The 253,804-nt window shown below is 37.3% G+C and overlaps 6 protein-coding genes, 2 long non-coding RNA genes and 1 other non-coding gene across 22 annotated transcripts; all 9 read right to left on the reverse strand.

Annotated features, from left to right (window-relative positions):
* Positions 1-3,743: 3,743 nt before the first annotated feature.
* LOC139974360 (fibrinogen-like protein A) lies at positions 3,744-80,702 on the reverse strand. 2 transcript variants are annotated; one of them, XM_071981446.1, is made up of 7 exons: positions 80,066-80,700; positions 72,589-72,657; positions 69,565-69,641; positions 68,105-68,233; positions 65,887-66,151; positions 61,885-63,478; positions 3,744-5,345 (listed from the first exon to the last, which is right to left on the reverse strand). In XM_071981446.1, the coding sequence occupies exons 1-6, from the start codon at positions 80,154-80,156 to the stop codon at positions 63,210-63,212; spliced, it is 900 nt and encodes a 299-aa protein (XP_071837547.1). In that variant the 5' UTR covers positions 80,157-80,700; the 3' UTR covers positions 3,744-5,345; positions 61,885-63,209. The 2 variants fall into 2 exon arrangements, with proteins under 2 accessions (XP_071837547.1, XP_071837548.1); XM_071981447.1 differs by lacking the exon at positions 72,589-72,657 and having other exon boundaries at positions 80,066-80,702.
* LOC139974357 (fibrinogen-like protein A) lies at positions 3,744-151,932 on the reverse strand. 7 transcript variants are annotated; one of them, XM_071981436.1, is made up of 10 exons: positions 150,973-151,427; positions 143,443-143,511; positions 117,011-117,097; positions 116,031-116,117; positions 22,997-23,083; positions 20,682-20,768; positions 17,830-17,906; positions 16,355-16,483; positions 13,259-13,523; positions 3,744-8,589 (listed from the first exon to the last, which is right to left on the reverse strand). In XM_071981436.1, exons 1-10 carry the CDS (start codon positions 151,061-151,063, stop codon positions 8,321-8,323), a joined length of 1,248 nt encoding a protein of 415 aa, XP_071837537.1. In that variant the 5' UTR covers positions 151,064-151,427; the 3' UTR covers positions 3,744-8,320. The 7 variants fall into 7 exon arrangements, 5 of the variants coding, with proteins under 5 accessions (XP_071837537.1, XP_071837539.1, XP_071837538.1 ...); XR_011795457.1 differs by lacking the exons at positions 3,744-8,589; positions 13,259-13,523; positions 16,355-16,483; ... (1 more) ...; positions 20,682-20,768; positions 22,997-23,083 and adding exons at positions 102,112-102,774; positions 102,821-104,846; positions 107,830-108,094; positions 113,573-113,701; positions 114,457-114,518 and having other exon boundaries at positions 150,973-151,186; XR_011795456.1 differs by lacking the exons at positions 3,744-8,589; positions 13,259-13,523; positions 16,355-16,483; ... (1 more) ...; positions 20,682-20,768; positions 22,997-23,083 and adding exons at positions 102,112-102,621; positions 102,673-104,846; positions 107,830-108,094; positions 113,573-113,701; positions 114,457-114,518 and having other exon boundaries at positions 150,973-151,186.
* On the reverse strand, positions 49,591-54,350 carry LOC139974039 (uncharacterized). Its single transcript, XR_011795371.1, has 4 exons — positions 53,965-54,350; positions 52,987-53,163; positions 52,161-52,318; positions 49,591-50,845 (listed from the first exon to the last, which is right to left on the reverse strand). It is a non-coding gene; the product is annotated as an uncharacterized lncRNA (long non-coding RNA).
* Positions 58,920-58,992, reverse strand: Trnac-aca (transfer RNA cysteine (anticodon ACA)). The gene has a single exon. It is a non-coding gene; the product is annotated as a tRNA-Cys (tRNA).
* On the reverse strand, positions 94,104-95,881 carry LOC139974041 (uncharacterized). Its single transcript, XR_011795372.1, has 2 exons — positions 95,823-95,881; positions 94,104-94,311 (listed from the first exon to the last, which is right to left on the reverse strand). It is a non-coding gene; the product is annotated as an uncharacterized lncRNA (long non-coding RNA).
* A 7,322-nt stretch (positions 151,933-159,254) lies between the features above and the next one.
* LOC139974368 (2-iminobutanoate/2-iminopropanoate deaminase-like) lies at positions 159,255-184,786 on the reverse strand. 4 transcript variants are annotated; one of them, XM_071981455.1, is made up of 7 exons: positions 184,644-184,786; positions 170,801-170,876; positions 169,809-169,917; positions 168,892-168,946; positions 168,697-168,765; positions 161,262-161,317; positions 159,255-159,977 (listed from the first exon to the last, which is right to left on the reverse strand). In XM_071981455.1, the coding sequence occupies exons 2-7, from the start codon at positions 170,821-170,823 to the stop codon at positions 159,909-159,911; spliced, it is 381 nt and encodes a 126-aa protein (XP_071837556.1). In that variant the 5' UTR covers positions 170,824-170,876; positions 184,644-184,786; the 3' UTR covers positions 159,255-159,908. The 4 variants fall into 4 exon arrangements, with proteins under 4 accessions (XP_071837556.1, XP_071837555.1, XP_071837552.1 ...); XM_071981454.1 differs by lacking the exon at positions 184,644-184,786 and adding an exon at positions 172,141-172,289; XM_071981451.1 differs by lacking the exon at positions 184,644-184,786 and adding an exon at positions 172,099-172,253.
* LOC139974366 (uncharacterized) lies at positions 161,342-165,910 on the reverse strand. Its single transcript, XM_071981449.1, has 2 exons — positions 162,510-165,910; positions 161,342-161,987 (listed from the first exon to the last, which is right to left on the reverse strand). Exon 1 carries the CDS (start codon positions 165,903-165,905, stop codon positions 163,053-163,055), a length of 2,853 nt encoding a protein of 950 aa, XP_071837550.1. The 5' UTR covers positions 165,906-165,910; the 3' UTR covers positions 161,342-161,987; positions 162,510-163,052.
* LOC139974367 (uncharacterized) lies at positions 165,902-168,619 on the reverse strand. The gene is made up of 2 exons (XM_071981450.1): positions 168,388-168,619; positions 165,902-167,865 (listed from the first exon to the last, which is right to left on the reverse strand). The coding sequence occupies exon 2, from the start codon at positions 167,723-167,725 to the stop codon at positions 165,911-165,913; it is 1,815 nt and encodes a 604-aa protein (XP_071837551.1). The 5' UTR covers positions 167,726-167,865; positions 168,388-168,619; the 3' UTR covers positions 165,902-165,910.
* A 4,088-nt stretch (positions 184,787-188,874) lies between the features above and the next one.
* Positions 188,875-248,032, reverse strand: LOC139974066 (ADP-ribosylation factor GTPase-activating protein 1-like). 4 transcript variants are annotated; one of them, XM_071980982.1, is made up of 12 exons: positions 247,726-248,029; positions 246,033-246,142; positions 244,444-244,615; positions 242,291-242,535; positions 241,111-241,179; positions 239,909-240,020; positions 239,392-239,448; positions 224,218-224,250; positions 201,568-201,684; positions 199,011-199,168; positions 195,986-196,147; positions 188,875-194,019 (listed from the first exon to the last, which is right to left on the reverse strand). In XM_071980982.1, the coding sequence occupies exons 1-12, from the start codon at positions 247,783-247,785 to the stop codon at positions 193,818-193,820; spliced, it is 1,497 nt and encodes a 498-aa protein (XP_071837083.1). In that variant the 5' UTR covers positions 247,786-248,029; the 3' UTR covers positions 188,875-193,817. The 4 variants fall into 4 exon arrangements, with proteins under 4 accessions (XP_071837083.1, XP_071837081.1, XP_071837084.1 ...); XM_071980980.1 differs by having other exon boundaries at positions 195,986-196,207; XM_071980983.1 differs by lacking the exon at positions 195,986-196,147 and having other exon boundaries at positions 247,726-248,032.
* Positions 248,033-253,804: the final 5,772 nt, after the last annotated feature.

The following is a 253,804-nucleotide window of genomic DNA, read 5'->3' on the forward strand; positions in this document are numbered from 1 at the left end:
TAAAACTTATTAAGAATATGATATCCCATCACTCAACCGTTGACAATATAACCGTTATATCATTAAAGATATAGATCACGGTAAAGACAAAATCACACCTGCGTATATCACACTGAAGTGAAATGAAAAACTATTTTGAGCTGTATATGGTTAAGTTGATTTTGTTAGATTCTGACTACGTCTCAGTTTAGTTGCATAATTTAATAAGTCACCTTACAAACACAATTTTCTCAAAGGGGAGGGGGAAGCCTTAGACCCCAGTACGGCATTCCCGGCACGGTGGGACAAAGGAAGAACCCGCCACGGGTGCCAGATATTCTAGGTACGCCACTGGATTTACCATATTGTTATAGATATAGTTTCTTTTCTTGTTCCTGTATACTCTTGTTGGCTATAACTTGGAGTATTCCTATTCATTGGAGTCAAAAGGTTACCGACCTACAACAGGCTCATATTTTCCGTTGACACAATGGATGTAAACGTAATCATGCAAGGTATGTAACGGCCATGGCACCATTTCTTTTCTATTTACCCGTTGTAATACATCTGGTATCAATGGAGGCGTTAACGTTGGTCAAGACGATAATGAAATGAGGACCAGAAAGGGGGAGGGGGTGACTGACCAGTCGGCCAATCGGAGATGGGCACAGAGCAATGGGGGTGTGGTGGGAGGGGGGGTTGGGGAGGTTATTAGCCGCCAAATCAAATCCGATATTCAGCAAGTCTAGCACAATATTTGTTCCATAGTTCTATCTATGCGTGTTGTTATCACTTAGAGAGTAAACGAAAGAAATAAAACGTCTACAAGCTTTTAATGCATAAAAGAATATATATTTTTTAGCTTCACTCACATCCAAGCAGGTTTGGTTATTATTTAAGGATGAATTTAGTCATAATAAATCATATTGACTGTCCAAGAAATAGGAATGAGCTGAGTGTCGGTAATGTTTCTGTATATAGTCTGGTTTGCGAGATATTAATCTTTAAAGTATGCTCAAGTCCTGGAATGCTCCTTTAAGGATAATTCGATGATGACGTCAGTTCCTCGGTGTAGGCCTAAATGTTAATCCATTGTTTAACAAGAGCACAACAGGCACTATGGTTCCTTGCTTAAGTGGAATATGTGTTGTAACACCTATTAACCAACAACTGTATTCCATGTTTGGTTACAATCCGATTTAAAGTTGTGGAGTTATTGGAATTTTAATATTTTGGCCTCTCTCCAAACAAGAGTTCAAAAGGAACAATGGTTCCTTGCTTAGTGGAATATTAAAGCGTTGTAATACATGTACCAGCTATTAACCAACAGCTGTATTCCATGTTTGGTTACAATCCGATTTAAGGTTGTGGAGCTATTGGAATTTTAATATTTTGGCCTCTCTCCAAACAAGTGTTCAAAAGGCACAATGGTTCCTTGCTTAGTGGAATATTAAAGCGTTGTATGTCCTCACCCAATATCATAATATTTATGCCCACGTGTACCATATATTAACCAAACACTATATTCCATAATTGGATATAATCTGATTTAAGTTTTTGGCGTTAATTGGAATTTGAAAATTTTGTCCCCTCCCAAATACTTTGGAAAAATAAAATTTGCGTCTAAATGGCCCCACAAAAATTTGGCCCAAATAATGTGGCTAAAAGATATAATTGCCCCCTCCCCCCAATATTGAATCCCAAAAACTGTGGACCCCAAAATATTGGGACCCACAAATTCGTGCCGGAATGCATTGAGGTGTAAATAAAACATTTGGGCCCACTCAGCCCAAATATGGGCTCAGGAGTTTTTGGGGCCCAGATGGCCTGCATGTACCAGCTATTAACCAACAAAGGTCTCAAGTTATTACAATGTAACTTTTTACGTACATACACACACGCTAACCCGACTGCATAGGTTCCTTTGCTTCCAGCAAGAAACCAAACTGGCAATAACTCAACCAAAATATTGTTCATGTAAACTTGTTATAAACAGCAGAGCACCATTGGTCGACATTCAACACTATTTGTCACTGATAAACTGTTAATGTTAATGTAAACAAATATTTCAGGCTATAGGTCTTGTTTTCCTATTGAGTTTTGTGTTGCATCTGAGAAACTGAACCAATGATAGTGTGTTAAACTAAGTAGTCCAGCCGCTTTAATTGATAGGCCTCGGATGTACTGAGGGTTGTTTCTCAAATATTAAAAGTTGTAACGAAGGACATCCTGTGGTGATAACAGAGTTGTTTAGCGGTCTATATACCAAAATTAATGTGGTGCTCTCAGCCAACCTTCATGTTCTTTTCTGGTGTTCACGCTCATTGAATATTATAGTCTATTCATAATGATCTCGTTAATGACTGTAAAAATGATAGTTGGAAATTTAGAATGCGATCTGGTATACCAGTGGGCCTTATACATTTACGTTAAAGTTGTATTCAGAACTTGGGATTAATCTTGACACTTTGTCCTGGGAGAGGATGCGGTGGGGGGGGGGGTTGTAGGGTATGGGCAGTGGCGTAACTAGGTCAGTACAGCTGGTGTGGACTCATTTTGCAAGGGCCATATGGTTCCTATGACAGATAACAGCCTGAATATAAGTGTTTGAAATCAGAATATTTATTATTTTCCTTAAACAATGTTCAGTGTTTTAAGTTCTCTCATGATAACCATCAAATTGGGAATTCAAACCAAAACCTGTCCTCAGGAGAGAAAGCTTGAAAGTGTCATGTCTAGATGTCAAGAGCTGACAAGTTTAGAAAGTTCTCAGCCAAAACCCAAACCATGAGTCGGCTTACTAGGTGAATGCAGACTCTTCTCTGTTGGCCCATTTCTATTGCTGCACCAAGGATAGACTGCTCCCTGCAGCCCCACTGGTAGGACTGGGCCAGTGAGTAGGGGGGAGGAGAAGCGGGGGGGGGGTTGATTGCATGTCACCTGTTTATATCTGGTTATGCTTCTGGTCGAGTTGGCATAGTACAGAGTTATAATGAGACACCTCATCCTAAGTACAAGTAATTATCAGTGATTTTCCTGGCACCAGTTTAATCATAGACTCAAGTCACTGTGTTAGTTCTATGGGAAATTGTTTTACAATCTTCTTGGATTCGCTAACTACCTAACTGTTTGTGGCTTGAGTGTGGCTGTTTACAACACTGGCGTATCATGACCGCAGTTTTACTCAAGGGTGTAGGTCATTGGTCAGTCTGCCTCTGATGATGACTTGGAAATGGATGGAACGAGTGACCAAAGAACATAGAGAGAATTAGTGTTGATAATTATTACGCTATGTTTATTCGATGAATCTTGCACTAAGTAACAAATAGATAAATACTTACATATATTTATATATATATATATATATATATATATATATATATATATATATATATATATATATATATATATATATATATATATATATATATATATATATATATATATATATATATATATATATCCAGTAAGGATTATAATATCGTAAATGAAAAAAATGCTGCACAGTGAAAAATTAACCAATTGCTTTAAAGTCTGGACTGTAGATACAGCAAACTGATGGACAATATAGTGAAGATATACATGCTGCAGATGAGACCATTAAACCAACAATGAAACAATACGGTGAATTCTCATTCTAAACAAACAAATATATTATCACTAGTCTTATATCCTTTACATAACCCAACCGATGTAATCAGTTTACCAACCTCACATAATCTCTACCCAACTGATGTAAACATAAACTGTTTACCTATCTTATGTAATTATCTTTACCAAACTGATGTAATCATAAACTGTTTACCTCCATTCCGTTAGCATCCTTACCAAACTGATGTAATCATAAACTGTTTACCAATCTCATGCAATCATCCTTACCAAACTGATGTAATCAGAAACTGTTTACCTCCTTTCTGTATAATCATCTTTACCAAACTGATGTAATCATAAACTGTTTACCTCCATTCCGTTAGCATCCTTACCAAACTGATGTAATCATAAACTGTTTACCAATCTCATGCAATCATCCTTACCAAACTGATGTAATCAGAAACTGTTTACCTCCTTTCTGTATAATCATCGTTACCAAACTGATGTAATCATGAACTGTTTACCAATCTTATGTAATCATCTTTACCAAAGTGATGTAATCATAAACTGTTTACCTCCATTCCGTAGTCATCCTTACTCAACTGATGTAATCATAAAATGTTTACCAAACTTACGTTATCATCCTTACCAAACGGATGTAATCACAAACTGTTTACCTCCATTCCGTAAGCATCCTTACCTGACTGAAGTGATCATAAACTGTTTACCTCCTTTCTGTATAATCATCGTTACCAAACTGATGTAATCATAAACTGTTTACCAATCTTATGTCATCATCCTTACCAAACTGATGTAATCATAAACTGTTTACCTCCTTTCTGTATAATCATCGTTACCAAACTGATGTAATCATAAACTGTTTACCTCCTTTCTGTATAATCATCGTTACCAAACTGATGTAATCATAAACTGTTTACCTCCTTTCTGTATAATCATCGTTACCAAACTGATGTAATCATGAACTGTTTACCAATCTTATGTAATTATCTTTACCAAACTGATGTTATCATAAACTGTTTACCACTTTTCTATATAATCATCGATACCAAACTGATGTAATCATAAACTGATTACCAATCTTATGATATCATCCTTACCAAACTGATGTAATCATAAACTGTTTACCTCTTTTCTGTATAATCATCCTCACCAAACTGATGTAAACATAAACTGTTTACCAATCTTTCGTAATCATCTTTACCAAACTGATGTAATCATAAACTGTTTAACTCCATTCTGTAATCATCCTTACCCAACTGATGTAATCATAAACTGTTTACCATTCCTATGTAATCATCTTTATCAATCTGATGTAATCATAAACTGTTTACCAATCTTTCGTAATCATCCTTACCAAACTGATGTAATCATAAACTGTTTACCAATCTTATGTTATCATCCTTACTAAACTGATATAATCATAAACTGTTTACCAATCTTATGTAATCATCCTTATTAAACTGATATAACCATTAACTGATTACCAATCTTAGGTAATCATCGTTACCAAACTGATGTAATCATAAACTGTTTACATCTCTTCCGTTAGCATCGTTACCAAACTGATGTAATCATAAAGTGTTTACCAATCTTATGTAATCATCCTTACCAATCAGAAGTAATCATACACAGTTAACCAATCTTACATAATCACCATTATCATAGACATGTAATCATACACTGTTTACCTCCCTTCGTAATCATCCTTACCAAACTGATGTAATCATACACAGTTTACCAATCTTATGAAGTGCCTAAAGAAGCCCTAATAATCAGGGCCGTCTTAAGGCATGGGCCCACTGGGCCCTGGCCCAGGGCCCCGCGATGTCAGGGGCCCCGCAATCGTAGTGATCCCATGTCTTAATCTGGGAGGAAAACTTATTGAATAGGCCGTTATGCCTGATTGAAATCGATACTTGACAACTTGTGACGAGAGTTGGTGAAACACTTGAGAGTTTGACATTAAATATTCGAATCTGAGTTGGACACCCTGGAATATACAATGCCCGAAGGCTTACAACACCTCAAAACACCTCAAAAAGATTGGCTTTCAGCCAATCATACAACAGTTTACGATCAAGAAATGCCGCACGTTCCGTTAGTTCCCCCAGTTAAAAGATTCAAAACAAGGGTGTTACAAATGGTGAGTCTAGTATTGTTAGGGAAGGGATGGAGGGCAACTGGAAGATTACTCTTCTATAATGTATTTCTGCTTTCAGATATATCACATATGTTATTCAGCTAAAGTTTTATGCTTTATGCGCGACATAGGGAGGGGCATTGGCGTAGGAGGCCGGGGGGGGGCTGCAGCCCCCAAGCAATTTTTTTTGGGTGAAAATTCGGGCAATATGCTGAGAATTTTTCATGCACCTACTGGAAAAAGAATAATTTGCAGTGTGTATTTCCTATTTATTGGTAAAAATTCGGCAATATGCTGAGAATTTTCGGGCATCTGCTGAAAGAAGATTAATTTGCAATATGTTTTTCATTTTTTTGGGTGAAAATTCGGGCAATATGCTGAGATTTTTTCGAGCACCTACTGAAAGAATAATAATTTGCAATGCGTTTTTCAAATTTTTGGGTGAAAATTCGGGCAATATGCTGAGAATTTTTCGGACACCTACCAGTGGCGGAGCCTCCATACAGTCAGGGGGATGCCCCCCCCCCCCTGACGGACTCAAATGGACTGCTGGCGCCCGTTTCAGCTTTTTACCACTTTTTACTTATTCGCCATTATTGACTTTTTTATTGCGCTCTCAAATACCTATTGACATTTGTCACATTTTGTTGGTGCAATTTTCTGACAAATGGCGATGACACATATTTATTCTTTGTTTATCTGCAAATTAGCAAGGCATGGAAAGGGTCAATTCCAGCGATCTAGGGAGTATCTTTACTCCTGTAGTGGCGCTCCGCTTAGATAGTGTCGAAAGCGCCCCTATAGACCATTCTCTCCCCCTGACCAATACCCATAGCTCCACCACTGGCACCTACTGAAAGAAGAAGAATTTGCAATGTGTTTCCAATGGTTAAACTTATATTATTATTATCATTATTGTTGTAACGACTTCCCAAGAATTCTAACCAATATGGAAGGGTAATAACACGGAAAATGATTTTATGTTATTGGCATGTGATGATATGCACATTGACACGTGGAAGGCGCGCGGAGCGCGTGAAAAATTATATTATTGTTATATTTTTCGGGCAAGTCGTTACAGCCCCCCCCCCTAAAATCAAATGAGACTTCTACGCCTATGGGGAGGGGTGGTAAATGCAGGCATGTGTATTCTTGAGCGATTGTCAAGGGTGTCAATTTTTCACGCAACTTTTTTCGAACTCACTTGATTGAGGGGCCCCGCTCCATTGCCGGGCACAGGGCCCGGTGATCTCTTAAGATGGCCCTGCTAATAATCATTGCCTGCTTACCGTGTTTACACAAATTAACTTTGAACTAATCATAACATCACCTAAACGGATGGTTACCATAAATTAATTTTCATTGAGCTAATCTTAACTTGACCTAAACGAATGGTTACCATAAATTCATTATCATTCCTACCCATCCAGTTTGACTATTTCACAATTAATAGGTTACTTCTCAATGTGGTTCTCCAGCCATCCCCATGAGCCAACAGAGGGTGCTGTCACAAGATCTTACCTAGTTTCCTGAACTTGACAAGCTGCAGTCTCAGGCTGTATATCACATCGGTACTGTGAGCTGATCACTAATAGTATATATATACAACTTCCTTTTAGTTATTGAAGTAGACAGGTTTTTGAAACATTTATTCAAAGTTAGAAGTCAAACTAATTGTTTAAACACCTTAACTTGTTGCATTTTAGAATCCTTTTTTTTATACCTTGAACTAGTCAATTACCAAGCATGTGTGTATTCAAGCTTATCTGGCGAGTGCGAAAGTGATACCTTGATTCAGGAATAATATCACAGTCCCCTTTGTCAAAATGCAAGAGAGCCCCTTCTTCTGCTGGAAAGTCTCTACCAATCAATTCTAAATAAACATTGAACATTAATATGTACATAGTAATTCAAATGGAATACAAAGAGTCAAGATAATATATAAATTCTGTGTAAAACACTGTTATGCAATATACTGTTTGGGTAGACTATGCATAAAGGCTAAGAAAATATTACAGTGCATTTGATTCAGCAATACAACCTTTTAAGATGTATTTTTTTTGTGAAAAATGCATGTTGAGAATTCCAATAGGCTATCCCATCCATCCCATAACGTGATATGGGTAACTACTCTTATTGAGAACAAGTATCTGAACATATACCTGTGCAAACAATATTAGTATATATATTATTTCATGATTGATAACAATACATAAGAATGTGTGTGTGTCTGCACTTGTTTTGTATTCTGACTAAGGGCTTGAACAAAGGAATTGCGAGTCCTCAGACGGTAAGAATTACCAGGTCCTCAGACAAATTCTTATTGTTAATAGATATTGTTAAGGATAGGTAGGGTGCGTGGACTTGAAGAGTGTAAAAAACAACGGGGTCCTCAGTCTGAATGTAAAACACACCTGGGTGTGTCTGTGTCTGTTTAGAGTAGTTTTGAGGAGCTGGGGGAGGGGGGTGGGTGGAATTTGGGTTATCTGTAACATTTCTGTTTGCTGATATGGATGATATATTTGCTGAACGCCAGTGTGTTTGTTAGTTTTGATCCTCTTATCAAGTACTTCGTGAAAAGAACCGTATCTAAACGGGTCTTATCTTCATTTCTGTGTATTTGATGTTATATCCACCTCCAGGTAGTTCATACCAGTGTATACTTGATATATCATCATCTGCTGCCATGTAGTCACCATTGAGGTTAGAATTTGCACAGCTCCAGTACCACCAGGCACCATGGTTACTATCAGCACAGTTAGTACTGTCTGCTATATCATTGTCCCTGTTAAAGGTACTGAAGGCAGAGTTAAGATGATAACTCAAAGCATGACCACCGGGGGCACCTCCATCTGTGTCTGTGAATTAAACAAGTAAAAATATTCCCTTAAACTACAATCAATCACAATTAAGGGACCTATCACAACATAGACACATTAAAAAATTAGTAAATATGATTGGATATATGTTGCATCTGTAGAATGATATCTCTACATATCACTACACAACAGAACAGTTGTGCTTAATCTCTGTGACAGTCTGCATCACATATCACTGTGGTATTTGTTATGTTATATCTCAGCATGTCACTGTAAGGAAGTTGTGCTTGTCTTTCTGTGATGCCTTAGGATGACACCGTAAGAACATTATGCTTGGTCTACTGTCTTATCATATCACTGTCTGTCATTACGCTCTGTTTCTGTGGTGTACTAGCATATCACTGTCAGTCATTATGCTTGGTTTGTGTGATGTCTTAGCATATCACTGTCTGTCGTTATGCTTGGTTTATGTGATGTCTTAGCATATCTCTGTAAGTCATTATGCTTTGTTTCTGTGGTGTACTAGCATATCACTGTCAGTCATTATGCTTGGTTTGTGTGATGTCTTAGCATATCACTGTCTGCCGTTATACTTGGTTTGTGTGATGTCTTAGCATATCTCTGTCCGTCGTTATGCTTTGTTTCTGTGATGTCTTAGCATATCACTGTCAGTCTTTATGCTTGGTTTCTGTGATGTCTTAGCATATCACTGTCTGTCGTTATGCTTGGTTTATGCGATGTCTTAGCATATCTCTGTCTGTCGTTATGCTTTGTTTCTGTGATGTCTTATCATATCACTGTCTGTCGTTATCCTTAGTTTATGTGATGTCTTAGCATATCTCTGTAAGTCATTATGCTTGGTTTCTGTGATGCCTTAGCATATCTCTGTCAGTCAGTATGCTTTGTTTCTGTGGTGTACAAGCATATCACTGTCAGTCATTATGCTTGGTTTGTGTGATGTCTTAGCATATCACTGTCTGCCGTTATACTTGGTTTGTGTGATGTCTTAGCATATCTCTGTCCGTCGTTGTGCTTTGTTTCTGTGATGTCTTAGTATATCACTGCCAGTCTTTATGCTTGGTTTCTGTGATGTCTTAGCCTATCACTGTCTGTCGTTATGCTTGGTTTATGTGATGTCCTAGCACATCACTGTCTGTCGTTATGCTTTGTTTATGTGATGTCTTAGCATATCTCTGTTAGTCATTATGCTTGGTTTCTGTGATGTCTTAGCATATCTCTGTCAGTCAGTATGCTTTGTTTCTGTGATGTCTTAGCATATCACTGCCAGTCAAATAATGGTGTGTTCATGTGATATCTTAGTATATCACAGTCATTCATTATGCTTGGTTTATGTGATGTCTTAGCATATCACTGTCATTCATTATGCTTGGTTTATGTGATGTCTTAGCATATCTCTGTAAGTTATTATGCTTGGTTTTTGTGATTTCTTAGCATATCACTGCCAGTCAAATAATGCTGTGTTCATGCGATGTCTTAGCATATCACTGTCATTCATTTTGCTTTGTTAATGTGATGTCTTAGCATATCACTGTCAGTCACAATGCTTGGTTTATGTGATGTCTTAGCATATCTCTGTAAGTCATTATGCTTGGTTTATGTGATGTCTTAGCATATCACTGTCATTCATTATGCTTGGTTTATGTGATGTCTTAGTATATCACTGTCATTCATAATGCTTGGTTTATGTGATGTCTTAGCATATCTCTGTAAGTCATTATGCTTTGTTTTTGTGATTTCTTAGCATATCACTGCCAGTCAAATAATGCTGTGTTCATGTGAAGTCTTAGCATATCTCTGTAGGTCATTATGCTTGGTTTATGTGATGTCTTAGCATATCTCTGTAAGTCATTATGCTTGGTTTATGTGATGTCTTAGCATATCACTGTCATTTATTATGCTTGGTTTATGTGATGTCTTAGCATATCACTGTCATTCATTATGCTTTGTTAATGTGATGTCTTAGCATATCACTGTAAGTCATTATGCTTTGTTTTTGTGATTTCTTAGCATATCACTGCCAGTCAAATAATGCTGTGTTCATGTGATGTCTTAGTATATCACTGTCATTCATTATGCTTGGTGTATGTGATGTCTTAGCATATCTCTGTAAGTTATTATGCTTGGTTTTTGTGATTTCTTAGCATATCACTGCCAGTCAAATAATGCTGTGTTCATGTGATGTCTTAGTATATCACTGTCATTCATTATGCTTTGTTTATGTGATGTCTTAGCATATCACTGTCATTCATTATGCTTTGTTTATGTGATGTCTTAGTATATCACTGTCATTCATTATGCTTGGTTTATGTGATGTCTTAGTATATCACTGTCATTCATTATGCTTGGTTTATGTGATGTCTTAGCATATCTCTGTAAGTCATTATGCTTTGTTTCTGTGATGTCTTAGCATATCATTGCCAGTCAATTAATGCTGTGTTCATGTGATGTCTTAGTATATCACTGTCATTCATTATGCTTGGTGTATGTGATGTCTTAGCATATCACTGTCATTCATTATGCTTGGTTCATGTGATGTCTTAGCATATCACTGTCATTTATTATGCTTGGTTTATGTGATGTGTTAGAATATCTCTGTAAGTCATTATGCTTTGTTTCTGTGATGTCTTAGCATATCTCTGTAAGTCATTATGCTTTGTTTCTGTGATGTCTTAGCATATCTCTGTAAGTCATTACGCTTGGTTTCTGTGATGTCTTAGCATATCTCTGTCAGTCATTATGCTTGGTTTATGTGATGTCTTAGCATATAATGTTTAGTCCTTGTATGTGATCTATGTGATATCCCAGCTCATTACAACAATAATCTTTAATAGTTTTGTTTTAACTATAGCTTTATATTTAACCATATTAATTAACCCAGGAACCATAGTGTTAGTTAATGCAATAACTGTTAATCCTGCTTCTTAGGACTAGTATAGACCAGACAAGATCTATTACCTTACTAATCACATTTTAATTAGAATAATGATAGCAAATGATTTCTCACTGAATTATCTGGATGTTTATGCCTTGTTAATGTGGCAATGTAACAGGAAGGAATATTCTCAGGCAAATATAGTGGGGACTAGTCGACACTCACCCACTCTGGAATGAAGATGGCAGCAGAAAGGAGTTGGGTTAATCCAATATATGTTCAAGATTTGCTCCTACAAACTATGGCAGCAATTAATAGGATCTTTTCATGGATGATTGAAGCATTACCTGAAAGTGTTGTGTATCTGGGGTCAATAACACATCCTCACAGCAATTTGTCTCATGAGGGTATTTTTTTCTTTAAATTTGGTAAATGCAAACCTGCTAACTGCTGACTGAATGATGTCATCTGGGCAATTGAGCTGAGAATGTCTTTATTTGTCTTTCATAATATTTCAATCATTCATCAAAACAGGATGAAATTAAAAAAAAGTATTGCATTTAATGAAATTCTAACTACAGAAAAGATTGAAAGCTAAGTAAAGATTGCAAATGTGTCAGGTGTCAAGGGTAAACCAACAAAAAAATTATATAATAGCCTAAGGAAAGCTTTCAAAGACCATCCACCCATATGACATCACAGACCACTCACTGTGATCAACTTCAGATAGTAAGGGATGGTTTAGCTGTCCAAATAGGTTACATACAACCATATCTTGAGGTAGGTGCAATATGGCTTGGTTCCAATGCCACACCTAGATAAATATGCATTCGGTCATCCCCTTTAATCCCGACGATACTGACCGTCTATTCATGAAGGGATTATATAGAGTTTGAATTCCCCTGAAAAGCGTCGGTAATCCTGAAGGTTTATGAACTAACAGACTGGAGAAGAAATAAAGCCCTGATAAAAGGCAAGCTTTGAACACTCACTCAAAATATGTTGAAGGTTTTAATGGAAAGATGCAGTAAGCCCAACCAAAATAACGAAAAGAACGACCAACCCAGCTCCCACCCTTTTTTATTTCAAACAGCTATTGATGCCACTTTTAAAACGAGTTTCCACCAGAAGTGTCATATTTTTAAACATGGTCACAAAGGGAATAAGTACAATAGAATAATGAATTAAAAGGCTTGTATAGATTTGTAGGACTTCACGGCATGGTTCAGGGTCGGAAATGGATTTCGTTTTACCTATAATAAGGCTTAAATTATTACCATGCGGAATAAAGAAACATGACATAGACGCTTACTACAGAACTGGACAGTTCACCATGTAGCAACACAAATTGTATTGAAAACCAAATAAAAATGTAATCCATACATTCCATAGCGGTGATAGCAGGATATTTTCATCCATGTGATAACGTATATAACCATTTGCAACCATCCCCATCCATAAAGTAACATACCCTGCCTCTCCACCCTCCCATTGCTACAATAACTGAAAAGAGTTGCTTTAAAAAATGTATATCGCCTTAAAACTGTTAATGTATTTGTGACCTCTGTAAAATTCTTACCACAGCTATATATTAAAGTTGCATGCCAATGAACTTCCCTGGTAATCTAAGTCCAGGGGTGACTACTTGGGTTGCTTAAGACAATGAAGGTCATGCAGCTGGCTGCCCTAAAGAATGAATAAACACGATAAAATATACTTACCGAGTATATTATGAAACAAACAGAACATGACATTTAATAGTACAGTGAAGTTGTATACAACAAACACAGAGAGAAACCTATCATTTGGACATACCTGCATTTCCACTGTAATTTCCCAGTTTAGACAGTTTGTAATTGTCACTTTCATCGTTGATCCTGAACAAGTCAAACTTTGCGTAGTATGGAGCTCCATCTCTGTTCACCATATCGATCCGCAGTTGATAGTCACCTTGATTGGTGAGGTAATACAACTTATCATTTCCCAACCAAAACTCATGGTCCAGCTCACCAAAGCCTACTTTATAGCTCTGCCAGTTACGATAGAAGTCAACGGAACCATCAACACGACGTTGGAACACCTGTATAATGTAAAAACAAAAAGAATAATTTTAATAATAAATAAGAATAAATTTATTTCAATAACATTTTCACTGAGAAGTGGACTGTATTCCTTCTATTACATAAGCAAAGGATGACCTCTAAATGAAGCAGTAATTGACAATGTTCCAAACTGAAGTCCTACACTCTCACCCGTAATTTACCCTTCTGTCAGTGGTATGGGATTCCCACATAGTATCTACAGATTGTTATTATCTGAAACAGTAGTCGACAACCTTTGAGACCCACATGCCAGGATCATCCATGAGGATTGAGCCAGCCCCCATCAGACCCCAATCCCCTATTCCCCTTCAGAATGGATGCTCAGAAATCTAGTTTGGTCTATGGACTTGTTGTTTAGTAAAAGAAACAAAACTGCAGATAAATCTTCTAACGTCTACAAAAAACCAGCAAACCCACCAAAACTGATTTTTTTTGTGACCCACAAGTCTTAATTTCATGATTTTCATCATCTACTTTCCAGTCAATACTTGGTAGGTTTGGTAAAGGTGAGACCCTACCTTAAAATCAGAAAGCATTGAAGTTTCCATCAGGTAGTTGGCTATATATTTAGGGAATCTAATACATGAAACCTTTCTTAGGATATCATGCTAACAAGGCCTCAGATTCCACACATTGTTGTATATTTCACTGACTTGTAAAGACCACTTTATAATAGACTAACTAACCTAGAATGTGTGTGACGTTGTACCTGAACTGACCTAAATTGAAAAGTGAATTTCATCTACTGCAATAGTTGATTGTTCACACACCAGGACAGAAAACTGTTTAACTGATGTCTGTGTGTAATGTAGATAATTAGACCACTATTGGATATTGTTGCTTAAATATATTAACTCTGTCCCATTACAAATAATGGAATCTTATTGTCAAACTTCCACACTATTCATTTGGAAGAGAAACCTTCTGAAAGATTTTGGGCTCAGCTCTGGTTTGAATTGAAATGTCCATTACATCATTTCCCCTTTGATGATTACTACAATAAATCTAAAATGACCTCATTATCTGAGAGAAAGAGCTTACTATTGTGACAGGCAGATTAATTTTGTTACAAAACTCTAAATCTATATCAAGTGAGCAACACATCAACTCTGATATTCCCCAATTTATAGATACTATAATCGAAAAAATGTAATAACCTCAAGTGGGCTGGAACTGTAGGTTCAAAATTAAAGAAGAAAATTAAGATTCAAAGGAAGATGCAAAGACCAATGGGAAGAATATCAATGAACTGCTACCATCTGCATGGTTTCATTAGAGTAACCATAGCTTTATTGAGTTGGAGCTTGTTTCTAATTCCAGAGGATGCTAGAAGTTTTATTTGTTTCTGACAAATTCACTGCCATTGCAAATGTATATTTAGGAACAGAACCGCTCACCCTTGCGTCACAAACTAATTCCGTACCAATCGACCAAAGTGATTCTGCTGACCAGTGTGTATGCGTAATATTACAGGATTTTATAACTCAATGAGAATGTGTGTATTACTATTGTACAGGGCACACCTCTGGTGCTTAGAATCTGACAATATGCACAGAATAACTACATTTTGAGGCAAACTTAGTCATATTTATGAAACATAGGATATCATACTAATTAAAGGTATCCTCCTCCTTCCGTCATATTATACATATACAATACATCGTCTATACTATAGGATGTAATACTAGACTTACCGTACATCCTCCTCCGTCAGTCATATTATACATATACAATATATCGTCTATACTATAGGATGTCATACTAGACTTACCGTCCATCCTCCTCCGTCAGTCATATTATACATATACCATATATCGTCTATACTATAGGATGTCATACTAGACTTACCGTCCATCCTCTTCCGCCAGTCATATTATACAAATACAATATATCGCCTATACTATAGGATGTCATACTAGACTTACCGTCCATTCTCCTCCGTCAGTCATATTATATATATATATATATATATATAATATATCGTCTATACTATAGGATGTCATACTAGACTTACCGTCCATCCTCCTCCTCAGTCATATTATATATATATATAATATATCGTCTATACTATAGGATGTCATACTAGACTCACCGTCCATCCTCCTCCTCAGTCATATTATTCATATATATATACAATATATCGTCTATACTATAGGATGTCATACTAGACTTACCGTCCATCCTCCTCCGTCAGTCATATTATACATATACCATATATCGTCTATACTATAGGATGTCATACTAGACTTACCGTCCATCCTCTTCCGCCAGTCATATTATACAAATACAATATATCGTCTATACTATAGGATGTCATACTAGACTTACCGTCCATTCTCCTCCGTCAGTCATATTATATATATATATATATAATATATCGTCTATACTATAGGATGTCATACTAGACTTACCGTCCATCCTCCTCCTCAGTCATATTATATATATATACAATATATCGCCTATACTATAGGATGTCATACTAGACTTACCGTCCATTCTCCTCCGTCAGTCATATTATATATATATATATATATATAATATATCGTCTATACTATAGGATGTCATACTAGACTTACCATCCATCCTCCTCCTCAGTCATATTATATATATATAATATATCGTCTATACTATAGGATGTCATACTAGACTCACCGTCCATCCTCCTCCTCAGTCATATTATTCATATATAATATATCGTCTATGCTATAGGATGTCATAGGATGTCATACTAGACTTCCGTCCATCCTCCGCCGTCAGTCATATTATACATATATATCGTCTATACTATAGGATGTCATACTAGACTTACCGTCCATCCTCCTCCGTCAGTCATATTACAGAAGACTTCAAAGGGTGGTCCATTCCAGTTTGTTGGTTTGATGGTGTATGTGCTAGTTTCATTACAACCAGCATTGAACCAATCCAGGCAGTTGGTCATCTGACAATTATGACCAAAATCAAACAGAAAGTACAGAGATTACTTAATGATCACATACAAAGGTACCTGTCATACAGCAAATTTCATCAATTTGTTGTTATTAATAGTATAATCAGCCCTGCCACTAATAGAAACTCACTGCGGTGATGGAACCCATTGAGTCCAATCAAAACAGTGTTAATAAAAAAAATTCACAACAGCAATTTATTTAGTGTTCATATTTGTGCAGCAGTCTTCCAGGCTCTGATTTCGTCTCTAATACAATTAATGTGGTTCCTAATATCCATCTTCATACTTGTATTATGTATACTAATTTGACTATTTAAATAAAAGGAATTTGCTTTGTGATATGTACGAGCTAAATTATTACCTGCAATCAGGGAGACGATTATGACAACAGAGAATAATTTATTCGATATCACATCGCAAAATGTTATTCAAAATGGGCAATTTGCTACACAAGTGTAGCCATGTATAGCAGTGTTTCCACACAGGAACCATAATAAATTAATGAAAGTTCAGAGCATTCAGTACTGAGCTATGTACAAAAAATGTGACCAATAATTTATACAATGATAATATGTTGACCAAGGACGAGACCCAGACGACGACACTTGTCATTTCATTGTGCGCTTTAAATTAAATGTGCATTTAACCAGATCCACGGAGTATGAGATTGTTCCATGGTTTACAAGTTTGACAATTATTTATACTTTTATTAGAGTTTTAAAATAGCTAACAAAAACCTACAAGCTGAATGAGGAAGGACAATTATGTCACATGGGACAGTCGAAGTACCTCATCCTATAATGTACACTCCATGAACAGACATTTTGTTTGGGTTAATTCAGGCAATAAGAACACGTTGATGACTGGATACTTTGAGTCAAATTCATCGCAAAACTCTGACGATTCTAAGCTATATTACAAACCAAATGTTCTAATTCGTCCTACTGATAGTGTTGATGATGCCAAGATTCATGTAATGTACTTTAAATGCCAATCACAACATCAAGCTTTCTCTTCTACAAAGACTGACATCATATCTGAATAGTTTCATGGGTACCATTACTATTTGGATGACAACGGGGGGGGGGGGGGGTGGCGGGGAATACCCAATTTCAGGTTATTACTGCAGTACTATTCCAAGCATATTTCTTTGCTATTTCTGTGATATCTCTAGTCAACACTGGAAGTGAAAGTTAACAGTCAACATACAGTATTGTACAGCAAAGCTATATAATAATTGCTAAGATCTTCATCAAAATTTGAATCTAAAATCTTTCTCCCCAAAACATAATATTTTGTAATTCGAAATTGTATGTAATTAAGTATGTAATTCTCACCTCAATAGAAGGATCATCACGAGGACAATCACCACCAGAAGTGGTTTGCTTTGGGGTGGTCTCCACTGATTCGCTGGCTATCATAAGGTTAAAACAACAAAAGAAAATCAAATTAAATGAAATAAGGAATTGATTAACTGGAAGATTTTGAAAGAGGAAGGATAATTATGCCTGTCGGTCACCCCATGAAAATATACCATTCCAGAACTTGTGTTAAATATTTCAGAATATGTTTTCATTTTCCTGAGTCTTACATCAAGTACAATAATTTTGTGATAAAATCAGTGCTTTACTATCTAGGTGTTATACAATTTGAAGTACTTCAGACAGATCTTTTTAAAGACCAAATCTGATCATAATAATGATAATAATGATTATAATGATAATAATGATGATGATAATAATAATAATAATAATAATAATAATAATAATAATAATAATAATAATAATAATAATAATAATAATAATAATAATAATAATAATAATAATAATAATAATAATAATGATAATGATAATGATAATAATAATAATAATTATATTATAAAAGCTACATAAGTAGAACACACAACGCGAATTAGGTACCCCTCGCCACTAAAACAAAAGGGCAATCTAGTACCATACTGTACTTTTAAAATCGTCTTTTGCGTTAAGCTAGCAGGGAACAGTGATTACTGCTAAACGATTTTACTATTGTATCATGGGCCTAATAAGAACAGTATAAACACAACACAATAAAAATTAGGCCTATGTGTTCAATATGTATACGTATGAAAGGTACAACATAATATGATCACAAACGAGCTATATGTGCTTAAAGTGATGCAAAAGAGAAGCTTCTTTATTTAATGTTACCGAGGCCCCTTTACCCTTTATACCCACATATACTGCACGCCTAGTTTGCAATGGTAGGTTCATTGGCAATGACGTGACACTACCATAATCAACTTGTTCCAAAAGTTGCCTTTCCTTATGCGCAAACCATGTCTGAAATCACAAAATTGACCAACTGCAGAATATATACATACAGTGCCACACAAAATGGCTACCATCACACTGCATACTTCTAATAGATCTTGATATTTAATCAATTCAGCAATTTAGGCTCCTAGCACAATTTACTGTAGCAAATTATGGTCACCACAAGTCCACTGAATGTTGTACTCAAAGTGGTGCATTAAAGTATTCTGTTTATTTGAACTATCACCATTCTTATAAAAGAAACTGATTAGGATAAACTTTTATAAGCTGAGACAATTACAACACAAGGAAATAGTTAACCTTGGGAAAATCAAAGTATAAGGGCCATGTGGGTGTTAGTGTTGAGTCATTAGTATTTAACTCATCCAGTGATGGTTGCTCATTGTTGTATTCTGAATCCAAGACATATCCATAAAATTGCTGTGGAATCTTGAGTTTGTTTTGCCGATAATATATAACATAGCGGACAACTTCAGATGGTTAATTAATTATGAAAATTAGTAGTTAGAGATGAAGAACATAATGTAATTGTATATAAAACAAGAATATATTTTAATTTTATGATCTTATTTGTGACATTATAACAAAATATATTGTTTCATAATTGAGTCTAACCCTGCAAATAGAATGAATTCAACAAAACAATATATTTCTATCTTATTAGATGTTTGTGATGTTTGTGATATTTTAAATAATGTTATGGGAACTTAATAAAATAAATATCACATTTTGTTGTTGTTGTTGGCTGTTTCTTATATCACTGGTTAAAAATTAGAAGTTAATAATGGGCACACCATACAGTATATTTGACATTGCTTTTCCATAAAGACGACATAAAATTGATTAAATAACCCTCGAACCGCCTCAAATAAAAAATCCTTTCACAATCTTACGGGTATTAATGTCAATGACTATACAGTCCCTATCAAAATCCTGCATGCAACATCAAATGTAAACGCATAAAGCACTACATGTTGTTAGCTTACGTGGTAGCTAAAAATAATTATAATAATAATAATAATAATAATAATAATAATAATAATTATATTATAAAAGCTACATAAGTAGAACACAGAACGCGAATTAGGTACCCCTCGCCACCAAAACAAAAGGGCAATCTAGTACCATACTGTACTTTTAAAATCGTCTTTTGCGTTAAGCTAGCAGGGAACAGTGATTACTGCTAAACGATTTTACTATTATATCATGGGCCTAATAATAACAGTATAGTACCCACACACCTATTGATGGGCCCTACTATATCAGTTATGGTAACCTTACCCATTTTAAGGTCATGTCTGTTTCAGTCCCAATAACTGAACATGTATACATGACTTAACGTTTCCCTGGCTGGCAGTGAGCATTTTGTGTCAGTTCACAACTCAAGCTGCACAGTTTTAATAATTGTTGTAACTTATCAAGGTTTTCATGTGACATATATAAAGTAGCACAGTTTGTTAACATAAAACAGTCGTTGTCTGTGCTCATTAGTCATTCAGTGTGCAGGAGTGTGTTGTAGACTATGGGTCATCACAGCTATGGAAAATTAGGTCATGACAGTCGACGTCAGGCAGGGGGAGGTCAGTCAGGGCAATGTGGGGCCATCATTTGAGTTTTACAGCAATAAACAGGCTTCCTCCAGTTTCCAATGCTCTGATTTTGCTCTCTCTACTGTACATCCTAAAGGTGTAATGTCGGAAATTCGTTGTTTGCCAATGTTATTATCACATTTCAGATCCAAAAAGTGTAACAAAAATCAATAAAAGACAATGTGGCAATGGTCTAAAAGAAAGAAAGAAAGAAAGAGGCTCAGGTGAACTTGTAAGCATGAATCTTTCTTTCTTCCCTTACATACCTAACATCTACATACGTACCTTCCCTGACAGTCGAGCCAATTGTTTCACTGCTAGTAGTTTGTATTGTGGTGGTCTCCACAGGTTCGCTTGAGTACAGACTGGTAGCTATCAGTAGGTCAAAAAACAGACAATAATATTGTCTCAAGAAGAGATGATTTTTACTATGAATTAGCAAACACAATAAAAATTAGGCCTATGTGTTCAATATGTATACGTATGAAAGGTACAACATAATATGATCACAAACGAGCTATATGTGCTTAAAGTGATGCAAAAGAGAAGCTTCTTTATTTAATGTTACCGAGGCCCCTTTACCCTTTATACCCACATATACTGCACGCCTAGTTTGCAATGGTAGGTTCATTGGCAATGACGTGACACTACCATAATCAACTTGTTCCAAAAGTTGCCTTTCCTTATGCGCAAACCATGTCTGAAATCACAAAATTGACCAACTGCAGAATATATACATACAGTGCCACACAAAATGGCTACCATCACACTGCATACTTCTAATAGATCTTGATATTTAATCAATTCAGCAATTTAGGCTCCTAGCACAATTTACTGTAGCAAATTATGGTCACCACAAGTCCACTGAATGTTGTACTCAAAGTGGTGCATTAAAGTATTCTGTTTATTTGAACTATCACCATTCTTATAAAAGAAACTGATTAGGATAAACTTTTATAAGCTGAGACAATTACAACACAAGGAAATAGTTAACCTTGGGAAAATCAAAGTATAAGGGCCATGTGGGTGTTAGTGTTGAGTCATTAGTATTTAACTCATCCAGTGATGGTTGCTCATTGTTGTATTCTGAATCCAAGACATATCCATAAAATTGCTGTGGAATCTTGAGTTTGTTTTGCCGATAATATATAACATAGCCGACAACTTCAGATGGTTAATTAATTATGAAAATTAGTAGTTAGAGATGAAGAACATAATGTAATTGTATATAAAACAAGAATATATTTTAATTTTATGATCTTATTTGTGACATTATAACAAAATATATTGTTTCATAATTGAGTCTAACCCTGCAAATAGAATGAATTCAACAAAACAATATATTTCTATCTTATTAGATGTTTGTGATGTTTGTGATATTTTAAATAATGTTATGGGAACTTAATAAAATAAATATCACATTTTGTTGTTGTTGTTGGCTGTTTCTTATATCACTGGTTAAAAATTAGAAGTTAATAATGGGCACACCATACAGTATATTTGACATTGCTTTTCCATAAAGACGACATAAAATTGATTAAATAACCCTCGAACCGCCTCAAATAAAAAATCCTTTCACAATCTTACGGGTATTAATGTCAATGACTATACAGTCCCTATCAAAATCCTGCATGCAACATCAAATGTAAACGCATAAAGCACTACATGTTGTTAGCTTACGTGGTAGCTAAAAATAATTATAATAATAATAATAATAATAATAATAATAATAATAATAATAATAATAATAATAATAATAATAATAATAATAATTATATTATAAAAGCTACATAAGTAGAACACAGAACGCGAATTAGGTACCCCTCGCCACCAAAACAAAAGGGCAATCTAGTACCATACTGTACTTTTAAAATCGTCTTTTGCGTTAAGCTAGCAGGGAACAGTGATTACTGCTAAACGATTTTACTATTATATCATGGGCCTAATAATAACAGTATAGTACCCACACACCTATTGATGGGCCCTACTATATCAGTTATGGTAACCTTACCCATTTTAAGGTCATGTCTGTTTCAGTCCCAATAACTGAACATGTATACATGACTTAACGTTTCCCTGGCTGGCAGTGAGCATTTTGTGTCAGTTCACAACTCAAGCTGCACAGTTTTAATAATTGTTGTAACTTATCAAGGTTGTCATGTGACATATATAAAGTAGCACAGTTTGTTAACATAAAACAGTCGTTGTCTGTGCTCATTAGTCATTCAGTGTGCAGGAGTGTGTTGTAGACTATGGGTCATCACAGCTATGGAAAATTAGGTCATGACAGTCGACGTCAGGCAGGGGGAGGTCAGTCAGGGCAATGTGGGGCCATCATTTGAGTTTTACAGCAATAAACAGGCTTCCTCCAGTTTCCAATGCTCTGATTTTGCTCTCTCTACTGTACATCCTAAAGGTGTAATGTCGGAAATTCGTTGTTTGCCAATGTTATTATCACATTTCAGATCCAAAAAGTGTAACAAAAATCAATAAAAGACAATGTGGCAATGGTCTAAAAGAAAGAAAGAAAGAGGCTCAGGTGAACTTGTAAGCATGAATCCTTCTTTCTTCCCTTACATACCTAACATCTACATACGTACCTTCCCTGACAGTCGAGCCAATTGTTTCACTGCTAGTAGTTTGTATTGTGGTGGTCTCCACAGGTTCGCTTGAGTACAGACTGGTAGCTATCAGTAGGTCAAAAAACAGACAATAATATTGTCTCAAGAAGAGATGATTTTTACTATGAATTAGCAAACACAATAAAAATTAGGCCTATGTGTTCAATATGTATACGTATGAAAGGTACAACATAATATGATCACAAACGAGCTATATGTGCTTAAAGTGATGCAAAAGAGAAGCTTCTTTATTTAATGTTACCGCGGCCCCTTTACCCTTTATACCCACATATACTGCACGCCTAGTTTGCAATGGTAGGTTCATTGGCAATGACGTGACACTACCATAATCAACTTGTTCCAAAAGTTGCCTTTCCTTATGCGCAAACCATGTCTGAAATCACAAAATTGACCAACTGCAGAATATATACATACAGTGCCACACAAAATGGCTACCATCACACTGCATACTTCTAATAGATCTTGATATTTAATCAATTCAGCAATTTAGGCTCCTAGCACAATTTACTGTAGCAAATTATGGTCACCACAAGTCCACTGAATGTTGTACTCAAAGTGGTGCATTAAAGTATTTCTGTTTATTTGAATTATCACCATTCTTATAAAAGAAACTGATTAGGATAAACTTTTATAAGCTGAGACAATTACAACACAAGGAAATAGTTAACCTTGGGAATATCAAAGTATAAGGGCCATGTGGGTGTTAGTGTTGAGTCATTAGTATTTAACTCATCCAGTGATGGTTGCTCATTGTTGTATTCTGAATCCAAGACATATCCATAAAATTGCTGTGGAATCTTGAGTTTGTTTTGCCGATAATATATAACATAGCCGACAACTTCAGATGGTTAATTAATTATGAAATTTAGTAGTTAGAGATGAAGAACATAATGTGATTGTATATAAAACAAGAATATATTTTAATTTTATGATCTTATTTGTGACATTATAACAAAATATATTGTTTCATAATTGAGTCTAACCCTGCAAATAGAATGAATTCAACAAAACAATATATTTCTATCTTATTAGATGTTTGTGATATTTTAAATAATGTTATGGGAACTTAATAAAATCAATATCACATTTTGTTGTTGTTGTTGTTGGCTGTTTCTTATATCACTGGTTCAAAATTAGAAGTTAATAATGGGCACACCATACAGTATATTTGACATTGCTTTTCCATAAAGACGACATAAAATTGATTAAATAACCCTCGAACCGCCTCAAATAAAAAATCCTTTCACAATCTTACGGGTATTAATGTCAGTGACTATAAAGTCCCTTTCAAAATCCTGCATGCAACATCAAATGTAAACGCATAAAGCACTACATGTTGTTAGCTTACGTGGTAGCTAGCTGGCATTGCATGTAACATTGGTACAGATAATGTGAACAAAATATGATACTAATATCAATTAACTTGACCGCAGAAACTGGCTGAAGGTCCCGAGAAATATAAAAAGATCAGTGTAATGGGCAAGGAGAGGGGGGGGGGGGGGATAGCAACGGGAACGACCAATTACCATCAGATGTTATGTCGTCTGAGGATGGTCTAAGAAATTAAACCCCTCTCCTTTATAGTGTTATAGTTCGCGAATTTCGAAATTTTTCAAACGCTTCAATTGTAACATACTTATATGTGTATGTAAATTTAAATTAACACATTTGTGTATTATTCTATCTTTCAGTGGGTGGGTGGTGGGACGGGGGGGGGGGATTTTATTAGAGGAGGGATATAATTTTATGTGTTACGCCACTGATGAGGTCACCATGCCCTCACCTCAGTCGAGGATTATGACATTTTTGTTCGAGAAAGAATTGAATCGAAATAAAGAAAACTTCAAATAAAAATGATTTTTTTCTAATTAATTGTTAAATGACGTTTTCAGTCCAAGAAATAACCAGGTAGTGGACCACCTTATTGCTGCAATAGACAGGTAAGCATTCAGGGGGTAGGAAGCTTCCAAAAAGTCCACTGGGAACAACATCAGAGGGGCACTTTCTCATTCCATAACCACCATTCGTTATGCTATAAACCGATACACATGCCGGCCAACGGCCATATAACTTAACTACATATGATGTGTTAGAATGCTATCAATATTGTTATGGTGCACATGACTCTATCAACCTACATCTATACTTCTCTCCATCCATAATGTAGAACTTTCCAAAAAAATCCTTCTGTTTTCATTCGTTGAATAAAAGTCTTTAGCAACCACGGTGAAATCCAAGTCATCGGTCTTAGATTTGTGTACATTCAATAACATCAGACTGTTGTATCTCTTTTGTGACATTGTGCTTCTCAGATAATTCTTTAGAAGACGCTGTGTGGAGAACGATCTTTCAGCTGAAGCGGTACTTAAATGAGCCAACAAATATATATGAATAAGTTTTGCAAGTTCTGAAAGTAAGGGCTGGAAATTTGGGTGTTTCTGCTACATAGCAGAAATGATTGTGCTCATTGATGTAATTCTTTTCACATCAGGAAATTGCTGAAGAGTAGTACCCCTTAACAACGTAAGCTGTACATCAAACTGCGGAAAATCAATGTCACTGGTGTTTGTTTTCACAAGCTGATCTGATATCCTAAAAGCTATGCCATTTGCTGCATTTAGAATTTTAATTTCCTCCATATGGGTTAGTATTGTATTTGACCCTGCAGTAATTCCAGTGAATCTCCTTTGTAGTACAGCAAGGCATGCATCAATAGCCTCAAAACTCTAGACACAAAAGTAGGATTTGGCATCATAAAGTATAGAATAATATCCTAGTAGAATGAGCTGCAACATTGATTGATTTTCATTTATTGAGATTGTTTATTGTTAACCGTGCTACATAAAGATGTGGGATGCCATTTTAGAATAGCATGTACAGACTAAAACTAAATAATTAATTTAATCTATTAAAATTAACAAAGGCTTAAGATATTCAAAAAAGCAGTGGCGTAGCTAGGAATTTTTGAGTGGGGGCAATGGGGGGCTGTTCTTTCTTGTGGGGGATCCGGAGGTTACTATCTAAGCGGAGCGCCACCTTGGTTGGCGCGGAGCGCCACCTTGGTTGGCGCGGAGCGTAGAGAGAAAATTTGAGATTTCAGCACCCCCAGATCACAGGAGATGGCACCTGTGAGGCAAAATAGCAACCAAAAAGATGTGCAACTTTGGTGACAGAAATGCAAAAAAAAGTCTTTTTCTCTTTCATGCTGACTGGCCCTGCCAACTCAGCCAGACTTTTAACTTGAGGGAAGTTGGCATCATTTGTCGTTTCAAGGTGTCAAGGTCTTTCTCCCAACTCAAACCCCTGAGGGCTACCGGTAGGTTTGCAGGATATGCCCACATGTGGACTTAAATAGCATTAGAGGAAGGGGATGGAAGACTAACACTCATCGATGTTTCGGTAATGGTCCACATTGGTGGCTCGGTGCTAATTAGGCCATTTATTGGGTTTCTTGAGGCAGCTGTCATCAGAATCTGGGTTTTTGTGCCATCGATGACCGATAACATGTAATAGTATGTAAATTTCTTCTTCATATATCTAGCAACACTCTAAAAACAAATGAGTGGATTTCATTCCATTTGAGTGATAACTCGGCGCACTTCAAATTAAAAGACTAGAGTGAAATTTAACTCTATTGGAGTTAACCCTCACAACTAATATGAGTGAATATAACTCTATTAGGAGTTAATATTTACTCCAATGGAGTGGAAATTCACTCTTATACCGGAATGTGCTCAGTGATCACTCCCATGGAGTGAAATTCACCCATGTTTTTATCAGTACAGTACAGTGCATATCATCATAGACGTACGTAAGTTCGTATATCAGAAGCACTCGATACCCACGGTACGATACGGTCCTGGAGAAACAATTTCCACTCATCATTTTTTAAGGCGATACAGTAGTGAGTAGTGAACAGGCACAGCCGCATGTTTGCAGGAATTTCAGAATTCCCAATACTTTCATCTCTACCCACTGGTAGTGGAAAATCATGTTTCCACACTTTCGTGGGCATTAAAGAGTTGTTTTGTGGAATATTCAATGACATATCAGGGGCGGATGCAAGATTTGTGAGAGGGGAGGGGGGGGTATGACTCGTCCAACCGCGCCTGAACGTAAGACTATCTAAGCGGAGCTCCATCATCGGTTGGCGCGGAGCTTACAAGAAAATTTTGGCTTTACAAACCCCCAGATGGCTGGAAACGGCACTTCCCGAGTATTCTAAGCTGCATGTACCTAGCCTGAAAATATGGATCTCATGTCTGCAATTTTTCAATTGATGAGAAAAAAAAATCTATGAAATATGGTATTACACTCTATCAGATGAGTTGAGATGATACAAAAATCTTAATGCCTTTAGCCCCCAATCCCCTCCCGTTCCGTCACCACAGGGCCGGATCCAATATTCTGGAAGGGTTAGGGGTTTGCTCAAGAAAAATTCGTTAGCGCATCCTAGCAGCCTACCGCTCTGTAACCTCACCGCCCAAAAAAAATCGAACACCACCTCAATTTTGAAACTTTTCGGTCTGAAAATTGTTACTGAGATTGTTAGGAATTTTTTTGGCACGGAAAGACACACCTGGCTGACTTGTGAGGATAACCGCTTTACTGACGTCCTACTTGTTTAAAATTGGCGTTTAATTTGATTATTTTCTCTCTCTTTTTTTTCTCTTTTTTGGGGGGTGGGCCAAGATCGACCTCACCCCCCCCCCTGGATCCGCGCCTGCATATATTCATTTGACTCGAGGCAATTAATGAATACCTGATACCTCGGCTCAGTACAAACGGAGCCAATCTTTTGATAGATTGTTGCGCTAGGTGGAAAAGCACTGAACATATTTTCAGCAGATATCGATATCGCGCAGCACAACAAGCTAGGTTCGTGGTGTATGGTCGCAATCTTCGCATCGACCATTGCCATGTCATGCTGTTTGACCATTTTCATGATTACTACAGATATTGTATTATTCTTATTCTGCCAGATGCAGACGAGAAAATTGTGTAACACTATTTCTCAAATTATTGAACAAAAAATATTAGTGAATCGCACTTATTTTTTTATATTTTTTTTTTGAGTCCACGCGTTCTACTCTAATAACAATAAGAAGTATAATATGACGCCAACCTGAAGTTGGCAAGGTGCCAGGAATAAGCAAAGACAATCGTATTATAACTTTGAAATTAAAGTGCAAACACAATAACACTATACAAATCATATGTATGTAAATAGATCACAGAAATAATATTTAAATGTCAAGAACATAGGGAATGAATCAAAATACATGTCCCACCAAATACATGCCATGTTTTTTCTTATATGAAATTAATTCCTCTCTATATCAGTTGTTCACTTGCTCTTGTAATGTAGAAGGCAGTTCAACAAAATACCTGCTTGCTTTAATAATTGAGTTCTCTCATTTTTTTGTATATTTACCAACGTATACCCATGTACGCTGTATGTTCCATACTGTAGGATATTACACTGGCGACCGGGATTTTCCCCCAAAAAATGACTCTTTTTCTTAACTTGTTCGAACATTTGTTTTAACACCTTTCAGTGGGAAACTTGAAGATTTGTTTCTTATCCAATGAGCAAGTTATGAAAAGAGATTGACATAGTTCTGCTCCTATGAAAGGTAGTCTGGCGGTCAATCTCAATAAAAAAAAAAAACTTATTGAACATCAAATGTTGAATTCCGAAATGTTTAATTGCAAATACTGGAGAAAAAAAAGCAAGTTAAAGCTTCCATCCATCATTTGTTGACTTCTCCTATTGGTTTCTCCTATTTACTGATCTTTTTGCAATATAAAAGTAAATTACAACAAGCGAAAGCTTTTCTGCTAGACGACATTGGCAACTACGATTGGCACACGCCATATACCAGTGTTGAGTGTGGATAGCTAGGCCTAATATTAGGCTATGCAGCCCTTATATGCGTAAATCAGTTAGGTGACCTTGTAGTATTGAACTGACCTTGGTTGCCAACGTTACTAGTTGTGAGAAGTACACACTCAAATGACGAGATGCATTTAAAAAAAAATTGCTATATTCAACTTGTTTGTCCTCTTTGTGTTGTTCGTAAGGATATGGAGAAAATCTTTTCAAACACATTGAGAACAGTTCGTGTTCAAAAAATGATCGTTAAAACTTCAAAGGTACATGGCGCAATCCACAAAACCAAACAACATTTACAGCCGCACACGCAACTGGCTCAGAACACAGGCCTAGCATTGAGAAAACATTTGAGCAGGGCTCTGTTAGTTGAACAACAAAGATGCAAAAGGAACATTAGACCAATCACAGTCTATTATTCACAAGAAACACCTGGCGTCAGGCAGGCTTGAGCCAAGGAATACTAAAGGAGTTAAAATGTTGCATATATGGCTGGAAATTACAGATGTTGCTGTTGGACAATTTTTCTTTGTACGCTAATAGATTTTCTTTTCTTTGCAAGTTTCCTTTCACTATTAATTATCAATTATCGCTAGACAAGGCGACTCTCAGTTGGTTGTTCGTTTACGTTGATGAACATGTGTTTCCAATTTAACGTAAACAATTAATAATCTCTGCCGTCCTATAATCCCCGCTTTTGCCAGCAATATTTTTCAACTTGTACTCGAAAGTGTAGACGGCAAATTCTCTTCACTCCTTGAAGAGAAATTTATTTTACCGCCAAGACACCACCCGTGAACATGGCTAGAGCCTCGTGCAGTTGGTACCCTCGAACACTTTGCCAGCCACTACTGAATTTATTGGACCAATCATATTGTAAAGAATATATTTTTACCATCTCCAATTGGTCATAGTGGGGTTTACGCTCATCTTAAACCCCTAAACGCTGTTAACATCTTAATAGCGTGAATATGGGGGTAGAGCAATTGATTTTCTCGGGAGGGGGTATTAACATTAACATCTACGTTTAGGAAGATTCTCCATCTGGGGAAAATTTGTTATCTATTAATTCCAACGAAATCTGTTTTATCATTATTAGCAGGTTAAACAGTAAGCAACCGACTGAGCAAACCCTTCCTTAGTTACCAGAAATTCTTAGACGATTGTAAGTAAATAGTTACTGTCATTATCAGAGTAGTTTTCTTGCTGACGAGACAATCGGGTGATTGGGTTGACCCGTGAGTTTTTTCTGAACACGAACTTGAAATTCGTGAAGTCTAGTAAACGCAAGACAAAGGTTAATTGTACGTGATGTTAAAACTTAAAGAAAGAATTTCACTAACACAGTTCTTTTCGACATTTTTACTTTCAAGTTAAGTTAAGTTCTACTACTAGACTTTTACAGCAGTGTTGGTATAGCTTCAAAAATACGCCTCTTAGCGATCGCGACATCTCCGTCAGAAATTTGAATGTTTTCAATGAAATTCGGGAAGGAAAAAAAAACGGTTTTTAAGCCAGATTCGGTTTTTTGCAAGAAAAAAAAAACGGTTTGGGGTTTTCACGAAACCGTGCAAGCTTAGTTGGGGGACTCTTAGATGAGCAATATCGAGTGAAACGTGGTTAATGTTTTTACCCAAGCCTATAGGCCTATAGCTACCTTAAGTCGGATTGAACAACATAAATGTGTTGTTTTTTTTTGTTAGAGCTGGCGGGGGGGGGGGGGGGCTGGCAACGCTGGCTTATAGTCCTACGGTACAATTGTGCTGGAAGTATAGCATATAACATTTCACTATAGCTCTTATACGAAGATAACTGGTATGACTTTGGGATCGTTGAAGGGAACTCCGTCATGTGGGAGATCTGGAGGTCCATCCCCAGAAGAAGAAAAGATAAATGTGACGTTATGCATTTCTGAGGTAATCACTTGTAGGCTATAAATTAGGTATACCATTATGTCGACATGGTTGTTCCCAGAACACTATTACTGTTGTTCACTCATGGGCACTTAACGTATATCATTGTTAAAAAGGTACATTTTGGTAAAATTAAGCCTACCTTGAGACCTCCCTCCAAGAAGCAGAATGACATCAATCAGAAGATGAGTAAGAAAAGGTGATCGACACTGCTTTAATCCTCCTTTATCCATTTTGAACAAATCCAGAGGCGGAAAGGGAAAAACGATCTAAGTTTATCAAATGTCTTTTCCTGTGGTAAGTAGGTACGTATCATGTATGTCTTGCCGTTCTGTGATACTAATGAAGAATTACTGACCGTAGCCAGTATTTATTACCATCTTCATAAAGCGTCCAATAAAGTTACCCATATAATGTCTTTTAATTGGTCATGATGGTGGATGACGTATGTAATGTTTCATGCATATTCAAGTTCAACATCGTGATTACAACATGGAGCTGATTGTACACAATTCCGTATTCACATCATATCAATTAGTTGATTAGTTGAAGTTTGGAAGCTGATGAGCGGTCGATTGTTTTACAGACGATACCCCAGACAATTTGAATAGGCAATGAAAATTGCTTAGTCTCAATTGACTGTTTATGCCTTCAATGTGCAGATAGATTGAACACAGCTAGTTAGATTTGAAGCATTAATTCTCTTCTTTGTAAAACAAGTCTTGTGAAAATGATTGGTTGTTGCTGCCCCTCGAGGTTTCTACTCCACCCACACCCCACCCCTTCCTCCCTTCCCTCGATTGAACTTTCTTCCTACGCCTCGGATACCACGATTCTCTTGAAAAGTGACCAAACACTATAAATGACATTTTCAGCAAAACACATGTGTATCCGCATATATAGTCCGTAAAGGGAGACTTCTGGTAACCAATGAGCATGGCAGTAATGGCATTTATATATCACAACAATATTAGTGTATCAGGAAAACTTGAATTTGCACGTGATTTCTGTCAGACCCCGATCAGCCCTTTATTGTTCTACAGCTAACAGTAGGGGCGCAACAACTGTTTTGTACTGGGGAGAGGGGGGGGTAAGATGAAAAACTTCACATTAAGAGGATTCCAAAATTCTTCCGACTGATTTAGGTAGGGGCATAGAAAGGGTACAGTACTGTACTCTTGTTTAGCCAGTAGGTATGATTACCTCCGACATTTGAAAATCCGCCCTTTAGTGGTACGGACATCAGGATTTTTGCTGCTTCGGGCATTCTTGTGGTACTCGCGGGAAAGTTGATCTTACGTAGCTATTGCCTATGCTCCATTCCTTTTCTATCCGACAGACGAAACTCGATTTTGGTATTTAGGATGCCAAAATTTGAAATGCTCGAACGATTTAGTACGAAATTGCACCCTTAAAACGAAAAACTGGTCGTCTATAAAGCATTTTTCACGAAAACTTGTAATCCGGTTAACAATTCAAAACAGATATTCTTCACGGCAAACTTCCTCCCCATCTTTATTTTGGCTTGAATCTCGTCCGTTTCAACTTGGACTGTACCATTATCTTTTGATGTGGAGAATATACATTGTTATTAATTGAAATATGACAAAGCCATTGAAGAGATTAATATGATTCTAAGCTCCCCTTTCTCAATTATTAATAATGATTTATAAGGGATTGACATTAATTTATGTAATGATTTAAACGCATTACAGTTAATAAAAGGATTAACTAAAAACCACTCTCCCCCATCGTTTATCAACATCGAACATGCCAAAAGTAAACGTTACATCATATTGTACAGAACTTTCGTGCGTCAGCGGGGAAAATGTATAGAGCTAACTTGCGTTAGCAGAAATAGTGGAACCCATACCTATCCATGAATCATATCATACCGTGCAACGATATACCCCTATCGTGATTTGCGAAGTGTGGCTCAAAGGCGAAAACTTCTATCATTTAATATATAGCATAAGTGGATGCTTGATGTTGCATTTTTTCCTAAATTATCATAATAGGCTAGTTGTACAGAAACTTTGCTTGAACTAAGTCACTAGTAATATTATAGCATCAGCCATAGATTTAATAATATGATGCTACAATAAGAGGGTTTGCTTGCTTAAATGATCCTATTATTATGTACAGCAACAATCATTTTATCCATACATCGCCCATCATGCGTTTTTTCTTTAGGCCATCAGATATTCAATCTCACCATGACTGTACTGTAATAATGTCAAATAAATACAGTATGTAGAAATCAGCAATTGATTTTACCCAAAACTTATTCTATGTTAGTAAGTGGGTTCACTGGATTTTTAAATACCAGCTTGGGGAGGGGTATTGTTGCTTCTAGAAGGAGTGTTTTTTTTTCAAATTATTTACTATTGTCTCCTAGGAAGCTTGTAGAAGTCGATTACAAAAGCACATCTGGTCTTTGTTTGAGTAGGAGAAGGGAGACAATGGAAAAAAATTAAAAGGGCCTGTGACTGTGTGGGAAAAAAGTCCCACATGAAAACATGGGGGTGGGGATGGGGAGGTGGGGGAGAGTGGAACATTGTCAGGCTCTGACTAGTAGTATGTGATGAACCTTAACAGTGTCATTAGTTCCCTCTTACATGCAGTCAGGGTGGGGTGGAGAGGGACACTGGTACAGGCAAAATAATGAAAAGCACAAAGAAAAGGATAACAAACAAGATTTCATCATTGCTATGTTCTTTTTATTGTGTCCTGTCACAGTGAACAGCAGAAGAAGGCAAGGTATAAAGGTTTTCAGCATAAACATCAAGCTTCCTTTGGGTAGGATTTGTTCATGGAAGGGGCACAACTTTTATTATGGGGGGGTGGGGGTCTGATTGACTCTAGCGTTTCTTTGAAAAATCACAGATGGCATCATTGACATCTTTTGTAGCAATTTATAAAACTTTCCATTTGATAGGTCACTGGAGCTCAAATTGTTGCTCTGTATGAGAGCCTCTAGATGTAAACACATTCACTGCACCTATGTACAGTAAATACCAAAAGTTCTGAATTGTTTTGAAATATATTTTACACGATGTTTAACAATGACAACTACTTAAAAACTGCATATTATAGGCTCACAGAGTAAACAATATTCACTAGCAGCATTTCTTGTTCAGAAATATACTTTCACCTTTTGTTATGATTTCATGTATTGATTCTGACAAGAATATTCAAACGACAAAAAAAATCCAGTCCAGTTAATAATATCATGTTGTTCACATGGATTTGAAATCACATTCTACTGACATCAGATGACCATTGCCTTGTTAACACAATTGCAGAGAATGAGTAATTTCTGTGAGGAAAAACCTGTACAGCTTATTAAGAAAAAAAGAGAAAGACAAGTCACACACTTACCTGAAGAGTAAATTTCCACAGCAAGGAACCAAGTTCATTACAATCTTCTCCATGTTGGAGAAAGACTGTTGATTAAGTGCATGAAAATGTGTACCTTCTTTTGCTTTAAATCGATCCCAAATGTTGCTGCCGCTTGCATTAGACCAATTAGCAAAGAGTATTGAGACGTGACAATTAATACTCACATCGGCAGCTGATGACCAAAATTATTGTCTTCTTGTGCTCAGCATATAGATATGGTTTGCAAGGTTTTCACATTCTGACTACACATGACCTTTGACCACCAAAAACAATAAGTCTCATGATTCTTGAACTCAACATGTCACAACAACATTTTTAATATGAAATTGGTCCAAGCTTCCTTTCTTGAGATATCAAGTTTAAAAGCAACCCATCACAAACACATCACTCATCCACCTGCATGACTACAAATTATCATTGGAACCAAAAACTGATATTTCTATCAGTGACAGTGATATGCTAAGACATCACAGAAACAAAGCATAATGACTTACAGAGATATGCTAAGACATCACATAAACCAAGCATAATGAATGACAGTGATATGCTAAGACATCACATAAACCAAGCATAATGAATGACAGTGATATACTAAGACATCACTTGAACACAGCATTATTTGACTGGCAGTGATATGCTAAGACATCACAGAAACAAAGCATACTGACTGACAGAGATATGCTAAGACATCACAGAAACAAACCATTATGACTGACAGCGATATGCTAAGACATCACATAAACCAAGCATAATAACAGACAGAGATATGCTAAGACATCACATAAACCAAGCATTATGACTGACAGGGATATGCCAAGACATCACATAAAACCAAGCATAACGACAGACAGTGATATGCATAGACATCACATAAACCAAGCATAACGACAGACAGTGATATGCTAGTACAACACTGAAACAAAGCGTAATGACAGACATTGATATGATAAGACAATAGACCAAGCATAATGTTCTTACAGTGACATCCTAAGTCATCACACAAAGACAAGCACAACTTCCAAACAGTGACATTCTGATATATAACACAACTCAAATACAACAGTGATATGTGATGCAGACAATCACAGAAATTAAGCACAAATGTTCTGTTGTGTAGTGATATGTAGAGATATCACTCTACAGATGCAACATATATCCAATCATATTTACTAATTGTTTAATGTGTCTATATTGTGATAGGTCTCTTAATTGTGATTGATGTAGTTTAAGGGAATATCTTTATTTGTTTAATTCACAGACATACTAGATGGAGTTATCCCTGGTGGTATTGCTTTGAGTATTCATCTTTACTCTGCCTTCAGTACCTTTGACAGGGACAATGATAAAGCAGAGAGTACTAACTGTGCTGATAGTAACCATGGTGCCTGGTGGTACAGGAGCTGTGCAAATTCTAACCTCAATGGTGACTACATGGCAGCAGATGATGCTCTATCAAGCATACGCTGGTATGATCTACCTGGAGGTGACTATAACATAAAATACACAGAAATGAAGATAAGAGATATATATATATATATATATATATATATATATATATATATATATATATATATATATATATATATATATATATTATTTATATATATATATATATAGAGAGAGAGAGAGAGAGAGGTGGGTGGAGAGAGAGAGAGGTGGAGAGAGAGATTTATGGGCCCACTGAGCCCATATATATATGGGCTGCGTGGGCCCAAATGTTTTATTTACACCTCAATGCATTCCGGCACGAATTTGTGGGGCCCAATATTTTGGGGTCCACAGTTTTTGGGATTCAATATTGGGGGGGGGGGGGCAATTATATCTTTTAGCCACATTATTTGGGCCAAATATTTTTGGGGCCATTTAGACGCAAATTTTATTGGGCCAAAGTATTTGGGAGGGGACAAAATTTTCAAATTCCAATAACGCCAAAAACTGAAATCAGATTGTATCCAAATATGGAATACAGTGTTTGGTTAATATATGGTACATCTGGGCATAAATACTATGATATTGAGTGATGACATACAACGCTTAAATATTCCACTATAACCATTGTGCCCTTTGAGCTCTTGTTTGGAGAGAGGCCAAAATATTAAAATTCCAATAACTCCACAACCTTAAATCGGATTGTAACCAAACATGGAATACAGTTATTGGTTAATAGCTGGTACATGTATTACAACACTTTAATATTCCACTTAAGCAAGGAACCATAGTGCCCGTTGTGCTCTTGTTAAACAATGGATTAACATTTAGGCCTACACTGAGGAACTGAAGTCATCATCGACTTATCCTTAAAGGAGCATTCCAGGACTTGAGCATACTTTAAAGATTAATATCTCGCAAACCAGACTATAAACAGAAACATTACCGACACTCAACTCATTCCTATTTCTTGGACAGTCAATATGACGTATTAAGACTAAATTCATCCTTAAATATAAGCAAACCTGCTTGAATGGGAGTGAAGCTAAAAAATATATATTTGTAGACGTTTTATTTCTTTCGTTTACTCTCTAAGTGATAACAACACGCGTAGGTAGAACTATGAAATAAATATTGTACTACACTTGCTGAATATCGGATATGATTTGGCGGCTAATAACCTCCCCCACCCCACCCCCATTGCTCTGTGCCCATCTCCGATTGGCCGACCGGTCAGTCACCCCTCCCCTCCCCCACTCTGGTCCTCATTTCATTATCGTCTTGACCAACGTTAACGCCTCCATTGATACCAGATGTATTACAACGGGTAAATAGAAAAGAAATGATGCCATGGCCGTTATATACCTTGCATGATTACGTTTACATCCATTTTGTGAACGGAAAAAATGAGCCTGTTGTAGGTCGGTAACCTTTTGACTCCAATGAATAGGAATACTCCAAGTTATAGCCAACAAGAGTATAAAGGAACAAGAAAAGAAACTATATCTATAACAATATGGTAAATCCAGTGGCGTACCTAGAATAGCTGGCACCCGTGGCGGGTTCTTCCTTTGTCCCCCCGTGCCGGGAATGCCGTACTGGGGGTCTAAGGCTTCCCCCTCCCCTTTGAGAAAATTGTGTTTGTTAGGTGACTTAAAAGCAAAATGGTGCTATCTTTGGCAAAGCCTTGAACTGATTACACAATGGTTTACAAAAACAGTAATGAACTTGGGGGGCATAGGGGCTGTAGCATGGCACCCGTTTAGTGCGCCACTTGGGGAAATTGTTATGTCATTAAGAAAATAGCGCTAAGATTTATGAAAAGGAGCACTTTTGCACGATTTTTTTAAACATATTATTTGAACAGTTATTATGCAACGGCTGAGCTCCGACAGCATTAAAAACTCCACAAGAAAATAGTTGTGAAAGCTCCTTTCTCATACTCTACTGGTTTATTTCACAAAGGGTTTTTCGTTGGTAACCATGAAAGTCATCCAATAACTGGAATAAATATCTACAAAACATTGGATTTTTGTACCAACTCGTGAACCAAAATGGACGCAACGTCCATATACGAATTAGTGATTAATCTTTGGATATTACTTCCTTTATACTATATCATATAGTTGTAAATCCATGAACATATACAACATTGGTCTTTCATGTCTCATAAAGTTATATTACAGTTTTTGTATAGGCTCATCTCATTGTTCAAAATCAGAAAAAAAGCTCTCGTTATCATAAAGAGAATATTAATTCTCAGCGATGCGGTAATTGCTTCTGATAATAGCACAGATATCACGTTTTGAACATGGTAGACGATATTAAAAAGAAAACCCCGTAATAAAAACCCCGTAAGTAAATGTCATATTAATCAAACGCGGTTCAACGGGGTTTAATGCTCCACTATATAGGCCTTTCATTAACAAAATTATCATAATAATATTAAAATACACTCAAAAAACAGAACGGGCTTTTCATACACAAAAAAAGCGAAATCAATTTCATTGACAGATTAACATAGAAATGACCTTCACACACACACACATGGCAATGCGATCGATTGTATGGTGTTGTGATCGATTGTATCGTGTTGTGATCGATAGTATGGTGTTGTGATCGATTGTACTGTGATGTGATCGACTATACTGTGATGTGATCGATTGTACTATGATGTGATCGACTGTACTGTGATGTAATCGATTGTATGGTGTTGTGATCGACTGTACTGTGATGTGATCGATTGTAATGTGATGTGATCGATTGTACTGTGATGTGATCGACTATACTGTGATGTGATCGATTGTATGGTGTTGTGTTCGACTGTACTGTGATTTGATCGATTGTATGGTGTTTTGATCGATTGTAATGTGATGTGATCGACTGTACTGTGATGTGGTCGATTGTACGGTGATGTGATCGACTAGGCTGTGATGTGATCGATTGCACGGTTATGTGATCGATTGTACGGTTATGTGATCGATTGTATGGTGTTGTGGTCGACTGTTCGGTGATGTGATCGATTGTATGGTGTTGTGATCGATTGTACTGTGATGTGATCGACTGTAATGTGATCGACTGTACTGTGATGTGATCGATTGTACGGTTATGTGATCGATTGTTTGATTTGGTTTGATTTATTTATTTGTTTTTCACGTGTACATTTACAGTGTGAAGGAAGTCCTCCAAAAAGCGTACAACAGCTTAACAAAGTAGAAGACTCCCTGTATAAAGGAAAGAAGAAAAGTATTTACATAACAATACAAAATAGAATAATTCGACAATAATTGTACGGTTATGTGATCGATTGTATGGTGTTGTGGTCGACTGTTCGGTGATGTGATCGGTTGTAAGATGATGTGTTGCTTGTACTGTGATGTGATCGATTGTATGGTGTTGTGGTCGATTGTACTGTGATGTGATCGACTGTACTGTGATGTGATCGGTTGAACGATGTTGCGTTGCTTGTACTGTGATTGATTCAGCGGTGACGTGACAACCATACCGATTACTTAGTGAGATATTATGGTGTAACAAATTATGTGCAACTAAACTGAGACTTAGTCAGAATCTAACAAAATCAAGTTAACCATATACAGCTCAAAATACAGCTTTTCATTTCACCTCAGTGTGATATATGCAGGTGTGATTTTGTCTTTACCCTGATCTATATCTTTAATGATATAACGGTTATATTGTCAACGGTTGAGTGATGGGATATCATATTCTTAATAAGTTTTAGCAATCACTCATGCATCATTTTGAATCTCTATAAAACATCGTTTTATTGATTGCTAAGAAGATTCATAAGTAAACACACTGCCTCTTTTCAACCTTCTCTTATCATCCTATTCTTTCATTTATCTTTGCTCTGTTGCATGCATGTATACGATTGATATATCTCTTTTATTGTATCACACAAGTGATCTCTGCGATCAAATGGTTTTAGGGTGCGATTTTTTATTCAGTGTAAACTTTTATGACATTTTCTATGAATCGTGAAATTAAACCGAGTAGAGTAGTAAATTATATGTCAGCTGTTGCTAAATCTTACTTTTTATTTTTATTAAAATATATATATATATATATGTATGTATTTATAAAAATAATAATACAGGCTTATAAGCACAACTACTACAGAAAACTGTGTGCACTGCTGTGCTGGAAAACAACTAAATAAATCTGAAAGTAACGATACAAAACTCAAACCTGGTCGAGATTCTGGCTGAAATCAGAACCATTGACAAATAAGTAGTGTTTTAATTGCCTCTTAAAAGTAACAACATTTTGGATTTCTTTAAGGCTGTCAGGAAGCTTCTTCCACAATTTAGGTCCAGCCTTCGCAAACGAGCGATACCCATACGAGGATTTAACTCGAGGCTCTATCAATAACGTATTTCTGCTACGGTCAGAGGTTACCAATATATCATGGATATATTTAGGACCCAGTCCTCTAACAGACTTTAACACAATCAATATTATTTTAAAGTACACCCTCTCCTTGATTTATATATATATCATATATCATTCTTGCAGCAAAAGTTTGAACAGATTGGAGTTGATCATATAAATATTGGTTGAAACCAAAATAAAGTGAGTTACAATAATAAATATGCGAAATAACCATGTATTGGACAATAGTGCTTAACTCAGACTAAGTAAGATAGACCGCATTTTAGAAATATTTCTGAGATTTTTAAATCACCTGGATTTAAGTGAACAGATTTGATGCCAAAAAGACATGGTATCGTCAAAATGTGTCGTCAAATAATGTAATCAGGGTATGTACGTATGTATGTTAGATCCTCGGGAACTCGCAAAGAAGCCATCATTGGCTTATCAATGCCGCAAGCTCACCGAAGTCAGTCTCTTAGATTCATATTTAACGTCCATGATTATAAATTGTCAATTGTCAACAATTTTGAAAGCTTAATATCTCTGTAGAGATTAACAAAAGGACCAATGAAGAAACACATTTGATTTATCGATATTAATAGTAAGCCCTGAAACACTCGAAATTAGATTTGATATTTGATATGCCTCTGAGAGAGACTTACATATAAATAAAGTCTGTGATGACGACCGTGTTATCCGCACACTGGGAGATATTAAAGGAGACACCAGAAATATCTATCTCATTGATGAGAGGATTCAGTCTTAATTAATGAGTTTAATATTTCAGTATACGTGATAAAAAGGTTAGGGTTGAGAGGACACCCTTGACGGACACCTCGCCAACACCGAAATACCTTGCCAAGAAACCATTATTTGAAGCATAAGTAGTGATATTACTGTACAGAAGACCTTGACCAACTCTTCGAGTTGGGGGACGCTGATTGTACGTCGAGAGGTTCGAAACCGGTAAGGAAGGTCGTAATTCCACTGTAGGCGTTTGTCACCTGTATCGAACCATACTAGTTCTGTTTTTTTGGTGACATATTTTGCCTTACTGTAGAGATCAAACATGATTCTAACCAACTCAACCAAAACATATATATATATATATATATATATATATATATATATATATATATATATATATATATATATATATATATATATATATATATATAAATATATATATATATATATATATATATATATATATATATATATATATATATATATATATATAAATAAAAATCGTAATGAGTTGGAAAATCAAGAATATATATAGAATAGACTCAACCAAAACAATATATATATATATATATATATATATATATATATATATATATATATATGTATATATATATATATATATATATATATATATATATATATATATATATATATATATATATATATATATTTATATAAATAAATAAATGAAAATCGTAATCAGTTGGAAAAGAATATATATATAGAATAGATATAGGGGGTTAACGGACACCCTTGCATAAGAAACCTTGGAATAATTCGCCAAACGTCTATTGTTTGAAATGCCGGACAAAATGTTGCTAAACAAGGTTCGGATCCACTGTATAAAAATCGGTCAGAAGTTAAAGAAAGAATGCGTTTTAAGCATAAAATCCCAATCAAGGCAGTCAAGAGCTTTCTCATAATCTTACAATAAGAGGGCACCTGGGGTAGAGTGGTCGTCTCAGTAATCAATGAGGTCTAAGTTAAGACGGATATTTTCACCTATAAATCTCCCTTTTAAAACTAAGTTTGTTCTGGACTAATCAAGTCTTGGAGAACTGGAAACAGCTGTATATTTTCGTTACTATGGTTACCTGCTTGATGAAGGGTATTTGTCAGATTTTTATTTTATTTTATTAAGGTATTTCTCATAATCTAGTTTACTTATAAGTTTAGCCTAAAAACTGCTGAACGAGTCTCTAGCCATCCATGTTGGCAAATCAAAATGCAAATAATGCATCATGCAGCCCTGTTCGTCATCGCCACCCCAGAAAAAAAACACGAATGGTACATTTAATGATGGCGCCCTCACTTCTTCTTACTACTATTATGTTGTTGTCAGTAGACAACTTTGCCTAACTTACCCATCTGATTGCTCAAGTGGGCTCTCATCTGACACCCACCGTAAGTGACCTTCCACAGGATCGTCGGTGATTCCTATACCCACAGATATCCACCTTCAGCAAATAGATTACCAGCTTTTCTAAGCAAATTTGTCTACGAAAAAGTAGAAACGGATACTAATCATTAAATGAATTCTTACAATTGCAATTTGGACATTCTTAAATAAACGGATGACCCTTCTATCTAAGCTTCCGCACTTAATGTGTGTACCGTTGCAAATTATTCATTAATTAAGAAAATTTGATGTTTTCTCCCAAATTTAACGTGTAGTTTCCACGAAGCCATGTATTTCAGTGTATATAACCTTAGATATAACGCAATAACATAAATATAATATGTTGGTTCATTTTGTCAGACCTGTAAAGGCCTATAGTTTGATAATCGTAAATTATATGAAATAATAATACATTGTTTCACCTTGATCTCGAACCAGGGATCAAGAATTGGTAATCTTCCAGAGGTCACCATTGCTCCAGCACCGATACCATTACAATATCCGTCCGCTGCATTAAAATTGAGTTGAAAGGTCAGGGAGAATTTCAAGAAACATCTCTGTTTACTACTGATGTATATGTATAGAAGTTGTTCCTCTTGAAAAAGAAGGGAAAATAGTCACGTGCAGGGCGTTTCGAACATATCTGTTTTTGTTGGTTGAGGATGGTTTGAGACAACAACTTCTCAAACAAAAACAAACAAAAAAGCCAGAAAAAAAATTAAAAGACAATTCAGAACACATTAAACGCCATAACATCTTAAGAAGATAATTTCTATTAGCTAGGTTTTTTCCATTTCCACCGCAGTATAGTGGTACAGAACATGGATGTTCCGTGAGTCATAAATTCGGACACGGGGTCGGTGATCCAACCGGCGGCGCCGTGGTCTTGAATCAAGTGCCTCGGACGAAACTATTGCTCCTTCCGCGACCAATAGGAAGTTTGTGCATTCGTCACCTCAACATGCCGGCAGGTTCCAGCGACCGTATAAACGGTATTTACACCTATAGGTAAACCCTTTTATATAATTCATACGCTAACATTTAAATGCGGCATCTGTACGTGAAAGTCTAAGGCCAGTCTAAAGTAATAATTAATATCATTGGCTTATGTACGAAAGTATACATACTCAGTTTGACAGGAAGTGAAGATAATCAAATTCAAGTCTGTACTTAACTTGTCAGTAATGTCTCATAGTCTGTTAGTAATGGCTTTCACTATGATTATCAAATATATACTGAATGATAATTTCATTCCTTTTCGTATATATTAAGGTTTGACAACTTTCCATTCATATGAAGATGAAAGATTTGTTCTAAGAATTTAAACTAGCTGGTGTCAAACCGAATCCCCCCCCCCCAGCCCCAGCCCAGCCCAACTCTTCGCTCAGTAAAAAAAAATGCGTGGAATAGAAAATGCCTATGAAAATCAAACCTTTGACTTGAATCAAGTTCTCTGTCATCCTGCAACCATCTGAACTGACCCTCCATTTCCTGATCGTCAAGTCCTATCCAAAATTCGGTTGCGTTTGATTTAGAAAGGTCTGATATTATGTCCTGAAAGAAAGCACAAACATAGCAATCATCACAACAAAGTAAACGTCACTGAGGACAAATAAACAAGAGAGTATGTATCCGCATTACAAACGGAACAAATCAATTTCTACCTTGATTGTTTCGAAATTTGTTCATAAGCAAAGAAAAAAAATAAAGATAAATATGAGACCAAACTATAACAGTTATTCAGAAAATGATATCAATCTGTGACAATAAAAAAAAATTTCATAGAATTTTAATTTCAAGATTGTGAAAATGTTTGACCAATTTAGTACATCTATCGAATTTTGGCCAAGTTTGTTCATCATACCAATCTGAATTATTTGTAATTTGTCTCTAATCCATATCATACGCTCTTAAATGTCACAAATATGACTTTTCTGACATCAATTATGACAATTTGAGTTGAGGAACTAATTTAAAGAACTTAATCTGTCGGCTACAATGATAAAAAACGGAGCAGCGATAGTCAGACCAGGAAGCGAAAACAAAATAATAACAATAATGATAGTAATAATAATGATAATAATAATGATGATAATAATGATGATAACTGTGGTGCCCCAGGAGAGATTGTTTGAATTATGCACACTTTTGTGTGGTGTGTAGGCGTGACAAGTTACCAATGACCAAGGTTAAGTTACACATCCGGGACAGCAAGTTTGCTTATGAGGATGTTCATTAATCAAGAATCAAGAATCGAGTCTCGCACTTGCCATAATCAGGAGGAATTATATTTATAATTCGTTAGCATGAAGTCTTGTTCGTAATTTAATTGAAATAGTAATAGAGTAACTGGTAGTAGTGAAATGACAGTACCCTTGTCACGGTTGCACAACCTTCCTTCGCCACCGACCTCCCCCCTCCCTCCCCCGGGACTCTTTAAGGTCAAAAGAATATGTTTGTAAGCTAACATTTGTTTTCACACCGATATGCCAAATAATTTACACACTTCGTATATTTTTCTCGGGAGGGGGGGGGGGGCTGGGGGAGCTAGACACTGCAAGATCACATTGAACATTTTTTCCAAGAGTGGATGTCGCATATTCATACATTCAAGAATTGACAGATAAATCGTAATCAAAAGTTAAGAATTTTGTTTGTAATTTGTTTTGTTTTTGTTTGTTGCTTTCGTTTTTGTTTAGTAAATTCCGTTCAATGAACAGTGAGGATCTTGATTGTGTAGCAATGGACGTGAACGGCAACTTTAAATTTCTGCCTTGTGGGTCGACGCAAACGTTCATTTGTGATTTACCAATCTGTACCGACAGTTAGTATGATTACATCATTCAGTGTATATTTGATAATCATACAAACTAAAAGCCATTATACTAACAGACTATGAGACATTACTGACAAGTTAGAGGTGGGATCGCTCGTAAATTCTGTACCTCCATGGTCCTTCACACCACCCGATTCAAAAAATAGGAAAAAGTGGCGGAGCTATATGGCGGGCCATCAGTCTCAAATCATGGGAGATCGACTTATACCGATTTAAATCGACATATACCAGTTTCCCTCGACATATCATCGATTTATTCTACATATCATCGATTTATTTTACATATCATCGATTTAAATCGATGATAAGTAAAATAAACTGGTATATGTCGATTTAAATCGATGATAAGTAAAATAAATCGATGATATGTCGAGGGAAACTGGTATATGTCGATTTAAATCGATGATAAGTAAAATAAATCGATGATATGTCGAAGGAAACTGGTATATGTCGATATAAATCGATGATATGTAGAATGAAACTGGTATATGTCAATTTAAATCGACATATACCAGTTTCATTCTACATATCATCGATTTATTTTACTTATCATCGATTTAAATCGATGATAAGTAAAATAAATCGATGATATGTCGAAGGAAACTGGTATATGTCGATTTAAATCGATGATATGTAGAATGAAACTGGTATATGTCAATTTAAATCGACATATCATCGATTTATTCTACATATCATCGATTTATTCTACATATCATCGATTTATTCTACATATCATCGATTTATTTTACTTATCATCGATTTATTTTACTTATCATCGATTTAAATCGATGATATGTAAAATAAATCGATGATATGTCCATTTAAATCGACATCTACCAGTTTAAATCGATGATATGTCGAATTAAATCGGTAGAAGCCAATTTCCGTGGACTTATACCAGTTTCTAGCGTCTCAAATTGACATATACCTATTTAAATCGACATATCATCGATTTAGCTCATTAACATATTCCAAATCCCGATTTCGGTGATGATTGACATGTGGAGATACATCACGTGTAGTCACCTGACAATGGCGATGACGAACAAACAAAGTTTTTAAAAGGGAGATTTATAGTTGAAAATATCCGTCTTTACTTAGACCTCATTGATTACTGAGACGACCACTCTACCCCAGGTGCCCTCCTATTGTAAGATTATGAGAAAGCTCTTGACTGCCTTGATTGGGATTTTATGCTTAAAACGCATTCTTTCTTTAACTTCTGACCGATTTTTATACAGTGGATCCGAACCTTGTTTAGCAACATTTTGTCCGGCGTTTCAAACAATAGATGTTTGACGAATTATTCCAAGGTTTCTTATGCAAGGGTGTCCGTTAACCCCCTATATCTATTCTATATATATTCTTGATTTTCCAACTCATTACGATTTTCATTTATTTATATATATATATATATATATATATATATATATATATATATATATATATATATATATATATATATATATATATATATATGTATATATATATATATATATATATATATGTATATATATATATATATATATATATATATATATATGTATATATATATATATATATATATATATATATATATATATATATATATATATATATATATATATATATATATATATATATATTGTTTTGGTTTAGTTGGTTAGAATCATGTTTGATCTCTACAGTAAGGCAAAATTTGTCACCAAAAAACCAGAACTAGTATGGTTCGATACAGGTGACAAACGCCTACAGTGGAATTACGACCTTCCTTACCGGTTTCGAACTTCTCGACGTACAATCAGCGTCCCCCAACTAGAAGAGTTGGTCAAGGTCTCCTGTACAGTAACATCACTACTTATGCTTCAAATAATGGTTTCTTGTCAAGGTATTTCGGTGTTGGCGAGGTGTCCGTCAAGGGTGTCCTCTCAACCCTTACCTTTTTATCACGAATACTGATATATTAAACTAATTAAGACTGAATCCTCTCATCAATAAGATAGATATTTCTGGTGTCTCCTTTAATATCTCCCAGTGTGCGGATAACACGGTCGTCATCACAGACTTTATTTATATATAATTCTCTCTCAGAGGCATATCAAATATCAAATTTGTTTTCGAGTGTGTCAGGGCTTACTATTAATATCGATAAATCAAATGTGTTTCTCATTGGTCCTTTTGTTAATCTCTACAGAGATATTAAGCTTTCAAAGTTGTTGACAATTGACAATTTATAATCATGGACGTTAAATATGAATCTAAGAGACTGACTTCTGTGAGCTTGCGGCATTGATAAGCCAATGATGGCTTCTTCGCGAGTTCCCGAGGATCTAACATACATACGTACATACCCTGATTACATTATTTGACGACACATTTTGACGATACCATGTCTTTTCGGCATCAAATCTGTTCACTTAAATCCAGGTGCTTTAAGAATCTAAGAGATATTTCTAAAATGCGGTCTATCTTACTAAGTCTGAGTTAAGCACTATTGTCCAATCCATGATTATTTCGCATATTTATTATTGTAACTCACTTTATTTTGGTTTCAACCAATATTTATATGATCAACTCCAATCTGTTCAAAATTTTGCTGCAAGAATGATCTATGATATATATATAAATCAAGGAGAGGGTGTACTTTAAAATAATATTGATTGTGTTAAAGTCTGTTAGAGGACTGGGTCCTAAATATATCCATGATATATTGGTAACCTCTGACCGTAGCAGAAATACGTTATTGATAGAGCCTCGAGTTAAATCCTCGTATGGGTATCGCTCGTTTGCGAAGGCTGGACCTAAATTGTGGAATAAGCTTCCTGACAGCCTTAAAGAAATCCAAAATGCTGTTACTTTTAAGAGGCAATTAAAGCACTACTTGTTTGTCAATGGTTCTGATTTCAGCCAGAATCTCGACCAGGTTTAAGTTTTGTATCGTTACTTTCAGATTTATTTAGTTGTTTTCCAACACAGTAGTGCACACAGTTTTCTGCAGTAGTTGTACTTATAAGCCTGTATTATTATTATTATACATACATATATATATATATATATATATATATATATATTATATATAGATATAGATAGATATATATATATATATATATATATACATATATATATATATATATATATATCAGGTTTCTGCCCAGGGTGGATTGAGTGCCGGTGTGACAGTACAGAGTGTCCCCCTGTACAAAGTGTCTCCGCGGACACTTTGTACCAGCACATTTAGTCCGGTCGGACATTATCTGCTGAAAATTGTGTCCCACCCTCACAGCAAATATAGTCCCACCGGACGAAATGTCCTGGTACAGAATGTCCGCAAATACTTCATAGCATATTTTGTCCGGCATAAAATTTAAGCATTTCGACATTCAAAAGGCAATTGAGTTCATTATCAATAATTAGAGCAGATACATCAGAGTTAAATGTTACAGGAAATAAATGAGACGTTGTGCGTTGCTGCAAAACAAAAAATAGAACGGGGAAAAAAAGAAGAAAAAGAAACAAGGCTTCCGTCTGTAGAAGATGTTTATCATGTTTTTGTTGTGATTGCTGCTATGTTATCCTCCGTATATGTTGCATGTTGTATTTGGCAACTACATTGCGTTCATAGTCATCTTTACAGAGGGAGAGATAGTATAAACCTAACTTCCTCCCCAACGGAGGGCGGGTACGAGATAGGGAATGCAACAGCTACAACACAAAATGATAATTGCAGAGGTAAAATATTACGAACTTTAGGAGTCCAAACTTCATTGTTGCCGTATTTCCCTAACACACAGTGGGTAAGTTTTGGCAAGTATGGTAACTGTACTTCATGGGTCTACGAGAGTTGCCTAGCGAATATGAAATTTCATCCGTGCGTAAAGCTCATTATAGGACGGGAACCGAGGGTGTTTTCAAGTTACATCCTAAACGAAATCGGCAACGCTGTATACAAAACTCAGTTCCATACACATAATTTTGAGTGCAAGGATAAGGGGGGGGGGGTTGGGATGGTAAGTTATCGAATTTGTGTCCTGGGGAGGGGTCTGCTTAAGTCTGTGACCTATCTGTGATGAGTTCCAAAATATTTTTGTTTGCTAATAACAACCATGAAGTAGCTGGAAGATACTTCTCTGACCTTGAAAATGTCAACACTGCCCCAACCCTCTCCGTATGGGCTTGACACCTATTTATTGACTTTCATTACTACTTTGTTTACTTTTTTACCCTTCCTTATTTTTTCACTCAATCGTCGTGTCAAGGTTTTCTCCCTCTCAACAGGGTGGAAGGCCATTCCCCCACCCCCTGCCCCCTAAGCCCGTTGTGATGGCCATGCGCGAAGCAAATCTTCATTTGTATAGACAAATGGCATTCCAGGCAATTCCAGTGATAAAGGTTCGTTGTTTCTTATTATGAATGTTTCTTATTGGACAAAAGTGGTTCAAATTAGAAAAGATATATTAGAACGATATCCTCTTCAAAAGAGCTGCAAAACATACAGGAAACAAAACAAAGCCAAACAAGGGAAAGAATAAAGCAAATAGGACAGAGCAGGATGCAATATGCTAGATTTTTTGTCTCATCATGTTTCTCACACTTTAAATATGTCATTCTTGTAGAGAAAAGTTTGTTCAAAGAAAGTTAATATAGTAAAAATCAAAACATGAAATTGGATGATAGTCATGCACAAACACAATATTCTGAATCTATATCAGACTGGGCAAAGAGTGAAAAAATTATTATACATGGGATCAGGGAGCCAGGAGCGGGGGGGGGGGGGGGGCACTGTCTGTACATACTATTTTTAAAATGGAATCCCATATCTTTTTATAGCACGGTTAACAATAAAAAATCTCAATAAATAGTATTGATAACATACTAACACATCATATATATTTAAGTGATATGGCCGGTGTGTATCGGTTTATAGCATAACGAGTGGTGGTTGTGGAATGAGAAAATGTCCCTCTGATGTTGTGTGCCCACCCCCACTTTCTACCCCCTGCATGGGGAAATTTAACTGGAATGATGACTCTTACTTTGTAGCTCTGATGCAATTAAAGATAATCCATGCTTTCTAGAGCATCCTTCAAGCAGGGAGGTATTGCTTGATTAGAATGATATACTACTGTCACTCTTCTTCAAACAATATGTACTTGAAACTCTCATAATCCACATGAAGAACATCCTCTTTAGAGTTTGGTAAAGACCTCAATAAAACCATGCAGAAGTTTCCCTATTAGAATTCCCCCCTTGAACTGCTTTCCACAAACAGTAGGATTACCTATAAAATGCTTTTATGTGCAACTTGATACCGTCAAAAGTTAAATCTTGATTGTAAATTACAAATAAAAGAGCTGATTCTCATGTATCCAACGGGTTTTTCGTTAAGACTTACACAGAAATCCATAACAGCAAAAGTTACAACAGGAAGCAGAATATGGTCGGTTATATGTTTTACTATGAGAACTTATCTTGAACACAATTTCCAGAACCAAGAAACACGCCTTCGTATTTGTTATTTAATGAAGTAATGAGGTGATAAAGAATTTCGAGCGTCACAACCCTTCAACTTGAACTGCAAATATATGGATTTCCACCGAACGACTGGCAGTGAAAAGTCAATGGCCTGACTTTGCTTAAACATATAGCAGCCGACGAATTTTTCTCTCATGATATGTTAGAGTGAAAGACAAGATTATTGTCGGTAACAAGTTAACTGCCAAGAAAATTGTCTAGACATGTCTTCTGGGGTCTTCTGTTAACTTCATACATACTCCCTCCATTGGTGGTCAGATATGAGATATCAGTACAACCAAATCTGTGCAAAATAAAAGTTGAAAGCAATATGATGAGTAGTGAATGCCACACTGTAAGTCATATATAAAATACATTATCATCTTGAAAGGTTATGTGTAAGCTCCACTACAAAGATAATTAACATTCACCATATTGGTTAAGTGTAGACTGTATAGTGTACAACTGAACTATGCTTAGGCATTGAGTTAATTGGATGATCTTTTATTGTGACACCTACATGTTTATAGGATTACTGGCTCCATTTTTTTAATTGGAGATTGCGTGTCATAATTTTGGCGCTATATTGTACAGTTCACTACCAAACCTGAAAAGTTTTAACCACATGAGCCAATACAACATTTGTGACATATTAATTAAATTTAATATCAGAAATTTATCAAATAAGATTAAGCTAGGATACAACAGAAGTTTGATGACTTTTGGTGCTCTATTGATGTATGTGTGCATGGTATGACTGTTTAATGCCGATCAAACATTAATTGTCCTGAATCAGGATCCATGGGGGTTCAAAACACCCTCTGTATGACCCAAATGCAAAAACAAATAATGCTAGCTAACCATTATTATGGTAAAATGTACTATTATACATCATTTTGCATCAAGAGACCTAAACATTGCCTTATTTTGCCAAAGAAAAAGGGGTCCCTCTCCCAGGTTTCAGGAAATATCCCCCACCACACACACAAACACATTTAGCAATTTTCCACAACGGACCAAACAGAGAAATGGTACCAAAACTCAGTTGATACATTATCTCTCTTATCTTGTCGAAGTTCCTTTCAAAACAGCCAAGTAGTAATAAGTTCACACTTTCTAAACAGAATAGTTCCTTGTGGTTACAATATCAAACTGTCCAACACCTTTTTGAAAAACAACACACAATAGGTGGTGTCTAGCTGTGGTATGTGGTCTTACTTATTTACTCATCATTTGTTTGAACAAATAAACTGTGTCTGCTGCAGTCAAACATGTCCAGCCAAAATCACTTATTGGGGATGTAAATCAAATGACGACAATTGTCAGGCTATATGCTACTTAAGAACCAGAGGTGGAACCTTTGCAAGTAAATATAGGAACAAAAACTACTTACATAAACTTGTTAATGGGGACTTAACCTGCAAAGATTTACACTTCTCGGTTCTCACCTACCTTCGTGACCTTTCTGTATGCTTAATACCTATTTGGAAATAAGTTATACTCAAACACAGCATTCTGCCATGCACTACAAGTTATTTGAATGGTACAAATAACAGATATGATGCCATTCATATTGGAACTAACTACAGAAAATTATTCACTTTTTAAGACATGCTTACCTCATCATCACATCAGTAATGAAATAAGAAGTTGATGCTGCAGTCTTGTCAGGCACTGCCTTAGTCTCAGGCCACTTTGAATAGAAGTCAGACAGTGTTATCATGTACAGTCGCTTGGCAGCTGTCACTGGTAGAGGACCAATAAGATCAACACCAACCTGTTAAGAAAGAAGACAGCATTTAGGTGCTAATTTAAAAAAAATTACAAGTTGCAGGCTTTGCCTTGACTGTTGTTCTATTCCATTGCTTCATTCTGTACACAGATCTCGATAAAAACAGTGGGATATCTGATCGAAACAGGGTGTTGGTGGATTTAGGCCAGTTATTTTTACCTTGCAAACATGAAAATGTAACTTACACCATACTGTACCATACATTTACAATCGCTTCAACCACTAAACCAGAAAAATGATACGCCACTTTTTGCAACTTACAATTATATGCCTATATTGATGGTTGCTCTGCAGTTAGGCCAGAGTGTGGCATAAAGGTTTGCTGTATTGGCCCTAAATATGCCAAATTTTCACTATGGACAAAATTCTGTAAGTATGTTTATTTCCCTGGAGGAAATTTACCTCACTGGGACATTCAATCATCTCGTTCACATTTAGAATGTCTGAGCACAATTTAAAGGGTTATTACCCCCAGGAAAGTACTTTTTGAAAACTTCTAGCAATTAAAGTGGCCAAAATTTAGGGCCAATACAGACTACCTTTCAACTTGTATATAAATGTTTAATTTGTCCAGAAAGAGTGACATTAACTAAACTAAACCTTCACTGCATACTGCGGACATCCTGTGCAATTAAAACAGATTGAATATTTACCTGTTTCCATAATCCAGTTACAGGAATGCTATGGAGACTTGTTCGTAGGTCTACATGACAATGACGCTTTGACATCCTGTTGAACATAGCTTGTTACATCAACGTTGATAGTTTTGCAATAGAATCTAGACAATAGGCATAGTCTGTTGTCTGGTTTATCTATGCAAAGATGAACACCTTCAAAGAGATAAGAAAATTCATGATCAAGAAGATATCATGTTTTTTTGCCCCCCCCCCCAAAAAAAGAACAAAAACAAACACACACAAATATATGGGCTGCACAATTGGTAGTTCTAGCTGAAGTGCCTAATTAAAATTGAATTACAACTCTATATCAGTGTTTGAAATGGAATATTCCCATTATTGTACATATTGCATGGCCACAATTGGGGTCTATAGATATTTAAGAAGTTTTCTTCTGCAGTTAGGTTTGGCATGTAGAGAATATGCCACACCTAAAAAAGTACTATCAGGCCTTCAATATCTGTTCTTACCAACCAAAATTAATGAACGTGAATTTGTTATGTACAGTATTAGTGCCACTTTCCTCTAGAAGTAGGCTCGGCTATATGCTATAGTCCAATAATTGCATTTTATAGTGTCCCATGCATGCAAACCAGACTAGCTCTCTAAGCTTTAGTGATCTGTTGTTATCTTTTATGATAGGCAGGGCGATAAAAGGTGGAAATTTATAATACTTGTCACAAAAATTTGTTAAGACAATTGGGTAAACAAAACGAAAAGAAATAGGCCCTAATAACTTTGCTCAAGCATACAACTGATTATAATGTTGCATAAGCAATTGCTTGACTTTTGCGAATGAGTTTTTACAACTAACCAAACGTGGTAAAAGAATATCATGATTTGTGCACCAATCAGTCCTAGAGGCCTGGTTATAGTTTAACTGTGGAATGGCCGTTCGCCATTTAACAACCAAAGGCATATTGTGTATCCTATACTGTAAGTTACAGACATTACCTTATAGATGTCACTAGTCAGTGTGAGCTGCCTTCAATTTCGGTACGCAAGAGTTCCATTTTCAGCCAGTCTGAAAGACTGACTTTGTCTCCGTAAGATTCTTCTCTGTTTTATTCTTGTAAACCTACTTGGATAGCTCTCATCTCTTAGAATATCCGCAATTTGTCTCACGTTTTCTGCTAGCTTTTCCGTTTTTAGTTGTCGCACGACTTTACTGCTAAATATACGGAAGCCGAAATGCGACAATTTGCTAATAATACGGATACTGCCAGAGTCCATTACTAATTAAATTTTTGCTACTCGAACGTACATGCTACGGCGGACATTGTGTTCAGGGGGACACAATTTACAACAAAATATATGACCGTCAAATAATGTCCCCTCCGTGTAACTATAGCATATACTGTCTGGGTAGACAGTCTGTACCAACTGGCCTTGTACAATAGGTCCGGGGAGACCAAACGTACTGGTAAATCCAGTATAAACTGTCCTATGGGACTGGGACAGTTTATACTGAATATGGAATATTTGCGACAGTTTGTACTGCTACACCGGCAGGACTATCTAAGCGGAGCGCCACCATCGGTTGGCGTGGAGCGTACAAGAAAATTTTGGGTTTTGGAAACCCCCCAGATGGCCGGAAACGGCCCTTCCCGAGTATTCTGTGCCACATGTAGACAGCTTTGAAATGAGATCTCATGTCTGGAATTTTTCATAATTAATGAAAAAAGTTAGGACAAATATCTGGAGCACCAGAGTACAGACCAGCCGGTGGTGCCTATTAAATAAATCATTCGGGCTGAGATGATAATTTTAGATGGACAGTGAGTGAGAGTCCACTCCCAAATAAATATTGTTTCCATGTTCTTGTAGAAAACGTAAACTCCGCAAAATACAATTAGTTGTGATTTTGTAGTTACGTGAGATCCGTTATAACCGCCGAGGTGGTTAGGCTATTTGCTATACACTTAACTATGGTAGGAAATTATTTTTTCGGTATTTTTGGAAATGCTAGAAAATACTTTCTTTTCCCCCCTCTTAACACCAGATGTGGTCTTACGGTATATTCATATATGGATGCACTATAGCCTTGTTTACATGACATTAGTTGCATTTAGTACGATATGCAAGTTTGGCGTGAATTTTTCGAAAGTGCTTTGCTCGATCTTTCGTAAAATTTGAAAGGTGTAGCCTACCTCCTTTCTGTACACAATTGGTACACAATTGATTTTCAGTTTTTTTTTCTCTATACGGTCAAGTGAATAAGTTGTACATTGAGTATAAACTCATCGCGAATGCAAAATACGATGCGGAGATTTCCAGCAGACAAATGTTTTCTTTCCGGGATTACTGAGTCAGTTGAAGGGAATCCCGCACCTTAGTGGGAACACTGAACTGAAGTCAAATTCATACGAAAGAAAACGTTTACTAACCAACATACAATACAAATATAAAAGAACGTGGAATGGCAATATTGTTCAAAACATTTCCCGCGAGGCTGATTTATTACAGCAACCTTCCCGCGCTGGGCCGTGGGTGTCCGTGTGACACGTATACCCTGAAGCTTGCGAAACCTTGCAATTTCCCCCAGTGGCGTACTAAGCGGATGGGGATGGGGGTCCACCCGGATACCAGTCAGGGAGGTGCCATGCTACAGCCCCCATGCCCCCAAATTCCTCATTGTTTTTGTAAATCATTGTGTAATCAGTTCAAGGCTTTGCCAAAGATAGCATCATTTTGCATTTAAGTCACCTTACATTAAACAAAGTTTTCTCAAAGTAGAGGGCGAAGTCTTAGACACCTCCCCCAGGACGGCATTCCCGGCACGGGGTGACAATGGGAAGAATCCGCCACGGGTGCCAGCTATTCTAGATACGCCACTGGATTTACCATATTTTTATAGATATAGTTTCTTTTCTTGTTCCTGTATACTCTTGTTGGCTATAACTTGGAGTATTCCTATTCATTGGGGTCAAAAGGTTACCGACCTACAAAAGGCTCATTTTTTTCCGTTGGCACAATGGATGTAAACGTAATCATGCAAGGTATAACGGCTATGGCACCATTTCTTTTCTATTTACCCGTTGTAATACATCTGGTATCAATGGAGGCGTTAACGTTGGCCAAGACTATCATCAAATGAGGACCAGAAAGGGGGAGGGGGTGACTGACCAGTCGGCCAATCGGAGATGGGCACAGAGCAATGGGGGGTGTGGTGGGGCGGGGTGGGAAGGTTATTAGCCGCCAAATCAAATCCGATATTCAGCAAGTGTAGTACAATATTTGTTCCATAGTTCTATCTATGCGTGTTGTTATCACTAAGAGAGTAAACGAAAGAAATAAAACGTCTACAAGCTTTTAATGCATAAAATAATATATATTTTTTAGCTTCACTCACATCCAAGCAGGTTTGGTTATTATTTAAGGATGAATTTAGTCTTAATACGTCATATTGACTGTCCAAGAAATAGGAATGAGTTGAGTGTCGGTAATGTTTCTGTATATAGTCTGGTTTGCGAGATATTAATCTTTAAAGTATGCTCAAGTCCTGGAATGCTCCTTTAAGGATAATTCGATGATGACGTCAGTTCCTCAGTGTAGGCCTAAATGTTAATCCATTGTTTAACAAGAGCACAACATGCACTATGGTTCCTTGCTTAAGTGGAATATTTGTTGCAATACATGTACCAGCTGTTAACCAACAACTGTATTCCATGTTTGATTACAATCCGATTTAAGGTTGTGGAGTTATTGGAATTTTAATATTTTGGCCTCTCTCCAAACAAGAGCTCAAAGGGCACAATGGTTCCTTGCTTAGTGGAATATTAAAGCATTGTATGTCCTCACCCAATATCATAACATTTATGCCCACGTGTACCATATATTAACCAAACACTGTATTCCATATTTGGATACAATCTGATTTAAGTTTTTGGCGTTATTGGAATTTGACAATTTTATCCCCTCCCAAATACTTTGGCCCAATAAAATTTGCGTCTAAATGGCCCCAAAAATATTTGGCCCAAATAATGTGGCTAAAAGATATAATTGCCCCCTCCCCCCAATATTGAATCCCAAAAACTGTGGACCCCAAAATATTGGGCCCCAAAATTCGTGCAGGAATGCATTGAGGTGTAAATAAAACATTTGGGCCCACTCAGCCCAAATATGGGCTCAGGAGTTTTTGGGGCCCAGATGGCCTGCATGTACCAGCTATTAACCAACAAAGGTCTCAAGTTATTACAATGTAACTTTTTTACGTTTGACCCCATAACCTTATTAATATTCATAAGGTTAGTGCTAAAAACGATAGGGCACACCTCACTATAATACATCCACATAAATCCAACACTCCGTTGTTGAGTTATCGTGAATCAAAGCAAGTGTATCAGACGTACACACACACACACGCTAACCCGACTGCTTAGGTTCCTTTGCTTCCGGCATGAAACCAAACTGGCAATAACTCAACCAAAATATTGCTCATGTAAACTTATTATAAACAGCAGAGCACCATTGGTCGACATTCAACACTATTTGTCACTGATAAACTGTTAATGTTAATGTAAACAAATATTTCAGGCTATAGGTCTTGTTTTCCTATTGAGTTTTGTGTTGCATCTGAGAAACTGAACCAATGATAGTGTGTTAAACTAAGTAGTCCAGCCGCTTTAATTGATAGGCCTCGGATGTACTGAGGGTTGTTTCTCAAATATTAAAAGTTGTAACGAAGTACATCCTGGGGTGATAACAGAGTTGTTTAGCGGTCTATATACCAAAATTAATGTGGTGCTCTCAGCCAACCTTCATGTTCTTTTCTGGTGTTCACGCTCATTGAATATTATAGTCTCTTCATAATGATCTCGTTAATGACTGTAAAAATGATAGTTGGAAATTTAGAATGCGATCTGGTATACCAGTGGGCCTTATACATTTACGTTAAAGTTGTATTCAGAACTTGGGATTAATCTTGACACTTTGTCCTGGGAGAGGATGCGGTGGGGGGGGGGGGGGGGTTGTAGGGTATGGGCATTGACGTAACTAGGTCAGTGCAGCTGGTGTGGACTCATTTTGTCAGGGCCATATGGTTCCTATGACCGATAACAGCCTGAAGATAAGTGTTTGAAATCAGAATATTTATTATTTTCCTTAAACAATGTTCAGTGTTTTAAGTTCTCTCACGATAACCATCAAATTGGGAATTCAAACCAAAGCCTGTCCTCAAGAGAGAAAGCTTGAAAGTGTCATATCTAGATGTCAAGAGGTGACAAGTTTAGAAAGTTCTCAGCCAAAACCCAAACCATGAGTGGGCTTACTAGGTGGATGCAGACTCTCCTCTGTTGGCCCATTTCTATTGCTGCACCAAGGGTAGACTGCTCCCTGCAGCTCCACTGGTAGGACTGGGCCAGGGAGTAGGGGGAAGAGAAGCGGGGGTTGATTGCATGTCACCTGTTTATATCTGGTTATGCTTCTGGTCGAGTTGGCATAGTACAGAGTTGTAATGAGACACCTCATCCTAAGTACAAGTAATTATCAGTGATTTTCCTGGCACCAGTTTAATCATAGACTCAAGTCACTGTGTTAGTTCTATGGGAAATTGTTTTACAATCTTCTTGGATTCGCTAACTACCTGACTGTTTTGTGACTTGAGTGTGGCTGTTTACAACACTGGCGTATAATGACCGCAGTTTTACTCAAGGGTGTAGGTCATGGGTCAGTCTGCCCCTGATGGTGACTCCCGGAAATGGATGGAACGAGTGACCAAAGAACATAGAGAGAATTAGTGTTGATAATTATCACGCTATGTTTATTTGATGAATCTTGCACTAAGTAACAAATAGATAAATACATATATCTACATATAAATACATATATAAATATATATATATATATATATATATATATAAATGAAAATCGTAATGAGTTGGAAAATCAAGAACAGTGAAAAAACTTTCAGCCTCCACCGGGATTCGAACCACGGGCCTTCCGCTCTGTAGGCGGACACCCTAACCACTAGGCTATGGACGCTGATTGTATGTCCAGAGGTTCGCAACCGGTAAGGAAGGTCGTTATTCCACTGTAGGCGTTTGTCACCTGTATCGAACAATACTAGTTCTGTTTTTGGTCACATATTTTGCCTTACTCTAGAGATCAAACATGATGCTAACTGTTACGAGGGCCCATTGTAGCCTAACGCTAGTTACTGCTAGTGAGGAACCTAATGTTACAATGTGGAGAGTAATTGAAATTGCCTACGTGATAAATCAGTATTTGAGAAATTAGGTCGGGTTACCGTGTCACAATGTTATAATACACGATTGTTCTGGTATATTCCTTATGATGACGCGCTGGTCTCGGGTTAACGTCGGTTTACGTGGAATCGCGTGTAAGCTGTGCACGGCATCTTCGTGGATGTGGATTCTCTGGAACGTTCGCAGATATGCAAAGGATTTCCAAGAATAGAAAAACTGGGTCAAGTGTATCGAGAAAGATCTAGATGATTCTTGACATAGCGAATCGTATATAAACCCGCCCAGATCGGAGAGTTTCTCAGTTTCTGTACGAATACAAGCGACGACACATATTATACCATTCTACTATATATCGTCAGTGCTCAACTACCAGTATTTTCTGAAGGATTGAGAGATCGATAAAAAGATTGATTCTACACTTCCATTCAGAAGTTTGAAGAGGACTTTACTGTGATACTACAGTTTTCAGTCGTTATTGCGGAGAAGGTGAAGAATTTCTGTCTCCGTTGAGGAAGTTCGTTACGCCAGGAGTTAGTGGCTATAAAGCTGATTTTGGACTGACTCTGGTAATATTTAGTCGGCGAGAAGTTCGACGTGTGCTTCACTCTATTGTGGCTGCAAGTCCGTCTTCTATTTTGGAGCATCGCCGGAAAGAAGGTGACTGCTGTTTCTGGGATCGCGAGAAACTTCGTCGAGGACCAGTGAATTTCGCGGTACAACGGACCGAGAATCGTCGTCATCGAGGTCGTGGCCGCTGAGGGATATCGCCGTTGGAAGAGACCAGCGTGTTTTAAAGTGTATCCTATCTTGTTAAGTTTGTGAGTAATTTTCTATATATTTGTAATTACCACTTGTTGTTGTTGGTTCGAAATCCATTGTTCAATATAGTTTACGTTCTCATTTAAAATCTCTAGACTCGTCAATTTGTCTGTGTTCCTTACGGAAACGAACCCAGGCTTGTGTCTCGTTAAAATTAGTTATCGAGACCTCTCGCATTCCAACGTAACATAACCAACACGAAATCATTTGTGATTCCTAAAGCCGGATCTCGAAAGAGATACTTTGAACAGACTTTATGTTAATGCAATGGAGGTAAACGACAAAGGCAAATGAATATATATAAATGAAAATCGTAATGAGTTGGAAAATCAAGAACAGTGAAAAAACTTTCAGCCTCCACCGGGATTCGAACCACGGGCCTTCCGCTCTGTACGCGGACACCCTAACCACTAGGCTATGGACGCTGATTGTATGTCCAGAGGTTCGAAACCGGTAAGGAAGGTCGTAATTCCACTGTAGGCGTTTGTCACCTGTATCGAACAATACTAGTTCTGTTTTTGGTGACATATTTTGCCTTACTCTAGAGATCAAACATGATGCTAACCAACTCGAAATTATTTGTGATTCCTAAAGCCGGATCTCGAAAGAGATACTTTGAACAGACTTTATGTTAATGCAATGGTGGTAAACGACAAAGGCAAATGAATATATATAAATGAAAATATATATATATATATATATATATATATATATATATATATATATATACATATATATTTATATATATATATATATATATATATATATATATATATATATATATATATATATATATATATCCAGTAAGGATTATAATATCTTAAATGAAAAAAATGCTGCACAGTGAAACATTAACCAACTGCTTTAAAGCCTGGGCTGGTCCAAACTGATGGACAATATAGTGAAAATATATATGCTGAAGATATGACCATTAAACCAACAGTCTCATTCTAAACAAACAAATATATTATCACTAGTCTTATATCCTTTACATAACCCAACCGATGTAAACAGTTTACCAACTTCACATATTCACCATTATCATATACATGTTATAATACACTGTTTACATCCCTTCGTAATCATCCTTACCAAACTGATGTATTCATAAACTGTTTACCTCCATTCTGTAATCATCCTTACCCAACTGATTAATCATAAACTGTTTACCAATCCTATGTAATCATCTTTATCAAACTGATGTAATCATAAAATGTTTACCAATCTTACGTTATCATCTTTACCAAACTGATGTAATCATAAACTGTTTACCAATCTTTTGTAATCATCCTTACCAAACTGATGTAATCATAAACTGTTTACCAATCTTTTGTAATCATCCTTACCAAACTGATGTAATCATAAACTGTTTACCAATCTTATGTAATCATCCTTACTAAACTGATATAATCATAAACTGTTTACCAATCTTATGTAATCATCCTTACTAAACTGATATAATCATTTACTGTTTACCAATCTTATGTAATCATCGTTACCAAACTGATGTAATCATAACCTGTTAACATTCCTTCCGTTAGCATCGTTACCAAACTGATGTAATCATAAACTGTTTACCAATCTTTTGTAAACATCCTTACCAAACTGATGTAATCATAAACTGTTTACCAATCTTATGTAATCATCCTTACTAAACTGATATAATCATAAACTGTTTACCAATCTTATGTAATCATCCTTACTAAACTGATATAATCATAAACTGTTTACCAATCTTATGTAATCATCCTTACTAAACTGATATAATCATTAACTGTTTACCAATCTTATGTAATCATCCTTACCAATCAGATGTAATCATACACAGTTAACCAATCTTATGAAGTACCTAAAGAAGCCCTAATAATCATTGCCTGCTTACCGTGTTTACACAAATTAACTTTGAACTAATCTCAACATCACCTAAACGGATGGTTACCATAAATTCATTTTCATTGAGCTAATCTCAACATGACCTAAACCGATGGTTACAATGAATGCATTATCATTCCTACCCATCCAGTTTGACTATTTCACAATTAATAGGTTACTTCTCAATGGGGTTCTCCAGCCATCCCCATGAGCCAACAGAGGGTGCTGTCACAAGATCTTACCTAGTTTCCTGAACTTGACAAGCTGCAGTCTCAGACTGTATATCACATCGGTACTGTGAGCTGATCACTAATAGTATATATATACAACTTCCTTTTAGTTATTAAAGTAGACAGGTTTTTGAAACATTTATTCAAAGTTAGAAGTCAAACTAATTGTTTAAACACCTTAACTTGTTGCATTTTAAAATCCTTTTTTTAAACCTTGAACTAGTCAATTACCAAACATGTGTGTATCCAAGCTTATCTGGCGAGTGCGAATGTGATACCTTGATTCAGGAATAATATCACAGTCCCCTTTGTCAAAATGCAAGAGAGCCCCTTCCTCTGCTGGAAAGTCTCTACCAATCAATTCTCAATAAACATCGAACATTAATTTGTACATAGTAATTCAAATGGAATACAGAGAGTCAAGATAATAAATAAATTCTGTGTAAAACACTGTTATGCAATAAACTGTTTGGGTAGACTATGCATAAAGGCTAGGAAAATATTACAGTGCATTTGATTCAGCAATACAACCTTTTAAGATGTATTTGTTTGTGAGAAATGCATGTTGAGAATTCCAATAGGCTATCCCATCAATCCCATAACGTGATATGGGTAACTACTCTTATTGAGAACAAGTATCTGAACATATACCTGTGCAAACAATATTAGTATATATATTATTTCAGGACTGATAACAATACATAAGAATGTGTGTGTGTCTGCACTTGTTTTGTATTCTGACTAAGGGCTTGAACAAAGGAATTGCGAGTCCTCAGACGGTAAGAATCACCAGGTCCTCAGAAAAGTTCTATTGTTAAGGGATATTGTGAAGGTTAGGTTACGTGGACTTGAACAGTAGGAAAAACCATGAGCTCCTCAGTATGATTTTAAAACACACCTGGGTGTGTCTGTGTCTGTTTAAAGTAGTTTTGAGGAGCTGCATGGGGGGGGGGGGTGAATTTGGGTTATCTGTGACATTTCTGTTTGCTGATATGGATGATATATTTGCTGAACTCCAGTGTGTTTGTTAGTTTTGATCCTCTTATCAAGTACTTATTGGAAAGAACCGTATCTAGACGGGTCTTATCTTCATTTCTGTGTATTTGATGTAATATCCACCTCCAGGTAGACTAGACCAGTATATGCTTGATAGAGCATTATCTGCTGCCATATAGTTACCATTGAGGTTAGAACCTGCACAGCTCTTGTACCACCAGGCACCATGGTTAGTAACAGCACAGTTAGTACTGTCAGCTATATCATTGTCCCTGTCAAAGGTACTGAAGGCAGAGTTAAGATGAGCACTCAAAGCATAACCACCAGGGTGACCTCCATCTGTGTCTGTGAATTAAACAAGTAAAAATATTCTCTTAAACTACAATCCATCACAATTAAGGGACCTATCACAATATAGACACATTAAACAATTAGTAAATATGATTGGATATATGTTGAATCTGTAGAGTGATATCTCTACATATCACTACACAACAGAACATTTGTGCTTAATCTCTGTGACAGTCTGCATCACATATCACTGATTGTATTTGCTATGTTATATCTCAGCATGTCACTGTTAGGAAGTTGTGCTTGTCTTTGTGTGATGCATTAGGATGTCACTGTAAGAAAAAATATGCTTGGTCTACTGTCTTATCATATCACTGTCTGTAATTACGCTTTGTTTCTGTGGTGTATTATCATATCACTGTCATTCATTATGCTTGGTTTATGTAATGTCTTAGCATATCTCTGTAAGTCATTATGCTTTGTTTCTGTGATGTCTTAGCATATCCATGTCAGTCACAATGCTTGGTTTATGTGATGTCTTAGCATATCTCTGTAAGTCATTATGCTTTGTTTCTGTGATGTCTTAGCATATCACTGTCAGTCACAATGCTTGGTTTATGTGATGTCTTAGCATTTCTCTGTAAGTCATTATGCTTTGTTTCTGTGATGTCTTAGCATATCACTGTCAGTCAAATAATGCTGTGTTCATGTGATGTCTTAGTATATCACTGTCATTCATTATGCTTTGTTTATGTGATGTCTTAGCATATCACTGTCATTCATTATGCTTGGTTTATGTGATGTCTTAGCATATCTCTGTAAGTCATTATGCTTTGTTTCTGTGATGTCTTAGCATATCACTGTCAGTCACAATGCTTGGTTTATGTGTTGTCTTAGCATATCTCTGTAAGTCATTATGCTTTGTTTCTGTGATGTCTTAGCATATCACTGCCAGTCAAATAATGCTTGGTTTATGTGATGTCTTAGCATATCTCTGTAAGTCATTATGCTTTGTTTCTGTGATGTCATAGCATATCACTGTCAGTCACAATGCTTGGTTTCTGTGATGTCTTAGCATATCTCTGTAAGTCATTATGCTTTGTTTCTGTGATTTCTTAGCATATCTCTGTCATTCATTTTGCTTGGTTTCTGTGATGTCATAGCATATCACTGTCTGTCGTTATGCTTGGCTTCTGTGATGTCTTAGCATATCTCTGTCAGTCATTATGCTTTGTTTCTGTGATGTCTTAGCATATAATTGTTAATCCTTGTATGTGATCTATTTGATATATCACAGCTCGTTACAACAATAAACTTAATAGTTTTGTTTTAACTCTAATTCTATATTTAAACATATTAATTAACCCAGGAACCATAGTGTAAGTTAATCCAATAACTGTTAATCCTGCTTCTTAGGACTAGTATAGACCAGCCAAGAGCTATTACCTTACTAATCACATTTTAATTATTATAATGATAGCAAATGATTTCTCACTGAATTATCTGGATTTTTATGCCTTGTTAATGTAGCAATGTAACAGGAAGGCATATTCTCAGCAAATATAATGGTGAGTTGTGGACACCCACTCTGGAGTGAAGATAGCAGCAGTCATGAGCTGGGTTAATCCAAACTCTGTTCAAGGTTTGCTCCTACAAACTAAGGCAGCAATTAATGGGATCATAGCTGATTGATGCATTAGCTGAAATTGAAACGACCATCCCAGCTCCCACCCTTTTTAATTTCAAACAGCTAATGATGCCGCTGTTAAAACAAGTTTCCCCCAAAAGTGTCATATTTAAAAAAAAAATTGGTCATAAAGGGAACAAATAGCCTACAATAGAGTAATGAATTGAAGATTTGTTTAGACTTGTAGACTTCACGGCATGGTTCAGGCCCGTTTTACCTATAATAAGGCTAAAATGATTACCATGCGAAACAAGGAAACATGACATAGACGCTTACTACAGAATTGGAGAATTTACCATGAAGCAACACAAATTGTATTGCAAAACAAATGAAAATGTAATCTAATTATTCTATGAATAATAAATGTGCAGTGATATATGATATAGGATGTCACATGTTGCCACCATCCCCATCCATAAAGTAACATACCCTGCCTCTCCACCCTCCCACTGCTACAATAACTGAAAAAAAAAGTTTCTTTAAAAAATGTCTATCGCCTTGAAAATGTTTGTTAATGTATTTATGACCTCCGTAAAATTCTTATCACAGCTTAAGTTGCACGCCAATGAACTTCCCTGGTAATCTAGTTCCAGGGGTGACTACTTGGGTTGCTTAAAACAATGAAGGTCATACAGCTGGCTGCCCTAAAGAATGAACATAACACGACTAAAATGTACTTACCGAGTATATTATGATAAAAACAGAACATGACATTTAATAGTACAATGAACTTGTATACAACAAACACAGAGAGAAACCTACAGTTTGGACAAACCTGCAGTTCCACTGAAAGCTCCCAGTCCAGACAGTGTGTAATTGTCACTTTCATCGTTGATCCGGAACAAGTCAAACTTTGCGTAGTATGGAGCTCCATCTCTGTTCACCATATCAATCCAAAGTTGATAGTTGCCTTGATTGGTGAGGTCATACAACTTATCATTTCCCAACCAAAACTCATGGTCCAGCTCACCAAAGCCGTCTTTATAGCTCTTCCAGTTACGATGGAATTCAACGGAACCATTAACACGACGTTGGAACACCTGTATAATGTAAAAACAAAAAGAATAATTTTAATAATAAATAAGAATATATTTATTTCAATAACATTTTCACTGAGAAGTGGACTGTATTCCTTCTATAACATAAGCAAAGGATGACCTCTAAATGAAGCAGTTATTGACAATGTTCCAAACTGAAGTCCTACACTCTCACCCGTAATTTACCCTTCTGTCAGTGGTATGGGATTCCCACATAGTATCTACAGACTTGTTATTATCTGAAACAGTAGTCGACAACCTTTGAGACCCACATGCCAGGATCATCCATGAGGAATCAATCAGAAATCAATGTGTAGTTTTCCCCCCTCCCCCCCCCCCCCCAGATGCTCAGAAAGCTAGTTTGGTCTATGGACTTGTTGTTTAGTAAAAGAAACAAAACTGTAGATAAATCTTCTAACATCTACAAATACCAGCAAACCCACCAAAACTGATTTTTGTGACACACAAGTCTTAATTTCATGATTTTCATCATCTACTTTCGAGTCAATACTCGGTCGGTTTGGTAACGGTGAGACCCCACCTTAAAACCAGGACGCAAAAATGCATTGACGTTTTCCATGAGGTAGTTAGGTGCATGTTTAGGGAATCTAATACATAAAGCCTTTCTTAGGATATCATGCTAACAAGGCCTCAGATTCCACACATTGTGGTATCTTTCACTGACATAAAAGGACCACTATATTAGACTAACCTAGAATGTGTGTGACGTTGCACCTGAACTGACTTAAATTGAAAAGTGAATTTCACCCTCTACCATAGTTGATTGTACACACACCAGGACAGAAAACTGTTTAACTGATGTCTGTGTGTGTAATGTAGACAATTAGACCACTGTTGGATATTGTTGCTTAAATGCATTAACTCCATCGCATTACATATAATGGAATCTTATTGTCAAACTTCCACACTATTCATTTGGAAGAGAAACATTCTGAAAGATCTTGAGCTCAACTCTGGTTTGTATTGAAATGCCCAATTCCTCATTTCCCCCAAGGTTGATGATTACTTCAATAAATCTAAAATGACCTCATTATCTGAGAGAAAGAGCCTAATACTGTGACAGGCAGATTGCTCTTGTAATAAAACTCTAAATTTATATCAAGTGAGCAACACATCAACTCTGATATTCCCCAATTTATAGATACTGTAATCAAACACTGTAATAACCACAAATGGACTGGAACGGTAGGTTCAAAATTAATCAAGAAAATTAAGATTCAAAGGAAGATGCAAAGACCAATGGGAAGAATATCAATGTACTGCTACCATCTGCATGGTTTCATTAGAGTAACCATAATTTCATTAACTTGGAACTTGTTTCTAATTCCAGAGGATGCTAAAAGTTTTATTTGTTTCTGACAAATGCACTGCCATTGCAAATGTATAGGTAGGAACAGAACCCCTCACCCTTGCGTCACAAACTAATTCCGTACCAATCGACCAAAGTGATTCTGCTGACCAGTGTGAATGCGTAATATTACAGGATTTTATAACTGTCAATGAGAATGTGTGTATTACTATTGTACAGGGCACACCTCTGGTGCTTAGAATCTGACAATATGCACAGAATAACTACATTTTGAGGCAAACTTAGCCATATTTATGAAACATAGGATATCATACTAATTAAAGGTATCCTCCTCCGTCAGTCATATTATACATATACAATATATCGTCTATAATATAGGATGTCATACTAGACTTACTGTCCATCCTCTTCCGTCAGTCATATCATACATATACAATATATCGTCTATACTATAGGATGTCATACTGGACTTACAGTCCATCCTCCTCCGTCAGTCATATTATACATATACAATATATCGTCTATACTATAGGATGTCATACTAGACTTACAGTCCATCCTCCTCCGTCAGTCATATTATACATACAATAAATCGTCTATACTATAGGATGTCATACTAGACTTACCGTCCATCCTCCTCCGTCAGTCATATTACAGAAGACTTCAAAGGGTCGTCCATTCCAGTTAGTTGGTTTGATGGTGTATGTGCTAGTTTTATTACAACCAGCATTGAACCAATCCAGGCAGTTGGTCATCTGACAATTATGACCAAAATCAAACATAGAAAGTACAGAGATTACATAATGATCACATACAAAGGTACCTGTCATGTAGCAAATTTCATCAATTTGTGGTTATTAATAGTATAATCAGCCCTGCCACTAATAGAAACTCCCTGCGGTGATGGAACCCATTGAGCCCAATCAAAACAGTGTTAATAAATAATTTTCACAACAGCAATTTATTTAGTGTTCATATTTGTGCAGCAGTCTTCCAGGCTCTGATTTCGTCTCTAATACAATAAATTTGGTTCCTGCTATCCATCTTCATACTTGTATTATGTACACTAATTTGACTATTTAAATTACAGAGCAATTTGCTTTGTGATATGTACCAGCTAAATTATTACCTACAATCAGGGAGACGATTATGACAACAGAGAATAATTTATTCGATATCACATCGCAAAATGTTATTCAAAATGGGCAATTCGCTACACAAGTGTAGCCATGTATAGCAGTGTTTGCACACAGGAACCATAATAAATTCATGAGAAAAGTTCAGAGCATTAAGTACTGAGCTATGTACAAAAAATGTGAACAATAATTTATACAATGATAATATGTTGACAAAGGACAAGACCCAGACGACGACCCTTGTCATTTTTTCTACGCTTAAAATTAAATGTGCATTTAACCAGATCCACGGAGTATGAGATTGTTCCATGGTTTACAAGTTTGACAATTATTTATACTTTTATTAGAGTTTTGAAATAGCTAACAAAAACCTACATGCTGAATGAGGAAGGACAATTATGTCACATGGGACGGTCGAAGTACCTCATCCTATAATGTACACTCCATGAACAGACATTTTGTTTGGGTTAATTCAGGCAATAAGAACACGTTGATGACTGGATACTTTGAGTCAAATTCATCGCAAAACTCTGACAATTCTAAGCTATATTACAAACCAAATGTTCTAATTCGTCCTACTGATAGTGTTGATGATGCCAAGATTCATGTAATGTACTTTAAATGCCAATCACAACATCAAGCTTTCTCTTCTACAAAGACTGACATCATATCTGAATAGTTTCATGGGTACCATTACTATTTGGATGACAACGGGGAGGAGGGGGGGGGGGTACTACTGCAGTACTATTCCAAGCATATTTCTTTGCTATTTCTGTGATATCTCTAGTCAACACTGGAAGTGATAATTTACAGTCAACATACAGTATTGTACAGCAAAGCTATATCATAATTGCTAAGATCTTCATCAAAATTTGAATCTAAAATCTTTCTCCCCAAAACATAATATTCTCTAATTCGAAATTGTATGTTATTAAGTATGTAATTCTCACCTCAATAGAAGGATCATCACAAGGACAATCACCACCAGTAGTGGTTTGCTTTGGGGTGGTCTCCACTGATTCGCTGGCTATCATAAGTTTAAAACAACAAAAGAAAATCAAATTAAATGAAATTAAATGAAATAAGGAATTGATTAACTGGAAGATATTGAAAGAGGAAGGATAATTAGGCCTGTCGGTCACACCATGAAAATATACCATTCCAGAACTTGTGTTAAATATTTCAGAATATGTTATACCTGGTACCCTCGATGGGTTTAGAGCCATTATACTCAAGGTACTCTCTCAAACAGAGCAACATCTTCTCATTTTCCTGAGTCTTACAGCAAGTACAATAATTTTGTGATAAAATCAGTGCTTTACTATCTAGGTGTTATACAATTTGAAGTATTTCAGACAGATCTTTTTAAAGATCAAATCTGATAATAATAATAATAACAATTATTATAATATAAAAGCTACATAAGTAGAACACAGAACGCGAATTAGGTACCTCTCGCCACCAAAACAAGAGGGCAATCTAGTACCATACTGTACTTTAAAAATCGTCTTTTGCGTTAAGTTAGCAGGGAACAGTGATTACTGCTAAACGATTTAACTATCATATCATGGGCCTAATAATAACCGTATAGTACCCATACATCTATTGATGGGCCCTACTATATCAGTTATGATAACTTTACCCATTTTAACGTCATGTCTGTTTCAGTCGCAATAACTGAACATGTACACAGACTTAACGTTTCTCTGGCTGGCTGGCAGTGAGCATTGTGTGGCGGTTCACGACTCAAGCTGCACAGTTTTAATAATTGTTGTAACTAATCAAGGGGAAATAGTTTGTCATGTGACATATTTAAAGGAGCACCGTTTGTTAACATAAAGCAGTCATTGTCTATGCTCACTAATCATCCAGTGTGCAGGGGTGCGTTGTAAGAGTATGGGTCGTCACAACTATTGAAAATTAGGTTACGACAGTAGAGTCGGGCAGGGGAGGGGGGTTCAGTCAGGGCAATTGGGGCCAGCTTTTAAGTTTTTACAGCAATAAAAAGGCTTCCTCCAGTTTCCAATGCTCTGATTTTGCTCTCTCTACTGTACATCCTTAAGATGTAATGTCAGAAATTTGTTGTTTGTCAATGTTATTAACACATTTCAGATCCAAAAAGTGTATCACAAATCAATAAAAGACAATGTGGCAATGGTCTCAAAGAAAGAGGCTCAGGTGAACTAGTAAGCATGAATCCTTCCTTCTTCCCTTGCATAGGAGACTTCCCGTCACATTGTAAATAGTGATGACACAAATAAATACATACAAATACAAATACCTAACATCTACATGACGTGACGACACCATCACCAACTTGTTCCAAAAGTTGCTTTCCTTTTGCTCATAACATGTGTGAAATCACAAAATTGACCAACAACAGATATGCATACACTGCCACACAAAATGACCACCATCACACTGCATACTTCTAATAGATCTTGATATTTTACCAATTCTTAACACAGCAATATCAGAGAGCACAATTTACTGTAGCAAATTATGCATGGTCACCACACGTTCACTGAATGTTGTACTGAAAGTGGTGCATCAAGTATTCCATTTATATGAACTATCACCAATTTTATAAAAGAAACTGATTAGGATAAACTTTTATAAGCTGAGACAATTACAACACAAGAAAATAGTTAAGGGGAATATCAAAGTATAAGGGCCCTGTGGGGGTTAGTGTTGAGTCATTAGTATTTAACTCATCCATTGATGGTTGCTCATTGTTGTATTCTGAATCCAAGACATACATAAGATTGCCGTGGAATCTTGAGTTTGTTTTGCCGAAAATATAAAACATAGCCGACAACTTCAGATGGTTAATTAATTATGAAAATTAGTAGTTAGAGATGAAGAACATAATGTGATTGTATATAAAACAAGAATATATTTTAATTTTATTATCTTATTTGTGTCATTATAACAAAATAAATTGTTTCATAACTGAGCCTAACCCTGCAAATAGAATGAATTCAACAAAACAATATATTTCTATCTTATTAGATGTTTGTGATATTTTAAATAATGTTATGGGAACTTAATAAAATCAATATCACATTTTGTTGTTGTTGGCTGTTTCTGATATCACTGGTTAAAAATTAGAAGTTCATAATGGGCACACCATACAGTATATTTGACATTGCTTTTCCATAAAGACGACATAAAATTGATTAAATAACCCTCGAACCGCCTCAAATAAAAAATCCTTTCACAATCTTACGGGTATTAATGTCAATGACTATACAGTCCCTATCAAAGTCCTGCATGCTACATCAAATGTAAACACATAAAGCACTATATGTTGTTAGCTTACGTGATAGCTAGCTGGCATTGGATGTAACATTGGTACAGATAATGTGAACAATATATGATACTAATATCATTTAACTTGACCGCAGAAACTGGCTGAAGGTCCCGAGAGAAAAGATCAGTGTAATGCGCAAAGAGAGGGGGGGGCAGCAACGGGAACGCCCAATCACCATCAGATGTTATGTCATCTGAGGATGGTCTAAGGAGTTAAACCCCTCTCCTTTATAGTGTTATAATTTTGAAATTTTTCAAACGCTTCAATTGTAACATACTAACATCCTATATATGTGTATGTAAATTAAATTAACACATTTGTGTATTATTCTATCTTTCAGTGGGTGGGTGGTGGGACTGGGGGGGGGGCTTATTTCCCTTGATTTTATTAGGGGAGGGATAGAATTTTATATGTAACGCTCCTGATGAGGTCATCATGCCCTGACCTCAGTCGAGGATTATGACATTTTTGTACGAGAAAGAATAAAACGACGCCTCCGGGCTGAGGGGACGGTCTTCAATAAAACGTCAAGCTCTTCCTAAATCGGTAACAGAATCCCCCCATCAACTTCCAAATCTTGCGCACGTCACTCTAGTGGATTTTTCCTAAACTGTAACGGTTAGTGTATAGATTTAGTTTACTGCTTCGTTGTTGAACTTACCTTCTTTTGTAACATGGTCATTTGGTTTCGGTGCTGCCCCTGGGCATGGACCAGGATTGTAACGAGCAGCTGTTGAACAAGAATCACATGAAACACTACAGGAATAGTTACGATATATTTATCAACAAGTTTTATTTTATTTTCAAAGCGGGAAATTGTTCTAATTCTTTTCTAAAGTGTGTATAATCCATGTAATTGTTTCAAATTATTGAATCAAAATAAAGAAACCAAATAAAAATGAATTTCTTGTATGCTATGACAACGGAGAACTAAAGCAAATAATGTTAAATGACGTTTTCAGCATTGGCGTAGGAAGGTACTTTTGAGTGTGGGGGGGGGGGGCTGAAGACTGATAGCCGGCCTGGGAGAGGGTCTAAGGGGAGGGGGTGTAGCCCTCCCCTTTGGAAATTTTTTGCATTTCCCCAGGTGGCCTCAGATGCAATTTGGTGCAATATAGCACACTTCAACACCCACTCCATTTTGTATATAATTTTGCATTTTCACCTGGCCTTAGATGTAATTTGGTACTCCAAATGAGATTTTTTTCTCATTTGGAAATGAAAAAAGGGTTTTCTGACTTGCGAAGCGGGGGGGTGGAATGATACTTCTGCCCCCCCCCCCATATTTTTCACTGGGGGCTGGCGCCCCAAGCCCCCCGGTTCCTACGCCCTTGGTTTTTAGTCTGAGAAATAACCAGGTAGTGGACCACCTTATTGCTGCAATAGACAGGTAAGCATTCAGGGGGGTAGGAAGCTTCCAAAAAGTCCAGGGGGGGAACAACATCAGAGGGGCACTTTCTCATTCCATAACCACCATTCGTTATGCTATAAACCGATACACATGCCGGCCAATGGCCATATCACTTAAGTATATATGATGTGTTAGTATGCTATCAATACTGTTATGGTGCACATGACTCTATTAACCTACATCTGTACTTCTCTCCATCCATAATTTAGAACTTTCCAAAAAAAAATCCTTCTGTGTTCATTCGTTGAATAAAAGTCTCTAGCAACCTCGGTTAAATCCAAGTCATCGGTCTTAGATTTGTGTACATTCAATAACATCAGACTGTTGTATCTCTTTTGTGACATTGTGCTTCTCAGATAATTCTTTAGAAGACGCTGTGTGGAGAACGATCTTTCAGCTGAAGCGGTACTTAAAGGAGCCAACAAATATAAATGAATGAGTTTTGCAAGTTCTGAAAGTAAGGGTTGGACATTTGGGTGTTTCTGCTATAGCAGAAATAATTGTGCTCATTGATGTAATTCTTTTCACATCAGGAAATTGCTGAAGAATAGTACCCCTTAACAACCTAAGCTGTACATCAAACTGCTGAAAGTCAATGTCACTGGTGTCTGTTTTCACAAGCTGATCTGATATCTTAAAAGCTATGCCATTTGCTGCATTTAGAATTATAATTTCCTCCATATGGGTTAGTATTGTATATCACCCTGCAGTAATTCCAGTGAATCTCTTTTGTAGTACAGCAAGGCATGCATCAATAACCTCAAAACTCTAGACATAGAAGTAGGATTTGGCATCATAAAGTATAGAATAATATCCTAGTAGAATGAGCTGCAACATTGATTGATTTTCATTTATTGAGATTGTAAATATTGTTAACCGTGCTACAAAAAGATGTGGGATGCCATTTTAGAATAGCATACATACAGACTAAAACTAAATTATTAATGGCTTAAAGGCTTAAGATATTCCAAAAGACAGTTCTTCATCAAAGGGGCACATTTTATTTGCCAGTAGGGCACATTTGCTATATTGGAAAAAAGTGGGGTTTGTTCCCCAGTCTCCCCCCCCCCCCGCCCCTGATCCTACCCCTCTAAGCAGATCTATGTGAACACTTACTTCTTCTATATTGAGAAGCTTCAAAAGTTTAATTATCTCATCATACAGGAATATTTAGAGGGATATCTTCCACTGGCTGAAGTTGTCTGCTTAATACAAATTCTTGACATTTTCTGTATCCTTAGGGAAAACCCACACCCTCATAGGATGTTATAAGGTGACGATATGAATTTTTACAAAATGAAGTGGAACTTTCTGAATGCATCTGGCAACAAAAGAGTCAATGATATGATCATGGCAATCCAACGGAAAATGTTTTTTTGCTTTTCTGGATCATTTTTAACTAACGTATCTACAGAGAAAAGTATTATTTCTACTAAAAAAACAGTTGCATTTTGTTGAAATTCTAAAATGGCAGAGAACCTTGACAGCTAAGCGAACATTCCAACTATATCAAGGATAAATGAACAAGAAGATTATAATAGAAAAATAAAGGTTTTGAAAAACATTTGCCGTAATGACATCACAGACTACCCACTGTGATCCATCCCAGGGAAGAATGAGGGGTTTGACCAGTCCAAATTGGTCCCATTCAATCGACCATATCATGAGTTAGGGACAAGATTTTGAGATGGGATCCTTGACTGACAATGTGCTCTAACTCTGCCCTTGTACAACTTGCTATTGCATTTCGTATGACTGTGGTGATTTAAATTACGAATTTCGAATGAAGTGATAATTACCTTTGATGAAGTATTATTTATGATAAATAATTCATAGTTTCCCTGTTAATTTAAAGGGATATTCCGTTGGCAGAAGAAGATAACCTTGTATTAAGAAGGAATATGATGCAAGCTGACAAAAAACGGAAATTTGACATTTTGGCGAGATGTATCTCGACAAAGATACATTTTCAGATTTTGAACGATTTGGTATCTTCTCCATACATCCCGAAAAAAACGTCAATTGTCAACTTCTTTTCATATTGGCGAGTTGTCTCATATCTCATCAATATGTCCCTTCTACGCTTCCGTACATTTATTACCACGCGTTCTACTCCAATAACAATAATAAGTATAATATGACGCCAAGCTGAAGTTGGCAAGGTGCCAGGAATAAGCAAAGACAATTGTAGCTTATAACTTTGAAATTAAAGTGCAAACATAATAACACTATACAAATCATATGTATGTAAATAGATCACAGAAATAAACTTTAAATGTCAAGAACATAAGGAATGAATGAAAATACATGTCCCACCAAATACATGCCACGTTTGTTCTTATATATATGAAATTACTTCCTCTCTATATCAGTTGTTCACTTGCTCTTGTAATGTAGTGCTAGGCAGTTCAACAAAATACCTGCTTGCTTTAATAATTGAGTTCTCTCATTTTTTGTATCTTTACCAACGCATACCCATGTACGCTGTATGTTCCATACTGTAGGATATTACACTAGCGACCGGGATTTTCCCCAAACAATGACTCTTTTTCTTAACTTGTTCGAACATTTGTTATAACACCTTTCAGTGGGAAACTTGAAGATTTTTTTCTTAATCAATGAGCAAGTTATGAAAAGAGATTGACATATTTCTGCTCCTATGAAGGTAGTCTGGCGGTCCACCTCAATAAAAGAAAATAACTTATTGAACATCAAATGTTGAATTCCGAAGCATATTTAGATTATAATTTAGGTCTATATAAGTATAGAATAAACGCGTTCGCCTCGAATGATTAATTAATACAATAAAATGTCCCTTCTTTTTTTGAACTCTAACTTTGATAGCTTAACAATTCTTTACATTGTGAGTTTGTATCGAAGTCATCAGACAACCACCTCGTTTATTTTGTGGTGCCATTTTCAAGCATTTAGACGTAATTAGTCATACTATTTTGCTGCATTTATATAGTGCTATAGGCACGTAGCTGTTTTGTTATTTCATTCTTTATTTCTGTTCTATGCTTTTCTTCTGTACAGAGGCATGCACAAGGAGGGGGGACTTTTTCATTATTTGGGGGGTTTTCTGGAGGAGACACCTAACCCTCCTACTGAAACATGAGAGTCTGCTTCAATAACACCATGGCAGCACCCCTCGATCCTTTATAAAATACTTCATTCTCATATATGACCCTCCCGTGAAGATTTCAGGTCGCCCTTTAAATCTACCTATTTAGACCTACATTATAATCTATGTAGGCCTATGCCTCAGAATACACCATTTGGTATTTAAGAGATATTGGTCTTTTGTCTGTGGAAGGACCCCAGACCTGCATTCATATAGGATTCGACTTCAGTGACCTTTTATAGTCCAGCCCCCTCCTGTATAAATATAGGGACAGTAAAGTACTCAACTACTATGGAGGTGAAATAGCGCCCCCTTTTTTTGTTTCTTTGCCGATGGGTTGAAAAGTTAGTCATGTACCACCCATGCTTTCGTATCAAGCCATTGTATGTAACATCAACAAGAACTCTTGTGTACTTTTTCTGCCAATATCTACTTAATCAGCTGGCTCATGAGCACCACCATCTGCTGTAGTAAATAAGAGGAAGGCTAAGCCGAGGAGCAGAAACCTGTGACATCTAGACACGAAACCTGTGACGGCTAGACGCGGAACCTGTGACGGCTAGATGCGGAAACCTGTGGAACACCCCAGGCTCGGCCATTGGACCGGGGCAACATAAAATCCTTCATAAGACTCCGGCCCATATTTGAACAAAAGTTCAGCCACCATTAATTTAATCTACATAGACCTAAATCCCGAGTCTAATCCAAATACGCCTCGTTATGCACCATTTGAAGATTATATAAGGCTTATTTTGGTTTGGGGAAGGGGGGTCTGGGGAAGAAATTAACCCCGGGCTCCTTCAAAGGAGCTATGCTATCTCCCATCTTCATTGTATTGTGGCTTGTATGCCTTCTCAGAGGATGAAAAGTCACGAAATAAACAGAAAGTGTTTCCAGAATCTTTACTGTTTATAGGCCTAGCCTAATAGAATTGTAACACAAATAATATTGCCTATACCAGGGGCTGCCAATTATTCTGGGAGGCAACCGTCCAAAGTTTTTTTTTTTTTAAATCGGGGGAACAAATAACAAACACAAAGTTGTTGTTATTTGTTTGACAATTGCCCCTATATATGTGGGTAGGAATTATGTTTGTTCGCAATTCGCTGAGGGTAGGCACTGTAAACCGGTTTTAGTACCGGCCGAAACCGGTGTTTGCCGACCGAATTTCGGTACTATTTGTTATTTTAAGAAAACCGAAAAAAAAACGAAATGTTGAACTGCAAATACTGGAAAAAAAAAGTTAAAGGTTCCATCCATCATTTGTTGACTTTGGTTTCTCCTATTTAGTGATCTTTTTGCAATGTGAAAGTAAATTGCAACAAGCGAAAGCTTTTCTGCTAGACGACATTGGCAGCTACGATTGGCACACGCCATATACCAGTGTTGAGTGTGGATAGCTAGGCCTAACATTAGGCTATGCAGCCCTTATAACTTACATGCGTGAATCAGTTATAGGTGACCTTGTACTTGTAGTATTGGACTAACCTTGGTGACCAACGTTAGTAGTTGTGAGAAGTACACACACTCAAATGACGAGATGCAGTTCAAAATTAATTGTTATATCCAACGTGTTTGTCCTCTTTATGTTGTTCTTATTATTTTACTTCAATTTAACAGTAGAGGATATGGAGAAAATCTTTTCAAACACATTGAGCAAAGTTCGTGTCCAAAAAATGTTCGTTAAAACTTGAAAGGTACGTACATGGCGCAATCCACAATACCATACGACATGTACAGCCGGGCACGCAACTGGCTCAGAACACAGGCCTAGCAGTGAGAAAACATTTGAGCAGGGCTCTGTTAGTTGAACAACAAAGATGCGAAAAGTAACATTAGACCAATCACAGTCTATTATTCACAAGATACACCTGACGTCAGGCAGGCTTGAGCCAAGGAATACTAAAGGAGTTAAAATGTTGTGTATATAGCTGGAAATTACAGATGTTGATGTTGGACAATATTTCTTTGTACGCTAATAGATTTTCTTGGCAAGTTTCCTTTCACTACTTCTTATCAATTATCGTTAGACAAGGCGACTCTCAGTTGGTTATTTGTTCGTTTACGTTGATGAATACGTGTTTCCCTTTTAACGTAAACAATTTATAATCTTTGCCGACCTATAATCCCCGCTTTTGCCAGCAATATTTTTCAACTTGTACTTGAAAGTGTAGGCGGCAAATTCTCTTCACTCCTTGAAGAGAAATTTATTTTACCGCCAAGACACCACCCGCGAACATGGTTAGAGCCTCGTGCAATTTGGTACCTTCGAACACTTTGTCAGCCACTACTGAATTTATTGGACCATATCAGACAATCATTATTGGACCATATTAGACAATCATATTGTAAAGCAATTTTTTTTTACGATCTCCAATTGGTCATAGTGGGGTTTACGCTCGGCCCTAATCTCCGAAAATATAACGTCTTAATAGCGTGAATATGGGGGTAGAGCAATTGATTTTCTCGGGAGGGGGTATTACATTAATATCTACGTTTAGGAAGATTCTCCATCTGGGGCAAATTTGTTATCTATTAATTCCAACGAATTCTATTTTATCATCATTAGCAGGTTAAACAGTAAGCAACCGACCGAGCAAACCCTTCCTTAGTTAACAGAAATTCTTAGACAATTGTAAGTAAATAGTTACTGTCATTATCAGAGTCGTTTTCTCGCTGACCAGATCATCGGGTGATCGGGTTGACCCGTGAGTTTTTTTTTTTCTGAACACGAACTTGAAATTCGTGAAGTCGAGTAAACACAAGACAAACGATAATTGCACGTGATGTTAAAACTTTAAGAAAGAATTTCACTAACAGATTTCTTTTCGACATTTTCACTTTTAAGTTGAGTTAATTAAGTTAACGTGGGTAATGAAAAGAGAGTCATGAAGACAGTAACGTTCCTTGAATTTATTCTCCTTATTTTTTACCCGTTACTGCGAGCGAACTAGACTTTTACAGCAGTGTTGGTATAGCTTCAAAAATACGCATCTTAGCGATCGCGACACCTCCGTCAGAGATTTGAATGTTTTCAATGAAATTTGGGAAGGAAGAAAACCGGTTTTTGAGCCAGAATCGGTTTTTTTGCAAGAGAAAAAAACGGTTTGGGGTTTTCACGAAACCGTGCAAGCTTATTTGGGGGACTCTTAGATGAACAATATCGAGTGAAACGGGTTAATGTTTTTACCCAAGCCTAGGCCTATAGCTACCTTAAGTCGGATTGAACAACATAAATGTGTGTTTTTGGAGGGGGCGGGGAGGGGGGGGGAACTGGCAACGCTGGCTTATAGTCCTGCAGTCCAATTGTGCTGGAAGTATAGCATATAACATTTCACCTTAGCTCTTATACGAAGATAACTGGTATGACTTTGGGATCGTTGAAGGGAACTCCGTCATTAGGGAGATCTGGAGGTCCATCCCCAAAAGAAGAAAAGATAAATGTGACGTTATGCATTTCTGAGGTAATCACTTGTAGGCTATAAATTAGGTATACAATTATGTCGACATGGTTGTTCCCAGAACACTATTTCTGTTGTTCACTCATGGGAACTTAATGTATATCATTGTTAAAAAGGTACATTTTGGTAAAATTATGCCTACCTTGAGACCTTCCTCCAAGAAGCAGAATGACAGCAATCAGAAGATGAACAAGAAAAGGTGATCGACACTGCTTTAATCCTCCTTTCTCCATTTTGAACAAATCCAGAGGCGGAAAGGGAAAAACAATCTAAGTATATCAAATGTGTCTTTTCCTGTGGTAAGTAGGTACGTATCATGCATGTCTTGCCGTTCTGTGATACTAATGAAGAATTACTGACCGTTTGCCAGTATTTACTACCATCTTCATAAAGCGTCCAATAAAGTCACCCCTATAGTGACTTTTAATTGGTCATGATGGTGGATGACGTATGTAATTTTTCATGCATATTCAAGTTCAACATTGTGATTACAATATGGAGCTGGTTGTACACAATTCCGTATTCACATCATATCAATTAGTTGATCACGATGTAAGTTTGGAAGCTGATGAGTGGTCGATTGTTTTACAGACGATACCCCAGACAATTTGAATATGCAATGAAAATTGCTTAGTCTCAATTGGCTGTTTATGCCTTCAATGCGCAGATGGATTGAACACAGCTAGTTAGATTTGAAGCATTAATTCTCTTCTTTGTAAAACAAGTCTTGTGAAAATGATTGGTTGTTGCTGCCCTTCGAGGTTTCTACTCCCCCCATACCCCACCCCTTCCTACCATCCCTCGATTGAACTTTCTTCCTACGCCTCGGATACCACGATTCTCTTGAAAAGTGACCAAATACTATAAATGACGTTTTTAGCAAAACACATGTGTATCCGCATATATAGTTCGTAAAGGGAGACTTCTGGTAACCAATGAGCATGGCAGTATTATATATCACAACAATATTAGTGTATCAGGAAATCTTGAATTTGCACGTGATATCTGTCAGACCCCGATCAGCCCTTTATTGTTCTACAGCTAAAAGTAGGGGCGCAACAACTGTTTTGTACTGGGGAGAGGGGGGGGGTAAGATGAAAAACTCCACATTAAGAGGATTCCAAAATTCTTCCGACTGATTTAGGTAGGGGCATAGAAAGGGTACAGTACTGTACTCTTGTTTACCCAGTAGGTATGATTACCTCCAAAAAAAACCTGAGCACGACTCAATTACCCTTGAAGGGAACATTTTCGTTTTCCAATGCGACAGCGAATCTTTTTTTAACGTCATCGTCACGAAGTTATTATAAATTATTATTATTGAGATTGATTTGAGGTTGTGTGGATTTGACAAACGGACCAATTGACTACACTATAAAAGCGTTAACTACTGTAACTGACAATACGATCCAATCGGTAAGATGATTGGTTCAATATCAATTTGAATATTCATATAGCATCGGAAATGATAAATTTGATGACATTGACGGAGATATTAAGATGAGTGTAAGAAATGGAGAGCTAAAAATTTGCACACACACAATGTGTTGTGTACACTAGCAAAAGTTTGTTAAAATTGTAGAAATGATAGCACCATTTTGCATCTAAGCCCCCTTCCTAAACACATTTCTGAAAGAGAAGTTATTGGCATAGGCGTAGCAGGCGAGGGGAAGCCCCCCCCCCCCCCCCGCAAAGAGATATTCCTGTGAAAATTCGGGCAATATTCTGATATTTGTTTCGGGCACTGTCAAAAATATATACAATAAGTTTGTTTGATGAGAGTTAGTAAGTCCGTATAAGAACTCAGCCTAAGGTAGTTATAGACTATCACGTTCTAAACGTTTATAACTAACGTTTATAACTAAACGTCTATAACGTTCTAAACGTGCTCGACTTATCTGGCATTGATGTTGTGGAGTTATGTGCATAGGGGGTGGCATGCCCGCATAGCCGACCCCCCCCCCCACACACACACACACTTTTGACGCCAACTAGTGAAAATATTATACAGAAACATATTGGGAGACTAACCTGGAAAGTAAAAATCTTGTATACATAAGTTTCCTTCCAATGGTAGCACCAGTATGCATCTAAGTTTAGCACCTTTTAATTTAGTAACACATTCTCAAAAGGTGAGGGGGTTTCACCATACGCCCTTCAGTTTTGCTTACATTTTTCGTGCAAATCGTTACAGCACCCAAACCAATTGGGCTCCTATACGCCCATGGTTATTGGTCTCCCTTTCCTTAGATCTGACCCCAAAACGGACTTCGGCGAAATTTTGTGCTTGCCACCCCCCCCCCCCTCCTTTTTTTGTGCCAAAAATTGATATATTTTGCAAAAAGAAGGTCTATTCATTATTGTATATTAAAAAGCAATTCTTTTCTTTTATGACGATGGCATTGACGGCACATGCAGACAAGATGTATAGAAGCACTATGTTAGTATACCTCGACAGCGTGTCAACATATGCGATATTTGCCGAGTGAGGAACAAGTGACATCTTGACGAAAATTTCCATTTCCTCGAGTTGCTTCTTGCACGTTACCTGTTTACATGTACGAAGTCATTGCTATAGTTTATGCAAAACATCATTAACACGATATCTTGGAATCACATTTAACATTTATGAGTTGTTGCGTTAGATAAACTAAACTTGACAAAGCAAGATTTTGATGACAATTCTACTAACATGACATTTTGACTAAAATTATCAAATGGTCGAGATATCGCGTAACCCATACCATGGGAGTTGTTACCTGATTATACCTATACACGGAAAGTCTACACAAGTGTCCTTTCAGAACCAACGTACTTTTCATGATCACTTGAAATCATATACGTATGTAAACAGTTAGAAAGCGGAGGCAATGACAATTATGTATTAATATACCTATTGTGATTGAGTGTTGTGTAAAAAGTCGCAAGTCTATAGAAAACTGTAATATAAAATGGAAGTTCTTAATACTTAACTACTCTACTTATAAAATAGATATACCAATCGCATAAATGCATGCAACAAACATAGATAAATTAAAGAATAGGATGATAAGAGAAGGTTGAAAAGAGGCAGTGTGTTTACTCATGAATCTTTTTAGCAATCAATAAAACGATGGTTTATAGAGAATCAAACTGATGCATGAGAGATTGCTAAAACTTAAAAGCGGCGACGGCTTGGCGCAATGTACTATTGTGATACAATAAAAGAGATATATCAATCGTATACATGCATGCAACAAAGCAAAGATAAATGAAAGAATTGGATGATAAGAAAAGGTTGAAAAGAGGCAGTGTGTTTACTCATGAATCAATAAAACGATGGTTTATAGAGAATCAAACTGATGCATGAGAGATTGCTAAAACTTATTAAAAATATGATATCCGATCACTCAACCGTTGACAATATAACCGTTTTATCATTACAGATATAGATCAGGGAAAAGACAAAATCACACCTGCAATAGCACACTGAGGGCATGGGCGTCAATCCAGGGAGGGGGGACGGGGGGACACGTCCCCCACACATTTCGATGGGGAACACACTATCAAATGACCCCCCCCCCCCCCCACACACACACACACACATTTGGAAAAAGAGTAGTGTCGTGGCTCTATTTGGTTAGGGCTTACACATCTCAGGATTCATATCATCGAATATCACTCAATGTTGCTGAATGGAGAATTTCACCCAGATCTCGTGAGTTGGTACCCTGAGCTCTCCGACAATCTTAAGCAATTAGTCTTCCTATCTTTCGAGGCCAGTTCCAGTCGTCGTTGGTTGAAGGGTATAGACAAATATTCAAGTCGATGAAACCAGCCGAACGGCCTATTTGGTGAAGTCGAAGCAGCTCTTGTGGTTGATCCTCGTCTACCCCACCAGATCGACGAAAGCCGAGAGATATTTTAGTGCGTTGAGGCGTTTGAAGACTTGGCTACGGAGCACCATGCCTCTGTGATGGTGTGCCATATTCACCGCGAACTTCTAGCCCAGTTGAAGCCTGGGGAGTTAGCAGAGAAGTTCGTTGGGTTCCTCGGATTACAGACGCCGCATCTTTGGGCGATTCCAGTAGAAAACTAGTGCGCTCCGTCATTATCATAAGAGACAACACTTCATAGCTAGAGCCCAAGCCTGTACATTTTTGTTGTTTAGTTGTAGATGGTGTTTGAAAGACGGTGCCCGTTCCCTAATATTGGGGAAACGAAATAGGGAATATATTCCGTGGCAGCGCATCCCATGTTACCTTTATGATGAGTGATACCGGAGTTTACTCCACAGTGAGAACACTGGGTACATGCAGGGACGTCACTAGAGAGGATGCCAGAGGGGGGGGGGGGGGGTGTCTCTCCCCAAAACTTGGTAACACTGACGATAGTTGGAAAATTGGAGTGCGACAGTTGGAATTTCCGACTGTCGCACTCTAGTTAATCTAGGCCTGTTCATTTATTCCTGTGATAGTGCATGACGTAAAAATTGAAAAATTTCGGTCAAAATTGACTTTTAATCAGTCATATTTACCACGTTTTCCTTGCCACTTTGAGAAATTGTATGCGCGCGTTCCACATTTGGATGTGCATAACATATAGGCATACATCGGTTTTTACATCGCATGCCGATAACATACAATAATTTTCAGTGTTATTACCCTTCCATATTGGTTATAATTATTGGGGAAGTCGTTAAAATATTAATGGTAATAATAATATAAGTTTAACCACTGAAATACACATTGCAAATTATCTTTTTTTTCAGTAGCTGCCCGAAAAGTTATCAGCATATTGCCCGAATTTTAAAAACAGTTAGCAAGCGGTGGCAATGACAATTATGTATTCATATACCTATTGTGATTGAGTGTTGTATAAAAAGTCGCACGTGTTCTATAGAAAACTAAAAGCTGTAATATAAAATGGAAGTTCTTAATTAATTTCTAGTAACTGGGGCGATCAATGATCGTCACAATCTTTCATAAAATATTCCATATTGATGAAAAAAAAAACCATAATCAGAGTTTGTTTATTGACTTTTTTGAGGTTGTTATGGAAACGGAGTTTATTTTCCCTGATACCAGTCGGCGATAGATAACCAAACTTATAAAAAGGCTATTCCAGGTGAAAGATTATTTTGGACTGATGAAAGAGGAATACAATCTAAGCTTCCAGTTGAAGTTTGAATTCATTTCCTAGGCAACGTTTTCAGTTAACATCAGATTGATACTGGAGACCAAAAGTGAACTTGAAGCAAGCAGATGTGATGTCAGACGTACAATGATAAATTTGTTTCAGGGTACTTGTTGTTGTTGTTGTAAGATACATAATAAATACTTCAAAATTGTGTTGCATTTGAAATCGAATATATCACAGTCATTGGCATATTGTGAACTTCACATCCCTTAAGGTAATTTATTTATATTCATATATCACTTAATATAAATTCAAGTGCTTTCAACACAGGTTTACCGAATCGCTTAATCAGTGACTAATGTAGTTTCATTGAGGAAAATTGGACTAACTCACACTATATCTTTTATTTTAATCTGTCTCTGTTCTAATCATTTTACTCAATTAATCATTGGTTTTCATATATATAATTGGTCGTTGGTATACATTTTATATAATTTATACTGGAATAAAGAAATTAAGAAAAAATATTGAACTGAAGTGAAACAGCTAATCTTAATTCAAAACAATATAGTGTAATTAAACATAGGAAACCAAACATGTTGATGTTTGCACATTACATGTTAGTCCTGGGTGAAGATTTCTTGCCAGCATGTATAGAATCAAATTACGAATGAACGTTGTGTGCCGCAAATATTCCCAACAACTTCGGTTCATATTTAGGCCTAATTAACAGTTGAAATCACAGTTAATAATCTTCCTCGTATATCCAAGTTGGCCTATACACAGGCGCGTATCCAGGATTTTCAAACCCGGGGGACGCGAATTACTATCTAAGCGGAGCGCCACCATCGGTTGGCGCGCAGCGTACAAGAAAATTTCTTGTTTTGAAACCCCCCCAGATCACCGGAAACGGCACTTGTGGGGCTTGAAATGACCAACCAGATGTACACTTTTTGCCTGAGAACCAAGTATTTCCTAGTAGTTTTTTTTTTCCATCCTTAACCTTTTTGAAGATTGTCAACCCGGCACACATCATGTTCGACCTGATCTCATCTCCTGTGGGTCTTTGCTTTTGTAGGTGATTCTACGTCCCGGCCTACAATACCCGTCAGCCCCACTTTTCAAGGTTTTAAGCCCCATATTTGTTCAGAATTTGAAAATTCACATTTCTCGTGAATAAACTCACTTCAAAACATACCCATAATGTTGTACAAAATTTCATCTATGGACAACCAATATAGAAAAAACTTCCTTCAACCCCTAACAGACCGGTCAAAATTGCACGAGTAGAGGGAAGTGTGATGTAGAATGTTGGTCAGAAATTTTGGAAAATTCAGACACAGTTAATTTATTGGTGTAGAAATATTAAAACCTGTTATAACGGCTATTGTAAAACTTGGTTGAAGGAAATGAAAAATTAGCAGATATTTCCGAAACCGAACACTACACACATAGGCGTAGGAGGCGCGGCGGCAGTGGCGGAGCTAGGGGTATTGGTCAGGAGTGGCGAGAATGGTCTGAAGGGGCGCTTTCGACACTATCTAAGCGGAGCGCCACCACTGGTTGGCGCGTAGCGTACAGAAAATTTGTGAGTAAAGATACTCCCTAGATCGCCGGAAATGACCCTTTCCGGGCCTGGCTAATTTGCATATAAACGAAGAATAAGGTGTCATCGCCAAATGACACCAACAAAATGTGACAAATGTCAATAAGTAGATGAGAGCGCAATAAAAAAGTCAATAATCTAGAATAAGTAAAAAGTGGTAAAGAGCTGAAAAAGGCGCCAGCAGTCCATTTGAGTCCGTCAGGGGGGCATCCGCCCCCTGACCATATGGACGCTCCGCCACTGCGCGGCGGGGGTGCAGGCCCTAATTCGCCATTACTAATGTAAAAGAGAGTTTTGACATAATTGGACCTCCATGCTTTTCATACATCTACATGAGACATGTCGTTGTTTACATTAGCATCCCGCAGTATACTGCGGAATTTTATCGGACCGTACGGTACATGATGGCATGCGATGTAATAACCGATGCTTGCTTATATAATATTGACATGAACACGTTGAACGCGAAAATTGTTGGTTATTTTTTCAGGCAGGTCGGACAGTTTTGAGGCTTTTCATCCTGGAACGCCATTTTCATGCTCACTGATATGATGTTATATCTGCTGTTTGCGTTACAAATTCGAACAGGCGCGTAGCGAGGAATTTGCCAAGGGAGGGGCGAAGCCTGTAGGCAAATTATCTAAGCGTAGCGCCACCATAGGTTGGCGCGAAGCGTACAAGCAAATTTTGGCCGAAAATGTCTCCCAGATCGCTGGAAATGACACTTCCCAGGCCTTGTAAGTTGCATCTAAGCACTTTCTATTTTGAAATTAGTTAGCGATATCATTTAAAAAAATGCTGAATGGGGGGGGGGGGCGGGCGGTCGCCCCCATCCCAGAATGCGTCATGTTCCCCGACGACACGGTCGAGTTCGAGACCAGCCACAGTTGGTTTCATAGCACAATTCTACACACGCGTTATGATAGACCATATATAGTATATATATAGATCATTAGTGAGAGAGGAAAATGGAAACGTCAAAAAATGGAGTTGTCGGTGTAAGGGGTAGGGTGAGTCACACTTTTACGAAATCATTGATCCGTCACTGGCTACCCTTCAGCGCTGTAATGATGTCACTGTTCTTCTTTCTCTTCCCGGTGTCTTCGCGTTTTGCTTTTACTCCCTCTTTTTCTCCTTTTTCTCTCTTTCTTCTTTTTCTTTTCCCTTCCTTCCTCTCCTCCTCCTCTTTTTTCCCCTCTTTTTTCCTTTTTTCTTCTCTTTTTTTCTCTTCTCTTTTTCTTACCCGGGGGGCGCGCGCCCCCAACGCCCCCCCCTGGATACGCACCTGTATACATTAACTCTACGAGAGGAGGCTTTTCATTTAATTGCTGTGAATTTGAGTTAAATGTTTAAAAAGGTTAAAACCGAATAGTACTGTTTTATGAGTGGTGGTGGAAAATATTATGATGAACGTTTTTTTCTGCGCACTAGAACATCTTTTATTATAAGCCTCGAGTGCTTAAAAAACCATTGAAAATGACTAGCTGTAATAACCAGAATTCAAATAATGCATTGTGGTTTCGATGATGTAACATGAGCAGTTTTCTTCATGCATCTGACGTAATGTATAGTAAGGGAGTACAACATATACTTGATCTTAGCAATACAGTGAAAATCAGTGTGATGTGACAGACAATACATTCACAATGACACAGGCTGTCCTGAAATGACCATTGACCTAAATAACAGGCTTCTTGTGCTTAATGTGATAGATACATCAACATACTAAATATGACATCTGTCCTTGTTGAAAAATTGTGTAAATCATGATTTCACAATTTGACCCATGGTGAACTCAAACGACCATTGACCTCAGCCCACAACATAAGGCTTCTTGTACTCAATGTGGTACAATTACATACCAAATATGTGATCTGTCCAAGCTACCCTTGCGATATTATGTTTAGGAAGGTGGGTTAGTGTAGAGAGATAGGTAAGAGGGGAATGAAGTAAATGGTTGGCGTTTGTTGACTTCAAATGACCTATGACCTCCACCAAAAGCAATAATAAGCTCCATAAATTTGGTATGGTACATCTACAAACCAAATATTAGATCTGTCCAAGGTTCTCTTCTTGCAATATCATGTTTACAAGGTTTTCACAATTTGACGGCTGATGACCCCAAAATAACATTTGACCTCCACCAAAAACAATACGCTTCTTGTAATCAATGTGTTACTTCTACACACCAAAATGAGGTTTTCCCCACGCTTCTCTTCTTGCAATATCGAGTTAGCAAGGTTTTCAAAATTTGACCACTGGTGACCCAAAATGAACTTTGACCTCTACCAAAGACAATAGGCTTCTTTCCCTCAATGTGATACTTCTACACACCAAATATGAGGTTTACCCATGCTTATCAGGTGCGTATCCAGGGGGGGCGTTGGGGGCGCGCGCCCCCCGGGTAAGAGAAAGAGGAGAGAAAAAAAAGAGAAGAGAAAAGGAAAAAAGAGGGGAAAAAAGAGGAGGAGGAGAGGAGAGGAAGGAAGGGAAAAGAAAAAGAAGAAAGAGAGAAAAAGGAGAAAAGGAGGGAGTAAAAGAAAAACGCGAAGGGAAAGAGGAACAGTGACATCATTACAGCGCTGAAGGGTAGCCAGTGACGGATCAATGATTTCGTAAAAGTGTGACTCACCCTACCCCTTACACCGACAACTCCATTTTTTGACGTTTCCATTTTCCTTTCTCACTAATGATCTATATATATACTATATATGGTCTATCATAACGCGTGTGTAGAATTGTGCTATGAAACCAACTGTGGCTGGTCTCGAACTCGACCGTGTCGTAAGGGAACATGACGATTTTTGGGATGGGGGCGACCGCCCGCCCCCCTCACCCACCATTCAGCATTTTTCTAAATGATATCGCTAAGTAATTTCAAACTAGAAAGTGCTTAGATGCAACTTACAAGGCCTGGGAAGTGTCATTTCCAGCGATCTGGGAGACATTTTCGGCCAAAATTTGCTTGTACTCTTCGCGCTAACAAATGGTCCTGGGTAGTGCCATTTCCAGCGATCTGGGAGGCATTTTCGGCCAAAATTTTTTTGTACGCTTCGCGCCAACCTATGGTGGCGCTACGCTTAGATAATTTGCCTACAGGCTTCGCCCCTCCCTTGGCAAATTCCTCGCTACGCGCCTGTTCGAATTTGTAACGCAAACAGCAGATATCACCTCATATCAGTGAGCATGAAAATGGCGTTCTAGGATGAAAAGCCTCAAAACTGTCCAACTTGCCTGAAAAAATAACCAAAACTTTTCGCGCGCGTTCAACGTGTTAATGTCAATATCATATAAGCAAGCATCGGTTATTACATCGCATGCCATCATGTACCGTACGGTCCGTTAAAATTCCGCAGTATACCGCGGGATGCTAATGTAATGCTGGCGTCACACTGTCCCGAAGTTGACATGAGATGGACACACGATAAAGAAAATGTTCAAATTCGGCTCTGATCTTAAAAACATCGGGCCATTCGTAAGGGCATCTTAAGCCATCGTATGACCTCCGGTGGAGTTTTTCAGGCTCCGGCAGCAACTTCGTGAGTGGTGGCAAAATCTTTGGCATGCCAAAAAATTGCCCGAAGACCTTGCGAAGGTTCATTTTCGTGTTGAATTCGTGTGTCCATTTTGCCCTTCGTAATGCCATCGTGAGGGCATCTTATCAAATCGTGTCATTTTCTTTTTTACTTCGTGTGATCATCGGTGCCATCGGGCATTTTCGCCTCACGAAGACAATACGAAGGAAACAAGAAGCTGCCCGATTGTCTTATGAAGGTAACACGAATACGTGAAGCCCTCACAATGCCGTCGAGTAACCATCGTATTATAGTACGATGACATCGAGATGGGACCACGGTGTCGGCGAAGACAGCCGAATTTGTGAACCACAAGCGTTTCCCAGGTGTCATGGTAACGTGGACATATAAAGGCCAGGCTCAAAGAATCTTCCTCAGTCAGTCCTAAGCAACTCTACAGAGTAGAGGCGTGTGTAACTCCCAAAGCTAAAATCACAATCCCAACTAACCACAATTCAGTTCCTGCAGAATGGCATACTTTTGGTGATGAGACTTTGGTGATGAGACAACCAGGAAAAAGAAAGCAGCAGCATTGCTTGTTTTGATGTACCTCAGAGAACATGATGAGCAACTCTTACATGCCCAGCACCTCCTCTTATAAAAAGAAAGCATTATTATATTTCACTTTGTCATTTCTTGCTAATTGCCTTTCTAGCATTCGACAATGTACTTATCAATACGTCGTCGTGTAGCCATCGTGTGGCCTTCGTGTGTCCTGCAGGTAAACTACTTAAATAGAAATGCACATCTTCGTGTTGCCTTCGTGTGTGGTTCGTGTGCCATCGTGTGACCTTCTGTAGGCATCGTACTTGCTTCGGCTGTTGATTGGCTGTTAACCAAGTTCGGGGCTATCTTCGTGCGAAATTCAAAATTCCATATGCGTATGGCCATCTGGTGTCAATTTCGCGACAGTGTGACGCCTGCATTAACAACGACATGTCTCATGTAGATGTATAAAAAGCATGGAGGTCCAATTATGTCAAAATTCTCTTTTACATTAGTAATGGCGAATTAGGGGCTGCACCCCCGCCGCGCAGTGGCGGAGCGTCCATACGGTCAGGGGGCGGATGCCCCCCCCCCCCCCCGACGGACTCAAATGGACTGCTGGCGCCTTTTTCAGCTCTTTACCACTTTTTACTTATTCTAGATTATTGACTTTTTTATTGCGCTCTCATCTACTTATTGACATTTGTCACATTTTGTTGGTGTAATTTGGCAATGATACCTCATTCTTCGTTTATCTGCAAATTAGGCAGGCCCGGAAAGGGTCATTTCCGGCGATCTAGGGAGTATCTTTACTCACAAATTTTCTGTACGCTACGCGCCAACCAGTGGTGGCGCTCCGCTTAGATAGTGTCGAAAGCGCCCCTTCAGACCATTCTCGCCCCTCCTGACCAATACCCCTAGCTCCGCCACTGCCACTGCGCCTTCTACGCCTATGTGTGTAGTGTTCGGTTTCGGATATATCTGCTATTTTTTCATTTCCTTCAACCAAGTTTTATAATAGCCGTTATAAGAGGTTTTAATATTTCTACACCAATAAATTAACTGTGTCTGAATTTTCCAAAATTTCTGACCAACATTCTGCATCACACTTCCCTCTACTCGTGCAATTTTGACCGGTCTGTTAGGGGTTGAAGGAAGTTTTTCTATATTGGTTGTCCATAGATGAAATTTTGTACAACATTGTATGTTTTGAAATGAGTTTATTCACGAGAAATGTGAATTTTCAAATTCTGAACAAGTATGGGGCTTAAAACCTTGAAAAGTGGGGCTGACGGGTATTGAGGGCCGCGACGTAGAATCACCTACAAAAGCAAAGACCCACAGGATATGCGATCAGATCGAACATGATGTGTGCCGGGTTGACAATCTTGAAAAAGGTTATGGATGGAAAAAAAACTTTTAGGAATACTTGGTTCTCAGGCAAAAAGTGTACATCTGGTTGGTCATTTCAAGCCCGAGAAGTGCCGTTTCCGGTGATCTGGGGGGTATCAAAATAAGAAATTTTCTTGTACGCTGCGCGCCAACCGATGGTGGCGCTCCGCTTAGATAGTAATTCGCGCCCCCCGGGTTTGAAAATCCTGGATACGCGCCTGCTTATCTTCTTGGGATATCAAGCTGGGCGTCACAAACGGGTCAATGATGTTTGATTATCAACCTTATTATTGTATATGGAACTGACGAGTATCCCTTGATTTTCTCTACTATATCATCCACTTCGATAGAGTAGCAACGTATGACACTAGTTAAAACACAATAAAACCATCGTCATTGGGAATATATGCCAAATTTGCGGTCGATCCTCAAAGTACGGCTAAACCTGGATTGTAGCCCGATGGGGTCGATCCTCATAGTACGACGAAGACTTGATTTTAGCCCGATCGGGTCGATCCTCATAGTACAGCGGAGACTGGATTGTAGCCTGACGAGGTCGATCCTCGTAGTACGACGAAGCCTGGATTGTAGCCCGTCGGTGACGATAGCGATTTTAACAACGCATAGGCTACCGGACCTACCACAGTGAGGAACGTACTTACCGCTCTGTCATCGCGTATGTTATTAGCCTGGAAGAATAACGCTAGGCGTTCGAGGTAACACTCGTCACACTCCTGACCTTCTCTAAACTTGCCATAGAAATCGACATATGTTGAATTACACTGACAGATGTTGGTGCTCTGATTGGACGAACTCGACATACGTCAAATTAAATTGACATAAGTCTAAGTAAATTGACACATGTCAGTGTTTCATGCTCTTATTGGACCACAATTGCCACATGATATTTTCTAGTGCTTCGATGGGAAAAGACCTGTCAAATGTGAAAGAAATCTACATAGGCCTTTGTCATATTAACTTTACATTTGTCGGTTTCTCATGCTCTCATTGGACGGCAAGTGTCACATGTTGTTTTCTAGTGCTGCGATTGGAAGGAATCAACATATCAGCAAGGAATCAACACTAAGGAGTGTTAGCTCAGTGGTTAACGCCGTTGCCTTCCAACCATATGGACCCCAGTTCGAGTCACTCCAAGTTTAATGTATGTCGTCCAGTTACAGAGTTGTTGACAATTGACAATTCATAATCATGGACGTTAAATATGAATCTTAGAGACTGATTTCGGTCAGCTTGCGGCTTTGATAAGCCAATGAGGCTTCTTCCCGAGTTCCTGCTTGCAGGAGGATCTAAAATACATACAATACATACATATGTGGAAGAGATCGACATATGTTGAATTAAAATTGACATATGCAGGTTTTGTGCTATATACTTACCAATTTGGCGAGGTAGATACAGCACATACCCCACGAATTTGGTGAGGAAGATCAGGAAAATACGATAATAATAATTTGGACATTATTACAATTATTTTAACTTTGCTATACATTTTGCAAAAATATAACACCCAGGGCACAGTCTGGAAACAAATCATTTGCCCACCCCTTCTGTCAGTGAGTACTCTGGACCCACTAGTGTCTTGACCCATCCATGTGACACTTGCTAACAACTCTGATTTTACCTCCAAGACACTTTCTTAACAGTATAGTCCACATGTAAATAGCAAAGTGGTAATTTTAAAATCTGAACTTTCCACATCATCGTTTTTGATTCATACAGCATGCCCTATAGCAGCGTAACTTGTAATCTTCATTTGAATAAAACACTTCTCAAAAATCCCTAGCATTTGACCTCACAAAGTACTTTATGCTGTTTTGTCTGCATTGTAATCAAACATCATGAAGCAACGTGCCATTATTTCATTTTCATATCGATCGCTGCATCTCGGTTGGATGCGCCGTCTTCTTTCCAAGCATCAAATTAAAATAGAATGGACGCCACTATTCTCTTTCATTATAAACTGTTGCCTATAAAGTCAAAAATCCATTTCGTATTTACATATATTGAATCTGTATGATTTCTTCATTATTACAGCAGCAAATTTCGCAAGTATACTATTATAATGAGGTGATGAAGTTGTCATGGCAATTGTCATCAGTTTCAAGATAGACAACCGTCCAATCACAGCTTGCTCATCGGTCGAACGGCATGGCCAAATGACGCTATGCATTCTATCTCGATTCTTGCATTCTGAAATGATCATTCAAAACAAGATCAAAATTAAATTTCAGATTTATTCTGGATATCAAAAAGATTGAAAAATATATTTGTTTTAATTCATTGAAGGGATGTTTACTCTCATACAGTATTTGACATTGGTACTTAAAGCTTTCAAAGAAGATATCCAGATGATCTCATCTTGTCCCTTTCTTTAAGAATACAAAGTACCATTTTGTTCTGCCTTCAAAGTTAGATCCATGAGCCCACAGTGCTGTAGTCTCTATTTCTGTACAATTAATCTATATCAAAATCAATTGTCAAATCATGTGTTATATCTTCCTCTTCACTATCATCATTAGAATATTCGAACCCATGAAAAAAAAAACAGTAACACTCTTGCCCCCCAATTACTCTCTTGACAAAGCTGCATTCTTATGCTTAGTACGTCAATGGTGGGAGACACTTTTATAAACTCTGTAAAACGGTTCAAAGTTTCAAAGTTCAAAGTACTTTGCACACCTTTTTTTTTTGTCTCTGTCATCATTTAGTCCCAAAACCACAATTTTGAAGCCAAAAAGGTTCAATCGTTTAACATTTCACAAAGTAAGCATCCATTTAATCAATTCAAATTCTTCTTGCAAAAGGCTGGCATGTGTTTACAGAGGCAGTCCCTTCTTAGATTAACCACAGACTGCATCACATCCAGACACACCTTCAGCTAGACTGTTTGAAATGGAACCGAGCGATTTAAGAAAAATGGCCAGTTCAACACCAAAGCATTTCAAGCTTTAATGTTCTTAATAAGCATCTCAGCATGAAACCCATGGGAGGATGATTAAGGTGGTTGATATAGAGAAAATGGAATAGGAATATGGCTGTTAGAATATCAATCTTGATGAATATTTAAATGTAGAATATTAGCATATCTATCAAATGTGCTCAATATGACACGTAATCATTAATACATTGTGTGCTTGGGCAGGGAACTTTGTCTCCATCGCCTCTCTTCACCCAAGTGTATAAATGGGGACTTGTGAGGACATTTGTAAATATAGTTGCGTGCACCTGTTTGTGGCTGCACCCTATGGGAATTCCCCTAGAGGACACGTAGATGTTATGCCCTGTAGTGCCCCAGGAAGGATTGCTTGAATTGTGCACACTTTGGTGTGTGGGTGAGACAAGTAACCAATGAGTTGTGTGAGGAGGCCTTTGGTCTCAAACAAAACTGTAAACCTTCAACTTCATAATTCCTGTAATCTTTTCTTAGCAAATTTTATGTCCCTACTCATACTGTACATCTTCGTTCAAAGCTTTCATGCTACTAAAAAAAGAAGAAACCTTGCAATAATTTAAAGCTCAACAGTATCTTCAATAAGAAGCTGCTAAAGGTGCCTTGAGAAGTTTCAACCATTAAAAAAGCATTTCCAGATATGGAGAGAGCTGCAAGCTGGACTGTTCAATGAACTAAACATCAAATTACTATGTAAAATACTTAATTTTCCCTGAGAAATTCCAAATACTGCTACCCATAGAACACTTACCAATACAAGGCCAGCTACTTTAAATGCTGAACGGGCAGGGAAGTTTTTGGGAAAATCTGTCAAATTAGAAAAAAAAATATGACAATCTTAATATTTCAATTTAAATTTAGTACAAGCTGGTTGTGTTTGCAAACATAACAATTGTCGTAATAATTGGCTTATATGGCAATCAATATGTCTACAAATGTTATAGTCACTTGGTACCAATTCTAGTAGGTATTTGAAGAATTCTTGATATGTAAATTAATACATCCTAATGTACAGTGATCTGCAACAAGCCAACCACTGCCTTGCATAGATATAATGTCACAGTTATTACACAACGAACACCAACAGTCTGTCATTACGTCACAAATCTACTGTATACTATACTAAAGCTATAAGAGAACTACACAGCACCACACAACAACATACGATACATACTATCAATCTGCAGGGTTTTTCTTTGTTTTACGGTCACTAGCTTTGACGAACAGTGTTCTCTTTTCTAGTTTCCATGGTATGTAATATTATGTAATTCTTTGCTCTAACTTCTTTTGTCAGTGAGTTATGTACATATAAGAAATAAATTGACTTGAATTCAATTGAATCGTGTACATACTAGACACAACTCAAAGCTCAACATTCAACCTACCGTAGGTCTACAAACTTACAGTATCGGAGCAGGTGACCTTCGCAGAAGTTCAATTCAAACCAGATCACTCTGATAGTGCTCTATATACGGCTCTGCAAACTATCTAAGCATAGCGCCACCATGTTTGGCGCGAAGCGTACAAGAAAATTTTGGCTGAAAATGCCTCCCAGATTGCTGGAAATGGCCTTGTAAGTTGCATCTTAGCATTTTCTCTTTTGAAAATACTAGCGATATCATAAAAACATTAAAAGAAAATTAATAAAATATGCTCAAGGGGGGGGGGGGGTCGGCTGCCCCTTCGCCCCTCTTGGCTACGCGCCTGCCTGTGGTTTTATTTTGCCACCAAGGACTTTCGTTTCCTTACAATTGAATTGGTAAAATTGTTTAACTTTCAAGGAGAGGACATTAAGCCAAATGAGTGTGGGTGAAAAAAAGCAAAAAAAAACTTTCAAAACGTTTATTCAACAGTCCACTCTTAAAAGTGACCAATGTCTCTCCATAGTGTTATGAAATAGTATCAAGGTGGTGGAGCCTTTTCTTAGATTTAAAAATTCCAGTTTCTCCATCAACTGTATAGCTTAATCCATTGGTCGAATATTATTACGTAATTTCACACGAGTTGTTTTTTACCAGGTCTTACAGACTGCATGGCGTTAGTTCATTTGTTTATCAGGTTTGAGAACTTGAAAAACATAATTACAGTGTAGTGATATTATAATTATAATATATAAATATAATATATATAATTATAATATATAAATATAATATACCTCTATATAATCACCGATCGCCATTCTGGTTTTCTTCGTTTGATTCAACATTTTCAGATATTCTTTCATAGATGAATTCTTAATAATTATTTACTTTGAAACAATCAGGGGCACAAAAGGCAAGTGCCCAGTTGTTTTGTGAATAACCTCAACCTCTTGGCTAATTACATGCGTAGCATTTATGTTACCCTTCTAGGGGGAATCGTGATACACACCTGACGATGGGCACACAGCCACAGTCTCTAGGCAAGGGGCTGGGGTTAAGAGCGAATTAGTCGGTTCGGTTTTGGGTTTTTCTTGCCCAGGTTCTTTCCTTGGTGACTTTTCCTTAAAAAGTACCTCAAACATGCCTTCTTCAATAAATTATAAGTGCCCATTCGTGGCGGGGGGGGGGGGATGCCTTTTACCCCTTTCTGTAATTTAAAAGTGATACCTTATGTACTTCCGTATCGACATTAAACTCAAACACACAATAATAACGACAATAAGAGAAATTATAGGTCTCTGAAATGTATTCCAATGTACACTTGGGGATCCAAGTTTTGACGTCGTTTATCTTAACTAAATCGGTGGAACATGGAGTTGCCATTTAAACTCCCTGGGTGTATAGTGTGAAACCACTGAATTCATAATGCCATATTATATAAGTTGTTATACTTCTAAGCATATAATAGGACTACCATGGTACTATAACACAATAAAAGACTGCCTCCACGATATGAGACAATGGAGTAATAAAAACGGTTGGGCAAACAATACATAATTTAGATGCAATCAACCGTGTTGGCCATAGTTAAGCTATATATATATATATATATATATATATATATATATATATATATATATATATATATATAGGCCTATATATATATATATATATATATATATATATATATATATATATATATATATATATATAGGCAATGTTCTGCGTAGCACTGAGAATTCTAGTAGAAAAATAGTAAAGTTTGCTAATGCTAATGATAAAGAAAACTAACACGACGTTTCGGGTATAAACCCTTTAACAAAGTGAGCAAAAAGACTACTAAAACTGTAAACAGCGAACGAAGAAAGATAAAATGGTCCAATGCACACACATGAAAGAAGCGAAAAGTAGCAGGGTAAAAGGACTACAACAAATCGAATTTAGAGTTTAAACCATAAGGGGATAAGGTGCCAAGTCGGAAAATTAGTCTATTTTCGGATTTAAGACGATCGATATCAGTGCCTCTGGAAGACAGAGCACACGTAACTGAAAACTGATAAGAGAAGGTTGAAAAGAGGCAGTGTGTTTACTAATGAATCTTTTTAGCAATCAATAAAACGATGGTTTATAGAGAATCAAAATGATACATGAGGGATTGTTAAAACTTATTAAAAATATGATATCCGATCACTCATCCGTGGACAATATAACCGTTTTATCATTAAAGATATAGATCAGGGTAAAGACAAAATCACAACTGCATGTAGCACACTGAAGGCATGGGCGTCAATCCAGGGGGGGGGGGACGAGGGACACGTACCCCACACATTTCGATGGGTGTAGGGTTTCGGTATAAGAGTAATAAATGTTCTCCCCTGTTATTTATTTCAGTCTCATTTCAATTATTCGAATTTGCAAAGCAAACAGCAGATATCATATATATTAACAGCAGATATCACATCAGTGAGCATGAAAATGGCGTTCCAGGATGAACAAACTTCAAACTATCTATGTGTGTAGTGTTCGGTTTCGGAATATCTGGTATTTTTTTCATTTCCTTCAACGAAGATTTAAAGTAGCCGTTATAAGAGGTTTTAATATTTGTACACCAATACAAGGAAACAGATCCTGACGGGGACAGCGGTAGGCGCCCCCACCAACTTTTTTTTCAGTCCGGGGGGGGGGGGGTTGGGGGACCGTGTCCCCACAAATTTGTCTTGACCAAAAGTTGCACTTCAAATTCACCTGTATTGAACTTTGGCGCAGTTTGATCCAGCGTTGTGCAACTATGACATGCTATAAAAGACGAGAATTATTACTATTGACACTGTTAGGTGTGTCTTCTCTGCTGAAGTATTAACACATTCAATCATGTGAAATATAATCTATATACGAGACTGGTAACTCGTGGTCAGCAAAACGGACTGAGTTTGAACAAAACAATCGTTAACAACTCACAATGTGTGTTGCCAATTTGAGCTAGCTTCACGTCCAGTTCTCATTTTATAATATTTATCCACAATTGTTAAACAGAGGACGGAAATCGCATTGGCGGCAGTCTATATCTTTTTTCCTGGGAGAGGACCCCAGACCCATCGTATACAAAAGTCTACTTGGGTTATTTGTCCCCTGATATTTTTTGGTCGCGCTCCGCTTAGATAGTATCCGAGAACAGACGCGCGTCCCCACTATTATCCAAGACGGATCTGCGCCCATGCACCAATAAATTAACTGTGTCTGAATTTCGAAATTTCCCTGACCAACATTCGTAAAATACTTTCCTCTACTCGTGCAATCTTGACCGGTCTGTCAGGGGTTGAAGGAGGTTTTTCTGTATTGGGTTGTCCATATATGAAATTTTGTGCAACATTATGGGTATGTTTTGAAGTGAATTTATTTCACGAGAAATGTGAATTTTCAATTCTGAACTAATAATGGGCTTAAAACCTTGAAAGGAGGGCTGACGGATATTGTGGAACGCGACGTAGAATCACCTACAAAAGCAATGATCCACAGGAGATACTGTACTATGAGGTCAAACATGATGTGTGACTGGTGACAATCGTCAAAAGGGTTATGGATGGGAAAACAAATTGGGAAATACTTGGTTCTCAAGCCCGAGATGTGCCATTTCCGGCGTGATCTGGGGGGGGGGGGGTGTTTAAAACCAGAAATTTTCTAGTACGCTGCGCGCCAATCAATAAACGAGAGATTCAAAATCATCCAATCCTTAATTGCTAACAGCATTTATTGCTAAAAATTAATAAAAAAATACGAATAACGATCACTCTTTCATTGACGATATAACTAGAATAGGCTAGCAGTTAAAGTATAGATTGGGAAAGAAATCTTTACCTTGTCATTGGAAAAAAATTTCTGTTTTCACTCCAAGATTTGTCCGATGTTTATCAAATTGCTTAACCTTTTTGATATTTGGACTGCTCGCAAAACCAGTGTTTGTAGCATGCACACAGTAGTTGTTGGCAAACAGTCTGTCTCCCTCTTTAATCTTTAAGTTAAAAATCTGTTTAATCAAATTAATAATCTGTTTAATCAACTTAATAAGTTGATTAATCAAATTAATCATAATTTAATCAAATTAATTAATTTGATTACTTAATTTAAAAGTCTAAGTAATCAAATTATGGACCAAATGACCAGAGAGGGGGAGTGGAATGGGGTGACTAACCGTTCGGCTATTCAGGGATGGTTTTAATAACAGAGTTGTTTAGCGGTCTAAATGCCACAATTAATTATGTTGTGTCTACATTCATCCTTAAAGTTATTTTCTGATGTTCACGTTCTTTGAACATTATGTCTCTTCATCATAATGATCTCGTAATTGACTGTAAAACTGATAATTGGGAATTTATAATCAATGGGCCTTTTATGATTTACGAAAAAGTTGTATTCAGAACTTGGGATTAATCTCGAAACTTTGTCATGGGAGAGGATGCGAGGAGGGGGGGGGGGGTGGGGGTGGTATGGGCAGTGTCGTAACTAGGTCAGTGCAGCTGGTGTGGACTCGTTTTGCCAGGGCCCTATGGTGAGTATGACCGATAACCGCCTGAAGATAAATGCTTACAATAAGAATATTTATTAGTTTTCTTAAAAAAATGTTCAGTTCTTAAAGTTCTCTCATGATACTCCATCGAACTGAGAATTCATACAAAACCATGTCCTCCACAGAGAAAGCCTCAGTATGCTATATCTAGGCGTCTACGTTGCCGAAAATGTACACAAATTCTCAGCCAAATCCAAACCATGATTGGGCTTAGTTGAATGAAGACTCTCTTCTGGGGGAACATTTCTATTGCTGCACCAGGGCTAGATCGCAGCCTGCAGCACCGCTGGTGGGACTGTGGCAGGGAATGGGAGAAGGGGAGGGGGAATTTCTATTGTTGCATCAGGCTAGATCGTGCCCTGCGGTACCACTGGTGGGACACTGGCAGGGAGTGGGGGAAGGGGAGGGGGATTTCTATTGCTGCAGCAGGACTATATCACGCCTTGCAGCTCCACTGGTGAGCCTGTGGCAGGGAATGGGAGAAGGGGAGGGGAATTTCTATTGCTGCATCAGGCTAGATCGCGCCATGCGGTACCACTGGTGGGACTGTGGCAGGAAGTGGGGGAAGGGAGGGGAATTTCTATTGCTGTCTCAGGCTAGATCGTGCCCTGCAGCACCACTGGTGGGACTGTGGCAGGGAGTGGGGAAGGGGAGGGGGATTTCTATTGCTGCACCAGGGCTAGATCGCGCCCTGCAGCACCACTGGTGGAACTGTGGCAGGGAGGGGGGAGAGGGGGAATTTCTATTGCTGCACCAGGGCTAGATCCGTGCCCGGCGGTACCACTGGTGGGACTGTGGCAAGGAGTGGAGGGGGATTGCACATCACCTGTTTATTTCTGACTATGATTCTGGGCGAGTGGGCATACTAGAGAGTGGTATTGAGAAACCTCTTTCCTAAGGACAAGCAATTATCAGAGATTTTCCTGGCACCAGTTAATTGACTCAAGTGACTGTGTTATTTCTATATACCTGAAAGTTTAGTGACTTGAGCATTGCTTTGACAACACTGGCGTGATGACCATTTTTGACCAAAGGTGTAGGTCATGGGTCAGTCTGCCTTGATGATGGCTTCCTGAAAATGGACGGAACAAGTGACCAAAGAACATGGACAGAAGTAGTATTGATAATTATCATGCTACATGTATTCAATAAATCTTGCACTAAGTTACACATAGATAAATACATAAATACACAATGATGATTATAATATCTTAAATGAAACATGCTGCACAGTGCAATCAACTGCTTTAAAGCCCGGGCTATGTAGAGACAGCAGTATGATAGACTCTGTATAATATAGATACACAATGCTGCAAATGTGACCATTAAACCAACATGAAACAATATGGCAAATTCTCATTCTAACAAACAAATATATTATCACTAGTCTTATATCCTTTACATAACCCAACTGATGTAATAATTTTAACAACTTCACATAATCATCAACTGATGTAATCATAAACTGTTTACCTCCCTTCTGAATAATCATCAACACACTGAGGTAATCATGAACTGGTTACCTATCTTACATAATCACAATCATAATAAAAATGTAATCATAAACTACTTATCTATCTTACATAATCATACATTCCTACTCCATGTCATAATAAACTACTTACCTATCTTACAAAATCATACATTGCTAATCCATGTAATCATAAATTAATTACCTATCTTATATAATCATACATTCCTACTCCATGTCATAATAAACTACTAACCTATCTTACAAAATCATACATTGCTAATCCATGTAATCATAAACTACTTACCTTCATAACCATACATTTTTAATCCATGTTATCATAAACTACTTACCTATCTTATACATACTGATATTTTAAGTGATATTTCTGCTGCTGGAGACTTTAATATTGATCTTTGTAAACCAGCCGCAAACTATTTCCTTAGTAACCTTACTGCCTGTGGCTTTCACCCAACTATTAACAAGCCCACCAAAGTCACTACTAACAGTTCTTCTCTTATTGATAATATTCTTACAACTTAAATAATACAAATGCTGGTGCTAAGGTGAATCATGTTGGTGTTTTCACAACTGATATCAGTGATCATTTTCCTATTTTATTACACTCTATTTTGAAGTCAAGTTCTATTCCTGGTTATGCTCCAATTTACTCTCGCAATTATTCTGAACATAATATCCGACATTTTGCCTCCTGTATATCTAGCACTGATTGGAGTGAAGTTTTTCTGGCAAAGGACACAAACAGTGCATTTAATACCTTCAATAATAGTTTTAGCCAGTCTTATTCAGACTGCTTCCCACTGTATAGAGTACGGCAAAGGCTAAAGAATAATCAACCTTGGATTACCAGTGGACTCCTTGTCTCAATTAAACGTAAGAATATACTGTACAAGACTTACTTAAAGTCACCAAATCAAGTTAACAAAGAGTCCTTCACCAAATATCGAAATATCCTCAATCACAGTATGCGCATAGCAAAGAGAAAACATTATACATGTATGCATATTCAACAGCTCTAAACATAAACACTATTTTAAACAATGGTAAAAGTTTTTCAATTACCCTAACAACTTGACTTGACTTGACTTGACGACGATGATGATGTCTCTATAAGTGATCCTCATGAAATTGCAAATGCTACTATCTTACATAATCATACATTCCTAACCCATGTAATCATGCATATTAACATACCTTCGGTAATCATCCTTACCCAACCCAGTATTCATTAGCAGCTTATCTACATAACACATTGAACTAGTGAATCACCCAGTGCGTCTATAACCAAGCTGATCTGGGTATTGAGTTAATTTGATTCAGGACTAATATACGACATTGCCCTCTGTCAAAATGCTGGAGCGCCCCTTCGTCTGATGGAAAGTTGTTTACTAATCAATTCTCAATAAAAATCGAACATGAATATGTAAACAGTAATTCAAATGGAATACAGGGAGCCAAGATAATAAATTCTGTGTAAAACCATTTTATGCAATCTATTAACGCTTAGATAAACTATACTTACAGGAAAGAAAAAAGTTCTCTGCATTTGATTCAGCAACACAACCTTTTAAGATGTAACTTTTTGTGAGAAATTCATGTTGAATTCCAACAGACTATCCCATCCAATATTCCATCCCATGCCATGATATGGGTAATGACTATTGTTAATGAGAAACATATCTGAACTTATACCTGTTTACACAATAGTATATAATATCATTGTCTCATAACTGATAATAATACATAAGAATATGTGTGTCTGTACTTGTTTTCTTTTCTAAAAACAAAGAAATTGCAAGTTCTCAGATGAAAAGAATCAACAGGTCCTCAGAAAAATGTCATTGTTAAGGGGTATTGTCAAGGTTATGGTACGTGAAGAGTGGAAGAAACACCTGGGTACTCAGTCTGAATGTAAAACACACCTGGGTGTGTCTGTGTCTGTTTAGAGTAGTTTTGAGGAGCTGGGGGTTGAATTTGGGTTATCTGTGACATTTCTGTTTGCTGATATGGATGATATATTTGCTGAATTCCAGTGTGTTTGTTAGTTTTGATCCTCTTATCAAGTACTTCGTGGAAATAACCGTATCTAGACGGGTCTTATCTTCATTTCTGTGTATTTGATGTTATAGTCACCTCCAGGTAGATCATACCAGTATATGCTTGATAGAGCATCATCTGCTGCCATGTAGTCACCACTGAGGTTAGAATTTGCACAGCTCTCGTACCACCAGGCACCATGGAATATAACAGCACAGTTAGTACTGCCAGCTACTATATCATTGTCCCTGTCAAAGGTACTGAAGGCATAGTTAAGATGATAACTCAAAGCATAACCACCAGGGTCACCTCCATCTATGTCTGTGAATTAAACAAGTAAAGATATTCCCTTAAACTACAATCCATCACAATTAAGGGACCAATCACAATATAGACACATTAAACAATTAGTAAATATGATTGGATATATGTTGAATCTGGGCAGTTCCGTAAACTCGGACGTACATTTCGGATAGTTTATTGGTTCATATCTCAATGAGTATTTATATGAGATAACTTTTAATTTGGACATTGTGTGTCATCTGCCTTCCAATATTATGCTGTGGGGTTTTCATTTTTTACCTCCTTATAAGCCGCACAAAATTGTTAAAAAAAACACCCGGTGACGGACGGACGTACGTTGAGAAAGTGATTTTTTTTTTCAGATCATAAATCTTATTGTAGATCGCTGGGATATGGAATGTTAAACAATTAAAAGCTTACATGTATCATGTTAATAAGACCTTAAACTAGAATAAGCAGTAAAATCAAATTTAAATTTGATCACCTTCATGGGATATTTTCGCAAAGTTCTTGTGTGATGGACATACATTTTTTTATGATGGATTTACATCTGCAAATTGTACGTCCGTTACAACACAATTGAGTTCCAATAAAGCAAAGTTTAATTTGTATATTGTAACGTAACTCCCTCTGTTTCACAACTATTATTCTTACAACCTTGCAGCATGTTCTGTAACTACGGATGACAATTTATCTCAATACTATACAGTACATATTTATAGTAGTCAACATAAACCTGACACCTACAGTACAGAGACTATACAAAAAACATACTCTAGCCCTAAACGTTGGGGTAATATATAATTGAAGAATCTCCATTTTTCAACAAAAAACATTTGAACCACGAACCAAAAAAGTTTGGTGAATCCCTGCCAACTAAATTATTCCCTGTTAAAAAAGGTTTACATGATGAACTTAATAACAACCAAGTCAATGCCACATTCATTCAAATTGGCACCACCGAGTTGGCATCAACAATTCCAAAATATACCAAATAAGAAATTCATATAATTTGATTCATCCACATTTTTACCACTTAGCTGAGCGGTGCTACAAGATTTTGACCCATGCTGACCTTAATGACCTTTGATCTTTGACAGTATTAGTAGGTTTTGTACTCACCAAGGGCAACTTACATACAATGTGTGAGACGCATCCAAGTTAACACCATGTGAGCCTGGGTACAAAGTCTTCAGTACTTATCAATGTTGACCTCAATGACGTTTTACCTCTTTACAATCAATAAGGGTTACTCATTTTAAACAAATCTACATTCCACTTCTAAGTCTGTAAGTGCAAAGTTTACACTACTAAGTTAACCAGGAGCTATTGACCTCAAATTACCTTTGACCTTATGTTTAATCTCTGTGACAGCATACATCAAATATTACTACACAGCAGGACATCCATGCTGAATCTCTGTGACAGCCTACATCACAAATATCACTACACAGCAGGACATATATGCTTAATCTCTGTGACAGTCTACATCACATATTACTGCACAGCAGGAGATTCATGCTTAATCTCTGTGACAGTCTACATCACATATTACTACACAGCAGGAGATTCATGCTCAATCTCTGTGACAGTCTACATCGCATGTCACTACACAGCAGGATATTGATGCTTAATCAATGTGATAGTCTACATCACATTATACTACACAGCAGGACATGTAGGCTTAATATCTTTGACAGTCTACATCACAAATTACTACACAGCAGGACATTCATGCTTAATATCTGTGACAGTCTACATCACATATCACAACACAGCAGGACATGTATCTTAATCTGTGACAGTCTGCGTCACATATCACCGTACAGAAGGCCATGCATGCTCAATCTCTGTGACAGTCTACATAACGTGTTACTACAGAGCAGGATATTTATGCTTAATCTCTGTGGCAGTCTACATCATATAACACCGTACAGCAGGCCATGCATGCTCAATCTCTGTGACAGTCTACATAACGTGTCACTACACAGCAGGATATTTATGCTTAATCTCTGTGGCAGTCTACATCACATATCACCGTACAGAAGGCCATGCATGCTCAATCTCTGTGACAGCCTACATAACGTGTCACTACAGAGCAGGATATTTATGCTTAATCTCTGTGACAGTCTACATCACATATTACTGCACAGCAGGAGATTCATGCTTAATCTCTGTGACAGTCTACATCACATATTACTACACAGCAGGAGATTCATGCTTAATCTCTGTGACAGTCTACATCACATATCACTACATAGCAGGACATTCATCTTAATCTGTGACAGTCTACATTACATATCATCATATAGCAGAACATGTATGCTAAATCTCTGTGACAGTCTACATCAAATATCACTGTTGTATTTGAGTCATGTTATATCTCAGCTTATCACTGTTAGCAAGTTGTGCTTGTCTTTGTGTGATACCTTAGCATGTCACTGTACGAACATGGTTTCTATGTCTTTTCATTGCTGCACTGACTGTCATTTTGCTCGGTTTATGAACTGCATGTTATGTATTAGCATTTTTACTATCAATAGGCCTAATTATGCTTGATTTATGTGATGTCTTTACAGATCACAAATGTGGGCCCAACTGGTTCAAAAAGTAATGGGCCCCTCAAATTCGGACCCAAAGAATGTGTCCCAAAATGCATTTGAGGTGGAAACAAAATGTGGGCAGACCTTCTCATTATAACACATCTACACATTGAGTATGACAAATATCCATCACTCCATCACTGCGGACTTCAGCAAGCGTCACAGACGCACACAAACACACACACTTGACTGCATAGGTTCATTTGCTTCCAGCAAAGTGTCACAGACACACACAAACACACACTCACACAAACTTGACTGCACAGGTTCCTTTGCTTCCAGCAAGGAACCGGAAAAATAAACGAAATCCAAAGAAATAAAAAACAGAACATGACATTTAATACTACAGTGAAGTTGTATACAACAAACACAGAGAGAAACCTATAGTTTGGACAAACCTGCATTTCCACTGTAAGTTCCCAGTCCAGACAGTCTGTAATTGTCACTTTCATCGTTGATCCGGAACAAGTCAAACTTTGCGTAGTATGCAGCTCCATGTTTGTTCACCAGATCAATCCGAAGTTGATAGTCCCCTTGATTGGTGAGGTAATACAGCTTATCATTTCCCAACCAAAACTCATGGTCCAGCTCACCAAAGCCTTCTTTATAGCTCTGCCAGTTACGATAGAAGTCAACGGAACCATTAACACGACGTTGGAATACCTGTATATAATGTAAGAACGAAAAGAATAATTCCAAATTATTTTCAATAACATTTCAATGTGAAAGTGCATTTAACTTCTTTGTAGAACGAACCTAAGGAAGGATGACCTGTGAATGAGCAGTAACATAAGCTTCCAAATTAAATCCATTCTGAACTGTAATTCACCCTTCTGTTAAGTGGCATGTTAGAGCAAAGTGAATTTCACCATCTACTACCATAGTTGATTGTTCACAGACCATGAATGAAAACTGTTCTGCTGTCTGTGTGTGTAATAGATAATCAGACCAATGTTGGATACTGTTGCTTATGTCTTAACTCTGTCCCATTACAAATAATGGAATCTTACTTTCAAACTTCCATACTATTCGCTTTGGAACAGAAACACCTGCAATGATTTTGGGCTCAGCTCTGGTTTGAAATGATTACTTCAACAAACCAAAACTGGCCTCATTTGCGGAGAGAATGGGCCTAGTATTGCGACAGACAGATTGCTTTTGTAATAAACTCTAAATCTATATCAGGAGAGCAAACCAATTCATAGACAATGGAATCAAACACTGCAATGATCTCAAGTGGACTTCTGGAGGTTCAAAGTTAGTAAAGAAAAGTAAGATTAAAGAGATGACGTAAAGACCGATGGGAAGAATATCCATGACATGTATTGCAACAATCTCCATGGTTGCACAATTACATTAGAAATTACTGGAAGTCTATTGTGTCAGAACTTGTTTCTTATTCCAACGGATGTTTATTTGTTTCTAGCAAATTCACTGCCACTTCAAATGTAGGCCTATAGCGGTAGGAACAGAACCCCTGACCCTTGCGTCACAAACTAATTCCGTACCAATCGTCCAAAGTGATTCTGCTGACCAGTGTGAATGCTTAATATTAAATGATTTTATAACTGTCAATGAGAATGAGTGTATTACTATTGTACAGAGCACACCCTCGGGTGCTTATAATTTGACAATATGCACAGAATTTTGAGGCAAACTTAACCATATTACGACATATAGGATATCATAGTCCATCCTCCTTCAGTCATATTATACATATACAATATATCGTCTATACTATAGGATGTCATACTAGACTTACCGTCCATCCTCCTCCGTCAGTCATATTATACATATACAATACATCGTCTATACTATAGGATGTCATACTAGACTTACCGTCCATCCTCCTCCTTCAGTCATATTATACATATACAATATATCGTCTATACTATAGGATGTCATACTAGACTTACCGTCCATGCTCCGCCGTCAGTCATATTATACATATACAATACATCGTCTTTACTATAGGATGTCATACTAGACTTACCGTCCATCCTCCTCCGTCAGTCATATTATACATATACAATACATGGTCTATACTATAGGATGTCATACTAGACTTACCGTCCATCCTCCTCCGTCAGTCATATTATACATATACAATATATCGTCTATACTATAGGATGTCATACTAGACTTACCGTCCATGCTCCTCCGTCAGTCATATTATACATATACAATACATCGTCTTTACTATAGGATGTCATACTAGACTTACCGTCCATCCTCCTCCGTCAGTCATATACAATACATGGTCTATACTATAGGATGTCATACTAGACTTACCGTCCATCCTCCTCCGTCAGTCATATTATACATATACAATACATCGTCTATACTATAGGATGTCATACTAGACTTACCGTCCATGCTCCTCCGTCAGTCATATTATACATATACAATACATCGTCTTTACTATAGGATGTCATACTAGACTTACCGTCCATGCTCCTCCGTCAGTCATATTATACATATATAATACATCGTCTTTACTATAGGATGTCATACCAGACTTACCGTCCAAGCTCCTCTGTCAGTCATATTATACATATACAATACATCGTCTTTACTATAGGATGTCATACCAGACTTACCGTCCATGCTCCTCCGTCAGTCATATTATACATATACAATACATCGTCTTTACTATAGGATGTCATACTAGACTTACCGTCCATGCTCCTCCGTCGGTCATATTATACATTTACAATACATCGTCTTTACTATAGGATGTCATACCAGACTTACCGTCCATCCTCCTCCGTCAGTCATATTATACATATACAATACATCGTCTATACTATAGGATGTCATACCAGACTTACCGTCCATGCTCCTCCGTCAGTCATATTATACATTTACAATACATCGTCTATACTATAGGATATCATACTAGACTTCCGTCCATGCTCCTCCGTCGGTCATATTATACATATATAATACATCGTCTTTACTATAGGATGTCATACTAGACTTACCGTCCATGCTCCTCCGTCAGTCATATTATGCATATACAATATATCGTCTATACTATAGGATGTCATACTAGACTTACCGTCAATCCTCCTCCGTCAGTCATATTATACATTTACAATATATCGTCTTTACTATAGGATGTTGCTGTTTCCGTGACAATGGTACATGTTTACAGGTCAGGGCTGTCAACCCGGAGCCCAACCCCCAACCTGGAGGACCAGGGATCACCCGTATAACAGATGCTGTTGACCAAAGTCTCAGAAGGGAACAGGCAGGTTTTCGGAAAGGAAGAGGGTGCACTGACCAGATATTTGCACTACGTAATATCATAGAGCAATGCACAGAATGGCAGAGGAAGCTTTACATTAATTTTGTTGATTTTGAAAAAGCTTTCGATAGCATCCACCGTGACAGCCTTTGGAGAATACTACGCAACTATGGGATACCAGAGCAGCTAGTTCTTGTAATTAAGAGCTTTTACACCAATTTCACATGCAGAGTTGGAAACAGTAACCATAAGTTTCAAGTGAAGACTGGAGTTAGGCAAGGATGTGTCATGTCAGCACTGCTCTTCAATATCGCCATAGACTGGGTGATGAGACAGGCAACTGAAGGCCAAAAAAGAGGCATAAGATGGACCCTCTTTTCTACACTTGAGGACCTCGACTTTGCAGATGATCTTGCTCTACTTTCACACACCCACCAGCATATGCAAGAAAAAACATCCAGACTCAGTGTTTTTGCCCAGCAAATTGGCTTGAAGATCAGCCAAAAGAAAACAGAGGTGATGACCCTGAACATCTCAGACCCTTTACCAATACAAGCAAACGGGGAAGACTTACCTATTACTGAGGAGTTCACTTACCTGGGCAGCACTGTCAGACACGATGGAGGTGCAGGCAAAGACATTAAGAACCGTCTTAATAAAGCCAGAAATGCATTCAGAATGCTCAATAATATATGGAGATCACAGCAGTACAGCACCAAGACCAAGCTAAAATTGTACCAGAGCTGTGTCCTTTCCACTCTTCTGTACGGCTCGGAATGCTGGAGAATGACGAAAGTCGACCTCAATAAGCTGTCAGTCTTCCACTCAAAGAGTCTAAGAAGAATATGTCTCATTTTCTGGCCAAACACCATTTCAAACGAAGCACTATATGCCCAATGCCATCAAGACAGCATGGAGAACATCATCATGAGAAGAAGGTGGAAATGGATCGGACATGTATTGAGAAAGAACATAGATGACATCACACGAACAGCCCTCAACTGGACACCAGAAGACAAAAGAAAGAGGGGACGTCCTAAAAACACTTGGCGAAGAACTGTGGAAGGGGAGATTAAAGACCTGAACCACACATGGGGTACCATCCAAAAATTAGCCCAGGATCGCAAGGAGTGGAAGACTTTTGTTGCTGCCCTATGTGCCAGGAGGCATAATGGGCAGTAAGTAAGTAACTATAGGATGTCATATTAGACTTACCGTCCATCCTCCTCCGTCAGTCATATTATACATATATAATACATCGTCTTTACTATAGGATGTCATACTAGACTTACCGTCCATCCTCCGCCGTCAGTCATATTATACATATATAATACATCGTCTTTACTATAGGATGTCATACTAGACTTACCGTCCAAGCTCCTCCGTCAGTCATATTATACATATACAATACATCGTCTTTACTATAGGATGTCATACTAGACTTACCGTCCATCCTCCTCCATCAGTCATATTATACATATCGTCTATACTATAGGATGTCATACTAGACTTACCGTCCATCCTCCTCTGTCAGTCATATTATACATATACAATATATCGTCTATACTATAGGATGTCATACTAGACTTACCGTCCATCCTCCTCCGTCGGTCATATTATACATATACAATATATCGTCTATACTATAGGATGTCATACTAGACTTACCGTCCATCCTCCTCCGTCGGTCATATTATACATATACAATATATCGTCTATACTATAGGATGTCATACTAGACTTACCGTCCATCCTCCTCCGTCAGTCATATTATACATATATAATACATCGTCTTTACTATAGGATGTCATACTAGACTTACCGTCCATCCTCCGCCGTCAGTCATATTATACATATACAATACATCGTCTTTACTATAGGATGTCATACTAGACTTACCGTCCATCCTCCTCCATCAGTCATATTATACATATCGTCTATACTATAGGATGTCATACTAGACTTACCGTCCATCCTCCTCTGTCAGTCATATTATACATATACAATATATCGTCTATACTATAGGATGTCATACTAGACTTACCGTCCATCCTCCTCCGTCGGTCATATTATACATATACAATATATCGTCTATACTATAGGATGTCATACTAGACTTACCGTCCATCCTCCTCCGTCGGTCATATTATACATATACAATATATCGTCTATACTATAGGATGTCATACTAGACTTACCGTCCATCCTCCTCCGTCGGTCATATTATACATATACAATATATCGTCTATCCTATAGGATGTCATACTAGACTTACCGTCCATCCTCCTCCGTCGGTCATATTATACATATACAATATATCGTCTATCCTATAGGATGTCATACTAGACTTACCGTCCATCCTCCTCTGTCAGTCATATTATACATATACAATACATCGTCTATACTATAGGATGTCATACTAGACTTACCGTCCATCCTCCTCCTTCAGTCATATTATACATATACAATATATCATCTATGCTATAGGATGTCATACTAGACTTACCGTCCATCCTCCTCCTTCAGTCATATTATACATATACAATATATCATCTATGCTATAGGATGTCATACTAGACTTACCGTCCATCCTCCTCCTTCAGTCATATTATACATATACAATACATCATCTATACTATAGGATGTCATAATAGACTTACCGTCCATCCTCCTCCGTCAGTCATATTATACATATGCAATACATTGTCTATACTATAGGATGTCATACTAGACTTACCGTCCATCCTCCTCCTTCAGTCATATTATACATATACAATATACCTCCTATACTATAGGATGTCATACTAGACTTACCGTCCATCCTTTTTCGTCAGTCATATTATACATTTACAATATATCGTCTATACTATAGCATGTCATACTTGACTTACCATCCATCCTCCTCCGTCAGTCATGTTACAGAAGACATCAAATGAATCCCCAGTCCAGTTAGTTGGTTTGATTGTGTAGATGCCATCGGTTGTATTACCAGCATTGAAGACATCCAAGCAGTCTTTTATCTAATAATAACATAACCAGTTACTTAATAGCAAGCAAGCAATCCATGAAGTGACATATCTTATTATGGATAATATATGACCTTTGACAGCAGTACACAATCATTCAGCTTTTTCTTCATACTTTTATTGGAGTATTCAAATAGCTAAAAAAAATCCTACAGAACAATATGCTGAACGAGGAAGAAACATTAACGTCACATGGAAAGGAGGTTCCTCATCCTATATGCACTCCAATGGACAGACATTTTGTTTGGTGGTAATTCATACAATCTAGCTGGAAGCATTGATGCCTTGATACTTTGTGTTGAATTCATTGCAAATCTCTGAAGATTCTAAGCTATTACAAACAGAATGTTCTAATTGGCTCTACTGATAGGGTTGATGTTTCCAAGATTCATGGAATTTACTTTAAAATGCCAATCACAACATCTAACCTTCTCTCCTACAAAGAGTGACATCGTAACCGAATAGTTTCAAGGGTATCTTTACTATTGGATGACAAAGGGGAAAAAATATACCAATTTCAATTTTTTTTCCTATTCATTTACAGTATTCCAAGTTTATTTCTTTGCTGTTTCTGTGAGATCTCTCGTCTACACTGGAAGTGATAATTAACAGCCAACATACAGTATTGTACAGCCAGGCAACATCATAATTGCTCATATCATCATCAAAATTTGAATCTTAAATCTTACTCCTCAAACACAATATTCTCTTACTTCAAAATTGTTTGTAATTAAGTATGTAATCCTCACCACGATAGAAGGATCATCACCAGTAGTGGTTTGCATTGGGGTGGTCTGCACTGATTCGCTGGCTATCGTTAAAACAAGAAAACAAAAAAAAATATCTCGTTTTGCTGACTCTTTACATCAGGTACGATAATACAATCATGCTGTACTATCTTAGTGTGCTCAAATTTGAAGTACTTCAGACAGATCCTTTTAGAGATCAATTTCGATAAATACATACATCCATGTCAAGAGTGGGGCAACAGTAATATTGCTTGTCCATGCATACCAAAAGCCTACATGTATGTACGTCTCATGGCTTGTCTACCGTGCCAGCGTATTAACAAATTCTACCAACAGTTCCAAGTATTATGGTATAATACGGTAAACTAGGGATGGTTAGGGCATAACTGTTCTCTGATAGGATAGCTTTGATTAAACTCTCGCTGATATTTCTATTCTTCAGCTTCAAATTTTCATGAATGGTTTGACCGTTCCCAGAAATCGAGAGACTTTATACTTGCAAAGGTCGGGAGAATCTAACTGCTCGAAACAAGGAAAAAGTTCCCTTACTTACGGCATGTGTTGAAGTTTACCGTATAATTACCCTGAACGGGTGCAATAACCCACGAAAGTGTCTGAAGATACAAAACTGATGTTTACTCGATCACATGGCAAAATTTTTGCTGTTTCCGTTAAGGCTTTGTAGATTATAATTGGGATTGAAAAAGTGGTTACAATTTGACTAAAGAGGACAGCGACTACAGTGTCCATCACTGCAACTACATGTATAACACAGTACGTGACTTAAGGGAACACAGGGAGTCACCGTACACCAACTAAACAAGAGGGCAATCTACTGTCTTTGCGTGAAGTCAGGGTGGTATGGTGGTTACAGTGAACCAATGCATAGCTCTGTATCTATATTATTATAGGTCTAACAATACAGGCTAACCATATAGTTTTCACAGATCTCTACTCTATCAAATTATGGTAACTTTACCCATTTTAAAGTTATGTCTGTTTCAGTCCCAATAACTGAACATGTACACAGACTTAACGTTTCTCTGGCTGACAGTGAGCATTTAATTTGTGTCAGTTCACGAATCAAGCTGCACAGTTTTAATAATTATTGTAACTAATCAAGGGGAAATAGTTTGTCATGTGACATATTTAAAGGAGCACAGTTTGTTAACATAAAACAGTCATTGTCTGTGCTCACTAGTCATCCAGTGTGCAGGGGTGCGTTGTAAAAGTATGGGTCGTCACAACTATTAAAAATTAGGTTACGACAGTAGAGTCAGGCAGGGGAGGGGGTTCAGTCAGGGCAAGTGGGGCCAGCTTTTAAGTTTTAATGCAATAAACAATCTTTCTCAGGTTTTCCAATGCTATGAATTTGCTCTCTTTACTGCACATCCTTAATGTGCAATGTCGGAAATATGTCGTTTGTCAAGGTAAACACATTTCAGATCCAAAAAGTGTAACACAAATCAATACAATGGGGCAATGGCCGGTTTCAAAGAAAGAGGCTCAGGTGAACTAGTAAGCATGAATCCTTCCTTCTTCCCTTGCATACCTAACATCTACATTTACTGTACCTTCCCTGACAGTCGAGCCAGTTGTTTCACTGCTAGTAGTTTGCTTTGGGGTGGTCTCCACAGGTATGCTTGAGGACAGATTGGTAGCTATCAGTTGGTCAAAATAAATGTGAAAGGAAATAAAATACTGATTGAGAGCTTTAAAAGGTGTTATTGGAAAGGTTTGAAAGAGCAGGTATATATTATATACACCAGTACAGACATTGAACAGTTTTAACCAATTATGCAAAGTTATAAATGGAGAAATAAATTTGCATGACACATGTGACCTAGCTTCACGAGGACGTCTTCACTCATCGTTAATATATGTAGTTCAAATGTGCAGGGGTCATTTGAAAGACTATATGGGTCTTTACCACTATTGACAATTAGGTCATAACAGTGGAGTAGAGTAAGGTCATGTCGGTCAGTCGGGTTACGTTGACAGTTGGGTCACGTCGGTCAGTGGGGTCATTGTCCGTCAGTCGGGTCACGTCGGTCAGTCGGAGCAGTGAGCAGCTAGCTTAAAGGATGGCTCTAGGTACAGAATAAATGTTGATATGTTGTAGACTATTTAAACATACATGTATACATTTCTATCAGTCAAGGTTGTAATTCTATTGCACAGTGGTAATCATCTGAGTCTCATTAATTTTAGTGGCTGGACTATGTAGTCTAACATGCAGAGACCATTGTTATGTCAGCTCATGTTGAAATGCAATACAAAAACGTGATTAAACACATGTACAATGAATTGTGGCCTCTTATAATAAGTAGTGTAACTTACAAGGAGTTAGAGTTTGCCATGGCAAAAATGGTGCTTAATAAAGACAACCAAGGATGCCATGCTTTTTTTATCAACACATTTCAGATCCAAAAAGCATAACAAAAATCAATAAAAGACAATGCGGCAATGTTCTCAAAGAAAGAGGCTCAGGTGAACTAGTGAGCATGAATCCTTCCTTCTTCCCTTACATACCTAACATCTACATTTACTGTACCTTCCCTGACAGTCGAGCCAGTTGTTTCACTGCTAGTAGTTTGCTTTGGGGTGGTCTCCACAGGTTTGCTTGAGTACAGATTGGTAGCTATCAGTAGGTCAAAATAAATGTGAAAGGAAATAAAATACTGATTGAGAGCTTTAAAAGTTGTTATTTGAAAGGTTTGAAAGAGTAGGTATATATGTATACATACCAGTACAGACATTGAACAGTTTATAGTCACTTGGCTTTGCAGGATAACCTGATGGGGATGGCCTGTATGTTACAATAAGTTCCCCCTTGCCCTCTCTTAAAACTTTACAGTTGTGCCTATGATTCCCAATATTCCGCATTTCCTTCAACTTTTGTATCCTAAGTTTGTTGTCTTTTGTCTGTATCCAATCAATGACCTCAGATTCATTTTTGTGTTGTGTTTGAATATGTTGGGATAGTTTTGACTTGCTCTCCTCACAGCAGTCTACTTTGTCCCACGTCCTACTATCTTCATTATTAGTTGTCCCCACAAAGACATTTTGTTTCTCTTTACTACCTTCTTCATTGACTTCACTGCCTGAATTAGAAGTTGATGAGACAATGTTAGAAGAGACTTGTGGTGATGGATTTACAGGCTTAGAAGATGGAATTTTGTTCTGAACAGGTATCACATAAGAGGTATCACTCTCAGATTCGTATCTATCGTCTGATTCATTGTATTCATTGCCACTGTCTTCACTACTAGATGTTTCAACATAAGTACAAGTCTTTGTTTTGGTACGAAGCCATCGAGAGCTGTTTGAAATGTCAATTGAGTCACGGGACGTTGATGAAATGTTACTGATATCTATTATCGATGATGCAGCCTGCCTTACAGGACTCTCCGGAATAAACTCAAAACTGAAAATATCTTTTACAACAATTTTATCTTGAGCATTGCTTTCTGCAAAGGAAGTATGAAGTGTCTGCCTGGTAGCTTTATCAGCCTGGATTTCGTTTACACTAGCTTTGCTATTAGTACTAATTGCTAAACTGGACGTTTCTGATTGTGTCTGAACTTCATTGATACCTGCTTCACAACTAGTTGTAATTGTGGAACTACATCTAATTGTGTCTGCCCTTTAGCATTATCCTTCTGAACTTCACTCATTGTAGCTTTACTAATTGTAGCAATTGTTGAACTGTCTGCGTCTGGCTGTGTCTGCCTACTAGCATTATCAGTCTGGATTTCATTTATACTCGCTTCGCTATTGGTAGTAATTGCTAAACTAGAAGTGTCTGATTGTGTCTGGGTATTAGCTTTTTGTGTTTGAACTTCACTCATAATAGCTTCACAACTACTTGTTATTGTCGAAACATATGTATCTGATTGTGTCTGACTTTTCGCTTTATCGCTCTGAGATTCATTAGGAATTGATTTCCTATGAGTAGTGATTGTTGAACTGCCTGTGTCTCGTTGTGTCTGCCTGCTAGCACTATCACTCTCAGGTTGATTTATACTAGATTTCTTATTAGATGCAACTGCTGAGCTGGGCATATCTGAGTGTGTCTGAGCTTCAGTCATACTAGCTTCTTTAAGAACATGTGGTGTACTAGATGTGTCTGAGTAAGCCAGCTTGTTATTTTCAGTCTGAGCTTCATTCTTTCTGGAACTAGATGTGTTTGAATGCACCACCTTGTTAGCTTTATCTGTCTGAGCTCCATTCTCACTTGCTTCCCCGTTAGTATGTGTTGCACTAGATGTATCTGAGGTTGCCTCCTTAGCAGCTTTACCAAATAAAGTGTTGTCAAGAGAAAGTAACAATTCATTGACCACTTCTTCAGTATCTCTTTTGAAACTTACACTCTCATTTTCACATGTTTCTGTTGTACTAGGTATTTCTTTTTGGTAATTGCTTGCTGTAGCAGTTTGTTTTCTAATGGTATTTTTATCAGTGCTATCACTTTCCTCAGTATGTTCCCCATTAGAACCTAATGAACTAGATTTGTCAGTTTCATTAACTCCTAAACTTTGTAGGAGAAAAAGTGAATATAGTTAAATTAAGAAGCTAAGAAATTCCATGAAATTGAAAAAGACATAAAACTAAAGAATGTCACAAAGACATGCACAAAAAACCATCCATTTTGTGGCTATGATCTGCAAAATGAAGTACATGCCACACAATATATGTGCAATATGTTACAATGTACATGAATTGTAACATTTTTACCTGAAGTATCCTACTCAACAGGAAACTTGGAATTTTGTTGTTGTTTGAAAAGTCTCCTCAAGAAACATTCCTACATGTTTGGAAAGAATGAGTAATGTACAAGAGTAAATAAGAAGGATGTTTAAGTATACAGTGTTAGTCATTGTAGCATGTCAAGTTACATACCTGCTGTCTAACTTGTCTCCATGGTACATCTTTTCTACCATAGTCATATCGAATTTCATCACCAGGAAGGATATCACACCTTGCTACCAAAACAAGGTGTGCAGTGCCATCTATGAGAATCTTTAATACTTTGGCATTGGGACTCTTCCATGCATCATTTGCATATCTCCCTAAGCAATGGTTCAAAGTTGCATCAACACTGAAAGAAAGTAAATGTTGTGAATTCACTGGTAAAAATAAGTCAAATTATTCTACTGATGAAACCTACAACTTCAGTTGGCACCACAATCGTTTACATAGTTCTTCACTTACAATAATACAATCAATTAGTGAAGGTCCACTATGTGGCCATATGTGTAAACTCCTACTATACTGACATACAGAATGTGGAATACATCTGGACTCAGACTTGAGACCTAGTCCAGGGGATCTGAAGTCTGAGACAAGTCTGACTGCAAGACATCCCAGGTCTGAGTCCAAGTCCACAACAAAAGGACTTGATTCCTACAGCACTGGGTGATAAGATGATGTGGTATGAGGAAGGGAATGCTACACAAACTGAGTTTATTCAAAGAACTACAACATTTATTTAATAATATGAAAGGAAATTTACTTTGGTCCTGATACTATAACACATTTTTATGCTGCTTAGTACACACCATATCCAATTCAAGTAGAAGCTGCTGTGGAATGAGAAGAGGTATAACAAGACATTTGACCTACTTACCACAACTCCTTCTTCCCATCAACAAAATAGTAAACATGTCAGGTCATCAACATTTTCAGTTAGATGCTGCTTCCAACTTCCCCTTGTATTCCACCAAAAATTCGCCTGTTGAGAAGCTTTTGTCTGCAAACAGCCCTTTACCTGTAGTAAGTAGAACAAGTAAATATACAACATGCATCTTCCACCTATGTCCATATAGTTCTTCTTTATCCTGGGTAATACAATTGTAGACCCAGTGTACTTTTCTACAAACACTTATAAAAAAGAAACGTTTAGACAGTAGGCAGTTAAAGGACAATAAATATTACAAACTAGATACATATTCTCTTAAATTAATGTCATTGTGGTTAACAAATGTATGCATGTAATGCTCACCAATCGTGGGTGACACTTCTTTAATGTAAAAGCCAGGTGGGTCTTCATTATGTGAATTTATCCATTCTCTAGCTGCTACAGCATAATCAGGTTTTTTTCTGTGGCCCATCTATCAAGAACAAAACAATGTCACAGAGAAAATGTTAACAATTAAGTTAAGTTATCATATTAAAAGAAAGAAAGAAACTTGGCTGAATGCATTCCCCTAAATGCAAGTAAAGTAAATGCATAAATAACAAACTAAAAATAGTCTCGTAGGCGCAAAAAAAAAAATGAAAGGGCTAAATTATTTCAACATAGGTTTTAAGGACCATACAAACTTAGGTCCACATGCATTAGTTCATAGGCTACCACTGATGAGATCACTTGTTATCTCTTATATTTTATCAAAATAGTACTGCATGATATTGCAGAGCCTAACCTTATGTTATGGCTGTTAAAATATATAGGCCTAGCCTAGCAACATATATAGGCCTACAGGGGGTGTAGGCATTTAGTCCTAGACAATGGTCAACACGAATCATAACTCTAGTTTTAGGCCCTATGGCTTTTCGATTAGTGAATTCAAGCGGGTACATTAGGATCATATTACATTTTTAACTAAATAAAAAAGATATTTTATATTTCAGGGATGTAAGTGCAGCCCCCAAAAAAAACCGGAAAAAATATTCGGAGACCCCAGGTGAATGCCGTCCTAACACATCCTACTCCTAGCTCTGACTACTTACACACTATCGTTATGTTAGGCTAGCTCAGAAGTATTAGCGCTAACACATCTTACCCCTAGTTCTTACTACTTACACACTATCGTTATGTTAGGCTAGCTCAAAGTTACGAATACGTCGCAGCGAACTACGGAATAAAAAACAGTCTCACATTCGAATGCGATCACAAATATCGACTTTCATATGCGTATCCCGTAGATTTCCGCCGCTCACAAATATCACAAGCGTTAATTCCAAAACTTATGTCGAGCACCAGCAGTTACGAAGATATTAATTAGCAGTCCAATCAACATGAATTAGGCAAGGTTTTTCAACGACAGAAATGAGCTATAGCGATTTGAAGTTCGCATGTACGCGACGATATTCACATGGCACAATGTTGTACAGTGCAATGCGATGATGCGAAACTGGAAATGGTATTTTGAGTGATCGATGAGTGAAAATTGAAGTTAGCTTGCTACAACGGGCCAGGCATTTTTGCCGCGTTGTGTCTTTGATATTCGAACAATTTTGTGGAACTTTATTGGAATTTAAAAAAAAAACGGATTTCCGTAAAAATACGGAAGACTTATTGGAATTAAAAAAAAAACCGGATTTCCGTAAAAATCCGAAAGACTTACATCCCTGATATTTACCACCGTATTGCGACGGGACAGTTTTCCACCGCAAAACCGAGGAAATCATGCGGGATCCAGCCATTCGATGTAGTGACTCGCAGCCGTCAGTCCATCGTGTGTAATCGAGGTACTGACTTTTTTGTGTGATATCGCGCCGTAGTCATGTATACACAAAGATGTATATAAACAAGGTGGCATGATGCCAAACGAGGTACTACTTCAAATTGAACCAAAATCACTTTCCTAGCATTTAAAGGATCACAAATAGCGCCACGCCAGTACTTTTCTAATCGAGGTATCCCTCGATTGTCGGTGATACCTCGATTGGAAGGTGTATAAACGGACGAATTACCTCGATTTCCACCATTTACCAACGCAATCGATCGCATTGCCGTGTGTGTGTGTGTGTGAAGGTCTGCATTTTTCATGTTAATCTGTCAAAGAAATTGATTCCGCTTTAACTTTTCCCTCTTTTTTTTTGGTATGAAAAGCCCGTTCTGTTTTATGAGTGTATTTAAATATTATTATTATTATTATTATAATTTTGTTTATGATAGGCCTATATAGTGGAGCATTAAACCCCGTTGAACCGCGTTTGATTAATATGACATTTACTTACAGGTTTTATTAATCATGAGTTTGTAAGGCTTATTATATATTCTATTTGAAAATTGGATTTCTTTTTAATATCGTCTACCATGTTCAAAACGTGATATCTGTGCTATCATCAGAAGCAATTACCGCATCGCTGAGAATTAATATTCTCTTTATGATAACGAGAGCTTTTTCTTTCTGATTTTGAACAATGACATGAGCCTATACAAAAACTGTAATATAACTTTATGAGACATGAAAGACCACTGTTGTATATGTTCATGGATTTACAACTATATGATATAGTATAAAGGAAGTAATATCCAAAGATTAATCACTAATTCGTATATGGACGTTGCGGCCATTTTGGTTCACGAGTTGGTACAAAAATCCAATGTTTTGTAGATATTTATTCCAGTTATTGGATGACTTTCATGGTTACCAACGAAAAACCCATTGTGACATAAACCAGTAGAATTTGAGAAAGGAGCTTCCACAAATATTTTCTTGTGGAGTTTGTAATACTGTCAGAGCTCAGTCGTTGCATAGTAACTGTTCAAATAATATGTTTAAAAAAATCGTGCAAAAGTGCTCCTTTTCATAAATTTTAGCGCAATTTTCTGAATGACATAGCAATTTCCCCCAGTGGCGTACTAAGCGGATGGGGATGGGGGTCCATCCGGATACCAGTCAGGGAGGTGCCATGCTACAGCCCCCATGCCCCCAAATTCCATATTGTTTTTGTAAATCATTGTGTAATCAGTTCAAGGCTTTGCCAAAGATAGCATCATTTTGCATTTAAGTCACCTTACATTAAACAAAGTGTTCTCAAAGTAGAGGGCGAAGTCTTAGACACCTCCCCCAGGACGGCATTCCCGGCACGGGGTGACAATAGGAAGAATCCGCCACGGGTGCCAGCTATTCTAGATACGCCACTGGATTTACCATATTTTTATAGATATAGTTTCTTTTCTTGTTCCTGTATACTCTTGTTGGCTATAACTTGGAGTATTCCTATTCATTGGAGTCAAAAGGTTACCGACCTACAACAGGCTCATTTTTTCCGTTGACACAATGGATGTAAACGTAATCATGCAAGGTATATAACGGCCATGGCACCATTTCTTTTCTATTTACCCGTTGTAATACATCTGGTATCAATGGAGGCGTTAACGTTGGTCAAGACGATAATGAAATGAGGACCAGAAAGGGGGAGGGGGTGACTGACCAGTCGGCCAATCGGAGATGGGCACAGAGCAATGGGGTGTGTGGTGGGGGGGGGGGGGGTGGGGAGGTTATTAACCGCCAAATCAAATCCGATATTCAGCAAGTGTAGTACAATATTTGTTCCATAGTTCTATCTATGCGTGTTGTTATCACTAACAGAGTAAACGAAAGAAATAAAACGTCTACAAGCTTTTAATGCATAAAAGAATATATATTTTTTAGCTTCACTCACATCCAAGCAGGTTTGGTTATTATTTAAGGATGAATTTAGTCTTAATACGTCATATTGACTGTCCAAGAAATAGGAATGAGTTGAGTGTCGGTAATGTTTCTGTTTATAGTCTGGTTTGCGAGATATTAATCTTTAAAGTATGCTCAAGTCCTGGAATGCTCCTTTAAGGATAATTCGATGATGACGTCAGTTCCTCAGTGTAGGCCTAAATGTTAATCCATTGTTTAACAAGAGCACAACGGGCATTATGGTTCCTCGCTTAAGTGGAATATTAAAGTGTTGTAGTACATGTACCAGCTATTAACCAACAACTGTATTCCATGTTTGGTTACAATCCGATTTAAGGTTGTGGAGTTATTGGAATTTTAATATTTTGGCCTCTCTCCAAACAAGAGCTCAAAGGGCACAATGGTTCCTTGCTTAATGGAAATATTAAAGCGTTGTATGTCCTCACCCAATATCATAATATTTATGCCCACATGTACCAGATATTATAACCAACAACTGTATTCCATGTTTGGATACAATCTGATTTAAGGTTGTGGAGTTATTGGAATTTTAATATTTTGGCCTCTATGCAAACAAGAGCTCTACGGACACTATGGTTCCTGGAGTTATTGGAATATTTAAGCGTTGTATGTCATCACCCAATGTCATAGTATTTATGCCCAGATGTACCATATATTAACCAAACACTGTATTCCATATTTGGATACAATCTAAGTTTTTTTTTTCTGATTTAAGTTTTTGGCGTTATTGGAATTTGAAAATTTTGTCCCCTCCCAAATACTTTGGCCCAATAAAATTTGCGTCTAAATGGCCCCAAAAATATTTGGCCCAAATAATGTGGCTAAAAGATATAATTGCCCCCTCCCCCCAATATTGAATCCCAAAAACTGTGGACCCCAAAATATTGGGCCCCACAAATTCTTGCCGGAATGCATTGAGGTGTAAATAAAACATTTGGGCCAACTCAGCCCAAATATGGGCTCAGGAGTTTTTGGGGCCCAGATGGCCTGCATGTACCAGCTATTAACCAACAAAGGTCTCAAGTTATTACAATGTAACTTTTTTACGTTTGACCCCATAACCTTATTAATATTCATAAGGTCAGTGCTAAAAACGATAGGGCACACCTCACTATAATACATCCACATAAATCCAACACTCCGTTGTTGAGTTATCGTGAATCAAAGCAAGTGTCTCAGACGTACACACACACACGCTAACCCGACTGCATAGGTTCCTTTGTTTCCAGCATGAAACCAAAAATGGCAATAACTCAACCAAAATATTGTTCATGTAAATTTATTATAAACAGCAGAGCACCATTGGTCGACATTCAACACTATTTGTCACTGATAAACTGTTAATGTTAATGTAAACAAATATTTCAGGCTATAGGTCTTGTTTTCCTATTGAGTTTTGTGTTGCATCTGAGAAACTGAACCAATGATAGTGTGTTAAACTAAGTAGTCCAGCCGCTTTAATTGATAGGCCTCGGATGTACTGAGGGTTGTTTCTCAAATATTAAAATTTGTAACGAAGTACATCCTGGGGTGATAACAGAGTTGTTTAGCGGTCTATATACCAAAATTAATGTGGTGCTCTCAGCCAACCTTCAAGTTCTTTTCTGGTGTTCACGCTCATTGAATATTATAGTCTCTTCATAATGATCTCGTTAATGACTGTAAAAATGATAGTTGGAAATTTAGAATGCGATCTGGTATACCAGTGGGCCTTATACATTTACGTTAAAGTTGTATTCAGAACTTGGGATTAATCTTGACACTTTGTCCTGGGAGAGGATGCGGTGGGGGGGGGGGGGGGTTGTAGGGTATGGGCATTGACGTAACTAGGTCAGTGCAGCTGGTGTGGACTCATTTTGTCAGGGCCATATGGTTCCTATGACCGATAACAGCCTGAAGATAAGTGTTTGAAATCAGAATATTTATTATTTTCCTTAAACAATGTTCAGTGTTTTAAGTTCTCTCACGATAACCATCAAATTGGGAATTCAAACCAAAACCTGTCCTCAAGAGAGAAAGCTTGAAAGTGTCATATCTAGATGTCAAGAGGTGACAAGTTTAGAAAGTTCTCAGCCAAAACCCAAACCATGAGTGGGCTTACTAGGTGGATGCAGACTCTCCTCTGTTGGCCCATTTCTATTGCTGCACCAAGGGTAGACTGCTCCCTGCAGCTCCACTGGTAGGACTGGGCCAGGGAGTAGGGGGAAGAGAAGCGGGGGTTGATTGCATGTCACCTGTTTATATCTGGTTATGCTTCTGGTCGAGTTGGCATAGTACAGAGTTGTAACGAGACACCTCATCCTAAGTACAAGTAATTATCAGTGATTTTCCTGGCACCAGTTTAATCATAGACTCAAGTCACTGTGTTAGTTCTATGGGAAATTGTTTTACAATCTTCTTGGATTCGCTAACTACCTGGCTGTTTTGTGACTTGAGTGTGGCTGTTTACAACACTGGCGTATAATGACCGCAGTTTTACTCAAGGGTGTAGGTCATGGGTCAGTCTGCCCCTGATGATGACTCCCGGAAATGGATGGAACGAGTGACCAAAGAACATAGAGAGAATTAGTGTTGATAATTATCACGCTATGTTTATTTGATGAATCTTGCACTAAGTAACAAATAGATAAATACATATATCTACATATAAATACATATATAAATATATATATATATATATATATATAAATGAAAATCGTAATGAGTTGGAAAATCAAGAACAGTGAAAAAACTTTCAGCCTCCACCGGGATTCGAACCACGGGCCTTCCGCTCTGTACGCGGACACCCTAACCACTAGGCTATGGACGCTGATTGTATGTCCAGAGGTTCGAAACCGGTAAGGAAGGTCGTAATTCCACTGTAGGCGTTTGTCACCTGTATCGAACAATACTAGTTCTGTTTTTGGTGACATATTTTGCCTTACTCTAGAGATCAAACATGATGCTAACCAACTCGAAATCATTTGTGATTCCTAAAGCCGGATCTCGAAAGAGATACTTTGAACAGACTTTATGTTAATGCAATGGAGGTAAACGACAAAGGCAAATGAATATATATAAATGAAAATCGTAATGAGTTGGAAAATCAAGAACAGTGAAAAAACTTTCAGCCTCCACCGGGATTCGAACCACGGGCCTTCCGCTCTGTACACGGACACCCTAACCACTAGGCTATGGACGCTGATTGTATGTCCAGAGGTTCGAAACCGGTAAGGAAGGTCGTAATTCCACTGTAGGCGTTTGTCACCTGTATCGAACAATACTAGTTCTGTTTTTGGTGACATATTTTGCCTTACTCTAGAGATCAAACATGATGCTAACCAACTCGAAATTATTTGTGATTCCTAAAGCCGGATCTCGAAAGAGATACTTTGAACAGACTTTATGTTAATGCAATGGTGGTAAACGACAAAGGCAAATGAATATATATAAATGAAAATATATATATATATATATATATTTATATACATATATATATATATATATACATATATATATATATATATATATATATATATATATATATATATATATATATCCAGTAAGGATTATAATATCTTAAATGAAAAAAATGCTGCACAGTGAAACATTAACCAACTGCTTTAAAGCCTGGGCTGGTCCAAACTGATGGACAATATAGTGAAAATATATATGCTGCAGATGTGACCATTAAACCAACAGTCTCATTCTAAACAAACAAATATATTATCACTAGTCTTATATCCTTTACATAACCCAACCGATGTAATCAGTTTACCAACTTCACATAAATCACCATTATCATATACATGTAATCATACACTGTTTACCTCCCTTCGTAATCATCCTTACCAAACTGATGTATTCATAAACTGTTTACCTCCATTCTGTAATCATCCTTACCCAACTAAACTGTTTACCAATCCTATGTAATCATCTTTATCAAACTGATGTAATCATAAAATGTTTACCAATCTTACGTTATCATCTTTACCAAACTGATGTAATCATAAACTGTTTACCAATCTTTTGTAATCATCCTTACCAAACTGATGTAATCATAAACTGTTTACCAATCTTTTGTAATCATCCTTACCAAACTGATGTAATCATAAACTGTTTACCAATCTTATGTAATCATCCTTACTAAACTGATATAATCATAAACTGTTTACCAATCTTATTTAATCATTGTTACCAAACTGATGTAATCATAACCTGTTAACATCCCTTCCGTTAGCATCGTTACCAAACTGATGTAATCATAAACTGTTTACCAATCTTTTGTAATCATCCTTACCAAACTGATGTAATCATAAACTGTTTACCAATCTTATGTAATCATCCTTACTAAACTGATATAATCATAAACTGTTTACCAATCTTATGTAATCATCCTTACTAAACTGATATAATCATAAACTGTTTACCAATCTTATGTAATCATCCTTACTAAACTGATATAATCATAAACTGTTTACCAATCTTATGTAATCATCGTTACCAAACTGATGTTATCATAAACTGTTTACCAATCTTATGTAATCATCCTTACAAAATGATATAATCATTAACTGTTTACCAATCTTATGTAATCATCCTTACCAATCAGATGTAATCATACACAGTTTACCAATCTTATGAAGTACCTAAAGAAGCCCTAATAATCATTGCCTGCTTACCGTGTTTACACAAATTAACTTTGAACTAATCTCAACATCACCTAAACGGATGGTTACCATAAATTCATTTTCATTGAGCTAATCTCAACATGACATAAACCGATGGTTACAATGAATGCATTATCATTCCTACCCATCCAGTTTGACTATTTCACAATTAACAGGTTACTTCTCAATGGGGTTCTCCAGCCATCCCCATGAGCCAACAGAGGGTGCTGTCACAAGATCTTACCTAGTTTCCTGAACTTGACAAGCTGCAGTCTCAGACTGTATATCACATCGGTACTGTGAGCTGATCACTAATAGTATATATATACAACTTCCTTTTAGTTATTAAAGTAGACAGGTTTTTGAAACATTTATTCAAAGTTAGAAGTCAAACTAATTGTTTAAACACCTTAACTTGTTGCATTTTAAAATCCTTTTTTTAAACCTTGAACTAGTCAATTACCAAGCATGTGTGTATCCAAGCTTATCTGGCGAGTGCGAATGTGATACCTTGATTCAGGAATAATATCACAGTCCCCTTTGTCAAAATGCAAGAGAGCCCCTTCCTCTGCTGGAAAGTCTCTACCAATCAATTCTCAATAAACATCGAACATTAATATGTACATAGTCATTCAAATGGAATACAGAGAGTCAAGATAATAAATAAATTCTGTGTAAAACACTGTTATGCAATAAACTGTTTGGGTAGACTATGCATAAAGGCTAGGAAACTATTACAGTGCATTTGATTCAGCAATACAACCTTTTAAGATGTATTTTTTTGTGAGAAATGCATGTTGAGAATTCCAATAGGCTATTCCATCCATCCCATAATTTGATATGGGGGTAACTACTCTTATTGAGAACAAGTATCTGAACATATACCTGTGCAAACAATATTAGTATAAATATTATTTCAGGACTGATGACAATACATAAGAATGTGTGTGTCTGCACTTGTTTTGTATTCTGACTAAGGGCTTGAACAAAGGAATTGCGAGTCCTCAGACGGTAAGAATCACCAGGTCCTCAGAAAAGTTCTATTGTTAAGGGATATTGTTAAGGTTAGGGTACGTGGACTTGAACAGTAGGAAAAACCATGAGCTCCTCAGTCTGATTGTAAAACACACCTGGGTGTGTCTGTGTCTGTTTAGAGAAGTTTTTAGGAGGTTGTGTACATGGAGGGGGGGGGGAGGGGATGAAATTTGGGTTATCTGTGACATTTCTGTTTGCTGATATGGATGATATATTTGCTGAACTCCAGTGTGTTTGTTAGTTTTGATCCTCTTATCAAGTACTTAGTGGACAGAACCGTATCTAGACAGGTCTTATCTTCATTTCTGTGTATTTGATGTTATTTCGACCTCCAGGTAGATCATACCAGTTTATACTTGATATATCATCATCTGCTGCCATATAGTTACCATTGAGGTTAGATGTTGCACAGTTCTTGTACCACCAGGCACCATGGAGAATATCAGCACAGTTAATACTGCCTGTATTATCATTGTCCCTGTCAAAGGTACTGAAGGCAAAGTTAAGATGAATACTCAAAGCAAGACCACCAGGCTGACCTCCATCTGTGTCTGTGTATTAAACAAATAAAGATATTCCCTTAAACTACAATCAATCACAATTAAGGGACCTATCACAATATAGACACATTAAACAATTAGTAAATATGATTGGATATATGTTGCATCTATAGAGTGATATCCCTACATATCACTACACAACAGAACATTTGTGCTTAATCTCTGTGACAGTCTACATCACATATCACTGTTGTATTTGAGTTATGTTATATCTCAGCATATCAGTATTAGGAAGTTGTGCTTGTCTTTGTGAGGCCTTAGGATGTCACTGTAAGAACATTATGCTTGGTCTACTGTCTTTTCATATCACTGTCAGTCATTATGCTTGGATTATGTGATGTCTTAGCATATCTCTGTCTGTCATTATGCTTGGTTCATGTGATGTCTTGGCATATCACTGTCATTCATTATGCTTGGTTCATGTGATGTCTTAGCATATAATTGTTAGTCCTTGTATGTGATCTATGTGATATCCCACAGCTTGTTACAACAATAATCTTTAATAGTTTTGTTTTAACTGTAATTTTATATTTAACCATATTAATTAACCCAGGAACCGGAGTGTAAGTTAATCCAATAACTTTTTATCCTGCTTCTTAGGACTAGTATAGACCAGCCAAGATCTATTACCTTACTAATCACATTTTAATTATTATAATGATAGCAAATGATTTCTCACTGAATTATCTGGATTTTTATGCCTTGTTAATGTAGCAATGTAACAGGAAGGAATATTCTCAGGCAAATATAGTGGTGACTAGTCGACACCCACCCACTCTGGAGTGAAGATGGCAGAAGAAAGGAGTTGGGTTAATTCAATATATGTTCAAGGTTTGCTCCTACAAACTATGGCAGCAATTAATAGGATCTTTTCATGGATGATTGAAGCATTAGCTGAAAGTGTTGTGTATCTGGGGTCAATAACACATCCTCACAGCAATTTGTCTCATGAGGGTATTTTTTTCTTTAAATTTGGTGCAATTGCAGACCTGCTAACTGCTGAGTGAATGATGTCATCTGGGCAATTGAGCTGAGAATGTCTTTATTTATCTTTCATAATATTTCAATCATTCATCAAAACAGGAGGAAATTAAAAAAAAGTATTGCATGTAATGAAATTCTAACTACAGAAAAAAATTGAAAGCTAAGTAAACATTGCAAATATGTCAGGTGTCAAGGGTAAACCAACAAAAAGATTATATAATAGCCTAAGGAAGCTTTCAAAGACCATCCACCCAGATGAAATCACAGACCACATACTGTGATCAACTTCAGATAGTAAGGAATGGCTAAGCTGTCCAAATAAGTTACATACAACCATATCTTGAGGTAGGTGCAATATGGCTTGGTTCCAGTGGGCCACACTTAGATAAATATGCATTCGGTCATCCCCTTTAATCCCGGCGATACTGACCGTCTATTCATGAAGGGATTATATAGAGTTTGAATTCCCCTGAAAAGCGTCGGTAATCCTGAAGGTTTATGAACTAACAGACTGGAGAAGAAATGAAGCCCTGATAAAAGGCAAGCTTTGAACACTCACTCAAAATATGTTGAAGGTTTTAATGGAAAGATGCAGTAAGCCCAACCAAAATAACGAAAAGAACGACCAACCCAGCTCCCACCCTTTTTTATTTCAAACAGCTAATGATGCCACCATTAAAACGAGTTTCCACCAGAAGTGTCATATTTTTAAACATGGTCACAAAGGGAATAAGTACAATAGAATAATGAATTAAAAGGCTTGTATAGACTTGTAGTACTTCACGGCATGGTTCATGGTCGGAAATGGATTTCGTTTTACCTATAATAAGGCTTAAATTATTACCATGCGGAATAAAGAAACAAGACATAGACGCTTACTACAGAACTGGACAATTCACCATGTAGCAACACAAATTGTATTGAAAACCAAATAAAAATGTAATCCACATATTCCATAGCAGTGATAGCAGGATATTTTCATCCATGTGATAACGTATATAACCATTTGCAACCATCCCCATCCATAAAGTAACATACCCTGCCTCTCCACTCTCCCATTGCTACAATAACTGAAAAAAAGTTGCTTTAGAAAATGTATATCGCCTTAAAACTGTTAATGTATTTGTGACCTCTGTAAAATTCTTACCACAGCTATATATTAAAGTTGCATGCGAATGAACTTGCCTGGTAATCTAGGTCCAGGGGTGACTACTTGGGTTGCTTAAAACAATGAAGGTCATGCATCTGGCTGCCCTAAAGAATGAACATAACACGATAAAATACACTTACCGAGTATATTATGAAACAAACAGAACATGACATTAAATAGTACAGTTAAGTAGTATACAACAAACACAGAGAGAAACCTATAATTTGGACAAACCTGCAGTTCCCAGTCCAGACAGTCTGTAATTGTCACTTTCATCGTTGATCCGGAACAAGTCAAACTTTGCGTAGTATGGAGCTCCATCTCTGTTCACCATATCGATCCGCAGTTGATAGTCACCTTGATTGGTGAGGTAATACAACTTATCATTTCCCAACCAAAACTCATGGTCCAGCTCACCAAAGCCTACTTTATAGCTCTGCCAGTTACGATAGAAGTCAACGGAACCATCAACACGACGTTGGAACACCTGTATAATGTAAAAACAAAAAGAATAATTTTAATAATAAATAAGAATAAATTTATATCAATAACATTTTCACTGAGAAGTGGACTGTATTACTTCTATTACATAAGCAAAGGATGACCTCTGAATGAAGCAGTAATTGACAATGTTCCAAACTGAATCCCTACTCTCACCTGTAATTTACCCTTCTGTCAGTGGTATGGGATTCCCATATAGTATCTACATACTGGTTAATATCCGAAACAGTAGTCGACAACCTTTGAGGCCAGGATCATCCAGGAGGACTCAGCCAGCACCCACCGGACCCCAATCCCCTTCAGAATGGATGCTCAGAATTCTATTTGTAGTTTCCCCCCCCCCCCCCCCCACAGAATAGCAGCTCAGAAAGCTACAGTAGTATGGACTATGGACTTGATGTTTAGTAAAATAAACAAAATCTGTAGATAAATCATCTTACCTCTACAAAAAACCAGCAACCCACCAAAACTGATTTTTGTGACACACAAGTCTTAATTTCATGATTTTCATCATCTACTTTTCGAGTCAATACTCGGTAGGTTTGGTAACAGTGAGACCCCACCTTAAAACCAGGACGCAAAAATGCATTGACGTTTTCCATGAGGTAGTTAGCAGTATGTTTAGGGAATCTAATACATGAAGCCTTTCTTAGGATATCATGTTAACAAGGCCTCAGATTCCACACATTGTGGTATCTTTCACTGACATAAAAGGACCACTATATTAGACTAACCTAGAATGTGTGTGACGTTGTACCTGAACTGACTTAAATTGAAAAGTGAATTTCACCTTCTACCATAGTTGATTGTACACACACCAGGACAGAAAACTGTTTAACTGATGTCTGTGTGTGTAATGTAGATAATTAGACCACTATTGGATATTGTTGCTTAAATATATTAACTCCATCGCATTACATATAATGGAATCTTATTGTCAAACTTCCATACGATTCATTTGGACGAGAAACATTCTGAAAGATTTTGGGCTCAGCTCTGGTTTGTATTGAAATGCCCAATTCCTCATTTCCCCCAAGGTTGATGATTACTTCAATAAATCTAAAATGACCTCATTATCTGAGAGAAAGAGCTTACTATTGTGACAGGCAGATTAATTTTGTAATAAAACTCTAAATCTATATCATGTGAACAACTCTGACATTCTCCAATTTATAGATACTGTAATTAAACACTGTAATAACCACAAGTGGACTGGAACGGTAGGTACAAAATTAATAAAGAAAATTCAGTTTCAAAGGAAGATGCAAAGACCAATGGGAAGAATATCAATGTACTGCTACCATCTGCACATGGTTTCATTAGAGTAACCATAATTTTATAGAGTTGCAACTTGTTTCTAATTCCAGAGGATGCTAAAAGGTTTATTTGTTTCTGACAAATTCACTGCCATTGCAAATGTATAGGTAGGAACAGAACCCATCATGCTTGCGTCACAAACTAGTTCCGTACCAATCTACCAAAGGGATTCTGCTCACCAGTGTGAATGCGTAATATTACAGGATGTTAATTTTGTCAATGAGAATGTGTGTATTACTATTGTACAGGGCACACCTCTGGTGCTTAGAATCTGACAATATGCACAGAATAACTACATTTTGAGGCAAACTTAGCCGTATTTATGAAACATAGGATATCATACTTATTAAAGGTATCCTCCTCTGTCAGTCATATTTTACATATACAATATATCGTCTATACTATAGGATGTCATACTAGACTTACCGTCCATCCTCCTCCGCCAGTCATATAATACATATACAATATATCGTCTATACTCTAGGATGTCATACTAGACTTACCGTCCATCCTCCTCCGTCAGTCATATTATATATAATATATCGTCTATACTATAGGATGTCATACTAGACTTACCGTCCATCCTCCTCCGTCAGTCATATTATACACATGCAATACATCATCTATACTATAGGATGTCATACTAGACTTACCGTCCATCCTCCTCCTCCAGTCATATAATACATATACAATATATCGTATATACTCTAGGATGTCATACTAGACTTACCGTCCATCCTCCGCCGTCAGTCATATTATACATATATATATCGTCTATACTATAGGGTGTCATACTAGACTTACCGTCCATCCTCCTCCGTCAGTCATATTACAGAAGACTTCAAAGGGTGGTCCATTCCAGTTTGTTGGTTTGATGGTGTATGTGCTAGTTTCATTACAACCAGCATTGAACCAATCCAGGCAGTTGGTCATCTGACAATTATGACCAAAATCAAACATAGAAAGTACAGAGATTACTTAATGATCACATACAAAGGTACCTGTCATGTAGCAAATTTCATCTATTTGTTGTTATTAATAGTATAATCAGCCCTGCCACTAATAGAAACTCCCTGCGGTGATGGAACCCATTGAGCCCAATCAAAACAATGTTAATAAATAACTTTCACAACAGCAATTAGTGTTCATATTTGTGCAGCAGTCTTCCAGGCTGATTTCGTCTCTAATACAATAAATGTGGTTCCTGCTATCCATCTTCATACTTGTATTATGTACACTAATTTGACTATTTAAGTTACAGAGCAATTTGCTTTGTGATACGTACCAGCTAAATAATTACCTGCAATCAGGAAGACGATGATGACAACAGAGAATAATTTATTCGATATCACATCGCAAAATGTTATTCAAAATGGGCAATTCGCTACACAAGTGTAGCCATGTATAGCAGTGTTTGCACACAGGAATAATAAATTCATGAGAGAAAGTTCAGAGCATTTAATACTGAGCTATGTACAAAAAATGTGAACAATAATTTATACAATGACAATATGTTGACAAAGGACAAGACCCAGACAACGACACTTGTCATTTTATTGTCCGCTTAAAATTAAATGTGCATTTAACCAGATCCACGGAGTATGAGATTGTTCCATGGTTTACAAGTTTGACAATTATTTATACTTTTATTAGAGTTTTAAAATAGCTAACAAAAACCTACATGCTGATTGAGGAAGGACAATTATGTCACATGGGACGGTCGAAATACCTCATCCTATAATGTACACTCCATGAACAGACATTTTATTTGGGTTAATTCAGGCAATAAGAACACGTTGATGACTGGATACTTTGTGTCGAATTCATTGCAAATCTCTGACGATTCTAAGCTATTACAAACCGAATGTTCTAATTGGTCCTACTGATAGTGTTAATGTTGCCAAGCTTCATGGAATGTACTTTAAATGCCAATCACAATATCAAACCTTCTCTCCTAAAAAGAGTAAAAATTAACATCATAACCAAATAGTCTCATGGGTCCCATTACTTTTTGGATGACAAAGAGGAAAAAATATCCCAATTTCAGGTTATTACTGCAGTACTATTCGAAGCATATTTCTTTGCTATTTCTATGATATCTCTAGTCAACACTGGAAGTGATAATTTACAGCCAACATACAGTATTGTACAGCAAAGCAAAATCATAATTGCTCAGATCATCATCAAAATTCTAATCTAATATCTTTCTCTCCAAACATAATATTCTCTTACATCGAATTGTATGTAATTTAGTATCTAATTCTCACCTCAATAGAAGATTCATCACGAGGACAATCACCACCAGTAGTGGTTTGCTTTGGGGTGGTCTCCACTGATTCGCTGGCTATCATAAGGTAAAAACAACAAAAGATAATAAAATTAAATGAAATAAGGAATTGATTAACTGGAAGATATTGAAAGAGGAAGGATAATTAGGCCTGTCGGTCACACCATGAAAATATACCATTGAAGAAATTGTGTTAAATATTTCAGAATATGTTAAACCTGGTACCCTCGATGGGTTTAGAGCCATTATACTCAAGGTACTCTCTCAAACAGAGCAACATCTTCTCATTTTCCTGAGTCTTACATCAAGTACAATAATTTTGTGATAAAATCAGTGCTTAACTATCTAGGTGTTATACAATTTGAAGTACTTCAGACAGATCTTTTTAAAGATCAAATCTGATACTAATAATAATAATGATAATGATAATGATAATAATGATAATAATAATAATAATAATAATTATAATATAAAAGCGTATAAGTAGAACACAGAACGCGAATAAGGTACCTCTCGCCACCAAAACAAGAGGGCAATCTAGTACCATACTGTACTTTAAAAATCGTCTTTTGCGTTAAGTTAGCAGGGAACAGTGATTACTGCTAAACGATTTAACTATCATATCATGGGCCTAATAATAACCGTATAGTACCCATACATCTATTGATGGGCCCTACTATATCAGTTATGGTAACTTTACCCATTTTAACGTCATGTCTGTTTCAGTCGCAATAACTGAACATGCACACAGACTTAACATTTCTCTGGCTGGCAGTGAGCATTTTGTGTCAGTTCACGACTCAAGCTGCACAGTTTTAATAATTATTGTAACTAATCAAGGGGAAATAGTTTGTCATGTAACATATTTAAAGGAGCACAGTTTGTTAACATAAAACAGTCGTTGTCTGTGCTCATTAGTCATTCAGTGTGCAGGAGTGTGTTGTAAGACTATGGGTCATCACAACTATGGAAAATTAGGTCATGACAGTTGACGTCAGGCAGGGGGAGGTCAGTCAGGGCAATGTGGGGCCATCATTTGAGTTTTACAGCAAGAAACAAGCTTCCTCCAGTTTCCAATGCTCTGATTTTGCTCTCTCTACTGTACATCCTTAAGATGTAATGTCGGAAATTTGTTGTTTGTCAATGTTATTAACACATTTCAGATCCAAAAAGTGTATATCACAAATCAATAAAAGACAATGTGGCAATGGTCTCAAAGAGAGAGGCTCAGGTGAACTTGTAAGCATGAATCCTTCCTTCTTCCCTTGCATAGGAGACTTCCCGTCACATTGTAAATAGTGATGAAACAAATAAATATACAAATACCTAACATCTACATTTACTGTACCTTCCCTGAGAGTCGAGCCAGTTGTTTCACTGCTAGTAGTTTGCATTGGGGTGGTCTCCACAGGTTTGCTTGAGTACAGATTGGTAGCTATCAGTAGGTCAAAATAAATGTGAAAGGAAATAAAATACTGATTAAGAGCTTTAAAAGTTGTTATTGGAAAGGTTTGAAAGAGCAGGTATATATGTATATATACCAGTACAGTACAATACAGTACAAATGTGAAAGGAAATAGCAGGTATATATGTATATGGGCAATTCCACGGTTACTCACGTTACATTTTTGAAGACTTTCGCTCACAAATGGTTTGATAGCTCCACCAATCATTATTTTGAATGACTGCTCTCTATGCATTGATAGGGTAACTAATTTACCTCAACATTGGTGAAAACACAATTTGATTATCTTGTTTCTTGTAGGAGATAGAAGTGTCGGTTACTCAAGTTACATTTAAAAATCACCCGACGCCAAAAATTAACTTCACTCAAAAAGTGTCCTCATACTGGATATATTTAAAGAAAATGGATACATGTTTTTTGGACCTTAGGTGATGATAAAAATACTGAACACAATCAAAATCACACCTGGTTTCCTGTCTTGGTGAAAATGAGGTATTCACCGGTTACTCACGTTACGGTTACTCACGTTACAGTTTGTCCACCTATACAATACATAGGGAATCAGAGTCCGTGAGGAACTTGCTGCTGGTTAATGACTAGGAAACACCCATATATCACTGGAATTGACATTTTGAACATCTTCTCCAGTGTAATTCAATAATATCACAATCTAAATGAGATATACCATGTCTTTTTGAGATAATGCATGAATCATATCTTCACAAATCGGCAACAAATTCTAAACATTGTAACTAAGTTTTATTTGAGGACTAGCAGTGTGTCAAACTTGAATTTACCCAGAATATAATACTAAGGGAACTAAATCTATCTGGGGAAGTAACAGGCCAACTGAACAAAAACCATGAACCAATAGGAAATTGTTAACTTATCAACTGAACATTGAGTATCATTTGGAAGTGGCTTTGGAAGAGAGCTGATTCGTTTAGTCTTCAAAAGGCGACAGAAAATTTGAAGTGCCCACGGTTATTGGCCAAGGTTGGTGCATCAAGTTTGGTGATGAGTTTCTCCCTGAGATAGACTATCTTGTGCCTTGGGTTTAGCCATTTTTAATTGGGCCCAGCTGGCTGCATCACTGTGACTTGTACTGTACGTCATTCTGGTCCCCCTTTGCTTCTATTACAAGGAGGGTACAATACCGCTTCGTATTCAACGGCATACCAGTATATACCGAGTTCTATACTGGTCAGCATTGCCACTCCCTGAGCAGGTTGCATTTTTCTGTGGCCTCCCCCATCTCCCGAGGGGGGTATTCCTTTCAGCAGAGCTGTTGCCATCATCTGTAATGGTGAAAGAGATGACATCTTTGTTCTGTACCTGCAAGTGATGTTTACTGGACATTCCAATGATTGCTTGGCATTCTCAAATACAGATTTCAGACTGAGTTCGCTATTTCTCGCCTCAATTTCAGCTTGTGGCATCAATATGGGCGTCCACCTTGGGCATCCCAGTGGTTGCTGCTACGTTGCTTTTTTGCATTGGTAATGCCTTCCAAGATTTGACTTCGCTTCATGCACGACGCTTCACTGCGAGTCCACCAATCCCATCCACAGAATCTTGAGATTGTGCTATTCTTGAAGGCGGATAATAGCAGCAGCGAGGAATCTGTTCTTAAATTGTAAAGCCGGACCATCCGACCAGACAGATACAGACTTCAAAGCTTGGGGTAGGCCATCAAGAACTTTGTCCACATATGCCATAACTGTATCCTTGGAGTAGACCAGGCTGTCTGATGCCACAACACTGGAATGGAGGGAACCGGAGGAACCGGAGCTGCTACTGTGAACAGGCTCACCTGTCTTTGGTTCCAGTGGGCACTCTGGATTTCATTTGACATACACATGTGTAGTTCTCAGAAGTCTATTTGGATCAGGGCCTTGGTAGAATTGAAGGAAGTGGATCCAGCCCATTCCTGCTCCAGGTTGAAATATGCAGGAGGAGGCAACTTGTCATCTAGTGGCCACCCTCCGAGCTTCTTGCTGAATCTTCTTCATGGGTGATGGGAGGGTACTCTCCAGGTGTTGTACTAACCCTAGCCCTAACCCCCACTGCCCTCTTTTATTGAGCAATTATTTACAAGACAATAATAGGCATTTCCTGCATTGTCACAGTGTGTTAGCTTGGTTACTCACGTTACACATTGGTTACTCACGTTACACGGTTACTCACGTTACAGATTTCAGTGAGCTATCACTCACACATGATGGGTCTCTCCTCATTAGTGATCTTGTTTCCACACTTGGGACTATGAGTACTAACAAAATTATGGTTATCAGATTTCCACTTGTTACAGAAATATCACATAGAGAAAAAGTTGTTTTTTTGGTTACTCACGTTACATCAGTGATTGAAGCCTGAAAAATGTCTGTTCTGAAGTTGTCATGAAGAAATTTTGAAATGTTTTTCTGTCATAACACAGTCAACAGGAGTATCTATAGTAACACATAATAAAACTACTAAAAATTTATACTATCTGATGAGTATCATATAGGATGGAATGGAATGTATGCTGAATTTTCAGGATTATTTTGAGCTCTCATCCTCCTTGATTATATGAGCCATGTATTCAAAATTTGAGTGTTGGAGAAAAATTACTTACCTATTCCACAAACTTATATGTATACTACAACATTAGACTGATAACAGGTTGAAAACTGACACTTCTTATTTTTAGGCCATGTCCCCTCCATCATGGAATTGCCCATATATATACCAGTACAGACATTGAACAGTTTTAACCAATTATGCAAAGTTATAAATGGAGAAATAATTTTGCATGACACATGTGACCTAGCTTAACGAGGATGTCTTCACTCATTGTTATATGTAGTTCAAATGTGCAGGGGTAAGTTGAAAAACCTGTATGGGTCTTTACCACTATTGAAAATTAGGTCATAACAGTGGAGTAGGGTTACTGTAGGTCATGTCGGTCAGTCGGGTCACGTCATCAGGCGGGTCACGTAGGTCAGTGTGGTCATTGTCGGTCAGTCAGGTCATGTCGGTCAGTCGGGACAGTGGGTAGCTAGCTTAAAGGATGGCTTAGGTACAGTTTTAATGTTGATATGTTGTAGACTATTTAAACATGTGTATTTCTATCATTCAAGGTTGTATTTCTATTGCACAGTGGTATTCATCTGAGTCTCATTAAGTAAAGTGGCTGGACTATGTAGTCTAACATGCAGAGACCATTGTTAAGTCAGCTCATATGAGCTGACTTAACAACGGTCTCTGAAATGTTGAAATGCAATACAAAAACGTGATAAAACACATGTACAATGTTGTGGCCTCTAATAATACGTAGTGTAACTTACAAGGAGTTTAGAGTTTGTCATGGCAAAAATGGTGTTTACTAAAGACAACCAAGGATGCCATGCTGTTTTTACACATTTCAGATCCAAAAAGTGTAACAAAAATCAATAAAAGACAATGTGACAATGGTCTCAAAGAAAGAGGCTCAGGTGAACTAGTAAGCATGAATCCTTCCTTCTTCACTTACATACCTAACATCTACATTTACTGTACCTTCCCTGACCTACTAGCAGTGAAACACTGCTAGTAGTTTGCTTTGGGGTGGTCTCCACAGGTTTGCTTGAGTACATATCGGTAGCTATCAGTAGGTCAAAATACAGACAATAATATTGTCTCAAGAAGAGATGATTTTTACCATGAATTAGCAAAGATAATACAAATTAGGCCTAGGTGTTCAGTATGTATACGTATGAAAGGTACAACATAATATGATCACAAACGAGTCATGTGCTTAAAGTGATGCAAAAGAGAAGCTTCTTTATTTAATGTTACCGCGGCCCCTTTACCCTTTATACCCACATATACTGCACGCCTAGTTTACAATGGTAGGTTCATTGGCAATGACGTGACGCTATCATAATCAACTTGTTCCAAAAGTTGCCTTTCCTTATGCGCAAACCATGTCTGAAATCACAAAATTGACCAACTACAGATACATACAGTGCCACACAAAATGGCTACCATCACACTGCATACTTCTAATAGATCTTGATATTTTATCAATTCTTAAGACAGCAATATCCTGTTCATAATTTAGGTTCCTAGCACAATTTACTGTAGCAAATGATGGTCACCACACGTTCACTGAATGTTGTACTCAAAGTGGTGCATCAAGTATTCTATTTATTTGAACTATATATAACCAACTTATAAAAGAAACTGATTAGGATAAACTTTTATAAGCTGAGACAATTACAACACAAGAAAATAGTTAACCTTGGGGAATATCAAAGTATAAGGGCCCTGTGGGGGGTTAGTGTTGAGTCATTAGTATTTAACTCATCCAGTGATGGTTGCTCATTGTTGTATTGTGAATCCAAGACATATATCCATAAAATTGTCATGGAATCTTGAGTTTGTTTTGCCGATAATATAAAACATAGCCGACAACTTCAGATGGTTAATTAATTATGAAAATTGATAGTTAGAGATGAAGAACATAATGTGATTGTATATAAAACAAGAATATATTTTAATTTTGTTATCTTATTTGTGTCATTATAACAAAATAAATTGTTTCATAATTGAGTCTAACCCTGCAAATAGAATGAATTCAACAAAACAATATATTTCTATCTTATTACATGTTTGTGATATTTGAAATAATGTGGGAACTTAATAAAATAAATATCACATTTTGTTGTTGTTGGCTGTTTCTTATATCACTGGTAAAAAATTAGAAGTTCATAATTGGCACACCATACAGTTTATTTAAAATTGCTTTTCCATAAAGATGACATAAAATTGATTAAATAAACCTCGAACCGCCTCAAATAAAAAATCCTTTCATAATCTTACCGGTATTAATGTCAATGACTATACAGTCCCTATCTGCATGCAACATCAAATGTAAACACACAAAGCACTATATGTTGTTAGCTTACCTGATAGCTACTGTAGCTGGCATTGGATGTAACATTGGTACAGATAATATGAACAAAATATGATACTAATCATTTAACTTGACCGCAGAAACTGGCTGAAGGTCCTGAGAAATATGAAAAGATCAGTGTAATGCGCAAGGAGAGGGGGGGTGGGCAGCAACGGGAACGCCCAATCACCATCAGATGTTACAGTATGTCGTCTGAGGATGGTCTAAGGAGTTAAACCCCTCTCCTTTATAGTGTTATAGTTCGCAAATTTTGAAATTTTTCAAACGCTTCAATTGTAACATACTTACATACTATATGTGTATGTAAATTAAATTAACACATTTGTGTATTATTCTATCTTTCAGTGGGTGGGTGGTGGGTTTGGGGGGGGGCTTATTTCCCTTGATTTTATTAGGGGAGGGATAGAATTTTATGTGTAACGCTCCTGATGAGGTCACCATGCCCTGACCTCAGTCGAGGATTATGACATTTTTGTTCGAGAAAGAATAAAACGACGCTTCCGGGCTGAGGGGGCGGCCTTCAATAAAACATCAATTCCTAAATCGGTAACAGAATCCCCCCCCCCCCCCCCATCAACTTCCAAATCCTGCGCACGTCACTCTAGTGGATTTTTCCTGAACTGTAACGGTTAGTGTATAGATTTAGTTTACTGCTTCGTTGTTGAACTTACCTTCTTTTGTAACATGGTCATTTGGTTTCGGTGCTGCCCCTGGGCATGGACCAGGATTGTAACGAGCAGCTGTTGAACAAGAATCACATTAAACATTACAGGAATAGTTACGATTAATTTATCAACAAGTTTTATTTTATTTTACAAGCGGGAAATTGTTCTAATTCTTTTCTAAAGTGTGTATAATTCATGTAATCGTTTTAAATTATTGAATCAAAATAAAGAAAACTGCAAATAAAAATGAATTTCTTGTATGCTATGACAACGGAGAACTAAAGCAAATATATAATGTTAAATGACGTTTTCAGCATAGGCGTAGGAAGGTACTATTGAGTGGGGGGGGGGGCTGAAGACTGATGACCGGCCTGGGGGAGGGTCTAAGGGGAAATTGGAATTTTTTTGCATTTTCACCTGGCCTTAGATGCAATTTGGTGCTCCAAATGAGAGTTTTTTCTCATTTTGAAATGAAAAAAGGGTTTTCTGACTTGCGAAGCGGGGGGATACTTCCGCCCCCCATAATTTTCACTGGGGGGCTGGCGCCCCCAGCCCCCCCGGTCCCTACGCCCTTGGTTTTCAGTCCGAGAAATAACCAGGTAGTTGACCACCTTATTGCTGCAATAGACAGGTAAGCATTCAGGGGGGTACGAAGCTTCCAATAAGTCCAGGGGGGAACAACATCAGAGGGGCACTTTCTCATTCCATAACCACCATTAGTTATGCTATAAACCGATACACATGCCGGCCAATGGCCATATAACTTAAATATATATATGATGTGTTAGTATGCTATCAATACTGTTATGGTGCACATGACTCTATCAACCTACATCTGTGCATACTTCTCTCCATCCATAATTTAGAACTTTCCAAAAAAAAAATCCTTCTGTGTTCATTCATTGAATAAAATCTTTAGCAACCTTGGTTAAATCCAAGTCATCGGTCTTAGATTTGTGTACATTCAATAACATCAGACTGTTGTATCTCTTTTGTGACATTGTGCTTCTCAGATGATTCTTTAGAAGACGCTGTGTGGAGAACGATCTTTCAGCTGAAGCGGTACTTAAATGAGCCAACAAATATATATGAATTAGTTTTGCAAGTTCTGAAAGTAAGGGCTGGACATTTGGGTGTTTCTGCTATAGCAGAAATGATTGTGCTCATTGATGTAATTCTTTTCACATCAGGAAATTGCTGAAGAATAGTACCCCTTAACAACCTAAGCTGTACATCAAACTGCGGAAAATCAATGTCACTGGTGTTTGTTTTCACAAGCTGATCTGATATCCTAAAAGCTATGCCATTTGCTGCATTTAGAATTATAATTTCCTCCATATGGATTAGTATTGTATATGACCCTGCAGTAATTCCAGTGAATCTCCTTTGTAGTACAGCAAGGCATGCATCAATAGCCTCAAAACTCTAGACACAGAAGTAGGATTTGGCATCATCAAATATAGAATATCCTAGTAGAATGAGCTGCAACACTGATTGATTTTCATTTATTGAGATTGTAAATATTGTTAACCGTGCTACAAAGAGATGAGGGATGCCATTTTAGAATAGCATACATACAGACTAAAACTAAATAATTAATGGCTTAAAGGCTTAAGATATTCCAAAAGACATTCTTCATCAAAGGGGCACATTTTATTTGCCAGTAGGGCACATTTGCTATATTGGAAAAAAGTGGGGGTTGTGCCCCCAGCCCCCCTCCCCCGCCCCTGATCCTACCCCTGTAAGCAGATCTTATGTGTACACTTACTTCTTCTATATTGAGAAGCTTCAAAACTTTACTTATCTCATCATACAGGAATATTTAGAGGGATATCTTCCACTGGCTGAAGTTGTCTGCTTAATACAAATTCTTGACATTTTCTGCATCCTTAGGGAAAACCCACACCCTCATAGTATGTTATAAGGTGACGATATGAATATTTACAAAACGAAGTGGAACTTTCTGAGTGCATCTGGCAACAAAAGAGTCAATGATATGATCATGGCAATCCAACGGAAAATGTTTTTTTGCTTTTCTGGATAATTTTTAACTAACTTATCTACATAGAAAAGTATTATTTCTACTAAAAAAAAAAAAAACAGTTGCATTTTGTTGAAATTCTAAAATGAAAGAGAACCTTGACAGCTAAGCGAACATTCTAACTATATCAAGGATAAATGAACAAGAAGATTATAATAGCAAAATAAAGGTTTTGAAAAACATTTGCCGTAATGACATCACAGACTACCCACTGTGATCCATCCCAGGGAAGAATGAGGGGTTTGACCAGTCGAAATTGGTCCCATTCAATCGACCATATCATGAGTTAGGGATAAGATTTTGAGATGGGATCCTCGACTGACAATGTGCTCTAACTCTGCCCTTGTACAACTTGCTATTGCATTTCGTATGACTGTGGTGACTTAAATTACGAATTTCGAATGAAGCGATAATTACCTTTGATGAAGTATTATTTATGATAAATAATTCATAGTTTCCCTGTTAATTTAAAGGGATATTCCGTTGGCAGAAGAAGATAACCTTGTATTAAGAAGGAATAGATGATGCAAGCTGACAAAAAACGGAAATTTGACGTTTTGGCGAGATGTATCTCGACAAAGATACATTTTCAGATTTTGAACGATTTGGTATCATCTCCATACATCCCGAAAAAAAAAAACGTCAATTGTCAACTTCTTTTCATATTGGCAAGTTGTTGCATATCTCATCAATATGTCCTTTCTACGCTTCCATACATTTATTACCACGCGTTCTACTCCAATAACAATAAGAAGTATAATATGACGCCAACCTGAAGTTGGCAAGGTGCCAAGAATAAGCAAAGACAATCGTAGCTTATCACTTTGAAATTAAAGTGCAAACACAATAACACTATACAAATCATATGTATGTAAATAGATCACAGAAATAAACTTTAAATGTCAAGAACATAGGGAATGAATGAAAATACATGTCCCACCAAATACATGCATGTTTGTCATTATATGAAATTACTTCCTCTCTATATCAGTTGTTCACTTGCTCTTGTAATGTAGTGCTAGGCAGTTCAACAAAATGCCTGCTTGCTTTAATAATTGAGTTCTCTCATTTTTTGTATCTTTACCAACGTATACCCATGTACGCTGTATGTTCCATACTGTAGGATATTACAATGGCGACCGGGATTTTCCCCAAAAAATGACTCTTTTTCTTAACTTGTTCGAACATTTGTTATAACACCTTTCAGTGGGAAACTTGATGATTTTATTCTAAACCAATGAGCAAGTTATGAAAAGAGATTGACATAGTTCTGCACCTATGAAAAAAATAACTTATTGAACATCAAATGTTGAATTCCGAAATGCTTAATTGCAACATTGGCAACTACGATTGGCACACGCCATACACCAGTGTTGAGTGTGGATAGCTAGGCCTAACATTAGGCTATGCAGCCGTTATATGCGTGAATCAGTTAGGTGACCAAGTTGTAGTATTGAACTGACCTTGGTTGCCAACGTTAGTAGTTGTGAGAAGTACACACTCAAATGACGAGATGCCGTTGAAAATAAATTGTTATATCCAACGTGTTTGTCCTCTTTGTGTTGTTCTTATTATTTTACTTCAATTTAACAGTAAAGGATATGGAGAAAATCTTTTCAAACACATTGAGCACAGTTCGTGTTCAAAAATTGATCGTTAAAGCTTGAAAGGTACATGGCGCAATCCACAATACCATACAACATGTACAGCCACGCACGCAACTGGCTCAGAACACAGGCCTAGCAGTGAGAAAACATTTGAGCAGGGCTCTGTTAGTTGAACAACTTGACAAAGATGCAAAGAGTAACATTAGACCAATCACAGTCTATTATTCACAAGATACACCTGGCGTCAGGCACGCTTGAGCCCAAGGAATACTAAAGGAGTTAAAATGTTGCATATGGCTGGAAATTACAGAAGTTGCTGTTGGACAATTTTTCTTTGTACGCTAATAGATTTTATTTTCTTTGCAAGTTTCCTTTCATTATTTCTTATCAATTATCGCTAGACAAGGCGACTCTCAGTTGGTTGTTCGTTTACGTTGATGAACACGCAGTGGCGTAGGAAGGTACTTTTGAGTGGGGGGCTGAAGACTGATGGCCGGCCTGGGGGAGGTGTCCCCCTCCCCTTTGGAATTTTTTGCATTTCCAGGTGGCCTCAGATGCAATTTGGTGCAATATAGCACACTTCAACACCCACTCCATTTTGTAAACTTAATTTTGTATTTTCACCTGGCCTTAGATGCAATTTGGTGCTCCAAATGAGATTTTTTTCTGATTTGGAAATGAAAAAGGGGTTTTCTGACTTGCTGAGCGGGGGGCGGAATGATACTTCCGCCCGCCATATTTTTCACTGGGGGGCTGGCGCCCCCAGCCCCCTGGTTCCTACGCCCTTGTGAACACGTGTCTCCTATTTAACGTAAACAATTTATAATCTTCGCCGACCAGGCTATAATCCCCGCTTTTGCCAGCAATATTTTTCAATTTGTACTTGAAAGTGTAGACGGCAAATTCTCTTCACTCCTTGAAGAGAAATTTATTTTACCGCCAAGACACCACCCGCGAACATGACTAGAGCCTCGTGCAATTGGTACCTTCGATCACTTTGTCAGTCACTACTGAATTTATTGGACCAATCATATTGTAAAGAATTTTTTTTTTACGATCTCCAATTAGCCATAATGGGGTTTACGCTCGGCCCTGATCTCCAAAAATATTACATCTTAATAGCGTGAATATGGGGGTAGAGCAATTGATTTTCTCGGGAGGGGGTATTACATTAACATCTACGTTGAGGAAGATTTTCTATCTGGGGAAAAATTTGTTATCTATCAGGGGCAGATCCAGGATTTTGAGAAAGGGGGGCGGAAGACATCCCGATGGTAGCACTTTAGTGATCTGCGTCCAGGGGGAGGGGTCTAGGGGAGGGGTTGTCCCCCTCCCCCTTGGAAATTTTTGGTTAATTGTGAGTGCTTAGATGCAAAATGGTGAAACATTTCGCCAAAAACTAGAAAAACCAGAAACGTTGCAGACACGCTTTTTTGTGCACATTTTTTTTCTCGATAGACACATATTTAACAACGCTCAACAGTGCATGTACAATGGATACACTATTATTGCGTCGATTCGTTTTTTCTTTTGCGCGAAAATTATGACACCAGATTCACCCCAAGAAAAAACATAAAACAAGATATATTCAATGAGATAATTATGATATACTTATTCATGAAAGGGTGTAGGCGGTTTTACACTATCTCACGCAACGGAGTCGACAAGAACCTGAAGTATTTTGAAGAGAGGGCCCGATAATAAGCGGAAACGGATCACCGACCGAAAAAATACCGGAATTTATTATATAAATTATAAGTTATTTGCCGAGAGGTTTTTAACTTGCTGGCGTCGGGTGATTGGATTGGTGAATGAGTTTATCAGATGAAGAACTGGAAAATCGAAATAACCGATAAAGAAGCTCCCGTTCTCCTTTTCTCTATTCAGCTTTCCTTCTTTCTTCCCCTTCCGCTCTCTTCACCTTTTCTCCTTTTGCTGACAGACCCAAAATTTGCCGACAGCGACCAAATTATTGGGGGGTGTGACACCCCCACACCCCCCCCCCCCCCGCCGCTCGCTACGCCCCTGCACGCGGAATTATCCAAACTGTTTCCAAAAGAACCGATTCTAGCCTACAAAAGGGCCCAATATCTCAAAGATTTACTTGTTAACTCAAGGTTTCATACTAACGAAGAATCAGCTGACTCTCAAGGTTCACACGAAGCTCTTTTAGATGCTCTTATAGCTGCACTAAGAGTCTATAAAAACTCGTGCACAGAAAATAGATGCATTTTGAGAACGAGACGCCCAGGCCGAATATAAAATATTCAAAGGCTACTACTGATGATGCTCCTCCTGTAAAGTTTGAGAGCAGAAACCGGTCTAGGTGCATGGTCATAAGAACCTACACTAGTCTCTCCTACTATTAACAGTACACTCAATTCACCTAATAGGTGCAATTATGTTTCACCACGAGGAGCATGTTATAAGTTCATGTTCCTCGGGCCCTCCCTTAAAAATACTTCAGGTTCTTGGCGACTACGTTGCGTTAGATAGTGTAAAATCACCTACACCCCTTTCATTCAGATAATTATGATATACTTGCTAACTGTGCATTGATTTTTCCCTGACAGTAATAGTCAGCACTATAGTACTGAGCCGTATCTAATTAATACGTGATGCCGCGTAGGCCTGATAATTGCCTTAGTTTCAAATTTGGAATAAAAACGATCGCGTTTCAGGGAAGAGCAGCTGGATATATATTAGGCTTTTCTTTCACCAAGTTATGCCTATTAGGCATTTGAAGTACTCACACATAAAAAAAAAAAACGCAACTGATTTCCAAAAGGGGGGGCCGGGTCGCCCCCCCCCCCTGGATCCGCCCCTGTCTATTAATTCCAACGAATTCTATTTTATCATCATTAGCAGGTTGAACAGTAAGCAACCGACCAAACAAACCCTTCCTTAGTTAACAGAAATTCTTAGACGATTGTAAGTAAAAATTTTCTGTCATTATCAGAGTAGTTTCTTGCTGACGAGACCATCGGGTGATCGGGTTGACCCGTGAGTGTTTTTCTGAACACGAACTTGAAATTCGTAAAGTCTAGTAAACACAAGACAAACGATAATTTTACGTGATGTTAAAACTTTAAGAAAGAATTTCACTAACACATTTCTTTTCGACATTTTTACTTTTAAGTTAAGTTAACGTGGGTAATAAAAATAGAGTCATGAAGACAGTAACGTTTCTTGAATCTATTCTCCTTATTTTTTACCCGTTACTGCGAACGAACTAGACTTTTACAGCAGTGTTGGTATAGCTTCAAAAATACGCATCTTAGCGATCGCGACACCTCCGTCAGAGATTTGAATGTTTTCAATGAAATTCGGGAAGGAAAAAAGAACCGGTTTTTGAGCCAGAATCGGGTTTTTGCAAGAAAAAAAAAACGATTTGGGTTTTCACGAAACCGTGCAAGCTTAGTTGGGGGACTCTTAGATGAGCAATATCGAGTGAAACGGGTAAATGTTTTTACCCAAGCCTAGGCCTATATAGCTACCTTAAGTCGGATTGAACAACATAAATGTGTGTTTTTGGAGGGGGCGGGGGGGGGGGGGGGACTGGCAACGCTGGCTTATATTCCTACAGTCCAATTGTGCTGGAAGTATAGCATGTAACATTTCACCTTAGCTCTTATACGAAGATAACTGGTATGACCTTGGGATCGTTGAAGGGAACTCCGTCATTAGGGAGATCTGGAGGTCCATCCCCACAAAAAGAAAAGAAAAATGTGACGTTATGCATTTCTGAGGTAATCACTTGTAGGCTATTAATTAGATATACAAATATGTCGACATGGTTGTTCCCAGAACACTATTACTGTTGTTCACTCATGAGCACTTAATGTATATCATTGTTAAAAAGGTACATTTTGGTAAAATTAAGCCTACCTTGAGACCTCCCTCCAAGAAGCAGAATGACAGCAATCAGAAGATGAATAAATAAAGGTGATCGACACTGCTTTAATCCTCCTTTCTCCATTTTGAACAAATCCAGAGGCGGAAAGGGAAAAACAATCTAAGTTTATCAAATGTGTCTTTTCCTGTGGTAAGTAGGTACGTATCATGTATGTCTTGCCGTTCTGTGATACTAATGAAGAATTACTGACCGTTTGCCAGTAGTTATTACCATCTTCATAAAGCGTCCAATAAAGTCACCCATATAATGTCTTTTAATTGGTCATGATGGTGGATGACGTATGTAATGTTTCATGCATATTCAAGTTCAACATTGTGATTACAATATGGAGCTGGTTGTACACAATTCCGTATTCACATCATATCAATTAGTTGATCACGATGTAAGTCTGGAAGCTGATGAGTGGTCGATTGTTTTACATACGATACCCCAGACAATTTGAATATGCAATGAAAATTGCTTAGTCTCAATTGGCTGTTTTTGCCTTCAATGCGCAGATAGATTGAACACAGCTAGTTAGATTTGAAGCATTAATTCTCTTCTGTAAGTCTGGAAGCTGATGAGCGGTCGATTGTTTTACAGACGATACCCCAGACAATTTGAATATGCAATGAAAATTGCTTAGTCTCAATTGGCTGTTCATTCATACTTAGTAAAGATTCCTTAATCCTATTGGTCCATGCAGGTCAGCTGACCGTGGTTAATTCTGTGAGTAACGCACGGTAAAATAACGGGGCATCACTTTAATAAATCTTTGGTTATATGTAACCAAAAATGTTTTGTTTTATGATTTTTCCCCACACAAATGGTAGTGTATGAATGAACGGGGTTAATCAACGGTCTAGCGTGCATTACTCACATGATTAATGCACTCCGGGTGTTAATGCTATCGCTGGATGCACTCGTGCATCGCTTGCATTATCCCCCGATCGTGCATTAATCCTGTAAGTAACGCACGCTAGACCGTTGATTAACCCCTTATTTATGCCTTCAATGCGCAGATATAGATTGAACACAGCTAGTTAGATTTGAAGCATTAATTCTCTTCTTTGTAAAACAAGTCTTGTGAAAATGATTGGTTGTTGCTGCCCTTCGAGGTTTCTACTCCCCCCCCCACACCCCCACCCCTTCCTACCATCCCTCGATTGAACTTTCTTCCTACGCCTCGGATACCACGATTCTCTTGAAAAGTGACCAAATACTATAAATGACGTTTTTAACAAAACACATGTGTATCCGCATATATATATATTCGTAAAGGGAGACTTCTGGTAACCAATGAGCATGGCAGTAATGCCATATATCACAACACTATTAGTGTATCAGGAAAACTTGAATTTGCACGTGATATCTGTTAAACCCCGATCAGCCCTTTGTTGTTCTACAGCTAACAGTGGGGGCGCAACAACTGTTTTGTACTGGGGAGAGGGGGGGGGGTAAGATGAAAAACTTCACATTAAGAGGATTCCAAAATTCTTCCAACTGATTTAGATAGGGGCATAGAAAGGGTACAGTACTGTACTCTTGTTTAGCCAGTAGGTATGATTACCTCAAAAAACCTGAGCATGAGTCAATTACCCTTGAAGGGAACATTTTCGTTTTCCAAGGCGACAGCGAAACCTTTTCAAACGTCATCGTCACGAAGTTATTATAAATTATTACCTTGAGATGGATATGAGGTTGTGTGGATTTGACAAACGGACCAATTGACTACACTATAAAAGCGTTAACTACTGTAACTGACAATACGATCCAATCGGTAAGATGATTGGTTCAATATCAATTTGAATATTCATATAGCATCGGAAATGATAAATTTGATGACATTGACGGAGATATTAAGATGAGTGTAAGAAATGGAGAGCTAAAAATTTGCACACACACAATGAGTCGTGTACACTATAGCAAAAGTTTGTTAAAATTGTAGAAATGATAGCACCATTTTGCATCTAAGCCCGCTTCCTAAACATATTTCTGAAAGAGAAGTTATTGGCATAGGCGTAGGAGGCGAGGGGAAGCCCCCCCCCCCCCCCGCAAAAAGATATTCCTGTGAAAATTCGGGCAATATTCTGATATTTGTATCGGGCACTGCCAAAAATATATACAATAATCTTGTTTGATGAGAGTTAGTAAGTCCGTATAAAAACTCAGCCTAAGGTAGTAATAGACTATAACGTTATAAACGTTTATAACTAACGTTTATAACTAAACGTCTATAACGTTCTAAACGTCCCCGACTTATCTGGCATTGATGTTGTGGAGTTATGTGCATAGGGGGTGGCATGCCAGAATAGCCGACCCCCCCCCCCACCCCACACACACTTTTGACGCCAACTAGTGAAAATAATATTGGGAGAATAACCTTGTATACATAAGTTTCCTTCCAATGGTAGCACCAGTATGCATCTAAGTTTAGCACCTTTTAATTTAGTAACACATTCTCAAAAGGTGAGGGGGGTTTCACCAGTACGCCCTTCAATTTTGCTTACATTTTCGGGCAAATCGTTACAGCACCCAAACCAATTGGGCTCCTATTCGCCCATGGTTATTGGTCTCCCCTTCCTTAGATCTGACCCCAAAATGGACTGCGGCGAAATTTTGTGCTCGCCAACTCCCCTCCCCCTCCTCTCATTTTTGGCAAAGAATCAAGGGCGTAGGAACCGGGGGGCTGGGGGGCGCCAGCCCCCAGTGAAAAATATGGGGGGCGGAAGTATCATTCCGCCCCCCCCCCCCCGCTCAGCAAGTCAGAAAACCCCTTTTTCATTTCCAAATCAGAAAAAAATCTCATTTGGAGCACCAAATTGCATCTAAGGCCAGGTGAAAATGCAAAATTATTTACAAAATGGAGTGGGTGTTGAAGTGTGCTATATTGCACGAAATTGCATCTGAGGCCACCTGGAAATGCAAAAAATTCCAAAGGGGAGGGGGACACCCCCTCCCCTTAGACCCCTCCCCCAGGCCGGTCATCAGTCTTCAGCCCCCCCCCACTCAAAAGTACCTTCCTACGCCACTGCAAAGAATAGATATATTTTGCAAAAGGAAGGTCTATTCATTATTGTATATTAAAAAGCAATGATTTCTTTTCTTTTATGACGGTGGCATTGACGGCACATGCAGACGAGATGTAAAAGCACTATGTTAGTTTACCTCGACAGCGTGTCAACATATGCGATATTTGCCGAGTGAGGAACAAGTGACATATTGACGAAAATTTCCATTTCTCGAGTTGCTTCTTGGAAGCACATACGTATGTAAACAGTTAGAAAGCGGTGGCAATGACAATTATTTATCCATAAACCTATTGTGATTGAGTGTTGTGTAAAAAGTCGCATGTCTTCTATAGAAAACTGTAATATAAAATGGAAGTTCTTAATTAATTTCAAAAACTGTCATAAAATATTCCATATTGATAAAAAAAACAAAAAACAGACCATAATCAAAGTTTGTTTATTGACATTTTTGAGGTTGTTATGGCAACGGATTTTATTTTCCCTGATACCAGTCGGCGATAGATAACCAAACTTACAAAAAGGCTATTCCAGGGAGAAAGTATATTTTTGGCTGATGAAAGAGGAATACAATCTAAGCTTCCAGTTGAAGTTTGAATTCATTTTCTAGGCAACGCTTTCAGATAACATCAGATTGATACCGAGACCAAAAGTGAACTTGAAGCAAGCAGATGTCATGTCAGACGTACAATGATAAATTTGTTTCAGGGTACTTGTTATTGTTGTTGTAAGATACAAAATAAATACTTCAAAATTGTGTTGCATTTGAAATCGAATACATCACAGTCATTGGCACATTGTGAATTTCACATCCCTTAAGGTAATTCATTTAAATTCATTTATAACTTAATATAAATTCAAGTGCTTTCAACACAGTTTTACCGAATCGCTTAATCAGTGACTAATGTAGTTTCATTGAGGAAAATTGGACTGTTCACACTATATCTTTTATTTTAATCTCTCTCTGTTCTAATTCATTTAATTAATTAATTATTTGGTTTTCATATATATATAATTGGTCCTAGGTATAAATTTTATGTAATTTATACTGGAATAAAGAAATTAAGAAAAAATATTGAATTGAATTGAAACAGCTAATCTTAATTCAAAACAATATAGTGTAATTAAACATAGGAAAACAAACATGTTGATGTTTGCAAATTACATGTTAGTCCTGCAGGGTGAAGGTTTCTTGCCAGCATGTATAGAATTCAAATTATGAATGAACGTTGTGTGCCGCAAATATTCCCAACAACTTCGGTTCATATATAGGCTTAATTAACAGTTGAAATCACAGTTAATAATCTTCCTCGTATATCCAAGTTGGCCTATACATTAAATCTACGAGAGGAGGCTTTTTATTTAATTGCTGTGAATTTGGTTGAAATGTTTAAGAAGGATAAAACCGAACATGTACTGTTTCATGAGTGGCGGTGGAAAATATTATGATGAACGTTTTTTTTTCTGCGGACTAGAAAATCTTTTATTATAAGCCTCGAGTGCTTAAAACCATTGAAAATGACTAGCTGTAATAACCAGAATGCAAATAATGCATTGTGGTTTCGATGATGTAACATGAGTAGTTTTCTTCATTTATCAGACGTAATGTATAGTAAGGGAGTACAACATATACTTGATCTTAGTAATACAGTGACAATCAGTGTGATGTGACAGACAATACATTCTCAATGACACAGGCTGTCCTGAAATGACCATTGACCTCAACAACAGGCTTCTTGTGCTAAATGTGATAGATACATCAACATACTAAATATGACATCTGTCCTTGTTGAAAAATTGTGTAAATCACGATTTCACCATTTGACCCATGGTGAACTCAAACGACCATTGACCTCAGCCCACAACATAAGGCTTCTTGTACTCAATGTGGTACAATTACATACCAAATATGCGATCTGTCCAAGCTACCCTACAAGAAAATTTTTGGTTTTACAAACCCCCCAGATGGCCGGAAACGGCCCTTCCCGAGTGTTCATTCTGGTTCCCTGGCCTCTTGCTAACTTGAGACACCTCATTCAATATCACATTTAAACCCAAAAAACAAATGAGTTAAAATGGTACGTAATTCAATAGTACATAATGTATTTAAAATTAGCAAGGTACATGTACAGAGTAGTCTTACGTTTCAACTTCTGATACTTATAGATACAAAGATAGGCCTGAAATGTCTTTGATACAACTATAGCCAGTAATTGTCTTTGATACAACTGTAGCTATTAAATGTCTAATTCAATAGTACATAATGTATTTAAAATTAGCAAGGTACATATACAGAGTAGTCGTATACGTTTCAACTTCTGATACTTACAGATACAAAGATAGGCCTGAAATGTCTTTGATATAACTATAGCCAGAAATTGTCTTTGATACAACTGTAGCTATTAAATGTTTAAGTTAGCCTAATAAGAGAAGGCGAGAGGTATCCGACGATTGCAATCTGATGCAAATTTCTCAACTATTTTTTCAACTGAAATATTATCTGCGTAAACGGGTTCTTAACTGCATGTTAAAAAACTGACAAGATCGGATCCTAGTCTTTTTCGGCGGGTAGAGTGTTGAATGAAACGGCACGCGATAGAAATGACAGCCTAGATGACAGAAGAATAGGTCACCTAATTTAGCCATATTCTTGCTACGTTCATTTCAATAGTTTTTCCTGTCTAAGACTCTTAAACTCGTCCAGCAAGCTTATCGATTTGAATTATGGGTGTTTTTTTAAAAAAAAAGATAACTTGGCCAAAAAAATGTAGGCCCGGGCCTACAGTGCTACATACTGGCTACGCCCTGATCATATGATATCATAATCAGCAGATTTTGTTTCCTGTTTGAATTCTTGTACATGTTCTTTTACATAATATATCAGAAAGACAAACATAGTGCTCTTTTACAATTTTTCCAGTAGGATGATTCATGTTTATTGTCCAATGTCTGGACTTTAATACATTTGACGAACTTAACTGATGGACAATATAAACTTTCATATTTTGTAATATTGCCAGATATGCAGTGGCCTAAAAACAAATATCGTTATCGCAGTGTATTAGCAGTGTAATAATTATTACAGGAAGTGCGTATATCACGTACGATTGCTAGCTTAGCTTCATAACATGCTGTTCGTGCAACACCTTAGGACGACTCATAGAACGAACGTTGTCGACGTTGTTGTGCATACAGTTCGTGACATTCCATAGAGTGCGGTTAGGTAGGCAATATGTATTTTATTACACAGTGGCCAACTGTAGGCTTGTAATTGGCTATAAGCTAAATTTAGCTAATTGCATCTGCCAAACTAAGTAGTTGAATCAGAAGGCGCGAATGTTACTACGATTACAATCGAGTTAACGGAGCTGACGAGTATTCAAGATCAAAAGAGCACTGACAAAATACCATGCTAAAAACGGCAGTTTAAAAAAAAAATCGACACTGAAAGGGGGGAGCCGTCGCTCCCCCTGCTCCCCCCCCCCTGGCTACGTCCCTGGCTGGCAAACGGGTCAATGATGTTTGATTATCAAACTTATTACTGTATATGGAACTGACGAGTATCCCTTGATTTTCTCTACTATATCATTCAAGGGCGTAGGAACGGGGGGGGGGGGGGGGGCTGGGGGGGCGCCAGCTCCCCCAGTGAAAAATATGGGGGGGGGGCGGAAGTATCGTTCCGCCCCCCCCCCCCCCCGCTCCGCAAGTCAGAAAACCCCTTTTTCATTTCCAAATGAGAAAAAAATCTCATTTGAAGCACCAAATTGCATCTAAGGCCAGGTGAAAATGCAAAATTCTTTACAAAATGGAGTGGGTGTGGAAGTGTGCTATATTGCACCATATTGCATCTGAGGCCACCTGGAAATGCAAAAAAATCCAAAGACCCCTCCCCCAGGCCGGCCATCAGTCTTCAGCCCCCCCCCCCCCACTCAAAAGTACCTTCCTACGCCACTGATATCATCCACTTCGATAGAGTAGCAACGTATGACACTAGTTAAAACACAATAAAACCATCATCATTTGGAATATATGCCAAATTTGCGGCCGATCCTCAAAGTACGGCTAAACCTGGATTTTAGCCCGATGGGGTCGATCCTCATAGTACAGCGGAGACTGGATTGTAGCCTGACGGGGTCGATCCTCGTAGTACGACGAAGACTTGATTTTAGCCCGACCGGGTCGATCCTCATAGTACAGCGGAGACTGGATTGTAGCCTGACGGGGTCGATCCTCGTAGTACGACGAAGACTTGATTTTAGCCCAACCGGGTCGATACTCATAGTACAGCGGAGACTGGATTGTAGCCTGACGGGGTCGATCCTCGTAGTACGACGAAGCCTGGATTGTAGCCCGTCGGTGACGATAGCGATTTTAACAACGCATAGGCTACCGGACCTACCACAGTGTTGAACGTACTCACGGCTCTGTCATCGCGTATGTTATTAGCCTGGAAGAATAACGCTAGGCGTTCGAGGTAACACTCGTCACACTCCTGTCCTTCTCAAAACTTGCCATATAAATCGACATATGTTGAATTACACTGACAGATGTTGGTGCTCTGATTGGAAGAACTCGACATACGTCAAATTAAATCGACATAAGTCTAAGTAAATTGACACATGTCAGGTTTTCATGCTCTTATTGGACCACAATTGTCACATGATATTTTCTAGTGCTTCGATGGGAATAGACCTGTCAAATGTGAAAGAAATCTACATAGGCCTTTGTCATATTAACTTTACATTTGTCGGTTTCTCATGCTCTCATTGGACGACAAGTGTCACATGTTGTTTTCTAGTGCTGCGATTGGAAGGAATCAACATATCAACAAGGAATCAACACTAAGGAGTGTTAGCTCAGTGGTTAACGCCGTTGCCTTCCAATCATAAGGTCCCCGGTTCGAGTCACTCCAAGATTAATGTATGTTGTCAAGTTACAGAGTTGTTGACAATTGACAATTCATAATCATGGACGTTAAATATGAATCTTAGAGACTGATTTCGGTCAGCTTGCGGCTTTGATAAGCCAATGAGGCTTCTTCCCGAGTTCCTGCTTGCAAGAGGATCTAAAATACATACAATACATACAAATGTGGAAGAGATCGACATATGTTGAATTAAAATTGACATATGCAGGTTTCGTGCTATATACTTACCAATTTGGCGAGGTAGATACAGCACATACCCCACGAATTTGGTGAGGAAGATCAGGCAAATACGATAATAATAATTTGGACATTATTACAATTATTTTAACTTTGCTATACATTTTGCAAAATATAACACCCAGGGCACAGTCTGGAAACAAATCATTTGCCCACCCCTTCTGTCAGTGAGTACTCTGGACCCACTAGTGTCTTGACCCATCCATGTGACACTTGCTAACAACTCTGGTTTTACCTCCAAGACACTTTCTTAACAGTATAGTCCACATGTAAATAGCAAAGTGGTCATTTTAAAATCTGAACTTTCCACATCATCGTTTTTGATTCATACAGCATGCCCTTTGGCAGCGTAACTTGCAATCTTCATTTGAATAAACCACTTCTCAAAAATCCCTAGCAATTGACCTCACAAAGTACTTTATGCTGTTTTGTCTGCATTGTAATCAAACATCATAAGGCAAAGTGTCATTATTTCATTTTCATATCGATCGCTGCATCTCGGCTGGATGCGCCGTCTTCTTTCCAAGCATCAAATTAAAAAAGAATGGAAGCCACTTTTCTCTTTCATTATAAACTGTTGCCTATAAAGTCAAAAATCCATTTCGTGTTTACATAGATTGAATCTGTATGATTTTCTTCATTATTACAGCAGCAAATTTCGCAATTATACTATTATAATGAGGTGATGAAGTTGTCATGGCAATTGTCATCAGTTTCAAGATAGACAACGGTCCAATCACAGCTTGCTCATCGGTCGAACGGCATGGCCAAATGACGCTATGCATTCTATCTCGATTCTTGCATTCTGAAATGATCATTCAAAACAAGATCAAAATTAAATTTCAGATTTATTCTGGATATCAAAAAGATTGAAAAATATATATTGTTTTAATTCATTGAAGGGATGCTAACTTTCATACAGTATTTGACATTGGTACTAAAAGCTTTCAAAGAAGATATCCAGATGGTCTCATCTTGTCCCTTTCTTTAAGAATACAAAGTACCATTTTGTTCTGCCTTCAAAGTTAGATCCATGAGCCCACAGTGCTGTAGTCTCTATTTCTGTACAATTAATCTATATCAAAATCAATTGTCAAATCATGTGTTATATATGTCTTCCTCTTCACTATCATCATTAGAATATTCGAACCCATGAAAAAAAAAAAAAAAAAAAAAAAAAAACAGTAACACTCTTGCCCCCAATCACTCTCTTGACAAAGCTGCATGATTATGCTTAGTATGTCAATGGTGGAGACACTTTTATAAACTCTGTAAAACGGTTCAAAGTTTCCAAGTTCAAAGTACTTTGCACACCATTTTTTTGTCTCTGTCATCATTTAGTCCCAAAAATACAATTTTGAAGCAAAAAAGATTCAATCTGTTAACATTTCACAAAGTAAGCATCCATTTAATCAATTCAAATTCTTCTTGCGAAAGGCTGGCAAGTGTTTACAGGGGCACTGTCCCTTCTTAGATTAACCACAGACTGCATCACATCCAGACACACCTTTAGCTAGACCGTTCGAAATGGAACCGAGCGATTTAAGAAAAATGGCCAGTTCAACACCAAAGCATTTCAAGCTTTAATGTTCTTTATAAACATCTCAGCATGAAACCCATGGGAGGTAATTAAGGTGGTTGATATTAGAGAAAATGGAATAGGAATATGGCTGTTAGAATATCAATCTTAATGAATATTTAAAAGTAGAATATTAGCATATCTATCAAATGTGCTCAATATGACATGTAATCATTAATACATTGTGTGCTTGGGCAGGGAACTTTATCACCATCGCCTCTCTTCACCCAAGTGTATAAATGGGGACTTGTGAGGACATTTGTAAATATAGTTGCGTGCACCTGTTTGTGGCTGCACCCTATGGGAATTTCCCTAGAGGACACGTAGATGTGGTGCTCTGTAGTGCCCCAGGAAGGATTGCTTGAATTGTGCACACTTTGGTGTGTGGGTGAGACAAGTAACCAATGAGTTGTGTGAGGAGGCCTTTGGTCTCAAACAAAACTGTAAACCTTCAACTTTACTGAATTTTCCCTGAGAAATTCCATAAACTGCTACCCATAGAACACTTACCAATACAAGGCCAGCTACTTTAAATGCTGAACGGGCAGGGAAGTTTTTGGGAAAATCTGTAAAATCAGAAAATAAATATGACAATCTTAATATGTCAATTCAAATTTAGTACAAGCTGGTTGTGTTTGCAAACATAACAATTGTCGTAATAATTGGCTTATAAGGCAATCAATATGTCTACAAATGTTATAGTCACTTGGTACCAATTCTAGTAGGTATTTGAAGAATTCTTGATATGTACATTAATACATCCTGATGTACAGTGATCTGCAACAAGCCAACCACTGCCTTGCATAGATATGATGTCACAGATATTACACAACGAACACTAACAGTCTGTCATTATGTCACAAATCTACTGTATACTCTATATGAGAATTACACAGCACCACACAACAGTGTTCTTTTTTTCTAGAGTCCATTGTATGTAATATTATGTAATTCTTTGTTCTAACTTCTTTTGTCAGTGAGTTATGTACATATAAGAAATAAATTGACTTGAATTCAATTGAATCGAGTACATACTAGACACAACTCAAAGCTCAACATTCAACCTACCGTAGGTCTACAAACTTACAGTATCGGAGCAGGTGACCTTCGTAGAAGTTCAATTCAAACCAGATCACTCTGATAGTGAGTTGTCAGTGTAGCGGGCTCCAGCCAAGAAATAACATAGACATCAGATTTGGTTACGGGTTGGTATATTTCTCTAGAAAACCGTCAAAACTGAGAAGAAGAAGTAACAACCTTTAAATTTACAATGTAAGTGATTCGTGTGATTGGTAAACTTACTATACTGATTTAACCTGAAAACCTCAATACATGCAACACAATAAATCATATATATGCAATCAAACTCAAGGACATGTGCAATTAAGGAGTAGGCTAGTTCAATTACAATACAAACGAATAAGATTAAGGTGTTACCACTAAGATTCACTCACACTTGAACCTTTACAACATAATATGTAGGCTACGGGACATGACAGTGCGTAGGCACACACAGTAAACAATATGAATATACTTCCACGATAATAAGCTTAGGCCTTAATATATTGGCACACTGAAATCACAGAGAAAGATAGCCTTACACACTGTACTATACATATTAACATGACTAGGAATGCAATACTACGGAGAGCAAGTACACAATTTAGGCCCAAGAAATAATACGAGGAGCCACAGTAAGACGATAATCAAACATTTCTGATCTTAAAGGTTACAATTAATAATATGTTGCAATCATACCTTATGTCTTCCTTCAGGGACTGAACCCACTAAATTTAATGAATGAAATGGTATTGACCATTCGTATACTGTATATATCGTTTTATCGTTAGTAGCTGTAGCAGTAGCATCAGCGTGGTAAACTACATAGCAACAACAAGATAAGTTTATTTGTGTTGGAAAGGAAACAGTGGAACGCCGATAGGGCAGAAAATAGTACATTAATCAACAAACAACTCTAGGGATGGCGACTGTTACACTCCCACCAAATTACTTATTAAAACAATCACACTTACAATGGCAGTAACAAGTTGACCTACAACTTGAGAAAGGAATTTAAACTCAGTCGCCAGGTTAAATACAATATTACAACTTTAGAGTACATACAATGTCCCAACAAGATTTATGGTGACTTAAACAAATAACAAGAACTGGTATGCAAATTAAACCAGAACTCCTACAGAAGTAAGTCAAAAACTAGAAATAATACAATCTTACTAACTCTACCATGAGAACACCCTTTAAGTACAAAATATGTCAATGACAACAACAAACCTTCATACATTATGTCTCATGAGCCAGAGAGAGATCTCTCTCATGTTCCACAAGGAGAACAAGTTTTTGAATAGGACGTTCCAATATGGACAATTTTTTCCTAGGTTGTCCCTTTGAATTTAAATCTCTGGACCCAACCTTAACCCAAGCTCTCCTCACTAGACCATCTTCACTGGCAGTAGTTGATACTATAACACCAAAGGGCCACTTCATGCGTGGAGTGTCATGATCCTTGACAAGGACAACGTCACCGACTCTCAGGTTTCTCCTTGAAAGACTCCATTTTCCTCTCTCTTGCAAGGTTTGGAGGTATTCGCTCTTCCATCGAGACCAAAACTGTTCTGAGAGGAACTGAACTCTACGCCATCTTCTTCTAGCATACAGGTCTTCCTTTACAAAATGTCCTGGAGGTGGCAGGGCAACGGTGGGCTTCATGGTAATCAGATGATTTGGTGTCAGAGGCGGTTCAGCAGAGGGATCTGTCATATTTGCTGGTGTTAATGGTCGGCCATTAATGATTGCCATTGCTTCATACAAAAAACATTTCAGAGAAGCATCATCTAAGCGTCCAGGGTACAAGGCTATGGTAGCGTTGAATACGTTCCGGACTGATCTGATCTGGCGCTCCCATACACCTCCAGCATGACTTGAATAAGGAGCATTGAATACAAAATTACACTGCTTCTGAGTCAGGTAGGCTGTCATTTGGTTAACATCTAACTCTTTCAAGGCAGCTCTCAACTCATTGTCGGCTCCAATAAAGTTGCTTCCATGATCACACCTTATCTGTGTTACTGCACCTCTAATGGCAATAAAGCAACGTAGTGCATTAATAAATGCGTCAGTAGACAGATCTTCCACCATTTCAATGTGAACAGCTCTGGAGCAGAGGCAGGTAAATATCAACCCATAGCGCTTGAATTCCTTGCGGTTCTGTTTTGTGATGAAAGGACCAAAGCAGTCCATACCACAGAAGCTAAAGGGAGGGGATGGCTCAACACGATCCTCTGGCAAATCTGCCATCTTCTGCTCTTCTACAGGTCGTCGAAGCTTTCTGCAAAGAACACACTTTCTAGTGAAGGTAGCTACTGTCTTACTTCCACCAAGGATCCAATACCCTTGTCTTCTGATTTCGTTAATTGTCTGACCTCTTCCCTGGTGTTTGGTCAGACTGTGGCAGTGGGCAATGATCAATTCAGTCATGTGTCCATTTTTAGGCAGTACTACAGGATGTTTCTCATTAAGTGAGAGCATGGACTTTCTCAAACGTCCTCCGACTCTGATCATGCCATCTTGAATGAAAGGGTTGAGGGTGAAAAGTTTGCTCGTCGACGAAACATTCCGTTGCATCTTCAGTGCTTGTAATTCTTCCTTGAAGTGTTCTTGCTGAACAATCTTAACCACAGAGACACAAGCTTGATTGATTTCTTCAACTGTAAGAGACACACTGCCAGTCTCTCTACTAGCAAGTCGTCGAATCCTGGCAACAATCCTAGTAAGTCGGCTCCAGTTGGAGTACTTAGATAGTCTCTCCAATATATCACAGGCTCTTGTGGCTTGAACACTCAGAGATTGGGCTCTTACTTCTGGATCTCCCATGATAAGCATTGGTTCTATTGAGCAATCTGTGACAGGATCAGCACTCCAAAGAAACTCTGGACCAGTGAACCAGTTTGATGAGAGCAGTTCTGAGACACAGAGACCACGTGAAGCGTGATCTGCAGGGTTTTCTCTTGTAGAGATGTAGTGCCACTGGTTAGGTTCCGTATGCTCCTTTATAAACTGTACTCTGTTTGACACAAAAACATGGAACCTCTTCGCATCATTATTGATGTAAGCTAATACAACTTGGGAGTCACACCAAAAATATTCACTGTCGATATGCATGTGTAGTTCTTGCTTCAACTTGATGCTGATCTTTACAGCAACTACGGCAGCTGTAAGTTCCAAACGAGGAACTGTTACAACCTTAGTCGGAGAAACTCTTGCCTTTCCAATCACCAGAGAACAGTAGACATGATCTTCTCGAATGAATCTCAGGTAAGAGCACATTCCGTATCCATCAGTGCTCGCATCGGAGAAATGGTGCAGCTCAACTCGGGTGGCAGGCCCAAAGTCAAGGGGTTTGTAGCATCTAGGAATGTTGGTGTTCTCTAAGTTAAGGATATCACTCTTCCACTTCTCCCACCGTGGACGCAATTCATCAGTGACTGGCTCATCCCATGAAGTGCCCTGTTTACACATCCTTTGCAGAATGGCTTTCCCTTCCAGCACAAATGGCGCAATGAATCCCAGAGGATCATAAATGCTCGCAACTACTGACAAGATTCCACGACGGGTGTCAGGGCGTTCTTTCAAACCAATCTGGAATGTGAACGAGTCATCTTCTATGTTCCAATGTATGCCAAGGGTTCTCTCAACAGGAAGCTTATCTCTGCTTAGGTCAATGTCCTGAACGTCTGTCGCACGTTCACTGAGTGGTATATCTTCGATGACAGAGCGGTCGTTTGAAACAAATTTGTGGAGTCGCAGATTTCCCTTAGAGCACAGTTCACAAGCCTCTTTGATGAGTTCCTTGGCTTCTCTGGCATTCTTCACACTGGTGACCCCATCGTCAACATAGAAGTCCTGACGTAAGAATGGGGCAGCCAAGGAAAATTCTTCTTCAAACATTCTTGAAAGATGCTTCATACCAAAATTGGCACATCCAGGTGATGATGTGGCACCGAACAGGTGGACATTCATTCTGTACTCTAGTGGTTCCTTCTTAGTATCGCCTCCCTTGTACCACAAGAATCTCAGGTAATCTCTATCTTCAGGGCTGACGTGAAACCTATGAAACATCTTCTCTACATCACACATCACTGCTACTGGATAAATGAGTTTCTCTCATCTATACTCTTGTCAGCAAACACTGTGCAGGATGATAGGTAGTGCTCTCCGTTGCAAAAGGGGCATGTTTTTGGCTTTTCTACAGGTTTGGCACTGGAGCTGGAATATCCCCCCTTTAAATCATCATTAGGATGTTGAGACCATCTGTTTGGAGACTTTCCAGCATCTGTGACTAGAGCACGTGAAAATTTCCTCTTCTCCACTTGAAATTTACTATCACAGGCTGACTCTGATCTCTTAACTGCCAAAAATGATGCAATTGGGTTGCATACAACTCTTGCTTCCTTCTCAACAAATGATACGAATTGCGTGAATGTAGGATAGTCATGACCCTCATCTAACCCCGCTGTCACTACTCGACTCCAGCGGCTTATCGCCCAGTCAGGAAGCTTTGCTGTCATTTTTTGATTCTCCTTGCAATCGTTAAGAATGCTAAGACCCTTCACATGAGGCATTGCATCACGGCAGCTGTTGAGGAAGTCTGCATATTTCTGCAGTGCAACATTGTCCCTAAGACCAACCTTGGGCCATTTATCCAGTCTGTCACGAAAGGCTTCTTGCACTTTGAAAGGGTGACCATATCTCTTCTCCAATGTCTCCCATGCTCTTTGGTAGTCACTTTCGTTACTTCCATAGAAGCAACCAGCAATAGATTCTCTTGCCTCTCCGGTCACATATTGCTGCAGGTAATAAATCTTTTCTTCTGCACGTGTTCCCTTATTTTCAATGAGCGTCTTGAAACTTCTTTTGAAAGTCACAAATTCAATTGGATTTCCAGAGAAAGCCTTTGGGGTTGGCACGGGTAGACGGCTGCGGTCCATGGCACTTGTCAGAGCCTGTGCCAATGAGGATTCACTAACTGGATTATTTATTGACTCACCACCGAGAGCATGACCAACTGATAACTCCTGATAAGGTTCACCATCATAGTGAGGAACTGGGTTAAAACTAGCAGCCAAGGGATTCAGACGCACAGGTTTATCAAGGCATATGTCTTCTGGGTCCTCAGCAGCTTCTGACAAAACTTCACACTTAGCTTCAGCAATTCTCACAGCTGCATCTGCTTGCATAGCTTCCAACTTCATTTTTTCTTCTTCCAAATTCATTTGCATTTGAAGGAGTTTTGATTTCTGATGTTGCTCCTCCCTTAAGGCCTTTGCAGCAGCTAGTTTCTCAGCTTTCTCTGCATCTGCCTTCGCCTTCATTGATGAAATGGTGGATACTACACTCATTCTAGACTGCACAGATTGGTCACTGATAGACTCGCCAAATACGGACGGGTGAGCACATTTCAATCCTCGTATTTGTTCTCTTTCTTGGTGTGTATCAATCTCTTCAAGCCTACGTTGTGTTAGCACTTCTGTCAGTTCCCTCGAAATGGCACAACAATTGTCGACCTTGGACACAGTGACCTTGTCTGGAACATTAATCCTTCTGAGCTCTTCATAGGAAGTCACTACTGAGTCTTGAAGCTTCTTTATGGTGGATTGGAACTCAAGCAGTTGGTCGAGGGGCTGTATCTTTCTTAGGGCCTTACGAATCTCTGAGGCACGCTGACGCCACTTCTCATATGAGGCCTCTACTCTATAATTACGTTGATGAATTTCTTCATCAAGATTCTGTTGAGCCTTTTCTGTTAGCTTGCGATCTCTAATTCCTCTGCGTACTAAGCTGGCTTCTGAATCATCTTGTGGGTTAGGCTGATTCTCAAGGTGACTCAACTGTGGCTCTAGTTGAGAATCCATAGCCTCTCCCTCAGGCTCATGTTTGTCTTTACCTTGCTCAGACATTGAATTTCACTGATACAACTTCAGCAGATGCCAATCTTAAACTTCGGATAAGTTTTGACTGTAGCGGGCTCCAGCCAAGAAATAACATAGACATCAGATTTGGTTACGGGTTGGTATATTTCTCTAGAAAACCGTCAAAACTGAGAAGAAGAAGTAACAACCTTTAAATTTACAATGTAAGTGATTCGTGTGATTGGTAAACTTACTATACTGATTTAACCTGAAAACCTCAATACATGCAACACAATAAATCATATATATGCAATCAAACTCAAGGACATGTGCAATTAAGGAGTAGGCTAGTTCAATTACAATACAAACGAATAAGATTAAGGTGTTACCACTAAGATTCACTCACACTTGAACCTTTACAACATAATATGTAGGCTACGGGACATGACAGTGCGTAGGCACACACAGTAAACAATATGAATATACTTCCACGATAATAAGCTTAGGCCTTAATATATTGGCACACTGAAATCACAGAGAAAGATAGCCTTACACACTGTACTATACATATTAACATGACTAGGAATGCAATACTACGGAGAGCAAGTACACAATTTAGGCCCAAGAAATAATACGAGGAGCCACAGTAAGACGATAATCAAACATTTCTGATCTTAAAGGTTACAATTAATAATATGTTGCAATCATACCTTATGTCTTCCTTCAGGGACTGAACCCACTAAATTTAATGAATGAAATGGTATTGACCATTCGTATACTGTATATATCGTTTTATCGTTAGTAGCTGTAGCAGTAGCATCAGCGTGGTAAACTACATAGCAACAACAAGATAAGTTTATTTGTGTTGGAAAGGAAACAGTGGAACGCCGATAGGGCAGAAAATAGTACATTAATCAACAAACAACTCTAGGGATGGCGACTGTTACAGTCAGTATGATGCAGGTGATAAGGTTGTCAAGATTACTAAGAAATGACTAAGTAAGATTAGACAAACTTACACTGTCTGTAGACTTCATTCATTTTGGAAAAGTCATTGAGATCTGTGAGAAACACTGTCACTTTCACCACTAGGAGAAAAATGGAAAAGGAATGATTTTTTTTTTCATTTTGCTTGCAAATCAGGGCTTATTCACAAGTTCAAGTTGGTCTATTCTGTTTAACAAATTGAATGCTTCTTTAGAAACTCCACTCACCATCTTCATAGGACAGCCCTTGGCTTCGAAGAACTCTGCCAATGTTGTTAAACGTCTGTGGGAAAATAAATCGTACAGAATGTAGGATATTGTCCGCTTGTGACAATAATTTCTTTCAAGCTTTAACGAGCTGTACATAATCCAACGGTTTCTCAAAATTTGGGCACATAGGCTCAATAATGCTGCAAAATCTCAAGTATCTAACTACTCTTTGAGTAACCAGAATAAAGCATCTGAGCAAATTTTGTCAGATTTGGATTACTTACATACATCAGTTTGTCATTTTTCTCTAGGATGTCGGCTGTAAAACTTACAATTGCTACAGTACCAGAAATGCGGCATTACTCTCAAGCTTTCACACTTCTCTAAGACTACAGCAAGCAATAATATGAAAAAGTGATCTGGAAACATTTACATTTTTCAACCAGTTCTTTTCTTCTCTCCAGCTGTGGGTGTAACTGCACAAGTTGTTATACTTATTAGCTATTCAGGTCACAAATTAAAACACTTTCATTCTTAGACAACTTAACTATAAAGTTAGCACCCTAATGACAATTTGCTCCGTACACATAACTTTGTGAATCGGTTTCCTTCATATCAACTTTCACAGTAATGACTTAACTTCTGCCACCGTTGTTGATAGAGTAGAATTCTAATCTACCAGTTGTACATGCACAAACAACAACAATAAAATCTATCAGCAATTAAATTATCGTAAATCTTGGCTCCTTTTTAGTGCAAGAACAATTTGTTTTGAAAGTTTGAATATTAGGCACTGGCCTACATTGCTGGAATCTTACAAATTCTTCTTTAGTCAAACAGGCTTCTCAAATTGATGAAAGTTTATTGTGTAGAACAAATTAATAGCATTAATTTAATACAGAGAGTCATGCAGTGAGCGTGTACTGTGCACTTACTTGCCGAGTCTCAGGTTCAATGCCTCCTGGTACTAACTTGAAGTTATTGTCAGGATCCAATCCCAACTGTCCAGAAAGATATGCCGTCTTTCCATCAATCACGACTGGGCTACATTTTTATTCAAATAGAAAAAAAACATATTTTATGCTTCAAACTTAAAGGGCATTTGTCTCCATTAAAAAAGAAAAGGAAATTAAGAGACATTATGACTGTAGTATTTTCTAAAGTTTTGCATTAATGAGTATAAAATGTACCACTAGTACTGCAAGGCTGCTACTGTACAGTAGGCTGCTACTCCAACTGATATGCAAAAAGTATTTACTGAGTACAAATGCAAAAGAGTTGAATGCAAAATGCAAAAGAGTGAATTGATGCACAAACATTATGTTCTGAACCAAAGAAATTGATCACAGGAGAATACAGTACTTAATGGTTATCAGTTTATCCCAGCTGAAATAATGTATGCAACTGTAGATGAAAAAACACGCTAGAATTTATCCAAATTCACACATATTTTTATCACCATCTAGGTTCTCCTTACAATCTTTCAGTCAATGAACAGTAATCAGTAATCATGTAGTTTAAATGCATTTACTACAAACTTTTTAGTAATAACGTAGTTGCAGCAAACGAAAGTACACTGTCTTCCAAAATATATCGGGATCATTATAGAGATTACTAACATCAGGTAATCTTACCGTCTAATACCATATTCAAATATTTGCTAAGGTGTAGGCATAAGGAATTATGCATGTAATTTCACTGAATAGCACAAGTACTACAGTTTCATTAATAATGAAGTAAAGTAAACAATGGGAAGTCTCTCCCCTACAGTAGTCCCATAAGCAGCTCAGTTTCTAGTCTATGTTTTCAAGTTAAAATTCTGATGCTTTAAAATATAAAACAGAAAGTGAGCAATGAAAACAATATTTCTGTTCACTAATGAAAAACAAATAAATACAGCTTGATGAAAAGCATTCATGGTTCTCACCTGATGGGTATTGGAGCTGCCATGTTAAATCAGGAATACAGTACTGGTAAGCTGACAGTGAGATTCTGTGACAACACTGTGAACAGTAACCAGTTCGACATGAGAATGATCACAAGAATTTCATTTGGTATGAATCATACCTGAGTTAAAAATATTGTAGGCTATGGACTACTGTATTTTACATTATCCTTGATTGACTTTAGACTAGGCATATTGCTACAGTACAATATGACTAGTCACGTGTGTAACCACAGAACTTTAGATTTCTTTGTAGGTTAAAGGGTGTGAAGACTCGCGCAAAAAGAAACGTCTAATGCCGGTAATCTGACCTAGTTTCGAATGAGGTGTAACAGAAGTGTTAAACACCACCATCGATCCCAGAAAATACACACACAGCTTGCTACCGTCGGTAATTAGACACTAGTGTACAGTCAGTACATACAGCTGCGGTCAATACCCACAGCACAGTGTATGAACGATACAGCAATGGACATCTCAGGTCCAGCTAAAAATAACAAGGTATCACGTTTCAATACTGTGTGCATTTTGTAGCGACACAAACAAAACGTCACTTGCAAGCAAAAGGAAGTTAACTTTTTGAGATGGCCACACACGGTTTGGGGCGAGTCTTCAATGCCTTTAATGTTATGCTTTTCAAAATGTAAGAGTTTTGGTTAGATTCTCATTTCATTTATTTTGTTTATTGAATTAGGGTATAGGCATGCATGTGCATCGGAGGACACTAGAAATTCATTCAACTTGTTTTCTTCAAATTTTTGCAAACTAAAAAAAAAAGTAAAGGAAAGAAACATGAAGAATGTGACTTGTGGAATTTATTTGATAATTTATCATTACATTCAAATGAATCAGGATCTTAAGTTACAGTACTAGGCCTACTTTAAAAAGTTACTGTATTTGTTCAGTCTAAGAGTAAGAATTCTAAGTTAGTTTGGTGCACCAAAGTAACTTAGAGTTCTGCAGCATAGGCCTAGCTATTATTATAGTGAAACACTACAACATAGGCTACATCTAAAGCTAGTCTAGTGCTAGACCCTGTATCGTAACCAAGACCCTAAACTGCTTCAAGTTCATAGGCTTCAACCTAACCTATAGCCTAGTATAGCTGATAATGCCTAAATAGTAAGACATTTTGACGTCAATATACTGTATAGGCCTAGACCTGACTAACTTCTGTATTATCATGATTAGGACCAAACGTAAGTTTAGGCTAATTCCTTGTAGACAGTAATGCATACAACATAACTTTTAGTGAATATTTATCTTTAATGGTCACAAACCTACTGAAATATCAATGTACTTGGAGGATGAGAATATCTTACTTTCGACGCGACCCCTAACAAGACAAACTTAACGTAAAGTTTACGAGCAACCAGTTCTGCGAAAGTTCACTGAAAGTAGCATACGCCTATTACAGGCCCCATCGAATTACACACTAACTGATAAAAGTAATATGATCTGTAAGTCTAGACGGAAGTTCTCACTAGGTCTCGCACCACAATTAATTGTTCCATTGACTTACACACTAAACTCGTCACTTTCAGACCTGCCAAAGCATAGATAGAAGTTTTCAACTGGTATATCCTACCCACCACATGATAGCTGAGATCTTGGCCTATCATGGCACTTGCAAACTTCAATTTCATCCATATTTTGAGCTAGAAAATGAGCCAGTTTAACATACTGAACCCCCACCCTTCCATCTACTTGCTCGGAGTAATATAAAAATTTAACCAAAGATTTTCTAAAATGGTTTATATTACCTTCGATCCTCCCTATTTTCAAACCACCTGTACTTTAAATTATGCTCTTTCGTATAAAGACAGAACAAACGATGAAAGTTACTGATAACATGCTTAACCCACTACCGCATGATCGAGTAATACACTATGGCATTTATGACCATATATAGGCGTAGGAGGCGGGGGGCTAGGGGGCTGTAGCCCCCAACCAAATTTGTTTGTGAAAATTCGGGCAATATGCTGAGAATTTTTCGGGCACCTACTGAAAGAAGAAACATTTGTTGTGTGTTTTTCAATTTTTTGGGTGAAAATTCGGGCAATATGCTGGGAATTTTTCGGGCACCTACTGAAAGAAGAATAATTTGCAATGTGTTTTTCATTTTTTTTGGACAGCAAGTTTCACAACAAATGAAATGATACATGCTGATAATGAGAGGGGCCCAATGAAAAGTGATACTTCTTGCTTGTTCTCATATATCCACACAGTGTTCGACTTATGGCCAAAAAATTGCATAGCAACAAATTTCGACAATTGCTATACAATATTTTTGTTGCATAGCAGTTCCCCAATATTGAATAGCAGTTTTGAAATTACCACAAAACGGACCAAATGTTGGCGATCAATGTATTAACTAGAAAATGTTTGTTTATTATTATATTTATACTAGTGTTGCTACGATAATCGTTTTCAATATCGGTATCGGCCGATATTTGCAATATCGGCAGCATATCGGTATCGGTAAAATTGTGCCTAATTGCCGATAACAGCAAACCGATATTGAACTTTTCTTTTTAACAGCAGAGCTACCTGTACTTATTTATACTTGCAATGATTTGTTAATCTGCCCAAGACGATCCATTTCTTTAGCGTCAGTTAAACTCAGATTCATTTTCGATTAATATCCATGGAAACCTGACTCTCCGTAACATCTAAAAACACGTCTACGGCGCGCGAATATAACCAATGACCTTCGTGAACCTTGGCCTACAAACAGCATTAGTGCAGCATATATACACTGTACTAACCATTCATTTCCTCAAAGGCCTCCGTGAAAACCTTGAACATGATGCATACAGTAACTGCACAGTTCAGCAGTGTTGGAAAACCTTGTTCAATTTCCCCAGAGGATAAAGGCGTGGTGTCCAGGGGCCCGTCTTAGGGCTATGGTGGGGTTATGGGGTATAGAACCCCTCGTGGGGATCCTGGGGGAGAAAGCCCCCGAAAATTGTCATTTTTTGCGATGTCTGGCGATGAAAAAATTCGCAGTTGAGGATGCAAAATACTGACAACTTTTTTTATTTAAATTGTCACGAAACTGATGAAAATTTTAAAATGACAAGTTAAAGTAGCTATATTATCGTATAAAATGAAAAGAGATTTAATCTGTCTTTCAATCTTTAAAAAGTGCAACTTACAAAACTTCCGATATTATGAAACAAACAACGTTCAGCAAAGCCCCGTTTCTAGACTGCCTAACAATGAATAGCGTGCACTATGCGTACATTTTTACAACTGTAGTGTTTAACCCTATACCCAACTACTGTACCACGGTACATGTGCTGTGCTGTGAATTTGCCCAGGTACCTTCCCAACAACTGTAAGCTCATCCCCTGTGTAACACCTGTTTGTTAACATTTTTTTGGCAGGTGGCCAGGGAGTTTAGTTACGTGAGATCCGTAACCGCCGAGGTGGTTAGGCTATTTGCTTTACACTTAACTATGGTAGGATAATATTTTTTCAGGTTTTTTTTTCGCTATACGGTCAAGTGAATAAGTTGTACATTGAGTATAAACTCAATAAATTATAACTTCTACATTGTGATCGACAGTTCGTAAGTTAAGGTTTGAGTGTTTGCTCCCAAATCTGACTAGGAATTTGTATCGCACAAATCGGCACAATGTGCGATGCTGATTTGGAAACGTCTCGCAAGTTTGTCGTTTTGGATCGCATTTTGCGATGCGATACCGGAAAAATCGAACACTGTATCCACATATGAAGCCTATATATGAGTTATGGCTGAAATATTAAAAAGGTTATATTTTTTTACCTTGTTACATTATGACTAAGAAGACCAACTGTGTGCACTTTATATGGACATAATCTCAATTTGGTATAGCATCGTGATTGCTAACATATAGTGCCTAGGCCTAATAATATTATTCATAATATACGTGTTATTTTATGTACAGGTAATTACAACAACCAACACAGCAGAAAACTTCACTTGCAAGCAACGCGGTTTGTTGCGAGTCTTCAATGCCTTTAACCTATGGACCTCATATATATATATATATATATATATATATATATATATATATATATATATATGTATATATATATATAATCTTTAAGACTTACGTTAAATGTTGATGAATTCTTGGTATATTATCAATCTCATTTACAAATCGCTGCTTTCATTTGTTATTTTTGGGGGGGGGGGGAACATTAAATTAAAGCTGCATCTTACCTCTGAAATTAGTTGTAGGAAAGAAGGAATCAATATTAGTTCTACGTTGAAACTATATCCGCTTTAGGTTTTATTAGCGTAACAACATGGGATTGTATTTTCGATTTATTTATCATTTTATTTTCTATTTTTTACCATACCATATCGAAACTAATCGCTTTGTTCAAATCAGGTTCGGACCAAGGGCGATGGTGGTGATATGGGTCAGGGGTAAGCGTTCGGGTTAGGGATTAGGGATGGTGTGTGTACACTCCCAATTTACACAAAATGAAAAGGCATCTATCTCAAAAAGCTTGCGTTTGAATTTAGTCATCGACCGCTTTTATAAGTTTAAATATGCCACAGAATACAGGTAACGTTGGACGTCAAAATTTTAATTTCTTTGTCCGGGGTGTGGGGAGGGGGGTAGTTGTCGGCTTCAACGACCCTGATCGCCACATTACTCGACCTTTCTAAAATCCCGGATCCGTCCCAATAAGGTATCTTTTTTAATATCTTATAATGGAAGCAGCGTAGCTCTTGGATTTTTTTTTATTACGTCGGTTGTCTCTTTGTTCACTTTTCCTTTTCATCATTTTATTTTTTATTTTTTTCGTAACAAAAGTAGAGTTACTCTTGTTGCACACAGTTAAGCTATCTTTGTCTTTTGATTTTATTGATTCTTTTTTGAATATGTGTAAAGGCCCGGTCACACTACAGCGATATTTTATCGAAATACGGTCCGATTTTTCCGATTTAAGGCCGAAGAGTGAGGTTTGTGGTAGTGAATGTAATGAATGCAGTAGAATATTCGAATACCTACTTAAAATCTGAGGGGTTCTAGAACTGACTACATTCTGAAGTGACGTCACATCGAAAAGCGATAAAAATCGGAAGAGAAATCGGATAGCTAACCGATAAAAGGAAACGGAGTCAATATCAAAAGTTAGTTGAGGGCTATTCCACATCGGAATGGCTCAACAGATAGCAAATCAGGTCCTTTATCACTGTGGCTAGAAGACCCGAACGAAAAACAGGCTGTTTCGATTCCTCTGGGAAAATCGGATAGTATTCCGATAAAATATCGGTATAGTGTGACCGGGCCTTAATATTGATAGGTTTCTTCTAAAAGAAATGTTGTTTTCACTCTTATTCCATTATATAGTGGGCTATATATATACACCGTAAGTAGGTTATCTTTCTGGCATAGCCCTTACTTCGCATATTGTGTACTGCGTATCATACATAACGTACAATATTTGCATTGACATAAAGTATATTTGCATTTGCTTGATTGTTCAATTGTAATACCTTGACGAACGCTCTTCAATATAATACTAAACTGACACAGACTGAACGAAACCTTTAGCAATTGCTGCAATGATCGATATAAGCAAGGTATCTTTTCCGTATCCCGAAGCTAACAAACGACTCAGCTATTGCGTGCTGTCGAGCATATCCGCTTTCACGAGACGCCCGTGTTTGCAGTGTAAACGGGCGCGTCATAAAATGTGTGAAAACCTACGCCACAGCACAAAGGGTTTACAGCTAATGATGCTTACCATCCCCCTATATATACTACAATAACCAGAGCTTCGGCACCGTATAAAACGGTAACGAAATATTGCAAAAGGCAATGGGCATTGGTTTCTTGACTAGTAAATAGATTATCAGTAAGTTGGCCCCGCAATTTTAGCACGTTCAAATTGTTTAACATTTCAAAAAAATATTTTTCGATAGGCTCTGCCATTCTCCATAGGCCTATTACTTTCTCTAAAATGTAAATTAGATTCCAGTTAGACATGTCAAATCTCGGTGGTGCAAAATGCTTTGATAGTGGCAGTAAAATGCGTCTTGCAAAATCTGAGCCTCATTGACCATTACGTGATCCTCCAGCACATGGGCGGGATTACGGGGGGGGGGGCAAGAGGGGGCACTTGCCCCCCCACTTTTTCCCAAACCTTAGTCACTTTTTTTGTCGCTTTTGCAGACAAATGTGCACAACCCTAGTCGAAATTATTCCCCCACAACAGCTATCCAATAGGCCTATTTGTTTCGAATCTAAGTCAAATTTGTGTTTAACATCGTAACATGTAGCATGAATAACTGAAGCTGGAGCTAGCACATGGTCCGCAGCACAGATTACGAATCCTGGAGCTAACACACTAGCGATTCAATTCTGCATGTGATGAATCCACGGCATGTGCTACAGTGCTAGCTTCAGGAATTGATTTTAAACGTTACTGCTCTACTGAATGCGTTGAATAACTAAATCCAGAGAAACGATTTACAAAGCCAGAATTGCATATCGGGAATATCAATAATTAAATTCAATACACTGACACATGACACACTCCCCACCCCATCCCACCCCCAGTGGTCTAGCCCTTCATTAACAGTAAGTAACATTCAAGTATTTATTATGAATTTCTATGTTGCCTGATAATCTGGCAATAGTTCAAACATAATGCTGGTACTGCCAGGTAATAATTTCATTTTCAAATCTCAGCCAGTACTATGAAATGACCCGTAAATATATTGCTCCATGTTGCACCTAGTCGCATTGTAAAATCCAAAAAGTCACCCCGCCTCGACTTCAGTGGCGACGGAACCGGTGAACTTGAGGGGCTTATCCCCCATGAAAAAAGTTTGGGGGGGGGGGTAAAGGTATGTTCGTTCAGCCCCCAATATTTGCCAAGTTCTCCAAGAAGTGGGGACCGCGGGGAGAATTTCGAAGTGGGTGCTGAACATATTTTTGATTGGTCCAATGCACAATATACTAATAATTTTAGGGGGAAAGAACTGTCTAGATGCGATTTATTGTTACCAGAGGTGTCATTTTCGCTGATCTAGGATTTCCTTTCTGCTTAAATTTCGACGCGCCGCGCCAACTGATGGTGGTGCACCGTCTAAATAGTGACGTATAAGCTTCAGTTGTACATCACCATATAAGTTCTTCTATCCGTCCTCCCTAACATTACACACGTTCATTAATTGTTTAGATGCAATTTAAAGCCTATATGGGTGTTAATTTTACCGATCTAAGGGTACCTTTCATCGAAAATTTCGACGCTCCTTGCCAACCGATGATGGCGCTCCGCTTAGATAGTGACCAGAGCCTTATATAGAGAGAGTTGCGACAACTCGGGTCCCGGAATTTTCGATCACGTGACCTCATGGCACCATTTTGGGGCCAACTAATTCTGGCCGTAAGATCGACAACAACGTACGTTCGAGCAGTCAACATCTGCGCTGCCATCACAAAATGCCTGGCTGTTCAGCGTGGGGCTGTTCAAATCGTCCCGAAAATGGTTCAAAACTTTTCAGATTCCCAACAAACCTAGATAGGAGGAAAACTTGGGAGGCAAAAGTAAACAGGCTTCACTGGAAGGCGAACTCCAATCACAAACTTTGTGATGTGAGTACTTCACCTAGGCCTAGTACAATGAACTAAGATTCGTAACACTAGGCCTAGCCTAGTCCATAACCACAGGGATGTAAGTCTTCCGTATTTTTACGGAAATCCGGTTTTTTTTTTAATTCCAATTAAGTTCCACAAAATTGTACAAATATCAAATACACAACGCGGCAAAAATGCCTGGCCCGTTGCAGCAAGCTAACTTCAATTTTCACTCATCGATCAACCAAAATACCATTTCCTGTTACACATCGCATTGCACTGTACAACATTGTGTGTGCCATGTGAACATCGTTGCGTACGTGCGAACTTCAAATCGCCATAGCTCATTTCTGTCGTTGAAAAACCTTGCCTAATTCACGTTGATTCGTAACTGCTGGTGCTCGACATAAGTTTCGGAAATAACGCTTGTGATATTTGTGAGCGGCTAAATCTACGGGATACGCATATGATAGTCGATATTCGTGATCGCTTTCAAATGTGAGACTGTTTTTTATTCCGGATTTCGCTGCGACGTATTCGTTACTTGGAGCTAGCCCTAACATAACGATAGTGTGTAAAGTAGTCAGAACTAGGGGAATGATGTGTTAGAGCGCTAATACTTTTGAGCTAGCCTAACATAACGATAGTGCGTAAGTATTCAGAGCTAGGAGTAGGATGCGTTAGGACGACATTCCCCCGGTTTTCTCCGAATAGTTTTCCGGGTTTTTTTTGGCTGCACTTACATCCCTGATAACCAGGACTGTGGGTTACTGTGGGTATGGTGCACTGTGCAGTGTACATACACGCATAGTTAACATCACAGAAAACAGAGCATAAATTTCAGGCATGAAAATGGTCTATTTTTAACAAGTTCTGATCAAGAAAGTTGCGATGTTGGGATGAGATCTGTTATAAGGTGCATAAAAATATCTCTGCAAAGTTTAGTGGGTATATTCCTTAAATTGAAGGCTCCAGCGTGGCAAGACAAATCGGGGATCTACGAAGCACAGTGTGCAATACAAAGCACCAAGGGCTAGCCTAGCCCCCTAATGAAAAACTGCTTGGCTCCATTGAGTCATGAGCTTGTTCGGATTATTATTTATGAAAATTTGGGTGGCGATCTGGCAGACCATTGAAATGATTAATCATTCTGCTTTGCACTTGATGATTTGAATTGAACTGGTCCAGAACTACACTATCTTTTATTAAATAATATTGAAAAATTAGGTTACTAAAATATCACTGTAGGCTAGGTAAAAATATTTCCTAGAACATTGTGTCCTGTTAGAGGATAAAAACTAACAGAGTCAACTGAAAACCATAGGCCAAATTAGGCTCAGGAATCATGTTTGTCCATGTCATACATAGGTACGGTATACAGATCCTAATTCATATTCTTACAACCGGGCAGTTCCAAGCAAAAGAGGACATAACCCAGGAAATTCAATTTGACTGAGCCTAGGCCTAGCATTTTACCATGGTTAGCGGGCAACTCACCCCCCAGCAATCCCCCCCCCCCAAAGAAAACTTCTCTAATTTTCGACTTCTGACAACATATTTATGCTTCTGCAAATTAAGTATTTTGGTGGATCAGAATTTGCTTTACCAGAGTTGACCACTTTTTGATGAAAATAATTTACTTTTATTTTGGCCTTCCATGTCCCATGTACTGTGGAATGCCCCATTTCAAAGCTGTTTAGTTTTATTTTGGTGTTATAATGTAAAACAGTTTTTAGTTTTGCTGCTATGCAGAAATTATTAGTTTACAAAATATAGTGTTGCATGAAAATCTTCATTTGTTTTACTTTAGTATTTGTCTGTTTACTCTTTGTCTGTTTAAATTGTATTTTTTACTGGACTTATGGGTTACACATCTTAAACGTGTTAAGGCATAAATGTGTAATGCCTGGTAGGAATTGCAGATATACTTCCACAATTTTGTCTGTATATACTGTAAATGCCCTTCCCTTGCCCTATTTCATTGCCCTATTTCCCGGCAGAGAGTTATATTAAACAGATATGCAGAGGATTGTGCAAGTAACCACAATGTAATCATGATTACATTACAGTGTAATCGTAATCGATTACTTCAACTTTAGGCTGTAATCGTAATCGTAATCATACATTCTCAAGTAATCGTAATCGATTACATTCAGATGTAATCGCCCCAAGCCTGATGTGATTGGTCCATTTAGTTACCATAGCAACCAATTTTCAAAGACCTAGCTTCATGATTCTGTGCACCATGTCAGTACCAGTCACATGTCCAAATATCAACTTCATCAGCCATTGCTAGCTCAAGTTACAGTTAATCCCAATTTTGACCAATCACAGGCTTTGTTTGGTTACCATGGCAACAATGGAAGAATGTACATTATTCCGCAACTGTGCAATATGTGTTACAATATGATATATAACCAGTCATAATACAATTTTACCGTACCAGAATATCAACTGTTGAATTTGGACTTCCAAATGTGCCAACCTCATCCCCTTGAACTTGAGCGCAGCCAATCCCTCCCCCCCCCCTCCCGTTCGACACTCGACGCCCTACTTACACAGCCTCGGCGCCCAAAAGCACCACAACATTATCAGGCCAAAAATAAAACCCAGAATCCCGCTCACACTTCTACAATGCCATCGAAAAATTCCCCTATCCACCTGAACGCCCATTCCCACACATACTGTATGTTGCCCATTTGGCCCCAAAATGGCGCCCAAATTTCAGTTGTCGCAACTCTCTCTATATAAGGCTCTGATAGTGACGTATAACAAAAGTTGTACATCACCATCTGACCATATGTTCTACTATCAATCCTCTTCAAATTTTTAAACGATAATTAACTATCTAGATACAATTGCAGACATGAGATCCATATTTCAAGGATGGTTACATGCAGCTTAGAGCACTCGGGAAGAACTGTTTCCGGCCATCTGGAGGGTTCGTAAAGCCAAAAAATTTCTTGTACGCTTCGCGCCAACCGATGGTGGCGCTCCGCTTAGATAGTCTTGCTGGCAGGTTTGCCCCCCCACTTTCACAACTCAAATCCCGCCCCTGCTCCAGCATGATTTATTGGGGGTAATACCATTAACCTTTTACTTGATGTGTCTTTACCCAGTGGCGGAGCGTCCATACAGTCAGGGGCCGGATGCCCCCCCCCCCCTGACGGACTCAAATGGACTGCTGGCGCCCTTTTCAGCTTTTTTACCACTTTTTACTTATTTGCGATTATTGACTTTTTTATTGCGCTCTTATCTACCTATTGACATTTGTCATATTTTGTTGGTGTAATGTGCTGACAAAATTCTCTTACAGCTTTCGTTTATCTGCAAATTAGCAAGGCCCGGGAAGGGTCATTTCCGGCGATCTAGGGAGTATCTTTACTCAAAAAATGTCTGTACGCTCCGCGCCAACCTGCGGTGGCGCTCCGCTTAGATAGTGTCGAAAGCGCCCCTACAGACCATTCTCGCCCCCCCCCCCCCTTGACCAATAGCCCTAGCTCCGCCACTGTCTTTACCAGTGGCGTAGGAAGGTACTTTTGAGTGGGGGGCTGAGGACTGATGGCAGGCCTGGGGAGGGGTCTAAGGGGAGGGGGTGTCCCCCTCCCCTTTGGAATTTTTTTGCATTTCCAGGTGGCCTCAGATGCAATTTGGTGCAATATAGCACACTTCAACACCCACTCCATTTTGTAAAGAATTTTGCATTTTCACCTGGCCTTAGATGCAATTTGGTGCTTCAAATGAGATTTTTTTCTCATTTGGAAATGAAAAAGGGGTTTTCTGACTTGCGGAGCGGGGGGGCGGAACGATACTTCCGCCCCCACATTTTTCACTGGGGGGGGGGGGGCTGGCGCCCCCAGCCCCCCCGGTTCCTACGCCCTTGGTCTTTACCCCCAATGCCCAAACTGACGGGTGAACTATAAGCAAGTCGAACATGAAGTTCAGAAAGAAAAAAAGAAAGAAAAAAACAACAACACAGAAAACGTTCTTATGACGAATATACGCGCTTTAAACGACATACATGTAGTATATCCATAATTGTGATACAGAGTCCATACTTCACAGGGATTTCTTTCTCACTTTCTGTTTGTCAAAGACTATGTCATCCAAAACCACACGTTTTCTTGCAGCACATCCAAGTCCGTTTTGAAGAGGTAGATGCTTGTGCTCTTTTTTTGTTATAACTTCTTTCTCAAGTAGCTGTTACGATGCTCTGTTTTCTTGATTTCCCATAAGCAATAATATCCAGCAACAAAACATAACCGTTAAAATCCACATGCAACAGCCACAAAGCACACACAATTCCATTAATTCCGTCAACATCCTTCCAGTGTGCGCTCTCACCTTCGGGTATTGCTACAAATACGATAGATAATGTTTCAATATTCACGGAAGTGAGGGGAGAGCTGGGGTGGGGGAGAGCTGGGGTGGGGTGGGTGGGGGTGGGTGGGGGTAGGACGAAACGATAACACTATTAACACAAGCAATGTTGTACCAGCGGGTTGTACACACGTTATAGTTACATACAAGTGTATATAGGATTCTAAGACCTCGGTAGTCACCAATGAGATATAAATCTGTATACGTCTTCGCACGATAAAATTTAGTTTACAGTACTTCAGATTATTTTACCGTATTTATTATGACTCGGTCCTTTATGACTGCAGTGAAACAAAATATCACAGGGCCGAGGCGTCAACCCGATTCGTATTGGTGTTTTCAGTCGTTGCTTAGTAACGCGTATTCCGTATACTCCTTGCTTCTTTTTTTCGTCAAAAGTCACAATGTTTTGGGATTTTGGTTCTGTTTGTAGTGTTTTAAAGTTACAAAGTTTTCGGCCAAACTTAGTTTTTAATAGGGAAGTTTACCGTCCGATCGCAGTCCTTTTTAGTTGGGATTCTGGTAGGCTACAGTGTATTGATGTAATGGCTATATGACGACTCGGATGGCGATGTTACTGCATTTCATAAAATGTTGCAGAAGATTGACAAGTAACTAAATTAGTTAAATCTGTATAGAGAGAATATATAAAAAGAAAACAATTTCACAGTTTTACCATCGCGTAACTAGCAGACTTAACTAACAGCCCCATGATCATTGGAGCAATAGCATAGCGAACTACACAATACATCATAAGATCATACCAAAGCATTCACTGAAATATACGAAACATGTAAACACATGGTTATTGACCACGCACGGGCGGATCGGTCAGACGGACATGCCGGCTCGCGCCCCTTCATCCGAGGCGCCAAAGACGCCGAATATCCTCTTGATCTCTGAAGGTGGTAGTTTCAAGTCCCGAATGACCGGTTGGATCACTAAGCTGCAGGTAGCGATTTATGGTGACCCCCTGCCTTTCAGGAATTATTGACAATCGAGATATTGAAAAATGCAAAATGGTGCAATTTGAAGATAATTTTTTTTTCAGTTCTCTCTTTCCTCACATATGTCACATAAAATTTCATATTTAAGATATGAAAACATTCAACTTCCATATGAAGAAATCTGTAACAATTCAATAAAAAAAAACGTCAATGTTTCACTGAGCGGCCTGTCTGTTATGGTCATATAATATAGTAAATCGGTATCTTGAAGTAATTTTACAGCGTTTTGATTTAATCACAATATTATTATATATGAGACGGAGATAATATATCGTCTTGAAATCAATAAACGTTTTTCATCGTTTCTCTGAGTCGAGCTTCTTTAGCAATTCGGTTAGGCTTCAGTTAAACAGCCTACCAAATAAATCCCCCCCCCCCACCTCAAGGGCAGCAATGTAGTTAATTAACCAACTCTACCGGGCTACATGCAGTCCGCATAGCGACATATAGCCGCTTAAACAGTATTTACGATCGTTTTAGCTTATAATGATATGAAATTTGTTAGTGTCTATCCATAAGATAGGGAAGATGATTATATGGGACACCCCGCCCCCAACCCAGTCAAATGTTGGGGGATACATCCCCATCCCCTATCCCCGGGATCTATGCCAGTGGCTGTGTTAAACTACTCATAATATAAATGGATGCAGGACATTGATGAATGAACAGACATGACTGAAACATTTTTTCTAGAGGACTCTGTAAACCAAACTGTTTGAAGCGATTCTGACTAGTTCATATTATGACTTAAGCCACATATTAAAAAAACATGGCAATCGTTCTAAACAAGTGCAGTGTCGAGCATAAATACATTTTTAAAGTTTCCGTTACATTCAGACATTTCGTTACCTTGATAAACGTTTTTCAGTATTTCAGGTGTTTGGTCATAGTAAAGCCGTTGCAATTAAGTCTTCTCGTTAAGTTGGGCTTCGTTGGGCTTTTCTTCAGCACCATGTCTTGTCAAAGTTCCTGAAATGGTGCTTAACGTTGTACGTGATTTAATAGTGTATGTAAATGATTTTCTGGGTCAACGGCAATAATACGTGTATTCTTACTTGTACCAGCTTTGTGTATGTATCTGAGAAAATCACACAATTTCGGTTGTTTGTATAGGGTGGCATACTCCTTTTATTGTCCTAGTCAATCCGCTCCGAGTGATCCCAGGAAAATTGCCAAACAGCAGTAGGAAAACATCTATTGGATATGTTATCAATCAGGGTCTGATTTCTTGTGGCTTGCATGTTGAGAGCATGAATCGAAGTCTGGTTCTCATTCTGGCACCATTGAAAAATTAAAATTTTGAAGGTCATCAGTACATGTCCCCAACATTCATTGAATGTGATATGAGATTGCTTTAAGCAAGTTTGTACAGTACATTCCTGGAGGTTGACTCTCCAAAGAGATAGATTGTGGGCTCAATTTAACCTCAGCATGTCTCAAAGAGGCAAATACAGAACTTTCAGTGATGGAAGTAAAATGCAATTAAGTTGAACTATTAGCCTCATCTACCTTTGTTTGACCTTCAGGCCTACTCGGGGGAGGGGGGGGGGGGGTGGGGAGGGGTGGGGGGGGGGCGGCAAAGTGAAAACCTCGTCAAACAAGAGCCCAAGGGCACTGTGGTTCCTTGCTTGGGGTATACAGGTATGACAATACACATAATATTATCAAGCAAGATTGGGCTGAAATAGTCCAAGTAATTGTGGTCCTACATGTTCCCATAAAGTAACCAACACTATAGCCAACACTTTTGTGATCACAAAATGTGATCAGATTTTTTATCAAAAGGCACTTTTGAGATCTAAATATGGCGTCGAAAATGTAAGAAATATAAGAGACCTACAAGCGTGTCAACAGATATGATAACAATGGTGACCTCAGATGACATGACCTTTAAGTTTCAAAATGTTCCACCACCCCATTCACAACTTGTCCCAAAACATCAACCATGTCACACCTTGGCATTGAGATTTAATTGCATTTAATGTCAAAAAATTAACTTTGAACTTGTATGTAACTTCACACAAAGGTCACCCGGAGGTCAACCAATTGACATTTTTGATCGGTGAGACCTAAATAGAGCATGACTGTAAAAATTCAAACATTTTTTCTTTGCCCATTTTCTCCCCCCATAATACTACTTTCTTAACATTAGCTGACCTTTGGTGACCTTGGATCACATGACCGTTAAGTTTGAAAATATTCCCCTATACCATTTGCAACTTGTCCAAAAAAATCAACCTTGTCACACATTGGCACTGGGAGTTATTGCATTAAATGTGTGAAAATTAACTTTGACCTCAAATAACTTCGCAAACGAAGGTCAAATGGGGGTCAACCCATTGACATTTATAATCAGAAGGTACCTTTAACATCTGAAAATAGCATCGAAACTGTAAAAATCCACAAAACACGAAAAGGTCACCAGAGGTCAAATTGAGGTCAAGGGTCACCCAGATGCGGGTCGACAATTGGATTACATTGAAGCAACTCCCAACTCTAACGGACAATTTGTTCTCAAGTTATCGCAAAAATACTAGTTTTTTATCATTAATTGACCTTTGGTGACCTTGTATCACATAACCGTTAAGTTAGAAAATATTCCCCTATACCATTTGCAACTACTCCAAAAATATCAACCTTGTCACACCTTGGAACTGGGAGTTATTGCATTAAATGTCTGAAAATTAACTTTGACCTCATATAACTTCCCACACGAAGGTCACACGGGGGTCAACCCATTGACATTTTTGATCAGAAGTTACCTTTGACATCTGAAAATAGCATCGAAACTGTAAAAATCCACAAAACACTAAAAAGGTCACCAGAGGTCAAATTGAGGTCAAGGATCACCCAGATGCGGGTCAACAATTGGATTACATTGAAGCAACTCCCAACCCTAACGGACAATTTGTTCTCAAGTTATCGCAAAAATACTAGTTTTTTATCATTAATTGACCTTTGGTGACCTCGGATCACATGACCGTTAAGTTTGAAAATATTCCCCTATACCATTTGCAACTTGTCTCAAAATATCAACTGTGTAACACCTTGGCACTGGGAGTTATTACACTAAATGTCTGAAAATTAACTTTGACCTCATATAACTTAACATACAAAGGTCACCTTGGGTCAACTTATTGACATTTTTGATTGATGAGACCTAAATTAGAGCATCAAACTATAAAAATTCAAACATTTTTTTCTTTGCCCATTTTCTACCCTCAAAATACTAGTTTTTTGATATTAATTGACCTTTGGTGACCTCGGATCACATGACCGTTAAGTTTGAAAATATTCCCCTATACCATTTGCAACTTGTCCAAAAATATCAACCATGTCACACCTTGGAACTGGGAGTTGTTGCATAAAATGTCTGAAAATTAACTTTGACCTTGTGTAACTTCGCACACGAAGGTCACACGGGTGTCAACCAATTGACATTTTTGATCGGAAGGTACCTTTGATATCCAAATCTAGCATCAAAACCAAACATTTTCTTTTTTACTTGTTTCCTCCCAAAATAAGCACATTTTTTCTAATGTGACCTTTGACCTTTTGACCTTAGTTTCAGATGTAGTTTAATCTCCTGATTCCAAAAAACAAAACGAAAAGTCTGTACAACCATCCTAACTCCGACCGAAAAACTTTGACCCCATATAACTTCGCACATAAAGGTCACATGGGGTCAACCTATTGACATTTATGATCAGAAGGTACCTTTGACATCTGAAAATAGCATCGAAACTGTAAAAATCCCCAAAACACGAAAAGGTCACCAGAGGTCAAATTGAGATCAAGGGTCACCCAGCTGCGGGTCGACAATTGGATTACATTGAGGCAACTCCCAACCCTAACAGACATATCGTTCTCAAGTTATTGCAAAAATACTAGTTTTTTATCATTAATTGACCTTTGGTGACCTCGGATCACATGACCGTTAAGTTTGAAAATGCTCCCCTAACCAGTTCACAACTTGTCCCAAAATATCAATCTTGTTGCACATTGGCACTGGGAGTTATTGCAGTTTTAATATTTTCGGTTTTTGGACCATAACTGACCTTTGGTGACCTTTGAGGGCACCAAAAACAATAGGGCACACCTTCTCCATATGGCGGATCTATAGTCCAAGTTTGGCCTCAATCCAACATTCCCTTATTGAGATAGAGCGTACCCAAGCAAGTGTCACAGACGCACACACACACACACACACACACATACGCCAACCTGACTGCATAGGTTCCTTTTGCTAAAGCAAGGAACCAATAAAAACGTTGTGTTTTGATCAGCTGCAATTTGATCTCAAGTACTATCGAGTAAATAGATGGGTTAACCTGCTCATCAAATGCAAAACGTTGCTCAGACACACTTGTCTACAATTATCAGTGTCAGCTTTTTTTCGATCAGTTTTATCACAATCTCGGGAATTCCTGTTACTACCAGTCGTTGGAATGAGACTACAAATAGTCAATAGAAGGAATCTTAGATATATATACATGTAAATATATATTATTTTTCATACAAAATACATTTAATGCTCAAATTTCACTATAATCCCGGGCAAAATGCGGCGATAAATCAGAAATTGTGGTAGACTTAAATTATCAAAATTGGCAGTAAAGACGATAGACATGTAGCTTAGATTTATCTTCTAAACTTTTCATGAAATTCTGCATCATTTGTAATCTTTTATTTCGTGATAAAAAATACTGCGCAAACAATAATAATTTTGCTTGTTGTTGGGTGGGTAAAAATTAGAAAAAAAGAATTATATAAGGTGTGTGCTCTATTTCCCCCCCCCCCCCCAAATTACTATGTAGCAAAATGTGGTATGTGAATATGTTTGATGGTGATATGATACGTAAATGGTGTTTGATTCTGGGACAGGGCATGGCTGGCTGATGGGAATGGAAATTCTAGTGGTTGGGGAGGGACACTGGCAAGGCAAGTGGGTGACTGGGGGAAATCCCTTTCCCGACTTGAAAATATTTAGTCTTGCTGATTAAGCGAAATTATAGTTAAATTGGATAAAAACAGGATTAATCTAAGAAACATAAAATGATGAGATTGGTGACGAAACACGATGAATGTGTCCGTATATGGACAGATTGTAATTACATTAAAATAGTCATTTTTCAAACATTTAGTCTTTTAATTCTATATTAGCAAGTGATCTATCATTCCTAAATATTTAACAAAATATGGAATGGATAGGTTTTACATTTACTGGAAACAAAAATATTGGGAACATAAAAATGACAATCTTAATAATTAAAAGAAAACCTTTTTCAGCCAGAATGTCATTGCTATATTATGAATTGAATAAATTATTTAATTTTAATTGTAAAACAAATCAAGTAGGATATAATCTGCAGGTCAGTGCGGATTCACACCAAAAGGGATGCAGGAAACACATGCTCGTTCTCTTTTCATTACAGTCGACCATAATAGCATATATCTAAAAATGATGTTTGTCTTGTCCATGGAAATCTTATCATGTTAACTCCAACAGAAACAAGGTTAGAAGAGGATACAATAAATAGTATCACTGTTCTTAGTGGAACACACAAAGCCAGATGTAGCAGTAAGAACTAAGTTGGGACAGACTGATAACGGTAATTACATAATTCTTTTAAATTAATAGAGGTTATCTGAAATATCACATTTGCTTGCTCAGATAGGTATCAGATGTACCCAACGCAGTCCGTATTTTCATTATGTAATTTCACTGGATTGCATATAATATGTATTACCAAAGATCAAACCATTTAGTTATAATAACTACTTTATGACTTCAGTCCTATCATAATCTGATCCAGAGTAATTGTTTATTTCTTGTTTATCTGCTTAGAGCTCCCCGTACTCCCCCTCCCCACTCCCAAGTAATCCTGCTTCGTACAATAAAGTCTTGCAATAATTTTCAACACAAACAAGACAATAAAGTGCCCATGATCCCCCCCCCCCCGCCCCACATAGATCATCATAAGCTAGAGGAATTGAAATAATCCTGTCACATGACATGGATTAATGCTCGCCCGACGAGCTTTCAATTTTTGCATGTATTTTACAACCGTCATAATCATACGCAATTAAAGGGAAACAACCTCCGTCCGTGCCTACTATTAAATCGTTTTAATGGATAAACTTTTGCGCCTGCCTGTGGTTTTATTTCGCCCCAAGGACTTTCGTTTCCTTACAATTGAATTGGTAAAATTGTTTCACTTTCAAGGAGAGGACATTAAGCCAAATGAGAGTGGGTGAAAAAAAGCAAAAAAACTTTCAAAACCTTTATTCAACAGTACACTCTTAAAAGTGACCGATGTCTCTCCATTGAGTGATTATGTAAATCTTAAAATTAAAGATGCTTGAAAGAAACTAACGAAAAACGATCAATGAAACTTTATAGACTCAAAGACAATCCTCATTATATCCTAATTGACTATTAAGCAGGCGCTTAAGTCATTGACTTTACAGGTATTGACGGAGCTTTCTTATAATCGGGTCTGTAAAGATATGCACACTTTAATAATATTGGTTGATTGAGGTTTATGAAAGTCCTCCGTCACCAAGCATTAAATTGTACATTGTTCAGGGGGCTGACAAAACCCGTCAATACCAGATTCCGCAGTGTAAAATACATGATGACCATAATGAGCAGTGAATGACCTACAGTATCTTGGCTGTAAGTAATTATAACTATTTGAATATGGCAAGCCATATGGGACAAACACCGCATAATATATCATCTTATTAATCGAATATATACGCATATTAATTCAGACAATAATGGCATGTCTTATCGCTTTTCACAAACGAGTTTCGAGAGTTATCACCTTGTAGCCTCGCCAGTGCAATAAATGAGTGATTGCAAAGTTAGTCTCTGTTGACGTACACCCCTGCAGTCTAAACGTACTTGATCTAGAACACAGCATGATTTAACACGTGTATATATTCAAATTAATACGCGGATATATTATGCGGTGTTTGTCCCACATGGCTCGCCATATCCGTAGTTCAGAATATAAATTATCAACATATTAAAGTGGGTTACTCTGTGAGGAGATTTCTTAATACTGACCATCAGGCAGCAATACTTCACGTTTGTACGATACAGAAACTCCATTCATGAACTGATCATACTGTTCAATGCACAGGGAAGGCAGAGCCAGGGTGGGAGCTGACTAGGGGGGGGGCGGGTGAAGTTTATTGCCCTAAACTTCTTTTCCCAAAGTCTAAAAAAAAAACCCAAAACAATGATAGCCACAGAGACAAGTTTCCCTAAGGGCAAAATTCTTGAAAAATGTTGGTCTCAGACACCCGCCCACCCACCCCCTCATTTTGAAATTGGCTCCGCCCATCCCCTAATATGATATATTTCTTCTGGCATAGATCAATGCTATACTCTAACTTAATTACAATGTGGTTAAAGGAGAGTGGGTTCCAAAAATTCTTACAGACAATCTTGGTCTCAGTCACCCGCCCACCCACCCATTATTAAATCAATGTAGCTAGCTTGTACAGGGATTAAATACCAATGTAACACTTTGAACAAAAGAAAATATTTTTTATCACGATGTTAGAAAAGAATAAAAGAAGAAAAACAAATTGCAAGCATGAAAGTGGTTTTATTGGTTTCCTATTGGAGAGATCTAAAGAAGATTAAATTCGATTAAAAGTTCACTGTTATTTAAACATACTAGGATTATTTAGAATAGATTTCTGATTCAAAAGGTTTTAGTATGTTTGATAGGCCGAGACCATTATAGGTCTCAACTCTCCAGAAATGAACAATATTTAATAAAATTTGTATCTCCAGAATATTTATACCTAGTTTTCTAGGAACATGATAAATCTCATCACGACAGTCATCAGATATCCATGAATTATGATTCGTGTTTTCGTATCCACGGTATCATTTTCAAAAGCAAAGCTGTATAGTGGGTAACTTCATTTCTATGACATTGAAGATAATGTTAAATGCTATTTCATATGAGGGCATAAAAAACCATGACGTTTTTCATTTCCCATTGATTTTATTAATTTTTCCTTTATACATCTTTAGCTGAAATTAACCAAATGTAGACTACTCTTTCCTCGAGTAAACTGTTCCATTAAGTACTCTGTCGCCATTGACATGGTTAGTTGTTTCGTCTCACAGACATACGATCTTCTGGGTTGTCATATGAGCCTGGAATGCGCTCTACACCGAGTTGCATTTACACTGTAGTGAGATGGTTCTCTTAGAGCTGAAGATACAATGGTTTATAAAGTGAATGTTTGGCAACCAGGAGAAATATCCCACACAGCAGTTCAGATCTGTTAAGGAATGTATAGGAGGTCTCATTTTCCGTTAAAGAATTTGCTAACGTAAAACATCAAGATTGATGTTTTGAAAGAGGAGGAGGAGAAGGAGATGTTATTGAGACAGTTGTCGACTAGAAGTGATACGTCGGTAATGTAGGATGCCGTGAAGTAGTAATTATAACAGTGGCATACATACAATTGCCTGGATGTTACTTCATCAACACTTTGCCGTACCGGAAAATATCAACAAATTTACAGTGAGATTCGGGGTGGGGGGGGGGGTTTAAGCAGATTTACATTGAGTTGCGGATATTTTATAGTTACAAGAAATGAATTTTACTTGACTTTACAACATATTGTAAAACCTCTAGGCAATTAGCACACCTCCAGGTTGTTTAACACCCCCCCCCCGCCCCCCTACAATTTGCAGGTTTACATCTTTTTAGGGGATGGGCAGGATTTTAGCATACACTGCATGTAAATGCAGTGCAATAACAAACACAGTAAGACAGTATTCTTTCTCAATAATGATCAGATGGTTTTGTGTCGTCTTTACCACTGCCTGAGCTCCGAGATAAAAATCATTTTTATTGACCAATATGACGCACAGCTGTTTTGAATCAAGTCAATTTTAAATCAGTTCGAGATTTCGATCACAGGTTTCTTTTTCTTCCATTTTGAAACGAGAGTTTGCTAGTTGCAATTACGATCGATGAAACGCCTAACATATTTGTGTGTGCAATCATCAATGGAGAAGGTCAATTTTTCAATAAATTTCTCTTTTTCTTTTAACAGTCCAATATATAACAACACTGTTATGAACAATGTTCATGAGACCTTGTCGAGAATCCTACATTCTGTAGGAACAGAAATAAGACAAAAGAATTAAAAAAAAAAAATATGATATCAAAAATGGACCCAAAGAAGTATGGAAGGCATGCTTTGACGATTCAATCTAGAAAAATACCATAGATATTAGATCACTTTTTAGCCTACCGGCAGTACTGTGACAATATATTAAAAGCTAATTCAAAAAACATTTAATTTACCATCTAAAAGTTAAATAAAACCTAATAACTATGAATATCCATCCATCGTTACCGAAACAAGTTCACAGTCAGTTAAGAAAGCTATTTACTGAACGGTGACCTACAATGATAACACTTTTATTATTATACAGAAAATTTGACCCTTTTTTCCCCCCCATTTTCATCACACAAACTTAATTAGATAAAAAATGGCAAATTACTGGTAAAAGTTAATGGCTTTTGAACAAGCATATTAAACAGCTAGGCTAGCACAAAACAATACTTGAGAGTACTCGGCTTGTTTTCTGCACAGCTGAGAAAAAGGTCTAAGAATTCTAAAATCTAATTCTTACACCCTTGACAAACACCAGATTGGTTGTCCTCTTTTTACAAAGCAAAGACATTCGCCGTCCGTCCGTCCATCCATTCGACTGCCTTTTTGCCGAAACCTCTAGAATGCCCAATTGGAGGAAAGTGACGGTGGCAGCAATCTTCAGGTGTGCAGCAATCTCACCGCTAATACGATGAGGTAAATGCATCATAGCTGACCATAGTTTAATGGACGACTCCTGATCGAAATAGATTCACGATCTTCAAGCAACCTCTCTGTCTACTTTGCATAAAATAAATAACCTTTATATTCTCTGTCCTCCATCTCCCTGGGTACGTCCTTAATTTAAGAGGCAGCTTGTCATCAATCAGCTTTGCTGCTCTTCATAACGGTGGCCGGTGTTCTGCCGACTTCCTTCTCCACCGCATCCCACGCTGCGTCGTCCCAACCTTCGGCATCGTCCCAGGTCTCTCCGAGCGAAGTCACCTTTTTCTCTGACTTTGAACTTTTGGTTGGCTTTGCTTTTTTGGTGGTCGATGCGGTGGACTTTCCATTAGAGGATTTGCTGTAAAAAGAAGCAACAGAGAGAGAAAGTTAAAAATGTCCAAGAGGAGACCTTAAACATGGAATTACTTTTCCATGTTCAGAAGAAGCAGGGCACCATTTTTTACAGTCGTCCGATCGTCCGAGACGACCAAACTCAGCTTTGGAGGTCAGCCAGTGGAAAAGCAGCTGTTTACAACAAATTTATTTTGCGTTGTTAACTAAATAACCCCAAATGGGTAAAATGATAAAATTGGTATCACCATCACCTTGTTATTATTATTATTATTGAAATAAAAACATAGAAATAGTGGTAGGCCTATGATCCATCCAAAGGGATGTTTTAGTGGACATTTCTGTTCCCCCAGCCTACTCATCTCTCCTCCAGTGTACGTACATATGGGTTTTTCTTGGCTAAATTCTGCTACATTTCCCCAGACAACCAAATCTGATGCTTGGACGACCAAATAGTCACACCTTCTTCGTCAGACATACAGCATAAAATCTTAACAATTTTCCCCGGAATAATATATATGGAAGATAGCACTGCTAGGAAGTCAGTAATCACAACTCCACACATTATTATCTAATACCAAACTTGATACATGTTGCTTAATTCCTCAACATCTTTTCACTTCCCCCCTGAAATTTATAAGACCACAATGATTGAGTTAGATGTGTTAGTGTTAAAAAAAAAAGCCAAAACCCCAGTGTATCTGATATCAATACTACACTTATTAGGTATCAACATTTTGAAATGGCAAAAAAGTAATGTCCTGTAAAGATTGTCAGTTGTATGGACTTCCTAATACATGATCAGCAAATGCAATATAATAGTTACTACAAGCAAAGCACTTTTTTCCACCAGCATCCAAAGATATATATATTTTTTTTAACCTTATAAGCAATCATTCCAAGCAAATTTAGAGGCTCCCACATAAATAGAATTGGAGCAGCCATTTCTAGGTTGATTTTCAAATATAAGTTTAAAATTTTGGAAAATTTCTGATTTCCTGTTTGCACGTGTATATATGTTTTTTTACTTCAATGGTCGAAAAGCATCTAGGCTTGAATAAACTTCATTTAGAGCTCCCCAATGAGTCTTCACTTTGGTTGTGAAACCTATTAACTAAGTATCTTGGTCTTAATTTATCTGCTCTTTGGAGTAACAATTGGCCTGTTTGGTAAACTTGTCCTCCAAACACAGAAAGCTGGCTTCAATACTAACCTATTTTTCACCATTGTATACATCTTGAATCTGATCACAGTTCCAGGGAAAAATATTAAAACTATGCACAAACAATTTGAGAATGCACTACAAATGGAAACATGTATCATTACTGTTTTTCTATATAGTTTGTAGTGCCCAAAGAATAAACACTTTAAATGTTTCAGCAAATCACCTCTTAATAGTCTAACCTTTGGTTAAATCATTTATTCCTTATTTTATTAGCCATTAATACAATCACTTTTCAAAATACTGTGTCGTCTCAGCCCCAAAGAAGAAATTGGGGTGGGCTGAGGGAAAAGGGCCCCTGCTTTACACAGAAGTGACCCCTGCTTTATACAGAAGTGGCCCTTGCCTGATACAGAAGTGGTCCCTGCTTTACACAGAGGTAGCCCCTGCTTTATACAGAAGTGGCCCCTACTTTATACAGAAGTGGCCCCTGCTTAACAGAGAGGTGGCCCCTGCTTTATACAAAAGTGGCCCCTGCTTTATACAGAAGTGGCCCCTGCTTAACAGAGAGGTGGCCCCTGCTTTATACAAAAGTGGCCCCTGCTTTATACAGAAGTGGCCCCTGCTTTACACAGAGGTGGCCCCTGCTTTATACAGAAGTGGCCCCTGCTTTATACAGAAGTGGTCCCTGCTTTACACAGAGGTGGCCCCTGCTTTATACAAAAAGGAGCCCCTGCTTTATACAGAAGTGGCCCCAGCTTTACAAGAGACCCACCAATGCTAAGAACTTTAGTCATGGGTAGTGGCTTACTTATCACCAAAGTCAATTAGGAGATCATTCTGATTTCCCCAGTCTTCCCAACCCTCATCGTCGACATCACCGTCTTCGGGTACCGTGGGATTGGTGTCCTTGGTTGGTTTGGTATCCCATCCGTCATTGTCCCAGTTGTTCCAATTATCATCTTCTGTACCCCTAGGAGATGAGGAGCCGTGACGAAGAAGAGGTGTATCACTTTGATCGAGGTCCAATAAACTGATTGTTATAAACATTGGTGGCAGCAGTGGGATGATGATGATGATGGACCATGGTGACAGCAATAGCGTCAGCAGCATAAGGTTAAATGTTGGTGGCAGCAAATGGACGGTGACAGCAATGGTGATGGAGGCATAAATGGTTTAATGGCGAATGCCGGCGGGGCAAGATGGAGTGACAAAAATGGAGAATGAAGCGTGTTATTTGATACCACTATAAACCCCCAAAAACAAGACGAGAAGCATTAGGCATTAATCATAAACTAATCATAAATATTAATACTTTGTTTAGAAAGAAAGCTGCTACAAAAATGTTAAAACAAAAGCTGGAAACAATCTGTTCTAAGTTTAGCCCACCAAAGATCTCACCAGGTAATATACAATAAGACAAACAAGGTTAACAGGTTTGCAAAATGAAAGAGGAAAAGCTAGCATGAAAATGAGTGGGACACCATATTTCAGTTCAATTAAATTCAATGACTACAGAATATCTAAATCAAAAGAGTAGTAACAAGCTGTAATCATAATAATCTGTCTATTTAGTTTAGATGATCTAGGCTACTGTCAATATTGTGCAGCTTTGTTCAAAGTGACACAACATTAAGTAAATGTAACAAAATATGTCAAGATAAAAAAAAAAACGAGAGAAAAGAGGGGGAAAAAAAAAATCAGACACCTAAATCACGTCAGCTCTACAAACCATTTGAAAGTTAAAAACATGAAACTATGCTTTGGTATTTAAAAAAAAAGAAGAAGAAATTTCTCTTGTTTCTAGAGAATTTTTTTAGAAACTTCACACAATCCTTGTCACATGTTACAGCATATATATGTATGTAGGTTAACAGCTCTCTTTTCTCAATCATGTTCATGAAACAACAGAAAAACAGGAAGAGGAGGAAGAAAGAACAGTGAACCTATCCTGTTTTCTCTTGTTTACAAAACACATGTAATATACACTACAGAATTGTTAAAAACAAGATGTTCAGGGTGATCCCATCCATGTAACACGACAACCTCCATGGAGTGAGTGATCAGTAATCTTTAATATATAATAGCTCACAGAGCTTCAAGTCATCATAACATAATCCCTTACAGAGCTCCTCTAAATTGACATTGTTAATTTACACGGGATGAGGCACTTAGCTCAAAATAATAGAATTGCACTTTAGAAAACCTCAGGGAAGTGGTTAAAATGCAGAGAAGGCTCATCAGAGTCAATCGGCAGTTAACAGGGATTTACGAGCCAGCCGTGACTCTTGCGATGCCGTTTTCTTGTGTTTTGTTTCTTTTCATTTCTGTCTTTTCTCATATACGTAAGATACAGATGGACTGGAGTAAACATGAAATCCGACCCAAAGAAAATGGAGACGGCGTAAATTTGTGGAACTGTCACAGGCCTAGTTTCGACGGATAATACTAATCTAAGTAAATTACCGATTATTGCAAGTCGATGAGAGAAGAGAAATGCCACGGCAATTACAAATAAGACAGATGGCAGAGAAATGAGTTATAAATTATCTTCTCCACAAAACCAAAAAAAAGAAAGAACATACACAGACACAAACAAGCAAAGTTTAATGATGCTAAATTTGTCTCCAAGCCATAAATTGCACACTGAGATATTCTATTTCTCCCCCCCCCCCCCTAAAGTTGGAAGAAGAAAAAGCTGAAGAAGAGAAATAAAAGACTATCCCCAAAATTGCTCCAAAGCCTTTCCCCGATACAAACAGAATTGCTTCAAAAAAAAAGAGCAGGAAATAAATGTGTGTCCGAGTATACAGCTTGTGTGTCTGAGTATATATAGTTTGTATTCAGAATATAAAGAAACGCATAACCAAACAAACAGACCAACAACGATTAGGCATGTCCCTCTCTAATCGAACGAGCTGAATAGCACAGTCAAATGAAATGGTAAGTACTAAAGGTGATACATTTAATTTCTAGGTTTTTTTTAACCTCTCATGGTTTATTCATGAACCAGACATGATTTAACTCCTTGCATGCACTCTCAGAAGAAAGAGCTTAACTTTGTCATTCCAAATTTTGAAGGCACAAAATGTGACTAGCCTTTGGACTGAAATATTTGGGTGTAAATTGATCCATCTCAAAGTTATAAAGAAAATACACAGCTTCCGTTTATCAAGCTGCCAAACAACTTGCATCTACTGTTACCTCGATACCCGCTGACTCGGGCTTGGACACCAGGCATAATGAGCATCAGACTTGAAGCTAGTTAAACTGTCAGCGCTGATTACTAACATCCTGCTCTAAATGCTCCCAGGAAGAAGGGATGAATTAACAGATTTATAAATTTGTTTCCCCAAGTTTTTTGTTTCTAATATTTTGGTCATACCAAGAAAAAGTCAAACTTCATTGTAAAACAGGTAGTAGTAATTTAAAAAAACTTTGTTCAGTGTTTTAAATTTGGCTTCCAAATGACTTGATAAATAGACAATGAAAATGTTAGTGACAGATGAGGACACAGCTCTAATAAGCATTTTTTTTCATCACAAACTCTTATTACAGTAAGACACTTCTATATTTTGTTTTTGTTTTTGACTGGTATTAAAGGCAATTAAGACCTTAAATCTTACATCTTAAAGATTACATCTAGTGTGTTGAATTTACTTGAGTCAACTTTTATCAACTGTATGTCTACGCTGAGGTGTTTTTTTGAGACAGCAAGAAGAAAAAAAAAAGAAAAGCATTCAAAAAGTAAAATGAAGCCTTCACATGTGTCATGAGGATCCAAGGTGAGCATTTCAATTTTGCTAGCCGACGCTGTTTCGACTATTGCTTCCTACCTGGAACTTTCCTCCGTTGTAGCCTTAGCTTTGGATGAGCCGGTCATGAGGGGCATGTCCTGGTACGAAGAGTTCAGTGTTTCATCCTCCTCTTGCCTGGTATCCTCTGAGAGTGACGAAGTCAAATCTTTCCAGCCTTTAGCAGTTGAACTCGCCACCTGCAGAAACATATGAGACACATTTAAGGAGTTAGTTAGAGTCATCGCCAGACTTGTAGGAAGAGTAAAACATCAGGAGTATGAGTACGAGTAGAATTCTCATTGGTGTGAGTACAAGTACAACAGCATGGGTATGAGTGCAAGTAGAATTAACCTTGGTATGAGTACAACTACAACAGCATGGGTATGAGTACAAGTAGAAATCTCCTTGGTGTGAGTACAAGTACAACAGCATGGGTATGAGTACAAGTAGAATTCCCCTTGGTATGAGCACAACTACAACAGCATGGGTATGAGTACAAGTAGAATTAACCTTGCTTGTACAACAGCATGGGTATGACAAGAAGTAGAATTCTCCTTGGTATGAGTACAAGTACAACAGCATGGGTATGAGTACGAGTAGAATTCTCCTTGCTGCGAGTACAAGTACAACAGCATGGGTATCAGCACAAGTAGAATTAACCTTGGTATGAGTACAACTACAGCAGCATGGGTATCAGCACAAGTAGAATTCCCCTTGGTGTGAGTAGAAGTACAACAGCATGGGTATCAGCACAAGTAGAATTCCCCTTGGTGTGAGTAGAAGTACAACAGCATGGGTATCAGCACAAGTAGAATTCCCCTTGGTATGAGTACAACTACAACAGCATAGGTATCAGCACAAGTAGAATTCCCCTTGGTATGAGTAGAAGTACAACAGCATGGGTATCAGCACAAGTAGAATTCCCCTTGGTATGAGTACAACTACAGCAGCATGGGTATGAGTACAAGTAGAATTCTCCTTGGTATGAGTACAACTACAGCAGCATGGGTATCAGCACAAGTAGAATTCCCCTTGGTATGAGTACAACTACAGCAGCATGGGTATGAGTACAAGTAAAATTCTCCTTGGTATGAGTACAACTACAGCAGCATGGGTATGAGTACAAGTAGAAATCTCTTTGCTAAGAGTACAACTACAGCAGCATGGGTATGAGAACAAGTAGAAATCTCTTTGCTAAGAGTACAACTACAGCAGCATGGGTATGATTACAAGTTGAATTCTCCTTGGTGTGAATACGAGTACAACAGCATGGGTATCAGCACAAGTAGAATTCCCCTTGGTATGAGTACAACTACAGCAGCATGGGTATGAGTACAAGTAGAATTCTCCTTGGTGTGTGTACAAGTACAACAGCATTTGTATGAGTACAAGTAGAATTAACCTTGCTTGTACAACAGCATGGGTAAGACAAGAAGTAGAATTCTGCTTGGTTAGAGTAAGAGTACACTACTATCAGGCTAAGTACCAGTACTTACTTAAATATTGCATCTTAATATCAGACAAGTTTATATCTGTATACTAGATTTCAAAATGCTCTAAGTACTGTATATATGTGATTGAATACAAAATCCATGATGAGCAGGGTACAATAAGTATAAGTACAGGTACTTATATATGCTAGAATACAATTACTACTATGTATTACTATAGACTAACTAGAAATCTGGTCATAACTGGGAAAAAATCAATTTGTTCTCACTTCAGTGCAGATTGCGTTATCAAATATAGTCAAAAGTCTTCTTCATGTAACGTTATGCTATGACCTGATTCCTATCATAAAATTACGTTATCAGCATTATTCAGGATAATGTGTCATCTTTTAAGCAGTTCTCAGATTAGAACTCGGATAGTATCTGTGTAAAGACTTTCATTACGTGTGATAATGTGACTGTAGGTATAGGTATGTAACACATGTCTGTACAGTTCAGACTAATACATGTATGTAGTATAACACACTGTAAACGATCTTTGTAGATGATTTACCACCTGGGTCTGTCTCTCGTTGGGATGATGAGGGGAAATATTTTAAATCTAACTCGTAGCGAAGGACGTTGCAATAACAATGGTCGTGCACTTTCACTTTCAATAAACTAACCAAAGAAAACATAGTCACAAAAATTTTATCCAGGGACTTGGTTTGGACCTGGGGAATAATCCTGTCGGGCGCATATTTGAGTATTAAAGGGTGTAAACATCATATCATCCCGTCGTACCGCCGAACGACCTGACTTGAATCATTAACATTTACCTCTCTACTTCTCAGAATTTGTTGAATAACTATCTATGTAGAACATAGTACGGTGTGGTTGTAAATAATTTGCTCATTCTCTAGAGGCAATTGGTAAAAGAATGACCCCATTTTGATAAATGCAACTTATATATAGTCTGCAATAGCATTGCCACCAAAATGACTTTGAAAGTGGAAGACACAGTTTTCACAATCAAACAGCTCATTTTGTTTTTCTTTACTTGAGATTCAGGGTAATGATAGGGTGCATATCAATTCAACTGTAAAACTTATGTGCAAAAATCAGACTAAAATACTCGGAAAGTATGTACGAGTAATGTTATTTACTTTGGAAGCCCAACTTTTGGTGCCCGTAGATAGATCTGATAGAAGCGTTCCTTCATTCATCTTGCTTCTGGTTGGTTGGAGAACATTCTCATTCATTCGGGCTGCATACTCTTGTGTCTGTGTGTCAAAAAATAAATGAAACAGAAAAAAAATATATTATTGACCAAAAGCAAGATGAAAGTCAAATACTTTAACGAAGAAACCTGACCCGACTTTGAATGTTAGACATGGCCTTACATGAATGAACAGTACGGTGCATTGGTTTATAGATCATGTGTCTACTGTACCTTAATTACAATCACTGCAATCTTGGTTACAAAAATATGAAAGAGATTCTTTAAATATATTTAAAATGACTGAAGATTGTGGATCGGGTGGCAATCGGAACTGAGTGAAGTTTTTACACGGATTCCGTATTTCTATTTTATGAATTTGGAAAATGGAGTTGTGAATGTGCTTTATCACCATGGTAATGTACTGCAGTAGTTTTCAAACCGATAACGCCCTCTCTCTCGATGTTGAGTGAGTGGTCAGATACTGATCTTCATACATGTATATACAGTATGTTAGATGAGGGGGGGGAGGGGGGATGTTATCTGGAGGTCCTGTAGCAGAAGTGGGAAGTCTGGCAACTACAAACTGTTGTTTTTCTCCTCAAAAAGAGCCGAATTGATACATACTGTAAACACCTGCACTCATCCATGACCGACAGATGAACCATTGGTGGGGGCTTTAAATACAAAGTTATACCTCGGGTTCTCAATAAGTCGAGAGCACTGGTCACAGTGGTCAGTACTAAACCCAAAGCCAACCTGCAAAGGATTTCAGTCTACTCTGCAAAAACGTATGGGTCCACAATCTTGCACCGACCCGGTTAACATTGCCTCCTTTTTGGCCTCATGAGGCACCTAGCTGACCTACTGTACCCTGTACGCTTGCTTGCTCAATCTTGATTGAACTCAGTAGTGAAAGATTGCTTCTCTCAGGTTGTTTGCGTACTTGAGCCGATGCTTTCATCTGGCCCCCTTGTGCTAAATTGAGATCCCAATTAATATTTTAAAGCACTACTAGAAGACTTTTCAAATACAGTACTTGAGATTTAATCAAATAAAAGCTAAAAGGAAATGATAGATAGCCCAAAACTTACAGGTTTGGGTTTTTATGAACGACGATACTACCTCTCTCCAACTACACTAACGCGTCTTGGTAGACTAGGAAAGTGCGTTTGTGTAGTTATTATTTATTATTATTATTATCATGGTTCCTTATATATAGAGCAGATACTATAACATATTCATATGCGCTTTACATGATGAAGATTAAAACAATAATAAGAAAGAATTAAAAAAAAATCAAGTTAAATTAAGTTAATAAAAAATAGAGTTGGAGAGAGGTAAGAGAGGAGTGAAGTAAATGCAGTGTACTGTACTCTGTGATAGGGGAGACATAGTTCTGACATTACTGGATAATATTGTCTGTTACGTGCATGTAAGACTATTTGCCCCTCTATTATGATTTCCAGCTTTTCAGTTTTCCATGATACTGAAGGTTAAAATATCGTGGTTGCCTAGGGATGGACTATGTCCCTGATAGGGGAGACATAGTTCTGACATTACTGGATAATATTGTCTGTTACGTGCATGTAAGACTATTTGCCCCTCTATTATGATTTCCAGTTTTTCAGTTTTCCATGATACTGAAGGTTAAAATATCGTGGTAGCCTAGGGATGGACTATGTCCCCGACCCCCCCCCCCACCGCCCTCTTCTCCTTACCCCTTGATGTGCATCACATTAAAGCACCATCTGGTTGATATTAATATACATAACACCAACAAACCTTAACTTATAGCAGTGAGGATATACTATGAATCACACAAAACAAACAGCACCAGTTGTGAAAGTTTTTAGGATTCTTAACTCAGCTAAAACATGGGGGAAAAAAGTAGAAATTGTTCAAGGTATCTCGACAGTGAAAAAATTCCAAAGAATCAGATGAAACAGATCTCTCCAAGCAGATTGTTGATTTGTAAAAAAAAAATTGGAAATCAGAGTAGACTGTATCTAATGATATCCCCTCGGCAAAATAAAAAGATATTACTTTAGACGGAGACATGATGAGGAGAAAAGAAAAATAATTGTTTGCCCAATGGCTTCAAATAGTTTATTCAAAGGGCAGATGTCTTTCGTAGAGAAAACAATATCAAATAATATGAAATTCTATGACGGATGACAGCTGCATGATGTTTTGCAAGGAAGAATGACTCATAGAGTAGGCCTACCTATGGGCATTATGGGTAATGAGTCCAGACAGAACTCCACACGTAAGCTGCTGATTAGTTGTTACACCAATATGCTACAGTATATATTCTTCTTAAATTCTTGTCCTTGTGTTCAAAGCAAGGAATGGTTTAGCCCCAGTTTACCTACAAGAGTTTCTCCAAGAATACAGACCTAGCAGTGTACTTCGTTCAAGCCTACAACATATGCTATCTGTTCTTACTGTTCTTACTTCCACCTACAGTATGGGGAACGTTGCTTTGCTAGATCAGCTCCACAGCTCTGAAACAGTCTCCCCCTTACATCTGAAAACAATCCAGCATGTGTCAACTTTCCAGAAAGAGCTCAAGACGTCAGATTATTCATGAATGTGTATCCATTTGTTTGATAACTGTTGTGTCCATTTTGGGTAGTACTTTGCTCCTGCAGCGCTTCTGAGCAGTTTTTTTTAACTGGATAAAGCGCTTAACAAATTCTTATATTATTATTATCATCATTATATATTGGTATGTACACTGGTATACTCTACTGTAGTACACTGTGAAGTGAGCACTTACAACTTATCAGTGTCACATGATCAAAAATCCCTTAAAAAAAAAATTAAAGTAAAAATGATGATCAATGGATCTCCCAAATACAACAATCTTTTTAGCTTTATTTGTAAATTAGTTGTTTATAGTTTTTTCTCTTGATATCATATTAAAGCATTTTCTTTGGTGTTTGGTATTTTTTTTTTTTTATAATGACAGTATGCATATAGACTGTATGTATAAAGTGTGATTATAGTGTGCATTATAATTGGAGTTGTAATATAGTAATTTTAAACTATTTGTCAACAGAGATGGCTCTACAGTACAATACCTACAGTATGGGCATAGACCTATTGTGTGGTGATGAGTCCTGAATCCTATTTATCATTTCTGTGCAAGCTACTAGTTTAAGTTACACCAATATTATACTGTATAGTAAATACGGTGTGGTGTAGTGAATGATCAATATCAATCTCAAATACCATCAAAATCCATCTCAAGTACCTCACAAAAAGAGCAAGTTTTCTCTTGAGCTGTTTATTTTTGGAGATCATTACAAGCAACTGTCTTCAGTTTGGTATTAAAACATTATAGCACAAAAAATGTATGGTAGTTTTGCACTAATATTCTGTTATTCCTTTTTCAGCAATACAGAACTGCACCTAAGAATTACTGTAGGGCAAATTATCATGTATTTTCTTTCTGTAAAACAAAATTCAGTTTTTCTTTCCTGGAATGTCCTAATCTTTTGCTTATAATGGTGGTGCAATGTTGGTTGGTACATAAACAATAACGGCAAATTTCAATTCTGATTCCATTGAGAGAAAAAGCAGTGAATTCCACTAAGTACTGTTGCTTACTTGTAAGTACATTAGTTAAGAAACAGTTTGAAGTTACTGCAATTACTTTTTAAAATAATTGGATAGACTATGAACTTATTACTACAAAATGATAAAACTTTTTTTTCACCTAATTCATATGAAATCGTTATCAAAAGACATCATTTATACAAAAAAGCAGGATTGGGCTTCATAAAGCTTTAAATGTGTGTCTTGTTTGTATAATTTACAAGCATGTAGGGAGAAATTAATTAACAGTCAGTCTCAGATGCAGGTAATAACCTGAAACACATTTCTTTTTAAATTTATACCCAAATCCATCTAAGTCAATAGCAGCTTCTTATATTAATTTGAATTCAGCTTTACGTGTCTTTCATTATGAAATCCCATTATAATTAATCTATCCTAGGTTAATAACCCTTGGCTAGTCAGGTTTTCGTAATTTCAATTATGAACTCAAAGTAAAACAAACGTTATGCTGTATAATTTTGCCAAATTTGCAAATTTCCATGTGATCTTAATTTATGAAAGTGTAACCAAAAACTGAAAACATTAATTCACATTATGATGAGTATGGCGCTCATTCAACTACTGTTAACATTGGCGAGATAAATGATTTGCAAGGGAGGAGGCGGAGAGAAGGGGTGGGGGGATTACCTCTCCCACTTTTTCCCAGTGAACCTTGAGTAGGCAGTTTTTTTAAATAAAATTTGGTTGGTAATTTGGATAGTTAAGCCACAGCAATACTGACAACCTTGTGATACTTTTATACATATTCATAAAGTGATTACACAGGCTGTAAAACAGATCAGCTTATTGTGGCGATTCTTTTTTAAATCCATAATTTGTTACTGTTTATGTCTCTCAATAAATCTGACTTTTATGCAAATATAGCTTAATTATATACACTGTCCAATACACAACTAGTTGTAGTGGGAAATAACCTAAAAATATTGCACCATATTACATGAGGAGATTTATTAAATACTGTATATATACCAAAAACAAAACTCTCAAGGGACACCCCACTCCCCTTAGACCCCTCCCAAAGGTTTTCCACCAATTTCATGTTTCGCATTCCCCCCCCACCCCCACCTCCCTCGACTGTAAGTAAATTTAAGTAAATTAAATAACCAGTTTATAAGGAGGGACGGGTCACGGGTCATATATTTTAAATGAACTGCAAACTAACTTACTTTGACAGATATAATTGGTTCTACGGGTATGAAATAACTGCCAACCAAATGAAAAATTGCTAACATTTTAGTCTCAGAGAGAGAGGGATAGACATCTATCTTTTCATCGACTGTGAGCATTTTAAGAATTAATTAAATCACAGTTTCCTTTCTAACTGTTAGAGTCCATTCCATTAGCCTACTTTCTTGGTAATATAAGATTCTGAAATCAGTATCTTTTCCCACAATCATATCGATTATACCTTTGGGTCTGTTCACTATTAATTTGCACTGTATTCTTAGATGTCCATTTAATTGATACCATCTACAGCACAATATCTCTGTCTTACGAATATAATTAAAATTATTTTGCATAATTGTCATGCAAGATAAGCTTTCTACAAGTTTATAAAGCATCTACTTGATGGTACAGTATACAGTAGGTCAATGGCAGATGCAGTGTTGTACAGTATAGTGTTCTATATACAGTACTTATGCACTCCATATACAGTTTATATAACATTACAGTAATTTATTTCCATAATTGAAAAACTGCCTTTATTACCTTCAATTAGGTTGTAAACTGGTCAAAGTGTCACTCTATCAAATCAAACAATTTATACCAAAACATTTTGTAGGAAAAGTGCAATATTTGTTGGTCTGTCACACTATACAGTATGTTTTTTTTTTTTTGTATGCACCCATTTTGTAGGAAAAGTGCAATATTTGTTGGACTGTCACACTATACAGTATGTTTGTTTTTTGTTGTATGCACCCTCACTAAGTTACCATGTAATGAGGTCTAAAGTTGGTTATCCCAGGGAGTTGTTACGGAACATAACAAGTTCTCCCTGGTTATATAACAACTCCCTGGTTATCCTTGTGTCCTAATTGGCTGTTAAAACCACTGGACGGTGGAGAAAGATAATTAACACAAAATGAGCACTGCAGCTGAATGGGACATTGGTTGAAGTTACTTTTAATATACCTACAAACATGATGATGATTATGGGTGGAATAATTTGACATTTTACTAATTACTGTATTCACATCCATATTTGTAAGGTGAAGGTGGAAGGCCTCATCGCCAATAACACCTTATTTACTGTACTGTCAACCCTAACGTTTCAGATGATTTCAAGTATAATCTTGGGACAAAGAACTAATTAAGCTTGCAGATAACTTCCTTGTGGAAAATTGTCTATGCTGACAGTAGGCACTAATATTTTATTCAGTAATTAGAAATTTACATTTCCAATTGAGCTGGGTATATTGAAAGCTTAACTTGGGACCATGGGGTGGGGGGGGGGGGTCCACTGAAAGATGTGCCCTGTTGGGAAGTTTTGGAAGCCAAACTGACATCACAATGAAGGAAGCCAATTACAGTACTTTACTATACACAGTAGTGATCAATTGCATTTAAGCGCTGAAAATTAGAAGTGATTGTTCACTTTGCAAAGACATCTACCAAGGAGTCTATTGTTAAAACTGATGGAGCCTACTTACTAAAGTCAAGACATTTTGTTCATCCAAACTTCAAATTGTACTTGCAAACTTGTCCTTCTAACATTTGAACTTATTTTAACCCTGCTCAATTAAATATCATTGCACAACTGAATACTTGATTCACAAAAATGTTATGCCAAAAAAAAGAAAAAAAAAAGTGCGTCTTGTTCCTATATATAGTTACCATATTGAGGTTTTCCAAGATATCCACCTTTAAAATGCTACATCTCTGCTCTACAGAGAATTGATGATGGGGCCCTAAATATTAGACAGTTAGTGTTATTCATCTTTGTTTTATAAATTTTAATAATAACTAAACCCAAACAGGTTCTTTTACAACTTCATCTTAAACAACAGAAGATGCGTTTGACCTTCAACACCGTCTCTTCTCTTTTGTCTTTGACAAATTTACGATGAATTGAACTGTCATGGCCATTGAAGAAGTAATGTATGTATTCCATATATGTTTTGCCATTGTTTCATTGTGTTGCATCTGCAGCAATTGTCCTGTACTGTAATGGTATGTGAACCTCATGGGTCATTTCTCACTACTTCAAATGTTCAAGAATTGACTGTAGAATTATTACTACAAGGATTATATCAACATTAAAGGCATTGAAGACTCGCCCCAAACCACATGCAGCCATCTGAAAAAGTTAACTTTCTTTTGCTTGCAAGTGACGTTATGTTTGTGTCCCTGCAAAATGCAGACAGTAATGAAACGTGATACCTTGTTATCTGTAGCTGGACCTGAGATGTCCATCGCTGTATTGTTTATACACTGTGCTGTGGGTATTGACCGCAGCTGTATGTACTGACTGTACACTAGTGTCTAATTACCGACGGTAGCAAGCTGTGTGTTCTGGGATCGATGGTGGTGTCTAACACTTCTGTTACACCCCATCGAAACTAGGTCAGATTACCGGCATTAGACATTTCTTTTTGCGGGAGTCTTCACACCCTTTACTGATGTGCCTAAAGTTATCCTTCAAGACTGAAATATATAACATCTAGTAATGCTATAAGTTCAAAGATACACCACACTGAGATCATACATCTGTTTTATTTTATTATTTCATGCTATTTCTACAAAAATTGTGCCATAGTCACTGTTATCTCTGAATTAAGCCATTATTTATGTACAAGGGTACCATATTTTAATTTTACACATGATTTTTCCTTCTATAGACCTGAAAATTGTAAATGCACCACAGAACTTCACTGAGTAGAGTAGGACCAACTTTACACAGCATGGTGTCACAGTGTACAGTTAAACAACACCTAGCTTTCATCAGAGAGTTGCTTTGTTCAAAACATTGAACCAGAGGTCTCATCTTTACAGGATATCAATTTGTAGGTCTACCCATGGAGCTCCATGGTCTACCTTATAAAATAAAGCTGAAGATTACACCTATATGGCTGTAGCTGTCAACGTTCATTCGGACTGAAGTTTCTGAACAGTACATGATTTGAATTAAGTACTGTACAAGAATAATATAGCTACACACAACAGCCCTGAGAACCATCGCACATGTGCAGACATTGTATGATAAGTATACATAGCCCTGTCTAGAATAGTTTGCCTATAATATAATGTAAACAAGGCTGGAGTTGAATCATAGTTGACGTGGCCACCCTCTGTAATTACAGATGGGGAACAGAAGGCAAGTCTCCAAAAACATCCAGCATTCCTCACAGCAGGCTTGTCTAAAGAAGGGAGTTGTCAAAATGAATGAAGCCTTTGACTTGAACAGATTACCGGAGGGATTGAAACTTCTACCATATTCACAGTGATTCATGTTCAACAACCCCCCTCCCCCCCCCCTGAAAAGATGTAAGAATCATACTTTCAAAATCACAAAGGAGATGAATTACCGGCACCTTTCAGATACATGTACAGTAGTATACAGGCCAGACAAAAACAAAGCTTAGTATGTGTTTGTACATACTGTATTAAAGAGACTGCATGAGTTAGGCTATAAACAACCTACTCAACCTGGCCTATCCACAAAATGAGGTTAGACACCCCAGGAGACCAGCAGGGATGGGTGATAAGAGGAAACAGGAGAGAGTCTCAGACATATATATGTTGTTAGTTCTTCAGCTTCAGATATGACTATTTGACATGTTACAGCTGTCACAACTGTGTATGAAATGTTAATTGTGACAGCATGGCATAGAGCTGCATGCATCTATAGTATAAATATGTATATAAATATTATATATATAAATATATATATAAATATTATATATATATATATATATATATATATATAAATATATATATAAATATTATATATATATATATATATATATATATATATATATATATATATATATATATATATATATATATATATAAAAATATTTCAAAGAGATTCTATTTGATTGATGTACGTACAGTATATGCCAACACATTGATACAGTACTTAACAACATGCTGCTTTTTTCAATTCATTTAGTATATCTGAGGGTATGGTTGAATCGTACAATTAATCTTTCTTTGTCAGTAAAAGTACAAGTTTAATAAAACAAAAGAATAATTGTCAAGCATAGAATTTTAGCGACAAGTACATAAAAGGTGTACTGGCTATAATCGAGTTAATACTGACATTTCTTCTGAAATGCGACACATATATATCACTGTATCTAGGCTTTAATGTAGGAGTGGAGTCTAACAATATTTGCTGACAATAAACAATAAAACTGATCATTACAAGTGTTACTGAGGGATTGTTAATACCCAAATTATCATGTGTTCATGACTTTATGGTCTTAATCTCCCCTGGCAGAAAACTGGAAACTTGTACCTGTCATGAATCTACTGACATTTTAAAGCCAGTATAATTGCCTGAATTTTGAGGACTGTTTGTGAAAGTTAAAGTTCTTGAACACAGCTATGTTTGTGAAACTTCAATAAACACAGCTCTACATGTTTTTGAAACTAAAATTTCTTGACCACAGCTATATCTTTTTGAAACTTAAAAGTTCTTTCAAACAGCTTTGTTTGTGAAATTTCAAAATTTGTTATTAAACACAGCTATATGTTTGTGAAACTTAAAGTTCTTGAACACAGCTTTGTTTTTGAAATTTAGGGATACTTTTTAATTGAGTTTTAATTCTAAGCGGCAGCATATTAAAATCATATAGATGTATGGCAATGCCAGACTGTTTAATTTGTGATAGATCCTGATTCCTTATCCAATAATTACTTATTTTTTTACCTTTTTTATTGGACATTATTTTTAAATGATAATAGTATAGGATTCTTACTGTGCATAAACAACTAAAGGCATTTAAAGTTCCCTTTGTTAGTTTATTTTTATAAGGAGGAAAATACTTGACATTTAAAATTAGCTTCCTAAAAAGTCAACATCACTTTAACAAGTATGCAGTGGGCTGTGTTCTTAAGAAACTAAACATATATGCCAACTTCAAAGGAGAATTTACCAACACCCCCCAACCCAACCCCCCCAACCCAACCCCCCAAAGAAAAACAAAGATAAAGAAAGAGAATGAGATTAGAAATAAAGGCAGACAACTTACTGTTCCAATATCATCATAATTACAGAGGCATTTACACATGGCTATTCAAGCCTGACTTTTCTCATAACAACATGTCAACAGCTGTACCATAAATTATAGTGGATCCAACCAACAAAACTCTACAAGATAAAGTCACGTTTGTTGTACATCACAGTTAGCCTTTTTTTTTTGGAGGGTGTATTTGTTGTTAATGTGGCAACAAGATATAGATTCATATACAGTGCATGTTTGAAAGCAAGGTGTATACTAATTCAATGGCACAGATTCTAAATAATTTTAAGTAAAAGACTATGTATGTTTAAACTAATATCTCATGTTGTAGACATACAGACAAAAGGCAACAGAAACATGTATGTATGTATTTTAGATCCTCCTGCAAGCAGGGACCTGCGAGGAAGCCTCATTGGCTTATCAAAGCCGCAAGCTGACCAAAGTCAGTCTCTTAGATTCATATTTATCGTCCATGATTATGAATTGTCAACAACTCTGTAACTGGATGACATATACATTAATCTTGGAGTGACTCGATCTGGGGACCTTATGATTGGAAGGCACCGGAGACAAGCAGGGACTCGCCAAGAAGCCTCATTGGCTTATCAAAGCAGCAAGCTGACCGAAGTCAAGAGAAGTCAGTCTCTTAGATTCATATTTAACGGCCATGATTATGAGTTGTCAACAACTCTGTAACTGGACGACATACATTAATCTTGGAGTGACTCAAACTGGGGACCTTATGACCGGAAGGCACCGGCGTTAACCACTGAGCTAAAACTCCTAGTGAAGTATTCAACATGAAGTATTCAACATGAACTTCCATGAAGTATTCAACAATGCAAAGTAATTTAAATTCACTGATAAACAGTATAATGCTCTTAATTGCCAAGTCCTTTGTTATTGGACAATGTTTCTGTTTTCATCAGTACATCATGGTACATGGGAATAAATAATTGAGTGTCCAAATGTTGTTATTGCAGATAGTTAAATACTATCATGGTTATTTCTACCAACAAAAATTGTCAAATGTAAAAAAATTGTGATGCAATTTAACAGATAAATTATTGCCCTGGCATACTGTATGTATGTGCAACAATGAATTAGCATTATATTCATGTGCAACAGTGTATTATTCCCTGGCGTTATAAATGCATATGCAGCAGCAAATAAATCCCTGGCATATACGCATACTGTACTTCTGGGCACTGTTTGCATTGTGCAGCAGTTCAAAGAAGATATAGAGCTCATTAATTAATGGTCGATTCATATAAAACTGTTGGACAAATATACATACCATCATAACTGCATGACTGAATTAATTAAAATACTGTTAATATATATAATCACTACTACCTTTGATGTACTGAGCAAGTTCATACTGTATGAGTTTTTCAATTACAATATTATTCCTCGAATTAAGCAACTGGTTTAGTTATCTGTGAATTTTAGTTACATAGAGGCAGAAAATCTGCTAATTCTCTTACATTAAGAAAGAAAGCCATGGTAAAATAAGAATGTGAGCCTAGGACCATGAAAACTTAAAATATATACTAACTACACAACTAGATGTCATCTCTCCAAGACTATGATACCAACAGGTGCAGGGCATAACAGAGCCCATAGCTTTCTGTACTGTAAATGACTGGTTTTGTACAATTTATAAAAGAACGACCTTAATGTGCTTTTATTTCTTTACTTTTGACATGTTGCAGACTGTTATAAAGCACATTGCTATCAGTCCTTGCAAGTTTCATTTCTATGAAACTTTGAACTTTGTATAAATTTAATAACTCAAGGGTTTATAAACATCAAGAGGCGCATCAATCATCAAGCTTGCTGGATTACTTACATAGCCTAAACCATGGAGCTATAAACCTGGTTTTATAGCTCCATGGCCTATCACACATAGGTCAGAGCTTCAGATACAATATCACAAAACTCAATTGGAAATTACTATAATGGCCTTAACAACATGTATTGTATTGTACTAGAGTAGCTAGGACAATTGACATAGAAAAATGCATATGTCCACAGTACACAGCTACAGCAAGGGCAGATTGGCATACCCCAGGTATAGTAGTTTGGAGGTATAAAGCGACATAATTGTGGCCTGCACAACTGTGGATTCTTATGTATAAATGTGCTGTTGCCTAGTTAGCATCAAATAATTTTAAATAGGCAAATTGATGCAACTGTCTAATTAACATAATTATGCATTAAGAACTGAAAACATGCAAACATACTCTCATTAGCAATAAATGACATTTAGAATCGTTTGAGATGTTCGAGTGCAATTTGAAATTTTAGCATATTAGTGACATTACCCGTTAGACAAATCCTCAAGTGTATAATGGGACTATAATTTTTACCATTATTTCATAACATTAACACTTGAAAACAAAGGGATCCCAAGGCACATCAAAGTCAGAGAGTGAAAAAGAAAAGAAAAAGAATGAATAAGGATGAAAAAAAGAAGGGGGGCGGGGGAGGAGCCAGTGTTTAGACAACCCTGGATGTCTGGAGTACTGTACATCTAGCTAACTAGCAGAATCTGCATCAAGGGCCAACCAGGGATACACAGATAGTGGCTTTTGTTATACATTATAATGGATCATGCTAACAACATCGTGAGATGACATTTTCATTTACCTCTGCATCCATTAGAGTTCTAAAAATAAAAAAGATTTTAAAGGGCAAAGTAACCACATCCAATTTATATTCCTTCCCTTGATCGTTTCTTCCTTTGGCATACATTTCTAGTTCCTAACAAGAAGTCTTGATATGTACAGAAATGTCATATATAACAAATGCACTAAGAATAGGTTAGCTGAATACAGTATGTTGAGCACATGGTAGAGTCAACAATTCCCTCCCTCCCTCCACACTTTTATAAAAGTTTCACCTATTTGACCTTTGCTGACCTGCAATGACTTTTCAACCTACCCCCCCAAAAAATAGGCTGCATTGATCTCCACAATCCAGGCACCTAACAGACAAAACTGGAGGTTATTCAAAGAAATTTCCCTTGGTGAGATACTCTCAATTTCCAGGAATTTTCTACAAATCCCCTCCCCCTAACCTTTGACCTTCAATAAACAACAACATAAGAGTTCATCTACTGTACCATGGAGAAACCTCCTGACCTATATATTTATTAGATCCTTCCCAGCGATAAGCATGTAATTTGTGAGATTTTCACAACTTGGCTTTAACATTTTGACCTGAGCAACCAAATATGTACTTCTACTACAAACAATCACTTGTTTATTATCTACTTTAAGGGTTAACCCAACTACAGACCTCCCAAGTTGATCCCTTCAATTGAGATATTGTTATATATAATGTAAAGCCCATTTTCATGCTTTAACTGCTGAAGACCTCACATGACCTTTGACCTTTGAGGTTTAAATACAGTTTACACAATGGATGCAGGGAATGCTATTCAAAGTTGACCATATACTGTATATGTTCAACTTGTATAATCCTTCTCTGCACTTCTGTAGTGTACATCTTAAAACTTATCATTGACCGACAGAGTCCTGTCATAGAGGGTAGGGATGCACCGGATCCAAATTTTTGGATCCGGCCGGAACCGGATTTTGCCGGATAGTACATGAAATCCGGCCGGATAAAATCCGGCCGGAACCGGATTTTTACAATACACAAAAGAAAATCATTACTAAGAAGTAGTAGTATGAAACAAGGAGTATTATTTTGGTTGATCTTTAGAAACAGTGGGTCAGACCATTGAGAAAATTAAATTAAACATGTTAAACCTAATTTTTCCTAATTTTTTGTTTTTATTAATTTTTGGAAATAGTTTACATTGTTTTAAGTTAATACCAACACCTTTTTAAGGAATAATTCAGGCCAGATTTTGAAAAAGATCCGGCGAGATTTTGAAAAAGATCCGGCCGGATTTTGAAAACTATCCGGCCGGAACCGGATAATTGCTCACTATCCAGTCGGATAGTCCGGCCGGACCGGATATCCGGTGCATCCCTAATAGAGGGCACATTGTGTTAACAGGTTACCAGGTCACTCTTGACTTGGTAGAGCCAGAGTGCTGAGGTTGTGAAGAGACATTTAAGTCAGGCGCGAAGTAAATATTTACAATGTTTGGATTCTCATGAGATCACTATCAATGTACTTAACTTTAACTGTGCAGTCAAGTTGAACCCACCAAGATATAATAAACTTTACGGTACCATCAAATCTGTAAATATATCAAGGGTGTGGTCACACTTCTCTCATCTGAGGCACCAGCAAGTTGACATACGTACAGTACTTGAGTGAAAGATTTTGAAAATTCATTCATTTCTTTATTTTAATAAAATAACTCTTGGAAACTATTAACATATATGCGTGTAGGGGATGATCAACACAAGGTGACAATACCAGCTATGATGCAACATCACTTAAAAGCAATTAATATTCACGAGCCTCGAGACGGAAACATCTATCTTTAGGAGGTTGTCTTACTGAAGATTTATTGCATGTATCGATAATCTAACTTTGAATAATTCTATTCAGCACTGATGAAGTTTTAAAACCAAACTCAAATTTTGTAATATGATAGAGATATCAAAATTTATGATGCACTACATCTCCAAAAGTTAAGCTATTAACGAAAAAGCTTCAATGGGCGTTGGGAGATGCCCTTTCATAAAACTTTTCTCATTTTGATAGGGGTGGACTCTTTTCTCAATGTCATAATGTCACTAGAAGGAGAAAACCCCAGACTGGGTGTTCTATTCACCAAATCTACAACCTCTCCTACAGTGTACATCCAACACTGACATACCAATCATTGTTACTTTGCTACGATTTCTTTCGAAAAACCAAATTTGCTCAGATTCGGACTTGTAACCAAAGCTTAAGGCCTGGTTGTTTGAGTGAAAACCAGAAAAAAAAAAATTGTCAAAAATTTGCCCTGGATCGGAACTGATTGTTTTCTAGTTCCTGTACAAGGTCAACTGGACATTCATCTTAAATGTGCAATTGAATAATCCAGGTATGTAATGCGTGTAGCTACTCTATATTCGTATCTTTCCCTGATAAATGATTGTCAAGTATGTTTGGAGTGTTAGCTCAGTGGTTAACGCCGGTGCCTTTCAATCATAAGGTTCGAGTCACTCCCAGATTAATGTATGTCGTCCAGTTACAGAGTTGTTGACAATTAACAATTCATAATTATGGACGTTAAATATGAATGTAAGAGACTGACTTCGGTCAGCTTGCGGCTTTCATAAGCCTATGAGGCTTCTTCGCAAGTTCCTGCTTGCAGTAGGATCTAATATACATACATACATACATACATGTTCGTACGTTTAATATCCGTGCTACGTATCAAACACATAGAATGTATATAAATTTGTTTTTTTGCAATCAGCAACTTTTATTCACATGCATGAAATGAACATAAAGAAAAACTTGGCATATTGTACAAAAAGATTACAAAATGGTAGCAAAAATGTAAAAGAGGTACAAAACAAATTTAAAAACAACCAAATAGCAAAAGCCAAAAATGCAGAAGAAACATCTAAAGAAATAAGACAAAGAGAAAGAAAATAAGGTAGAAAAGAAATGATGACTTGACTAACAATAGTCACTGAATAAATTACTTGATATTGCAAAACTGAAAACTAAAAATACTGAAGTCTATTTACGGTTGCATGATACCGTCAATATAGTTCCTTAGGTTACTTGTAACCTTTAAACCAGCCACTTTATTCATACTTAATTGATTTACGTAAGATTATTTTTTTCGATCCAAAATTCTAAGTTGGAAGAAGCTCATCACACACGGTATAAATCGGCAGAAATTTTCACTAGACAAGACAGCTTTATAATATAGAATTTCAATTTGTTTACAAGTGGACGGACTTAGTTGCAAATACAAAGTGATTTTCAGAGTTAAACAATGTGTTAAAAATATATATATTGATAATAACCTGTACAAAAAAAACTTATATCATCCAAAATGCAGGTGGTTAACAATCTTTGGTATGTATGTTTTTCTTTCAGTACTCATTGCAATACAGATATACAACTACAAGTGCATCATATGAAATTATTGTGTAGGGTTGCTACAAAATTATGTAAACATTTATGTACGTGCAGTAAATGTTTAAACTGAAAATAAAATAAGACAATTTTGATTGATTTACGAACGTTTTTTTCAATCCTTGCATACAGTATCAGCCCTACTGGGACACGTATAAAATATCTAACTTGATCTTCACTACCAAAAAAACCCCATGAGAGTAATGTATATAGAGTTAAAGTCTCCACTACAGGCTTGGGTGTGGAAGGGTGGGTGTGGGAGAGGGGGGGGGGCTGGAGACACTACAGGTACCTCTGCCCTCGAACCCTTTGCACAGTTATGAAGGGTGTAATGAGGTACACTACTTCATGGGTTTGTAACCTAGTATAGGAGTTGATCATTTCGTACAAAATTTGTGACAGATTAATATCATTAATCAGATTAATCTGTGTCTATTCATGTTAACTGGATACAGTTCTAGTGTTAACAGTTACACTATAGTATTATATAGTTGACTGTACAGTCTAGTATCTGTGACATCTCTTTCTCATGGAGTCGCATTAATACTAAACTATGTAGTTTCTAATTAAAAATACACTAGCCTCCTACTCACATTTTACTGTACAGCTACATAAAATGTACATGTATGCAACCCACATCATGTTTTACTAGCAAACTGTTTTTACTAACTGATATGATTTACACTGTTTTCATATGCAACAGGCCTGCTTAAATGGGCTCACGCAGAGTTAATGGCAATCTAACACAACAGAAACGTAACTACAGTTTAAACACGACAACGACGACGCAGGAGAAGAATGCACGATTAATACATGCACATGTTTTCGAATTGTATGTATGTGAAGCCTAGATACAGTTTCACATTTTTTTTTTACCTGTAGTGTTCTATAAATTTATGAAAACAAGTATGAAAATAATTCAAACAATTAATGTATACCATCTTATATGTATCTGAACTAACCTGAAATGCAACAGTGTTAAGTAAGTTTTTCCTTAGTTATTATTGCAGTTAAGACTATAATTAAGGATCTCAATCCCCCCCCCCAAAAAAAAAAGGGAAAAAAATTGGATGAAGAGTTTCTTCAGACTTTGTTTTTTAAATATAATCATTATAGACCTATGCACTGCCTGAATGGGAGAGCTATACTGGTCCACAGCTGCTGTTAACTACTATCAAAGCTCTATACATATATGCATAGTCTTTACAGAACATTGTGAAAGTCTGTCATTAAATCCATAGACTGCACAGTTATCAGTGCCAGCTTGGCTTAGACTGTTGTTTCTTTGGAAATCATGCTTCCAGTCACATCCTGTTTTTGTGGGAAAAGGGAGAAAATGAGGGTATTAGATGAGGCCTCATCAAAAAAAAAAAAAAAAAAAAAAAAAAAACATTGCATGATATATTGTATATTTATAGCAGTCTGAACATATATGTTAACAGGAATTATTCAGACTATTTCTTAAAAGCACTTTTTCCTTAAAGCTGGCCAATACATAAACAAATACCTATGTGTGACTCCAAAGCTTAACATATAGGCTAGTGTACATATTGTGCATAATTTATGAACTTGAACAATGCAACCGTGTTAAGGACTGTAATTCGTTAGTTTTTACTGCAGTAAAGAATATCATTTCCCCCAAAAACCAAAAACCAATAAATCTACAAATTTGGATGGAGGGTTTCTTCCTTTGTGTTTCAATATTGTACATAATTTATGAGCTTAGGTTTATTCAGTGATAGGCAACTACAGAATGTTTAAAAAATTTCTTAAGGAGCAATTTTTACTAAATGTTTTATGACCGACGGGGCTATATACTGCCCTGAGGGATTGGGGTGGGGTGGCCTTGGTAGCCTACTGCAATGTAGGGGGTAGTTAGTGGGTTCCTTTCCGAGAAAACAAAAACATAAATATAATGTTAAGACCTTAAAGTGGTGCACTCTGAGGCATATATTTAAACCATAAATTTTCACCTGAGCCATTCATTGAAATATATATACAGCCTGAGATCTGTCAGCTGATGTACATCTTCCCACGTGAATTAAATGCTTTAATTTCAAGTCTTGTTTTGTCAGTGACCGTGTAAGTGCCATGTGACACACTTCAATTGCTTATACAAGAGGTACCTGTATGTTTAATGTGACTTTTACTTGGATCAACCACACAGAGAGAGAGAGAGAGAATTTGTGAGTCTAAAGATTAAACCCAGAACAAACATTTACCTACAAAAGACTGTACCATTCTGCCACTTTTATTGCCTAAGGAGGATTTCTTTGAATTTAATCACAAGCACTCTCTGGAAAACTGATGTTTTTCTAGAGAAACAGCATCATAAATAAATTATTTGACAAGCTTTGCCAGATTCTAATTCGCTGTCGATGTCATAAGTTCACAGGTCCTGGCACACCAACCTTGGCAGATAAAAATGAGCTGTAAATGTAACCTTTATATCTGTTGTTTCAGAGAAACTTCCTTCAACCCCCCACCCCCCCCCAAAGAAAAAATTCTTGCATGTATGGTTCGGAACTTTACAGCTGGAATCAGTACATCAAACAAACTCTTCCTTCAACTTATTCTGGTAAGTTCTTGAAACATACTGTCCAGCTCAGTTTACAACTTTCTGTCTCAAAAGAACAGTAAATCATACATTACTAGAACTAATTTGTAAAACTTTGTAAAAGCTCTGGGCAAAAACAAAAGGGGAAGAAAAAAAAGAAGTGAATTTTGCATATAATCACTAGAGAGCTAGAATTTTACTTCCTTCAAGCCATCAAATCTGCGAAAGTATATAGCATGGCTGATTTCCGGAGAGGCCAACGTATTCTAACGTTCTCTAATTTTGTTTGAATAAAAGTTCCATCCATAGCAGTTAGTCCTAAAGCAATTAATTATTACTGTATTTTCATTCGTAATTTCACGGTTCCAATCTACTGTAGGTTTACATCCAACTTCCACATGCACTGTCCCAAAAGTGAAAAAAGGGAAAAATCCTAAAATGGATGTGAGATCAATGGTTTAACTGCTTAAATTTATTCATGAAGAGCTGTCATGAAGTCGAAAAAGGCAAAAGTAAAAAAAGAAAAACGGGGTGAAAATACTGTCCATTTCCTCTACTTCTCACACAGATGTTGACGAGATCAATGATCGTCTTCATCGCCTATTCATTAACTAATATAATCCTGTGTCATAGTTTGAGTTGAATTATAAATTTATTTAAACTTCCATAACTGAAGGAAATTGGATATCAATCATCAAACCATGAATGATGATTATCAACTGAGGATGTTTTAAATACATTAAAAGTCTATCATCAAACATTTGAGAGTTATGCATCAATGACATGATACTGCAATGGGTGATTGACTTGGTAGTTTGCACATATACTTACATACTCGGGATCGAACCTCGCAAGTGTGACTTCCCATTCAGGAAAGATCCTGAGTTCACAAGGGGGGGAAAGAGATAACAGTGTGAACTCTCTGGGATCATGGGTCCACCCCCCCCCCTAGAGATTTCTGGTCACCTTCCCTTGTCCCTCCCACAGAGTGTTGGGAATCTACAGTATTAGGCTGGGGTGTAGTAGTATCTAGTATTATATTGTAAGTACAGTGGCTGATATTTATCTTGTAACCTAGTAGTTGCACATTGCTCATGCTTTCAAGTAGTTCCACCACTTATAGTCCTCAAATGTGAACATGTTTGGACTTTTATTGTCTCCCTGAGGTAAAACAATATCCACATTGAACTTGCAACATGTGTTCTCATATTTATGTGAATAAGGTGGTGTACTGATAAAAACTCCAAAATTGTTAGAGGTCAACATTGTTTTACTAGATACCAATAGATTCCACAATAGGTCATAAATCAGCTAGTCATGTAGAATAAACAGTCACATGTTTGTTGCAAATTACACACTGTATTTCCTGATGACAGTTACAATGCAAGATAAGATAGACTAGTCCATGGATGGAAGATAACAAAGACAAGTTAAGTTTATTCCACTGTATAATGGCTGACACATTCTACTAATGGTCTTGCTTGTACAATACACCTGCCATCACAATGCACAGATTTCAACTCACATTAAGATGAGTACATGCAGTTATGCATCATGTATATTATAATATGACTGCAGAAGAATTTCTGCAATCAGAGCTACCATAAAGCGTGTGTGGTTACGTAACAATTGTGACACGGATACATCTGTTAAATGAGCACATTAGTTGGTTGATGGGACAATTCCTGGTGATGTTTTGAAAATTTAATTTAGATGCATGTATTATTATAAAATAGGTTTGTATTTGAATTGTATACATATGGCTTAAAAATATGTACACAAGTTCAGAAACTGTATGTTACTGTAGCTATGTACAGTAAAATGCAGTGTTCACCACCACACTGGTTAAGGAAACGCACACACACTTGCATTGGTAACACTTGTACTAATAGGTAAGTGTTCATGTCTGCAGTCTATATACTGAAGAAAAAGGTGAAATATTGCACTGAATCCTAGCCAAATTATTTTCAAGTATCAACAAAAGCTTGCTTTTAAAGGAGTCAGTTCTGATGAGAAAACCACCAGATATATTATACCACTTATGCTGTCCAACTTGACCAGCTTACATTTATGCATTTTTCAGTGTTGACCATATGACTGGTCATCCACTGTACTTTAGCTTCCATGACTGAGTTAATCAAGCTCAGGAAAATGACCAGTGTCATCAGCAAAAAGCTATACCAAAGAAAAGATCGGCATGATTGTAATTAATGATGTCCCTAGGTATAGCACAGCTCTACTCATTAACAGTAATGATGAACTGAACGATATATGACAAACACCAATGAAAGGACTATACCTACAGTACAGGTTACAGTAGCTACAGTAAGTCCTGTATATTGGCACAAAACTTAAATTGACAAGAAATCCTAGAAATAAGTTCAATCCCTGCAAGCATGAAATGGATCCGTTCTTTAGTACAAATAATAGCTAAATCAGAATTGACTAGGTTCTATATCCAAAACGATTACAATGTAATCAAAAATTGAAAAAACAAACAATTGAAAAAAAAAGGTGCAATATAGGTAAATTATCGTTATTTACAACACTATCTGTTCAGTTACCAAATTTTACGATCAATTTAGTTCGCCCAAGGTCTGGATGGACTGTTGGGGTCTTAAAGTCATTGTCCCTTCAAAATGTCATACATGCTAAACCCTGACTATCTCAGATGGAGCCTCCCTACATAACAGTGAATGTAGATCCATTCATTAATATTAGGCAATCTGTCATACAATGAGTTCGATATTGATGCATTAGAAATAGCTTTTAGAAGATGATGGATTGTGAGTCATAAACTTAATTTACATATCATTTAAAAAAGCCAGTTTGAAAGGTCATAAAATCATACTCGTTGCAACAGAGCCTACGTGATCATCTAGGGATTACAGCATCCTTTCATCACACTTTCTATTTTCTCAGCACCTTGGATGAGACTACCTGTATGAGGCAGGCAATGCATGCATATTGCAGCATGTGGATCAGACAGAACAAAACCTACCTGAGAATTTATACATGTGCACATGGATCAGACAGACCAATGCCTGCCTAAGAATCTATGTGCACATGGATCAGACATAAGAGTCAATGTGCACATGGATCAGACAGACCAATGCCTACCTAAGAATAGTTTGCACATGTTTGGATCAGGCAGACCAACGCCTACCTAATGTGCCTATGGATCAGGCAGACCAAAGCTTATCTAAGAATCTATTTGCACATGTTTGGATCAGACAGACCAAAGCCTACCTAAGAATCTATTTGCACATGTTTGGATCAGACAGACCAAAGCCTACCTAAGAATCTATTTGCACATGTTTGGATCAGGCAGACCAACGCCTACCTAATGTGCCTATGGATCAGGCAGACCAAAGCTTACCTAAGAATCTATTTGCACATGTTTGGATCAGACAGACCAAAGCCTACCTGAGAATCTATTTGCACATGTTTGGATCAGGCAGACCAAAGCCTACCTGAGAATCTATTTGCACATGTTTGGACCAGGCAGACCAAAGCCTTCCTAAGAATCTATTTGCACATGTTTGGATCGGCAGCCCAATGCCAACCTGAGAATCTATGTGCACATGTTTGGATCAGACAGACCAAAGCCTACTGTACCTAAGAATCAATTTGCACATGTTTGGATCAGGCAGAACAAAGCCTACCTGAGAATCTATATGCACATGGACCAGACAGACCAACGCCTGCCTGAGAATCTATTTGCACATGGATCAGACAGACCAACGCCTAACTAAGAATCTATTTGCACATGTTTGGATCAGGCAGACCAAAGCCTACCTAAGAATCTATATAATGACTCTGCAGAATATTGGTGCACAGGAACACATTGGATTTATGCCAAGAGTCTCTGGCTCCAATTGTGGTTTTAAATGAACCAAGAGAAAGTTATCATGGCCATGTGGCACAACCCAGAGCCAGGTTGGGCCCAGGACAATGATGTCACTGGGCCCCTTTTCAGTGTTGATGGGACTTACAGTATGTGGCCTGCATGCAAATAGTTGCACTCAGACACACAGACAGACAAACAGGCAGACCAAGTTGTTCCTCAAAATCTACTTGACATTTTGTGCAAATTATATCAATGATTGCTTTCCTGCTAAGAAATCCATAAATGCAGCAATATCTGTGACAGACTTACCTTCTGTGAAGTCACAGAGCCCACTTTCACCGCCTGTGAAGAAGAAAGAAACAGAAACATACAATATATAAACATAACAACTGAAAGAGAACCCTCGAAAGAGACCAAGAAAAAAGAAATGAAAAAAAAAAAACAATAAAAAGAGGGAGAAAATGCAACAGTACATAGATTGACAGTTTGAAGCATGCCCATGCTCATACAGTATGAGCTGTTGATAGTGAAATCACTACACCTTACTTTTGCTTATAAATAATATCTTGTTTTCTCTTTTACTCATTGCTTTTACTCAATCTTTGTAAAAAAAAAGAAAAAAGAAAGAAAAGGAAACAAAAAAAAGAAGAAATATTGAATGTTTACTTCAATTTGTTTTAGGTTGTAAACTGTATGTGACAGTCCTATCTAAAGGTCATCGATATTGGCACCATGGAAAGTGACAGACTAGAGGCTCTCAAGGGTACTCTCCTGGAATACAATTTTACAATTTATTCCGATAGATTGAGGGACTCATGTCCAATTTATAGAGAATTAAATGTATCACTGAGGGGGGGGGGGGGGGGTCTATTTGACTGTGTTTGCAGTAAAAAGAAAAGTTCATGCACTAGCGACCGTTATCATATTTTTCTAGCATATTGGGGAGGGGGAGGGGCGATTGTCTCTTTTACTTATGCCACTAGCAAACACAATAGGTGTCGATAAATTATGTACAGTATGCTTGGTTAGATTTAAGGCACCATGCTAAGACAGAAAAGCTGCAGCAATCATTTTAAAATCCCTTGCAGCTCAGCTGAATGTCAATGTCAAACAATGGAGATTATCTCAGCAGACCAACAATGGCTATTGTGTGAAATTTCACAGCTCACAAAAGATTTGCAATCTACACAGCCTGGCTACCAGATGCTGCTGTCTGCTCAGCATCCTACTTTTGACACAGTACAGCAGTACCTACTGTAATGGAAAGCACACTCAGAGAGTGAAAAATTCACATTTATAAGTATCTTTGGTCATTTCACAAATTGGTACTTAATCTATGTATATAATTGGTTAGCTGTGTTTTCGGCAGACCGTCCAGTAACTTTGGTAATTGCAATTTGCCAACGATGCAATCAAGTAAACGGTTTCATCTTGACCTGCAATAAGTAGCTCTGAAAATACACAGTGTCTCATTTTATTACTGACCACCTGAAGTATACCTAGAATTGAGTGCTTGACATCCCTCACAAGCCAAGGACAAGGCTTTCTCGGAGTAAGATCCTTAAGATAGCAGCACTGCCTACACTATTTTACAGACTGAGACCTCACCACCATAACTACTGTACCATCGCCAGTAGACTCAAATAACCAGTTGACTGACACGGCTTAACCTGAAGCCTGTCCTGGCCGAGCATTGTCATCTGCCTTCTTTCTCGGCAAGACAACAAAATTGGCTTGTTAAAAAAAATGATGGTGGTAAATAATAAACTTGACAGAACCATTTATTGGAAAGCTGGAGTTTCCAGCTGAGAGTTGTCTGTTTTTCAAACTAATTTGGTTCAATCTGTTGAAGTTTGCAGTGAAGGAAAGTTGTTTTGATATGAAATGACTGATCTGGGGATGACTGGCATGTCCCTATCTGACTGTAGGTATGTTTGGTCATTGACCTTTACAGACAAGGTATGATAGCAAAGAAACAAAAAACAATTTAAATGTCATGTATACAACAATTATTACTGCAGGGGAGGAGGGGGGGGGAGGTCATTCCATGAGGTTTGGGTCACAATGGATTTTGGGTGTATTTCTGCATGTATTATAAACCATGCTTATATTTTACAACACGATCAAATCAAGCTGTTTTTGGTTTTGGAACAGAGAGTGAAAATGCTACAAGTTGGATATTTAATAAACAGTGATGTGTTTTTCTTGTGATTACAGTGTTGTCATTCATAAAAATTAGCAAACAAATTATGTTTTGCAAAGCTAGGGGCCAAATTGAAAGGAAACTTGTGTCAAAGCAAATAGAGCATTTAACCTTTTAGCATGTAGTATCATAATAGGTTGAAAGAATATTACCTTCCAGCAGAGGGTGCATGTGAAATGTCACATGACCAGTGATTTATGACAAATATAGATAACACAATAAAATTAATATTATTAATGGACTCCCTCTAGACAGCTAGCATTCCATTAAAGGGATAGCGTAAAGTAACCCCACATATTTTTCAATAGATAGATAGATAGATGTAGATATTGTATGCTAAAATATCAAAAGAAAAGAAGCTACTGTTCTTCTTAAAATACAATTATGAAATTAAATATTAATGTAAAATATTACTGTATTTTTCATGATGTTGAAAAGTTTGGGAAAAACTCTTTAAATGTTCTAATTATGTTGTCTTACTGTACTGTATGCAGAATAAACATGTTATCTTTCTCAGAATTTTGCTTTTAATTTATTTAGTGTAATACCCTATATAATTTAAAACAAATATATATTAAAAGTAATTAATGAACCCAAACTTAAAAAAAAAATTGTTCAAAAATAGCTGAGGTGATTTTAATCAAATTACAAAATATGATACAGAGCACCCAAATGCTGTATGAATTCAGTTTTATATGCATTTAAGTCCTGAACTCTACCCTTCAAATCACTGTTCATACAGCTCTATAAACTGTGGTTCTATATTGTATGTTGTTGGCAAATCTGCCAATGGCACACTGTATATGGACAGCTAAAATTGGTAAATATTGCAGCTTTTTTCCCCAGGAAGTGGAAGAAAAAAAAACATTGTACATGAGGTTCACAATACTTGATATTGATTTTATGGTGAAGGGTATTTCGTGACTAACTGTTGGCTTTATGCTTTATGTGGATGTCAACGATTACACATGAAAAGAACAAAACCTCTTAACAAAAGTAGATTTATGCATTAAGATGGTACTGAGGCTAGCATTCATGACTAACATACATGTACACATTTGTAAACAAATTAAGCGAGAAAGCAAAAGGCATTGTTGTATATATACAGGATGCTATGTCAACTAACCAGATACAGTTTACAACAACAGCAAGTATTTGTATAAATCTGTGTATTTTTACAACTGTCTGAACAATTGTACCAACAGTTACCACCTTCGACACATGAGATTGTAAGTACTTTAAAGGTTAGCTGATATTTATAATTCCTTGCAGAGAAATTAGCCAAGGTCATGAAAATACTGAAAATGTGCAGATTTGTACACTATACGTACCTACATACTTTTACTTTTTTTTATGCTCGACCTGTATGAAGACTTAGAATGTATAGATATTCAATAAGAAGTACAACAAAACAGAGACCTCCATGTGTCACACTTGCTCAAGACAATATTAAACAAACATCCCCCCACCCTCCCCCCCCCCGAAAAAAAAAATAATAACAAAAAAAAAATAATAATGATAAATATATTGAAACAAAATGCAATATCTCAAATTTATGGTACTTTAAACTAGTTAAGAATCTATCCCCTTGAAATAATGAGCTGTTACACAGAGTTAAGTTAATCGAAAAAAAAAAAAAACAGGTACACAGAAGATGTCAGAAACAAGAGAACAATTGTTGATTAAAACTGATAATAAACTTTACAGACTTCACTTACTAAAAATATCCAAGACTTACCGAATATTTGTACTTGCTACTGAACATTCTTTAAAGTAAAAACATGTCCTTCTCCCTCAATGGTGTGAAATCAAAACAAAATGATACAATCATTTGGGAGATATATATATATACAGATATATCTATATATCTTATGAAGAGCAAATCAATAAACACTGCCAGACAATGAAGAATGTGATTCCTAACCGCTGAGCTTGTTGTTCGTGCCCATACCATGAACTACTGTAGTCTGAAAATAAATTGGTCACACTTGAGCTTGACAACAGGTGCAGTAGAACAGTCCATTATGCATGTAGGGATAAAGTACTTAACTAACAATGGGGTAGAAGGTTCTTTACCTTCAAGGCAGCTACACAGTGTAGTAGGGAATCTATGGATTATCGCTTTGTTCTACAAAATGCATCCAATTTTTACCTTAAACCACAGACAAAAGGTTACCTTTTTGCTTTATTTCCTATCAATCCTTCTGTTTATATTTTGTGTGTGCTTTTTTCTTCTGTATGCAAATTTATTTTTGTTCTTGGCCTTCATTTATAGTAATTTGATAAAGTGCAGCTTTAAAACAGTTTTGTGTTTACCACCTAAAGGGAAAATCTCTAAAAAAGAATTTGTTCAGAAATTCATTGTTGTGGAAAAAAAAGGCTTGGAACGGTACTGTACAGCTTTTGATATAACCACAATCCAAGGATAAATAAACATATTAACCATTTTTAGTTTTTTTCACAAACAGCAGAGTTCACACCTGCTACAGAAATTGGACTGATCGGTTTTGACCTACAAAAGGAGACTATTTGGTAGGGGAAACAAAATACAATAAAGAAGGCATTCAAAATTGAGCAATTCTAGGTGAAAATTTACAAAAAATGGCAAAGACGTGGAAGATACATACACTATACATGAAGAGCATTCCCCATCTGTGGCAATTACATTAACGGCACAGTGCGCACACAGCAATCTAAATTTCATGCTGGCAATCCATGTAATAACATTCAAAAATGTTGTATCTTGGTTATCAATTTCATACTCGACTGTCATGCAGACTTACTGTATGCATAGAATTATGGAAAATCAACCACACATGCTCTCCGACTGTACATGCGATACAAAACTTCAGACAAAATCCGTTGCTAGGTTACTTCATTAATTATACATTTTGCTTTCTCTACAATCATGACGCGTATCTTTTTCACATCTTAGAACCGTTTTGTTTCTTAGAACCGGTTTTGTTTTAAACTTGTAAGTATTTTTGTTATTTATTTTTTTACCTGTTTATTTATTTATTTATGCCAATGAACTGATAAAACTGTTGATATTTGATTAACATCAGGTTCCAGTTGATCCAACTGTCAGACAGGCAGGCTCCTGGAGTTGCATAATCAAAATGAATGTCGTTTTAGTCATTTCGTTATCGAAAAATGATTATGTTTGTAAACTGATGTTCTCTGTCGATCAAAAAGTATTGAAATAGGAATAAAACATGAAGAAAAAAATAAAGATAAACAAAAAAGGAAGAAAAACTTTCATTGTTGTATCTGTTGAACTCTAATCAATATGCAACCCACCAGACAGTTTCAGTAAGAGCAGGTGTGACCAGTGCAGAGCCAGAAAGACTCAAGCCCGCCCTGCCACCTCCCCCCTCCCCCCGGGTCATGAAGGATCCTGGGATCACTTAGGGGCCACAGTGAAATTGATCACATAGGTTACATTCACAATATATACACTTATAACAACTTAAAATACTTAAAAGAGTGCAAAACAGGGGGGGGGGAAGGGAGGGGGCTGTTTCAAAACCTGGCTCCCCATGCATCTGAATATTATTGTTGTTATTTGTGCATATGCTTCCTGGTTAGTTATGAAAGTTGAAGTTTTCTGCATAGGATTATAGAACTAATAAATGAACAGTATAAAAAAGCATTACTTAACCAACATTAAAATTGCCATACGGCTGTTTTACAGTATATTTTTGGGTGCTAGCATAGCAATATGAATCAGTACAACCTCTTTAAACTTGTTTTACAAAAGTTTTATTAAATTATGTATATCTGGTTGGCCATCAGTTCAAATCAGATATTGTTGTTATTTGTGTACATAGCTTCCTGATTAGTTATGAAAGTTGAAGTTTTCTGCATAGGATTTTAGAACTAATAAAATGAACAGTATAAAAAGCATTACTTAACCAACATAAAAATTGCCATACAGCTGTTTTACAGTATATTTTTGGGTGCTAGCATAGCAATATGAAACATTACAACCTCTTTAAACTTGTTTTACAAAAGTTTTATTAAATTATGTAAATTTTGCTAGCCATCAGTTCAAATCAGATATTGTTGTTATTTGTGCATATAGCTTCCTGATTAGTTATGAAAGTTGAAGTTTTCTGCATAGGATTTTAGAACTAATAAAATGAACAGTATAAAAAGCATTACTTAACCAACATAAAAATTGCCATACGGCTGTTTTACAGTATATTTTTGGGTGCTAGCATAGCAATATGAATCAGTACAACCTCTGTAAACTTGTTGACAAAGGTTCTATTAAATTATGTATAACTGGTTGGCCATCAGTTTAAATCAGATATTGTTGTTATTTGTGCATATAGCTTCCTGATTAGTTATGAAAGTTGAAGTTTTCTACATAGTATTTTAGAACTAATAAAATAAAAAGTATAAAAGCATTACCTAACCAACATTAAAATTGCCCTACGGCTGTTTTACAGTATATTTTTGGGTTCTAGCATAGCAATATAAACCATCACAACCTCTTTAAACTTGTTGACAAAAGTGTTATTAAATTATGTACATTTTGTTGGCCATCAGTTCAGATCAGAAAACATTTTGGCTGCTGCTGTCAGTATTTGAGTTGCAGGTCATGTTTTGCCAAGGTAGTGGATCATTCTAGATACTGTATGTCACCAAATGTTGCTCAGAGATCACTGCCTCATTTCTTGAACAAAGAATAATCTGATCATAATATGTTGGTAAGTTTCCTAAATATAGACTTGCATAATTTATTCCAATATTGATATATGTGTAACATTGTTTTGTATAATACTGTACCTTTTTTATAGATTTGATTTGGCACAGAGAGCAACTTCATGACAAACAAAGCTGTATAACCTCCAAAACAGATGAAACCACTAAATTAATCCCACTGGAATTTATATAAAATGTAGATAAACCTGTTTTCAGCTTCAGTAGTATTCAACAACCAAAATTGTCAAGGTTTGTCACGCTGTTTGTATGTTTGTAACTGGGGAAAATAATTAAAGCCAGGGTGATGTTTTCCAGAAACTTATCAATTACACTTTACACATTGCTTCTCTTTCTTGGTTTGTAACAAAATCAACTACAAACTGTTCTTGATTTCCTGTGAGGGAGCCAGAAATCCCAGGCCAGCTATAATGAAGACAGTGGTTAATATCCAATGCTGACTCCTGGTATACAGTTTCATCTACAGAGCACCCTGAGGGCCATAAAGCTAGTAAATACGTACTTCAAACTTAGTTGAGTATCAATCGTTATTACTGTATGGACAGGAAAACGCTTTACATCTGGTACACAGTGTGCCCCAAGCAAACAGGAAAAAAAGTTCGAAAGGAGCAAGCCCGCAAAAAAATATGAAAAATAAAATATGAAAAATACAGCAATCAAAATGCAGCAAAAGTAAGACAGAGGAATCTCAGGGAATAAATGCACTGACAGCAAATAGAAAACTTAAGAGCCGGAGTGGGAAAGAAGAATAAAAAATATGAAAGGAGCCGAGAACTATATATAATAAATAAATGAATGAATGAATGAACAAATAAATATGTATAAATAAATATATATTAATAAATGAATGCATGCATGAATGGATGGATGGATGGATGGATGGATGGATGGATGGATGGATGGATGGATGGATGGATGAATGACTAAACAAATAAATATGTATAAATAAAAATATATAAAAAAAATGAATGAAGGAATGAATAACTACAAAAATAAAAATAAATAAACAGACAAATAAATAAATAAAATAGGGGATGCAATTTGCAAAAAATTGCATAACAACAACTTTGAGGACTATATTGTACGATGACCTAACAGTTTGTGGACGGTCCTGAGAAAAGTTTGATTTACAGTTTATACTACTGGAAGCTCTTGACATTACTGTAGCTACTGTGCAGGCTGTGCTAATGGCACAATCTAATGAAAAGAGCGTGTACTACTACTACTGCAGGGAAAAGGTAGTTTCCAGTTAGATGACAATGTTTAAAAATCTACTGATGAATATACTGATGAAAACAGTATGCCTCTGCATGTGCACGAAACCTGCAACACATATTTGCATACTTGTATGCAACTTTCCATCAAACCTGTATTAAGTTTGCTATACGATACCAGATAAATAATACTGTGGATACCATATAAATTATACTGTGGATACCTGATAAATAACACTGTGGATACCAGATAAATAATACTGTGGATACCAGATAAATAATACTGTGGATATCAGATAAATAATACTGTGGATACCATATAAATTATACTGTGGATACCAGATAAATAATATTGTGGATATCAGATAAATAACACTGTGGATACCAGATAAATAATACTGTGGATATCAGATAAATAACACTGTGGATACCAGATAACTAATACTGTGGATATCAGATAAATAATACTGTGGATACCAGATAAATAATACTGTGGATACCAGATAAATAATACTGTGGATATCAGATAAATAACACTGTGTATACCAGATAAATAATACTGTGGATATCAACTGGATATACACAAGATCTTGAAATGTATTCATCATTTATCATGTATACTATTCTGCGATTAGTGGAAATTTCTACAAAATCTACAACATATAATAAAGCAAACATTCCAAAGGTAGCTGATTACAATATATGAAATTGACAAGTTTTTTAAGGGAAACAAGGAAAACAATGTGGTTCTTGTGAATGGAATCTAACTAAACCTTAGTGTAGATCTTCTCTGTAATGTACTGTATTGCACTGTACAAAGTAAACTGTATGGTGGATTCTAGTTTATCAGAAAAACATGACATGTACACAGGATTGCCTACATGTATTCTCTGCTGATAGACATGTTTTTGTTGTCTGGCTTCTTTTCATAAAAGCCTCGAGCAAGAAAAAAACCAAAACTGACATTTATGGCTGTTTTGGGTTTCCATACCCTATCTTCCTTTAATCTACGATGAACTGTCAAATAAAATGTATGCGAAGGAATTAATCGCTTCTAAACACTTAGGGTGTTTTTGAAAAAGATAAACTGAGAGAATGTTTTGGAGAGGAGAATGTGTAATTATCTTTCCCAGCAATAAATGCAATACTGATCCATCACCGAATGACAAAATTTGATGAATCGGAAGGTTTTTTCTGCGGGCATTAAATAGTTTGCCGAGGAAACAAGAAAACGATGCTGACATACTGTAAATGACAAGGTTTTTGACCATCCCAGTTTGAATTTCTGGCAGTCTTTGTCAGATTATGTACACATAACAAATGAATCATTCACATTTATAGAAAACGTTTTATTCTTTTTCTTTTCTTTCTACCCATTGCAAATGAAGAAACTTACTTTTCAAAGTAAAACTTTAGCATACTGTACAGGGTGATTCGTGAGAACTCAGAGGCTGCAAAAAGTTTCTAAAATTCTGTCATACTTGATGGTATGGAGTAAGATTGATTATGTTTATAACATCTGCTTTGATATCTGAAGCTGTGAAAGAGGTTATTCGAGTGCACAATTGTTGGGAGTCGTCTTTATAGGACTTTCATGAAACAGTCCTTGATAGAAGAATGATGTACATCAAAGAATACATCCAGCTTACGAAAGCGAATGAGGCAAATTAATGAAGTTGTGCAACAATTTTACAAAGTGCTTTAAAGAAACAGAATATTCTAAAATAGAAGTTATATGAATGTACGACCCCAATATACACCAATTGTCCCTCAGACAACCAGAACTTACTTCTTGGTTGTCCTGTTTAGGTTTGGTGACTAGAATTACCAGCTTTGTGCCAGTAAAACTCCCATCAGATGGATCATAGAGTGTTTTATAGTATTTTCGAAGTGACAAAGGGCGACACCAATTTATCATGTTACCTCTGCGGGGATATTTAGTTACAATGCAATCTGAAATCAATGTGAACGACTAGTCATCCTCCAAACCACCACCAAAGCTAATTTTGGCCGTCCGAACAGCATTTTGGTCATCTCATACTTTTGTTAATAATTTGCCCTGACCGTGAAGCCAAGGGCCCGTAGAAATGTCCACTAATTGTTACAAATGATATGCTCTTCTCTTAGCTGCAATGAGAATTTATATCTTTGTCACTATCATTACTTTGAGATAGATCTGCAAAAGTTTGAATTCTGGTAAATTTTCTTGGTTAGGACAATTAAAACCTTTTAAAAGGATTGTACTTTACAAACAGCTGACAATCCCACAGTTAACAAAAGTCAGAACGGAAGCTGAGCTTACTGTGACAATTAACAGCTGCATTATAAGTGCATAGGTGACTGTTATTACAGATTACACGCTACAGAGAGATCAATATATATTAACCTTAATACAATACCAATGACACAACAATACCAATATAATACTAATAACTATACCAATGATACAACAATACCAATACAGACTTATTAAAGACCATACCTATTGTGCTACAGCTTGATGTGGTTAGCAATTATACAATTTTCCATGCCCTTCAACTTCTAATTTTAAACAACCATATGGTTGAATAGTTTAAACTGTATGCACAGAGAAGGTCAATCCTCGGTAAATATAGGTGACCGTCCATCTTCTGTCCTCTACAAGTTAAACACAACTTCTGTTTTTATGTTAGTGACTGCTAGAATGAACTTGAAAAGCATACATAGCAAGAATTACCATTGAGAGTACAACTGTTACTATGGGTGTGGCGCAATGTCTGCACAAGGTTTTAAACTACAGTATTTGGTCAACAAATTTGGTTCAAAGTTATTATTCATCTCTCTGTCTTTAGTTAATTTTAAAGCATGCATTTTTGAAACAGATTTAGGAAGGGAGATTGGGTAGGCATGGAGTCTGGGGAGAGGGTGAAATGAAAGCAAACTCAACATTTGGGAACTACCGCAGCTTGCAGCCTTTACTGATTGACATTTCTTGATAAAAAAAAACAAGGTGGTACATAGCACTCTTCTCATCAGTAAAGTTCCCAACAGGATCATATGCATTGAAAATACTGTACAAAACATGGTACATTAAAGTTTTTAAACAACTCTTTGTCCAGGGACCAGATCTAGGTTTTTCTAAAGGAGAGAGGGGTAAGGCCCCTGGGGTAATTGAAGCTGACCTCATATATAGCAGTGTGGGGTCCTCCTCCCAGAAGAGATTGAAAGTATTTGATGCACTAACTGGTGCGATCTGAGGCATACAGTATGTACAGTAGACAATAAATGAAGTCTAACATAAGGTCTTTACGCAGGCTTGTGATAAAAACTACTTTGGACATTTTTGTGTGAGGTTGAAATGATGGGTTTTGGAGCGGGGGAGGGGGGTGCAAAATGGGAGGGATGTACAACACCTAAAGTCCTGACCTCTCTCCTCTGCATCAGAGGTGTGTTTTTTTCTCCCTTCCCTAAAATTTCAATCTCAATCCTCTGTAAGGTTGTTTGTAAACCCTTGGACAGTATTCCATTAATTCCCCTACTGCTAACAATTCAAGTAATACACTCAACACCTGCAGCAAACTATAAGATAATGTACTCTACACGACCTGTAATTCCTTGAATTCATTTATACGTCACAGTGTACCATGTTTGAACCCGGGGTAGTGCCTTTAAGCTATCAAAGGCATATTCACTGCGAAAACTAGACTCAATACATGACAATGATCATTTCACTAGTGTGGAAGAATGTCCCATCCTCCCAAAGGCCGTTTAAAATCCAAAGAAAACATGAAAAACAAATAACCTATCTTTTACTCTGTGTTGAGTGTCTTTTATGCTCTAGAGAATAATTCATCAAACCCGAAATACAGTAAATGGCTTGACAAAATAGCAACGACTTTCTAAGAAAAAGATGGGAGGAAAAAACAACAAACTAGTTAAAAAGCAAAAAGGAAACGAACCAGTGAATTGAGGGGTTGATACAAAGGTAACAATGAAGTTACCGGGGCAGAAAAGAGAGACAAATATGATCGAAAAAACGAAGAAAGGAATACCTTGGGGATATATTGACAGATTGTAGTACAACATTAGCAAACGTTGGCTTCCTATTCTTTACACTTTCTAAATTTCTACTCAGGTTGGTAATAAAAAGAGGTGATTATCAATGAATTACTGACCACATGAATCATACTGACAGCTTTCATACCAAACCTGGCATATTGTCAACTGGTATATGTTCACTGTGCGATCTGTTGTACCTATTACACAATATTACACAATACTCAAGGAGGTGGTGGGATGACTGACATATAATCGGAACTACGGTGGGGATTCCCTGCTTCTTTATAAACATCCTAATAGTTAAAGGTGGTTAAGGTCATGAGCTTTTGTGTATTGTTTAACGATCCTGCTGGTGCTATTCGATTCAACTGACATGTGACAATCTTGGTTAAATTTTTTGGCTTTTGATTCATAACCAAATACGGGCCGAGGCTTCACCAAGATGTAAAGTTTAATTTTGAAGAAATGCTTCGGAGCTTCTCTGTATTAGCAACTGTACGAGACATTAAATAAAGAAGTGCTCTAGCTCCAGTACTCCTGGAAAGAACATGATTCAAATTTGTTCTCGACTAAAACTTGTTAATTAATATAAGGCTGTCAATATTAGCAACTGATGAAGGACATATGAAACAAAAACCTATTGACCTGTCCTTTCCTGCGACCAGACAATAATCCAGCAAAATTGTCTGCATTTGGATCTATCAACCAAACTGACAGCTTTATATAATTCTTTCAATTTCTTGTTCTCTGTGTTAGTTGATGACAGTATTTGTGCAAACCTATGCAGGTCGATTCCTTTGTTTAACTTTAGTTTTGGGTTTCCATTTATTTGGTGAATAGAAAAATTTATTGATAGCTGTCTTTTGTATTGGGTTCAATCAATACAACTGAGGTGGAAAGAAAAGTAAATTAAGTCATAAAAGAGGGTGATGCGTGGGTTACAGACTGGATTAAGATGACCCGCCAAATACACAATTAATGAAGAGGGGGGTTTTCGGTGAGCTTTGAAAGATCTAAGAGAGATCTAGTACGGGTAAGGCAAAGAAAACACCAGAGGTAACAATTTATGTCATATGAAAATGGGTGGTAAATTGAATATGGCAGATGTACACTGGGTTTGTACAGTAAAATTAAACCGTATCTAATGAGATGGTGAAAGATGTTGGTTCAGACTTGACCTTGAATTAAACTTGTACTTAAATTTGAATGTTCAATTTGGTTGTAACTCTGTGGCATTCTGATCAAGCCATTCTTTCTGAGAAACCATTGTGGTTACAACCTTTTAATTACTCATAATAAGCAAGTTATTAATTAATCAATACAGTGAAAATGTTTTACTTTTCACAAAGTAAGTCATGAACATTTCCATATTTATTTGGAAACCTAATGTTATCTCTTTTGATTAGTTGACTGAAACTTACAGAGTATCATACAAGGGAAGTTTGCATTTCCTCTAAGGGTCACCGTTTGGTAACCCCCAAGATTACTACAAAAATTAACACTTTACGCAGTTTGTGACTAAAAACTGATGACATTCCAATCGTGTATACACTCTATTGTAACTAAACCTGAGGATGCAACATGCACGACTCAATCAGCAGTCAGATCTCAGGTTAATCTGACAAAGTTTGATGATTAAATATACATGCTCCTGATAGAATTTAAACTTGACTGACTCAAATGAATATGACAGGGTATTTTGCTTCTGATTCTGTGGCATTCTGACCAAGCTAAATAATCTTCACACATTACTGAATATCCCCTTCATTCTTTCTAAGAAATCTTTGCTGTTACAACCTTTTAATTCCTCATAAAAAGCAAGTTATGAAGTACTCAATGCAGTGAAATAGTTTATTGATTTGCATGTAGGTACACAACCCACAGCATATATGATATTACTTGCATTTCACGGCATATTCCTGTGACAGGCAGAGTGAGATTTTTACAAGGAAGACACACAAATTGTGAAAATACCATTTTGATATCTTGGTCAAAATTCTAAATACGGATCTGTCAAGGTCACCAGATCTATTTGCAGAAGAACCTTTATTGCTCCAGGAAAATGAATCACAGGAGGGTGGTCTGTCATACCATCGTGATAGTGACAGCATATCTTTTCTTTTCATGTTCCATGTTGTTATTTTGTCCTTGAACTTTGCTACCAACGCAATGTCGGCTTGGACGTCAAGGGGATCAAATTTAAAGACATCATACAAATTCGGTTTTCTTTTCAGATTTTATTTTTTCTTCTGCATTTTATCTCAATTTGCTTGTGTTCATTTCCATGTCACTCACTCTACTATTGCCAGATACATAAACGTCTTGACAATTCTCTAAACTTCTTAAGTTCTGTAAGAATCAGAATGTGTGTTTTTCACCTAAAAGTGCAGAATTTTCACAGTTTTTCTTTTTCATCTTTTTTGCAACAGTCTACAGTGGTTCTTCCTATAACTCAACAACTGAGGATACAACTCTCACTTATTGTAACATTTGATGAAATAACTCTTAAATCTTGAGACCAATCATTGCCTTCAAAACTCTATTGTGACATTTGCTGACTAAACTTGTTTTATGTGTAAAAGTAAGTTGGCCTGACGTCAAAATAACATCAGACTGTTAGCAAACTGCTTATCCACTAGAGAGCCTGTGTAGGAGAATGTGTAAAAGTAAGTTGGCCTGACGTTTCTTTTACACATTCTCCTACACAGGCTCTCTAGTGGATAAGCAGTTTGCTAACAGTTTTATTTTATTTTAAACTTGTTTTAAGATGACACTTCTCCTGAGCATTAAGTAGAACAGATACCATATATCAGTGAGGCGAAGCAGTCAAAGTGTCTGGCAGAGAAACTGATAGTACTGTTAGAGACTCAAATATAGAGTTGTGCTCTGAAGTTCGACTTTTCTTGAAAGTAAACAGACTTTGGCCATGTACCAATTAAATCAGAAAGAAAGCCACAGTAAAGTTTTATAGAAGGTACCTGATATTGTCCGGGAGATTGTGCTTTAACTTTAACTTTATATCCACCAGCCAACAGAGATTCAAAAAGAGATTCTGTTCTATAAATGCACTTCCTACAAAACTAAAGACATATGACAGTTTTGGTGAAATTTCTGAAAAGTACTGATTATTGATGTATATTGCTTTATTAATCCTGAATAAGATTTACATAAGCATGCTTGATCACAATTACACCGATACAACATCGTCTTGCAAAATTGAATGAGAGAACAATCTGGAAAAAAATAAAATAAATAAATAAACACTTTTCTACAACGGGTTCTACAACTAATTAAACTTACCCCTTCTTTGGTGTATGTTGCCACTTTACCCATCCCAGATGCAAATGCAGACCATCCCTAGGAGAGAGCACATCATAAGCAAGTATTAGTTGGAGAAGTATTACTGTCTTTGCTTTAACATTACTACAAGTTCAGAAGTACATTCATGTGCACAACTTGTAGCACAATCTGGAAGAAATTTTCAAAAGACTTCAAAAAGTACTAAACAACTTTTTTAAGCTGTTAGATCATCTCTTCTGACACTGAATGGGAGAGACCTTATTCTGTGCTTCTATATTACATAATGGATAGCACAGAGTACTGAAAATGCAAGTGCCTTCTTTAAAACATGGGTGCATACCACCTGCTCATCTGGTGCAAAACATTGTGTACATTACTGAATGGAAACGCAGTAGGCCACAGAAGCAGTTCCAAGATCAAAAGCAAGGACCTCTAAATTTTACGCACAAAATCAAAATTATTACGTGGCGAGAAGACAAAACCGAGAATGAAATGGGAGCCAATGTGTGTGGATTACCATTGATAATGATGACATTGCATTGGCCATGTAGTCTGGATTATCATTTGCAGGTGGTGCAGGCGAACTGCCAAACCCTGTGTAACGTCCTCCTTCACTTGGTCGTAAATTTCTGCAACAGAAAAGAGAGTGAGAGAGAGAGGAGGATAAGAATTTATCCGATTTGAATGGAGACAAACTACTCTTCTCTCATAACATGCTAAAGTGGTCTGCACTCTGACAGTGCGTGTTGGCATGTGGACAGAGACTGAGAAAGATTTTACTAGTTTTAGGTCAAGTCGCTATCAGTCTGGGGAAGCTAAAGATGTAGTATTTTATAGATTGGCAGTCTGTAGTGTAGTGTGTGTTGGTTCACTACTGCAACTGCCTAGTTTCAATAAATGTAGTATTTTACAGATTGGCAGTCTGTAGTGTAGTTTGTGTTGGTTCACTACTGCGACTGCCTAGTTTCAATAAATGTAGTATTTTACAGATTGGCAGTCTGTGGTGTAGTGTGTGTTGGTTCACTACTACAACTGCCTAGTTTCAATAAATGTAGTATTTTACAGATTGGCAGTCTGTGGTGTAGTGTGTTGGTTCACTACTACAACTGCCAAGTTTCAATAAATGTAGTATTTTCCAGATTGGTAGTCTGTAGTGTAGTGTGTGTTGGTTCACTACTACAACTGCCTAGTTTCAATAAATGTAGTATTTTCTAGATTGGTAGTCTGTGGTGTAGTGTAAATTGGTTCACTACTACAACTGCCTAGTTCCAATAAATGTAGTATTTTACAGATTGGCAGTCTGTTGTGTAGTGTGTTGGTTCACTACTACAACTGCCTAGTTTCAATAAATGTAGTATTTTCCAGATTGGTAGTCTGTAGTGTAGTGTGTGTTGGTTCACTACTACAACTGCCTAGTTTCAATAAATGTAGTATTTTCCAGATTGGTAGTCTGTGGTGTAGTATGTGTTGGTTCACTACTACAACTGCCTAGTTTCAATAAATGTAGTATTTTACAGATTGGCAGTCTGTGGTGTAGTGTGTGTTGGTTCACTACTACAACTGCCTAGTTCCAAATACATGAGATCATTCACATTTTAAAATTCGATTATATGAAATTCATCCGGATTATATCATAAAAATTTGCAAAAGCAAAACCTTTTACCAGTGAGGCTAGGAATCCCTTTAATTTATTTGGAAAGAACTATTTGTATTACTCACTCTGGTCTTGATGCATTTTCTCTTTGTTTTTTATCAAAAAAGGTATCCTTTTGGGAAGATATTTCTTCTCTGTCAGGAAAAGAATATAAAACTATCTTTAAAAGCAAGAAACGTCATTCTTAAAACCGTGTAAGTTAGGACCTAAATTTATAAACATAATCTGTATCAATATTTCGGTTCCATCACTTTTCATTACTATTCTTTGCTGGTAGTGGTTGGTAGTGTGCATTTGTTCATGACACAGTGGGTTTGGACACTTGACTTACTTAGAGAAGCCGTAATCTATATATTTGTAGTAAGGAGGGTATCAAACTTCCCAATACCAGTGTGCACAGTGGGTTTGGACACTTGACTTACTTAGAGAAGCCATAATCTAAATATTTGTAGTAAGGAGGAGGGTATCCAACTTCCCAATACCAGTGTGCACAGTGGGTTTGGACACTTGACTTACTTAGAGAAGCTGTAATCTAAATATTTGTAGTAAGTAGGGTATTCAACTTCCCAATACCAGTGTGCACAGTGGGTTTGGACACTTGACTTACTTAGAGAAGCCGTAATCTAAATATTTGTGGTAAGGAGGGTATCCAACTTCCCAATACCAGTGTGCACAGTGGGTTTGGACACTTGACTTACTTAGAGAAGCTGTAATCTAAATATTTGTGGTAAGGAGGGTATCCAACTTCCCAATACCAGTTTGCACAGTGGGTTTGGACACTTGACTTACTAAGAGAAGCCGTAATCTAAGTGTTTGTGGTAAGGAGGGCATCCAACTTCCCAATACCAGTGTGCACAGTGGGTTTGGACACTTGACTTACTAAGAGAAGCCGTAATCTAAATGTTTGTGGTAAGGAGGGCATCCAACTTCCCAATACCAGTGTGCACAGTGGGTTTGGACACTTGACTTACTTAGAGAAGCCGTAATCTAAATATTTGTGGTAAGGAGGGCATCCAACTACCCAATACCAGTGTGCACAGTGGGTTTGGACACTTGACTTACTTAGAGATGTTGTAATCTAAATATTTGTGGTAAGGAGGGTATCCAACTTCCCAATACACAGTGTACAAAATGGGTTTGGACATTTGACTTACTTAGAGATGTTGTAATCTAAATATTTGTAGTAAGGAGGGTATCCAACTTCCCAATACCAGTGTGCACAGTGGGTTTGGACACTTGACTTACTTAGAGATGCCGTAATTTAAATTCCAATCATCATTGCCACCATCTTGTGACTTCTGCGCTGACTGGTAGCCTCCTGATGAGCTGTATGAAGTGAAGTTCGGTGAACTATGAGATTGATGGATGGAGGAACTTGCGCTGCTAGAAGCACTCAGACGGTTTGACGTAGAGCTGGCGATAAACGGCTTATAATCCCGGGCTGACGATGTGCTCTCAGACCACGCCTCTCCTTTGGATTCAGTAGTTACCTGCAGTAAATTATGTCAAGTTATTATTTCAGGTTAACAGACAGACAGATCTATGCTAGAGGATCAACATTTGTCAATGTTACACTAATGTGCCCTAGGTAGGGGGGACAAGCACCCCAAAACATTCATGCCTTAATAAACATTACTTGCAGCCTCTTATTGCATTTCAGTACCAATATAAAATGCAAACTTCCCAAAGGTTTAAAAGAATGTTTTGCCTTGATTGCCAGAAGGTACAGAGTGGTAGGCAAACGGTTGAGTATACAGCTACTGTACATGGCTACTCTATGATGTTTATGTCAGCTGAGGTACCAGCTTGTATAGGTCACATTCACCCATCGCAAAACCTGTACCGTTCCTTAAACTACAGTAGGTCTTCAGACAGTACAGTACCTTTGGTGCATCAATTACCCATTGTATTTGGCAGACAGTACAGTCACTGTCCCAGCTACGTGCAAGATGTCATATCTTACCGTGCAAACATGGACTGCATATATGAAACATTTATAACATGCTATTGGTGAATCACTTTGCCAGGATGTCTTGAATCAATTGCAAAAATAAACTTAAGTTAAGAACCTTGTTAAAGAAAAATTAATTGATGCTTTGTTGGCTGGAGATCATGGGCTGTGCACTCACTCGGCGATACCATCCTATAGAATCCATCCCATGGAATCCTTGTAAAGAACCCCAGCTCCGGTACCTGTCATGCATCTCCCTTTGTGACACCCTTATCCCAAAGTTAAACTGGATGCCTTTGTAGCTTGGTTTTGTTCACCACAGTATATCACATACACAGTTAAGTGATGCAACTAACAAACAGTACCATTACAGCCACCCAGTTAAAACAAGGTGTGTCACAGTCATTGGAATTTTCATACCAGTTTTCAGATTGCTAAATTGAGATGGCAACTTCCAAACTGAAGAACGTGGTTGGAATACATAGGTTGACAAACTGACAAAAATGCCACAACAGCAGGCAAATGGAGAGTGAATAGATCATTTATCTGGTCACATCTACAGGCATGGGATCATTCTGTTCCTGTGAACTGGTCCCATCAACAGGAATGGGATCATTCTGTTTCTGCCTGCTGGTCACATCAACAGGAATGGAATCATTCTGTTCCTGTGAACTGGTCCCATCAACAGGCATGGGATCATTCTGTTTCTGCAGGGATGGGATTATTCAGTTTCTACTGACTGTTAGCATTTACAGGAAGGGTATCATTCTGTTTCTGTTTGTAAGTTTTTAAGACATCAATATGCTGATAGTATTACTATGTATGTGTTGTGATGCAAATGTGACAAAGCGTCCTTAATGATTTGTGCGTATCAAGTTCATCAACCATACCAAAGCCTGAGCAGTTCATAGCAAAAGTAACCTTTAAATAGTGATCGGAGGTCTACTATATGTTTGATGTAAAATGAGTACAGGTGTGCTAACATATTTTCACTTTTTTTCAGCTGTTTATTGTTGTGGGCTGTAAGCCATTTCAAACCCTTTGAGCAATATCTTTCTTTTGGAAAAATTCTCCATTTTATGGTATTAGGAGAGTATTTAGCCCTGAGCAACTTACAGAAGTGCTGTGACATTATTAAAGCAGCATTTCTTTGCCATTTTACAAAACATACATGTACAGTATATCTTATTGGTTCAATATTTACATCATATTAGCTCTTAATTAAACACTTAGTAATGGAACAAGCCTATAAATAGTTTTTGGAAAATGCAAAAAATAATCTATTTTTGATATTGTTTGTCAAGTTACTCAGTTCGAATTTCTTGCAACCACTTGTTTGTCAGAAAACCTAAACGGAACATTTAGTTGGCCGCAAAAAAATTGTGTCGCGATCAGCGATATATATTAACAATGCGCATCGTTCTGCATTATTGAGAAACTAAATTACCTTGTCTCTGAGCAGAGCAGCGGCTCGGCTATTGTACTTTTCTTTAAATGTCCAACTTGGGTTATAATCTGATTGGTCTTTCATGAATTCTTTGCTGATTTTGTTCCCTCCGACTCGCATCTTCTCCAACTCGGCATCCTTCCACTTGTCCATCGTTACCGACCTCACAAAACTGCTCACAACAAATAGAAAACAAAATATTAAAAATGAAACTTGTATGTACAGTAAATGACTCATAGTCCCTTACCAATTGTCTGGTAAAATTCTTGCATCTGTAGTGCATCTCAATGAACACAAAGTATGTTACAAGTTTAAAATACAATTACTTGTAACGTTACTTTCCTGTGTATAGAAATTGTGAAGTTTGTGCTATAGGCTATCATATGTGGGCACTCAATTATCATAACGTTAGGCCTTGCTGACAAAACATTTTGACAAACAGCGATAGTGCTACGAAGTTGAATTGTTTCTAAGAATAGTAGGTAATATTTGAATCATTGCTTGGCATTTGTCACAAAATGTTATGAGTTGAGACAATTTATAAATTTTGTGGGAAGCTATTACATCTCTGATACTGAAAAGGATTTTTCATCTCACAGTATGTTTGTTGGCTCTGCATTGAGAGTTGCTAAAGTAATATGTGCATTCATAACACAGTAATTTCTTAATTGTTAACTTTTCTGTAGTCCCTTTGACCGCATGCTTCAGTTATATATTTTTTTTGTGCAACGTTTGTACATCGTCAAACGTAGCCATTGAAGCTTGAGTTTTTTAGTCAACATTGTGTAAAGCATTATTTACATACTGTAGTGGGAAAGGGGTCAGAACTGGCCGGGGTTGGGCCAACTTGCCTATAGTGGTTGGGGAAAAGGAAAAATTTGTTCAACTTTGAATAAAAGTTATGAATGAAATTGTATTGGGTAACTGTCAATGGTAACTTACGACAGAGGTTCATAAAAGTTGTGAGGAAATACTAGGTCTTGTGTCGTCGAGATCTACAGACATAATATTTTCTACAAAATTTCACTGGCTCAATAAATCAGTTAAAAGTGCATTAGTTTTATTCTTGCATTTTATCTCTAGGCACTGTTTAGCTTTGATTTCCAACATCACATCGTACTCATAGCCTACATTTTCACAGACGCAATGTAACAGAGTTGTATCATACAGTAGTATGCATTGCGTGACGTCTAGGCCAGCATATACAGTAACTAGTGTATGGCAAAATTTTCCTGCTTCTGAATTCCAGTGATTTGTGGTTGTGTATTAGTTACAGGATTTATCACTTGATTTATCTATCGAACGTATTATAGACCTATCACTATATAAAGGCTTCCATTGTGCATAAGCCAGTGGTTGTCAGGGGTTATTATAGCTTAGTAATGTGTGTTCCTGTACAGGTATTTTAATGTGCATGTTTTCATGAAGGACTGCAAGGATGCAGACATTTTTAAGAAGCTGTGTCCTGCAGACGCTATTTTTATAATCAATACTGATAACTAAGACTGGGTTGGCAAACATTTATATTGATATATATCGCCGATATCATAGAACGGCAACATGACTACTTTGAAGCGTGTTGAACTCACCTTAGATGTACTCCAAGACCACGATGTTTTCCAGAGCACTCCAAACATATCCACACACCATAGCTGACACTGACCCATTGCGGATTATGAGCACCACATTCAAAACATTTCTGCATGGGAAGGAACGATACAATTCTAAATATCAATAGGCTATGTATGTGTGTTCTTCTTTGGTTTCCTCGTTCACACAAACACCATTTGACAATTTGGTAGCCTGATCGGGCCAGTATAAGCCACAAAGTGAGTTAAGCATTGATAGCCCTGAGACCCAACAAAGAACTATGAGTATGACACAATCCCTATCACACAATGAAAAAGTTGACTGAAAATGGACCAAGCTGGTCTTCACAGACAAGACTTCCTTGCCAAAACCCATGAAAGTCAACAGTATAAATTTAAATATCTGCCTAAACCCCATTATGATGCATTACATATCACAAACAAAACTGACCAATCCATAACCATACAATTGTTTATGTGATTGTCTAGTGTTGTGCACTTATTGCCAATATCGGTTTTGGCCCGATTTCCGATGATACAATCCTTATATTCTTTCAATAACTATACCAATACTTATAAACTGCCAGAATGAAAGTCAAATCGCACTTTAAGTCATGCATTCAGCATTAAAATTATAATTGACTATCGTAAATTATATGAAATACAATCTAATATCTGTAAAAAATACAAGATATTTCAGACACCTAGCACATGCTAATTTCGGATAGGCTTAGTTGTTAGTATAGCAGGCTAATGGTAGAATACTTTTTTTAAGAAAATTGGAGAAAATATTTTCGTTTTGGTTGTGGTTAACACAAGGGGTAGGAAATATTCTTAGCTAGGAAACGCTGATGTCTTTTCTACATGAAATTAAATTACGTCATCGCACGATGTAATCTTTCAACATTCTGATAAGAAATTTGTGGCTCCATTTGAAAAAAGTTTGTGTACGACTTGCAGCCTAAGTGTTGAATGTAGTTGACGTAATTGCCAGCACAGTTTCATGCATATCAACTTATTAGGTATTGAGGTCAAAACCTTTCCCTGTGCCTGATTAATGTTTTGATATATATACAAACACTGAAACAGGAATATTTTTGCTTGAATTTTAATTTGCTCGATACCCTACGAATGAGCCAAAAAATACATTATCATATTGTGTGATGTAACTTTAACTGCAAAAAGAACCAAAAAACGATTCTTTAGACAATCAAGATCAAATGCATGTTACTTTCTAAATTGAAAAGATTCCAAATTTGAGTTAAAAATGTTGAATTGGAAGCCACCCGACATGTAAGTTGTAATCCATAAGCCCTTGCGGGCTTCTCCCACATTTGTGGTCGCTTAAGCGTCGTAAAAATAACTGATGATGATGATGATGATGACATAGATCTTTAAATTAGTTACGGCTGACTCTGTAAGGCCCATAGACCTTTGTTAGGAAAGGCCTACACCAACTTAAAATAAACTGTCCCTAAACGACCATAGTGTAAAAGACAATGCACAGTTGTCAATCTATCTATTCTGTTTATATCATATTATTCATAGGTGCTAATGTAGGCCTAGAAGTAGTATGTGCGTAGCCTAGCCGAACCTACATTTCATTAATCATATTACGTCTTTACTAGGCCTGTATACCCTATGGTAAGCTAGGCTACGTAAACTAAGCTTTTGAGGGCAGACCACAGCTTACATTGTTGTCATTTTTCGCTCTTATTTCTTTCAATACTTTTCGAGTGCGAGGACTCGCCATGGTTCACAAGTATCACTAGAGGTGTGGTTTGAATGTTTTTTTTCTCGGTTGGAGTGAGTTATAATTTCGTCTGCAAATGATTAACAACACTTTGTTGGTTTCTCACGCCAACGTAATGAAGTGCCTAAGCTGTTATACGTTGTGCAAAACCCTTTGGTAGGCGACATCACTTGCATTTATCTTGCTTCTGTTGGTTACGTTACGAACATGTACGTACAATTTGTGCCACTTGTCACTTATTACATCAGTGAGAGGCGGGGCTTATAGGTGTATATATCTAAATTAAGGACTATTGACCTTAATGATCCTAACTATCTAAATGTATTCCTAACAGAGACAATAATGCTCTTAATTAGAACAACCCGTTAATCTAGTGTAGGGTAATTTGTAAACAAGTTTGTAAACAAGTTGGTGGTGCTGTTTTATTGGTCACCCTGGCAGTACCTTCTTTAGCAACGGTGTAATTATATTTCTTCCATTGTATATGTCATGATGTTTCTTTTTTCACCATGTTATTTCAGGCTTTGGCAATCAGCGTTCGGAACATTGTAGAAGAGAAGTCATTTATTTTCGCAAGCGTGTTTGTTCCCTGGACAAGTTCAGCCCGCCATAGTTAAAGTAACCAGCGAGTTACCCATTCAGCAAGGGCGGCGGAAGCACTTTTAATCTGGGGGGGGGGGCACCGACGTCGAAGGGCATACTAGCACTGCAATATCCAATATGCAAATTGGGAATCAAGGAACAAGTTTTCTTTAATAGTTCTTAATTAGGATTAGATCTCTTTCTGAATTACCGCTGACCTAATAAGGTGATCAAGAGTACAATTTTTATGTAGAAAAAGGACACATTTTAACCTGAGGAAAACTGGGGGGGGGGGCACGTGCCCCCCGGTTCCGTCGCCCTTGCCATTCAGCATTACTGAATTACAACGCGGATTACTATTTTTAGGTTCGGAGTCTCGGAAATATATCCGCAGAACCAGAACCGATTTCCAAATTTACGAACGACGATAACCAATTACCTGCATAACGGATATGCTGCACATTTGCATGTGCATGTAATGTAACTTTATGTAATGTTATAATGTAACTTTATTTGTTCGTGTCTTCAGTTTTTGTCTCTCCTATAGAGGTTCTTGATGGGGATTTGAGTGTCCCTCCTGATTCCTTTTTTTTTCTACTAAACTAAACTTATCATGTAATGTGGGCCTATGCGATGTAATTCAACTAAATGTCATGCAGGGTCAATACAATGCAGTGTAATAAAATACATAACGATATGTCATACAGTACAGTATAGTCCCAGCAAACACAAAAACGTTTTTAAAACGTTTTTAAAACGTTTCGTCTTTTGTTTTGATAACGTTATTTGTGGTGTAATAAATATGTCACGAAAACGTTTTCAGGCTATTAATTATTTCAAACATGTTTTCGTTAAAACATTAATATAACATTAATATAACATTAATATCTTATGAAAACGTTATGCCGACGTTTTTATAACACCACATTTAACGTTATAAAAACATATTTTAGAGGCTCTTTTAAAAAAATTATGAAAACGTTTAGCGTTTACTGGGTATAAAATTCAAAGCAGTGCAGAGTTGTACATGTACCGCGGTGTGCCACGTTCGAGTCGTGAGTCTCGTCGCATCGCATCACTTAACACGTCACATCACTCATGTCATATCTTATTTTAATCTTGATGGAATCTCATATGTTATTCAAACTTGTTTATAATTTTACAACATCTCCGATACTGGTATATCTAACAGAAACTTGAAGAAAGAAAAAAACATGGGTGTAGAAATTGTAGTGAGAAATATTGCTTGCTATAGATGCATAACAGTTGCATTCACTAGCATTGTGAAGGACATTGGCCAAACTCTCACCCACTCTTGGAGACTTTGTAGGTCATTTATGAGGTCATTGTAGTTATCCTGGCTAGGAATGGCAGACTGAATCTTGGCAAGCCAGCAAACAGTTTTATGTTATAAAGAACAGCTTCAGTCTTGTCATTAATGTTCCCCGAGGAACTCCAGACGAAATGTCCATGTTCAGAATATGCAACCGTTTACTTAAGTTTGCATATGGTAATGCATCTATTCTTGACACCTTGCTGCAATGACTGAATAATAATTTGTGAAAATTTACATCTCGGCTCAACTGTTATACCGATCTTGTTAAGTCACTTTTAACGCCTGATTTGTATGTTCGTTCACTTAATTTACAGATTGCAAGGAATTACAGAGAAACAATGGAAATTGTACTGATGAAGCTACCTGTGACGTCCCGATGGATCTGTCCAATTATGGATTTACCAACAACGGTGGAAGTTCACACCATCAAGCCGCATTGCATTACTCCTTTGTAGCGTTGACTTTTACAGTGACATGGGAAACAAATGGGTAACATTGGATACAAATGAATAACTAATGCATGTTACCGCACCGAAACACCTATGAAAAATACAAGTACAATCAATGCTACTACTCACACTACACATTGGCTTCAATAAAATCTCCTGTAAGAGCACATCACGATTATGGGTGTCCTCTATTTAGAGCTGCTGTTTGAATTGGCTAATGCAGCAAGTAGCGTAACACATCTCCCAAACAGAGGCGCAAACACGTATATACTTCAGAATATGTCCAACAAAATAGAAAACTATAGTGTAAAGTACATAAATATATGACATGTTCAAATATGATTAAAATTTTCATTATTATTTAATAAGGGAGATATCAAAGATTACGTGTTCCTTCAAAAACAAGGCTGAACAAAGCTGACATCATTGTCCTTCAAGTTATGATGAATTTCTATTTATTACACTGTTTATTTTCTGTTTAATGGAGATGGAATATTGATGGGTTATGCAAGCTTTTGACTTGATCTAATGTTGGTATTGATATCACTGTCATCATTGTTCACATTCTATCTTGAAAACTTGAAAAGTAAACAAACGAGAAAGTTATAGGCTTTTAGATCCTAGTGGCAGTATGACATCACAAATTTACATAAATGACAGCTCACAGTCATGACTTTTACACTAGAGCAGGGGTGGGCAACCTTCTTGAATAAATGGGCCAGATATAAGGAGTGAAAAATTGACTGGACCTTACCAACGACCTGCTGTTGATTTCAAATCTTTGATTTCGAGAACTTTCAAGCAAGAGGTGTTTGTATACTTAATCTGTATTCATGAAAACATAATGTCAATACAGTACAGTTGATAATTAATGGGGATAATAGGCCTACCTGACAGCATCATTAGTGATGATAAATTCTAAGCAGCTAGCTCGTTTTTTTTTGTGGTGATGTAAAATAGATTGATTTTTTTTTCTAGAGACAGTATCACGAGTCGCAAACAAATCACTGGCGGGCCGCATGTGGCCCGCGGGCCGTAGGTTGCCCACCCCTGAGCTATAGAGAATATCTCCTAAGCGAATCAAGACTTGTACTAATTACTGTTTGGGTTGATATTCCTCGTGAAGACCTCTGTCATATACGCTAAACATGATGGATATGGATCGTGTACCATTCAAGGTTTTAATTACTATTTAATTTGGCTAAAGGGAACGTAATATAATTATATAAAGTTCAAATTAGTGGAATTTTCTGTGACCGTGGTTGGAGACTTTTGCTACTTGAAATAGCCCTTGATGTCATTATATCTCTACTGCATCCAATTATTGTTAAACCTGTTCCATCATGTTGATGCTTTTTAATTGCAGAATATGGTAACCTGGCCTACCTACGTATACGTAGAGTTTAGGCAGGTATCTTCTTCTTTTTTTATTTCTTTATTGACTAATTGACTTTTATACAAATAAACATGATAATTTAGTGAGTTATTTAGTATTACAATAAAACATTCAATCCTTGCCTATATATATACATTTTTAAAGTACACATCATTACCAAGACACAGTGCAACTGCAGAGAAGACAACACGTATACAGTAATACTATTTAAATATAAAGATCGCTACGTGCAAAACGTTTGAGAAGCAAAACATTACGAAGAAGAAATACTAAACAGGAAACCAAACAAGCAATGCGACCCTATATAAAAACCGGGGCGCTAACTGACCAAGGAAATCCTGCTTACTAAAAACAGTTTCTAAATCGTGAACAAAAATCAGTGGATTCGGCTTACTCTTACAAAGATAAGATTCAACTTGTAAGTAGAACTTAACTTTGAAAAGGAAATCCGTTACCTTAGGAATACTTCCCGAGGTTTCCGTATAAATATGAAGTATTTCGAATGAACATGAGAAAGTTATAGGGATGTTTGAGAGTAAGCTTATAACCCATAAAATGTCTTGTTTTGAAAAACAGAACTGTCTACCAAGAAATGCCTGCTTAACACGAATGTGATTGTAATGTAATTAGAAGAAAAAACACAAGACGGTTGACAAATATAACATAAGCTACCATGCTAACAAAACCCAATGAATCTATTTTACCCTCGTTCTTTGTTGGTTAATTTTTTACGTTACACACCCCAACAGTTTTATACATGAGATCCCCATACACGACACAGTATGCCGTTAAAGACAGAATCATGCAAGCCGGTGCAATACCACACATATAGTTTTCTATGAGGGTTGAAAAAAGCCTTCAACCCCATTAAAAACTCTTCTATCCTGTGATATTAACGTTGAACTTGCTTCTTCATTATGACATACGCCTTGTACAGTCCTTGTATCTTCAGATCGATGTGCTCATACTTATCAATTGATATTTACTACTAAAGGAACTATGATGTAAGTCCATTCAAATACATTGAAGGTATATGCTACAAACAAATTAGACAACTTGATAGTCTTTATGAGTGAGCATACTAAAAATAATAAGTATCATGATTGATATGTCGACTACTGTTCAGGAAACAAGAAGAAAATATATCCGATAAGAATATCATTGGTCAAACTTTCGACCAATGAAACATACATTAATCACATAGACCTTAAAATGATATTTTCTTTTCATAAAGCATGGAATGAACTTGACATTAATAGGACGATAGGGGGGAAAAAATTACATCTGCGTTGTGAATTCATTTTCATTAATTTGTTGAACATGCATGGATAGTAATATTTCAATGTTATAGATAGCGTTGTAATGGTAGTACCTTCCTCAAAGAGTAGTATACATTGAGGAAGAGTAGAGAATGTTCCTCGTAGAGTTTTATAGGTAAAGCGCCATTAAAACGATTTTGGAGTGTTAACTCAGTGGTTAACACCGGTGCCTTTCAATCACAAGGTCCCCGGTTCGAGTCACTCCCAGATTAATGTATGTCGTCCAGTTACAGAGTTGTTGACAATTAACAATTCATAATCATGGACGTTAAATATGAATGTGAGAGACTGACTTCGGTCAGCTTACGGCTTTGATAAGCCAATTAGGCTTCTTCGCGAGTTCCTGCTTGCAGGAGGATCTAATATACATATATACATGATAAACGTCACCATGTTTTGAGGATTTGACATTTGCAGAGAGTCGCAATTGTAACTACAGGATAGTTGAAAAAACTTAAGGTCAGGTTTATAAACTTCAAAACAACCCATTTACATATTATAATAAGTTATAGATATATGATTAAAAGTAAAGTGATTTAAAATCAATTTTTTGAGTTGATTTTGCCACATGTTTCAAAAACTAATTCACTGATGCTAATATCGGCAGGGTTTCTGGGCGAGGACATGTTGACAATCGAATGACTTTATTAATTACTTGCTCATTATCTTCCTTTGTTCAATGATAAAATCCAAGAGGGGTTTCTTCTACAAGAATTCAAAAGATATACTTCCTAAACACATGATTTTCCTTTGAGGGTTTTCGCCAATGGCAGATTAATGTAATAAGTTTATTGCACTGATGCATGGAACTATATACATTGAAGACAAGGAAGATTTGTGAGTTAGGTGGGACGCTGTACGGTGATGCGCTATAAAACGCGGTGAAGGTGCAGTGCTATTGGCGTTCTTCTTACGACCATTTTAGGCCCTCTTAAAG

The sequence above is a fragment of the Apostichopus japonicus genome, chromosome 9 (genome assembly GCF_037975245.1).
Source record: "Apostichopus japonicus isolate 1M-3 chromosome 9, ASM3797524v1, whole genome shotgun sequence".
Classification (NCBI taxonomy): domain Eukaryota; kingdom Metazoa; phylum Echinodermata; class Holothuroidea; order Aspidochirotida; family Stichopodidae; genus Apostichopus; species Apostichopus japonicus.

Coding starts and splice junctions, on each gene's coding strand:
- LOC139974360 (XM_071981446.1), bottom strand. CDS start 80,156: ATGGAGAAAGGAGGATTAAAGCAGTGTCGATCACCTTTTCTTGTTCAT. Junction 66,152..68,104: donor CTGACGGAGGAGGATGGACG/GTAAGTCTAGTA, acceptor TACATTATACAG/GTGTTCCAACGTCGTGTTAA. Junction 63,479..65,886: donor AGCTTTCAGTGGAACTGCAG/GTTTGTCCAAAC, acceptor TTTAATTCACAG/ACACAGATGGAGGTCACCCT.
- LOC139974357 (XM_071981436.1), bottom strand. CDS start 151,063: ATGGAGAAAGGAGGATTAAAGCAGTGTCGATCACCTTTATTTATTCAT. Junction 23,084..116,030: donor TGGCTCGACTGTCAGGGAAG/GTACAGTAAATG, acceptor ACCTACTGATAG/CTACCAGTCTGTACTCAAGC. Junction 13,524..16,354: donor CTGACGGAGGAGGATGGACG/GTAAGTCTAGTA, acceptor TACATTATACAG/GTGTTCCAACGTCGTGTTGA.
- LOC139974366 (XM_071981449.1), bottom strand. CDS start 165,905: ATGTGTGATGTAGAGAAGATGTTTCATAGGTTTCACGTCAGCCCTGAA.
- LOC139974367 (XM_071981450.1), bottom strand. CDS start 167,725: ATGTCTGAGCAAGGTAAAGACAAACATGAGCCTGAGGGAGAGGCTATG.
- LOC139974368 (XM_071981455.1), bottom strand. CDS start 170,823: ATGGCAGCTCCAATACCCATCAG. Junction 168,947..169,808: donor TTGAACCTGAGACTCGGCAA/GTAAGTGCACAG, acceptor ATTTTCCCACAG/ACGTTTAACAACATTGGCAG. Junction 168,766..168,891: donor AGGGCTGTCCTATGAAGATG/GTGAGTGGAGTT, acceptor TTTTTCTCCTAG/TGGTGAAAGTGACAGTGTTT.
- LOC139974066 (XM_071980980.1), bottom strand. CDS start 247,785: ATGGCGAGTCCTCGCACTCGAAAAGTATTGAAAGAAATAAGAGCGAAA. Junction 241,180..242,290: donor TTAAATTACGGCATCTCTAA/GTAAGTCAAGTG, acceptor TTTTCCTGACAG/AGAAGAAATATCTTCCCAAA. Junction 201,685..224,217: donor GCTCTGTGACTTCACAGAAG/GTAAGTCTGTCA, acceptor TTTGACACACAG/ACACAAGAGTATGCAGCCCG.